The 262,783-nt window shown below is 41.0% G+C and overlaps 23 protein-coding genes and 8 pseudogenes across 27 annotated transcripts in view; 15 read left to right on the top strand and 16 right to left on the bottom strand.

Annotated features, from left to right (window-relative positions):
• LOC140542825 (aflatoxin B1 aldehyde reductase member 4-like) overlaps positions 1–4,557 on the top strand; it is a 5,625-nt gene extending 1,068 nt beyond the window's left edge. The window contains exons 2-7 of the mRNA XM_072665766.1: positions 700–887; positions 2,055–2,159; positions 2,285–2,381; positions 2,456–2,555; positions 3,672–3,801; positions 4,230–4,557. Of these exons, the coding sequence (XP_072521867.1) occupies positions 700–887; positions 2,055–2,159; positions 2,285–2,381; positions 2,456–2,555; positions 3,672–3,801; positions 4,230–4,391 (782 nt within the window). The 3' untranslated portion in view covers positions 4,392–4,557. The remainder of the gene's footprint in view (positions 1–699; positions 888–2,054; positions 2,160–2,284; positions 2,382–2,455; positions 2,556–3,671; positions 3,802–4,229) is intronic.
• Positions 4,558–5,414: 857 nt separating this feature from the next.
• LOC140543396 (aflatoxin B1 aldehyde reductase member 3-like) lies at positions 5,415–9,521 on the top strand (annotated as a pseudogene).
• A 326-nt stretch (positions 9,522–9,847) lies between these two features.
• On the bottom strand, positions 9,848–15,088 carry mrto4 (MRT4 homolog, ribosome maturation factor). Its single transcript, XM_072665980.1, has 8 exons — positions 14,884–15,088; positions 14,376–14,434; positions 12,768–12,871; positions 12,591–12,672; positions 12,436–12,503; positions 11,951–12,102; positions 10,952–11,028; positions 9,848–10,442 (listed from the first exon to the last, which is right to left on the bottom strand). The coding sequence occupies exons 1-8, from the start codon at positions 14,909–14,911 to the stop codon at positions 10,290–10,292; spliced, it is 723 nt and encodes a 240-aa protein (XP_072522081.1). The 5' UTR covers positions 14,912–15,088; the 3' UTR covers positions 9,848–10,289.
• A 4,691-nt stretch (positions 15,089–19,779) lies between these two features.
• iffo2b (intermediate filament family orphan 2b) lies at positions 19,780–64,256 on the top strand. 2 transcript variants are annotated; one of them, XM_072665884.1, is made up of 9 exons: positions 19,780–20,762; positions 51,517–51,577; positions 53,756–53,851; positions 55,272–55,436; positions 56,362–56,507; positions 56,899–57,058; positions 57,771–57,869; positions 58,229–58,353; positions 58,580–64,256. In XM_072665884.1, the coding sequence occupies exons 1-9, from the start codon at positions 20,266–20,268 to the stop codon at positions 58,683–58,685; spliced, it is 1,455 nt and encodes a 484-aa protein (XP_072521985.1). In that variant the 5' UTR covers positions 19,780–20,265; the 3' UTR covers positions 58,686–64,256. The 2 variants fall into 2 exon arrangements, with proteins under 2 accessions (XP_072521985.1, XP_072521984.1); XM_072665883.1 differs by having other exon boundaries at positions 56,869–57,058.
• A 2,116-nt stretch (positions 64,257–66,372) lies between these two features.
• aldh4a1 (aldehyde dehydrogenase 4 family, member A1) lies at positions 66,373–77,529 on the top strand. The gene is made up of 15 exons (XM_072665877.1): positions 66,373–66,557; positions 68,480–68,573; positions 68,688–68,780; positions 68,936–68,983; positions 69,320–69,475; positions 70,134–70,283; positions 71,147–71,221; positions 72,107–72,294; positions 72,479–72,552; positions 73,169–73,365; positions 73,584–73,631; positions 74,137–74,289; positions 75,687–75,808; positions 75,945–76,063; positions 76,432–77,529. The coding sequence occupies exons 1-15, from the start codon at positions 66,517–66,519 to the stop codon at positions 76,542–76,544; spliced, it is 1,671 nt and encodes a 556-aa protein (XP_072521978.1). The 5' UTR covers positions 66,373–66,516; the 3' UTR covers positions 76,545–77,529.
• Positions 77,530–80,749: 3,220 nt separating this feature from the next.
• On the bottom strand, positions 80,750–81,444 carry her2 (hairy-related 2). The gene is made up of 2 exons (XM_072666344.1): positions 81,386–81,444; positions 80,750–81,263 (listed from the first exon to the last, which is right to left on the bottom strand). The coding sequence occupies exons 1-2, from the start codon at positions 81,440–81,442 to the stop codon at positions 80,895–80,897; spliced, it is 426 nt and encodes a 141-aa protein (XP_072522445.1). The 5' UTR covers positions 81,443–81,444; the 3' UTR covers positions 80,750–80,894.
• Positions 81,445–88,012: 6,568 nt separating this feature from the next.
• Positions 88,013–88,942, top strand: her15.1 (hairy and enhancer of split-related 15, tandem duplicate 1). The gene is made up of 2 exons (XM_072666175.1): positions 88,013–88,106; positions 88,226–88,942. Exons 1-2 carry the CDS (start codon positions 88,044–88,046, stop codon positions 88,622–88,624), a joined length of 462 nt encoding a protein of 153 aa, XP_072522276.1. The 5' UTR covers positions 88,013–88,043; the 3' UTR covers positions 88,625–88,942.
• A 4,584-nt stretch (positions 88,943–93,526) lies between these two features.
• Positions 93,527–94,462, bottom strand: LOC140543181 (transcription factor HES-5-like). Its single transcript, XM_072666213.1, has 2 exons — positions 94,369–94,462; positions 93,527–94,246 (listed from the first exon to the last, which is right to left on the bottom strand). Exons 1-2 carry the CDS (start codon positions 94,429–94,431, stop codon positions 93,848–93,850), a joined length of 462 nt encoding a protein of 153 aa, XP_072522314.1. The 5' UTR covers positions 94,432–94,462; the 3' UTR covers positions 93,527–93,847.
• A 3,398-nt stretch (positions 94,463–97,860) lies between these two features.
• Positions 97,861–98,511, bottom strand: LOC140543107 (transcription factor HES-5-like). Its single transcript, XM_072666127.1, has 2 exons — positions 98,425–98,511; positions 97,861–98,309 (listed from the first exon to the last, which is right to left on the bottom strand). Exons 1-2 carry the CDS (start codon positions 98,485–98,487, stop codon positions 97,884–97,886), a joined length of 489 nt encoding a protein of 162 aa, XP_072522228.1. The 5' UTR covers positions 98,488–98,511; the 3' UTR covers positions 97,861–97,883.
• A 3,058-nt stretch (positions 98,512–101,569) lies between these two features.
• On the top strand, positions 101,570–101,981 carry LOC140543395 (uncharacterized). The gene is made up of 2 exons (XM_072666516.1): positions 101,570–101,619; positions 101,741–101,981. Exons 1-2 carry the CDS (start codon positions 101,570–101,572, stop codon positions 101,979–101,981), a joined length of 291 nt encoding a protein of 96 aa, XP_072522617.1.
• A 2,664-nt stretch (positions 101,982–104,645) lies between these two features.
• Positions 104,646–106,066, top strand: LOC140542982 (transcription factor HES-5-like). Its single transcript, XM_072665959.1, has 2 exons — positions 104,646–104,732; positions 104,848–106,066. The coding sequence occupies exons 1-2, from the start codon at positions 104,670–104,672 to the stop codon at positions 105,265–105,267; spliced, it is 483 nt and encodes a 160-aa protein (XP_072522060.1). The 5' UTR covers positions 104,646–104,669; the 3' UTR covers positions 105,268–106,066.
• A 3,702-nt stretch (positions 106,067–109,768) lies between these two features.
• LOC140542999 (transcription factor HES-5-like) lies at positions 109,769–111,049 on the top strand. The gene is made up of 2 exons (XM_072665992.1): positions 109,769–109,857; positions 109,973–111,049. The coding sequence occupies exons 1-2, from the start codon at positions 109,795–109,797 to the stop codon at positions 110,378–110,380; spliced, it is 471 nt and encodes a 156-aa protein (XP_072522093.1). The 5' UTR covers positions 109,769–109,794; the 3' UTR covers positions 110,381–111,049.
• Positions 111,050–117,434: 6,385 nt separating this feature from the next.
• Positions 117,435–118,931, bottom strand: LOC140542873 (transcription factor HES-5-like; annotated as a pseudogene).
• A 4,368-nt stretch (positions 118,932–123,299) lies between these two features.
• On the bottom strand, positions 123,300–123,880 carry LOC140542872 (transcription factor HES-5-like). Its single transcript, XM_072665823.1, has 2 exons — positions 123,818–123,880; positions 123,300–123,695 (listed from the first exon to the last, which is right to left on the bottom strand). Exons 1-2 carry the CDS (start codon positions 123,878–123,880, stop codon positions 123,300–123,302), a joined length of 459 nt encoding a protein of 152 aa, XP_072521924.1.
• Positions 123,881–127,164: 3,284 nt separating this feature from the next.
• Positions 127,165–127,769, bottom strand: LOC140543074 (transcription factor HES-5-like; annotated as a pseudogene).
• Positions 127,770–131,039: 3,270 nt separating this feature from the next.
• On the bottom strand, positions 131,040–131,613 carry LOC140543057 (transcription factor HES-5-like). The gene is made up of 2 exons (XM_072666074.1): positions 131,551–131,613; positions 131,040–131,435 (listed from the first exon to the last, which is right to left on the bottom strand). The coding sequence occupies exons 1-2, from the start codon at positions 131,611–131,613 to the stop codon at positions 131,040–131,042; spliced, it is 459 nt and encodes a 152-aa protein (XP_072522175.1).
• A 3,294-nt stretch (positions 131,614–134,907) lies between these two features.
• Positions 134,908–135,481, bottom strand: LOC140543056 (transcription factor HES-5-like). Its single transcript, XM_072666073.1, has 2 exons — positions 135,419–135,481; positions 134,908–135,303 (listed from the first exon to the last, which is right to left on the bottom strand). The coding sequence occupies exons 1-2, from the start codon at positions 135,479–135,481 to the stop codon at positions 134,908–134,910; spliced, it is 459 nt and encodes a 152-aa protein (XP_072522174.1).
• A 3,278-nt stretch (positions 135,482–138,759) lies between these two features.
• Positions 138,760–139,357, bottom strand: LOC140542821 (transcription factor HES-5-like). The gene is made up of 2 exons (XM_072665762.1): positions 139,271–139,357; positions 138,760–139,155 (listed from the first exon to the last, which is right to left on the bottom strand). The coding sequence occupies exons 1-2, from the start codon at positions 139,331–139,333 to the stop codon at positions 138,760–138,762; spliced, it is 459 nt and encodes a 152-aa protein (XP_072521863.1). The 5' UTR covers positions 139,334–139,357.
• A 388-nt stretch (positions 139,358–139,745) lies between these two features.
• On the top strand, positions 139,746–143,322 carry LOC140543394 (transcription factor HES-5-like; annotated as a pseudogene).
• Positions 143,323–146,594: 3,272 nt separating this feature from the next.
• LOC140543071 (transcription factor HES-5-like) lies at positions 146,595–147,168 on the top strand. Its single transcript, XM_072666086.1, has 2 exons — positions 146,595–146,657; positions 146,773–147,168. Exons 1-2 carry the CDS (start codon positions 146,595–146,597, stop codon positions 147,166–147,168), a joined length of 459 nt encoding a protein of 152 aa, XP_072522187.1.
• Positions 147,169–150,107: 2,939 nt separating this feature from the next.
• Positions 150,108–150,869, top strand: LOC140543060 (transcription factor HES-5-like; annotated as a pseudogene).
• A 3,207-nt stretch (positions 150,870–154,076) lies between these two features.
• On the top strand, positions 154,077–154,646 carry LOC140543066 (transcription factor HES-5-like; annotated as a pseudogene).
• A 2,921-nt stretch (positions 154,647–157,567) lies between these two features.
• On the top strand, positions 157,568–158,329 carry LOC140543052 (transcription factor HES-5-like; annotated as a pseudogene).
• A 3,542-nt stretch (positions 158,330–161,871) lies between these two features.
• LOC140543126 (aerolysin-like protein) lies at positions 161,872–162,825 on the bottom strand. The gene has a single exon (XM_072666153.1). The coding sequence runs from the start codon at positions 162,823–162,825 to the stop codon at positions 161,872–161,874; it is 954 nt and encodes a 317-aa protein (XP_072522254.1).
• Positions 162,826–167,971: 5,146 nt separating this feature from the next.
• LOC140542963 (aerolysin-like protein) lies at positions 167,972–169,436 on the bottom strand. Its single transcript, XM_072665929.1, has one exon. The coding sequence runs from the start codon at positions 169,421–169,423 to the stop codon at positions 168,470–168,472; it is 954 nt and encodes a 317-aa protein (XP_072522030.1). The 5' UTR covers positions 169,424–169,436; the 3' UTR covers positions 167,972–168,469.
• A 3,649-nt stretch (positions 169,437–173,085) lies between these two features.
• LOC140543392 (transcription factor HES-2-like) lies at positions 173,086–174,644 on the top strand. Its single transcript, XM_072666514.1, has 3 exons — positions 173,086–173,285; positions 174,148–174,214; positions 174,330–174,644. The coding sequence occupies exons 1-3, from the start codon at positions 173,086–173,088 to the stop codon at positions 174,642–174,644; spliced, it is 582 nt and encodes a 193-aa protein (XP_072522615.1).
• A 6,568-nt stretch (positions 174,645–181,212) lies between these two features.
• LOC140542662 (aerolysin-like protein) lies at positions 181,213–185,663 on the bottom strand (annotated as a pseudogene).
• Positions 185,664–186,872: 1,209 nt separating this feature from the next.
• Positions 186,873–200,296, bottom strand: abhd6a (abhydrolase domain containing 6, acylglycerol lipase a). Of its 3 annotated transcripts, XM_072665496.1 has the most exons (11): positions 200,159–200,296; positions 197,740–197,871; positions 195,399–195,555; positions 193,898–194,011; positions 191,971–192,103; positions 191,691–191,848; positions 191,359–191,413; positions 191,149–191,249; positions 188,819–189,966; positions 188,580–188,716; positions 186,873–186,964 (listed from the first exon to the last, which is right to left on the bottom strand). In XM_072665496.1, the coding sequence occupies exons 2-9, from the start codon at positions 197,856–197,858 to the stop codon at positions 189,784–189,786; spliced, it is 1,020 nt and encodes a 339-aa protein (XP_072521597.1). In that variant the 5' UTR covers positions 197,859–197,871; positions 200,159–200,296; the 3' UTR covers positions 186,873–186,964; positions 188,580–188,716; positions 188,819–189,783. The 3 variants fall into 3 exon arrangements, with proteins under 3 accessions (XP_072521597.1, XP_072521598.1, XP_072521596.1); XM_072665497.1 differs by lacking the exon at positions 186,873–186,964 and having other exon boundaries at positions 187,561–188,719; XM_072665495.1 differs by lacking the exon at positions 186,873–186,964 and having other exon boundaries at positions 187,561–188,716.
• Positions 200,297–201,458: 1,162 nt separating this feature from the next.
• LOC140543257 (deoxyribonuclease gamma-like) lies at positions 201,459–209,381 on the top strand. Of its 2 annotated transcripts, XM_072666316.1 has the most exons (10): positions 201,459–201,633; positions 201,862–201,948; positions 202,504–202,749; positions 204,680–204,768; positions 204,898–204,990; positions 205,545–205,657; positions 205,760–205,872; positions 206,462–206,619; positions 207,482–207,578; positions 208,918–209,381. In XM_072666316.1, the coding sequence occupies exons 3-10, from the start codon at positions 202,621–202,623 to the stop codon at positions 208,981–208,983; spliced, it is 858 nt and encodes a 285-aa protein (XP_072522417.1). In that variant the 5' UTR covers positions 201,459–201,633; positions 201,862–201,948; positions 202,504–202,620; the 3' UTR covers positions 208,984–209,381. The 2 variants fall into 2 exon arrangements, with proteins under 2 accessions (XP_072522417.1, XP_072522416.1); XM_072666315.1 differs by having other exon boundaries at positions 201,862–202,749.
• On the bottom strand, positions 208,651–211,474 carry LOC140543258 (protein SPMIP1). Its single transcript, XM_072666317.1, has 2 exons — positions 210,971–211,474; positions 208,651–210,885 (listed from the first exon to the last, which is right to left on the bottom strand). Exons 1-2 carry the CDS (start codon positions 211,392–211,394, stop codon positions 210,767–210,769), a joined length of 543 nt encoding a protein of 180 aa, XP_072522418.1. The 5' UTR covers positions 211,395–211,474; the 3' UTR covers positions 208,651–210,766.
• Positions 211,475–213,959: 2,485 nt separating this feature from the next.
• flnba (filamin B a) overlaps positions 213,960–262,783 on the bottom strand; it is a 71,357-nt gene continuing 22,533 nt past the window's right edge. The window contains exons 2-45 of the mRNA XM_072666272.1: positions 255,533–255,781; positions 255,297–255,394; positions 253,682–253,829; positions 251,124–251,317; positions 250,746–250,908; positions 250,334–250,534; positions 248,678–248,815; positions 247,060–247,186; positions 244,825–244,961; positions 244,108–244,301; positions 243,503–243,616; positions 243,211–243,354; positions 241,515–241,638; positions 241,270–241,430; positions 240,393–240,483; positions 240,044–240,213; positions 239,775–239,892; positions 239,086–239,348; positions 238,296–238,893; positions 237,138–237,311; positions 236,869–237,031; positions 236,251–236,411; positions 235,479–235,646; positions 234,465–234,588; positions 234,195–234,348; positions 232,688–232,877; positions 232,222–232,469; positions 231,606–231,710; positions 230,368–230,470; positions 230,144–230,284; positions 228,493–228,621; positions 227,967–228,140; positions 227,646–227,804; positions 227,245–227,448; positions 226,127–226,279; positions 225,855–225,977; positions 221,970–222,236; positions 221,707–221,844; positions 221,506–221,621; positions 219,959–220,091; positions 219,471–219,647; positions 215,945–216,163; positions 215,522–215,725; positions 213,960–215,249 (exon numbers count right to left, since the gene is read on the bottom strand). Coding sequence (XP_072522373.1) covers positions 215,062–215,249; positions 215,522–215,725; positions 215,945–216,163; positions 219,471–219,647; positions 219,959–220,091; positions 221,506–221,621; positions 221,707–221,844; positions 221,970–222,236; positions 225,855–225,977; positions 226,127–226,279; positions 227,245–227,448; positions 227,646–227,804; positions 227,967–228,140; positions 228,493–228,621; positions 230,144–230,284; positions 230,368–230,470; positions 231,606–231,710; positions 232,222–232,469; positions 232,688–232,877; positions 234,195–234,348; positions 234,465–234,588; positions 235,479–235,646; positions 236,251–236,411; positions 236,869–237,031; positions 237,138–237,311; positions 238,296–238,893; positions 239,086–239,348; positions 239,775–239,892; positions 240,044–240,213; positions 240,393–240,483; positions 241,270–241,430; positions 241,515–241,638; positions 243,211–243,354; positions 243,503–243,616; positions 244,108–244,301; positions 244,825–244,961; positions 247,060–247,186; positions 248,678–248,815; positions 250,334–250,534; positions 250,746–250,908; positions 251,124–251,317; positions 253,682–253,829; positions 255,297–255,394; positions 255,533–255,781 — 7,547 coding nt within the window. The 3' untranslated portion in view covers positions 213,960–215,061. The remainder of the gene's footprint in view (positions 215,250–215,521; positions 215,726–215,944; positions 216,164–219,470; positions 219,648–219,958; positions 220,092–221,505; positions 221,622–221,706; positions 221,845–221,969; positions 222,237–225,854; positions 225,978–226,126; positions 226,280–227,244; positions 227,449–227,645; positions 227,805–227,966; positions 228,141–228,492; positions 228,622–230,143; positions 230,285–230,367; positions 230,471–231,605; positions 231,711–232,221; positions 232,470–232,687; positions 232,878–234,194; positions 234,349–234,464; positions 234,589–235,478; positions 235,647–236,250; positions 236,412–236,868; positions 237,032–237,137; positions 237,312–238,295; positions 238,894–239,085; positions 239,349–239,774; positions 239,893–240,043; positions 240,214–240,392; positions 240,484–241,269; positions 241,431–241,514; positions 241,639–243,210; positions 243,355–243,502; positions 243,617–244,107; positions 244,302–244,824; positions 244,962–247,059; positions 247,187–248,677; positions 248,816–250,333; positions 250,535–250,745; positions 250,909–251,123; positions 251,318–253,681; positions 253,830–255,296; positions 255,395–255,532; positions 255,782–262,783) is intronic.

Genomic DNA, 262,783 nt, shown 5'->3' with positions numbered 1-262,783 from the left:
ATTTTTTACGATACACAATATTTATCACGATACATGTACCCACAGACTAAATACATCAGTAGCAACAGATTCCTAAAAACTACTGTATAGCTTCTCTCCCATTATGGATACAGTGATTTTTATTCAGTATTTGCTGCACTTTGTCTAATTAAACCAGTCTAATGACACTGTTTGTAGTGAAACTTGCAGTTGAACAGCGTTTATTAAGCACTAATAATGCCCTCGGTATGCTTAGAAAAGCATATTGTGTATCACGATAATAAAATTTTGCACAATACGATAAAATATCACCGCATTGCGCAGCTCTATGGCTTCTGTTGTTTCTTCATTGAAAAGAAAACTGCATTAACAAAACAGTGCTGTAAAATGGGCCAATTGCAAAACCCTCAAATCTTACGTAAGAGTCTTGACCTATTTCTGTACGAAAACCCCCCAAAAGCCCCCAAAACTGACCACCTCCCAGCCCAGAAACGAAAGCCTGCCACGCCACAAAGCTGCGACCGGTAAAACGCAAACGCCAGACTGTGCTGGCTGTCTTGCTGCTACGTGGACCAGACCAAAGCGAGTGGGTGTCGGTGCCAGGCTAAAAGCTACCACTAGCCAAGCAGCTTCAGTCTCAGTCAGTCATGTTGGTAATGAAATGCTGCAAAACCAGGTGATTAAACAGAAACGTGTGTTTGTTTTTATCTCGTAATCCAGTTAGAATTGCCACCAAAGCGAACCCTTGGGAGGGCAAAACACTGAAGCCAGAGAGTGTTCGCTCTCAGCTGGAGACCTCTCTGAAGAGGCTGTGCACCCAGAGTGTGGACATCTTTTACCTGCACGCCCCTGACCACCAGACCCCTGTGCAGGACACACTGCAGGCCTGCAATGAGCTCCACAAAGAGGTAGAAGCAACCCAGCTCGTCCATACACTAGTATCATTTTACCACATCTTACGAGAGGATGCTAATTGCTTTAAGAGTCTGATGTAATTACAGCTGTGAGAATCAAAAAGCAAAAAATAAAATATGGGTTGCTCTGTTTGTCAGTAGTGTTAGAAACTAGTACTGGAGGCCAAATTACTTTTAATAATAAGCTTATATCCCCATTTTTTGGAGACGTGATGGAGCAAATTGTACATATGAAGCATAATTTCCTAAAATTCCCATGGATAGAACCGACTGAGGTCAAGTTGAGTGCTGCACATGTCACTGCACTCAATAACAAAAATACTAATAATACAAAAATCTATTGGCAAGATTTTTAAAATTCTGTTCCCATGAAGTAGATTAGCACATGACCGCTGTCTCTGAGTTCAGCAAATTACAGACTAAGACTAAGACTATTCACTCCACAATTATTACTGTCTAATGCACCACAATCACAGACCCCATAATTCAGCTGTAGGTTCCTGCATGAATATAATGTACTGCTAACTGTCAAATATATTATAATAATTATAATGATCAAATATGTTATAATATCAGTCATTTTGAATGGACATTTTTACCTAGTTCTGTTTCCTTGGATTTGAATTAGGCGGGACTAGATTGGAAAATGATGCTATTCTACTTTTCTACTGTGCTGTTATCTCAACCAAAAGAGGATTGGTTCCCATTTTCAGTCCTGGTTCCTCTCAAGGGTTCTCAGGGAGTTTTGCCATTGGCTTTCTCAAAAGTGGCTCGGACCTAGACCTTTGTGACTATGTCCATTTTGAAAAGCGTTATATGGATACACTTGAATTGGATTGGTGTGATTCATTGAACCATTCAGAATTGGTCCAGATTTTACATCAGTAGCTCCTATTCACAATCTGCAGTTAATGCAGTCATTCCAGGTTAACAGTAACGTCACCTCTGACTTCTGTCAGAAAATAAAAGCTTATAGAAACAAACAGGAAAAAATGCCTGCCTTAGTGGGGTAGAGAGATGTGTTTTTCTAGCTTTTCACACTATTTTAAATATTCTATATGATCTATTTTATTTAAAACTGGCTTTAGTAAAAGCACACTATGTGAAATTTTGCTTTACTTTTACAGATCCTACCCAACTTACTATGTTTTCTATCACCAGGGGAAGTTCAAGGAGCTGGGCTTATCGAACTACGCCTCCTGGGAAGTGGCTGAAATCTACTGCATCTGCAAACACAACAACTGGGTGCTCCCCACAGTCTACCAGGTGATCGTGAAAGCATCTCCTCTAGTGTAATATAAGAAAAGTACATATGTAGCCTGTGTATTTCACACAGAGCTGAAAGCACAGTTTTGACCTTTTTTAAATTTGTATTATTATTCATTTTTAAGGGAATGTACAACGCCACCACACGACAAGTGGAGACAGAACTTCTTCCATGCTTGCGATACTTTGGCATCCGTTTCTATGCGTACAATCCTCTCGCAGGTAAACCACCTCTCGCGTCTTTTATCTTGATGGTTCATGTCTTAGTTTTTGAAGTATTTTTTTACTCTGTGTAGGTGGTCTGCTGACTGGGAAGTATCATTATGAGGACAAAGATGGAAGCCAGCCTGCTGGACGCTTCTTTGGAAATAACTGGGCTGCTGCCTACAGAGACAGGTTATAATGGAGCTTGTTCTCTGAAAACTCTCAAAACTCATGCAGGTTTCAAATAATACTTTTCACTGTGGCATTGTGAGCAGTGAAGAGGTTCATTTGTTAAAGCAGTAGATATATTTGCTGGTTGATTACACAACTTTAAATGTGTTTTTTTGGATTTGATTAATGAGAATGTGCATGTTTAAAAAAACAAAAACAAAATGTAGCTTTTGGACAATATTCGAATTACAGTGTTTATTACACTCCAGATAATTTTACAGAACAGATTGTTGGAATCCACTTTATTTTGAAATGTTTTCCAGGTCAGCTATGAAATTTTGTAGTATTTCATTCTGGAAGTCCTGGAATATCCTTCAGGATTTGGTTGGAAATAAACAACAAAATGCCAAGATGCCAAGAATGAAGGTTTTCTACACCCTGAAAATTTTGTTCAGAATGTAGTAAACATATTACCCTCAGAAATGCATTACCCGTATGATCTCAGAAAAAGTGAAGTATTTGTGTAAATAAAAAAAAAACAAGCAGTTAGTTCAGAGGCGAAAAAACTTAGATTTTACTCATGCTCCAAATTTGGTCTATTGGCAAAGAATGAATGCTCTGCATCCAAAGTTTGCTTCTTTAATTTTGCCCTAAGCTATGAGGCCAATGTAGCTAACAACCTATTAAAGCCAGTAGTTAGCATTGTGCAAACTTGCCTCAGTGGAGGAGTTAAACAGTTGTTGCAGCCATCCTAAAGCCTAAAATGCCTGTTTGTGAAGACGACTAAGAGAATGATACACCGCTGCTAACTGGTAGCTTTGAGCTTCTGTTACATATTAGCCACATTAGCATTGTGGGTCCAGTGAAAAAACTAAAGACGCGAACTTCAGACTCTAAACATCTTGGCTCATTGTCTACACCTGTAGTAAGTGGAAAATGATTGACATTGCTTGTATAAGTGGAGTGTCTTACCATCATCAATTCTCAGCTGCAATTCTCTGTGTTCTGCCTGGGGCAGCAGAAGAAACGTTTCACTAAAGGCCTGGAAATGATTAGATTGATTGATCTTGGTGTGAAATGGAAGATTTTGTCCAAGTGCTTTATTAAAACCAATATTGTTCTCTTTGACTCTTTCAGGTACTGGAAGGAGAGCCATTTCTATGCCATAGACGGTGTCCTGAAGGCTCTCCAGACAGCATATGGTTCACAGAAGCCAACCTTAACATCAGCCGCCATGCGCTGGATGTATCATCACTCTCAGCTGAAGGTAGAGGATCCTTAATCCAAAAAGGCCAATCAGCTGTTCTAAGCTAGTCAGTTGATGGTTAAGGATTGGATTTAAGGAACTTCCATAAGGTCTAATGGAGTTATATAAGATTTAATCCCTTGCTTTATTTTACTTGATAGTAAATAAATACACTATGGGGTGACTTCCTAGCCCTGGATTAAACCTAGACCTGAATTCCAATTTCCTTTAAATGGAGAATCGTTACACAGGGTTTCAACATCTAGCCTTCCATAACTCTAGCACTATTAATACCCATGATTTTAGAAGAAATGTAGAACTTTGCTCTAGAGAACACAGTTCCACAGTTCTTCTCAACAACAGCAGATATAGTAACGTTTATAAAATGTTGGCCAGATTTTTTTTGTTTGTTTTAATTTGTGATTCTGAGATCACTCTGGCATTTTCAGGGTGATCTTGGAGATGGTGTCCTCATCGGGATGTCCACCATGGAGCAGCTTCAAGAGAACTTAACAGCAGCTGAAGAAGGCCCTCTGAAGCAGGAGGTTGTGGATGCCTTCAAGCAGGGCTGGGACCTGGTGGCCCACGAGTGCCCCAACTACTTCCGCTAGATTCTGACTGCATTTAAGGAAGACCTCTTTATTCTGATTTGTAAATGAGCACTTCTAAATCATTTTATTTTTCCAAAAGATCAAAATGCACACAGTTGTGTCATTTTATAACAGTCTCTTATTAGTTTCCTAAACTTGTTTATAAAAATAAATTTCTAATTGGTAATGTGCTGCTGATTCCACCCTGTTATTGACACTACAAGCAAAACTTTGTATGAATGTCAGACAGTTTACCATCTACTAGGTTTTACATCTACATAAATGTGCATCCTGTTATGTTCTGTACATCATTCCAGCATATAATTCCATATTTATATTTGGAGATGATTATGAATATATCAGTTCTTTGACAAAATCAATGTTAAAACCTTGTTATTGACCAATACCAATCCAGTATGTTTCTTTAAAGAATATTAAATTTGAATTTAGCTAAGAAAATCAGGTATTTTTGGATTTTGGACCCTGCCAAACAAACCAGCGTAGACCAGTATGAGTTCAGTGTTGTTCTAAACTGGTTTTTACTTGTGTAGGCTGGTGTGGTGCCGGTTGACCATGGTATATGGTATGATATATGATATGGTATGGTTTTATGTTGAGTTTGATGGTTTAGCCGATCTGACCAACCTGACTAAGCTATAAATGGTCAGTATGACCCAGCTTGTTAATCGCATGAGCAGCTTGACCACACTAGTCAACCAGTATAAGCACTTTGACAACAAGCTAATCGGCAAAGGGTACGGTTTTACCTTCTCAACCACCTTGAGCATTAAAGATCAGCTTGGTCCATCTAAAAGCAGCTGCCGGCAGAAGCTGATCTTAAGATGTATCGTTTAGCAGGATATATACTGGCTTCCCTGCTGAAACGTCCAGCTTAAGACCAGCTTTTGCCGGTAACCGATTTTGGATGGTCTTAGCTGGTCTTTGATGGTCAAGGTGGTCAAAAAGCTGGTCATCCAGACAAAAAAAACACATACCCTATGCTGGTAATTTAGTTGCTTCCCCAGCTTTTGACCAGTTTAGAGTATGTTGCATTTGATTTTGGTTCTGTTGGGGTGTATGATGTTCGGGGGTCGCGCAGATGCGGAGCAGAGCGCCAAAATGGTCCAAGAGTTTCTGAAGCGAGGTCACCAGGAGCTGGACACTGCCTTCATCTACACTGGAGGACAGTCCGAGACAATAATTGGGGGCATTCAGCTTCCCAAGACAGGTATGCATGTTAATAGGCGTCCCTGCAGCACAACACTGACCGTACCCTATGAGTCCAGTCTCTTCTTTTAGTTGCCCACCTTTGCAGAGGCCTTAACCAGTGGCCTGAAGACCAGTGCACGTCTAATTGGGCCAGGATAAGGCCCAAGGTCTTTGCATAGTGTGTGTGATGTTTTATGAGTTGCAAGAGTTTCCTGCAAGTTCTTGGGAATTTCTGTAAAGTTGTCCCATTAGATGGGCCTTCAGATGGGCCGGGGTCTTCAGTTGCATTTAGCAGAGGCTCTTCTCCAAGAGTGCTTGAGCTGAAATGACTAGAGACCTTCAATAAGTGCATGGACTCATATCTCCCAAAAGTATTAAAAAGCAAGCCCCCTGAGGCCTGGAGTTCGGCAGTTCTGGAGTTGAAGGTGCTAGAAGGGGATCAATGAGTGATGCCACATAGAACCAAAGGTTTAATGATGTAGATGTTCTGGTTCTTTACCAGTTTATAGGTTATCCAAAATTGGTTCATTATGGAAGCAAAGATGTTTCTTCAGTGGCATCGAGAGAGAACCTTTTGTAGCACCTTCAAGTGTACGGCTCTTGGTACGAATCAGATTTTGGCCAGTGCCATCAGGTAGGGAGGGGATGGTACATAGGCTGGTAATTTAGTTGGTTCCCCAGCTTTTGACCAGTGTATTGCACGAATAGCATGATCAGCCTGACCAAACAAACACATACCCTATGCTGGTCAAGAGCTAAGCTGGTCAACCATCTTAACCAGTTTGAGCTGGCCATTCTGGGTTGTTGTTGTTGTTTTAGCAGGGCTTGGATAGTGGCCAGCTATGCTTGTCAATTCTGTGTGTGTAATCAAGGGGGGCCCTTTTAATTAATCACTAATGAACTAATCAGTTCAATTAATCAGTTTTTAGTAAAAGAGCACCAGGACTCCAGTGGTAAAGTCCAGTGGAGCTGCACTACAATACCTACAGTAGTATTTACCACTCAGCACTGCGGTTACATTGCAGTGTTTTGCTGATCTCTAGCTCTTTAATGGAATGAAAATTGGTTCAATATGGAAGCAAAGCTGGTTCCTCAGTGGCATCGCTCAAAAAACCCTTTCTAGCACCTTTATTTTTGAGAGTGTACGGCTCTTGGGGCGAATTAGGTTTTGGCCAGAGCCATCAGGTAGTAGGGGCTGGTTCATATTTTTGTTGGCTTGGGTTGCCAGCTTTCTGGCGAGAGAGGCTACAGCAAGCCAGTGACAGGTACACAACGACACAGCAACATGGGTACACTTTGGAAAATTTAAAGTCCTAGAGGGTCAGAGTCCAGCACAGAGTCCAGTGATTCACTTGCTCAAATGGTAAGGCATGTGTTGAAAGTTGAACCAGTAGTGCACAGTCATGGTGACTGTATTTTTTTTAAATCTCTTAATCCAGTTAGAATCGCCACCAAAGCAAACCCTTTGGAAGGCAATACCCTGAAGCCAGACGACGTCCGCTCTCAGCTGGAGACCTCTCTGAAGAGGCTGCGCACCCAGAGTGTGGACATCTTTTACCTACACCTCCCTGACCACCAGACCCCCATTCAGGACACACTGAGGACCTGCAATGAGCTCCACAAAGAGGTAGGGGTAACTCAACTTGTCCACATGCTGGACAGTAGTCTCCTTAAAGTCTATAACAAGTAGCACACACCTACACCTACCAATAATTGTCTGTTGTTTTATGACCCTGTTATGCGATTTCAGCGTGAGTGTGCAAAAATATGTAACCCAGGAGTGCTGCCAGATGATTGTCCTGGAGGACCAAATTAATGGAGAGCCTTTATCCCCACTTTTGGAGAGTTGGTTGGACAATTTGTGCATATAAAGCATCTGTAATTCCATAAAGATCCACATCTGTAATAGAGATGCATGAGTGTGGAGAACCGTAACATCAGGGAAAGGTTCTGTAGACATTTAAAGAACCATTTCAAGCTTCTGGCAACATTTTAGTGATTCAGCAGGAAAGTGGCATTATAGATGCACTGTGTCCAAATGTTTGTGGACACCCTGTCTTATGAATGCATTTAACTACTTTAAATTGCATCCTTTGCTGTCACAGATGTATACACACAGCTTGTCTAGTCCCTGTAGAGAAGTACCGCCAATACAATTGGACACTCTGGAGCAGATAAACATGAACCTATTGGCACCATGCCTAATACCAGGCGTGGGTTAGAGGGGTATAAAGCCTCCACCATTGAGCTGTGAAGCAGTGGGCTGTGTTCTCTGGAATGATGGATGGTGGAACTCCATCCAATACTTCTGGAATGAATTGGGGAGTGGGGAATGATGAGGTGGGGTGGTGATCATCCAACATCTTGACCTCACTAACGCTCTTGTTGCTGAATGTAATCAAATCCTCACAGCAGTGCTCCTCCTCTAAAATCTAGTAGTAAGCCCTCTTCCCTGGACAGCAGAGCCAGTTACTCCAACAAGAGCAGGATAAACTCTTTTCGCTCTGCAAAGCTGAGGCCCTCCAGGGTTTTTTTTTTATTATGGCTGTTTTGAAAGCATATCCAATTATCATCATTTTTTTTTATTAACAGGGGAAGTTCAAGGAGCTGGGCTTATCAAACTACACCGCCTGGGCAGTGGCCGAAATCTACTGCATCTGCAAACACAACAACTGGGTGCTCCCCACAGTCTACCAGGTAAACCTGAAAGCATCTCCTCTAGTGTAATATATGAAAACTATGAGAAATGTAAGCAGTTTTAGTTTTAATTAATTTTATTATCTATCTAAGGGAATGTACAACGCCATCACCCGACAAGTGGAGGCCGAACTTCTTACATGCTTGAGAAACTTTGGCATCCGTTTCTACGCGTACAATCCTCTCGCAGGTAAACCACCACTCGCGTCTTTTATCTTGATGGTTCATGTCTCAGTTTTTCATGTTTTTGTAACCAGTAACTTTTTTTTTTATCTGTGTAGGAGGTCTGCTCACTGGGAGGTATCATTATAAGGACAAAGAAAGCCAGCCTGCTGGACGCTACTCATCTACAGAGACAGGTCATAAAGTTAGCTTTTCACCAGCAACTCCAGCAGCCATCATACAGTTTCAAATAGTTTCAAACAACCAAATTTAAAGATTATGAAACCATGATTTATCTTGGTGTGAAATATTACATTTCACATAATAAAAATTTCTGATAAATACTGTCCTCAGTATTCTACTCTGTATCTATCACCGTTTCAGGTACTGGAAGGAGAACCATTTCTATGCCATAGACGGTGTCCTGAAGGCTCTCGAGGCAGCATATGGTGCAAAGAAGCCAACCTTAACATCAGCCACCATGCGCTGGATGTATCATCACTCTCAGCTGAAGGTAGGAGATCCTTGTGCTTGAGGAACCTGGGGTCTCATGGAATTATAAAGTACTCTATGGGTCAGGGTTCCCAGTCAGGAATTAAGCCTCCATAAAGGCTACCCTTGTTAACTCCCTGGTGTCAGAAGAAGCGTAGCATTGTATAATAGGTATTAAATGGAGTTCCACACATCTGCAGATCAGCGCTGGGGGTGTAATATTATTATTATCAGCCGTAGCAGATAGAATACCCTTTACTGTTCACACAGTATATATAAAAATTCAGCTGAGGAACTTTGATAGAAGGACGTTCTCAAACATGCAGCAGCAGCTGAAACGGACACTCCTCTCAAGCATATGCTACTTGAGTGATTGATTGGATTGAGCATTATGTTCCTGGTTCTGAGATCACTCTGGCATTTTCAGGGTGATCTTGGAGATGGTGTCATCATCGGGATGTCCACCACGGAGCAGCTTCAAGAGAACCTAACAGCAGCTGAAGAAGGCCCTCTGAAGCAGGAGGTTGTGGATGCCTTCAAGCAGGGCTGGGACCTGGTGGCCCACGAGTGTCCCAACTACTTCCGCTAGATTCTGACCAGATTTAAGACAGATCACTTTAACCTGTATGATAACTGAGCGCTTCTACAAAAATTTGACAATAAATTCCAGACGATTTTATACATAGTTTGGTCATTTGATTAACGAAGCTGGTTCTCAGTCACTGATTAATTTAATTAAAAAGTAAAGTAAATGCATATTTGATGATTTGCTGTTGACCTGTTTTTTTTACCCCCTTCCTTAGTGCACATAATACACATTCATTTATGTAAACTGTAAATGATGTGATTCTAATAATAACAATAATAATAATTTAATATAAATGCTAAATTATGCATAAATGTGATGCTAAATTAAGTAAAGCAAAATACCACTTTATTTTTTCCCCATTACAAATATCAGAAACACACAGCCAACATCACATCTGGATTGGATGGGATTCATTTTTTCCCCCTTCTGATCTCCAACCCAATGCTTTTTCTGATATCGGCCCAACACGATACCCAGCAACAAGAATACGGCATGTTCGGAAGACCTTAGATCCTTTTCTGGCATATTGGAGGTTGATGAACACCACACAGCAGCTCGATGTCCTTTAACAATGTATATTTTAGGGGAAGAATCAAAAACAGACAGATGTACAAAACTGAATTTGCTGGGTAACTGTAAATCTGGATCACACACTCCAGAAACAAACACACACATATATAACCTGCTTCTGAATGCCTGCTTCCACAGTTTAAACTAAAACGTCCAAGAGAAGAAAAAAAAGTCCATTGCCCACATAGTCCAACTCCAATTTATTCAATCCCGTCATCCTCCTCCTCTTCTTCCTCCTCTTCCTCCTGGTTGTCCCCTTCATCCCCTGCCAACATCTCAAAGTCTCCAGATTCAGAGTTCCACATGCACTTTATGGTCACTTTGAATTCGGCCATTTCATACCCAAAGAGTTTCTGAAATAAAATAAGGACAGAACACGGCAGTCTTAGTTTATACCCTTATTATCTGTTTAAAGGAGCCCTGAAGTACACTCTGCCCTTTTCTATTCAGTGTTTTCTGTCCTAGCTTAGAGTCACTAAGATTTCTTCACTTAAAAAATAATAAATTATGATGAATTCAAGGTTACCGAGACATTTGACAGTGCTACTAAACCTAGCAATTAACTGAGAAGTTTAAACAGGCACACTGAGCAGGAAAACGCAACCCTTTCTTAGTTTTATTCTGGAATATAACATGATTATTTAATATTTCATGAGACATGCCAACTTTGCAGAATTAATTATAAACAATTAATAACTCATTATTTTAGCTGGACATATCCTCATGTGGAAATGGCTATGGAAGCGTCAATGAGAGTAAACTAAAGAAAATGCACGTAGAGATCTAGTTCTAGTCTTAGACATATTCAAAACTTCTCTTACTTGAAACCACTGAAGCCCAGAATGATGCCCAGTCAACTTACCAGAATACGAGCCTGTTCAGGAGTGAGCGTGTCTCCCTCTTTGCACACTTCAAAATCTTTTATTAGCGTCACTACTCCTGCAGGTTTGGAAAAAGAACAGACGTCAAACATTTACTCTGGTTGTGAGAAGCAGGTCTTTTTCGGTGAAGTTTTACAATCTAAAGTCTAAACATCACTTCTTAGAGACCCCAAATAGCATTGCACAAACTCCATACTCTGTAGCACCTAATATGGTAAAAATCCCTGAAATGTAAGTTTTGCATTTAAATCAAAGGCAAAAATGTAATAACCTACTATAATAACTATAATAATAACTAAGAAGTTATTACAAATAATAAAGGTATTTCTAACCTAAAAACGTAATATATTTCCAATATATAACAGGTCAAGATCTTACACTACATTGTTAAGAAGGTCTTTATACAGTTTTGCCCGAGTTAAATGCACAGCTGTATTACATGTCTTACATGAGTGTTATTACCTTATTAGGATATTACAGCATTCAGCACTACAGCCCTCACTTGCCTGAAAAACGTGTCGTGTAAAGTAATCTCTAATAGATCTAAACAGTAGTAGCAGCTTTCAGGAATTCTGTTGTCTGTACTTTTGTGTGTTTTAGTTGGCAAGTGTGCCACACACAGTACATAAGCAGGTCTGAACAATTTCACATCATTTGCTGCATCTGCTGATTTAGGCCTGAAGTTAGCACATTGCTAAATGCTGGGCCTGAAGCAACCACTATATGTTGCTATATTAGCGCCCCTACAAAAAGCACTAACCCCTAAGACTTCAAGGCTTATTACATGCTAAGGTGTGTTACTCAGTAACTACAGGGACTGTAGAAACTGGCGGGTCCACTCTTTGGTAATAGAAGTTGATTGTTTAAGGGGTTAAATAAGTAAACATATCTCCGTTTTTATGGCAGAACATTGATAGAACGTTGGTTTCTGGCTAAATCAGAGTTGAGACGGAATCATTTCAAAGGGAAAGCTGCTTTACCTTTTTTAAGAGCTGTGGGCAGTCCTAACTGTCTGAGTTGAGGCTCCATCGAGTGTGTGAACTGCTCTAGCGGCCCTTCGTCCAGCGTCACCGCCATTTGTGCAACATTACCAGACCGTGCGTAATCTACCTCCTTGAAACTGTTAAAATACCTGAAGGACACAAACATTGAACACTGTATCAAAAAAAAAAAAAAAGGGGGGGGGGGGGGTCATCATTTAATCACTTTTATACTCTTAAACAAACACAAAGCCACAGTTTGTGAAAGGTGATCATACAGTCTTAACAAGTTACCTCCTCCCGGGACTGACAAATACTACAGTAGCAGTGTAACAAATGGCACTGGCACATCTTTAAAGACATTGCTGGTGAATTTTGGCTCAAACAGAGCCTTAATAAGATCTTGGCTAGAATGCAGTGCAAAGAACATGTGGTATCGGTCCATTCAATAGCACAAACACCGAGCATAGACTCAGAGCACTCACTCTTGGACCTCCTCCTTGGTTTTGTTTGTGAACAAGACGCCCACCTCTCCTCTCAGAAACTTGCTGACCTATAAAACAGGCAAAAATGTAGCAACCCATCAGCCACAAAGCTACTCATCAAGTCATACGCTTATGTAAATCAAGCACATGCGTACCCTGTGCAAATTATCCTTGTATTCGTCTGTTGGTCCTTTCCCCAGCGCGATCATCATCACCTTATTCTTGCCAAAAAAGAAACTTGAACACAAAATCCACATTTATATTATATTAGACACCAATCAGCTTAGCATTCCAGTGTTTAAGCAATTGAGAGTGTATTCAGTCTCTCTCACCGACTGTGTTTCCAAGCTGCTCTGATATCCTTCAGCTTGTTGTTCCTCATGTTTTCCACAGAGAAGATGAACACGTATCTGTACGTGTCGACACATTTTCTTAGCTGGAAGGACAGACGATGGTACACAAATTAATACCTTTCCACAAAATCACATCTCGCATTTCAGAACACTGCACGGCATGGCCTAACATGTTAAACGGTTTTTAGTTTTTCTCAAATGACTTGTTGGTTTGCTCTGGTCTGAATCAGTTAACAAGTCTGTCAACTTGGAGCGTTTCCCCTTCCCCCTGGTTTGTTTCATACAAGGAAGAATTCATGTGCACCAAAATGCATCACAACAAACTATGCGAGAACATTCTCTCTGCTTATTGGTCAGATCTGTCTGGGGCGGGAGCAAGAACGTAAATACAGGAAGATGGTCCTGTGTTTTAAACTAGTGCTGCATATGTCTGTGCAGTTTAACGTGGAGGCAGAGATGGCATCTGTTCAGAGCTGTAGTAGCCCAATCATCTGGGCAGTATACCAGATTAACACCTGGCTATGGGAGCCGGTTAGCTCAAACTTGTGGCATTCACCCATGTTCCCATGTTCTCACCACAAACTAACCGCTCCTCAGAGTTCGTTCAGAACTGGACAGAGACAAGGGTCTCTGTGTGATTGTTTTGATCCACATCAAGTGTGATTATTGTTTTTACACATACCCAAACGAATCACACCAAGGGTGAGAACGAACCAGAGCTTAGAGCTGGGCTAGGTATCTAAATCTCTAAATCTGAATTCCATTCCATAAGTCCCATAATTCCCTGTTATATTTAGTAAGCATTTCATTAACATCAGTGCTTTTTAAAGTGAATCAGTATCGAAGTCGAGGCATCAGTGCATCGGTACTGTGAGTTGGTGTAGTGCAGTAGATGACAACACCCTTTAGCACTGTACCATTCATTGCTGCCACCCCCATACTTCACTGAGTGATTGGTGTAACAACATGAAGTGGGTAACAACATCCCCTTGCCTGTGGCAGACCAAGGTTCGATGCAGCCATTCTCACACTTGAGGCTGGCACAGCATGGTGGGTAACATAGTTTCTCTCTCTGTGACAGACCAGGGTTCGATGTGGCCATTCCCACTCTTACAGCTGGCGTTGCATAGTGATTAACGTCGTTTCCCACTCCGTGACAGACCAGGGTTCGATGCGGCCATTCTCACACTTGAGGCTGGCACAGCATGGTGGGTAACATAGTTTCTCTCTCTGTGACAGACCAGGGTTCGATGTGGCCATTCCCACTCTTACAGCTGGCGTTACATAGTGATTAACGTCGTTTCCCACTCCGCGACAGACCAGGGTTCGATGCGGCCATTCTCACACTTGAGGCTGGCACAGCATGGTGGGTAACATCGTTGCCCTCCCCCCATAGCAGACTAGGGACTGATTCAATGGCCTTTTAAGCACACCACACTACACAAATAAGAGTTCTTGTGCAGAATCCCTAACTCTACATCCACCTTCCTGGGGAATGTGACTCAAATATAGCTCATCCAGGACAGGAGCATCAGACAAGTGGTGTAAATGTAACTGGATGAGGGAGAAAAAAAAACATACACTGACCTCCTCAATTAAATTCTGCTTTGCTTCCAGACCCTTTTTGACAGTTTTTGTCAAGGAGACTGCAGAGAGAGAAGATTGAGAAGTTGTTAAGTAGGTAAAACATTAAATTAACACATTTCAGCCATAAAACAAGAGCCAACGAGCACCTACCAGCATGATTCACCAAGCTATGGCACAGCTTGCTTATTAGTTTGCAGCTAGGCTAACAAGAGGGAAATGAGCCTGAACGGCTAATTAAGTGATGATATTTACAATCTGACGATTAATAAAAATGGGGAAATGTCAGGAATCACAAATATATATATATATACACACACACACACACACACACACACACACAGCTACAACGTTGCTGATACTCGTTCAGCTATTGCTTGCTAACCTAGCAGGCTGCCTCGTCCACTCGGTAAGTTAACGCTAACGTTAGCAGTGTAAATCAGCTCTGTATGAAATACAGATTACAGACTTAAAATATCGCCGTAAAACCATTTTTAAAACTTCTAAATACCTTTCTTATCCCTCTTCGACTTCGGCATGGTTCTCACGTTGTTCGCTCTTCTTCTCGAGAGTTGGAAACGACGACAAAAACACGTGCTGCCCCCTACCGCCGCCTGTAGCGCGGGCGAGGCGAGAGGGGCTGTCAGTTCCCGCTCTTGTCCAACAGGTGGCGCCCTAGTAAACAAGTACTGAGGCCTATTAGAGGTTGTCCAAAAGTTTGTAGACACTTTCACATTTAACATCACTTCTGAAATCAAGGCATTGTACTGTCCCCAGTCTGGCCAGCTCAAGCTGGATAAGACAAGACTACTATATTTACCATTGGTGTTGGCTTCCTGTCTTTAACTCATCCATGCAGTGAACACACACATACACACTAGTGATCAAACACACACACAGTGCCAGTGTGTGCCCGGAGCGGTGGACAGCAAAGAGCCTCGCTCAAGGGCCCAACAGTGGCAGCCTGTCGAGCCTGGTTATTGAACCCACAACCCAGTCAGTAATAGCCCGGTGCTCTAACCCCTGAGCCACCACTGCTACAGGTTAAGCTGGTGTGTGTGTTTGATGGTTTAGCTTGTCTACCAGCATAAGCAATCTCACCACGCTAGTTCACTAGCATGACCATGCTGTGGACCAGCATAACCAGGACGACCAAGCTGGTTGACCAGCAGGCCCTGTTTGACCAGCTAATGCTAACCAGCTTTGATGTTGACCATCAAAGAGCAGTTTAGACCATCTGAAACCAGCTGGTCTTGGGCTGGGTTTTGCTGCTCTTTCTGCTCTTCTGGGATGGAAATATTGCTGTGAGGATTTGATTGTATACAGTCATGGGAGCATGCATGTTGTCTACAGAGTTTTCTAGCAGTGTCAGCAATAGGTGCATCATTTGCTACTAGAAGGCCTGTCTGGATACTGTAGGAAATCTAATGTATTTACTGCAGTATTGCAGTCTGTTTCTCACCACGGTTGCAGAACTTCTGAAGTGATTATTATAATAACACATATACTCCACTGTAAGAGCATTATTTCATAGTTTATGAGGTTTATTCAGATTATTCTGTCTGGGGACTCTGGCTGCACCGCAGATTTTTTTGCCTTAAAGCAGTAAAGTATGTGTTTTTGAGAGGTAAGCTATGCAAAATGCAAAGAGGTGTATCTGGGCCATTTTGCAGGAATCAGATTCCAAAACAGCAAGGTTATGTAAGAATGTGCTCATTTTAGGCATGTTTGCTAAGATGCTTCAGAGAAAACCTTATTTCTGATGGATGCTCAGCACAGCACAGTTTTAGGGCTTGTGTAATGATTTTGCTCTTCTTCAGAGCTGACAGCACATTAACCTTTTTTACATAACAATGTCGAGATACGCAGCAATGGGGGTTTCAGCATCGTCATGTTTTGCATGAAGTATGAATCATATCTCATTACTCCCTAAACATCAAACTGTTTTTGATAGTAGTGGTAGTGGGCATGTTTCACAGCTCCAAGGGCCACCCTGCAATGGACTGGCACCGTGTCCAGGGGGTAATTCCCTCCTTGCGCCCAATGAATCCAAGTAGGCTCCCTACAGCGGATACAAATGGATGGATGGGTCCTGCTGGGAATCCATGTCAATTCAGTAATGTTAAACAGATGCAAATGACATAATATTATACGTTGATCATGTTACAGGAGATGATCCTCCACAACATTTCAGTAGGGTTCAATAGGGGGCGCTGCCAGGGATTTTGGGCCCCATGAAAAGATATTACACTAGACTCCACAACTCTTAATAAAAAATAAAAAAAAATAATAATAAAATACTCATTTAGGGCCCGGCAGTTCAAATAGGGTTTAGGTCAGGACTAGGCCAGTTAGCACCCTGTCCAGAGGGCTATTAGCTCCTTGCCCTCAGTGCTTTTCTATGTGATGGTGCTAATAGTAAAATTGTGGAAAATAGTGTGTATGTGTGTGTGTGTGTGGGTGGGGGGGGGGGGGGGGGTATTTTCTCTTACAACACCATACATGTACCTCTCCATCATAAATGTATTTTTAAATATATCCTTGGACTAAAATTGTCATAATTAAAACAAACAATGTCACAGGCATTAGGAACGTATTTGAGCTTTCAGAAACTTGGTTTCTATCACCACCACTATTCTACATGTCACAGCAAACCATCCGAATTACATCTTAGCCCCACAACACAACAATTCTGCTTAAATACCCAATCAGTCCCAATCAGTCCTAACTCCCCTATGGCGTGCCTGATAAGGTTTAGGTCAGTACTAGGCCGTTCAAAATAACCGCTGTGAGGTAGATTTGTTTGTGTCCTTTGGATCATTGTTTTGTTGCATGACCCAACCGCTTCAGTTTCAGCTCCAGCTCATGGACAAAAATCCATAGTTCCATCAGTGGTAGCAAGGCATCCAGGTACAGATTCAGCAATGCATCAACAAACCATCACACTACCACCACCATGCTTCACAGTTGGTATGAGGTTCTTAGTTTGAAAAGCAGCGTTAGGTTTTTGCCAGACATGATGAGGTTGTAGCATTTTCTTATTACTTAAGAATGGTGTTCTTACCCAGGCAGGGAATCCAACCCCAGCTTATCAAGTTTTACCAACTATACTGTAAAAAAGAAGTAGTTCCTTGAAAAACATCTAGGTTACTCAACATTCAAACGTTCCTCATTGATCTTAGAGGTGCCTGTAAGAACATTCCTCAGTATGAAGTCTGGTTCCTTAAAGAACCAATTTGAATTAGGTTTCTAAAGGATCTTTAGGCTACTACATTTGGATATCCAACAATGAGGAATTTAACTAATTGAACACTTTTGTCCTCACAAACTGGTTCTTTTAAGAACAGATGCATTTACATTGAAGGCATTTAGCAGATGCCAGATATCTCAGAAAAATACCCTAAGCTAGTTTGAATAGGCTAGGATCCAGAAGATACTTTTAAGCTTGGACACTACTAAATAACCTTTTCCTGACGTTTCTATGAAGCACAGTGTGAAATTGAAGAACCATAAAAGATTTTTTTTAACAGCAGCATCATAGCTGCAATATGTGGTGCTACAAGGGTCCAATGTTTGTTGGCAATGTTAGCCTGTCATCTCCTGTATCAAATTTGTAGAATCAAATTTCAGATACCAGACATGTCTTGGCTTATTGACTGCATCTGGGGTCAGAGATAAAGTGTGTTGGTTTGACTTTTTGACGGACTGCTCCTGTAAACTTCTTAATCTGCTCTATGGCTTTATTTTGTGTTTTGTTTTTTACATGAAATTGAGCATCCAGCTTTTTTTCGAGATCTGAATCTTCTTTTTATGAATCAAAATGAAGGATTTTCACTTGAGGGATTTTAAAGTGTCTACATAATGAAATCATTCAGGGTGGTCTGATGAGAAATTGTAGGTACATTTGCAGACTCAGCTTTCTTTACAGCGGTGGCGATAGGAACATGGGGTCACAATGTGCTCAATGCAAATGCATTTATTCAAAACCACAGCCAATCTTCCTTGAGTCAACCTTGAGTTTTACTATTGATGATAGATAGCAAACTGTTTTGTTTTTTTTTTGGGGGGGGGGCACTTAAGGTGTCACTTTGGGTGCACCATATGGACAATGTGGACAGTGTTGGGGCACCTGTTCATTTATTGGTCTTTCTGAAATCAAGAATATTAAAATAGAGTTTATCTTACTGCTGTTGGAGTAACTGTCTCTACTACTCAGGGACGAATAGAGTACTATGGTCACCTATTGTCTTGTGTTTAGTAAGGTCTAAGCTTAGAGGTATCTTTAAACTATTAGTCTATTCTAACTAGCTAAGGTTTTCTTGGGTAAATAGCAAAGCACTTTGTAAGTCGCTCTGGATAAGAGCGTCTGCTAAATTCCTTAAATGTAAATTTGTTCTACTGCATTTTGAAGCATTGCTGTGAGGATTTGATTGCACTCTGAGACAAGAGCCTTATTTGTGAGGCCAGAATATTGAATGATCCTCAACCCACCTCATCCCCACCTCCCCAACTCATCCCAAAAGTATTGGTTGGAGCACCATCTATCATTCCAGAGAAGACAGTTAACCTGGGGCTCTGGCTGGGGCCTTAATACCTCCCTAGCCTACACCTGGCATTAGACATGGGGTTTCATTTCTAATAGGTTTCATGGTTATCTGCTCCAGAGAGTCCTATTCTGGCCTATTATATACAGCCTATATATATATTATAACTATATATAGCCTTTTATATACATATAACATTTACATATTATAACTATATATAGCCTATTAGGGGCAGTGGTGGCTCAGCGGTTAGAGTGCCGGGATATCGATAACAGGGTTGTGGGTTCGATTCCCGGGCTCGGCAAGCTGCCACTGTTGGGCCCTTGAGCAAGGCCCTTTACCCTCTCTGCTCCCCGGGCGCTGGAGTTGGCTGCCCACCGCTCTGGGTGTGTGTGTGTACTCACTGCCCCTAACACATGTGTGTGTGTGTGTGAGTGTGTGTTCACTACCAGATGGGTTAAATGCGGAGGACACATTTCGCTGTACAGTCCACACTGTACAGTGACAAATACGTGCACCTTTACCTATTATATACATATAACAGCCTATTATATATTGGCTGTACTTCTGTACAGGCACTAGACAAGCTGTGTGTGTAATGGGTGCAACTTAACAAAGTAGCTGAATGCATATATACCAGGTTTGTCCACAAACTTTTGGACATATAGTGCAAACTCAAGACGTATTAATGTGTGGGCGTGGTTTGTACAGTGGGCGTGTGCGGCAGCGGGCGTGGTCTGCAGCCCTGCAGTCAGATTCCTGCCTCTTGGCAGAGGGGGGCGTGGCCCACGATGCGGTTACTGCGCTTTAGCGCCGCTGTAATACGAGCCGTTAGCTCTTGGGTATAAACCAAGCTTCTCCTGGACCACGCGGTGAAAGCTGGCAGTGACAGCTCTGAGACGCTGTTTCTGAGTCAGGTGTCGCCTCGGATTTATTATAATATTTTAAATAAACGTGACTTTTAAGTGTTTCAAGCTGAAATAAAACTTTCAATAAACAGCTCACGTCTTCTTTCCTAGCCGCGCGAGGATGATGACACAACAGCTCCTGAGGGAGAAGTCGAGCTGACCCGCGAGGAGAAGACCGACCGACCGCCCGCCACCGTCACTTCGCGCTGTGGTGCGAGTTATTGAATTAAAGACGGGATTAGAAATGCTGAAAAGATAAGAAAATACCCCCAGTGATGGTGAAGCCACTCGCCGTCGCTCTTTCGCTCAGTTTTGGAGGTTTTTTAGAGGTTTTAGACGCGGACGCGGTGCGGACGGGCGACCGTTAAGCAGTGGATTTGAACCGCGTTAGCATAGAACGGCTAATACGCCGCAGCGGCTGCAGTGGCTGTCAGACGCAGGATGAGCTCGCTGCTATACGGCGACGGTCTGCCCTCGGCCGCCGCGATGCTCACGGCCCTTCCCGGTGGTATCGGCGGGTCCGGGGCTCCGGCGGCCGCCCTGAGGAACGACCTGGGCTCCAACATCCACGTCCTGAAGACGCTGAACCTGCGGTTCCGCTGCTTCCTCGCCAAAGTCCACGAGTTGGAGCGGCGGAACAAGCTGCTGGAGAGCCAGCTGCAGCAAGCCGCCGAGCGGGCCAGGTACCACAGCCTGTTCGCCCGAGACGTCGCGGTGCAGACGGACTCTCCCCAGGAGCCCCGGCTGCCCGGCACAATCTGGAGCTACACCCACGTGTGGAGGTCCGGAGAGCGCGTCGAGACCTTGCATGGTCCTGGGGTGTCCTGGACCCATCCGGACGGGGTCGGGGTGCAGATCGATACCATCACGCCAGAACTCCGAGCCCTGTACAACGTGCTGGCCAAGGTGAAGAGGGAGAGGGACGAGTACAAGAGAAAGTGAGTGAGAACTGTAGTCTTCAAGTGACCTCATGTGTTGTCATTCTTCATAGGGACATTATAGTTAGTTAGTGTGTCCAGACACCCCTTTTCCATTGCATCATATCACAGGTGGCAAAAGGGTCACCATGTCCAAGGCCAAACGTTGCCTAGAGGGGACTGTAGAGGGACCCAGCATTGAGCTGTGGAGCACTAGAACCATTAGACTGATGGAGCTCCATCATGTACTTTTACAGTTAATGTATACAATTAATACCCTTTCAGAAGGAAAACACTGCATGCCTTAAACATTTGGACATAGTATAGATATGTAGAGAGACACACATCATCATATTTGATAGTGTATGTATATGTATATATATATATATGGCTTAAGTTGGACTTAGATCTCTGAGTCCGAGTCCAGGCCTAATGTTTTGAAACCACAGTAGCTGGGCCTGAAACACTGCAGTCAGGTCATATCCACACATACTGACTCCTTCAGTATGTACTGATTAACTGTACAGTCCCTAAACCTGCCTGTCCTTAACATTTCCCAAGCATGGCAGGTCTGCGGCTATAAACTGCACCGGATCTAAAGCCTCTGCTCAACGTTTTTTCTTTTTGGTTGTTGTTGAGGGCCGACTGATTCATTGCGGTGAAATATCTTGGCAGCAGAACAGCAAAAATGACCAGACTGCTTAGAGTGAAACCCATAGGAAGGGGCTTATTTTGAAAGTGTTTTTGGAGGGCAGGTTTTGAAGGCTCTTTGAACAGCATATTTAATTCATAGCTTACAGCAGGGGTCCCCAACTCGAGTCCAGCACAGTTTCCTTGCTCAAATACATGGAGTCATGGTGAGATGAATCAGATGTGTGTGTGAGCTGGGAAATTACCAAATGGGCAGCTGATTTTCCTGGACTACAATAATATTACATGGTTGTTCATGTGGAGTAATCCTGTATTCTGAAGGAGGTTGTAGCTCCAAACCATTGAATGAACTGAAAACGATGAGCCGTCCATTTTTAAATAGCTGTGTTTCCACTGTAGACTGGATTCCTCATAGTACATCTTTGGGTACCGTCCCATACAGGAGAAACATTGTGCCTTATTATCTAGTGCTCATCTTTTCACCTTGATTGCAGAAGTAATATTTTCCAAATTAAGTGTCAACTGGAGCCCCACACAAGTCCTGAGATAATCATCATATCTTTGGGATGAATCACGTGTGGTAGAACAGGAAAACACTAGTCACTGGTTTATGGGAAGGAAACATGTCTTTTTGCATGCTTGTTTTTTTATTAGGGGAGTTGCTCAAAGAAACTTCTGTAGAACTTCTGACTCTAATGTGCTGCGATTGAGCCGCATGTGGGTGCTTGATCAAAATTTGCTCAGGTGTTTGAAGTCGTTTGAAAGGAATGTGGGCTTCTACATACAAATGTTTACATCTAAATAATTTTCTCTGGATCTATTTACCTATGTACATGTACTCACACAGTATGACAATGAGCTTCTGAGATTTATTTGCCATTTGAAGGCAGTATGCAGCAAAAATGCCTTGTAAAACTTACTTGTTACTTGTTACTTAGGTAAACTCATCTTGAAAAGGGTTCTAAGTAGAACTTAAAGGGGTTCTTTGAATGATAACAGCAGTAGAACCTTTTATAAAATGCAAATAATCATTTATGCATTCAGATGGTTCCTAGAGGTGTCATGGTTTTATATAGAATCATTACCTTTACTAAAGAACCATTGGAGGAACCAGTTCTCTAGGGTGTACATGCCCGCATCTACAGTAGTTACAAACTTTCAAGTCACAAACATGTACAGCTTCAAACATCAGGAGTCCCCTCCCCAGTTTTATGAGCCCCCACTCATCCATCAATGGAAAGGGATCTCCACTGGACCACTAGGTATTAGTTAGATGATGGACCATTTCATGCGTTATTGAGTGTTGCACTGGTATGAGTGTGGCCAATCAGTTTAAACATACTTAAAACATACACTCTAAGTAAAAAGGGTTCTCTATAGAAATGGCCCCCAAGTTTGGGCCTGGAGGCCCACTGTGCAGCATATTTTAGTGTTTCCCTGCCCCCAGCACACCTGACTCAACTAATCATCTCCTTAACAAGTCCTCACTGAGTTAGACAAACATGTGCAGGACAGTGGGCTTCTAGGACCATGGTTGGGGAGCAGTGAAAAAGTGTCTTTTAAGAACCCCCTTAAAAGTTACTATACCAATGTAAAGAACCCTGAAGAAATTTGGTGTTCCATGTTACAGGACATTTCAGATGAGCATCTAAAATTAGGGTCTCATGGTCAAACTACTCGGCTCTCCCACAGAAAGAAACACACTGGTAACAACTGTGTTTTCTGCTGATATTGACCCGCCACCGTACCATTATATCATCTAGTAACATCTAGTTGACAGTTAGATCTTTGATAAATGAACCAGGAGGCGGATTTATAAAAATGTCTTTCTTAAGATAAACTGGTATTCTTCAGAAACCTTAATAAGAATTTTCTGATTTTTCTTCTTAACTTAATCGATATTATCCAAAAAGCAAGTTCTTAAATAATTTCTTAACCTTATGATAGCACAGCCTCACACTTTTAATAGGTACGGCTCCAAAATGATCAGTTTAAATAGTTGATTTACAGAATTAATATATGTTTGAACAGGATTTAAGTGGAAATTGTGCTTAACCCCTTAACGCAAAAAGACTTATCCGGTTCTAAGGTGTATTACTCAGTCACTACAGGGACTTCTGGACAAACAGAAGGGAGGCTATTCTTCGATAATAGGAATTTGTTATAATACTTTCAGCCTGCTGGCATGCTCTATATATATCTATATATCCAGTGCATGGGTTTAACTGAATTTTCAAAATTAAAAATGTTAATGTTTGCATTGTTTATGATAAGCTGTGAAGTACAGCACTAAAGTCTATGTTACAAATGGCCTAAATAAGAAAACAACAACAATGAGTGTGTCTTAAGTAGAAAATAATATTTGAAAATATTTGAGAACTTCTTAAGATTTTTGGAGAGCTGCATTTAAGAACATTCTTATGATCGTTTTAGTTTTTATTTTAAAGATCCTTCAGATTTTTTTCTTAGGAAAGCTTTCTTGAATCCGGCCCCAGATCCTGACACCACAGACTGCATTTCCTCCTTTCATTCGCAGTGAAGTACAGTTTTAGACTGTATGGAGCAGGCACACTCTTGAAGCTCAGATTCTGTGTGGATGGACACATTTAAGGCTATCAGACGCTGGTAGTAAATTACTGCAGTATGAGGAACAGCAGGCATGAATAAAACATCTCCTTGCAGGGTGATTGTCTTTAGCCAAACCATTGCCTCTCAACTTCTGTGACTACAGCATGCTCCAGGCATTCCAGGGATGTCTGCAGACACACGCACACTGATCTGAGAGCAGCTGCGAAAGCTTGAGACGTCTCATTGTGTTGGATTTAATCTGGGGCTGTCCTGGGATGACCTTATATAGAACCCTTATGAATGGCATTTCATCTGGATGTATTACTAATGCATGCCTGAGTGACCACACAAGAGCACGCAGAGATGTTAGCAGGGAGAGAGTGTGTGTGTGTGTGTGTGTGTGTGCATGTTTGCGTGTGTGACTCAGGGGCCGTGCCTTGATGCTCTTAGGGAGCTACTCCCACTGCCTCTTCATCCAGGCATGTGCTGACTCACCAGCGGATGCAGCCTTACTACCCAAAAAGACAATGAGCCGGGCCTGAAGGCGAGGGGGAACAGACCCATGTGCTGTTTGTTTCATAGTCCATTTTTCCATGTGGACGCCACATCCTGGTTCGCGGTCACCCAATGAGTAACTTGTGTGCTACCGTCTACCATTCCTTATCGTCTAATTTTCGTCTAATTAAAGGGCTCCCGCCATTTTAAGAATAAAAAATTTAAAAGTCTCACAACGTCCCTTTTCATGCTGGGCTGTTTCAGGCCCTATTTGCAGTCGTTTTCTCCGAAACCAGCTTTCCTTGAACGATGCATATGACATCCTTTCGACATTTCAATGCTTTATGGTCCTTGATAGCCTCCAATTAATTTTTTTTTGTGCCCACAATAAAGCTGTTAGTCTTGCTGCTGGCCAGCGCGTGCTGTCGACAATGGAAGCAAGTTATTGACTGGCTGCTTGCACCGAAAACTAGCCAGTCATGTAATTCGCAGTTGTCAGCTCTTTTACAAATATCTGCCACCTGCTTTATACCAGCAACACACCGCCACATTTGCGTTCAGTTTAGACTAGTGGTAGCACGGGTGTATTGCAGCCCCCGAAAGGTCAGTTATATTACTACACTGAACTAAATAAAGCTGCCAACTGCCAAATTGCTACAGTGGCTTGAAGGTCGGACAGATTTACCCGCCACTTTGTAAAAATACCTGCATTTGGCCAGTGGTGGGTGCTAATATCCCACCCACCAAAACCCAAGGCATTTACATATCTCTGTCTATTCAGCCTACAGCAGTTTAGCCCCGCCAAGTCACACAGAATTTGCTGGTATTTAACTGAACGCATTCCTTACTGTACCAGGATTTCTCACTTTTTTTTGTGCCACTGGCTGCAACACAAGCCCAAAGCATCATCCATCCACCCCGTGCTTAACAATTAGAGTTGGTTGTAACAGCAACAGTTTGTTAAAGGGTTTTCTCTAAACATACATTTCCTCTGTACTATTTTAGGTTAATTTTGTTGTTTCCAAAATGCACAAGGCATGTTTAGATCTTTCTTTATGAATGTTTGATGCCGAATTTCTGACGTGTTCAGCCTACAGCGAGATTAATAAAGCTTGTTTTAGCCCAGGCTGCTTCTAGTGTGGATCACTTAATATAATATGTAGGTATTTGTGGTTTAACACAGTAAAAAAATGAAGAAATGGTAACATGCTTGTATTGCACAACCTATAATTAAGAGTAGAAAAAGGAGGCTCTACCATTCCCCATGATGCATTGTTACATTTCCACGATGCTCATTATCATGTGTTTGCATTACAGTGTCATAGTCCCTACATTTCTGTATCGATGGGGACGGGGTCTGACCTGATAACAGCAGAAAATGCTGGGTACACATGCTGCTGAGCTCTCTGCATCAGTAAATAACCACATCCCTCCCAATTCTGTGTAGGTGTTGGCTCTAATAAAGGTTCTATTATTTATAGAGCTGTGGTTGTAGTTGCTTTTGCTATTTCGGTAAAGGCTTATGATCCATTAGCTTTTATTATAGCCCTTACTTCCAACTGTAGGTGATGAACGTATTGTCTCCGTAGTAGTTTAAGGCCTTTTTCTTTCTGGGAAGTGTGAGGCTATTTCAGGTAGAAATAACATGGCTGCATAGATGAGACAAGGGTTTTATGGAAGTTGGCAGTACCAGTCAGATTCCACTGCTGTCAGAAAGCAATTTAGTGACTAAATTAACCACTGAACATGAACATGAAGAAGGGATAGCATCTGTGTTTAATTTATGTTTCATTAAGCACAGGCAATTTGTATTATAATTGGAAAATGGCTGTCTCTTTTAGAAGGTATTCAATTGCTATTAACTAAACATTTAAAGTTCATAATTGTTCTGTTGTGAGATATCATAGCTGTCAGTGGTGGGATATGTCTGTATGTAATAACTGTTCCAGAGCTCTGAGATTTTAAAAATGAATAAAAAAAACCTAAAATGGCTAAAATGTTAATGGTTCCTGCTGCATCTTTAGATGAATGTTAAGACTGGATTAAGTACTGTGCACACATCTGTATCAGCCAATTAGAGTTATTATAACCATAGGTGAGAGACTATAAGCTTACCTGTCATGCCTAACACCTTCCTAGAGCTGCTACCTCTTGAATAGAACTACAGATGGAAAGATAAGACAGTACAATTATATTTACCATTAGTGTTTGGACACAGATGGAATTTGGCCTCTGACTTACTCTAACACATCCGTGCAGTGAACACATACACATACACACACTCACACACACACTAGAGATCAAACACAGACAGTGACAGTGAGCACACGTGCCTGGAGCGGTGGGCAGCCATTGCTGGGGCGTACGGGGAGCAGAGAGGGTGAAAGGCCTTGCTTAAGGTCCCAACAGTGGCAGCTTTCCAAGCCTGGGTATTGAACCCACAACCCTGTCATCAATAGCCTTGTCCTCTAACCGCTGAGCCACTACTGCCCCCCAAAAAGTTTTTGTATGGCAGTATATAGTATAAAGGTTGTATTTTGTATTGTTTCAAATAAGTGGTGTAAAATAGACTCGATTGGTGCATGGCGATTGCATGGTGGTCTAAAATGAACTGTAAAGCCAAATGAATCGTTAGGCTTTGACACAAACAAACAACTCATACTACTTTACATACAAACTATAGCCCTATTTGGACAGGATTACATTTACATGGGGTCCTAGTAGGGCTGGGCGATATGGTAAAAATACTTTATTACGATATTTAAAGACTTTTTTCGCAATATGTGATATTTATCACAATACATATAATCACAGACTAAAAACATCAGTAGCCACCGATTCCTAAAAACTACTCTTCTGATACTCTCCCGTACTGAATACAGTGATTTTTATTTCAAATCTGCTGAACTTCATCTAATTAAAACAGTCTAATTACACTGTTTGTAGTGAAACTTGTAGCTTCTAAGTTTGTTAAGCACTAACAGTCTCCTCCTCATGATAACAAATTTCTCACAATATGATAAAATACTGTCATATTGCCCAGCTCTAGGTCGTAGGGTAATTCCCTCTTACAGGGGGTTTCCTCTGTGATTTTTATTCCCATCTGGATCGACCATGTCTGTGTTTTACTCGGTTGTCCTCTGAGAAAATTACAGCCTGTAATAGCTGCTGTTTTTTCTGAACTCAGGGGTCATCTGATAATTTTAGTCCCGTCTGGATCCACATCTCTGTTTTTCCAGGCAGATCGAGTTGCGAAATAAGTTTTTGGCCACTGCTGTGCATCATATTTAGTGCCCAAATGCATGTATCACAAAATGTTTCTAATGTTTCTGTTGGAAGCAGCGTCTCTTTAATCGTTTGAGCGCAGCGGTTGTGAATGTGGTCATGTGATCATGCTAAACTCGCTTAACCTCTGGTGATTTTTTGCTGTCTGCATGCGAGAGGTTTTTCTCTGAGGAGATTTTGAAATCTCCCATTTTGAAAAGGCAAAGATTTTCAGCTCCTCCAGGAGCACAGTTTGAGTGTTTTTGGAGATGTTGGCACCATAAGAACAGAACAAATTAGGCTAATCCTTTTGACATTTAACCACTGATCGGTTGTCCCTATGCCAATAGCAGAGACAACAGTGATGTGTTAAATGGGTTCATCCAATCACTGCAATACACCTAACCTTAACCTAGTCCAAGTACAGAAGAAGAATTCCACTGAAGTAAAAGTAAAAGTCATCAGATTTGGAATCTCCCAAAGCTTTTTCTCTAAGATGGAACAGCAGAAAAAGTAGGCCATTACAGGCTATAAACTATAAACCTTTGCAGCACAAGCATAAAACATCAGTCTGAAATATCTGTCAAATCTGAATCTGTCTGATGCCGGCCATTTTTCAAAACAATTATCTGCTTATATGATTCCCTTTGTGCAACCTGGTTTCCACCCAACATCATCTCTCCCTGTGGTCAGGCTTCTGCTTTAAGTTCATTTTCACCTGCCCGTGGTTCCTGCCCCAGTGACTGATGAAATCCTCAAAAAATATAGGCACACGGCAGGAGATGGATCTCTGCCAGTCATATTGTTTTAAAGCTATTGGCCTGCCAGCTTCTTGCTCAGAGAAGTGAACTGTAGATGTTTGTTCGCGGAGTGTCAGTGTGCATGCACAACCAGCCATGGCTTAAATCTTCATTATTCATAATCTTTATTAATACAATTTAATTCCAGCAAACGGCCGGCGTTAATATGCTTGATGTATTCTCAGCAGTGCCAGGCGGAGAGTAAAAATTCAAACGGGGAAAAAAGGGGCAAAAGCATCGCCTGGTTTTGTTTTCGCCTGTATTTCTTGCATGCATCTTGCGCAAAACCAATGCGGTTTCAGGCACACAGTAATCAAAGTGTGGTAAGTGGCTTGCTGCTAAGTTATGCAAGCCATAACAAAGCTCACTGCTGTTTTCCAGAGTCACCAAATGAATGGCAGTCTGCTGAAGGGGCTCTCGTTTCATTCTTCCACTCTTTTTCTCTCTTTTACAGCCTTTTATTGAGTCTAAAGGGAGCAGCGGGGGATTTATGGTCTCTTCTATTGAAATGAAATCACACACACACACACACACACACTCAGATACTTACACATGCATGAGTAAACTCTCACACCCCTTGAAGCACAATGGTACATCACCTTAATGCAGCAGATATGATTATTCTCATAATAGGATCATACAGCAGAGGGCTGTAAATGCCAACTCTGTACTGATATGTGGGAAAACAGCCAGAGATAAGCAAAGATGTTTTAATGCACTTCTGTAGAAACAGATAGAAAGAGTTTCACTTTAATTCTCACATCTCAAAACATGTCCCTCATCCAGATTTATGACCATTTGTGTTTCTGCTTGACTGAGACAGAAGTGCCAAAGCATTCTCAATGGTTATTTAGTAGGCATGTTTAGGCCTGTGGCAGCTGGCAACCCCGGTCTTCACCTTGTTTACTCCCTTTAATCTCCTCTTAGCAGGAGAACAGTCTTGGATTAACGAACAGAACAAAAAAAAACAAAAACATCAAATCTGTTCCAGGCAAAGCACCATTCATCGCCGCCTTGTTCTTCTGTGGCTTTCGGTTGGCCTAGTTGCTGCATATTTGTCAGTTTAGTAACGGCTATATTGCTCAGCGATCCTCATTCAGCAGTATTGCAATATAGTCGCTTCTTGCTGAACATGCCCGGTTAGATTATCCTCAGAATCAAGTGATGTCACCTTGCTAACTAGAAGAGTCTGTCAGTAGCAGGAACACTAATTGTGCTCTGATAAAGCAGCGCGTGAGAATCCAGGCGGAGTAATTGCTCTAACTCACCACGTCTCAGACAGATTATTGATTTCTCTGAACCCAGGCCTTCACTATAGTAAGCTCTCACTCAACTATGTCTCAGCTATGTCTTTTTAGTTACTGAAACTGTAATAGAGATCTTAGCTTCGATTCTTTCACCACAGGAAGATGCTGCATGCTTGTTGTGCATAGGGTTGTTTAGCCTGAATAGACTCCACACCCATCTCATGCCCTTTCCCTCTGACGAATACTAAGCAAGAGGGAATTACCCCAGGATCCCATGGAAATGTAATCCTAACTAGGACTGTAGGTGATTTTATCTGTGTTATTGTCCATCCGCCTCTTTGGGAGATTACAGTCTAAATTGCATATTTTTGAGTGAGTGACTGAGTGACGAACCTGATTGAAATGCTATTGCAGCGTTGTTAGCATCATTACCATGATGTTATGATTGCTATCACAGCTTTAGCCTCGCTACAGTGACGGCCTCGGCCTGCAACGCTACCGCAGCGTTGGATGAGTGAGTGACGAATCTGGTTGAAAAGCTATTGTGGCGTTAGCATCGATACCTTGCTGGGAGATACCAGTGCTGTCCTGCACTCTTCACCAAAGTACCATTGTGCAGTCAGCAGCATGCTGAGCCCGGAGTAGCAACGTAGACACTATTCTCTCTATTACAGGCCAGTGGAGCATCACAATGATTTTAAAGCTGCTATTTTAATGAAAAAATGCTACATACATGTTGCTTTAAGCAAATATCTGCCAATATCAATATAAATTCACAAATTATAATAGATTCTAATAATAATAAAGTTTTTTAGAAATAAATAAACTACAATTCTTCATTCATTCTTCACAATTCATCATTGTGTACATGGATTACACATTTGTGGATTTGTATTTATAGTTTTTTTATCATTCTGAAACCAAACTAAATGAAATCAAAGTAAAATTAGATTTTTGTGATGCACAGAGTTCCTAAATATCTGTAATCGAATTGTTTTGAGGTCAAAGGTTTGCACCCTTACAGGTGGACTGACAGTAATACCGTAACATCAGTAGTATCAGGAATCAGTGTGTTTACTGACAGAGTCCCTCATATGTCCACTGTTGCAGCCAGCATGACCCAGAGCCTGATACTGCTGCTGCTGCTGGAGAGATTGATGGGATGTAGAACAATCGCCTACTCAGCATAGTGTGTGTAGGTTTGCACAGTGTGTGTGTGTGTATGTGTGTGTTGGGGGAAAAAGTATGTGAAAAACTGCAGTGAGGTCAGTGGATATGTACGTATTGATCAGTTCAAGCTCAGGCACAGGCGTTGGCTGCTGTCCTTTATGGGAAAAAATCTTTCCTGTCGGGTCCAGTCCAGTCCAGCGCCTGTGGAATGGACTACGCCATTCAGATCATAGGGTAGATATTATTCTTTTACCTAACCATAGAGACTCCTATACAAACCCTACCGTATCCAGGGGTAGACAATATGATATGCTATCACTGTTGCAATAGATTAGTAATTAAGGCAAAGTCTGTTCACTCTGCGGCCATCTTTGCAACGCTACCGGGCAGTTATTTCCAGTAATATGAGACCTGGCTCCCATTTCTGTGAATGAGAAAAGTGCCGGCCTCGGCCTACATTACTACTGCAGCGCTGGATGAGTGAATGAGTGACTGACGAACCAGGTTGATACGCTATTGTGGCGTTAGCATCGCTACCTTGCTGGCCACTGACCCTGCCCAGTAAGGAAAATGAGAAAAGACCAAAATACTGGACACTGAGGGTCAGATTACTATTTCAAAACCATATTTTAAATCACTGATAAAAACAGATTTTTCAGCTTGTTCTGGATCTCCACATTAAGGAGGGGGTTCCTTTGCTCCTGGCGTAACAAGCAAGCTGATTGGCTCTTTACGCTGAAGGATGGGACTTTATTTGTTACCAGACGTCATGTTAAGTGTTATAAGACCTCACATTCCTATTTCAACCAGTGGCCGATCTCCTCATTTATAACGTCTCTGATGTAGGTCTGTTTTGGTTGTTACGTTTCCTTTTGAGAAATCAGACATTGAACTATGTTATCATATAGCTATTCATGTCTCTAAACAAATGAGAATCTCCCATTTGTACTTAGCAGGGAAGGGAATTCAACCACCAGGTTATTTCTTGTAAGGGTTTTGCCTAAAAATGCCTATACTTACTCAACAGGGCATCTCAATCCAGCTGCTCCTTCTCCTTCAGGCCTGCAAAACACTTTCCTCTCCATGAATAATTGAACGCAGCAGAATTTAGCTCATTGCTTCAGATCAATGTGAGCAGAACACTGAGAACGAACTTTGGGGGCTTTGATCCCGCCGCCAGCATTTTAAAGATAAAAGGCCTGATTAGCAGCCTGTGGCTAGCCGTCTCCCACGAGAAACATTGAGACTGGATAATGTATTGCAGAAACATTTTTCTACCCATTAGATTTATAAATTATTATTACTATTTGCATGGAAGCTGTATTATAATTACATGACCAAAAATAAATTAACGTGCAATAATCCAGTACTGAAGTACAGACCCCTTAAAGTAATAGTCTGCTTAGACTTTGGCATTGTGACCATCACACTCCATCACATCATGACAATGGCAAAGCATGAATACACTTGCCTTCTTGATGACCTAACTGGCTGTACTTGCAGAACAGGTGTGGCTTTTTAGATTGCTCATCGAATGTTTGGAATTTCGGGCTTAAAGGATACATATTGGGTAAGGCAAGATCTTCTCAAGCACACTGGCCGCCACTCTTGGTGATTTTCACTTACCTTTAATTTAATCTGTTATCCAAGACACATCTGGTGTCCAGTTTCCTTCTGTAGTTTTGCTCTGCAGTAATGGAACTACAGAGCTACCAATTAGCATTGTGCAAACTGAAAAGCTTACTTTAGAAAAAAAACAATTAGCAACCAAATGAAATGAAATAGTAGCCAAACAGGAGGACCACCCATAATCGCTTGATTTTGCTCCTCCCATGTAAAGCAAGTAAAATAGCAAGGCAAAAATCCAGTTAGGTCCTTGCCTTCACCCTCACAGTGCTGGGAGCATTGTGTGACAGGGGTGTTTTTGAGAATTGGGTGGGTTTTCTGGTAATCTAGCAGGCCATGAGTTCCCCTGTAGATCCATAAGGCATGGTACAGGCTTAATCATGAGTGTTTTATAAATAACAGGGTGTAATACAGTGTCAGGAACCACATAAACAAGTATTTTTTATATTACTTGAGAATTGAACAAGTTTATCATCCAGTTTTCAGACAAGTATGTGATAAAGTAGGCATGTAATTGGCCTAATGCTGGGGAAATTGTTTACCGTTGATTTTTGGCGAAAACCAAACCTTTTTAAGACGTGTATATTTGGCACCCTACTGTATGTGCAGTATACAGGCAGTGGAGACTGGGCACAGTCCGTGCCCTGTCAGCTTTAGGCCTAGCGGCCCAGCATTTTAGCAAGGAGAGCTGCTTTAGCTAACACTGCTTCAGCATCCATTCTCTCTCTCTCTCTCTCTCTCTCTCTCTCTCTCTCATCCTGCTGTTTATGTCCTCACAGCCACCGACCCCCGAATTCTTTCCAGTTCCTGTTGTTCACAGCTATTTTTCGACATTGCCTGTCATTATTATTAGCCTTTGCACTGTAGAATAATTAGCATGCCATCTCACCAACCAAAATTTTTCCCTTGACACTTTGATTTGTTTACACAGATTGGTTTAGGACGCAAATTTGTTTCGCAGGTTCAGTCTTGTGTGAGATAGATGAGGCTAAATTGTCCTCCAGAGACCTCCATTTATTCATTTTTGAAGCTGCTTCCTGCTCTTCATTATAACTGAGGTATTATAGCATGCCAGTGCTTAATTAACAGTAATCCAGCTGAAATTCAGTTTCTACTCTTCCTATCATTTCAGGCTTGTGGTAATTAGTAGACCCATTTAAACCTTTTGGCTGAGGCCTTCTTTATTATATTTTGAGAACACTGCCAACTAAAACAAGCTGGTCAGTGTGCAAACTCCTGCATGTGTATACTGTATATTAGGGCTGGTCCAGTGGTATCTGGCACCAATATGTTAGTAGCAGATCCTTTAAATCCTGTAAGTTGTGAAGTGGGGCCTTTATAGATCACATCAGTGAAACTTGGGCACCCATGACCCTGTCTATGGTTCACCAGTTGTCCTTCTTTGGGGCACTATTGGTGGGTACTGTGCACTGCATACCGGAAACATCACACAAGACCTGCCTGATGTCTGGAGACATGTCTCCATCCTCCCTCAGGCATACTGCTGATACATAGGCCTGAAAAAGTCCAGTTATGTTTCATCGCTCCACAGATTTTGGGATTCTGTGAAACAAAACTGGAACTAATTAAAAATTAACTTACAAAAATAAAATTACCTTTTTGTAGAGCGATAGAAATGATCCAGAATGACATGGACTGAATTACATTAATTAACATTAAGTATACATTAGGAGTGGGTGAAATGGCAATGCTATCCTGCTTAATTTTGTGTAGGCCCTCCTGGTGCTGCTAAAACAGCTCTAACCTATTTGTGGCATGGACTCCACAAGACCTCTGAAAGTGGCCTGTGGTATCTGGTACAACGATTTTAGCAGAAGATCCTAAAGTCTTCAAAGTTGTGGTGGGGCCTCCATGAGCATCAGTGCACCTTTCCCCACAGTTTGAATACCTATGTTTAGAAGGTGCATATACAGCTACCCACAAAGTGTGAGGAACTAGCAGAGAAACTCTGAATTTCTTGTTTCTACTTGTTTAGACCACTACTAAACAACTATTTTGTTTTTTTTTAGTCTTTAAAACTAAATATGAATATCAGGCGTTGCTGCTGAATGGCGTTCAGAGTAGTATTTGATCTTTACAGAGCGTTCTCAGGCTTACAGCACAAAAGAGTCTTGCTTCTGAAAGCATGTGAACATGAATATCATATTTCAAGCTTTTTAGGAATCAGGTAGCACCAGAATGTCTTTCACACGAAGCAGAAACAGCTACCACTGAAACTGTTAAGCTTTCAAATGTGGTGTTTTTAAAGGAACCACCACACCTAGGATAAGCACCTAAAAGTAGGCGATCATGCTCAGATTCAAGCTACATTACATCCCCATCCCACAGTGTGAGTTTACGGTAGATTAGGATTAGAGCAGGTTTGGATTGGATTGTTACTTCTTTCCCGTCCGATATCTGATCCAACGTTTTCTGTTTATACAAGGCCAGATGATACCTGGTGTAACACTGGTGCCATCTTTAGTATGAAGCCACTGTCATGGAATGTCAATATAGGTCGATGTGAGCTTTACCACTTGGGATTGGCCCACACTGGCTACACTTCCACCCTTGCTCCGCCTGCACATTATCACCTGCTTCTGTGGCTTGTTTGATAACTTATTGTAGATGTACTAACCCCTATACATGTGCACTTAAAATGATCCAACCCCCAATTTAAAATGAGTTTTTTTAGCAAAATGTACAAAGTTTCAGCTATTTGCAATAAACCAATCAAATAAGAGCAATTTAAATAACTTAACACAACTAATATAACAAGTGCTTTCTCCAATTTCAACACAAAGTGCCACTTTAAATGATGACTGCAGTGTCTGAATTATTCAACTCCTTTATGACAAGCACCATTAGTACTTAGTACTTATGGGCAATGGGCCCCTGTTCACTAATATTCTTGGGTTTGTGTGCTGTAACTATGGGGTTCAAGTCAGGTGACTGTGACAACCACTCCAGAATCTTCCAGGACTTCTTCTGAAACCAGACCTGGACTTTTGAGGTGGGCTTGGGGTCATTGTCCTGTTTGAAGCTTCAGCTTCCTCACAGAAAGCATGAGCATTTTATCCTAGAATTTTCTGATACTTGATTGAATCCATTTTGCCCTGCACATGCTACAGGTTTCCAGTGCCAGAGGAAGCAAAGCAGCCCTGGAGCATTACCGTACCACCTCCATGCTTCGAGGCTAATGGTGCTAACAAGTAATGGAAACTCATACCCCACCAAGCTGTGAGTGTTAGTGCTGAGATGACAATGTAGCCGTTCCGTAGAAAACAGGAGCTAGAAACAGCTGGGGTGGGAAATAAAGACAGACAGAGAGACATAAGGAGGGAGAGAGGGATGACGTATGGTCTTCGTCTCTCTGATTAGGATTCACTGTTCCCTGCCAAGCTGGCTGATGTCCACCTTGGCAGTTTGCTGGGTATTACCATGACAACAGAGGGCCTGTCTCATCAGTGACCCGTCGGGCGCGGCACATTGCATGAAGATTTACAGGCAGTGTGTAAACTATGCTTCCCCGTGCACGCAAGCTGGAGGCTGTCGTTCTTCAACTGTGAAGTGAGGCGAAGGAGCAGCGTTGGGAGAGGCAAAGGCAATTCAAGAAATAGCTTGGCGAAAAAATCTAATTTGCGCAATTTTGTTCCACATGAAAAGGTGGTAGATCAGCCAAGACATGTTTGTTGTCTAAAGTTTGCTTGCTTCACTTTGCGCTAGAGATACGAAGCTCCAGTTATGGAAGCTTGTAGCCACAGCAAGTAGCATCAAGTTTTTCAACTGTGCAGAACAAATACTAGTTTTGAGACTGCTGTTACTACTGCGTTTAGCTGTGTAGTATACCTTTGTCTAGTTTTGTGATCTGTTTGAGAATTTGACGCAGTATGAGGTAAGCATGGGATATGATTTAGGCAGGGAGTTAACATGATACTAACACCAGACATGTTTTGGTGAGGTCAAGGGTTCGTTTGGGTTCCTGAAAGAACCATGGTTGCCTTTTTGCAATCATAACAACCGTGCCAACACAAAACCACATTTCATTCCATATACTGTGTCCTAGGTACAGTAATGATTATTACAGTTGTAATGTCTGTACTCATATTCTATTGTCCTACGCTTGCTGACTTTCTCTAACGACATGCCACACCTTTTGCCCAACCCATGTCAAGCCCAAGCCTGCGAAGCTGTTTGCGGTGTAACAACAGCTGTAGCAGAAAATTACTAGACTCTTCAGACAAGTAGGTCCATGTCCAAACAACACAACATCTATAATATGTACTGCAGTTCCAAGACCTTCAGTGCACCTTTGGACGGATTTTTCGTCTCTCCTTTCCTCAGCATTATTCTTCCGACTGTGCATTGTAGCCCATTTCCGCTACACTGAGTAGGCCAAATAGCCAATGCACACGTTTGTCCACCTCTTTTCAGGGAACCTATAGAGAAACACAAAGAATCTCTGCAGAGCAAACATCACCTAACGGTAAAAGCTAGGGGCTTTGAAGACCCTAGCCAAAGATCAACATCCTGCCTTGTTTTTACCTTGATCTTCCAGAAGGTCATGAATGATTGAAAGACCTTTTTGTGTTTGGATGCATTATCCATGCGTCCAACCACTTCTCCAAAGAATGGAAATTTGTAACCAGGATTCAAAGGTCTTTGCTGTTCTTTCATGATGATTCAGGACCTACACCTATGGGATTTGGAGATGCAAGCCAGGGCAAACAACCCAAGCAGTAAGTAGAGGGACACTCATCCTTGCCATGTTCTTGTTGACGTTCCTTTCTATAAAGTTCACTTTATTGTTCTTGGATTCACTCCTGTGGACATATGCGCTGCAACAAGCCTTGCGGTCCGCCCTTCCAATCTCTGCCTTTTAAGTAATTACACAATCAGAAGTGTTAAATCATGATCCCCACCCTGAGTTCGTGATGATTTTTATATGTTGCTCCCAGCTCCATCATTTTAAATTGCCAACGCAAAGGAACATTTAGGTTTGGCTGTTTTTTGGCCTCAGTTACAGGCAATTACCTGGAAAAAGGGCTTTGATCAGAGAGTCATCACAAAACAGCTCTGTGACAGCACCCAGTCGCACCTGTTTGTAAAGGTATATCTCAGAGTTGGGTGCATCCTCTTACAGGGCGTGCCCCTTTATAGGGTTTAAAGTATTGAGGCTGAACGCCCGGGGGCGGACAGGACGGTAGGTCCGTGCCTGACAGGCTGCTGAGGGATGAGATAATGAGTTTGTACAAAGTAAATGAGGTGTGAACTCAGTGGTGTTGTGGGTGAGGCAGGGTGGGTGGAGGTGGGATTAGGTGGGTGGGTGTTTCCACGGAAACTGCTGCACCTCATCAAATTCATATCCTACAACCTACCGGGGTCTTATCGTCCTCATTTCATGTCAGGGCAGATAGGAGTTTGAGTGTTGTTGAGTGACTCACATTAACCATCTCCAATGTGTGGTACCTACCTGGATGACCAGTGTGTGCCAGCTGTTGAGGAGAAAGGAGGAATCTGCCCACTGGTGACTGGTGGCTGCATAATTCTGACTCCATCGTGAGTTTTAAATGTTGCTGTAATAACTACAGTCTCCGCTTTCTACGGGTGCAAATTTGGCCTGACAAATTGGAGGACCAGCATCTGTTCACGGCAGCCTGCATCGGTGGTCTCCAACCTTTCTCCTGGAGAACTGGAGAAACGTGTTTCTCCTCCAATCCAAATCTAACACAGCTTATTCAGCCTATCAAGAACCATTAAAGGCAGTAATAACTTCATTCAGTATCAGGTGGGGTGGATTAGCAAACTTGGCAGGACAAGCTCTCCAAGAGCAGGGTTGGAGACCACTGGCCTACATACAGTATCAATATCAACCCTGTTTGATGGACACCAGTAAAACCATAAAATAGCACATAATTGTGTCTTCCACTAACTGAAAATGACCTTATACACTAATATGTCCAAATGTTTGTGGACACCCCTTCTATTGCATGCATTCAGCTATTTTAAGTTGCACCCATTGCTGACACAGCTGTTCAGATGCACCCACACAGCTTGTCCCACACAGCTTGCCAACAGAATAGGACTCCCTGGAACAGATAAACATGAACCTAATGGCACCATGCCTAATGCCAGGCGTGGACTAGAGGGGTATAAAGCCATGAGCTGTGAAGTTGGGGATGAGGTGGGGTGGTAATCACCCAACACTCTGATCTCACTAAGTGCTCTTGTCGCTGAATGCGACATAAATGCAATACTACCCTTGATTTTGGATAAAAATAAATAAGCAGGCGTCCTAATACTTTTGCCCAGATGGTGTATTTGATCAAATTTGAATCTACAGCAAAGTTGGCAATGTCCTCCACCAGTATTATTATAAGATGATCATATTTAGACTACCAGCAAGCTTCCACAGAAGCTTCACGTTTGTGTGGTTTACACCTGGATTAACCTATTTGTACTCTTGTCTACAATGCATCCTCAGGCTTGAATGGCCTTGCTTTTATACTCAGACCTGCAGATACATGAAACAGAAGGTTTTACAAACAAAGAACAAAAGCGACACCTGCTCACTGTGGCAGGGATGTATTTCCTCCTCTGCGGGATGACTGAATTAATCAAAGCCACACTATGATTGCAGGTGTCCTACAGAGTCTCTGCCGCAACACTAAACCTGACTAATCCAGTCAAGTCCAGAGATACATAGATCAGCATATGCTGAGTAGTGGCTCTTTCGATTTCAGGATTTAAGGATTTTGATTCAAGTCAGGTTACATGACCCATAGTTAAGTCTACGAGATCTCACTTGCTCCTCTTGCTAAAGCTAACATTCTAGAAGAATAAACAAGTAGCAGCTGTCAAAAACCTTTCTTTACAATGCAGGTTGGCAGAATCATGGAGAAATCACTGAGAAGGTGACTGAATTGATCAGAGCACTGCTGAGTTTATTGACAAACAGAGGGTGACTTTAATTTTCTCAGTATTAATTGCATTCACACAGCTTGTCTAGGCCCTGTAGAGAAGTACTGCCAATGGAATAGGACCAGATAAACATGAATCCATTGGCACCATGCCTAATGCTGGGTGTGGGCTAAAGGGGTATAAAGCCCCCCAGCATTGACCTGTGGAGCAGTGGAACTGTGTTCTCTGGAATGATGGATGGTGCTGCATTCAATACTTTTGGGATATCAAATCCTTACAGCAAATCTCCTCCAAAGTCTAGTAGAAAGTCTTCTTCTCTAGACAGTAGAGACAGGTACTCCTCCAAAAGCACGATAAACACTTTTTATCCCATTGAGTTCGGAAGAAACTGTGAATGAGCAATACTTTTGTCCATGTAGCATACATCTGATTCAGACTTCTGTGATGCATTTTAGGAGCAATGTTACTTCTAACTGGAGACAATGAGCCACATTCATACAACTGAGTGGTTCATGCTTGAAATTCTAAGATTCTTTAAGGGATCTCATAGATGAACCACCACTTTTTCAATAAAAAGAATGTTTGTAATAGAGATGTGTGATTGGAATGAACCTTTAAACTGGTAAAGAAGCTTTACATCAAGTCTATGAAACCCAGGTGGTTCTTCTAACCATTTAAAGCACCTTTCATTTTAAGAGTGTAACAGCGCTACGCCACACAAAATGTAGAGAACCTGGATTCATTAGCCTGCTTTAAATTCTGCCAGTTAAACACTCCAGTAATCTTTGTTTATGAACGAATAAACCTTCCTCTAACATTATGGTAAATGTTGCAGTGCTCTGGCCCCTGTTCTAATACTAAAGCGAAAGCCTTTGTGGTTGTGCTTTACTTCAACTTTGTTACACTTTATTACAAAGCCCTTCCTAGTGTCATATTTGCACCCAAACCTCATGAGCCCCCCAGGTGTGCTCTCAGTGGTAGAAGTGTTACTGATACGTTTGAAAGATCAGGCTATTTTCACCTGCTTTATTTGAAGTGCTTTATTTATGACTTATGGTTTATTTGGCCAGGAAGGGGAATCCTTGGAATCGACTGAATGAATCATCTCCATTAGGGGTAAAGTTTCTAATGTTGCTCACATGCAGTGCAGAGGGTAGATATTTAGACTGTACCAATTCACTGACAAAGTCATATAGATTGATACAATGAAGATGGATCTGATAGAAAGGAGAAAAAGTAGTTGATCTTTAGGACAAAATTAGTCCATTGATAATTTCCTTGTTTATAGGTGCTGATTTATGAATTTTAAATTCTGTCTAGATTGGCCATGGTGTTTTTTTTACCTCTTGCCCAGAATTACCTTCTAATTTTCACTGAACTCTGAAGTCCCATCCAGTTAGTCATCTCCATGACCTCCAGGCAGGTTCCAGACCTCACGTTGGAAGGGTTTTTTATGATGCTGCTTGCTGTATTTAGTCTCCTAACATGCTTTCTGTCTCACAAAAGCAATGGATGCTTTGGAAGAGTCTCTTAACCATCAGTTAGTCTGGCTTGGAAAACTTGGTCTCCCTCCTCTCAACAAGTAAAAAATAATCAACAATATCATCAGTTTTAGTTTTCTAGAAATATTGATCATATGACCATGTGTGGCACAAACATCGGGGTTCAAGGAACACACCGCCAAATAGATACTGGGTCATGTGGTAATTTTATTGCTGTGTGTGAAAGTGTGTATCAAATATATTACAGGCAATCCAACTCAACTAGAGCCCTAAGCTATAAAACATGGTGGAGGTAGTGCTGTGACCTAAGCCAGAATGGCTGCAAGTCATGTTATGTTTCCATTTTTGTCACTAAGGCCTGCGCATTGCAAGGTTGAATCCTGAGCCACGTCGCTTTGCCATCAGTGCTCTGAACCAGAGAGGGCACAATTGGCCATGCTTTCTCCAGAGTGGTAGATGCCCCCCCCCCCCATCACAATTTAAGCAAGTTGGCCGGCACAGGCACTAAGCTGATGATTTATGCATTGTGTTTTTTTATGGAACACCTTTAAAATGAGTTGAAAAATCAGTATTTGTCACAGTTATATGCTAATATCATGCTCTGTAAGATGACATAGGGAAGTATGCCTCCGTTTCATTATTAGAACCACCCCTGAAACTGAATTGGAAAATATGGCTTCCAGGAGAGAACATCCTATCCTCTCTCACTGAAGATATTCTTACATTGTGTTCCTCCCAGTTACCCAGTCCACAAGGAGTGCAGAGTAAGGACCCAGGAGTGATAAAAGGAGGGAAAGGAGTAGAAGACACTGAGAGAAAAGGAGAGAGAGAAAGTTAAGAGATCTCAGACGCTAACAGAAATAGACAAGAGAAGAAAGGAGGACAGAATGTGGAGGAGTAAAACCAGATGAATGGAAAGAAGACCTGACCTTGAGCTGCTCGGTTTGTCTGTCTGTCTCTGTTTAGCATAAACAGCCCCAGCAGCATGGTAGGTTGGGGTGGTTTACCCCACATTCAGCGCTCATTAACATCCCACATGTGTCTCCACTGTGGACAGAATGGATTTCTTTAGCTTGCCTGCAATTTACCTAATCAATGCTGAGACCAATAAAACCTTCAGTCTGTGCTCAGTATGAATGGATATAGGCTTTCACTGCTTCTATGGCTGTAATAATTATTAAGTCATTTTGTTGTCCGCTAAGGCATGGCAAATTTAAATCAAGTGTAAAATTTAGAACACCCCATGAAAACCAACCTTGTATTTTTTAATTTATTTAAATATATGGACATGTAATATTTATTTAATCAATACTGAGAGATAGTGGTAATATAATTGAACACAAACAACTGAAGAATTGCCCTTAAATCATTTTTAAAATGAAATTAATAGAAGTGTAGTTTTTCTATGAGGAAAAAGTTAAAACACCCCGCGGTACTACGTGAATGTGTAAAATTAGAATCGTGTGGAGAACATCAGCTGCAGATGATTAGAACATGGTTAAAGAGGATTCTGGAGGGGCGTGTCTTAATTAAACCTCAGACATTTAGTCTGGTTTGCTTGTGATGGTTGAAGTGAGTGGTGAAGATCGCCCTGGGCAGATCCAAAGAGCTCTCTGAGGTCTTTAGAAAAAAGATTGGAGATACAGATGAGAAAAGATCTTAGAACAATTAGAAATCAGCCATTCCACTGTCTGCTAAATTATTTACTAATTATTTATTTATTATTTAAGTGAACAAGTATGACAACATGGCCAGGTCAGAACGTCCTAGCTAGTTCAGGCCAAGAGCAGACCACAAGACGCCAGCAATTTTAAGTCCCCAACAATCTTAAAATGTCAACAAGGGCTCTTGCTGCCACAGTTAATGTCAAAGTACAGCATCTACCATCAGAAAGACCAAAGCAAGACCAGTTTGATTTTGATGGGAGGTAAGCAAAGAGGAAACTCTACTGAAGAAAAAAACACCAGGGCAAAACTCGAGATTCATCTGTCCAGAGTACATTCATTCATTTTTGTCTAGGGGTCCTCCAGCAAACTTTAGTGTTGCCCTGATGTGTCCTCATTTCTCACATGACTGTATGCATGTTCCCAATTTTCTCCCCAAAGTAGTCATTTCCTGTCTCCATCCACTAGTCAGGACTTCTATTATATGATGCTACCAGATGCTCCCTAAGAAACATGTAAACCCTCCACTACTGCCTCTCTTCACCTCTGTGCTTGGAGGAGAACACTACCTGCCAGTTCTGTTACGTCAGCCAACAGCCGTCATACTGTCATACTGAGTGAAAAGTGGAGATGTAGCACCATCCTACCTACCTAGAGAGAGTACGGGCAATTATGCTGTCCGAGACTCCTGGCCACTGATGCCTATGGAATCACTGGGAATCGATCTTGCAATCTCTCGATGACCTACTTAGATTTGCTGTACGTTTTGTGTCTATGAGAAATTCTTGAGCTATTTCAGGCTAGAGTTGTTACAGGATTGGATTCTTTTTTTTTGCCTTATAGTGTCTGATCTAGCATTTTCCACTGACATTGGCCCGATACAGACAGCCGGTATTGAATCTGTGCTATTTGTAGTTGATAGAAATTAATCAAATACAGAAATAGCCTAATGATAATGTAAATGATAGCCCTTACTGCTTTAGGGTGTATAGTAAGGGTTGGACTTTGGGTTGTATGGAGGCCCAGGCTAGGAAGGCTATGTGATCCATATAAAATCTAGCTGTCTCATGGCCTGATATAAAACTACATAGGGTTAGAGGTGCTGTAGGATGAGTAATGGATCAGGACAGGGTAGAAAACCTGACAATAAATCATCATGGCATCAGTGTGTGTGTATAACGTATGTGCATGTATGTGGAGGAGGGTGGGGTGGGGGTGTCTGGGCAAAGAGGTTTGAGTGTCTAAGTGCTTGTGTGACCAAGAGACAGATTTATCAGAGAGATATATCATAGTGATTGGTGTGGAGTAATGTGTGTGAGTGTGTGTGTATGTGGAGGAGGGTGTGTTCTGTCCTGTATATCACACATTGATCATGTGCATCTCCAGTAATAACCCGTTAAGGAAATGCTGATTTCCTGCAATGCTGTGTTTGTGATTTCTGCCCACATAGGTTCTGCTTGGGTATGAAAATGTGTTCATTGATTTTGTAATAAACGAGATTTATTTCTCCCCATACACCAACTTTCTGCTCCTGGACAAGCCTTTCTTTTGCCTGCAGAAAATATTTTGTTAGCTTGAATCCCAGCCATTTTCTGAGAAAACAGAAAGAACATTTAAGAACATGCCTCAGAACCAAAACCAGACGCATCTGTGGAGAATTACAGGAGAGAAACTTCACACACTGCTGTCAAGAGGCTTCTACTACTTTGGATGTAGATAAGCTTCTTGTTTATGCAGGCTTCCCTCACAGTATTAGCATATTCATGAAGACATCCTTAATATAATCATGTGGGTTACTCAGAATCTAGGCCTCATTAGCACTGCTTTTGAAAAAGACCTTTAGAGGTGAGGCTCTACACAAACCAGCAAACTGTGACCCTTACGCCCCGTTCACACAGCAGGTAAAACTGGCCAAGATCTGATCTTTTTCGTCATACACGACACAGATGGGTGTGTCATATGTCCTATAATATAATCCTATAATGTCCTATAATATATGTTATATTTCCTAGAAATGATTATTCCTTCTATGAAGGAGTTGAAGGCCATAAGGGTTCTCCACTGCTGTGTTTCTATACTATGTGATTACTGATTGTTTAATGCATATCCTGTATTAACATGCTTCATTTCATTGTTAATTACACACAGTATATACTGATATAAGTAGATTAGATCTAAAAATAAATCTTTAGATCAGTTAACAAATGAAACAGAATGACAGTATAATCTTAGCATCTTGTGTCGAGACAATCAGACGTAAGAGAGCCAGATGGCTTTGGAAATTCTCAGTCACTCTGTGAGCTTCACTGGTCGCTCCAAGGCCTTGTAAGGTGACTCTTGCTCTATATTTGCAACTCGGACAAAAGGGAAAAGCAGTCCAGCGTTCCTTATAAGCAGTGTGATGCCTGAGCATTGAATATATTTCCCATGTATTTGCTTCTGGGTCAGGGTTTGTTGTCATTCCAGACACTTACCAGAGAGATGAGGCAGAAGCTTTAGTGACCTGCTTTGCAGAGGCGTTCTTCTTGGGAAACCACGAGATAAACAGTTTAAATGAAAATGATTCCTCAGTCCGTCACTCTGCCACTGACCTCACTCTGCAGTAGTAAACTAAAGTAGTTAGAGTGAGAGTTTTTATGAAAATCAGCACATTTATATTTTCAGTTTACGTCGTCTATAATTGGAGGCCAAGACTTTTACGCCTAGACAGTTTGTTTACACTTGTGTCTTGGACCTATTGGACTGCCATTCAAGCCAAGTGTAACGGTACATAACGCCCTTAGCTCCATCAGCGTTCCCAACACTTCTCAACACGTCTTCTCCGATACATGCGAAGCCAGCCTTCGCCCAGGCAGCCAAAATGGTTAGAAAAAAGCCCAGAGTCCCAGAGCCCACCGCACCAGCTAACAGACACCTATGCAGGCCAACATTGCTTAAAAATTATGAGGGAAGAGTGCGCCATCTACCCACCCGGAGAGACTACGACCAGTTGTGCTCTCTTGGACTACAACCACTGATGGCAAAGCGGCATGATTTGGTATTTGAACCTCTAGGCCAACCTCTAGGCCATGGTGGCAGCAGCGTATTAGACCACAGAGCTTCTCATTTTCAGTGAAGCTGATCATTTCTGGCTACAACAGGCAGCACACATGTTGGTGACGTGAAGTGGCTGAAGTTGGCAACGCAACAAAGTTGAGCAGAGTTTCACTTTATGGAAATTAGGGGCAAAGCAGTGTGGTGATTATGAGTGAGAATTGAGCAATGACATACATGCCTTCTACCTCATATGTTGCTAGATATGTGTTGCTTGTAGCGATAGAAGAGAAGCTTTTTGTCAGGGTCTCAAACATCCCCATTTTTTTTTATGTATTCTTACACATATATATCAGGGTGATGTTTGGAATAGTTTAAAGTCCAGCATTTTCATTTTTATCAAATTGGTGAAAACAGGCAGGATGGTGTGTAACTTGTGATCTAATGTGCTCTCTAGCAACTATAGCCAGTAACTATAGTAAGGGCCACTACAATGCTTTCTTGCCATCAGTGAAACCATGGCAACCAAAGGTCAATTTGAGTTCAGAAACGCTCAGAGGCGAAGAGCGAAGGTGAAAAAGCAGCTGTGTGAAGTGTGAAGGGCAGGGACAAAGTAGCCAAGATGGACTGAGATGGTTGTGCCTTCTTGACAGACTAGTCAGCAATCACTTTTATAGGAAATCTGATGTTATATTCACAGTCATATTCACTCACAGTGAGAGGACCTACCAGTGTTAACTCACCTGTCTAACCTATAGTGTGCCATCATTAGTTATTTAAAGACAACAAGACAGAAATCATGAAATCTGGTCAGAGATGTTGTGAAAGGGCCATTTCTACCCAAAACACCACCTTTACCTGAACCTTTAGTGTCTCATTCAGTGATGTACTGTATACGGGACATATCGAAGAGTACTTAACCCTGGTAACACTGGTATTTTGGACGCGGTTCTGTTTTAGGTTTTGAAAAATTGGTGCTTGACATTATCAACAGCAAGATGTTGCCTCTGTTGCTCTGATGCAGCGTTTCATACGGGCTAATAATCAGCCCTTACTTATGACATGACGTCCCTGCACTGCTGGCTATGACGTCAAACTACATCCTAAGAAGAAGGGATGTGCTTCTGGGCCGTCTGATGCCATGTGATTGGCTGTGTCTGTTGGGGAAGTGATGCAGTCGTGAACTTCAGTGACCTCTGGAGCTCGGCGTGCTGCAGCAGTGTGTTTTGAACACAAGCGAAGCAGCAGAGCCAGCAGTTTGGACACCAGGCTTCAATTCAGTTGACTGTTCAGAGAGCAGAGGCTACTCAGCGACAGTCCTTTTAGTCTGTGATAAAGGAGCTCAAGAAGGAATCTTCCAAGAACCAGTCTGAGGAAAAATGTAGTCGTATAGATTAATGATGGGTAATACGACCCAAAATATGCCATAACTTGCTAGAGGCTTACAGCTTAAGGCTTGCGGATGGAACTTGCTCTTGTGGAATTTGGTTCCTCATTACGTTAATCAGTCTTCACACATAACTAACCTCCTGTGTGACTGCCTGCACCAAACCGCAATGTCCGCACCATGACAGTTCAGTAGAAATACATGTGCTGTTATACCCCTAATATAGGCCAAAGGTTTTATAAAGAAATAAATAGCAAATTTCATTTAAAAAAGAGAAGCATTGTGTAGTGGGTGATAACATTGCCCAACCCATGGCTACACCTCGCTACACCAAAAAGAGTCCTCAGGCAAGACTCCTAACACTACATTCTGAGTACACCTGATTCACATTGTTACTGTTATGCAGAAACCTTGCATCTCTATTTTGTATTCAACAATTAAATGTAAATCACTTACTTACATTTATGAAAAAATGAGGTAATCAGTGTCCCAACTTTTTTTAGATAAACACTACATTTAAAGTTGATAGTGCAGATAATAGTTGGCATTCAGCATCAGAAACCATATAACCAGTATTTGAGCTAATCTAACTACTCAAGAACTCAGGGCGGGATGATTTAGGCTTTGCACAGTGTTATTTTGTGGCCTTTTAATTACTTAGCTATTAGCCTCGTAGCAGCAGTGTGAAACTAAAGAGGCAAACTCCAGACAACAAACATGTCTGGACTAGCCAATTACCTTTAAATGACATGAAAGTCAACAAGGGAGTGCCAAAAAACGACAATACTCAGAATCTGTGGTTTAATACATGCGACTATAATCGGATCATGGCTAGACCTCAAGAAATGAAAAACTCCAAGCAGTCTTGTTCGGTCTGTGTTGGATAAGTGGGCCCTCAATGGGTTCACGGCTGTGTCTGGGGGCGGCGGTTGTGAAGAAGCATAACAGTAACTCAGATCAGACAGTAAACAGAGAGCAATGCCTTATTAGCATGCTGACATCACAGCATCCATCTGCACTTTTCATGTGCTCTCCACTGAGTTTCAGGGGGCTCGGAGCGCTAGCCATGGTGCTATTTATTGTCCGTGCCCCATGGTAACACCCAGGAGCCGTTCTGAGACGCAGGCCAGCGAGTGTGATGGTGAAGTAGATGTGCGGTCACAAGCTATTTCTGTGTGGCCCCGCCAGGGTTGCCATAGCAACCGGGAGTCACCCTTCAAAACAGATTCGATTTGTGATCTGTTTAAGCAGCACCCTGTGGCTCGTAAGCACCATGAACTTTTGACGTTTGACTGGTGACCTGTTTATCAGTTCAAGCTTCAGTTCAGTTGTGTGTGTTGACATGTTGGCATCGTGAAACTAGCAGTTGTACAAGCTGTTGTGGCACTGCATTGCAGTACTTTTTTTGCTTTTGCTCTGTATATCGTATACCAACACTCTGAGATCCCAGTATGTGCTGAAGTCCTTGTTTAATACTGTATTAGAAAACCGAGTGGAAGAGGCCCTGGAGATATAAAATAGCCAGTGAAGTTTATGTGATAATGGACTTCTTTATGGGGCCTGGTGCACAACTGAGCTTTCTACATGTGTAAGATGAAACTTTAACTGAGAAGTAGAGCTATCACCCTCTAGAGTTATCACTGTTCTGCTATGCTTTCTGTTTTCACTATATTATTATTTAAACGTAACACAGCATTACATAATACATACATAATGTTCAGTCCATAATAATAATATTATGTAATTATGTAATATTAATAATATTTAAATATATATTTAATAGATAGTTACACAGAAGCCTCAAAAACTAATTGTAATATCAAATGTTGGAGAACCAGAATCACTTTTTGATTTACAAAGCCAGAGTTCAGTCTTAGAGGTTGGAAAATTCAAGGATGTTGAGGTCTGGATTCTGGGGTGGTCAGTGCATTGTTCTGAGAAGCACTCAGCTTCTTGATCATCTCTATATCATTCAAGACCCAGAGTTGAGGATGAACTGGAACACCTGTGGACATTTTCAGGTCTCAAGTGAGAGTGGACCTTTTTTCTCATTTTACTCAAAAAAGAAAGCTACTTTTAGTTCGATGGGATGTTTTGGTGGTAATTATGCAAGCAATTAATCTTACATCTGATCTTTCTCAAATAGAGAAATTAAGAATGTGTCCCTAATGGCAGTTTTGACTGGAAATTAAACAAATGGGGCTGGATTATTTGTACACACACAAAGATCTGATCAGATCGGTATCAGTCGATGCTCCCCATTAACAGCAGGGGGAGCCCAACAGCAGAATAGAACTATTCTCTGATAATAAAGGTGGAGTCTGCTTCTTTAAACAGCGCATTGGTGATATTCATTATCATACGCAGTGCTTATACATGAGTGGACCCATTCTGAGATGAAGTCGTTTATTAGGCAGCTAACTAAAACGTACTGTCAGGCTGCTGGAGAGCGAATACTTCATTGATCCAGCTCTATCTGAATAGACAGATTCTGTTTCGCTCGTCACTCTAATGGCTTTCCATTCATGTGAGCACCGAACGCTCCACACAGCTCAGTGCATGCATAAACCCTCTGACCTGGCACTGCCCTGCTGCGTCTGGATTAGGTTACACTGCTGCCTTGCCCCAGACACCCTGCAGACTGATGCACAGACTGCAGACGCCTGTATGCATCACAGGCAGAGCCCTTTATACCGCAAGCGTTTCAGTCCTTTTAATGTTGGGGGGCAGAGAAGTGTCCTTTCCTGTCTTTTCAAATGGAATTTCACCAGTTTGTTAGGATGTAAACAGAGCCATTCAGAGAAAATTCTCTGTTCTATAGACGGATCAGATTTGTTCACAATTGTGGTGAATGGTCTGAGTTGAATGCCTCTAAAAGTCCCTTTGCAGAATGGTAATACACTGAATGGTTAGGATTATGCTGCCTGATAACCTTTTAACGTTTTTCTTTAATAAACTCATTTAGAGCTTTAATAGGAACACCTGGACACCTACGTCACGCAGTCGTCTAAGCAACAGTCCAGACTGGTGGAGGATCTTGGCACATGTTGAGCCCATTAATACCAATCAATCAGCACTTGAATGCCAAAGCCTATTTGACTACTGCTGCTGAACATGTGCATCCCTTCATGACCACAGTTTATCATCTTCTGTTGGCTACTTTCAGTGTGATGATGCCCCATGCAATAAAGTAAATATGGTTTCACACTGGTTTCATGTAGATGGCAATGAGTTCTGTGTTCTTCAGTGGTTCTTCAGTCACCACATCCAATAATCCAATAGAACAATTTTGAGATGTGGTAGAACAGGAGATTATGAAGGTGCTTCTAATAAGTCTGCAGCAATTGCAATCATGTAAACGATCACAAGTCTAATTTTATAAGCCAACATCTTGTGGAATCCTTGCCATGAAGAATCAAGGCTGATTTGAGAGAAAAGGGACAGTCCTCTTAGGATCGGATGCTTTTACACCTCCCTTGTTTGGTCCAGACCTTCAGACTTTTCAGTTTGGTCTGAAACAAAAGCCAGGATCAAAGGACCAACCGAACCATGGTTTGGTTTGTTTGCAGTGTAAAAACACTTTTTTGAATGGTTCACACTTTCGGACGAATTACAGGAAGTTGAGGCAGGCTATTGTCACTCATTGAACAATACGTTTTTTGGTGTGCCCAGTTGCTAAACTGCATTGTGAACCCAAACAAACAGGACCAAATGTATACAGTGTAACTAAATTAAGACCCTTGGTTCCAACCTTGGTCTGGACTTTCAAAAGCTAAACATTTATACATCATAAAAAGTGGATATTTTAATCTGAACAGCCAAGTAAAGTGTCTGTCGTCACATTTCACATAATAAAATGTCAATATTAAGTTAACAAATTGTTTAACTTAACTTAATATTGATATTTAATAAACTTTAAATTGGTAGGCAAGGACTTCAAATATATATTTTTACGATTTGATAGTTATTTAATAAAATAAAATAAATAAACTTTTTAAAAATATATATATAGTTTGGCAGGGTACGTAATCTATTAAGTTAAAACTCATTCACTCAAGTCATAATTTACAGTGTATAAACAAATGCATAGGAATACACTGCACTTACAGCTTTTTACTATTGCCAGTATGAACATCCACATAGGCCAGCTACTCCGCACAGAGTGGGCAGAGTTTTTGGGTGTATCGCTGATGAGAGGTAATGTTAGGTCAGGGTTAAAGGCAGGCCAGTGTTGGAATGGAAAAATCCTTTAGTCCAAACCCCAACAAGCTGTTGACAGGTGTGGTAATGATGATTGCATTATTAGTCACATCTATCTCTAACTCCAGTTTGATTCAAATGTTGGCATTAGTTTTATTTAACTTTCTTATCCAGTTACACACACAGATGCACACCTGTTCTCTGAAGTCTTCGCACACTTATCTAAGGTGTGTCTCCTGTGTTACAGATGGGAGGAGGAGCTGTCCAGACGAGAGCAGATGGAGTCTATGGTGGAGACGCTACAGGAGGTGATATCACCTTCACACACACATTCTATGAGCTCACCTTCAAAATATGCACACATACTGATCTGTCTGGCACGCCTGCTGTGACATGAATTAAAGCCCATTAAATGTGGCACTGTCCTACTGGAGTTTAGGGGGGAATCCTTTGCGATGGCCACAGTGTTGTCTTTTCAGAGTGAAAAGTTTAAAAAGTCCTCACTAGAATTTAGGTCTCTTACGTACATTTTTGGCATATCAATCAAAAATAGGCTTGATAGAAACAGAAACATGTTGAAATGTAATCTAACAATGATATTCGACAGCAGTTGAGCAGTAGTAGACAGTTTTGGAGGTCTTGCACAGGCCTTGCACAGGTCTTGCAGGTCATTAGGTGTCTGCTCCTGAGTCATTAGACTTTCCAGTGTATTCAGTCACTGGTTCGTATCTCGGTCATGCTGCTAGCCATAGGCAGCCAAAGCCCTAAGAGAGCACTGGCATCTGCTGCTGACGGATGCTTCAGAGCTGGGTACGCTTTCCTCCCAGTGCATTGATTGTCCAGTAGCGTTCTCATACCTGCAGATTTTCCTCCGTGAGAGTGCCTGTGTAGTGTGTGCAGAAGGCACAGCATGACCCACTGGGAATTCCATGGAAAATTACCTGCTCTGTTCACACATGGGCTCACTCAGACATTAGCCAGACTTTGTACTAGAGTGCTGGCAGGATAGAGTCCGGATAACGTCCTGGACCAGACATTTACATTCATACATACAGCTCAGTTCTGGGTTACTGTGCATATCTGAAAGTGGCTTTAGTGCTGGAGCTACCAGGGCAATATATCTTAACCATCACAGTAAGTTATGCACACCTACATCATTCCACACTCGCCTCAATTCACATAGAATTGTTAAGTAATCTTGCTTGTATGTTTTTGATATGTTACGTTATGTTTTTCTGACAATTCCAATGTGTTATTTTTTTTGTATTTTTTTGTGCAAAAATGACTTATTTTTTATGTGTTTACTGTTATTCAGACATGTGGAAAGCAGTAAAAAAAAACAAAAAAACTTTGTGTCCAAAGCCCAGCATGATCTCATATAAAGCCTGCAGGTGTTAAGAGCCAAACCCTGCTGCCCGCGCCGATGCGGCTGGAAATCGATAAATGGCTGCGTCTCTTTTTGTACTGGATTATGGGTCAGCAGAAAGGCATAGCGGAGGCCGGTCCCAGGAGAGCCCCAAACTCCACAGATCTGTTTATATTCTGCTCTGGACCCTGTGGACTCGCACACTAACCTTCATTTCCTGCTCTGAACCAGTAAAGGAATGCAAAGGGTCTTTTTGGCTCTGAAATATTAAATACGTAAGCAGTATGAAGGCGGATACAAGAAGGAACGTGAGCATATGGCATGTCTGAAATGCAGGTGTGAGCTTTAGCTAGTAGACAATAGCCGTATATATGAATAATATGTGCAGTGGTAGATAAACATATGTTGGTTATAAAAATCAGCGTGTCACTTCCCATTTCCTTTAAGAGCCAGGTGCAGTCAGACTTTGGCGGATTGCTATTTCAATAACTTAAAGGGGGGGGGGTGCATTGGGCACGCGCCTGTGTTCACTGCCAAGATATTAATGAACGTCTGACTGTTGACGTCTGCCTAGGTTGTTTTCAGTCAGTGGAGTTCCTGTGTTTTCTGTTGCCAAGATAGCAATACGACAGAAACTGACCTGAACACCCCTTATTTCGAGACCACCATGCCCATCAGCGTAGATATATTCACAAGCACCGTTGCTATTTAAACGAAGCAGGTGGAAGGCAAGAAAATAGACTGTTGGCAGGGTGTAAAATAGCAATGAGCATCGCAACATGCCCTAAGATTGGGCCCATTATGGTTTAGACAGAAACATCCAACATGGCAATATGCATTCAGAGGTTTACAGTTGCTGCCTTAATCTGCTGGGCTCATTGTTGGTAGTGGTGCGATGGTTTCTTAACAATGTCATTTATTTAGGTTGGAATTCAGATCATTAATGTCTTATTTAAAGGTGGGAAATCCAGGTCCAGAAAGTAAAAATCCTGGAGTGGATTTTGTGGCTTTGTTAAATCACAGCAGCATGAGATTACATCAGGCCTACAGATTACACCAAAACAAATGTTTACTCTACCTCCTTCTATAACTTGAATATCTTTTGTGTGCGTGTTCTCAGAGTGCTCAGGAGTCTGAGGCCATTCAAGAAGAGCTGAAAAACAAAGTGGAGAGGTTAAAGGCCGAGCTAGTCGTCTATAAAAGCCTCATGAGTGACGTGAGTATCCTGCAGTAGACATATTTATATTGCTCTCTCTTCTCATATTACTCAACCTAGAAATATGTAACCAGCCCAGGAAAAGAGATTAAAGAGAACTGCTGGTCAGTACTAGCGAACCCAGAATGCCGCCACATTGTCCATGACTGAAATTTACAACACCACTCATCATATCCAGTGGCGGAAACAGAAACAGTAGAACTGATCCCAGATCATATCTCTCGTGATGAGGAGGATGCAGAGCTTTCTTTATTTGGGTATCTTCACTGCACTTCAGCACTGCAAAGCTAAAGGTCTAACACTAGCTGCTTGGCCCTCATTGCATAGACATGATCTCATACCCTGCAAGACCTCTGTAGTACATCACCACTGACCTGGTTATTGAGCAACAAGTAAACAGTTTATGCAGATGTCGTCTCGATTTCCGTCGACCGGTCTTGTGGTGCACAGTGGTTGGTCAGGCACTAATTCATCAGACCAGTTTTAGCCCCCACAGGGCTGCACTCCTCATGAGTATTGTTACCATCATGGCTAACTAGCTAGCACATACAGTGTTTAGGGGCTTTTAGGGGTTTCTCAATTTGAAACTGTGGAGGAACCTCTTAAGGTGCTTTGAGAAACCTTCAAGGAACCTTTTCGTCTAAAAACCTTCTGTTTTTGTGTGCTTTAAGAGGTTCCTTCAAACGTTCCTCAAGGAACATATACTCTTAACAGTGTGTCTTAGCATTATGCATTATTGCCTGATAGATGACAATTAATTGCACCATCCATGCACCCTTTAGCCTTTGACCTGATGGTGTTTCACACATATTTCAGCTGTAAATGGTTGGGAAATGTAGTTATAAGTATTCTCCAGTTCTTTCGTGAAGGATCTTGTGATGAGTTGTTTGTTGATGTTTAAGGCCGGCGGGCGTCTCAGCTCCCGCTTGAGAGCTGCAGACAACCAGAGGAAGTTCCTCAACCTGAAAGTAAGAGACAGTAAGACTGCTCTTTTCCCTGAGACTAACTTGCCTGGTGTGGAATTCCTGGACTATAAATCCTAGTGATTTTACAAAACAGTAGCAACCCAAGATCTTGTCATTGAGTGAGACATCTAAGTAAAGAGTAGAAGCCTAATAAATGTTGATTGAGCGTTGTCTTGTATGTGGTACATGTGTTCAAGACAGATTAATGGATCAATTGCAGGCATGTGAGTGCTGACTGGATTTGTTGAAATATCAAAGGCCTTCAACTCACTTGCATGACATATGTTAATACCATCATGAAGACCAACATATGGTATATCTCTACGATAAACACAGTTACTTACTGTAGGCGCCTGATTGTCTTGTTCTGCAGAAACTAAATAATAATAAAATATATAAATGTATACAATTGTTTCTTGATCAGCACAGACTGATGCACTTTTTTTCTTTTGTAGCAAATGTCTGAGCTGGACTCCAAGATCCAGGAGAAAGCCATGAAAGTAGACATGGACATCTGCAGGAGGATCGACATCACAGCGAAACTCTGTGACGTGGCACAGCAGAGGAACTCTGAAGACATGTCCAAAATGTTCAACGTCAGTCCATCCAGAGCTCCAGCGGTGTGTATCACATAGATTACACTATACAGTCTCTACTGTCCGTTACATTCAGCTATAAAAAGCATTTGTATGACCAGGCACTGATGTTGGATGATTCTAGATCGCTCCATTCCAACATCATATCAACCAGTTTGGGTGGAGCTCCATTATTCCAGAGAATGCATCTCCACTGTTCCACAGCTGGAGGGCTTTATACCACTCTAGCCAGTGCTTGGCATTGGGAATGGTGGCCGTAGGCTTGTAAAGCTTTCCAATATACTGGCACTTTTTTCTAGAGATCATATAAAGTGTGTGCTCAGTTGTATAAAGAATAGCATTCAGAATGCAGTTTAATTCAGGACTAGGATTAATCCTTGTCCAGAAAACTGACCCACTGTGTAGAAAGTGGTGCAGACTGTTACTGCTGTATGGTGCAAGAAATCAACACAAAATGAACACAGCCCAGCTTTGTCACAAAAACAAAATCTGACACTTAAGTGCACACAGAGAGAACACACACAGGGCAGGAGAGAACTGCTGACGCAGCATCATTCCCTCTTTCCACACAAGGTTATCACATTGCATGCATAGAGCTGACTAAATCCCAGTACTGTATCTAGCTAGAGACCTTTAGTACTTTCAGAAATTAAAGCCTAATTCATGCATAGAAAATGTTCTTTATGTTAGAAATTCCTAATTTTCAATAAAATCAGCTAATTCTCAAATCTGTAGGCATGACATTGCCTTAAGACATGCTATTTCAAAGGACTCAAACCCCTTAAACAGTAGGATTATTCCTCAGCTACTAATATTAAGACCATTATTCTGTACCTACTGTGAATTACCGCTTAACTACTGTATTAGTCACTTACCATTTAGGAACAGGTCCCTTGTAAATTTTGCCTAATGCCTGATGCTGGCCTTTTCTGCACGTGTGTGATCCCAGGGGGCTGTGGCCTGCAGGAGAAAGGAGAGGAAGGTTGTGTCCGACGAGGAAAGCTCAGAGATGGATGCGGACACCAGCACCTCGGAGGAGGAAGTGCCTGGATCTCTCAACATTACAGACGAGATGAAGAGAATGCTCAATCAACTGTAAGTGGCAAATCTTACCAGATCTGAAGCAGTCATCCTTGCATTGACACACTCAGGGATGTAATTTTGCTTGGGAAAGGGTGTGTATGTCCTCTGACCCCACCAAGTGGTAGAATAATGCAGTTATTACACTGAGCACTGGAGGCCTGCAGGTGCCAGCTGACGTGGTGGTGTTTTTTGCTTGTGTTTAAGGTGGAACTTGCTTAAGAATTGCAATCTTTGCATATGCATGCCCTGTTCGTCCTCTTGCATGACACTTTCCATGTCTTTCTCTCCTGTGGCAACCTTTGCCATTTGTTTTCACTTTCTGCTCTTCTTTCCTCCTTTCCCTGTCTCTTCCGGTTTCCTCCCCGCACTGCAGACATTGCTCAGATAACTCGTTTGTTGCCAGGCGGGAGACTTTTGACATTGACGACGATTGCGATAGCTTGACGTGGGAAGAGAATGAAGAGACACTGCTGCTGTGGGAAGACTTCACCAACTACAATGTGCCCTTCGCCCTCAGCGGCACAGCCAATGGCCCGGACTGCGGAGGAAGCAGCCAGGAAGCCGTGAGTTTGGCTTCCAGACAACTGTCCAGAATTCTGAATTCTTATTGATTTCTTTTTCTTATCTTCTTATGACAAATGTAGCCAGTCACCCAAGACATGTTTGGTGTCAGAATTTAGCTATAATGTATTTAGTACAAAAAAAATTAAGCTTATAGCCAACAATTAGCATCGAGCAAACTGTAAAATAGTGTTACAAGTTACACCATGTCGCTTCAGAAACCAGGAATTTATATGCTGTTTGGTCTGAGACCTCCACCTTGGTGTGATTGGCCTTAATCACTATCTTGATCATTCTGAGATCTCCACCTACTGTGATTGGTCCTCCATGAGACCCATGAGACCATCCTCTGTCCGTGATTGGTCTTAATGTCTTAATTAAAATTTTAGTTTGGTCTGAGACCTCCACTTGATCGTGACTGGTCCTAATCACTGCCATGTTTATCTTAAGACTTTCCCCTGACTGCTATTGGTCCTAATCACTGCTTTGTTGGTTTTGAGACCTCACCAAGAGTTTGATTAGTCCTAATCACTTCTTCATTTGTTCTGAGACCTCCCCTAGACTGCAATTGGTCATAATCTCTGTTTTGTTTGTTCTACAACAAATTTGACAAACTTTGTAAATCCGTATTGTTGCTAAATTCAAATGTAAATTGACATTCACTGTTTTGGTATATAATTGCTCATGGTTTTGGTTCACTCTGTGCCTTTCCAGGTTTCGCAGGATGGCAGTCTGGGCAGCCTCATCGATGAGACCGAGTCCCTTTTCAAAGCCAGAGAGCAGGAGTACCAGGCAACTATCGGCCAAATTGAGGTAAACAAGTCTGCCTTGTACATTGTTTGATATGTAGAGGCTTTTGTTCCTGTGATATGTTTCTTTTGCTCTCTGGTGTAAAAGCCTTTGTTGCGTTGTTTGGTAAAGGAATTTCAGTTTCATTTGTAACTTATGGTAAGTTCTGCCATACATCCCTAAAAACGGCCAGAGGAGGGACTAAGATTTAGTGAGGGATTTGTCCTCCTGCTGTATGACTTTGATTTGTGTCTCAGATTAATGTTTCAAAGAGTTGTGTCCCATTTTTTATAGCTGGCACCTGTCCCTGATATCCATCTATTTTATTTGCTGTCCCTCTCTCTGTGTTTTGATGCCTCTCTCACCCTCTCTCTCTATTTCAGATGGAGCTGGCTACAGCTAAGAGTGACATGAACAGACACCTGCATGAGTACATGGAGATGTGCAGTATGAAAAGAGGGCTGGACGTGCAGATGGAGACTTGTAGAAGAATGATCAAGGGGGGCAGGTACTGTCCATCTCCTGTCATACAATACACAATCACTGTGTCACTGTGTCGTTCAGCATCCCTCTAAATCTTCAATGGGCTTTAGCACAGCCAACAAGAGAGCAGTTAGCTACTACTGACATGCTTTTTTGCATTTCTATAGATTACAGACCATCATACACTGTCAGAAACCACTATCACTACCACAGTCAGTCTTAACACTGACCATGCACTGTTTTTTTTACAGGAACTCTCCGTCCATCAGCTCAGTGGCGAGCAGTGACTCAGGGAACACTGATGAGATCCAGGACGAGTCGGACAAGGATGGAGACACAGACGGGCCAATCAGCTGATACCGGCCAAGCCTGGCCCCGTCCCTCCTCCCTTGCTGAGCGCCAAACAGCTCCTGTCAGCTCCAAGGCCACTCAGCATTCGGCCGACGATACTGAGCAGTATCAGTCCAAAGGAACTCTGATGGACAGGGTCCCATTTCCGAGAATACTATAGGTGCTTTAAAAAATGGGAGGGGGAGGTGAAGAGGGCTGTTTTTTGAAAGTGTCACACTGCGTCACGACTGTGCTCTCTTCCTCCGTCTGCTGGGGCTCCACACTGACCTCATAGGGCAACCATAGACCTAGGGCAATCAGACCTAATAACCAATCACAAGCATCATTCACAGCAGTGTCACAGTAAAAAAGCCAAAAATATACCAAGCCTCAATCACTGTTTCATACCATCAGTATCTGTAGCAAGAAACCACAGCATTGTACAGGAAAGCCATAGAGAGTCATTTGTTTGAAAAGTTGCCAGACTGTATTTTCTGTGTCTTGTTAAGTTTGCCTACATGGCGGCTATTTTGGTTACTACTTCACACACAAGAAGGTAGAGGGTAATTATGGTGCAGTCAGGCATCACCGACGAGTTGTAAACTTGTCATGTCACCAATTCTTAACATGACTACCAGTTCTTTGGTAAATTCATGGTTGTTGTAGGTTGAAATTCTAAGCCAGGGCAACTTCTTATGCCAATGGCAGTTTGATGTAGAATAGTGACGACAGCTGACGTTGATATTTAGTTGGTTTTGTTGTGGTGTCCAGTAACTACAATGCAGCATCTTCCAAACATCCAAAATACAATAGTGTTTAGTTGTGTGGTATGGTGACCAAAAGCCAACATCTAAACATGCTAAACATTTGAATGTTAAGGCCCATACAACGTAAAATTTAAACGTTGTTGGTTTTAAGACATGGTGTAAAATTCAACATCTTACAGCACCAGAAAGGGTTCCAGTATTGTTGTGGACTATTTTCAGTACTACACCTTCCCTACATTCACAAACCCCCACAGGTTTATAAAGTCTTATGAATACAGTACAGCTATTTAAATGATAGGAACAGTAGGCCAATGTTATGGTGCCATTGATGGGAGCTTCAGCTCCTCAAGATGTAGCTTGGCTAGCTTTATAGGATAAGATAAGATAAGATAAGATTCTCAGTGTCACAGCAGAAAGGGATAGCAAGACACTCAGTTACAATGACCTTGTATGCTAGAATCATGAGACCTGGAACCCACCTGGAACCCACCTGGAGCCCACGTTCCACCTAGGTGAACCCCACGTGAGCATGTTGGCTGGGGCAGTATATTGACAACTTTGAGTGCAACTTCTTTGTTGTAAATTCAGAAAGTACCATAATTACCCTTTTCCTACTCTGTGTGTGAGGTAATAAGCAGTATGGCTGCTGGGTTGGTGAGGGGTTTTAGTGATCTAGCGATCTGAGGGTTAGGTTTTTAGTTTTTTTTTTTTTGCAGCCGCTCATCACTAATGGAAGCCCAGTGACGTGCGTGGAACGCAGCACAGCTCACGCTATATCTCAGTTCTATGCAATCAGTTAGCCTTATTTCAGGACCGATGTTTGCTATCTGTATCGTTATTTGCCTTCGTTAGCCAGGCAGATGGTCCTCACCGTCGTAGGTGTTTTCCGCTGTAGGCAGGAAGCTGGGAGGCCTGCTGCAGTGTTTACAAGAGGACGTTGTTTCGGAGCAATGGATTCCCACCTTTTTCAAGAGCACTCTGCTAACACCTACAAGATGTTCAGTATTTACAATCCAAATTTCACAAATTCCACAGAGCTATGTGCCTGAACTTACGACGGGACGTTATTTCGATGGCCTTATTGTGTCGCATTGCTTTTTAGGAAACTGCACTCTACGGGAATGCGCTGATGATCTTGTTTTATGGTTTCTTACGATTGTTCAGAGACTTCGACAAAGACAAAGCTGCTTTTGTTGTATTTTGAGCAGCTTTAAATGACTTTAAGAGATTTCAGGTAGAAATTCTGATTGTAAAACAGAGCAGGTTACAGATGCCACCAGTTACTAGTTAGTCATATGCAGCTCCAGACATATTCATTTATTCCCTCATTCAGTGATCCTGATTTCTTTGGTTTCGTTCATCATTAGACCAGCAAATCATCAAGCTGAACAACAGCATACGCCAGCATGATCTTACAACTGAGCCAACAACTCTCGTTTGGCCAGCAGGGGGCAGCGTTCCATAACAATTCACCCTGTGACTGGGCTCAAAAAAATCATTATAATTTGTGTAGAATTGTGTTTACTGTCGTACCTCAGTGGCCTTTCTGTTCATGTTGCTCTCTGCAGTTCCTCTTGCTTTAACCTTTGGGTGTTTTATGCTATATATTCGTAAATGTATTCTTTAATGAATTTTGTTTTCACAGTAATTTTGCTCATATTTTAATGTAATGTAAAGTGTCTGATCTTGTTTAGCCTTTAATTTAAGATGGAAATCTCTGAAAGGTGCTGTAAGAAATGGGTCTGTGCCACCTTTATAACCAGACTGGCTGCAGGCGAAAGGTTAAATTAACGTTTTATCGAAATAATTTAAAAGAATAACAAAACAGTTGCACAAAACAGCTACAAACATTCACAATCAGCTAATCCATCAACATGAATCCACGCTGCTCTACTTCGATTGTGATGCTGTATGAAACTTGTGGAAAATCATGTACAGGTTTTTCATGTCCCTTTTTATAATGATCTGGGTACACAGGGGTGATTTTGATGCTTTTTTTGTCTGAAGAACAGAAACATTTACTAACAGAATTTTGCCTTTTAGCCCTGAAACATTAACACAGCTAGTATAAGTGGACGGAAGCCCATTATTCCTGTCGGGTCGAGGAGAAACAAAAAAATTAAACCCACCATCTCAGTTTCTCACAACAGTGTCACATTTTACTTAGAATCTTAAAACGAGGACTAAAAAAATCAACAAAACCTTTATTTTAAGATACTAAGCTGATCAATCATCAATATTGTAAAATACTGAGTTCAGTTGTTAAGGAAAATCAGTCATTATTTTGAGGCACTGTTCAAACCTTTAGCACAATTTGTCATTTTCAGAGACAAATGTTGAGAAAATCGCTCGTTATTTAATAAAACTAAGTCACAATTATGAGAGAATAAGTGATTATTTTGAGATATAAGTGAAAATGAAGAAAATGCCATTTTTTGAGGTATTGAGACAAAATCAAAAAAGTCTTGATTTTGAGATACTAAGTAAAACAATTGAGGGAAAAATCACTTTAAAGAAATTGTAAGAGCATACTAAGTCTGCTAGGCTGCTGCCGGCCACCAGAGGGAGACACAGGACCGCTCCAAGAAAAAGTTCTTCTCTGGAGGCTTTTCTGTTGCTCCTGTCTTGTGTTTCTCCCTCAGTCCAGTCCTCAGCCATTCATTCCAGTGACAGGATACTGGCCATTCACCTGGGCAGCCTAGCTTCTCTGTGTTTGTTCTCTGATTGTTTGTCCAAAAAAATGTATCTCATTTTAATGTTAGGCCCTTAGACGGCCTCCCTGGGCTCTTTTTGGTTTTCCTTAGTTTCCAGTTAATTTTCACCCCTATCCCTAACAACCCCACACTTGAGTCTATTCCACCTAGTGGTACAGTGGGTTAAGCTCCAGTCCTCAGTGCTCCTTCAGTGCTCCCCAGGCCGGAGTTGATCCACCCATTCAGTCATTATTTGGACATACTCAGTCAAAAGTTTGACACACCCCTGCCAGAAACAGAAGGAGGAGAAAATGGGTGATGTTACTCCTCAACCTGGTGGGAAAGGGCTTCCATACGAGTGTGCTGCTTTCTGCTGTGTTTAATCAGGAACAGGCCCAACAACACAAATCAGTCTCTCATTTCTGTCAGAATGGTTTTGAAGTCTCTCAGAGAGACTCTCTGTTCATTAATGATGTTTCTGTAATCTTGACTCAGCACAAAGCGATGTAAGCATGGGTTCAGCGTAATGGCTTCACTTCATTACTGCTGGAGGTAGAAGAGACACTAGCACAGCTTTTGTCCAGTCTGACCACATGTTAAGACCCTAAAGGGCCTATGCTTTAAAAGCTTTTGGGAAACATTAAGTACAGTAAATATCGTGGAGGTGGAGGGATTTCTGTTTATTTGTTTGGGATTTTTGAGGGGAGGAGGTTCTCACTGGGTGAGTCTATATGGATATACTGTAAGTGGGATTGATAGTGAAAGTAAGCTAAAGGTTCAAAGTAAAGGGACGGAAAGAAGGAGCTGTACAGCCAATGAAAGTTTAGGAAAGATCAACATATTTTACTACATCTTTACTTGTTTTCTCCATAATGTCAAATTCTCGACCATCTAAAAAGCTAGAGCCCATTGCTAGAGCAATACCTCAGAGACTCAATATGAGCTCCTGTAGTGAGACCACCCACAAAGAGCTGCTTCTTTATGTACATAATCCAGCTGTTTAACTTTGAGTGACTCTTCTGTGTTTGTTGTGTGAGCAGGCAGCCAGCTTGCTCCCTCTATCATTGATAATCAGTGATCATACAGTACTTTACTGCATATCCTCTCCTCACTGCACTGCAGGAGCACGTCTTTTGTGTAGAAGTGGATTAAAGGGGCACTCCGGCCTAAATGAAAAATATAATCGCCGCTACATCTGTAGTAAACATGCCTTCTCGCCTCCCGCAGCAGTGCTGAGAAGTCTCTAGAGTGAGATTTTACAGTTTAACGACTAGAAAAGCCCCCTTCTCATGATGTAACTTGAAGGTGGGAGGGTATTTTAGTAGACGGCGAGCTCTGCAGAGCGGACACTTAAGAGTCTGGTCTGTCTGTTTCACATGTCTGGGTTTTATTTTTTTCTAACTTTCGAATGCTGAAGAAAGCCAGGCATCACTTTTGTATTTATTCGTCTGTGGCTACGCTAGCAGTCCCATTGCCAATGGATGTATGACTTGTTTGTGTAATGCATGCTGGGTAACGTAGTTTGAGATCACTGGCAGACGAGAGAACACAATTGCAAGTTCTGTCAAACCCGTGAGGCCGAGGGCCGCAGTGCTGCGCTAGAGTACACTACACACCATCAACATATTAAACGCTGGTTTTAGGCCGGAATGCCCCTTTCAGCTTTACAGATAGAGCTCTGAATGTGCCTAATCTGGCAGACCCTGTAGTGAGTAACTAAAGAAGTGCTGTCATGTAAGTAAGGGTTCACTTCACATACTTTGTTTCAGTATCTAGACTAGTGGGAATTATATATTATGTTCAACATGTTATTACGTTATTTTCAGTTCAGTGCTGTTCTGTCATCATGGGTGTTATACGTTTTCTCACAGCCGTGAGCTTCAGAGGTAGAACGTCTTCCAGTGTAAGCGGAGAAATGAGCTGTTCTGCATCTTTCTTTATTCACCTATCTTGAAATGCACATATACACATACAGATTTGAAGATGTGCTTATCTGGCACATCGTTGAAATGTTTCTTAATGAGTAAGTAAGTACTTTTGCATTTGGCGGATGTTGGACAGATGTACAGATGTTTCAAAATGATGAATGTGATTGGTGCTGGGGTTAAAAAAAATAATAAAAAATGATATATTTCTCACTGGTGTTCGGCTTGTTAAAGGTTATCTCATATTGCTTGTAAAAAAAGATCTTGAGCTCATGTGACGTGCCTACGCTCTGTACTTCACCTCACCTATGCTCTGTACTTCACCTCACCTATGCTCTGTACTTCACCTCACCTACGCTCTGTACTTCACCTCACCTACGCTCTGTACTTCACCTCACCTATGCTCTGTAATGGTCTTCACCTTGAGCTGAACAGCACAGGATAATATCAGTTCTTCAGCAGGTGGGGCATTTTAGTGGACTCCCTGCTTTAACACACCCCGAACTGGGAAAGCACTAAAATGTGCAGGGCAGGGTGCCTCCAGAAGCAAGGTTAAGAAACACTGCTCTAGTAGAAGTGGCATGCACTCCAAGGGAAAGTCCACCCACAGTGCATATTTGCATAAATATATCATTAAGCTCTAAATAAAGTAATTCAGAGTGGGCTTGAGGTGAAACGCACTGAAATTTACCAAGTCGGAACTGTTCAGTGTGATGGTAAATGAAAGGCATGGAATCACTGGGTAGGTCAGGAACTGACGTTCAATGATTAGATCAAGCCAGCTCAGCCCAAAGGTACTGGATGGAGCTCCATTACTCCACGGAACACAGTTCCACTGCTCCACAGCCCAATGCTGGCGGGCTTTCTATCCCTCTAGACCACGCTTGCACGCTTGGCATCGGGCATGTTGATGATGGGCTCATGTGCAGCTGCCCCAGAGTGTCTTGTTCTATGGGCACTGAGCCATGTGATCATATACTCAGAAGGCACTCGCCATTTCTATCTGGGCTGTGCTGGAATGAAGCACTTAAGAAAATAGCAAGCAAACCTAGTTCAATATCAGGCCTGATGAGTGTAATCGCTGCTGCATCACTGTTACAAACTCATACAGAATTAGGAGCCTTTTGCAAGGAGGAATGGGTGGAAATACCCCCAAACAAGAACTGAAAGTAATACCAATAAGCTGCTGTTTACAGGCTGTGATATTAGTCCAGGAGCATGCTTTAGACCCTTTTGCTTTTTTGTTATTTTGAAACTAAAATAAGGGGGGGGAGTTATTTTGCTTAAAATGTAATATCTTTAACTATGCCTTTTGGGAATCAGGTCATTTTCTACTTGCTCAACTATTTAAAGTAACAGGTGTTTTAATTAGGGGTGTCCAAACCTTTGCATGCCACAGTACATTAGTAAACTGCATTTGACAAAATATCGAATTAATTTCGTCAATAATTAAATCTATATATCCCATATATTTATATTATCTGGCCCGTTCTAGCATTGTGGATAGAATTGAAAGATTTTACTCATCCGTCAACTCTGTTATCATTAACCTGTTAAACCATTTCAACCAGTAACAGAGTTTACATTTTTCACCATTATGTGCCTTAATTCCATGTGCTTATTATTATTATTATTATTATTATTATTATTCTTTATTAAACATTAAATGGGAGATTGACTCAGTATCACACTTAAACATATGACCAGTCATTAAGCTACTGTTGATTTATCCCTAATATTTTATACAAAATGATGAGAAAGGTTTCCTCTGGTGGGAGATATGTGAGATATGTCAAAACTTCTGGGTGTTTATATTATTATTATTATTATTATTATTATTATTATTAATAAATTCTCTCTTTCTTAATACTGCTGATTTTAGGAAAACGTTTGTAAAACGTCGGCAGGTGTCTACAAACTTCTAGGTAAACCTTTATTCACCAGACGTTCATGACTGATCACCTGACCTCTTATAAATAGACCTTTCGCGTCAGAAATTACGGTCATGTGATTGGCTAAGAATGGACGCCTCCTAAGCTGATTGGCCAGTCAGAGACTCGCCCTCTGGAACGGACTATTCAACAGGCGGCGAGGTTGGGTCTGCCCATTGCTTTAGCATATTCCTCTATAATATGCTACATTTATGCTTTTATAGCAACAAATATTACATCTTTTACAAAGTTTGAGTCCTAATAAACATCATAAATGACAAAACTTAACGATAATGACGATAAAAACTCGGTGTTCTCACTGCACACCCCCGCTCACCCCGCAATGGTTCATTCACATTTGAAAGCGGAGGATCTGTCAAGGGCTAAAAATCGTACAGAGTACAAAGTGCTTCTTGCTGCTTTATAGACTTTCCTGTTGGTCATTAAGCTGAATTTAGCCTCTCTCTCTCTCTCTGCCTCTCTCACTGCTGGACCTCTGCTTACTTGTTTTCCACTGTATCTGAACTGCTTCCTGTAGAGGCATGCTGCGAGCGAGGGCGGCGCTGTGTCAGTCTTGGAGGGGGTATGTACTTTCACATGGACGAGCACACGACTTCTCAGAAGGCACAGGCAGACAGTGCAGAGCGGGCTGGTCAAGTAATGGTGCTGTTTAGGCTTATTAAACCATAACACCTGTGGAGGAAATGAAATGAACTCTAGTGGTCTCCAATATGGGTCCACAACCATCCAGACCAGCCCAGGAGCACACAGGGGGTCACTGATGTTAGGCTTTTACAGTCTTACAGGGCTCTGCTGGGTTATATAATTGCAGCAGAAAGTCGACCTGCCCACCATGCAGGTAGTTTGTGGAGCCAGTGTTGGTCATAAGCTGTGTCTGAAGAGCTGCTGCTCGACTATTGCAGCTATTCCGGAGTCATACTCCATGCTGAAGTTCACGGAAATGACTAGACACGTAGCCAGATGCTCTTAAAGCATGCTGTTCCTTTCCATCCATCCATTCATTCATTCATTCATTCATCCATCCATCCATTCATTCATCCATTCATTCATTCATCCATTCATCCATTCAGTATCTGCAGCCACAGCTGCTGCTTACTGTCACTGCAAGACTTAGAAATGATCAGCAAAGGAAGCTCAAATTCCACTATATTTTCTTACTGTACTGTATCTTGCTGATATTACAGTTTGAATTAACATATTTATCCAGTCTGTTTTCATGACACCAAAATAACTATTATACAGTGGCACCTCTGTTACTGTAAATAGCCAAGCAGGTCCAAGGTGACCTGATTTCTAATACAGTTAAATGACTAAATAAGCTAAATTTCTTTAGTATTTAAGCAAGATTACTTTTTATATTTTCATCTTGTTCAGTTTTAATATTACTAAAAGGAAACTGGCTCAAAGCTAAAGTTGGGGAGGCTTATTAACGCTTATTAAGCTTATAAACACAAGCGGTTTATTCTCTGGAGGATTCTCGCCCATTCTTCCTGCAAAACTCTTCAAGTTCTCTAAAATTCTTGGGTTGTCTTAGGTGCACTGCTCCTTAGAGGTTTATCCGCGGATTTTCAATGACGTTAGGTTGGGGGATTGCGTGGGCCATGGCGAAACCTTTTGCTTGCACCTCTTAATGTAGTCTATTGTGGATTTTTAAGGTGTGTTTATGATTATTAAGCTGCTGTAAAAGCCATCTCTTATCATCTGCAGCACTTTTTTTTCTCAGATGATGTGATGTTTATTAGCTTCTAGAATTTCTTGGTCTTTAATGAAATCCATTCTTCCCTCTACCAGTGAGATGTTTTCTGGGCCACTGGCTGCAGCACAAGTCCAAAGCATGATCGATCCGTCCCCCTGCTTAACAGTTGGAGAGGTTGTTATTTTCATGAAATACTGCAGCTCTTTTCTCCAAACATACGTTTGCTTATTGTCCAATTGTAACTTCGTCAATCCACATGTTCCCAAAATGCTTGAAAAAAAAACATTTGACGCTAACTTTTTCGTGAGAACGCAGTGGAACTTTTTTGTGTGTCCAGCGTTTATCAATAAAGAAGCCAAAGTCTGTTAGGCCTTATTCTTATCTGTTTAGATAGTCTAAAAAGTGAGGTCTCCAGGTTGTCCAGGTACTGAACCAAAAAAAAAGATTGTCAATGACTAAATTGGAAAAATTAGCAAAAAGAAGACTCAAATTGGCAGGGGTGCCATGAATGAATTAATAAATGAAAGGGTATTGCTCCACAAAGCAAGGTTAGGTTAATGGGCTGGTGGCCTTTGATCCATTGAATTGTGCAAAGTTGACTCATTGCCAGTTGGCCTACGGTTAACTCAAGAATGATCTGTCTGCTTTCGACACACTAAGAGAAAGCTCTTTGTAGATGAGCTTTGGTAAATAAGAATGAAAGGTATCATGCATTGAGGCCTTTCCAGAATGTACAGAAATGTGAGATGACTCCACAGCCAAATAAACAAAGCTGAAACTCTCCACAGGTTCAAAACCTTCCCCTGTGCAGCTGTGGAGGTTAAGAATGAGCCAATCCTGGGATTCAGAGAAGGGAGTAAAGAGAGAGCCGAGCTGGAGAAGGTACCTATTGTTCACATACAACCTCTTAAAATATATACAAGCTTGTATTTCATAATGTGGTTCAGCAGAAGACACTGTAAAGCACCATGACAAAGCTTTGTGCTGGTCTTCCAGGCCCTAAAAAACCTAAAAGGAAAGACAGAGGAGATTCCGTGTGTGGTCGGAGATGAACAAGTGTGGACCAAAGATATCAGATACCAGCTGTCTGTGAGTACACGCCAGCTCATCTGAATATATAAACCCATAGCCCTGTTTATGTATCATTACTAAAGCACAAACCCAGTCTCAAAGAACATACGTAGATGTGGTTTTGTGTTCTGCGTGTAACAGTAGCCCCCTTATCACTGTCCTTTTATTTACAGCCCTTCAACCACTCACACAAGGTGGCCAAGTTCTGTTATGCTGATAAGGTAAGGAGACTCATTTAGACCACAGCTCTTGTACTGAATGAATGTCCAATGCCAAGCAAATCCAACAGCTTACAGCTTAAGGTTTCTGGGTGGCGCACACATGTGAAATTGCCATATTTAACCTAATAGTGAGTATAGTTTATTTTCTGTGCAAGGAATATACATACTGCTACACTCCTTGTATTTACTGAGATGAGACTGGTGACCTTCTACGTCGAGTGTTTGTTAGCAATGTTAGCCTAGTATTTCCTTTTCTGAAAGATAAATGAAAGATAAAACGCTCAGTGTTAAAATGTCGCTAGATGTTAGATAGTTTGCTCTGTCTTTTCTCCACAGGAGCTCCTGAACAAAGCCATCCTGGCCTCTGTAGCAGCCAGAAGGGAATGGGACCTGAAGCCAGTGGCAGATAGAGCTCAGATCCTCTTCAAGGCTGCTGATGCAATCAGTGGACCTAAGAGAGCAGAAGTTCTGGCAAAGACGATGATTGGCCAGGTAGTACTTTTAGGAGCACCAAAGCACTCAGGATAATGTAGTGGGTAATGCTGCTACTGAAGTTCGATTCTCCTTCTGGGCAGTCACCCACCCATTCATAACCACCCCTGGCACTAGTAATGCTTCAGACACTAGGAGGGTAAGGACACATGTCCCTTCCAATACATGCACAGCCAGCCACCGGCTCTTTTCAAACTGCCGGCGATGCCAGAGCTGGGTCCCCAGCTCCACTGCAGATGGAGCCAACATTGCTTTAAGAGTGATGAGGGAAAAGAGCACAGCCAATTGTGCTCTCTCTGACTCCGGCTGCTGATGGCAAAGCAGCATGGCTCAGGATTCTCTCTCAAACTCATTAGACTGCTGAGCCACTTGGAACCCTAAAGGTCTTCACTTAGGATGAGCATTAAAAAGTAAACCACCATGCTCAAATCTCACACACAGCCAACAACATCACACCACAGAAGCATTGTTTATGTCAAACCTGAAACATAATATCAAGTATTTATCATGCTTCACTCACACTGATCAAGCTGAACAAGGACTGAACAAGAGTCCCTGAACATTTGCTGGTCAGTGTCAAACTGATTTGCATTTAATTGAAAAGTACACTGTACTACTTAACTTGTCATGAGGGTCATATTCATGCTGTCATCCTCAGGGTAAGACTGTGGTGCAGGCAGAGATCGATGCTGCAGCAGAGCTCATTGACTTCTTCAGGTTCAACGCCAAGCATGCGATCGAGCTGGAGCAGCAGCAGCCGCTGGACAGTGACGGCAGCACCAACACCATGCTGTACCGTGGACTGGAGGTGGGTTCCTGAGTTGGGTTTCAGCAGGACCTGCAGTAATGTTTTTGTGGGGGTGTAAGACATTACAGGAGTAGTTAGTTAGTTAGTCCATCCAAAATTTACACAATTTCTCACTAAGCCCAAATGTTAGGTGTCTGAAGTTAACTGAAGCTACTAAGCGAATGTAGCTAACAAGTTATGGAAGCTTATGTTTGACCAGTTAGCACTGTTTTGCCTCCAACTGCATCAGTGAAATCATCTCAAACATCTCAAATCTCATCTAAAACATATATAAGCATACAAGGTTCTTGACACTACCTGTTACCTATATAAATGGACAAAGGTAGAGACATATTAGCCATGTACATTTATCTATTTTAACAGATAACACACATAAGCAAGTCTGTCTGAGATAAATAACTCTACAGTTTGAGGCTAAAGTGTGATTTAGACATGCTGTTTGCATAATACTAATTGATTTTATAATTGATAAATGTAGTTCTAGTGCAAAACTAAAGAATCAACCAAGTATAGCTTTTCTAAGCAGCTAAATCTAAGATAAGTGGGAAATTAGATTGTGTTGATTAGGAACTGTTCCTTTCATCTTTTATAAACTGCTTTATAAATTGTACAGTATTAAACATAAATTACAGAAAATCTCTTAGTCTCACATCAGTAAATCAGCTCTGTAACACATTCCAGGTAGACTATTCCTAACAGCTCAGTCTGTGGTAGGAGCTCATCTAACTGAGAGGTCTAAGTTACCCCCATCAGCCACATGACTAGATTAAGGCTTGCTAGAGTCCCATGTGCACACTGAGCAGTATTTATCCAGCAGTATTGTTTGTTTTATCTCCATGTTTGTCTTTCTTTTTTCTTTGTAGGGTTTTGTCGCTGCTGTTGCTCCATTCAATTTCACTGCTATTGGTGGAAACCTGGCTGGCACACCTGCGTTAATGGTGAGTTCATTTCATTCAAAGCACAGCATCCATTTCCAGTGCTCTGGTTAGTTTTTTTGACTTGGGTTTAGTGTCCAGTCGCATAAAACATCTGGCTTAAAGCTTTCTCGTTACTTTAAGCAAGCTGTGTAAGATCCCTTCAGGGAAAGGTTTATATGGAAAGTGAAACAGATTATATAATAATAATAATAATAATAATAATAGTTTTATGCAAATGTCCTTTAACTGGTCATTTGCGTTTCAGCTTGGTTGGAATTTCTTATCTCTATATTTTTATATTATTATTTTCTTATTTCTATATATTTGTATAATTGTATTTCTTTTTTCTTTATTTTCTTTAATTTGTTATATATATTTTTTCTAATTTTGTTTTTTTAATTTTGTTTTTTAATATTTTTATTTGAGTATTTTTTACAAACTTTTTTATATATTTCTTTTCTGTATTTCTAACTCCTTATATTTTAATGAATATTATTCTTTATATAATTATATTTTTTGCTTTATTTATCTATTTTTGTATTTATCTTGCTTTTTATCTTGTTCATATGACCAGACAGTCCCCTAAGCATTTCACTCGTAGTTTAAGCCGGATTCATTTGATTTGTGGTGTCAGAAATAACGCATCTTCATGTTCATTTCCAAGAAGAGCTGCTTTTCAGTAAAAATTTATCTCCATATCATCCAAGAACATTTGTCATAAATGGAAAAAATGAAGGAATACTTTATTAGTCTGTTCTCATGTCCCTGAAACATCTTCAGATATCTGCATATCTACACTTTCTCTGTAGACACAGACTCATTAACCGCTGTGTAATTCTAAAGTGAGTCCGTAGTAAATTCTAGTCAGTCTTGTATTAACTGAAATGTAAATGTGATCATTGTCAGGGTAATGTGGTTCTGTGGAAACCCAGCGACACTGCCATGTCTGCTAGCTATGCAGTCTACAAGATCCTGCGGGAATCTGGCCTTCCGCCCAACATTATCCAGTTTGTCCCGGCTGATGGCCCAGTTTTTGGAGACACCGTCACCTCTTCTGAGCATTTGGCTGGAATCAACTTCACCGGCAGTGTCCCGTATGACCCCTTTTTGTTCTTTTGACATAGAGGGTTAGCTCACCACTTAGAGTTGATTAACCATTCACTGCTTTTTAAGACTGAACTGCATGCAGACTTATGATGTGCTTCCAGAGGAGGTGCAAGGCTAATATTTGAGATGTAATGTAGGTTTTAAGGATTTTTTTGTTTATTTAATCTACAGAACATTTAAGCGTTTGTGGAAACAGGTGGCACAGAACCTTGATATCTACAAAAATTTCCCTCGTGTGGCAGGAGGTCAGTGTTTTATTGCAGACACACACCCACACACACCCACACAGCTATACACAGTCTTAATTTATCCTTATAATGAAAGATGTTGTGTTCATGTTTATTGTGTTTGTGACCACAAATGCACATTGCAAGCTTAGCATAAGTCTTATAATATCTTATAATGATATTCTTATCCAGAGTGATTTTTGTTTGAGTCATGTTGCACAGCTAGGAGAATGTAGAGTTAGGAGTCTTGGCTAGTTTACCTTATTGGTGTAGTGTGGTGCGCTTAATTGGCTGGGAAAATTGAACCATAGTGTGCTACGGAGAGGGCAATGCTGTTACCCACTACACTACTCACTGCTACACACTACTACTTCGTCGCAGTCACATAAAAGTCTTGTATCTCCAAAATGGCAGCTTTACAGGAGCAAGAAAAAAATTTACTTAATTTAAGCTAATGTAAAAAGATTTTATTAAGTAATTTTGGAGCATTTCTATTTGTCCACTCATCGTGCATTTCTAACACAATGTAAAGAACAACTGCCAGATTTACATGATGCCAAAAAATGAATATACAAGGTTTTTGCATGACAGTGAGTTTTTAAGAGGTTAATCTGCTTGATTTTGTACCTTTCAGAATGTGGCGGCAAGAACTTTCACTTTGTGCACAAGTCTGCAGATGCTCACAGTGTGGTGACGGGCACCATTAGGTCAGCATTCGAGTACGGTGGACAGAAGTGCTCTGCCTGCTCCAGGATGTACATCCCAGACTCCCTCTGGCCTCAGATCAAGCAGGAGCTGCTGGCTATACACAAACAGATTAAACTGGGAGATGTAAGTGTGACGCCCATAAAAGTGTTGTCACATTTGTTGGTGAAAATTGCAGGGGTATAACTGTTATGTTGGTACTGCCATGCGATACTTGTAACATAAGTGCACCTATCTGTGTTTTCTGCCACATGAAGACCAATGACAGATGTTTTGTTAAGGCTATTTGCATAAGTAAGAAAGAAATAAATAAGATCTTAAATTATTTTTTAATAATTTCGCAGCCAGTTGAAGATTTTGGAACATTCTTCTCAGCGGTTATTGATGACAAGGTAAGAACAAACCTCTGAGTTAATGAGATGCCAGAAAAGTAGACGAAGACGTATAGGAAAAACCACAATTCTGAATCATAATGTTTGGGATTTAACAAATTTCTAATAGGACAATGCCTTAACGCTCCTAAAATGAAGGTGGTTTACATGGTTCTTTGAGTGATTCCATACCAGTTTTGGTTATATAAAGAACCATGTTTGTATGAGAGATACTGTAGTAAAACCCTTATTCATAAAGAACCTTTAGATAAAATGAAGAATCTTTACACTACACATCTTTATTACAGACATGGATCTCTATAGAACAAGTGGTGCTTAAAAGTGTTACTTAAAGAACCATTTTTCTAAAAAGCCCAGATACTCAATATTGTATATGATTGTAGTTCATGACTGCAGATTTCCTTTACTTTTTCTTTATTCAAAAACTGAAGTACTAGTCCTATGATGTGTGGTCTGCTTACAGACACCTTTCCTACAGTGTTAATTCTCTTATTCTTTCTCTAAGTCCTTTTCCAGAATAAAGGGGTGGCTTCAACATGCCAAGACCTCCCCCAATCTGACAGTGATCGCTGGAGGAAACTGTGATGATAAAAAGGGATACTATGTGGAGCCCACAATTATTGAAACCAAAGATCCACAAGATAAAATAATGAGTGAGGTAAGGTTAACGTGTGATCACTCTCATTATGGAGACTTTTTGCTTTAGTTTCTTACTTTTAATATCTTGGGAGCCTCAGGATCCATGTGTGGGTCCACACACTTGAACAACAATATAACATATTAATTTTATAGTAGTTACTGTATAATAAGTCTTAAGATTAATACCTAAATATTAAGCTTGGGGTTAAAGGCTCTTCATGATTTGGGTTTAAAAGCCAAGTGTTTCAGAGGGTGCACACACAGCCAGCAATAGCTGAATATATGGTTGGACTTTGGTTTGTTTGTTCAAGCTAATCTCACCCATTCCACTGCATTTTACGCTTAACTTCATAAGTGCATGATCTCCGCTCATCCTCCTTTCCCTCGATTCTAACAGCATACAGGACTGGTTGTACTAGAGAGAGCTCTGTCTTTATATTTTTAAGTATTTAAGAACTGTTTGCACAGGATTCATTTAACTTGGGTAGGTAGGGTGAGTATTTCCATATAGCTCTGTAATTTGATTCCCATCCAAAGCAAACATGACAGATGCCCGTTCTTCATTTTAAAAGGTTACAGCAGTTTTTACCCTGCAGATTGCAAAAAAGTGGACTGCAGAAGTAACCTTAGGTTATACACTGATGAGTCAATACATTTTGACCACCTGACCTTGGACATCCCCTAGTTAACATACAGTACTGTGCAAAAGTCTTAGGCAGTTAAATCTATCTACGTATTTTTTTTATAAGACATTGGAATAAATATATTGGATTCAGTATAACCAAAGTAAATGCAGTGGTCAGATTGTCTTGTTTGTCACTGCTCCACAGCTCAGAGCTGAGGGTCTTTGTATCACCTCTGGCCCATGACTGGAATTAGGAGACATGGTGCTAATAGGTTTAGTAGGTTCAATTTTATTGGCAACTTCTTTGCAGGGATTAGAGAGGCTGTGTGTGTCTGTGCGATCATTTACACATCTGAGTCAGCAAAGGATGCACCTTAAAATAGCTGAGTGCATTTAGTAGAAGGGGTGTCCACAAACATTTGGATGTTAGGAAAACTATGCCACCTTGTTAGAAGAACAGAGGTTTTGGTTGCTGACCTCTCTGTGAACACCAGCCACTGTATGGATTTGTTCAGTTCCACCAGCTGCTCTATTGATTTCATTTAATGAAAGATTAATTGGATGAATTAGTACAGACTGTATTGAATGGGAACTGTAGGTACCCAGATAAATAGCTTTACATATCATTTTCTCTCAATTCTAATACCTTTGCGCAGTACTGTATGTGCAGACATTGTGCCCATACCAATAGTTCTGGTTTGGTTTATATTTGGTAACCTCTTTTTGTATTTAGATGTCACGTTAAACAAATTCACTTTAAGGGATATTATGTTTTGTGTCACTTTGAATAGGAGATCTTTGGACCAGTTCTGACAGTTTATGTCTATCCTGAGAATGACTACAAGAAAGTGCTGAACCTGATTGACAACACCTCCCCATATGCTCTGACAGGGGCCGTCTTTGCCCAGGATAAGTGAGTATCAAGCCATTTCCAACTGCAAGTCTAAATATTTAGTCATGGCAGATTTCTAACTGTCAAAGTGCTTCCTTTGCTGGTTTGCATATTTATTGGAATCACTATTACTAACCACTGGAACTGCTTGTTTCAGGTCTGTTGTGGACGAGGCTGCAAAAGTACTGAGAAACGCAGCAGGAAATTATTACGTTAACGACAAATCGACAGGCTCTATTGTGGCCCAGCAGCCGTTTGGAGGCTCCAGGGCATCAGGTGAATATTTCCAACCAATGTTCAACAATTCTAGTAAAAGTAATAGTTTCATCCAGTTGTAGTTGATCAGCCATGATGAGTTTGGGCTTCAGAGGTTTGTTTCTTTAGCTGTGCACTGCAGCAATGAGGCTAGCTGACAAATAATGTCCCTAAATTAGCATTGTGCTAGCTATATGCCCAGATCATCACACATTAACCTTGATTTGTTGTAAGCTGTTAAGTAACCTGAAACACACTCGCTAATGGACTTTGTCGTGTAGTTTACACACTTCTAACTGGTGGCTATAAACCTACGTTTGTATAAATTGGATGTTCGTCTGAATCACTGCTGTAAGTTTGTCGTTATTCATACTTTGCTATCTGTTCAGGTACCAATGACAAGCCTGGTGGACCCCACTACGTCCTCAGATGGACTTCGCCACAGGTCGTCAAGGAGACACATGTTCCTCTCACAGATTGGAAATACCCCTACATGGGTTGAGAAAACACTGCTGTTCCTTCCACAACATAGCCCTTAATCCTAATCTGTGTACTTTTAACAGCGCTCTCTCTCTCTCTCCCTCCATTGATCAACCAAGACCTTCTACTGTTCCTACCTGATTTAACATTTATCCCAAGTGACCTTCTCAAGAAGGCAATCAGAAAGACTCCTGGGTATTTACAAAACAGATGAAATGGCGCTCCCTTGTGGTGCTGCCTGAGGCTGAACATGCAAAAATGGAAATAAGCATCTGGGAAAAATACAGCCAGCTAAAGTACGACTACAGCACTTCAACATGTGCATGTGGTTGGAGAACTGTAAATAACCCCTCCATTACCTCCAGTGGTCGACCAGCCTACACAGAAAAGACATCAGGCCAAGCAGGAGGGCTGAAAGCTAAGCTGATTAAATCGAGAGGAAGACTTGAGTATTTGCACTGAAAATTCTGATGTTCTGTCACATTTCTTTTAATGTGGACACTCTTCTCATGTTCGAAGAGTGTCCTAAAACCCAGCCTCTATCAGTGGCTTTGTTACATTGTAAAGTAGTTGTTTCTTACCTCAGATTAAGTCTGATCTGTCTGCTGCACTCTAGTAAAAACAAATGTCATTAATAAATAATTAAATAATTACTCATAAAAAGCTTGAGTCCTGTCAATTAAACAGGACGCTGCTGAAGATGAATGTATGCCATTATGTTATTGTGGTCAAATAGAAAGATAGGATTTTAATTCTTTGTGTATTTTGTCAACAAGGTCTTGGTTGTCCCAGTCAGTACACTGCTGTGTTGACTGTTTGAAGTTTCTGGACTCAAATAATACAATAATTAAACTGCTGCTGCAAAGGCTGACAGCCATGGAAGTACATGGCAAGTAGCTGGCAACCGAAGTCGGCTGTGTGACGACTTCTGAGTTCTTCTTAATGCAATATTACCGGTGCAATCTGGAGCTCTGTGCCTAAATAAAGGGATGATGGTTTGCCTTTGACATTACTGACTCTTACATGACTCAACACAGTTGTGCATTTCAGGTGCTGCACTGTTTCATGAGTGTCATATTCAAAGTCAGATGCTGCCACCTAGTGGCCTCTGTTGGTTCTTTGGAGGTTCAGTACATAAACAGAAGGCCCTTTAGTGCCTAAGTTAAATTCACATCTGATGGAAGCATCTTCCAAATAAACAGAAACATTTTTAAACCCTTTAAAATGATCTGGATTTCTTCATCAATTATTCCTAAAATGTCATCTGACCTAAACAATAAGATCAACCTAATTTGAATTAATAGTTTTAAGTAACAATCAGTTCCCATATGTCCTCCCAGTTCTAGTCCTGGAGAGCTACCACCCTCTTACATATACAGATGCCCATGGATCATGTATTCTCGTTTATGGTTGAAGCTAAACTCTGCAGGGTGGTAGAACACCATGACTAAGACTGCGCACCCCCATTTGACTTCCTCAGGGCCTCGATAGTCTACAATCATTAAAGGGGGAAAGATACCCAAGCTGTATCAGGAACTTACAACAGAATGCCTGGATCATGCACACCACTCCAAGCTCATCCAAAATGTACTGGAAAGTGTTCCATCACTCCAGACAACATAGCCAGCAAGGGCTGTGTTTAATGGGTGCTTCCCATTCTGTAGAGTTTACACAAGCTGTGGGGGCTGTGGGGGCTCAGAGATAAGATCACCAGACCATTGATGGCAAGGTTGTGAGTATAATACCTGGGCTCACTGGGCAAACTGCCACTGTTCTTACTGGCTCATGACATGCTCACTATCCACTGTGTATGTTTGTTCACCAATGTGTATGTATGTGTGTGTTCACTGCATGGATAGATTAAAGACAGAGGCCAGATTCCATCTGTGTTCAACACTAATGGTGGATATGGTTGTTTACTCATTAAATTTACTCATTAGAAGGGGTGTCTGTATACTTTTGGACACTGATTGTGCAAAAGTCATAGTTAAAATAAGACTTGTTCTGTACTTATTATGGGACATTAGTTTCTTAGTAGTTGCTGGATAATTTTCACTAGGCTATGTTTTATAAGTGCTCTCAGTGTCTCACAGCTATGTTCTGGCATCCAGTAGAAACCCTTCCCAGAAGACCCTTGACTTTGGAACAAACATTGGAGAGGAAAGGTGTCTACAAAATGCTGGTTTCAATTAGGGCTTGCAGTCAGTTATAAAGTCTTCTCACACTGTAGTTCAGCACACTTCACCACAGCTGAGACCTTCAGTCTTTTAGGGTAAGGCCACACTTTTCCAGCAGGAACTCATCAAAGCCTACAGTTTTACAATCTGACTCGTTGTGTTTTGCTCCTCACAACAATGTTTCCCGAGGTGGGACGTCCACGACTGCCACGCCAAATTGACCACGACACACTTCTGTGTCCAGATGGTTGTTTGTTCCCAAGACAAGCCCTAGGTGCAGTCTGATAACTAAGGCCTGCTTAGTCGTATTTGCACCTCAGTGACAAGATTTCTTTATGGGAATGCAAATGCAGCCTACAGGCATCTACTACTAACTAGTGTCTACTCAGATCAGATAGATAGTGATCTACCACCTGCTGTTCATTGCTGTTCATTGGTGTCCATCCAACATATTTCACAGCTCACTGCTAAAGTCAGATCAAAGTAGCAGAGGGGGAATAGCGGTCACATTGCTCTAGGGGCGAGGACACACTTTCTCAGCTCTTTATGAGCATTGTTCTTAGACACACTTCTTTTCAACCTGTATGCCTTTATGGCTAGAGGCAGGCCTGGGTGTGAACTCAGTCCAGCAAAGCATGTCTCAGTTGCCATGCCCAGTCTAATTGCTTACGACCCCTCGCTTACGAACTTCTGTTTTACAGGAACAGAAACTTTCCCATCAGAGGGCCTTGCGTTATTATTATTACTATCGATTCACTGAATTCAGATTTCTATCTTCATTCAGTACATGTTTTGAGGTGCCCTGATCTAATGCTAGTTTCCACTGTCAGTTCATTAGAGAATTGAGCATTTTAGAAATATGATATTTGAGAGACAATGTGATTTAGCGTATCTTGCTCCAATGTACTCTCTACCTAATTTGATATGTGGAACTGCAAAACCATATTAAGCATTGGACAATGCACTGACAAGTTCCCATAGTTTTCATTACATCCACACCACCCCAACGCAGGGCTAATTTTACATAGCCGTGGCTCAGCTGTTTCTTCTCACCATCAACTGGTACAATCCAGACGGTCATATAAGTTCTCAGCCACCTCTAAGTGGTCTGAAATGGCTTAGATCAAAGTAGCCACAGCACAGACCACTAACACACCTCGGACGATTACTGTGCAATGGCCCTGTGACACACTTTTAGCACACTGTAAAACCAGACAGCAATGTGCCAGCCTGGGAAAGGACAGTGTTGGAGAATCCCTCTCACACACGTTTAGGGTTCACAGTCTGGGATTAGATCAGCTGTTCAGTCCTTGTGTCGCTGTGGGAATGCTGCCACCTCATTATGAACATAATGAAAGAAAGGACAGACAGGGCAACTTTGTTAACCAGGGGCCTGGATAACCAAGAACAGCCCAAGCACAAAGAATTCATACTCGTAGTAATGGCATTCTTTGTGCTGCGGCATGTGAGAAATGTAAGGTCATGGTAAGGGAAGGGCACATTTGTAAGGGAATGTTATTGTTATGGAAATTGTATAAATAAGACCCAACGATCCCTAAATCCAACCTAATTATTATAAGCACTTATTTCACCTTTAATAAAACTCTCCAGTCAAACTTGGCTTAAGCAGATGGGTTTTTTTTGTTAACCTTGTTTTGTTCCAATGTTCAAGATGTTGCTAATTCAGCAGTGTTTTGACAGACGACAAAGTGACGTCTTAAGTCAAGCGGCTCATGATGCTGCCATACGTTTAAGGAAATGTCTTGGCTGACCAGGATTCATCACCTCAACCCTCAAAAGAAAAAAAATAAAAATAAAAAATAGAGAATCAACAAAAATGAAATTCAAGTACTTTTATTCGTCTCACAACAGACATTGTATTACAATTCCATCAACATGATAGATAACATAGAATAGACATTTTATCATAAAAATACATTTGTTTACAATATGTAAATAAAAATAATCATAACCTACACAGGTAAAGTGTAGCAATCATATGTGCATTGGGGTTCAGGTATGGGGTAGTCCATTCTCTGAGGAACAGAGCAACAGCTGCTGCTTACATTCATACAGTTCATATAAAGGAACATAAATGCTCTACTGCACAAGAGAAAACCACCATGGCTAAACACTAGCCAATAAACTCTCTTTCGTTTAAGTTAGAAGTACTTCAGGAAAGGGCTTGCTGAGGATCACCAGGGTCTCCAAAGCTGTGTGTTGTCCAGTGTGCATTGTGGGACACTGCAGACGGACTTTACTCTGGATTTGGGCTTCTGCTCTCGGACGCTGTGCTTCACCACAGCAGGTCTGTCTGCTATTAGCTGGTTATGAGCCGAGATGAAACGGGCAGTCTCCTCCAAACACCGGGCGAAGCCGTCGGCGTAGCTCTGCCCCAGGGTCTTGCTCTTCAGGTACGTCACAGCCATCTCCAGGATGTCAGCCTTTTCGAGCTTGGAGCTCGGCTGCTTGGCTTTCAGCTCGTTTTTGAGAAGAAGCTTGAGCTGCTCGATGCTGCTGTTGATGCGGTCTCTGCGCATTTTCTCCACGGCTGGTTTTCTTAACTGAGGTAAAGAGAAAAAGAGGTCAGTCAGACAGCGCTCTTATAAGCAACTAGACAACGTTTAAAGACAGTAGCCGTTAGCTAAATGTTTATAATAGCTTTTTAATCAAGCGAAATACTCACTTTAAGCTTCTCGTTGCTGTGCTGGGACTCGCTGGTTGCCATCATTGCCATTTCCATCGTTGGCTGCTGTTGTTGTTGTTGTTGTTCTACTTCACGCGCTCAACGTCTCCCTTTTAAACACCCCTTTTTGGCGGGTCTTCCGCTCTCGCACCCGCTGAGCCAATCAGGGACGCCGAGATGACAATAGACGGCGTCTATTGGACAGGCCTTTGTCACCGGATTCGTTCCAATGTGTATGCTTGTGCCCTAACTGCTTTACTTAGCGGCCACAATTCTACGCACTAGATAAGCGTTCTAGGTAGGATTCAAGTCTGCATATTGGAACGCAGCCTCGATCAGTAAACAATGAAGACTAATCCGTGAAATATTTGACTGCATCCTGACCTGTGACTGCATTTTGTGACTTCTTGTACTCCCTCCTTGTTCTAAAAACGGCGGGAAACTGCATACATCTATTGTGTGGTCTATATATATTAATAATTTTACTAATATACTATATAAAATTAGTTTATTATTAGTTATTATATAATACTAATGATCTTATAAGCAACAAGCTAGCCAGTGGGACACTTTTGAGGCTATTGAGCATGATTAATGTAGCCAGCCATATGACTCGGATCTAAAACAGATACTGGCATGATTAGTTCAGTACATTCTTGTATTGTCACTTGACATCTTGTCATCACTGTGTGATATCAGGGTGTACATGGGGCTGTGTGTCCCGCTGCAGATTCGTTCGTGTAATCCGTACAGTGGCAGCTGTCTGAGAGGTTTAGGGGCGGTGAAGAACAGCTCTGTGGGTGAATCATTCTGTTAATCATTATTGAATGGACCCTGAGGGGAAGTGGACGCTGCGCTGAGAGGTCGGCACTAATGTGGTAATGAGAGCGGCACACTTCTATTGGCCTCCTATTGAAGCGCTGCTGTGGGAAAGTTGGAGCAACACAGGCTCCAGGCTTTGTGTTTTTGTGTGGGTTTTGTGTTTGAAGATGATGCCCCACAGCTGAAAGGCACAGCTGGCTCCTGTGCGCGGGAAAAGTGCTGTCAGCAAATCAACAGACAGGGCAGAGGGCAGGAAAAATAACTGGATATAAATATATATATATATATATATATATATATATATATATATATATATATATATACGTAAAAATCTCCAAATTAGTAACTTTACAGGATGTCAGTTTTTATTACTGAATTAAATACATTTGAAAGTCATGTTGGAGCATTTCTATTGGTCCATTCCCAGCACCCAGAGATATATGCTTGTTTTTTTCTGACAGTGACAATATAAAAGTATATAAATAAGTATCTATAAATACTGAACAAATACAAGAAAAAGTTCTACATTAGATATAAACCTGAATATCACAACATTTACCAAAATATATCCTGCTATCATGGAATTTGATGATTTTAGTTTTTAGTAGAATTAAACAGCGAACTGCTGCATCCTTTTTAGACAAATCCACTTTGCTCCACATTGTATTCTTCTCTTAAACCAAACCCAGAGAGAAGCTTTGGCAGTATTGTAATGGTAACCACATAAAACGTCAATGAAAAATATTGCATTCATCTGAAGTAATTTTGAAAAATTTCAATTGTTTCATTTATTAAAACACTGTGATTCCATATAAAGAACAATTGCCAGATTTATATTGTGTCAAAAGCAAACCTGGTATAGCCTATATAATTGTTTCTCCTAAAAGAAACTCCAAATGAACCAGAAAGAAAGTACATTTCAAGAAAGGAACATTAGTAAGTGTGAATTTCTATATATTTAATATGCTCTTTCAAGCTGAAGCACTTAGTAAATGGCACTGTAGCTGACTAAAACACTAAGATTTACAGCTTGGCAAACAGGAGACACTGATGTTTAATGGGTGTTATATCATGTTTATACTATGTATAGCTAAAAAGAAGACAGTATAGACCATATCGCTGCTGTCCAATGAAAAACATCTACATTTTCTTAGTGTTTTTAGTTTTCTCCATGGTTTGAACCTTGTAGCTGCTTCTGTACAGTAAATATTTCTGGATGAACAGACCAATAGAAATGCTCAAAATTACTTGGAATAAGCTCTTATTTTACACTGACTTCCATTTAAAGCTATGGAAATGTTTTGTCACCAAGTCAACAATTTGGAGAAACTATACTATTTTAGAGCAATATAATAGTTTTACAAAGTGTTTTGTAAAAATATTGTAAAATATAGTATGCTGCTTATTTTAATCTGTAATTTCTACATTTTCGTACTTTTAGAAAACATGTACATTTTGTCATTTATTTGCTCATTATTTGAAAATGCCAGCTGCACCTTTTTTATTACGTTCAACCTTTAAAATGACTGGACCAATAGAAATGATTTATTCCTAAATAAATTCACCCCAAATATTACAAATGTTTTACCTAAAGTAACAGGTTTTTGTATATCTGCCTCATCCATTTTCTCTAAAAGTGGCTGTTTGAAACATTGCTTTCTGGGACCAAACATGAAAACTCACATATGTAGAAGTGCACTGGATCAGAAACACAGTGAGAAATCCCCTGACTATAAAAATAACTGCATAACTTCATTATTACATCATTCCATCAACTGTACACAGTCTATGCGTGTGCCTGTGTGGCGGGGGTGTGTGAGGGTGGGTTTGGAGGGGCTTAACCCCAAATCCTTTCCCACACTTACTTCCAGCTCCCGCCAAAAGTAACTTGTAAAGGCACAATACACTGCTGCCTCACTGCAAAGCAGGCTTTTTTCTGTCCTCACGCTCTCTCACCCACAGAGAGGGGCAGATGCTGGGCGTTGTGCTCAGTGTGGACCGTCCCTACACACTCCATCAGCAGCAGACCTGGGAAACCCCTGACCTCCTGCCGCTGGCGTGGAATCTGAGGGGACGCTCAATGGCATTCCTGGACCACATGACCTGCCATTCAGGCACGCCATGAAAAGCCACTTAGAGCACGAAACTGTGGCATTGTTGCATACCTTCTGCCCCCATTAGGAACCCGCCCCCTGTGTGTCGGCACTTGCCAGCATGTTGGTGGTCACTGACAGAAAAAGGAGGGAAAAGGGCCTGAAGACCTGAAAGAAAGCCTGAGAAAAGAATCTGCGGAAACGAATATGTTGAACCCTTAAAGATGATATATTATTATATATTATTATATTATTATGGAAGCTCACATTAGTGCTTTATTTTATAACATAGTTACAACTTTATGTATTATTCAACAGGTGACTTACACAAATGTAATAGAGGAGAAAAAACATATACATTGTGCTAATAAGACGTGCCATAAGCGCCATGTCGTCGCTGTTGGGAAAAAACCTTTGTGACATAATATGAATCTGGCAGTTGATATTTGCATTGTGTCAAATGTCATAATAAATAGACCAATAGAAATACCCCAAAAGGACTTTAATAAAATCCTTCAATGTATACTGTTGATGTATACTGACAACTATCCTTCTCCTGTAAAGTTGAGAGTTTTTATACGTGACAGTGATGATATACATAATGCTAACAAACTAGAATACACATAAATTGAATATACAGTACATAGAGAGTTATTATAATTTTGCCTCTGTACACCACCTCCATGGATTTAAAATGAAGCAATCAAGGCGGGATTAAACTGTAGACGTCCTGCTTAAATTCAAGGGGTTCAACAAAAATATTGCATTAATCGTTTAGGAATTACAGCCATTTTTACACAGCCTGTCCATCTTTACAGACTCGTAAGTAATTGGATTGTTAACTAATAAGCAGTTTAATGGCCATTAGAGGCTTGTTCATTCATTATTGATTTTATTATCTTCAAGTTAAAGACATAAAGGGTCTAGAGTTGATTCCAAGTGTTAAATTTGCATTTGGTAGCCATTCATGGGAATTCAATATGCAGTCCAAAGAGGTGTTGATGCAAGTGAAGGAGGCTGTCATTAGGCTGAAAAAACAAAGCAAGCCTATAAGAGAGAAAGGTCATCATCTGTCAAACATGGTGGAGGCATGGTTATGACATGGTCATGTATGGCTATCAGTGGAACTGGGTCACTGGTGTTTATTGATTATATGACTGGGGAGAAAAGTGAATGGATGAGTTCTGGTGTATGAGTTGAGGATGAGTTGAGGTGTATAGGACTATACGTTCAGCTACCTAGCCTCGAAACAAATCAGCAGGTTTTTCACTTTTTGTTAAACCCCTTACATTAAAGCTGCAAGTCTATACTCTAATCACATTTTGATTGCTTCATTTCAATTAAGGTTCTACAGCTATTTTTACCGCCCAATTTACCATGTATATGAAAGGATTGTGGCATTTAAGAAGTAGCATATTTATATATATGTAAAAATACATTTGTAGTAAGAATATATTTATCAATATTTAGATGTGTATTCCAGAATATAATTGTGTGGTGCAGGTTTGTGGTATTACAGGAGTAGAATATTTGAATAAATATAGAAAACAGGGAGAAAAAATGGTCCTACAGGCTCCTACAGCTGTTTTACAACTGTATATAACATTGAACAGGTGAATTAGGTTTGCAGAATGTAGCACGTTTAGATAAATGTAACGCCATTTGCATAGGCAGGTGCACAAGGCTTGTGGTTTTTAGACCCATAGGTCCCACCAGGTGTGTGTGTGTGTGTGTGTGAGAATGTGTTGGGTTATACGTTCCTGCACCTGGATGGTGGGATCTGTCAACAGGAGTCTACCTGTTGCCCCCCACTAAGGTGTGTGGGAGTGAGCAAGGCTTTTTTTGTGTGCAACTAGAAGTCCAGATGGTCTATTGAGGCTGAGGCATAATGAGGCCCCAGTGGATCAGTGGCAGCAGGGTGGGGCCAGCCGCTGAATGGGGCTGAAGTGTGGGAAACACACTCAGGACGAAACTCTCACACATTCCTCGCTGGAGAGGGCTGCTTTGGCCATGCTTAGATACTCGGGCAGCTGGGCACACAGCCATAGAAACACTATATATCTGCGGATGCCTGGTGTATTATGAGGCACTGGCTTTTCTTTTCTGAATGAAGAGAAGGTCCGCGGTGGAATGCCTTCATTCTTCTACCAGTCTCGTCTGTCAGTTATGACTCACTGCTCAGTAATGTCTTGCTTGGGAAGAAGAGAGAAAAGACGCCAAAGAAGTTGGTGAAGTTTTACCTCCAGAACGACAAGCAACATATGGTGTTTATAGACGTTTGCATGCTGATCTGAATGCTAACAACATGCTAACTATTCTTCAGCTCCTGGCCTATCCTCAAGGTTGTTTAGCACAATGTGATACGTTGTAATATCTCAGATGGCAATTAGGGAATTTGTTAATTACAAATAATTATGAATATAATTAATCTTTTAATCTGTGCGCTTAGAATCTCGCTATTCATTTTATAACTTGCTGTTCAAGTAAGAGTTGAACCTTTTATTCCATAAAGTTTGGAGAACGTCTGGTAACAGAACCTGCAACCTTGACATTAAAAAACCCTAGTTCACGTTCACCGTCCTTGGAGTAAAGCACCCGTTGGATGCAGATGTTGGAGCACATGTCTACTTAGCGGACGAGTGGAGGAAGGGAGGGTGTAACGGGGGGGTTAGTAGATTTGGTGACAGGGAGCAGGTGATGTTGGGAGAAGTCCGGTGAGAACGTGCACGCGTCCCACGGCCCAGCGGTGCCTCTGATCTGAGCAGTGGGTTCAAAGGGTGTTTGTAGATGGAAAGGGGGAGGGGCCCGGGCTCTATTGACTCGAGGACGTGTGAGCAGGATCCTGCCTGGCTTTCCCACACTATCTGTCCATTTATTACCCGAAATTCTCTGGCGGAGGGAGGCTGCTCGGAACAATGGAAGTGTGCCGTCCTTGAGGGCACGGGATAATTGTGCTTAATTGACATTCACAGTAAATGCATTCCTCTTGGTGTGTGCATGTGTGAGTGTATGAGAGTCTTTTTTTTTTTTAAGACGTTTTCAAGAATAAATTGTTTTTACGTTTCTTGCACTTTTTGAAGACACCAGTTGCCTTGTGAATTGTGAATGCATTGATAGTCAAAAACTATAATTTCTTTACATTAAAAATTTAGTTCTAGGAGTTCGTTTTGGAGATATGAGGTTTTCTTACAACAGTAATGATATAAAAAATCACATTTTATGTTATTTATGCTTAAAATGGGCAAAGAAAGCAGAATTTAATATTCTGATTATCATTTATAGACGCAGAAACTAATCATTTACCTATCTCAGACAGCTGTGAAATTGCAAAATGTGTTTGTGCTAGATATGAGGTGTTCCGTTTTTATCTTACTACGGTAGCCTTAAGGGAAATCATCAAACCCTCATGGTCCCCATCTGCAGACGGTTTATCTGCCAGAGGCAAGGTTCCCAGGTAATAAAAGTCTAACAACCTGCCTTGTGTTCAGCCAGTGCCATTGATATCTGGAAGACCATCCCCTCTGTTGGGGCCATGAGGCCAGTTAACCATGAAATAATTGATGCCTCTCCTATTGTTGAGGACGCCTCACCCCCCTGGCCTCTGAGTGTGGGAAACCTAATCCTGCCTGGGACTCATGCCTTTTGTAATGCTAATGAGGGCCTATAAATACTGGAGAGGGATCCTCACTCCAGACCACATCTCACTGACTCTCCTGAGCGAAGCACCTCTCTCTTCTGCAAGAATGGCTCCTAGCTGCCTGCCTTCTGCTGACTACTCAAAGCTTTCCAACAAGGAAAAACATAAAGTAAGTATCTGCTTCATACACAAATTCTGCATTGCTTCTTCTGAATGTTAGCTTTGTGTTTTGTCACGTTCTCATGAAGCTGAATGGATTGCTTACGGACTTTCTCTTCTTTTCAACAGCTAAGAAAACCAGCCGTGGAGAAAATGCGCAGAGATCGCATCAACAACTGCATCGAGCAGCTCAAAGTCATGCTGGAGAAGGAGTTCCACCAGCAAGACCCCAACACCAAGCTGGAGAAAGCTGACATTCTGGAAATGACCGTGGTCTTCCTGAAGCAACAGCTGCAGCCCCAGATCTCAGCGCCTGTGAAAGCCCACCATGATGGCTACTCTCAGTGCTGGAGGGAGACTGTGAACTTCCTCTCAGCCAACTCCAAGTTGGACGTGACACTTCAGCATCTCAACCACCGCCAAGAACCAGCTAAAGATCTCCATGTGTCTCCAGCTGCCTTCCAGACCAGCCAGGTTTCAGTCAAGCAAGAGACCAGCACCAGCAGAGCTGTCTGGAGGCCGTGGTAGAGACACTGAACAACCCAGAGACTTTCTCAAGTTGACCAGATGGTAGTTGTACCATCTCTTATGATGTAGGAGATATATTATTTCCAAAGATGTCCGATACGGAAAATGAAAGAAGCACTCTTCTCACTGAGAAGCACCCAATAAGAAAATTCTTCATATTGAAGAACATTTGAAAGCTATATGTTTACATTAGCCCAAAAATTGCTTGCATTGTCAAGTAGGGTTGTTTTTACAGAAGTTCTGTAACTTTTACTCTCGCTCTGCTTAGAATCTAAGAAATTGAATGTAATGTTGGATTATATTAATGAAAGCTTTGACTTTGGCCTTTTGTAAAGGCAGTTGAAAAATGATATACATTTTTATCTTGTCATTTTGTGTTTCAAAAATATATTGTGGACACTATGTGTCTCCTACTGTTGAGTAATAAACATTATTGTTTGCTAAAATGAATCAATGACTCCTCTCTTAAATCTGCCAACCATTAGCCACTATCACTATACAGTATTTACACTTCTGATCTTCATAGCTCCAACCTTTCCAAGCCTCCCAAACTCTGAGGAAGAGACTGTTATCCTTAAATTACTCAGTACAAACACTTAAATTAGCAGTTATACTAGATTGATGAGAATGAGCGTTTACCAACATATGTAAATAAATAGCACACATTTTAAAACTGATTGAGCACATAGCCAATAACACAACACTCCACTAAGCAACAACATAAAAAGTAATACATTACAAATGGATAAAATGTTATGACCGATATTTAACATAATGTAGAAATGAACATGACAGTGTTTACTATTCATTTGCCCCTCCAAATCAATTAAACATTTAGACCACCAGTTTAGATATCCCTCCTGCCTAATCCCACAATGTCTTATGTAATTAAACTGCTCTTGTGTGGGCTTATTGTCCTTTTCCCATACAGCATTAATGCAGGCAACAACTGTTTTTAGCGATAAGCCACTCTGTACCTATAAACATCATGTGACAGTAAAGACTGATTGCGCACCCAGACGATGCTCCATTTACAATGCATTTGTCTACATCTAACAGCATGGGGCTGAGGCTCTCGCCGCTTTCCCACACTCATCATCCAATCACAGGCCTGCTTGTAACACTTGATAACATCAATGGGCTCCAGCCTGGGGGCAAACCTGCGCTGGAGGAAAGGAGGAGGGGGATTCCAGGAAGGGGAGTGTGTCTCTCGGTGGGGGTTAGTAGGAGGGTGTTTGAGGGAGTGAGTGTGAGAGAGAGGTGTGCTATCTCCTACTGCAACTACCTGACACCCAGTGAGACCAAAGACTTCCCACAGTAATAAACGCGGCACAGGCACATGCCATGTACTGTAAATGCTGTTGTGTAAGAACGTTCACACCTGAACGTGTGACGGTGTGAAAAGTGTGTCGGCGCTTTGAATCTTTGAACCGAGTTAGGATGTACTGTATGTGGTAGGCGACCATAGAAAACAAGGCGATTTCACTGCATTAAGCCTATTATCTATTAAATTCTATTGCCAATGCTTTTCTGTGGAAATTGGTGCACTTAGCATCTGATTAGAAGAAATTAGAAGTGATATCTGGATACTTTTGAACCTATATCACATTTACAAAATTCACATAAACATACATTTACATATAGACATAAATGTAGTCTGTACATACAAAAACCTTGTATCTTCTTGTATCTCTCAAAAAGGTCACTTAACTAAAAAAAAATCTTAACGTTTAGTGATTTAAAATTTTGTATTCCAAATTATTTAGGAGGATTTTTCATCCTGAAATGTTAAAAAGATCAACTACCAGATCCTAATTATTCCAACTTCTAAGTTGTTCTAAGGCAGTTATGATTTTACCCAGTTTTTTGAGTGACAGCTGTAATAGGCACTTTGCTATATATATTAGTTCACGGTAGCATGAATTACTGACACTGTCTTAAAATGTTTTACAGCAAAACTTTTATGTGGACAAGTATCGCAAAAAATGTAGAATAGTCTGCTCATGACTTCCCAGTCCTAGTGCATGTTACATGCTGCATCGTCTACACAATGATACATGATAGAATGACTTATCTTGGGTTTTATTCAACCTAACTCATGCTGCACAGTGTGTGGTTATACTTTACTATGTGTGTGTGTGTGTTGTGTTTGCCTACCTTCTAATCCTGCTGGCTGACGTCCTGTGAGACCAAAGACTAGCCGTCGTAAAATCACCTCCCCGGGGACGTGTGACAGTGTGAGAAGTGTGCCGATGCTCTGAGTAACACATCTTCCACTACACTGTAAAAATAGGGAAGAGAGCAGACATTCATTTAAAATTCAATACTTTTGTGCAAGTTTGAGGCTTGAACAAACCACATTTTAACAGTATGTCATAAAATGTATAAAAACCTGTTCTTCTCACATAGGTCTGGCTGAGGTTTTGGTACGGACCAGGAATATAAAGCTTGGTTTCACAGGCAAAAGACAAAGACAACTACAATTTAGCAGAATTCATAGTGTGGCAGTGAGCACACATGCATGGAGCAGTGGGCAGCCTCCGCTGCATCCCAGGGAGAGGGTTAGAGGCATTGCTCTAAGGCCCAACAGTGGCAGCTTAGCAAAGCTGGGTATCGATCCCACAACCCTGTCATCAAAAACCTTACCACTGAGCCACCACTACTAATGCAAAAAACTAAAGATGCAAGAAACTGACATTTAATGTCTTTGGCCAACATTAGTCTCACTGTCCTACACTGTCCAGTATATCCCTACTGTCTTAACAAAACATACAAAAAGTATGAATTTTAATGCAATGTAAGTAGGTGGCGATTTCAAATATGTATAAAAAAAGAAAAACAGACAGACAGACCACATAACTATTTATTGCACTGCTCATCTTTATTGATTACTACATGATTTAATATATTGCCATGCTTGCTTGCTTGTTTACTACCAGAACTGCATTAACCAGCAATAAAATATATGACCAAATTTCTACAGGTACACATAGCTGTTCTCCAGAAATATGCATTGCTGAGGTTCCAGTATGGACCACCAGCCAGACATATCTACTACCCCTTATGGTGCAGAATATTTTTGATGCTGTTGAAAAACTTCTGTCACGAATGCATGACATTGGACCAAAACTCTTCCACAGCTCAACACACATTAACACAGTTCTTCAACAAGTTGAATTTAACCAGCAAATAGCTTGCTAGCTCCCGGGGGATGGCCGAGAATGGACGGAGGTGTGTGTGTGTGGGGGGGTGTTGTGTGGAAGAGAAGGGTCAGAATTCACACCACCATGCCTAATGGATAATTTAGCGCGGCACACTTCCTTTGTGCGTGTGCTGAAAGGGGAGACTCTGTGAAGAGTGTGGGAAATCCTGCGAGAAGCTGGACCCACACATGTGACCAGCAGCGCGGCCCTGCTTCCATCCAGCTCACCAGCTGTCTGATGAAACTGGAGCTGACAGCACACAGTGCCTATTATCAAGGGCTTTGGCGTACAAACAGGGACATTAACCCCCCCCTCCTTCTCACCCTACCCGCACACACCACCCCACACACTCTTTCTCACACGAGCTCATGCTTCCTTCACCTGTGTGCCTTGGTCTCGTGCAGTGACAGACACACTCAGGAACACGTGTAGACAGGGGTAGGAGAGAAACGAGAGGAGGACATTGGAGTTTTATGACTGTATTTTATTAGCTAATATACATTTCCTTTTACTTCTTGAATTTAAGGTCTCCTTAATCCCTGTACATAGGAACACCCGTTCTTCGCCCCTATAACTGCAATACTCTCAAAAGTAACTTCAGTTTCATAGACCCTAAAATAGAACCCTGTAGGACCCCATAAAATATGCTAAACTCAAATATTTCATTGTAGTTTCTACATTGTGATTAAAACCAGAATAGTAAACCTAGTGTTTAAAAGGTTAAGGGTTGTCCTCACTGTGGGCTTGTGATTAATTTTAATTTTAAATATGAAGATCCACAAAGATATCCTAATGTTTATACAATCAAATCTGCTCAGTGGAACTGTGTACCACCACCCTTGACTCAACTGAACCTTCCTGCATGTTCTTAGCAGTGATATGGAGGTTCGGCTTCACCTTTATAGCATCAGAAGAGCAGTTATTTCTAGATTTCTTGATCTTTTTAATCTTATCTTGACCTCTACAGTTCTATTAAACCACTATTTCTTAACTCAGCAGAAATCGCAATTGGTGCACCACTGGTGACATACCTAAGTCGAGATTTGTTAAGCAAGGTCTGAACCCTAGTCAAAAAAAAAAAAGCTGTTATAAAAACAGAGTAATTGTCTATCTGGATTTGCAGAATATATTGTGTTTTGTCTGATAAACTACAAAGCTTTAAGCTGTAAAACTTTTAAGCTAAGCTGTACTTAGTACTTCTTAATTAAAAAAAAAAAGTGTAGTTTTCCAAGGGTGTCCAAACTTTTGCATACAACCTTAGATGTTTTTTTTTCCTGTAAAGGATTTGTTCCCTTATTTTCATGTAGAAAACCAATGAACATGTGATTTGAAAAGGATTATCCACACTTGCATGTGACTATCCATCCTTCAAAATACATAGTTCAAAAGATGTCTCATGAACAGTGGAAAACAGTGGTTTAACTGGAGTCTTCTTGCTACGCTCAACTAAAAAAAACCCAAAAAAACTCTAGCTGCAGTTCATGAACTCATGTTCTTAGTCACTGAAGGTGGCGTGTAAATGTTTTTTTCATTAACAACAAATGTGAACAATTTAACTGCATTCGTTATGTTTAAGAATCACCATGGAGAAAGTACTGAGGTACAACAACAAATGAACATGAAGATAAGAATGAGTTGACCAAAACAAGACAGTGATTATATTCAGTGTATTTAATAATATTCAGGAGGATAAAAAAAAATATATATATATATATCATAAAATCTTTTATAAAAGATGACAAACTTAAATAATTTGATAAAGAAATAAAACTAAGGTGCTTTATCGCCAACTCTACTGGAGTTAAATAACAGATCAGAGGACCTTTAGCTCTTCAATATGAAGAATAATTCCACATAATAATTGATAAACTTCATCTACCCACAGGGTACACATGAAACTCACATTTCAATCACTTCATCAAAATGAAAAAACACTGCCATGGAAAATACATTTCCTACTTAGTGATGGTACAACTACCATCTGGTCAACTTAAGAAAGTCTCTGGGTTGTTCAGTGTCTCTACCACGGCCTCCAGACAGCTCTGCTGGTGCTGGTCTCTTTCTTGACTAGAACCTGGCTGGTCTGGAAGGCAGCTGGAGACACATGGAGATCATTTGCCAGTTCTTGGCGGTGGTTGAGATGCTGAAGTGTCACGTCCAACTTGGAGTTGGCTGAGAGGAAGTTCACAGTCTCCCTCCAGTACTGAGAGTAGCCATCATGGTGGGCTTTCACAGGCGCTGAGATCTGGGGCTGCAGCTGTTGCTTCAGGAAGACCACGGTCATTTCCAGAATGTCAGCTTTCTCCAGCTTGGTGTTGGGGTCTTGCTGGTGGAACTCCTTCTCCAGCATGACTTTGAGCTGCTCGATGCAGTTGTTGATGCGATCTCTGCGCATTTTCTCCACGGCTGGTTTTCTTAGCTGTTGAAAAGAAGAAGAGAAAGTCCGTAAGCAATCCATTCAGCTTCATGAGAACGTGACAAAACACAAAGCTAACATTCAGAAGAAGCAATGCAGAATTTGTGTATGAAGCAGATACTTACTTTATGTTTTTCCTTGTTGGAAAGCTTTGAGTAGTCAGCAGAAGGCAGGCAGCTAGGAGCCATTCTTGCAGAAGAGAGAGGTGCTTCGCTCAGGAGAGTCAGTGAGATGTGGTCTGGAGTGAGGATCCCTCTCCAGTATTTATAGGCCCTCATTAGCATTACAAAAGGCATGAGTCCCAGGCAGGATTAGGTTTCCCACACTCAGAGGCCAGGGGGGTGAGGCGTCCTCAACAAATCTAATCAAACCATTCACCTTTCTGCTAGAAATCCAATACTGTTATTTTGGTGGCGCCAAGCCAATCAGCTTATCAGTTTATCAGCCATGTCATACTCATATCTCAGCCTGATAGGTTTATTAAGAGTTATGCCTTTAATTTATGGACAAATAGATTTGTTTATGGCAACATTGCTTCAGAATGAAAAACTAGAATCAGATTAACCAATGTTGTGATTTTATGTTCACCTTATATTTGAGAAATATATATATATATATTTAATTTCACCAAACAAACCCAAGAGTTAATGTGTGGAAATACGGATTAAACACCGGTGGGATACATATAATCTTGCTGAACTGATTGGGTTTCAAAATATTTCTCAAGATTCTCAAAGATTCAGAAAATAAACACTGGTCTTTTCTGAGAATATTTTCTAAATATGTAAGAAATGCATTAAAACCCAGATATCTATAATTGCTTTTAATGTTAATATATTCAGTACTCCTTTAGCACACAGACCGAGACTCTACCTTGACAGAACAGTTCAATTCCTCAAAACAAACCCAGCTGGTGTGTGAAATTGAGACTCACTGACTTTAGCTTTACTCCTGGTCTTCAGTAGCCCAAATACAAGCTAGCTAAACTCTGTTATAGGCAATGAGGGAGACACTTGAGAAGCTGGGAAAAAGTCAAGTCAGTTTTTTAGAGCCTCAGCCACACCATTACTGTTTTCTGTGGGATCAAAGGGTGTCTCTGAAGCGTGGCTACCAGACTTTATTGCCTCCCACAAACTTGACAATCTTGTCAGCACAGCAGGGCGTCTGAGCAGGTGTTGGGCACACTTTTAGTGGCCCGTGTCGCTGTTTTCCCACAGTGGGAGAGGAAGTAGCCAACATGTTTGAAGACAAACTGAAGAAGCGCAGACTGATGTTTTTGTTCCCCCTTCAATTAGCCCTACCCGTCAGCGTGGGAGCAGGGCTAGAGAGCCGGCTCTCTCGGGTATAAACAGCCTAGCGGCGGTTTGCTCACCTCAGCTCGTTGTTTTGGTTTGGTTTTGGCAGGAGGACTGCTTCAGTTTCTTCTTTTGTGCACTGAAAATAAAGAAATGCGTGTGAAAACAGGAGAAAATGTACAAATAAGTGAATAATACACGTTTTTATGCTCACCTTAGCTAAGCTAGTGTTAACCGTTTACTGTAGCTATAGCTATATATGAATTTTAGCTCTTTTCCCAATGCTTCCCCCTCAGTTATTCGTCCAGAAAAGCCGGAAAGACCGATTAAACGTCAACATCTTACACCCGAATACTCGTTTCAAACAGACTACACAGATATGTGAGGAAAATATGAATTTTTGATCCTATAAATGCCCATTTTTTAGGAATTGTTGTGAGTTTTCACAGAAATAAAGCGATTTCCCGCGCAAATTCAAACTACAATTCGATTTCCCGCGCAAATTCAAACTACGCGCCGCGCGCCGCCTCTCCCACTGTTTACAAGAAACTTTGCACCACGTGACTCTGCACGCGCGCCTGCAGCCCAGAGCCACCCAGGCCGTCAAGTGTTTCTGCGTCCACCAGAGGTCAAGACTGGCGCTGCTGCGGGGTCAGCTGAGCCACAGATCAACAAAAACATCACCACCACGGTCCACAGCTGCTTTGTGGAGGCCGTGGAGAAAAACTGAGGGTGTCATCAGTGGGGGCTCATATTCACATGCTTTTTTTTTAACCCTTTAAAGCCAAGTGAATCATATTTGAGTTTGTGAGACATCTGCAGCATCAGTGTTCAATACATTATATAACAGTAATGTCTCATTTATGACAATTAATTACATAAATACAATCAAATCAATGTTCACTGGTGGATTAGGCAGAAAAATACAGGCAACTGAAAGTTAAATTATTCACTATATTCTGTATCTTTCCACCCGCTGTGAACAATGAAGGGTAGACATTTAAAAACGATGAAAGATACAAAATGAAAGTCATATATAATTTATTGTTTTAAAAAATTGTGACATAAAATAAAATTGAATTTTCTGGGAACTATAGTGGTTAAAGGAGAGGGAGTTAACTAAAGTAATTCAATAATTAAGAACTGTATTGACAGGAACTGTGTCTGAATATCTTGCGACATTGATTATGATAGTTTTGTGGGAATATTGTGGCCTAAAATATATATATTTTTAAATCTCTACATGGTGGGGGATATATGCAGGCTGCGGTGTGATAAAATAGTCCCAAATGAAAGTTTTCTTATTATATTTGTTGCTACTTTATCATTAGTAACATGACATTATTTTCATGTTTAGAACATGTGGTTCCATCTTTACCCTGTTGGGTAAACACCCCTGCCTGTGGGTGTTTAATCCCATGCATAGGTTAATTTCTATTGTGCTTCTACTTCTATCAGTGGGCCTCACCGTTTTCAGTGCTCTGTAATTCCCTTTTGTGCAATATTTGCATCTGTACTGAATTTGACACAGTTTGCCCACTACTGGCAGTGGTCTACAGTTGTCTACAGTGTATGGTGAACCTAAAGTGATGAGGAATAAATGTTCTTATTTATTTTTATATGATTGCGGCCTTTTGTAAAGACCTACATGATATTCTTTTGCAGATTCCAGTAACAGGCAAGTACAAATGAGTGGATATATGTGATTTATTGTGTCTCAAATGTGAGACCGTAACAATGTTTGGAAGAACATGAGTACAAACAATGCAGGGCACACCAAAACACTGATGCAGTGTCGTCTATGATATCTGAAAACTCAATGAGTTCAATTCTATAGGTCATTACTGCAAACATCGCAGCACACACAAAGACATTGATGCAATGTCGTAAATAACATTTGGAAAGTTTGCTGAATTCATTAGTGTCTTTTACAAAATCAAAGATCACATACTTTCTCTTCCGTATAATTTACTGTGAATAGTTAGCAAGAGAACCACATAGTGGAAGATATTACAAGCACCTTCATACTGAACGAATCTTGACTCACAGAGTCATTTCAGTATAAAGTACAAATACTTGTTGAATACAAGAGATTCCCAGAGGTAAAAAGAATGATATCATTTCTTAAAACAGAAAGATAAATCATAATTTAAAAAATCATAGGAAATATTTTTCTTAAAATTTTCATAAAACTGTTTCTTTCTCAAAACAGAAAGGTATACACTTATTGCCATAAAGCAATAATGAAACTTTACGTTTCAACAACTGATTCATACGTCTGCTCAAGCAAACTTATTTACAGTCCATGGATCATGGTCTGCTGGTTTTAGGACTTGAACTTCTTTCTACCAGGGCCTCCAGAGGGCGCTCATCATTGAACTCTTCTCTTGGCTGATGGTCTGCTGGTCTTGAGGGAGAACACTTTCCCTCCATTTCTTGTCTGTTGAGGGCTGCAGGTTCTGGAAGTGGTTCAGCAGTTTCCTCTGAGAGTGTGTCTTCACCTCATCTTTTGACAGGAAGTGGACAACCTCATGGACACATCTGGAGAAACCTTGATTGACAGCTGCAGAGCTGGTGGAGACTGCAGACTGCTGCTGTTGCTGCAGCAGCTGACGTCTCAGGACGCTCACAGTCATCTCCAGGATATCTGCTTTCTCCAGCTTGGAGTCGGGCTCCTGGTTTAGGAACTCTGGAGCCAGGAGAGTCTTGAGCTGCTCAATGCTGCTGTTGATGCGATCTCTGCGCATCTTCTCCACCACTGGCTTTCTCAACTGCAGATACAGAAGGAGAACATGGTTAGTGATCTGGACCCAAACTAGTGATGATCATTAATGGAGAAGATCAAGAATGGTAATTTTTCTGTATTTTATGAGGTTCTCAATTTACCTTGTTGTTCAGAGGTAGGAGCTCCTTTGAGATGGTCGGTGCTGGTGTGATTGCAGGAGCCATGTCTGTAGATCTCAGTGCTGAAGATCTCTGTGTGTAGAGTGAGTCTGATCTGCACTGGCTGAGTCTCCTCTATTTATACTCCCAAATCTCCATATGAATGTGTGGGTCTTGGGCTCGCTGGAGGTTCTCACACTTTGTAGCCAATGGTAGAGCTCGGATAAACAATGAGGGGCATGGTGCTGCCACATGCTCAGTGATCTTCTGCCTGGGGACAATGTCCATATCTCAGGGGAGCAGGTGGAGGGGTGGGACTGATTGAGCGGGACTGTGTGAATCTGGGAAAGTGGTGACCCTTTGAAGAGAGCACATCCGCTGCCTAATTTTTAGGTTAATAGTTGATCACATGATCATGATCTCTGTGCACACGTGCCATCTTCAGAATCAGAATCAGAATCTCTTTATTTCACCAAGTATGTTGCACATACAAGGAATTTGTCTTGGTGAGAGCAACATGTATGACAAGTAACAAAAACACAGAACACAGATTATTTACAGTATTAAACTAAAGGAAAATTACACTAAACAATAAATAGGATAGGGGATAAATTAAAAAAAGTAAAGTAAAAAGTACTAAGGGTAACGAGCTGAAGAAGCTGAGAGATATGAAACAGATTTAGTTGAAAAATATTATATGTAGAAAGTGACAGATGACCTGAATATTTACAGAAAGATATAGAACATCTGTACAGGTGTGCAAATAGTCATAGTGCTTGATACTTAGATGTAGATCTCCAAATTGTTACCATCTTTCTTGGTTGGATTTAACACTCAGTTACATATTAAACCAAACTGTCTACAATTCCATCAAAAATTAAGTTGACTTTACCCGAATGCCAAAGCACCATCTCTGATGTCATCTGTTATCTTTTCATGACTTTAATTGAAAGCAATAAAAGAATGTCCCTTTTATTGGTAAACGCAATCATCTCAAATGTAGATGATGTGTCCAATATTTAAAAAAAAAAAAATTATAGGTATGCCCATCTGTTGGAGATGAACCACCTTGCCAAGTTAATCTTCAACCCTAACACACCTGAGATTGTTGTCAGAATCTTGTTTCACACCTGATGTAGATAATGAAGACTTTCTGGGGCATCTAAACGGTAAACCCAGGTGTGTTCAGTCTCTGAGGTTGTTTACCAATTTAAGGGTTCCTCCTAGAACCTTTACATGATTCTTATATATGGTCCTTACAACTTCACAATGATTCTTCACACGTATGCATCTAATTTCCAAAAGAATCCATCAACCCACAACCACCAAATTAGGTGTTCTTAGAAAACCAAACATGGCTCTTCTATGGCATTTAGGAAAGAAGGCTTTTTGCCGCCAGATGTGCAAGTGCACACAGATTGTCTAGTCCATGTAGAGCATTGAGCTGTGAAGCAGTGGAACTGTGTTCTCTGGAATGATGGTTAGTGCTCCTTCCAGTACTTTTTGGATGAGTTGGGGAAAAGGTGGGGATGAGGTGGGGTGGTGATCATCTACCATCCTGACCTTACTAACGCTCTTATCACTTAATTGAATCCAATCCAATCCTCACAGCAATGCTCCAAAATCTAGTAGAAAACATTCTTCCCTGGACAGTAGAGACAGTTAGCAGGATACACTCTTTTAATACTCGCACTTTAGGAAGAAACAATGAATGAACAGGTGTATCCATTTTTTTGTCCATATAGTGTAGCATTTTTACAATCTGTCTGCAATTTAGTTTTCCAACTAGAGCTCTGTAAATAATATTATCTAGTCAAAAGGTCTCCGTATGCTACCTGTTCTGTTCCCAGGCTTATGTTTCTTACACTCCAGCACACACACACAACTGTCTACCAGTGGTAAGCCGAGCATGCTCCCAGTCACTCACCCTTCTGCTGAGAGCTGGGAGCCACAGAGACACACGGCTTCCCACACTTCTGTATTCATCTCATTAAATCACCCACACAATAGAAGTGTGTCCGCTCTCTGAAACGTCCAGCTACTGGACTGGACCCACATCGGCTCTATTCCATTTTTAAGTGCTCTCTCTCTCTCTCTCTCTCTCTATATATATATATATATATATATTATAATTATATAATTATATTATATATTATATAATTTATGAAATATTATTTATTAATTATAGCCTATATTCTAAATATGCAGTTAAACATTAACATAATACACTAAACTTCATTTAGAAATGTTTTTATTATTTTTTAAACAAATTGATGCAACCAGAATGATAAAAGGTGCTGAATATTATTCTACGAATGACTAAGCACTACATTTAATGAATAAATAAAAATGAAAAACATATTAATTATTATTTTAAACAAAAAAACAAAAGATTTTGGGTTTTTTTGTGTAAATAATTATTGACAGGATGCAAAACTTTAATTAACATTTTACTTCCTATAATTCCTATTTATTTACAAAAAAGGGATTAATATAAAACAAATAACATAAATTTTGCACAGAAAAACTCTTAATCTAAGACATTTTAGAATAATCTACAGCTCTGCTCTTCTTTCTGTATGCATCTTCACATTTTTAACAAAATGCCTTAAACTTAAATGAAATTAACGTTAAATGAAAAAAATCTTTTATTAAAAGATTATTTTAAACACTGATTTCCAAGTTTTAAACTCTTCTGACATTAGTGTACACATCTAAACTAGTATTGCTAATCATAGTGTGGGAACTCTGCAAATCTTGGATGCTCATGCCCCCAGACATTTTCCCACCAAAAAGAAAGGCTGACCCTACTGCCAGATGGCACAGAGGAGAACGCCCCACCTGTCCAGTGAAGTGTCCCATTAGAGCCCCACTGACTAGAGAACTATGAGCAGACTATTGTCTTGTGATCTGTGCTTCTGATTGGTCGAACTTGGATGGAGTTCCATATAAGTATGAGCCGGATTAGAAGACATCAGCCAGATTCAAATTCAACCCAGCAGAGAGCCAGGCCTGCAGGAGAAGAGCTAGAAGAACCTACCCCAGCTTCAGCAAACAGCACTCAAGGCCAGCACTAGCTTTTGCTCGAGAGCAAAAATCCATTTTTTTTTACAAGAAACCAAGAGAAAACTTAACCTTGCTATCAAACATGCCTGCCTACATGGACATCGCTCCTCAGGACAACATTCAGCATGCCAGGTACTTCAATATATCCAGTTCTTTCATTTGTAAAATTAGAATTTGGTTTATTGATGATGCTTCAGTGTATTTGTGAGCAGGACACTGATGTATGCTCCTCTGTTTTTGTTTTTTTCTCCAGGTGTAAACTCCACAGCTTGGAGAGGAAATGCTTCAGCAAAGTGGAGAAACTGAAGTCAACCCTTGAGGAGCACCTCCATAATGGAATCCCTGCTTCAGATCTTCTGGAGAAGACGGTTTCCTTCTTCGCCATGAAGAAGGCAGTGGTCTTCCACAACGGCTACTCAAGGTGTACCCGGGACATTCTACGACTATGTCCCTCCCCTACCGAGGACGTGACGCCATTGTTTTGTCAGCAGTGAGGCTTTTAAGCGTTGAGGAGGTTTGCTCTTGAGGAGACTTTCTGAACTGCCTCTGAACTACCTTGAATAGCACCTTGCTGGCACTTTCACTACGGACATTCCAAGAGCCTAGATATTGTGCAGATATGTCCCACAGATGCACTTGTACAGTCAGGTGGAGACACTGCAGTAAACTTGAGGATGCGGTTTATGCATCTGCTTATGTTTTATAAAATAGAATAAATCGTTTTTCTTCTCGTTGAGAGAAGCTGTTGAGCTGTGGTAGAAATTATGAACCGATGAGCATGATGTCTGCTGGAGGACGTGATGGCTCACCCTGAGAGCATGTTTAATGAACCCTTAAAGATACAATGTATCATTTTAACGAGACTTGATTTTGTTGATTTTTGTTTGGAATCAGTTCAATGTGTAACGCATGCATTTCTTCTTATGAAATAAATTTTATTTCACACGACATGTCTGTCCATGATTATCTGGTTCCAGTGACAGCCCCAGCTGCACTGCAGGGAGTAAGAGGAAGTAAACATTAAATAGTGCCTTCTGGATTTCTTGGCACCTTTGGTAAATATATAGTGTTGCTTTTAGCTTGGTTAGCTTGACCTCTCACCTACGAGATATACTCTATGGGAAGATTTCTTTAATTAAACAATTCTGCAGTAATTCTGGAAAGCCATTTCATCTTAACCATCTGAAAGGTCACCTCTTGCCAACACCAAGGACCAGTGTGTTTAGTTTTGTTCAGAAAAGACAAGGCAGGTTAACAGCTGGGCTATACCTGCAAGTCCAGCCTCTAGAAAGGCCTTTCCCAGGTACTCTCATCTTAAGTTATTAAATTTTATACAAGTATATACGTTGTTATTACACATGATCCAAACCAGGGATGGAATGGCTCATAAAAAGCAAAACTTGAATATATAGTATAACAAAAATTGGTATTTCTTTGAATTTTTTACTTTGCACATTTGGCTTAATAAAAGAAAAACAGTGAAATAGGTGTCCAGTCCATTACATGCAGAGCCTAAAAGAACCCATCAAAGGTGCTGTATGGTGTGGGAGTTAATTAATAATTAATTAATTATTAATTGTGTATTTTGGCAGAATCGTTAGAGTTGTGGGGCTCAGTGTAATATCTTTTTATGGGGCCCAAAATCCCTGGCAGTACCCCTGGAAACCACTAACCATACATTAGTGATTCATCAGCTTCAGTTTAGTTGATCAATTATCACTTATCAGTTGCTATAATCAGCAGCCCCCAAATCCAGTACTCCAGTCCAGTACTCAATATGCCGTCTGTTTAATCAGCTCTCTGTACAGTGTGTGGTACATACGTCTCTGAAGTTCTGCACTCCTAAAAATAAAGGTGCTATAAAGGGTTCTGCTACAAAGTGATTCATCTATGGCATCACTCAAAGAACCCTTTGAAGCACCTTCATTTTTAAAAGTGTATGGATGCTTGAAGTTTGACTGACTTATAAATAACCGCTGGTTCTGCTCCAAAGGGTAAAGTTAGCTGGGAAAGTCTGTATGTAGCACACTATTTAGAAGGGTCAGCGATAGTTATCTGAAAAGCCTTTACCCCAGAGGGTGTGTTGACCAGCTGTGTGTGGGGGTGATTAGCATTTAAGAAGGCACACTTCCATTGATCATTCAAAGCCTTTTCAGTGGGCCGAGTGTGGGAACGCTTAGGAAAGCAGAGTCACAGCTTTGCTAGTCATTATGTCAGTGTGTTTATGTAAGCAATTAACCATACTTGCCGCACTTGTTCATGGTCGCTCTTTTCTAGCACTATAGAGATGTTGGATTGTGCACAAGCTCCAAATAATACTATAATAAGATAATATATATCATTTAAAAATAATAATAAAATAAAGTCATTTGTACTTTAATTGTGCTATACTGTAATTTCGCTGGTGACGGGTTCAAAGCTATCAAGCATAAATGTACATTTATGCTACATTTAATGGCACTTTAATATAGGATTTTAACCATAAAATATTTGAAGTTGTATGAATTATGTTAATAAAAAATAAAAACATGTTATTATTATACAAAATAATTGTAACCGTAATTTAAATAAATTATTTTCATTTATATTTTAAGTAGTATATGTAAATATAATTAATTAAATAAAAAATGTAAATTATATATATGTAGTAATTAGAATAATTGCAATTAAATAAACCCGTAACAAATTATTCTTCATCATCATCATCATCATAATGATAATGTATTTTTTTTTTTTTTTTACCATTTTATGGATTATACTGGCTTCAGATATCAGGAAATTCTACAACAACATTTGCTATCCCCTATGCTTGTGTACTGATATGATGGGCATGTGCACAGTTTGTGACTTTGATCAGGCATCAGATCTGCTCTCTTTACAGGGTCACCACTTTCCCAGATTCACACAGTGCTCTGATCCGCTCTCCATCACCCCCACCCCTCCACCTGCCCCCCTGAGACAAGGACATTGTCCCCAGCTAGAAGATCACTGAGCATGTGGCAGCCCAACATTCCTCATTGTCTGTTGAAGCTCTACCATTGGCTACAAAGTGTGAGAACCTCCAGCGAGCCCAAGACCCACACATTCATATGGAGATTTGGCAGTATAAATAGAAGAGACTCAGCCAGTGCAGATCAGACTCATTCTACACACAGAGATCTACAGCACTGAGATCTACAGACATGGCTCCTGCAATCACTTCAGCACCGACCATCTCAAAGGAGCTCCTACCTCTGAACAACAAGGTAAATTGAGAACCTCATAAAATACAGAAAAATGACCGGTCTTGATCTTCTCCATTACTAATCATCACTAGTTTGGGTCCAGATCACTAACCATGTTCTCCTTCTGTATCTGCAGTTGAGAAAGCCAGTGGTGGAGAAGATGCGCAGAGATCGCATCAACAGCAGCATTGAGCAGCTCAAGACTCTCCTGGCTCCAGAGTTCCTCAACCAGCAGCCCGACTCCAAGCTGGAGAAAGCAGATATCCTGGAGATGACTGTGAGCGTCCTGAGACGACAACAGTCTGCAGTCTCCTCCAGCTCTGCAGCTGTCAATCAAGGCTTCTCCAGATGTGTCCATGAGATTGTGAACTTCTTGTCCAAAGATGAGGTGAAGACACACTCTCAGAGAAAACTGCTGTACCACTTCCAGAACCTGCAGCCCTCTGCTGGCAAGAACAGCTTGGAATGTGTCCAGCCTCGGCTGAGCACCTCAGTTCAGCAGACCTTCAAGGACGAGAAGTCTCTGGTCAAGAGCGCCCTCTGGAGGCCCTGGTAGTTCTGTCCAGAACCTCTGCGATAGAAGTCTATGTTAGACATGGCCAACTTACATGACTTTATTTGTTTTGCTGGTTTTGAACCAAACTTTTAGAAGCTGTTTCCATTTTTGGAAGAATTGTATGTATTGCAAAATACGCTGAAAAGCCTTTAAACGTCTTAGGCCTTTTTCAAATGTCAAGTCTAAATTAGACGTTACTCTAAGATCAACTTTTTGATTTTCCAAAATTTGGAGCATGTTTTGCCCAGGTTCTTCTATTTGTAAATAATCACTTACCTTATTATATAAGGTTTATTGTTATAAAGGTTTATTATTATATAAGGTTTGACTAGAACATCTACTTATACACCTTCTAAGAAGGTAATCACATTTTGAGACAGGATCCCTAATCCTTATCTTCTACATTTTTGTTTTTTTTAAACAGAATTTTAAAAATAATTTATCAATATGATATTATACTGTATTGGTCCATTTGTTTGGATTATTATTACAGATTTACACCTTGCTCAAGGTCCATTCTGTACATATGTTGCACTGCTGTCTGTGTAACACGTTCTGTTCAATGGTATCTGTTGAGAAATAATATTTATTTCCTTTGAGAAATATTTACCTCATATTTGGCATATTTGTCTCCTGTTGGGGGTATTTTGGTTTGTCTTTTGTAAAGACTGTAAATGTTGTTGAAACTCTGCTCTTTCGAGTGCCATGTGTCTTGAAAACTCCTTCAAGCAACTGTTGTGATATGTTATCACCCATATACTTGATATACTTAAAAAAGTATAAAAAATGTGAAATATAATCAATTTTCTTGTGGATTCTGTTTTTCATAAAATCAAAATGTGGAGTAAATGTACTCTATAACCTGTAGTAGGGTTCTTTTATAAAGGAACGTCCCAATCGGTGCTGTAATGTAATGTTAAAATGACACAATTACACTGTAAACAATGTTTTTTTTTAGTTTAACCAAATAAGAAATACTTAACAACGCTTTAGCAACAACCTGGGGAACCTGAAGTAACATAGCAACCACCAAGAGACACCTTAGAAATACTATAACACCCTTTTAACAATGTCTTAGCAACTATCTATAATACTTTAGCAACTGCCCTGGCAACAACCTGATTTACCATAGCAAACATCTAGCCATCTTACCAACACTAGAGCCCTAGACACCACCTGAAATGCCATAGCAACTGCATAGCAACACTCTAGCAAGCACCAGGAATACCACATCAACCACCTGAAGTAACATAGCAACCACCAAGAAACAACTTAGAAGTACTATAACACCCTTTTAACAATGTCTTAGCAACTATCTATAATACTTTAGCAACTGCCCCTGGCAACAACCTGATTTACCATAGCAAACATCTAGCCATCTTACCAACACTAGAGCCTTAGACACCACCTGAAATGCCATAGCAACTGCATAGCAACACTCTAGCAAGCACCAGGAATACCACATCAACCACCTGAAGTAACATAGCAACCACCAAGAGACACCTTAGAAATACTATAACACCCTTTTAACAATGTCTTAGCAACTATCTATAATACTTTAGCAACTGCCCCTGGCAACAACCTGATTTACCATAGCAAACATCTAGCCATCTTACCAACACTAGAGCCCTAGACACCACCTGAAATGCCATAGCAACTGCATAGCAACACCAGGAATACCACATCAACCACTCAGCAAAGGTTTCACCCAGTTTCACCCCAGTGGCCACGTAGCCACAGCCTAACAACTGTCTGGAAGTGGGAAGCACTTAAGCTATGCAAATATTCTGTGTTTTCTTCAGGAAATGCACCTTCCTAGTTCAGTTAGGAAACTGAATATATTTAATTAAATTAAATTCAATGTTATTGTCATTACACTAACACAGGCTTGTGCAGTACAGCGAAACACTGTTAGGCTAAGTCTCCAGTGCAGAATAGGTAGGACATACAATAGTGCAAGGACAATAGACAAAACACAGGACAGGGTGCATAGAAAATGAGTACAAGTAGGAGAAAAAACTAAAATAATTTGTGCAGGTGCATCAAACATATTTTTTCAGTGTTTACCTGCCTTACTCTGAACAAATGAGATGCCTGACATGTTCAATTTAAATTATTTGAGCATGGCAAGTGGTTGCAATTCATAATTATGTGTTGTATTCTCTTTAAAACTAATGAACTTTGTTATTTTAAACCACTAGTCACAATTTAATCTTGTAAATTAAACATGTTTCAGTGTAGAGTTTAATTAAATCATCTCATAGAGGAAATACTCAAGTATTGACATATCATTTTATTACCGTTCTCATTGATTATGTCTTTTAATTATTGCTGGTCTTTTAAAATAGCTTTAAAAAGCGTTTACCGGCCAGATTAGCAGAAGGTAGAACAAGACGCCAGCGAGGTAAGCAAATCAGACACACTTGTATTGTTTATTAATTGAAAGCAGTGAATGAAGAGTTTGTGGGAAACTCTCAGGGACTTCAGAGACAATAGAGTTAAGCCACCAAGGGATCAGGAGGAGGGGCATAGTCTCAATCATAAAATGCAGTACTGTACTTCACCATTACATTAAACATCAAATGTAACTGTACTATACTTAGATTTTCTCTAAGTTCTGGCCCATGCTTATTAAGAGCTTTTTAGTGCTGCAAGAATGGATTTAGCCTCAAATTCACTGTCTGTGGGAAAGTCGCTCAGAAATTCCTGACAATTGTCTGAATATTGAGTCCAGTTCGCCTCATTTTCAGTGTTTACCTCATGCATAACCAGCGACTTTTCAACAAGCTTGTTGGGAACTGCCACAGAATAATTAGCATCTGAATGGGCACACTTCTTTTGTCCAGCACCCGCTCTCAATGGGCAGAGTGTGGGAAAGCTCAGGAGAGCAGAATCACAGTTCTTAATGTCATTAGCATCCTAAACCCCAGCAGACCCCTAAGCGTTTGAGAAACATACAGAGACACAAAGAGCCAGACCCTCCTTTGGCTGGCATGTCTCGCCATGACATGTCACCTGAACCACCGGAATCCATGAATATGTGTAACTCAGCTTTGTCACTTGAATGTAAAAGTAAATCAGTCCTTAATACAGTACAAGGTGCTTTGTAAATGTGCTAAATTCGACATTTTTTAAAATCTTAATTCTAAAATAATAAGCATACTATTCCCACAGTGCAGTATTTAGAAACTGGTGTCGTTTAAATGGGGTGGAATAACACTGGTGTTATTCCAGCAACTAGTTAAGACTTTCCTCTCCAGACGGTGAGTGATGTCAGGCTCTGCCGACAATACAACACAGTCTTTAACCAGCACTAACAGCCCATTCAGGCCTCTCCAGCTTTTGTCTTCCATTGATCTCAGCACAGAAGACTCAGTGTGGGAAACTCAGACACACTCTACTCACACTGCCTGACAAAGACAAGACACATCTGCTACATCTGGACCATTGGTTCAGGAGCTCTTACCTTTGGGATACGTCATGAAATGAACACACATAGAACCACTTGATGTATCACGATGCCACTGCTGGAACCTCAGATCTCCAGGGTTTACTGAAGGACACAAGAGACCTACATAAGCCTTTCATGACAACTGGCATTAACCCACATATGCATTTATCGGGTATTGGGACACCTGCTCATTCATAGATTTTGGAAGAGTATTGCTGTGAGAATTTGATTGCATGTGGCGAAAAGAACATTAGCGTGGTCAGCATCACCACCCCACCTCATCCCCAATTCCCCATCTCCCCGTCCCAAAAGTGTGTATACACTCTAGCCCACACCTGGCATTGGGCATGGAGTCAATAGGTTCATGTTTGCTCCAGAGAATCCTATTCTGTCTATTGGCAGTACTTGTCTACAGGGACTAGACAAGCGGAGTGTGTGTGCATTCGAAAAAATGTATCATCAATGGGTGCAACTTAAATTAGCTGAATGTCTTTCATAAAAGGGATGTCCACAAACATTTGGACAAGTGTATGTCGTATTTGAAATTTATACAGTATTTTAATTTATTCAATTTCTGGAATAAGTCGGGTAAATGTTCATGTCGGTTGACGTCATTTCTAATTTCTTTCTAATAAGCCTAAATTCTTGCCTAATGGAAGATGACAAGATCACTGAAGATTTTAGGTGTGCTCCACACGTGTACTGCAATGATGAGCGTGTGCTCTGTCAGTGTCATTGATCCCAGCATCAGGCAGTAGATCTGCTCTCTTTACAGGGTCACCACTTTCCCAGATTCACACAGTGCTCTGAGCCATTCTCCATCACCCCCACCCCTCCACCTGCTCCCCTGAGACTTGGTCATTGTCCCCAGCTAGAAGGTCACTAAGCATGTGGCAGCCCAACATTCCTCATTGTTTATCTGAGCTCTGTCATTGGCTACAACCTGTGAGAACCTCCAGCGAGCCCAAGACCCACACATTCATATGGAGATTTGGGAGTATAAATGGAGGAGACTCAGCCAGTGCAGATCAGACTCACTCTACACACAGAGATCTACAGCACTGAGATCTACAGACATGGCTCCTGCAATCACACCAGCACCGACCATCTCAAAGGAGCTCCTATCTCTGAACAACAAGGTAAATTGAGAACCTCATAAAATACAAAAAAATGACCATTCTTAATCTTCTCCATTAATGATCATCACTAGTTTGGGTCCAGTTCACTAACCATGTTCTCCTTCTGTATCTGCAGTTGAGAAAGCCAGTGGTGGAGAAGATGCGCAGAGATCGCATCAACAGCAGCATTGAGCAGCTCAAGACTCTCCTGGCTTCAGAGTTCCTCAACCAGCAGCCCGACTCCAAGCTGGAGAAAGCAGATATCCTGGAGATGACTGTGAGCGTCCTGAGACGACAACAGTCTGCAGTCTCCTCCAGCTCTGCAGCTGTCAATCAAGGCTTCTCCAAATGTGTCCATGAGATTGTGAACTTCTTGTCCAAAGATGAGGTGAAGACACACTCTCAGAGAAAACTGCTGTACCACTTCCAGAACCTGCAGCCCTCAACAGACAAGAAATGGAGGGAAAGTGTTCTCCCTCAAGACCAGCAGACCATCAGCCAAGAGAAGAGTCTGGTCAAGGGCGCCCTCTGGAGGCCCTGGTAGAACACAAAGTTCTTAAGAAGTCTTAAAACCAGCAAACCAAGTTCTTGCTTATATTCTGCATGAGCAGAAGAATACCTCGCATTTCCTTATGGCCTCATGGCCATGAGTGCATACCTTTCTGTTTTGAGAAAGTGTCAATTTTAGAAATTCTTCTGAATGTGAAGATTGTAAATTCTTTATTTTTAAAGAATGTTTTATAGCAGAGTATATTTCTGTTTTAAGGAATTGTCTCATACTGTTTATTTCTGGGAATTCCAGACTGTCTCTCTGGTGAAGACTATTGACCACATTGGTCTGATCGCTGAATTGCTTCTATTGGGTAAATTTTACTCCTGTCCAAGATTTAGCTTATAATAAGCTTTCATGTGTATCACATTATTTCTTTTATGTCTGTAAATGTGCATCAAGAGCACTTGACAATAGCAATGTATCATTGCTTCGAATCTTAGACCCATTCTTCAGTGAAGAACAATGTATTTACCTTTATTGAAAGGATTTTGTTTTCCTTAATTAATTAATGTCATATTGATATTCTGAAGCCTGTTTCACTTCATAGTGCTTTTTATTGTTTCCTTCTGTGAAGGCATTGAGTGTTTTAGTACTGAAACAAAAAGCAGTTCATTGAATGTATTTTAATCATGAAATGGCGAAATAAAACAATCAATGAAATTTCTGTCTCATGATTAGCTTATTTAAATGAATTAAATTAATAAATAACCACATTCAAAGATATATCTAGAGCTCATGGTCACATTGTGAGTTGATAGATGATAAACTAAAACTCTATTCAGAAGGGATTATTTTGCATGGTTTTGCATGGGGAGGTAATTATTTCCTTATTGTTTCTGACATCAGTCATTAGGCAGGCAATTTATAATGGAGATTCCAGTGTTATGCCGATTTGTGCAACCTTGCCAAAAATGCTAAAAGCTGCTTAAATAAACTAGTAGGTATTATATTTTGAATATTATATCAGGTTAAGAAATGTATGGATTGTATGTATTTTTTTCTTTTTTTTGCATTCTTCGCATTTTTAATTACACACTTTTTAAAACACTGAAGCAAATATGAACAGTAAGCTCAGATGTTGATGTATGATTTACTCAAGAAAAACCTTTTATCATGAAAATGAATTTAAGACTGCACAAAGCAGGATATGGTGTGGGTGGCAGCACACCAGGCGTCTTTCCCTTCTGTAAAATGAGCCTTGGTTATATTAATAAAATATATAAAATATAACCTATTCAATTAAAATGCTAAATATTACATATAAATATAGCCAAGGATACATTCGGTGAAAAAAGGTGCGTGAATCGAGTAGCCACCAGTCACTAATGCTGAGATTTCTTATCCCATGTGAATCGGTCATACATTGGACAGACGACATGTAAAATGACATCACTGCGCCTCCCCTGCACCTGTAAAATTGGGTTTAGGGTTTTTTTGGTCTTCATACCAAGCACTGACTAATTATGATCACTAACAGCAGGTCTAATGTTAAAACTTTACAGTTGATAAACAGTTAATTCATCAGAAACTCAATTATTCTCATGTTCCACCACATCTCTGAAAACCTTTACATATTCAAATGGTTAGGGCATGGGAGGAAGGGGGGTGTTGTCATGTTAATAACACTGGCCTGTGGTTCCTCCTTCCAGAAGTTTACCATACTCTCTTGCATTGAGAGAATTTGGAGGGAACAATGAAAGTGTGTCTATTCAAAGGCTAATGAGCTGTGGGGGTAAACCCCCTTGGGGCAATTTGGACAGTACTTGTCATCAAATGCACCCCCCCCTTCAACACACACACACAAACAGGTCTGTCAGTGGTTATTTGGAATATATTCATTACATTTTATTTTTGCAATACAGCAATTTTAATTTATTTTAATTTATTCATTTATTAGCATTTAATGTATTAATGTATTAAATGATGAATCATATACGGTAATTTTCTTTTTTCTGACACATTTTCAGCCTAGAGAGTTGAAGCAGCATGGCCTAAGATTTGTTCACTTTTTAAATATTTTATTTAGATATTATAATATTGCTCATTAAAACTAGGTTGATTCTCAACAGTATTAGGTTTATAGTAAAGATTAGAACCAGGGTTTAGGTTTAGGACCATAGTTAGAGTTAGGTTTAGATTTTAGGTTGGTGTTTAGGTTAAATTAAAACAGTTAAACAAAACCCTAATAATGATTTATTTATTATTCATTATTTTTTATTATTATTAAAGTAAATGTAATATTCAGTTGAATATTCATGTCTTTAATTAAATAAAGCACCACTGTATATCCAAAAGTTTGTGGACTCTCCTTTTCAAGAATACATTTAGCTACTTTACTGTGCAAAGGTGTTTGCACACACAGACACACACACACACACACACTCTGGATCTCTGGAGCAGATAAACATGAACCTATTGACACCATGCCTAATGCCAGGCATGGGCTAGAGGCGTGGGCATTGAACGATGGAAGGTGCTCCATCCAATGCTTTTGGGATGAGATGGGGAGTTGGGGGGTGAGGTGGGGTGGTGAGATGGGGTGGTGATCATCCAACATCCTGACCTCACTAACTCTCTTGTCACTCAGTGCATTCAAATCCTCACGGCAATGCTCCACAAAGTGGAGTGCAGAGTAAAGACAGTTAATCCAACAAAATAGGAGGATAAACTTTTATTAATACCCTTGTTTTTTGGAAGAAACAATGAATGAGCAGGTGTCCCAATACTTTTGTCCATGTAGTGTACTTGATAGATGTGTCAGATAGCCTTCTCACACATTGTAAAATCAGCTACAGCTCTGCATTTGACTTTTTAAGATGTATGTTAAGTGGATAGTTGTAAGATAAACTTCAGTTGCTGAACATACTGGTTTTACATATTGGAATCTCTAGAGGGCGCCCTTGGCTGATTTGAATGTGTTCCCTTTTCCCTCAGCAAGGGTTAATGGATTTGCTTTCTTTATTCTTTCTATAAAATATTAGTAAGGGCACATTAGCAGTGCCTTAGCATTTAGTGGTCGCCATACTCTCATATGTCTTGAGAAATCTACATCCTTAAAATGGGCTGTTAAACAGGCCTTGTTGAATGGCTCCAGGTTATTTGGTGTACTGCAGCCTATTATGGCTGGTCTGTGAAATGCGGTGAGGTAATCAGAGTTTTATGGTGTTGTTGTAGCCATAAACCTAAAATATAATCAATATAAAGTACAAGTCAAATTCTGACTGGTGTACATGGTAGGGCTGGCTGGACAGAAGGACGCTGTATGGTAATTTGGCAATTGCAACAGAAACGTGGTGCATAATGCATTCTGGGATATTTGGCAGAGCCAAGTCCACACAAGTCGCATCCCGATGAACACATCCAATTCTACAACCCATCAAATTTCAGAAATTTCTTAAGGCCCATTGTTTACATTTTATTTGCTCTACACAGTAAATCATTACAGTTGGTGACACTTTATGGCTACATCAAAAAGTTGTTGGTTGGTCCATTGGCACTGGTCAAGTTAACGCCTATAAAGGACAAATTCTCTAGTGCTTTTATATGTTCAGAACATCCTTCGATAACTAAAGATCCATATGCATGCCTATTCCCTTGCGAACCTTTTCAAAGGACACACCAGTATGAATGATTATGCTAATGACAACAGACAAGCAGTTTTCACCCTATTATGCATAAGTGTGTCTACTCCCCTGTGTGTGTCCAAAATATTTAGTAGCTGGTGGAGAAGATTAATGCCCTCTGACTGTGATTCTTGCCTCCAGAGCTTTCCCACACTCTGCCCATTGAAAGAGAGGCTAAAGAAGAATGGACGTGTGTCTATTCACATGCTAATGTGTCTTTTGAAGGAGGGCCCACTTTTAAAGGTTTCTTCAAAGGTTTCTCTAAAAGTGGAATGACACAGGCTGACCTTTAATAAATGACTTGTAAAGACATTAAATGAAAATGCAAGCCAAACAATTCCTACTAAACCTAAATATTTTGCATTGGAGGTACAATGCAGGCCAGTGTAGCTAGAAAGCAATGGAAGTGACATAGAATTTAATGATATTGGCCTTATAGACTCATAGCATTCAGTACAAAACTCAAAAAAATTTTTTTTATTGAGAATACAGCTTTTTTTATGTTAGATAGTTTGGAAACATGGTTTAGGTGTTGGTTTAGGTTGGACAAGGATGTATGGGAAGCCGTATGGCATTACTTGAGCATGTTAAGGTTATCTCAACATAGGATGTTGCTTTTCAACTATATTGACAGATATATCTGTTGATCAACTTTCAGTAATGTTATTCTAAATGTAATGATATTGCTTTCACTTCCATTCTTCCAATAAATGTTTATTTGATTATTCTAGAAAATGTTTTATGACACATTTTTTAAATCAGTGTGATTATGCATCAGTTTTATCAATGTTTTTTTTTATTATATTGTATAATATACCATTTATTATTACACAATAATACGCAAGCTGATTGGTTGAGAAGCGTTTTAACCGTTATTTCGCTTTAACGCTGTATCACTTCGCTGAGCGCCATTGCTATAAATCTTATAGCCAAGAAGTAACATAGCTAAAGAATACACACCCTAAAAATGCCCTAAAACTAAACTAAAGGGATTAAGAGAATAATACACAATGGCAAACGCCATTTAGAATAAGTTCCCTACTGTGGTAAAGTTAGCAACAAGCTGCTGGTTATGAAGCTATAATTTGGCGGAAGGAAATGCTAGCTAACATTAGCACACATTAAATACTTTGTTTGCAGTTAGAGTTATCTATTTATTCCTTTATTACGTTTTTTAATGCGTTATATTGAAATAACAGCCCGGCTGTGTTACTTCACAATAACACACTCCCTCTCGTATTCTGCTTTTCACATGTTTTTAACAGGTAGCTACATTATGAACATTGTTTTTGTAACATTACAGGAGAACCTTCCTGGAACCCTTACCTAAAAACATTGCTGAATGTTCCTTGCTATAACACTGTCTGCTAGCGGGGATGTTCTTGCTATTAACCAGGTAAGTAAACACTACTTACCTGTTAAAAAATGGTAGCAAAGGATTTGGAGTGTTGTAATGCCAGGTTCTAGGGCTGTTTATTATACAGGTTCTACGGTATAGCTGGGTAAGTGTAAAGTACACTTTCTAAAGGACTAGCTATGGACTGTAGCTAATTATTGTGGGTAAACGATAATAAGGAACAAGACAATCAGACCCATTTATACTGTAATACCCATCAGGTTCTAGCTATTTAGCTGGCAGAGGACATAGCAAACATCCTCAGAACTGGATCACTTGGAGAACCAAGGTGGTACAAACTTTGACATTTCACTATAATGTATTTACTGGAACCTGTTGGGCTTTTCAGAGTAATTTAGTTAGACTGTCCTGGAACTCACCAACATGACACATTAATGACCTATGGGGATTTATCCACACACTTACCTGATTAGAAGGTATAAAGGTATTCTAAATGACTATCAGTGAATTGAAAAGTTGATACAGTCATCTGAATTCAGCCATGTGTGCCTAGTCACTCCTTCTGACCCCTGATCACTTTTACCATCCCTGAGGCCTTCCCCATCATTCCAAGAGACAATGGAAGTGTGTGTGATTGCAAACCACCAGAGACACTGAGGTCAAATTAAGATACACTGGTTACTTATTGATATTGAAGTCACAGATCCAGAGATTTGTGTCTATGATCAATGGGATTTCATCTGTTGAACCAGTCATGATTAAATCCACTCCACGCTGAATCTGTTTGTCATGGTATCAGTTGAATAAAAGATCTCAACTGGAATAAAAATGTCTGCGTTTAACAGATGTCTCTTGTGTCTTTTTGTTGTCGGTCAGTGTGAGTAGAGAGCGTGTCAGACTTTCCCACACCGAGTCCTCTGAGCTGAGATCAGCGCAGGACAAAAGCTGCAGCGAGCTGAATGGATCTTTAGTGATGGTTAAAGTGCTCTCTGACATCACCCACCATCTGGAGGGAAAGACCCTCACTGGCTGAGATGAGATGTCACAGCTGGGGGTAAGTAGAGTAGCTTGAACACACCACAAAAGTTTTGGTTCTTGTAAACAATTCAGGTAGACATAAAAGTAGCCCGACAGGTAAATAATATTTGTTGATATGTTGAGGCCACAACAGAATATTTTAAGGCCACAAAATTATGCATTATCTCATGGCCTCAATATGGCTCTTGTATATATATATATATATATATATATATATATATATATATATATATATATATATATATATATATATATATACATATATATATATATATATACATTGTGGTCGTAACAGGTTGTGGCCAATGGAAACCTAATTTCTGGTCTCCATATTTTGTGGCCATGCTTTATTAAAAGCAACCACTGTGTCACCGGTGTTTTTAGCAATACCATAGAAGAACCATAAAGAACAACAGCATGTTAATGTAAGGAACCATGCAAGGCTTCAATAAGTGATGTAGAATTCATATAATTTATGTTAATATTTGAGTCCAAGTACTTCTGGAATCTATCCGTCTTCAGCAACTTAAAGATCTAAAATACAACTTAAAACTGGGCAACATGCAGGGGGATACTCAATGAAGCATGCCCTACAAGTCAATCATCTTTTCATATAGTTACAGAAACTGTGAACATAAACATAGTAAATAGGAATTTAAGAACTTTGACTGGACAAATGTAAATGCAAATCTGTGGCTAGATTGTGGTACCACAGTTGCCAGATTCCTTCACTATACTGGAATGGTAATGATAGTTCATAGAAAATACAAGTCTGTTATTCAATATTATTATTAATTTGTCTCAAGTAATTGCAGAGCAACAGGCAAAGATGTGTGGTTGTACCTAAATTCATGTCACTTTATGCAATATCTAGAAGATATCATCTCCTCATGCACTGAGATTGTTTTCTGAAATAAATAAATACAAAGTCTGTCAAATTGAGTAAAATCTGGATTTTATTTGCAAATATTTTAAGTACATGTATTAATATGTCACATTGTTTCTCTGAGCCGATTCTGTAAAATACAGAACCAAAGTGAACAATACCAAACAGTCCTTACAAAAGACAACTTCACAGATGAAAAAATAAATCTGTAAAAGCATCATAGACAACTTTCTCAATATGAGAACCTCCAGAGTAACATCAAGTTTTGCAAATACAAAAGTAGTTCAACAACTTAAAGTCATCTTTACAAAAGACAAAATCAGATTCACAAAAAAGTGAAATCAGTGTAAATCTAGTAATATATTTCAATATAAAAATCATATATAGAAATGCCAGTTGTTCTATGACAACAATAGTAATACATTGCCTTAAGCAAACGTTTCAGTATGAATTGCAACATTTGTCTACACACATACCCACACAAAGGGTGTGCACATTTTCTCATATAGAAAACAAATAGCACATTTCAAATAATGAACATAAAATAAACCATTAAAACTGGTCTGGTCAGATATCAAATATCAATCTTTCAAACTGAAAGACGTCTGATATCACAAATATTGTGTTCCCTTTCCTTCTTAGAAGGCAAAATTGGGATCCTTGGTAGGCATTTATTAGTTGTTCACATGTGATTCACATTAAATGATCATTAAAGATTAACCCATCAGAGCATTACACAAACACAGCATCCCCAAAAGGGAAATAAACTGTACAAACAAAAAGAAAAAATGTATATATTCAAAATATATATATAAAAAAGTCTAATATAGACTATTGTAATCAGACATATTCTGTCTCATTCTGAATGCAGCCACCAGGGCTCAAGAGGGTGCTCTTCTCTTTACTCTGAAGACATCTGGAGCTTTTTAAGTTTCAAATTTTCCCAAAAAGAGAAATAAGCTTTAAACAATCTTTTGATGCAAAGTATAAAAACACACAGCTTCACTAGAGGTCTAATATAGACACTTATAGTCTCTTATGTTTAGCTTCTGTAGTTAATCTACTTCTGAAGGCATCTACCAGGGCCTCCAGAGGGCGCTCTTCTCTTGGCTGATGGTCTGCTGGTCTTGAGGGAGAACACTTTCCCTCCATTTCTTGTCTGTTGAGGGCTGCAGGTTCTGGAAGTGGTTCAGCAGTTTTCTCTGAGAGTGTGTCTTCGCCTCATCTTTGGACAAGAAGAGTAGAACCTTACGAACACATCTGGAGAAGCCTTGATTGACATCTTGTAAACTGGAGGAAAAGTCAGTGACAGTGTATCATGATATCTGCTTTCTCCAGCTTGGGGTCTTGTAGACTGCAAGTTGAGGAACTCTGAGAGTCTTGAGCTGCTCAATGCTGCTGTTGATGCGATCTCTGTGCATCTTCTCCACCACTGGCTTTCTCAACTGCAGATAGAAAATGAAATAAGATTAACTTGTCTTGAACAGTAATGATATATTGTGTTTTAAAGTAGGTAAACAGGCATTCAAAGTTAACAAGTTCTCAATTTACCTTGTTGTTCAGAGGTAGGAGCTCCTTTGAGATGGTCGGTGCTGGTGTGATTGCAGGAGCCATGTCTGTAGATGTCAGTGCTGTAGATCTCTGTGTGTAGAGTGAGTCTGATCTGCACTGGCTGAGTCTCCTCTATTTATACTCCCAAATCTCCATATGAATGTGTGGGTCTTGGGCTTACTGGGGTTTCTCACAGTTTGTAGCCAATGGTAGAGCTCGGATAGACAATGAGGAATGTAGAGCTGCCACATGCTCAGTGATCTTCTAGTTGGGGAGAATGACCATGTCTCAGGGGAGCAGGTGGAGAAGTGGGGGTGATGGAAAGGGGCTAAGACCACTGTGTTTGTTATTCTGGGAAAGTGGTGACCCTTTGAAAAGAGCAGATTTGGTGCCTGATGTTGGTACCAGTGTTGCTGGCAGCACACTCCCATTACTGTGTACACGTGTGGAGCTAATTCTGGTCCCTTCAGTTTGACTGTATCAGTACTTTCTAATGAGACATCATGGGGTTGTATAAACCTGGAAACCTTATCCACTAAGGGCTTTGACATTTTCTGATGATGTTTTAAAATTGCAGTACCATGTTTGGGCTGAACATTGGAGGAGGCACAGCATTTATCCTGAATTCAAGGGCCACGCTAGGTTGCTCCACATGTAGCATCTGTTAAATGTAACAGTCATTCACCTAGCAAGACTAGTACAAACTAGTAATGAGACACCACATGCATAATGGTCCTCAGTTCATCATAAAATATTTCGGTTGCACTGATTTTAATGACTGGCTTTCCAATGGTAATGTAGACGTGTCTTATACCTCCCGTCAAATGGAGGGTGGTTTAATAAATGATTAAGTAATGACACCAGCAAAACTGTTACAGTTCACAAATCTGGTCCTAATATGCATAAGTGTGTCTACTCCCCTGTGTGTGCCCAAAATATTTAGTAGCTGGTGGAGTTTAGGATATTAATGACCTCTGACTGTGATTCTTGCCTCTAGAGCTTTCCCACACTCTCCTCATTGAAAGAGTGGATAAAGAACAATAGACGTGTGTCTATTCACATGCTAATGTGTCTTTTGAAGGAGAACCCATTCGGAGGGAGTTTGAAAGGTGGGGGTGACACACGTTGACCTTTCATTAATGATACTTTAACATTATGGGATCCATAATAAAATCACGAACAGTCCTACAAAACAAGCTAAATTTCTTTAGATAGGTCGACTGTTATGTTAAAATGACCAACCCAGTCCTTTCAGGTATTACAGGTCTTTATAACAACTACAGCTTCTAATTAAAGTCTTCTCTGTGTTGAAGAGAGATTGTTGATAGTCCTTTTTACATGAATGTTCGGAACGATACGACTTTCGGTTGTTTGAGCGGTCAAACTTTTTGAAGTAAGGGTAATGCTATAAAAGAATCGTGACAAAATGTTAATGTGAGGAACCATGCAAGGCTTAAAGAAGTGATGTAAATACAAATGTGGAAGTATGTTTGTCTGACATCTCATAATTTTTATGTACATATTTAAAAAGTCAAAGTACTTCAGACATTCTTCCACAGTTGTGTCTACATCACTGCTCAAAGCCTTGCATGGTTTCTCACATTTACACCTTACTTCAAAAAGTTGGAATGTCTCTAGTTTTCTGGATGTTCAAACGTATTTATTTCCTGTTTTCTTTCTTATGTTTATTTGTTTACACACAATTAAAAATGGGGTTTTAACATTTGGTGGGCATAATGTCAAAAAGTAAAGCAATTTCCTCTTTTAAACTTTTTTATTATGAGTGGATGTTCAGAAAGTATTCTATTCTGTGTTTAAATAAATGCTCGTAAGTTTGGAGAATTTTATAACATTATATATTACTTATTGGTGTGTTTATGTGTCAGTTTTATCAGTGCTTTTATTGTATTGCATTGTATATTATTTATTTAAGGTAGTTACCATTATCAACTGGAATATTTCATATCTTATGTTTCAGTTTTAGACTTCTAATGAAAACATTTTATTTATTTAGATTATTTAGATTATATCTCTAAAAGCTACAGGATTCAAACCAAGAAGAAAACTAAAAACGGACAAAAATATTGATTTATGTTTCTGCATATTTTTGGGATTAACATGTAAAGCAATCATGGTCAGTCAAGGTGTTTAATGAATCTAAAGCCGAATCACAGTATGATATGGCAGGAAATGCTTGCACATGTTCTTCCTGAAGCCTAAAACACAGTTTTACAATAATTGTATGATAATGTTGTGATAAGGTTTGTGACAAAAAAAAAAAATCACATAAAAAGGTGGTGGTTTTGGATTGGAAAAAAATGCCTATGTTTGCATGATTCCTGATTCTTATTACATCTTGATTCCTAACATTCCCAGCTGGTAAAAGTTTCTCTATAATGAACCATTCATTTCACACCAAACAACTCTGAATGACTTTGTTCATGTCTAAACTGTATCGGAAAATATGAGACTTCCCATTTAATGCTACAATTATATATACAAAGAAATGAGCCATGGTCTATATTCAGTTTGTTGTTATAGGAAAGTTCTGTAGAGCTTTGTGGAGGATTGTTTTTGTATTGCTATCATGGTAACAGTTGTATTGTTGTTCTCTTTATTCTGTCAGTAATGAGGCTCCTGGTGTAGCCAACTGTTCAGCTGAGTTTCCCACATTCAGTATCAATGAAGAACAAAAGCTGCAGAGAGCTGAATGGATCATTAGTGATGGTTAAAGACGGTGTTTTGTGTTGTTGACAGAGTGTGACGTCACTCACCATCTGGAGGGAAAGACCCTTACTGGCTGAGATGTGATGTCACCACTCACTACAGTATTTTACCTCCTAAATGTAGATATATGCAGAATATATTGTCGTCAAATGAAAAACATGGATCTCCGAAATGGTGAATTCACCAGAGAGGGCAAAAATATGATCTACTTTAAATGGAAATTAAAGCAAAATAAATGTTTGTTCCAAGTAATTTAGACTATTTCTATTGGTCCATTTCTCCAGAAAGTGTTACAGGGTTCAAACCATTGAGAAAACTAAAAACAGACAAAAATGGCAATACATGTTTTTCATTAAAGGTTGGAATTTAATTATCTCGCAGGATATTATCCACTGTGCGTACACTTTCATAAATACATTGCTTTTAAAAGGCTAAAGACAGTATTTGTGTTAGTATGAAATGTGGTATGCCGTGTGCATTAGCAGAGCGAAAATCTTTGGAACGCTTCCTTAGACAGCTTAGCTGTAATTGGTATCTTCTGACCATAGATTCCCAACACTTTACTCATTCAAAACCTCAGTAATGATAATGTAATATTCAGATGCCCCTGAAGATGTGCTAAATTTGGATCTAAACCCTATACCGCAGGACAGGATATCTCCAGGACTGAGCACTACTGCATTACACAAATTCACCATTCCCTACATGCTGTTATATCAAATCCAATTCATTTCATTTACATACAATTTATGTAGAAAAAAATAATCCATTAAAGCTGTGCCTACTCAACAAGCTCTAGTTAAATCAACTGCAGAATGAAGGAACACAAATTGATGACTGGAATGTGGTAAAATTATTGGTTTATTTTCATAGATTTCTATAATCTGTTATAATATATGACAGTATTCAAATTCTGCAACATGCAGAGATCATGATTTCACAAAGTCGTCTTTACAAAAGACAAATCCACACAAATTCTTCAAGATAGAGAACATGGTTTAACAAAGTAAAGAAGTCTTTACAAAAGACAGATTCTGAAATATTCAGAAGAATAAAGCTGATGAAATTCATCATTTGATTTCCATAGATATGATTTGTGATAATATATCACAACATTAGAATTTTGCAACATACAGATCATGGTTTAACAAATCTGTCTTTACAAAAGACAAACACACAAACTTAAAGAAGACTTCAAACTATAGAAAAGCTTATCAATATGAGAAGATATAAAGGAATGTTGTTGTAGGACAACAAGAGCTGAATCATTTCTATAGGAAATGCTGAGCTGTTCAGTATGAACTGCAGCTGTTCACTAATGAACAGAGATTTCAGTGGAAATAGCTTCAGATTGATGTTTTAGAAAAGCAGAAAAATGAAACAGCTTCAGTGTGAAAGAAGTGTGACAGAGCTTCACACTCATCCATGCTTCATTATAAAGGTCTGATATTATCTCAGACAGTGTCATCACTCTCCTTCTTAGAAGAAACATCTGAATTCTTCTGAAGTGGAAAGTTTCAGTAGATCATGTGATTCACATGAAATCCTCAGAGAAGATTCAAACTCACTGGAGCTTTTAAAGTTTCACATTTTCCCCAAAAGAGAAATAAGCTTTAAACAGTCTTTTGTAGCAAAGGAAAAACACACAGCTTCACTACAGAGGTCTAATATAGACACTTGTAGACTTTTTATGTTTAGCTTCTGTAGTTAATCTCCTTCTGAAGGCATCTACCAGGGCCTCCAGAGGGCGCTCTTCTCGTGGCTGATGGTCTGCTGGTCTTGAGGGAGAACACTTTCCCTCCATTTCTTGTCTGTTGAGGGCTGCAGGTTCTGGAAGTGGTTCAGCAGTTTTCTCTGAGAGTGTGTCTTCACCTCATCTTTGGACAAGAAGTTCACAATCTCGTGGACACATCTGGAGAAGCCTTGATTGATAGCTGCTGAGCTGGAGGAGACTGCAGACTGCTGTCGTCTCAGGACGCTTACAGTCATCTCCAGGATATCTGCTTTCTCCAGCTTGGAGTCGGGCTGCTGGTTGAGGAACTCTGAAGCCAGGAGAATCTTGAGCTGCTCAATGCTGCTGTTGATGCGATCTCTGCGCATCTTCTCCACCACTGGCTTTCTCAACTGCAGATACAGAAGGAGAACATGGTTAGTTAACTGGACCCAAACTAGTGATGATCATTAATGGAGAAGATCAAGAATGGTCATTTTTTATTTTATGGTATTTTATGAGGTTCTAAATTTACCTTGTTGTTCAGAGGTAGGAGCTCCTTTGAGATGGTTGGTGCTGAAGTGATTGCAGGAGCCATGTCTGTAGATGTCAGTGCTGTAGATCTCTGTGTGCAGAGTGAGTCTGATCTGCGCTGGCTGAGTCTCCTCTATTTATACTCCCAAATCTCCATATGAATGTGTGGGTCTTGGGCTCGCTGGAGGTTCTCACACTTTGTAGCCAATGGTAGAGCTTCAACAGTCCAGCTGCCATATGCTCAGTGGTCTTCTGGCTGGGGATAATGTCCATGTCACAGGGGAGCAGGTGGAGGGGTGGAGGTGATGTCACTGATAGCACACGTCCATGTACACACATGTGGAGCTGATTCGGGTAACTTCAACTGGAGCCTATCACTATATTCTAATGAACCATGGAGACATTGGTTGGTCTCACTTTGCTGATGAAGTTTTATCATGATCCAGACATTTTCTATGTATGGAGTTTTGGTCCAAATGTGGAAGATCTTCCAGAGAAACCTGCTGAGTAAAGTTCCTCAACCATAAGTGTGCCTATTCTCTTGTGCACCGCTCACAAATCCTAATGTTTAGGATATTAATGACTGTAGACTGTGAGTCTTCCCTCCAGAGCTTTCCCACACTCTGCCCATTGGAAGAACACAGAGAACAATGGAAGTGTGTCCATTCAGATGCTAATGTGTCTTTAGAAGAGCTGCTCATGATAAAGCCAATAAGAGGTATGGTTGTCAGTTCTTTAGGGTTGAGGAAACTCTGACCTTTTATGGAATTTACTGAGTCACTAAGCATCTCCAGCTCTCCTCAAACCAGTAAGAGCTTCTGTTATGGTTGCAGTATGTGAGTTCCCTGACTTATAAGAGGTTTGAATTCAGGGACAGCAGAAGTGTGTTTCACCACAAACCCTCCTCTTTCACTGTATAGGTTTATAGCTCTGTATGTAGATATTTTATCTATACTGTAGATCCTCATATCATCAGAATCGTCATTAGTATCATTTATAAATCAAACAGCTGCAGTTCTTATCATTCTGATTTTTAATCACTGATCCTCTCGTTACACAGTTTACATCATTAATGGAATATTAGTGTTCATTATTAATTTAACACTTTTTATCCACAGTGAAATGCTTTTAAACTCTTGGGTTTGTTATAAAAAGGTTTATTGGAGGGATTTGTTGTGAAGATTGTTTGGTAACTTTATATAATAATAAATGGTGAATCAGTATTCTGTCAGTTCTGGAGCTCCAGAGCGAGCAGATGTGTTTGTAGATGCTGGTCAGTGTGAGTAGAGGCCGTGTCGGAGTCCTCTGTGCTGAGATCAGTGCAAGACAAAAGCTGCAGAGAGCTGAATGGATCATTAGTGATGGTTGAAGACGGTGTGTTGTGTTGGAGACAGAGTGTGACGTCACTCACCATCTGGAGGGAAAGACGCTCACTGGCTGAGATGTGATGTCACTTCTCACAGTAGTTTCCCTCTTAAATGGAGGTAAATATTCATTATAGGAAGGTTAGAACTGAATTTCGACGAGGATGTTCTCCACTGTTTGCACACGTCAGTAAATGGATTGGCTTTATGGTTGGAGCACAGTTTCATACTTAAAGTGATGCGACAATCTAAAATTATTTGTACATGTTTGTTTTTGAAGGTTAAAGCCAGTACTGTAAACATGAAATGTGGAATAGTGTAAGTGTGCATTAGCTGAACTAAACTCTTTGGAACTCTTCTTCATACATAACTAACCTGTGGAGGTAATTAGTTTCTTCTGATCATAGATTTCCAACACATCAATCATCCATGGAAGCCTGAATAATAAAAGTGTGTCCATTTAAATACAAATTTTAACTTGACTAACAAATCTCTACTGTGTTTTCTATTTAAATGTACTGTAGCTCATTACTGCACATTCACTCCATTTAAAATGTAGATGGCTGAAGGGATTTGGTAAGATGTTTACAGCAGGGGGGTTCATTCCTGGTCGTGGAGATCTATTATTCTCAAGAGTTCAGATCCAAAACACCTGGCTCTAATATTCAGATACCCCTGAAGGTGTGTTAGATAAAGATGGGAAATAAACTTTGCAGGACAGTAGATCTCCGGGTCCAGGATTGAGCACCCCTGCACTGCATAAATTCACTCTTCACTACATGTTGCTGTGTTTAAAGCCCACTTCACTGTCAGAGAATTTAGAAAAACTACATCTCTCTCCTTTAAAGCTGGAAAATCCTCATTTACTGAATCCTGAGATTTAATTGGATGAACTGCCCTGTATCTACGAAACGATTCAGTAAGTCTCATGATCTTGGATTACTTTTTTCTACCTGAGATTTCGCTTTAAATAATGACTAGAATAGACCTTTTCTTTTCTTTGAACGTCCCATAGCCAAGTACCTACTCAACAAGTTCTACCTCTATATTTTCAGAAGCTGAGTTCAATCAGATCATGATGTCCTGGTCTTTAACATGGAGGAAAGCAAGTTCACAACAAGAGGAATGTGATGAAATTAGGAGTTTATTTTCATAGATTTCTATAATCTGTTATAATATATGACAATATTCAAATTCTGCAACATGCAGAGATCATGATTTCCACAAAACTTCTTCAAGATAGAGAACATGGTTTAAAAAAGTAAAGAAGTCTTTACCAAAGACAGATTCTAAAATATTCAGAAGAATAAAACTGATGAAATTCATCATTTGATTTCCATAGATATGATTTGTGATAATATATCACAACATTAGAATTCTGCAACATACAGATCATGGTTTAACAAATCTGTCTTTACAAAAGACAAACACACAAACTTAGAGAAGACTTCAAACTATAGAAAAGCTTCTTAATATGAGAAGATATAAAGGAATGTTGTTGTAGGACAACAAGAGCTGAATCATTTCTATAGGAAATGCTGAGCTGTTCAGTATGAACTGCAGCTGTTCACTAATGAACAGAGATTTCAGTGGAAATAGTTTCAGATTGATGTTTTAGAAAAACAGAAAATTGAAACAGAGCTTCAGTGTGAAAGAAGTGTGACAGAGCTTCACACTCATCCATGCTTCATTATAAAGGTCTGATATTATCTCAGACAGTGTCATCACTCTCCTTCTTAGAAGAAACATCTGAATTCTTCTGAAGTGGAAAGTTTCAGTAGATCATGTGATTCACATTAAATCCTCAGAGAAGATTCAAACTCACTGGAGCTTTTAAAGTTTCACATTTTCCCCAAAAGAGAAATAAGCTTTAAACAGTCTTTTCTAGCAAAGGAAAAACACACAGCTTCACTACAGAGGTCTAATATAGACACTTGTACTCTCTTATATTCAGCTGCTGTAGTTAATCTCCTTCTGAAGGCATCTACCAGGGCCTCCAGAGGGCGCTCTTCTCTTGGCTGATGGTCTGCTGGTCTTGAGGGAGAACATTTTCCCTCCATTTCTTGTCTGTTGAGGGCTGCAGGTTCTGGAAGTGGTTCAGCAGTTTTCTCTGAGAGTGTGTCTTCACCTCATCTTTGGACAAGAAGTTCACAATCTCATGGACACATCTGGAGAAGCCTTGATTGATAGCTGCTGAGCTGGAGGAGACAGGAGACTGCAGACTGCTGTCGTCTCAGGACGCTCACAGTCATCTCCAGGATATCTGCTTTCTCCAGCTTGGAGTCGGGCTGCTGGTTGAGGAACTGTGGAGCCAGGAGAGTCTTGAGCTGCTCAATGCTGCTGTTGATGCGATCTCTGCGCATCTTCTCCACCACTGGCTTTCTCAACTGCAGATACAGAAGGAGAACATGGTTAGTGATCTGGACCCAAACTAGTGATGATCATTAATGGAGAAGATCAAGAATGGTCATTTTTCTGTATTTTATGAGGTTCTAAATTTACCTTGTTGTTCAGAGGTAGGAGCTCCTTTGAGATGGTCGGTGCTGGTGTGATTGCAGGAGCCATGTCTGTAGATGTCAGTGCTGTAGATCTCTGTGTGTAGAGTGAGTCTGATCTGCACTGGCTGAGTCTCCTCTATTTATACTCCCAAATCTCCATATAAATGTATGGGTCTTGGGCTCGCTGTAAGTTCTCACACTTTGTAGCCAATAGTAGAGCTTCAACAGTCCAGCTGCCATATGCTCAGTGGTCTTCTGGCTGGGGATAATGTCCATGTCACAGGGGAGCAGGTGGAGGGGTGGAGGTGATGTCACTGATAGCACACGTCCATGTACACACATGTGAAGCTGATTCTGGTAACTTCAACTGGAGCCTATCACTATATTCTAATGAACCATGGAGACATTGGTTGGTCTCACTTTGCTGATGAAGTTTTATCATGATCCAGACATTTGCTATGTATGGAGTTTTGGTCCAAATGTGGAAGATCTTCCAGAGAAACCTGCTGAGTAAAGTTCCTCTACTATAAGTGTGCCTATTCTCTTGTGCACCGCTCACAAATCCTAATGTTTGGGATATTAATGACTGTAGACTGTGAGTCTTCCCTCCAGAGCTTTCCCACACTCTGCCCATTGGAAGAACACAGAGAACAATGGAAGTGTGTCCATTCAGATGCTAATGTGTCTTTAGAAGAGCTGCTCATGATAAAGCCAATGAGAGGTATGGTTGTCAGTTCTTTAGGGTTGAGGAAACTCTGACCTTTTATGGAATTTACTGAGTCACTAAGCATCTCCAGCTCTCCTCAAACCAGTAAAAGCTTCTGTTATGGTTGCAGTATGTGAGTTCCCTGACTTATAAGAGGTTTGAATTCAGGGACAGCAGAAGTGTGTTTCACCACAAACCCTCCTCTTTCACTGTATAGGTTTATAGCTCTGTATGTAGATATTTTATCTATACTGTAGATCCTCATATCATCAGAATCATCATTAGTATCATTTATAAATCAAACAGCTGCAGTTCTTATCATTCTGATTTTTAATCACTGATCCTCTCGTTACACAGTTTACATCATTACTGGGATATTAGTGTTCATTATTAATTTAACACTTTTTATCCACAGTGAAATGCTTTTAAACTCTTGGGTTTGTTATAAAAAGGTTTATTGGAGGGATTTGTTGTGAAGATTGTTTGGTAACTTTATATAATAATAAATGGTGAATCAGTATTCTGTCAGTTCTGGAGCTCCAGAGCGAGCAGATGTGTTTGTAGATGCTGGTCAGTGTGAGTAGAGGCCGTGTCGGACTTTCCCACACTAAGTCCTCTGTGCTGAGATCAGTGCAGGACAAAAGCTGCAGAGAGCTGAATGGATCATTAGTGATGGTTGAAGACGGTGTGTTGTGTTGGAGACAGAGTGTGACGTCACTCACCATCTGGAGGGAAAGACGCTCACTGGCTGAGATGTGATGTCACTTCTCACAGTAGTTTCCCTCTTAAATGGAGGTAAATATTCATTATAGGAAGGTTAGAACTGAATTTCGACGAGGATGTTCTCCACTGTTTGCACACGTCAGTAAATGGATTGGCTTTATGGTTGGAGCACAGTTTCATACTTAAAGTGATGCGACAATCTAAAATTATTTGTACATGTTTGTTTTTGAAGGTTAAAGCCAGTACTGTAAATATGAAATGTGGAATAGTGTAAGTGTGCATTAGCTGAACTAAACTCTTTGGAACTCTTCTTCATACATAACTAACCTGTGGAGGTAATTAGTTTCTTCTGATCATAGATTTCCAACACATTAATCATCCATGGAAGCCTGAATAATAAAAGTGTGTCCATTTAAATGCTCATTTTAACTTGACTCACAAATCTCTACTGTGTTTTCTATTTTAATGTACTGTAGCTCATTACTGCACATTCACTCCATTTAAAATGTAGATGGCTGAAGGGATTTGGTAAGATGTTTACAGCAGGGGGGTTCATTCCTGGTCGTGGAGATCTATTATTTTCAAGAGTTCAGATTCAAAACACCTGGCTCTAATATTCAGATACCCCTGAAGGTGTGTTAGATAAAGATGGGAAATAAACTTTGCAGGACAGTAGATCTCCAGGGCCAGGATTGAGGACTCCTGCACTGCATAAATTCACTCTTTACTACATACTGCTGTGTTTAAAACCCACTTCACTGTCAGAGAATTTAGAAAAACTACATCTCTGTCCATTAAAGCTGGAAAATCCTCATTTACTGAATCCTGAGATTTAATTGGATGAACTGCCCTGTATCAACGAAACAATTCCGTAAGTCTCATGATCTTGGATTACTTTTTTCTACCTGAGATTTCACTTTAAATAATGACTAGAATAGACCTTTTCTTTTCTTTGAACGTCCCATAGCCAAGTACCTACTCAACAAGTTCTACCTTTATATATTCAGAATCTGAGTTCAATCAGATCATGATGTCCTGGTCTTTAACATGGAAGAAAGCAAGTTCACAACGAGAGGAATGTGATCAAATTAGCAGTTTATTTTTATAGATTTCTATAATGTGTTATAATATATGACAGTATTCAAATTCTGCAACATGCAGAGATCATAATTTCCACACAAATTCTTCAAGATAGAGAACATGGTTTAACAAAGTAAAGAAGTCTTTACAAAAGACAGATTCTGAAATATTCAGAAGAACAAAGCTGATGAAATTCATCATTTGATTTCCATAGATATGATTTGTGATAATATATCACAACATTAGAATTCTGCAACATACAGACCATGGTTTAACAAATCTGTCTTTACAAAAGACAAACACACAAACTTAAAGAAGACTTCAAACTATAGAAAAGCTTCTCAATATGAGAAGATCTAAAGGAATGTTGTTGTAGGACAACAAGAGCTGAATCATTTCTATAGGAAATGCTGAGCTGTTCAGTATGAACTGCAGCTGTTCACTAATGAACAGAGATTTCAGTGGAAATAGTTTCAGATTGATGTTTCAGAAAAACAGAAAAATGAAACAGAGCTTCAGTGTGAATGAAGTGTGACAGAGCTTCACACTCATCCATGCTTCATTATAAAGGTCTGATATTATCTCAGACAGTGTCATCACTCTCCTTCTTAGAAGAAACATCTGAATTCTTCTGAAGTGGAAAGTTTCAGTAGATCATGTGATTCACATGAAATCCTCAGAGAAGATTCAAACTCACTGGAGCTTTTAAAGTTTCACATTTTCCCCAAAAGAGAAATAAGCAACAGTCTTTTGTAGCAAAGGAAAAACACACAGCTTCACTACAGAGGTCTAATATAGACACTTGTACTCTCTTATATTCAGCTGCTGTAGTTAATCTCCTTCTGAAGGCATCTACCAGGGCCTCCAGAGGGCGCTCTTCTCTTGGCTGATGGTCTGCTGGTCTTGAGGGAGAACACTTTCCCTCCATTTCTTGTCTGTTGAGGGCTGCAGGTTCTGGAAGTGGTTCAGCAGTTTTCTCTGAGAGTGTGTCTTCACCTCATCTTTGGACAAGAAGTTCACAATCTCATGGACACATCTGGAGAAGCCTTGATTGATAGCTGCTGAGCTGGAGGAGACTGCAGACTGCTGTCGTCTCAGGACGCTTACAGTCATCTCCAGGATATCTGCTTTCTCCAGCTTGGAGTCGGGCTGCTGGTTGAGGAACTCTAAAGCCAGGAGAGTCTTGAGCTGCTCAATGCTGCTGTTGATGCGATCTCTGCGCATCTTCTCCACCACTGGCTTTCTCAACTGCAGATACAGAAGGAGAACATGGTTAGTGAACTGGACCCAAACTAGTGATGATCATTAATGGAGAATATCAAGAATGGTCATTTTTCTGTATTTTATGAGGTTCTAAATTTACCTTGTTGTTCAGGTGTAGGAGCTCCTTTGAGATGGTCGGTGCTGAAGTGATTGCAGGAGCCATGTCTGTAGATCTCAGTGCTGTAGATCTCTGTGTGTAGAGTGAGTCTGATCTGCACTGGCTGAGTCTCCTCTATTTATACTCCCAAATCTCCATATGAATGTGTGGGTCTTGGGCTCGCTGGAGGTTCTCACACTTTGTAGCCAATGGTAGAGCTTCAACAGTCCAGCTACCATATGCTCAGTGGTCTTCTGGCTGGGGATAATGTCCATGTCACAGGGGAGCAGGTGGAGGGGTGGAGGTGATGTCACTGATAGCACACGTCCATGTACACACATGTGGAGCTGATTCTGGTAACTTCAACTGGAGCCTATCACTATATTCTAATGAACCATGGAGGCATTGGTTGGTCTCACTTTGCTGATGAAGTTTTATCATGATCCAGACATTTTCTATGTATGGAGTTTTGGTCTAAATGTGGAAGATCTTCCAGAGAAACCTGCTGAGTAAAGTTCCTCAACCATAAGTGTGCCTATTCTCTTGTGCACCGCTCACAAATCCTAATGTTTAGGATATTAATGACTGTAGACTGTGAGTCTTCCCTCCAGAGCTTTCCCACACTCTGCCCATTGGAAGAACACAGAGAACAATGGAAGTGTGTCTATTCAGATGCTAATGTGTCTTTAGAAGAGCTGCTCATGATAAAGCCAATGAGAGGTATGGTTGTCAGTTCTTTAGGGTTGAGGAAACTCTGACCTTTTATGGAATTTACTGAGTCACTAAGCATCTCCAGCTCTCCTCAAACCAGTCAGAGCTTCTGTTATGGTTGCAGTATGTGAGTTCCCTGACTTATAAGAGATTTGAATTCAGGGACAGCAGAAGTGTGTTTCACCACAAACCCTCCTCTTTCACTGTATAGGTTTATAGCTCTGTATGTAGATATTTTATCTATACTGTAGATCCTCATATCATCAGAATCATCATTAGTATCATTTATATATCAAACAGCTGCAGTTCTTATCATTCTGATTTTTAATCACTGATCCTCTCGTTACACAGTTTACATAATTACTGGAATATTAGTGATCATTATTAATTTAACACTTTTTATCCACAGTGAAATGCTTTTAAACTCTTGGGTTTGTTATAAAAAGGTTTATTGGAGGAGTTTGTTGTGAAGATTGTTTGGTAACTTTATATAATAATAAATGGTGAATCAGTATTCTGTCAGTTCTGGAGCTCCAGAGCGAGCAGATGTGTTTGTAGATGCTGGTCAGTGTGAGTAGAGGCCGTGTCGGACTTTCCCACACTAAGTCCTCTGTGCTGAGATCAGTGCAGGACAAAAGCTGCAGAGAGCTGAATGGATCATTAGTGATGGTTGAAGACGGTGTGTTGTGTTGGAGACAGAGTGTGACGTCACTCACCATCTGGAGGGAAAGACGCTCACTGGCTGAGATGTGATGTCACTACTCACAGTAGTTTCCCTCTTAAATGGAGGTAAATATTCATTATAGGAAGGTTAGAACTGAATTTCGACGAGGATGTTCTCCACTGTTTGCACACGTCAGTAAATGGATTGGCTTTATGGTTGGAGCACAGTTTCATACTTAAAGTGATGCGACAATCTAAAATTATTTGTACATGTTTGTTTTTGAAGGTTAAAGCCAGTACTGTAAATATGAAATGTGGAATAGTGTAAGTGTGCATTAGCTGAACTAAACTCTTTGGAACTCTTCTTCATACATAACTAACCTGTGGAGGTAATTAGTTTCTTCTGATCATAGATTTCCAACACATTAATCATCCATGGAAGCCTGAATAATAAAAGTGTGTCCATTTAAATGCTCATTTTAACTTGACTCACAAATCTCTACTGTGTTTTCTATTTTAATGTACTGTAGCTCATTACTGCACATTCACTCCATTTAAAATGTAGATGGCTGAAGGGATTTGGTAAGATGTTTACAGCAGGGGGGTTCATTCCTGGTCGTGGAGATCTATTATTTTCAAGAGTTCAGATTCAAAACACCTGGCTCTAATATTCAGATACCCCTGAAGGTGTGTTAGATAAAGATGGGAAATAAACTTTGCAGGACAGTAGATCTCCAGGGCCAGGATTGAGGACTCCTGCACTGCATAAATTCACTCTTTACTACATACTGCTGTGTTTAAAACCCACTTCACTGTCAGAGAATTTAGAAAAACTACATCTCTGTCCATTAAAGCTGGAAAATCCTCATTTACTGAATCCTGAGATTTAATTGGATGAACTGCCCTGTATCAACGAAACAATTCCGTAAGTCTCATGATCTTGGATTACTTTTTTCTACCTGAGATTTCACTTTAAATAATGACTAGAATAGACCTTTTCTTTTCTTTGAACGTCCCATAGCCAAGTACCTACTCAACAAGTTCTACCTTTATATATTCAGAATCTGAGTTCAATCAGATCATGATGTCCTGGTCTTTAACATGGAAGAAAGCAAGTTCACAACGAGAGGAATGTGATCAAATTAGCAGTTTATTTTTATAGATTTCTATAATGTGTTATAATATATGACAGTATTCAAATTCTGCAACATGCAGAGATCATAATTTCCACACAAATTCTTCAAGATAGAGAACATGGTTTAACAAAGTAAAGAAGTCTTTACAAAAGACAGATTCTGAAATATTCAGAAGAACAAAGCTGATGAAATTCATCATTTGATTTCCATAGATATGATTTGTGATAATATATCACAACATTAGAATTCTGCAACATACAGACCATGGTTTAACAAATCTGTCTTTACAAAAGACAAACACACAAACTTAAAGAAGACTTCAAACTATAGAAAAGCTTCTCAATATGAGAAGATCTAAAGGAATGTTGTTGTAGGACAACAAGAGCTGAATCATTTCTATAGGAAATGCTGAGCTGTTCAGTATGAACTGCAGCTGTTCACTAATGAACAGAGATTTCAGTGGAAATAGTTTCAGATTGATGTTTCAGAAAAACAGAAAAATGAAACAGAGCTTCAGTGTGAATGAAGTGTGACAGAGCTTCACACTCATCCATGCTTCATTATAAAGGTCTGATATTATCTCAGACAGTGTCATCACTCTCCTTCTTAGAAGAAACATCTGAATTCTTCTGAAGTGGAAAGTTTCAGTAGATCATGTGATTCACATGAAATCCTCAGAGAAGATTCAAACTCACTGGAGCTTTTAAAGTTTCACATTTTCCCCAAAAGAGAAATAAGCAACAGTCTTTTGTAGCAAAGGAAAAACACACAGCTTCACTACAGAGGTCTAATATAGACACTTGTACTCTCTTATATTCAGCTGCTGTAGTTAATCTCCTTCTGAAGGCATCTACCAGGGCCTCCAGAGGGCGCTCTTCTCTTGGCTGATGGTCTGCTGGTCTTGAGGGAGAACACTTTCCCTCCATTTCTTGTCTGTTGAGGGCTGCAGGTTCTGGAAGTGGTTCAGCAGTTTTCTCTGAGAGTGTGTCTTCACCTCATCTTTGGACAAGAAGTTCACAATCTCATGGACACATCTGGAGAAGCCTTGATTGATAGCTGCTGAGCTGGAGGAGACTGCAGACTGCTGTCGTCTCAGGACGCTTACAGTCATCTCCAGGATATCTGCTTTCTCCAGCTTGGAGTCGGGCTGCTGGTTGAGGAACTCTAAAGCCAGGAGAGTCTTGAGCTGCTCAATGCTGCTGTTGATGCGATCTCTGCGCATCTTCTCCACCACTGGCTTTCTCAACTGCAGATACAGAAGGAGAACATGGTTAGTGAACTGGACCCAAACTAGTGATGATCATTAATGGAGAATATCAAGAATGGTCATTTTTCTGTATTTTATGAGGTTCTAAATTTACCTTGTTGTTCAGGTGTAGGAGCTCCTTTGAGATGGTCGGTGCTGAAGTGATTGCAGGAGCCATGTCTGTAGATCTCAGTGCTGTAGATCTCTGTGTGTAGAGTGAGTCTGATCTGCACTGGCTGAGTCTCCTCTATTTATACTCCCAAATCTCCATATGAATGTGTGGGTCTTGGGCTCGCTGGAGGTTCTCACACTTTGTAGCCAATGGTAGAGCTTCAACAGTCCAGCTACCATATGCTCAGTGGTCTTCTGGCTGGGGATAATGTCCATGTCACAGGGGAGCAGGTGGAGGGGTGGAGGTGATGTCACTGATAGCACACGTCCATGTACACACATGTGGAGCTGATTCTGGTAACTTCAACTGGAGCCTATCACTATATTCTAATGAACCATGGAGGCATTGGTTGGTCTCACTTTGCTGATGAAGTTTTATCATGATCCAGACATTTTCTATGTATGGAGTTTTGGTCTAAATGTGGAAGATCTTCCAGAGAAACCTGCTGAGTAAAGTTCCTCAACCATAAGTGTGCCTATTCTCTTGTGCACCGCTCACAAATCCTAATGTTTAGGATATTAATGACTGTAGACTGTGAGTCTTCCCTCCAGAGCTTTCCCACACTCTGCCCATTAAAAGAACACAGAGAACAATGGAAGTGTGTCTATTCAGATGCTAATGTGTCTTTAGAAGAGCTGCTCATGATAAAGCCAATGAGAGGTATGGTTGTCAGTTCTTTAGGGTTGAGGAAACTCTGACCTTTTATGGAATTTACTGAGTCACTAAGCATCTCCAGCTCTCCTCAAACCAGTCAGAGCTTCTGTTATGGTTGCAGTATGTGAGTTCCCTGACTTATAAGAGGTTTGAATTCAGGGACAGCAGAAGTGTGTTTCACCACAAACCCTCCTCTTTCACTGTATAGGTTTATAGCTCTGTATGTAGATATTTTATCTATACTGTAGATCCTCATATCATCAGAATCATCATTAGTATCATTTATATATCAAACAGCTGCAGTTCTTATCATTCTGATTTTTAATCACTGATCCTCTCGTTACACAGTTTACATCATTAATGGAATATTAGTGTTCATTATTAATTTAACACTTTTTATCCACAGTGAAATGCTTTTAAACTCTTGGGTTTGTTATAAAAAGGTTTATTGGAGGGATTTGTTGTGAAGAATGTTTGGTAACTTTATATAATAATAAATGGTGAATCAGTATTCTGTCAGTTCTGGAGCTCCAGAGCGAGCAGATGTGTTTGTAGATGCTGGTCAGTGTGAGTAGAGGCTGTGTCGTACTTTCCCACACTGAGTCCTCTGTGCTGAGATCAGTGCAGGACAAAAGCTGCAGAGAGCTGAATGGATCATTAGTGATGGTTGAAGACGGTGTGTTGTGTTGGAGACAGAGTGTGACGTCACTCACCATCTGGAGGGAAAGACGCTCACTGGCTGAGATGTGATGTCACTACTCACAGTAGTTTCCCTCTTAAATGGAGGTAAATATTCATTATAGGAAGGTTAGAACTGAATTTCTACCAGGATGTTCTCCACTGTTTGCATACGTCAGTAAATGGATTGGCTTTATGGTTGGAGCACAGTTTCATATTTAAAGTGATGCGACAATCTAAGATTATTTGTACATGTTTGTTTTTGAAGGTTAAAGCCAGTACTGTAAACATGAAATGTGGAATAGTGTAAGTGTGCATTAGCTGAACTAAACTCTTTGGAACTCTTCTTCATACATAACTAACCTGTGGAGGTAATTAGTTTCTTCTGATCATAGATTTCCAACACATCAATCATCCATGGAAGCCTGAATAATAAAAGTGTGTCCATTTAAATGCAAATTTTAACTTGACTCACAAATCTCTACTGTGTTTTCTATTTAAATGTACTGTAGCTCATTACTGCACATTCACTCCATTTAAAATGTAGATGGCTGAAGGGATTTGGTAAGATGTTTACAGCAGGGGGGTTCATTCCTGGTCCTGGAGGTCTATTCTCCTCAAGAAATCAGATCCAAAACACCTGGCTCTAATATTTAGATGCCCCTGAAGGTGTGTTAGATAAAGATGGGAAATAAACTTTGCAGGACAGTAGATCTCCAGGACCAGGATTGAGCACCCCTGCACTGCATAAATTCACTCTTTACTACATACTGCTGTGTTTAAAACCCACTTCACTGTCAGAGAATTTAGAAAAACTACATCTCTGTCCTTTAAAGCTGGAAAATCCTCATTTACTGAATCCTGAGATTTAATTGGATGAACTGCCCTGTATCTACGAAACGATTCAGTAAGTCTCATGATCTTGGATTACTTTTTTCTACCTGAGATTTCACTTTAAATAATGACTAGAATAGACCTATTCTTTTCTTTGAACGTCCCATAGCCAAGTACCTACTCAACAAGTTCTACCTCTATATTTTCAGAAGCTGAGTTCAATCAGATCATGATGTCCTGGTCTTTAACATAGAGGAAAGCAAGTTCACAACGAGAGGAATGTGATCAAATTAGAAGTTTATTTTGATAGATTTCTATAATCTGTTATAATATATGACAGTATTCTGCAACATGCAGAGATCATGATTTCCACACAAATTCTTCAAGATAGAGAACATGGTTTAACAAAGTAAAGACGTCTTTACAAAAGACAGATTCTGAAATATTCAGAAGAACAAAGCTGATGAAATTCATCATTTGATTTCCAAAGATATGATTTGTGATAATATATCACAACATTAGAATTCTGCAACATATAGACCATGGTTTAACAAATCTGTCTTTACAAAAGACAAACACACAAACTTAGAGAAGACTTCAAACTATAGAAAAGCTTATTAATATAAGAAGATCTAAAGGAATGAACAAGAGCTGAATCATTTCTATAGGAAATGCTGAGCTGTTCAGTATGAACTGCAGCTGTTCACTAATGAACAGAGATTTCAGTGGAAATAGCTTCAGATTGATGTTTTAGAAAAACAGAAAAATGAAACAGCTTCAGTGTGAAAGAAGTTTGACAGAGCTTCACACTCATCCATGCTTCATTATAAAGGTCTGATATTATCTCAGACAGTGTCATCACTCTCCTTCTTAGAAGAAACATCTGAATTCTTCTGAAGTGGAAAGTTTCAGTAGATCATGTGATTCACATGAAATCCTCAGAGAAGATTCAAACTCACTGGAGCTTTTTAAGGTTCACATTTTCCCCAAAAGAGAAATAAGCTTTAAACAGTTTTTTTTAGCCAAGGAAAAACACACAGCTTCACTACAGAGGTCTAATATAGACACTTATAGTCTCTTATGTTTAGCTGCTGTAGTTAATCTCCTTCTGAAGGCATCTACCAGGGCCTCCAGAGGGCGCTCTTCTCTTGGCTGATGGTCTGCTGGTCTTGAGGGAGAACACTTTCCCTCCATTTATTGTCTGTTGAGGGCTGCAGGTTCTGGAAGTGGTTCAGCAGTTTTCTCTGAGAGTGTGTCTTCACCTCATCTTTGGACAAGAAGTTCACAATCTCATGGACACATTTGGAGAAGCCTTGATTGACAGCTGCAGAGCTGAAGGAGACTGCAGACTGCTGTCGTCTCAGGACGCTCACAGTCATCTCCAGGATATCTGCTTTCTCCAGTTTGGAGTCGGGCTGCTGGTTGAGGAACTCTGAAGCCAGGAGAGTCTTGAGCTGCTCAATGCTGCTGTTGATGCGATCTCTGCGCATCTTCTCCACCACTGGCTTTCTCAACTGCAGATACAGAAGGAGAACATGGTTAGTGAACTGGACCCAAACTAGTGATGATCATTAATGGAGAAGATCAAGAATGGTCATTTTTCTGTATTTTATGAGGTTCTAAATTTACCTTGTTGTTCAGAGGTAGGAGCTCCTTTGAGATGGTCGGTGCTGGTGTGATTGCAGGGGCCATGTCTGTAGATCTCAGTGCTGTAGATCTCTGTGTGTAGAGTGAGTCTGATCTGCACTGGCTGAGTCTCCTCTATTTATACTCCCAAATCTCCATATGAATGTGTGGGTCTTGGGCTCGCTGGAGGTTCTCACACTTTGTAGCCAATGGTAGAGCTTCAACAGTCCAGCTTCCATATGCTCAGTGGTCTTCTGGCTGGAGAGAATACCCATGCCTCAAGGGAGCAGGTGAAAGGGTCGAGATGATGTCATTGATAGCACACGTCCATGTACACACGTGTGGAGATGATTCTGGTCACTTCAACTGGAGCCTATCACTATATTCTAATGAACCATGGAGGCATTGGTTGGTCTAACTGTGCTGATGAAGTTTCGTCATGATCCAGACTTTTTCTATGTATGGAATTTTGATCCAAATGTGGAAGATCTTCCAGAGAAACCTGCTGAGTAAAGTTCCTCTACCATAAGTGTGCCTATTCCCTTGTGCACCGCTCACAAATCCTAATGTTTAGGATATTAATGACTGTAGACTGTGAGTCTTCCCTCCAGAGCTTTCCCACACTCCGCCCATTGAAAGAACACAGAGAACAATGGAAGTGTGTCCATTCAGATGCTAATGTGTCTTTAGATGAGCTGCTCATGATAAAGGCAATGAGAGGTATGATTGTCAGTTCTTTAGGGTTGAGGAAACTCTGACCTTTTATGAAATTTACTGAGTCACTAAGCATCTCCAGCTCTCCTCAAACCCGCAAGCACTTCTGAGCTTTTGTTATTGTTGTAGCAGAAGTGTGTTTACAAACCATCTTTTTCCGTCTTCTATAGGCTTTTTGCTCTAAAACTAACCAACTAAATGAATTCATACTCTTCTAATATTATCGTTATTGCTTATAAATAATTTAGAAGTTTGCCTCTCTGTCCATCCATCTATCTCCCCGTCTAGGGATTGTATAATACATCCATCTATCTCGATTAAAGAGAAGAAAATGTTTTCACTGCAGAAATTAGTATCCATTTATTTATGAAAGACTTTTATTTGAATTTTTCTTCTGTGGTATTGAGCTGTAACCTCCAATGAAATTACCCAAAGAGTTCCTGCTTACTGTTCAGGTCAAAATTAGAATTGAATGTCTTTTGTTCATGGTTTAATGAAATGTCTTGTGTTGAACATTTTTGTGTGTAAGATGTGGTTAAGCTTTAGCAAGACAATCGATTTTTTATTTTACAAAATGTTACCACATTGAACTGCGGGACTAATAAAGGATTATCTTATCTTTATCTTATCTCTTCTCATTTCAATAAAGTGTATCAATACAGTGGAATAACCATCATTATTACATCTATTCTTGTCATTACTACAATGACCATATCCGTACACCTGAGCATAACAACAGACTAATGATACAGTTACACCAGAGGAGGATAGGTCCCCAATTGTGAGTCTTGGTTCCTCCAAAGGTTTTTTCCTCCAGCTTTGAGCGATTTTTTTCTTGACACTGTTGCTTTTGTGGCTCAGCTCAATGGAAGGGGGTTTATGTTTTTTGTTTCAGTGGTTTCATCACTGGATTTCTCTGAAGCTTTTTTATTAATTACGAAAGCATTTTACACTGCCTATTACACAGTGACATTATCACACAAAAACCTTCTATTCAAAGGATTTTCAGAAAAAAATGTTTCAATACAAGTAAATTAAAAATGATTTTATTCAAAGTCATTTTGGAACATGGTCCTTCCATCATGAAATTTTGACACAATGCAAAGAACAAGTCACATATTTACAATATTTATATAAAATAAATGGAAATACAAGGATCTTGAGTAACATTAGATAACATAGGATACATTTTCCATAAATTTTTATTCTCATGTAAAATAATATGGTAAAACGCAATTTTAAAAATGTTTTTTGACACAAAGGAAATAAAAAGTATGTGAATTTAATTTGATGGTGTGCTAGAAAGATACTAGAAAACCAAACACAAAAAACACACATTAGAAAAGTTAAGTACTGTGAATAGAGACGTCACATCTCAGCCAGTGAGCGTCTTTCCCTCCAGATGGTGAGTGACGTCACACTCTGTCTCCAACACAACACACCGTCTTCAACCATCACTAATGATCCATTCAGCTCTCTGCAGCTTTTGTCCTGCACTGATCTCAGCACAGAGGACTCAGTGTGGGAAAGTACGACACAGCCTCTACTCACACTGACCAGCATCTACAAACACATCTGCTCGCTTTGGAGCTCCAGAACTGACAGAATACTGATTCACCATTTATTATTATATAAAGTTACCAAACAATCTTCACAACAAATCCCTCCAATAAACCTTTTTATAACAAACCCAAGAGTTTAAAAGCATTTCACTGTGGATAAAAAGTGTTTAATTAATAATGAACACTAATATTCCATTAATGATGTAAACTGTGTAACGAGAGGATCAGTAATTAAAAATCAGAATGATAAGAACTGCAGCTGTTTGATATATAAATGATACTAATGATGATTCTGATGATATGAGGATCTACAGTATAGATAAAATATCTACATACAGAGCTATAAACCTATACAGTGAAAGAGGAGGGTTTGTGGTGAAACACACTTCTGCTGTCCCTGAATTCAAACCTCTTATAAGTCAGGGAACTCACATACTGCAACCATAACAGAAGCTCTGACTGGTTTGAGGAGAGCTGGAGATGCTTAGTGACTCAGTAAATTCCATAAAAGGTCAGAGTTTCCTCAACCCTAAAGAACTGACAACCATACCTCTCATTGGCTTTATCATGAGCAGCTCTTCTAAAGACACATTAGCATCTGAATGGACACACTTCCATTGTTCTCTGTGTTCTTCCAATGGGCAGAGTGTGGGAAAGCTCTGGAGGGAAGACTCACAGTCTACAGTCATTAACATCCCAAACATTAGGATTTGTGATCGGTGCACAGGAGAATAGGCACACTTATGGTAGAGGAACTTTACTCAGCAGGTTTCTCTGGAAGATCTTCCACATTTGGACCAAAACTCCATACATAGAAAATGTCTGGATCATGATAAAACTTCATCAGCACAGTTAGACCAACCAATGCCTCCATGGTTCATTAGAATATAGTGATAGGCTCCAGTTGAAGTTACCAGAATTAGCTCCACACGTGTGTACATGGACGTGTGCTATCAGTGACATCACCTACACCCCTCCACCTGCTCCCCTGTGGCATGGACATTATCCCCAGCCAGAAGACCACTGAGCATATGGGAGCTGGACTGCTAAAGCTCTACCATTGGCTACAAAGTGTGAGAACCTCCAGCGAGCCCAAGACCCACACATTCATATGGAGATTTGGGAGTATAAATAGAGGAGACTCAGCCAGTGCAGATCAGACTCACTGTACACACAGAGATCTACAGCACTGACATCTACAGACATGGCTACTGCAATCACTTCAGCACCGACCATCTCAAAGGAGCTCCTACCTCTGAACAACAAGGTAAATTTAGAACCTCATAAAATACAGAAAAATCACCACTCTTGATCTACCTCCATTACTGATCATCACTAGTTTGGGTCCAGTTCACTAACCATGTTCTCCTTCTGTATCTGCAGTTGAGAAAGCCAGTGGTGGAGAAGATGTGCAGAGATCGCATCAACAGCAGCATTGAGCAGCTCAAGACTCTCCTGGCTCCAGAGTTCCTCAACCAGCAGCCTGACTCCAAGCTGGAGAAAGCAGATATGCTGGAGATGACTGTGAGCGTCCTGAGACGACAGCAGTCTGCAGTCTCCTCCAGCTCAGCAGCTATCAATCAAGGCTTCTCCAGATGTGTCCATGAGATTGTGAACTTCTTGTCCAAAGATGAGGTGAAGACACACTCTCAGAGAAAGCTGCTGAACCACTTCCAGAACCTGCAGCCCTCAACAGACAAGAAATGGAGGGAAAGTGTTCTCCCTCAAGACCAGCAGACCATCAGCCAAGAGAAGAGCGCCCTCTGGAGACCCTGTTAGATGCCTTCAGAAGGAGATTAACTACAGAAGCTAAACATAAGAGACTATAAGTGTCTATATTAGACCTCTGTAGTGAAGCTGTGTATTTTTCCTTTGCTACAAAAGACTGTTTAAAGCTTATTTCTCTTTTGGGGAGAATGTGAAACTTTAAAAGCTCCAGTGAGTTTGAATCTTCTCTGAGGATTTCATGTGAATCACATGATCTACTGAAACTTTCCACTTCAGAAGAATTCAGATGTTTCTTCTAAGAAGGAGAGTGATGACACTGTCTGAGATAATATCAGACCTTTATAATGAAGCATGGATGAGTGTGAAGCTCTGTTTTATTTTTCTGTTTTTCTAAAACATCAATCTGAAACTATTTCCACTGAAATCTCTGTTCATTAGTGAACAGCTGCAGTTCATACTGAACAGCTCAGCATTTCCTATAGAAATGATTCAGCTCTTGTTGTCCTACAACAACATTCCTTTAGATCTTCTCATATTGAGAAGCTTTTCTATAGTTTGAAGTCTTCTCTAAGTTTGTGTGTTTGTCTTTTGTAAAGACAGATTTGTTAAACCATGGTCTGTATGTTGCAGAATTCTAATGTTGTGATATATTATCACAAATCATATCTATGGAAATCAAATGATGAATTTCATCAGCTTTATTCTTCTGAATATTTCAGAATCTGTCTTTTGTAAAGACTTCTTTACTTTGTTAAACCATGTTCTCTAACTTGAAGAATTTGTGTGGAAATCATGATCTCTGCATGTTGCAGAATTTGAATACTGTCATATATTATAACAGATTATAGAAATCTATAAAAATAAACTCCTAATTTGATCACATTCCTCTCGTTGTGAACTTGCTTTCCTCCATGTTAAAGACCAGGACATCATGATCTGATTGAACTCAGCTTCTGAAAATATAGAGGTAGAACTTGTTGAGTAGGTACTTGGCTATGGGACGTTCAAAGAAAAGAAAAGGTCTATTCTAGTCATTATTTAAATTGAAATCTCAGGCAGAAAAAAGTAATGCAAGATCATGAGACTTACTGAATCGTTTCGTAGATACAGGGCAGTTCATCCAATTAAATCTCAGGATTCAGTAAATGAGGATTTTCCAGCTTTAAAGGACAGAGATGTAGTTTTTCTAAATTCTCTGACAGTGAAGTGGGTTTTAAACACAGCAACATGTAGTGAAGAGTGAATATATGCAGTGCAGGGGTGCTCAATCCTGGACTCGGAGATCTACTGTCCTGCAAAGTTTATTTCCCATCTTTATCTAACACACCTTCAGGGGCATCTAAATATTAGAGCCAGGTATTTTGGATCTGATTTCTTGAGAATAATAGATCTCCACGACCAGGAATGAACCCCCCTGCTGTAAACATCTTACCAAATCCCTTCAGCCATCTACATTTTAAATGGAGTGAATGTGCAGTAATGAGCTACAGTACATTTAAATAGAAAACACAGTAGAGATTTGTTAGTCAAGTTAAAATGAGCATTTAAATGGACACACTTTTAATATTCAGGCTTCCATGGATGATTGATGTGTTGGAAATCTATGATCAGAAGAAACTAATTACCTCCACAGGTTAGTTATGTATGAAGAAGAGTTCCAAAGAGTTTAGTTCAGCTAATGCACACTTACACTATTCCACATTTCATATTTACAGTACTGGCTTTAACCTTCAGAAACAAACATGTACAAATAATCTTAGATTGTCGCATCACTTTAAATATGAAACTGTGCTCCAACCATAAAGCCAATCCATTTACTGACGTATGCAAACAGTGGAGAACATCCTGGTAGAAATTCAGTTCTAACCTTCCTATAATGAATATTTACCTCCATTTAAGAGGGAAACTACTGTGAGTAGTGACATCACATCTCAGCCAGTGAGCGTCTTTCCCTCCAGATGGTGAGTGACGTCACACTCTGTCTCCAACACAATACACCGTCTTCAACCATCACTAATGATCCATTCAGCTCTCTGCAGCTTTTGTCCTGCACTGACCTCAACACAGAGGACTCAGTGTGGGAAAGTACGACACGGCCTCTACTCACACTGACCAGCATCTACAAACACATCTGCTCGCTCTGGAGCTCCAGAACTGACAGAATACTGATTCACCATTTATTATTATATAAAGTTACCAAACAATCTTCACAACAAATCCCTCCAATAAACCTTTTTATAACAAACCCAAGAGTTTAAAAGCATTTCACTGTGGATAAAAAGTGTTAAATTAATAATGAACACTAATATTCCATTAATGATGTAAACTGTGTAACGAGAGGATCAGTGATTAAAAATCAGAATGATAAGAACTGCAGCTGTTTGATTTATAAATGATACTAATGACGATTCTGATGATATGAGGATCTACAGTATAGATAAAATATCTACATACAGAGCTATAAACCTATACAGTGAAAGAGGAGGGTTTGTGGTGAAACACACTTCTGCTGTCCCTGAATTCAAACCTCTTATAAGTCAGGGAACTCACATACTGCAACCATAACAGAAGCTCTGACTGGTTTGAGGAGAGCTGGAGATGCTTAGTGACTCAGTAAATTCCATAAAAGGTCAGAGTTTCCTCAACCCTAAAGAACTGACAACCATACCTCTCATTGGCTTTATCATGAGCAGCTCTTCTAAAGACACATTAGCATCTGAATGGACACACTTCCATTGTTCTCTGTGTTCTTCCAATGGGCAGAGTGTGGGAAAGCTCTGGATGGAAAGCCTCACAGTCTACAGTCATTAACATCCCAAACATTAGGATTTGTGATCGGTGCACAGGAGAATAGGCACACTTATGGTAAAGGAACTTTACTCAGCAGGTTTCTCTGGAAGATCTTCCACATTTGGACCAAAACTCCATACATAGAAAATGTCTGGATCATGATAAAACTTCATCAGCACAGTTAGACCAACCAATGCCTCCATGGTTCATTAGAATATAGTGATAGGCTCCAGTTGAAGTTACCAGAATCAGCTCCACACGTGTGTACATGGACGTGTGCTATCAGTGACATCACCTACACCCCTCCACCTGCTCCCCTGTGGCATGGACATTATCCCCAGCCAGAAGACCACTGAGCATATGGCAGCTGGACTGCTGAAGCTCTACCATTGGCTACAAAGTGTGAGAACCTCCAGCGAGCCCAAGACCCACACATTCATATGGAGATTTGGGAGTATAAATAGAGGAGACTCAGCCAGTGCAGATCAGACTCACTCTACACACAGAGATCTACAGCACTGAGATCTACAGACATGGCTCCTGCAATCACTTCAGCACCGACCATCTCAAAGGAGCTCCTACCTCTGAACAACAAGGTAAATTGAAAATCTCATGAAATACAGAAAAATGACCATTCTTGATCTTCTTCATTAATGATCATGACTAGTTTGGGTCCAGTTCACTAACCATGTTCTCCTTCTGTATCTGCAGTTGAGAAAGCCAGTGGTGGAGAAGATGTGCAGAGATCGCATCAACAGCAGCATTGAGCAGCTCAAGACTCTCTTGGCTTCAGAGTTCCTCAACCAGCAGCCCTACTCCAAGCTAGAGAAAGCAGATATCCTGGAGATGACTGTGAGCGTCCTGAGACGACAGCAGTCTGCAGTCTCCTCCAGCTCTGCAGCTGTCAATCAAGGCTTCTCCAGATGTGTCCATGAGATTGTGAACTTCTTGTCCAAAGATGAGGTGAAGACACACTCTCAGAGAAAACTGCTGAACCACTTCCAGAACCTGCAGCCCTCAACAGACAAGAAATGGAGGAAAAGTGTTCTCCCTCAAGACCAGCAGACCGTCAGCCAAGAGAAGAGCGCCCTCTGGAGGCCCTGGTAGATGCCTTCAGAAGGAGATTAACTACAGCAGCTAAACATAAGAGACTACAAGTGTCTATATTAGACCTCTGTAGTGAAGCTGTGTATTTTTCCTTTGCTACAAAAGACTGTTTAAAGCTTATTTCTCTTTTGGGGAAAATGTGAAACTTTAAAAGCTCCAGTGAGTTTGAATCTTCTCTGAGGATTTCATGTGAATCACATGATCTACTAAAACTTTCCACTTCAGAAGAATTCAGATGTTTCTTCTAAGAAGGAGAGTGATGACACTGTCTGAGATAATATCAGACCTTTATAATGAAGCATGGATGAGTGTGAAGCTCTGTCACACTTCTTTCACACTGAAGCTGTTTCATTTTTCTGTTTTTTTAAAACGTCAATCTGAAACTATTTCCACTGAAACCTCTGTTCATTAGTGAACAGCTGCAGTTCATACTGAACAGCTCAGCATTTCCTATAGAAATGATTCAGCTCTTGTTGTCCTACAACAACATTCCTTTATATCTTCTCATATTGAGAAGCTTTTCTATAGTTTGAAGTCTTCTCTAAGTTTGTGTGTTTGTCTTTTGTAAAGACAGATTTGTTAAACCATGGTCTGTATGTTGCAGAATTCTAATGTTGTGATATATTATCACAAATCTTATCTATGGAAATCAAATGATGAATTTCATCAGCTTTATTCTTCTGAATATTTCAGAATCTGTCTTTTGTAAAGACCTCTTTACTTTGTTAAACCATGTTCTCTATCTTAAAGAATTTGTGTGGATTTGTCTTTTGTAAAGACGACTTTGTGAAATCACGATCTCTGCATGTTGCAGAATTTGAATACTGTCATATATTATAACAGATTATAGAAATCTATGAAAATAAAACACTAATTTTACCACATTCCTCTTGTTGAAACTTTACTTACTTACTTTGTAACATTGCTTCTGACTATATACAGATAGCGCCACTGTGGTTACAACACTTTACATGAACTCATCATAGACATTTATGTCATGGTAATATTACATTTTTGCTGATTTTATTTTTAATAACGAAAAAGAACAAAAATTTGGTGCAGATGTCTTTATTTGAGAGGGTTCAGAAATCAACAAAAAGTTAAACTTATACATATAGGGTCAGAAACACACACAGAGCTCCTAATATTTAGTGAAATGTCTATAATTAATTTGCTCCATGATCAGACACTTTTGGCAGAAATCCATAAGCTTCTGTCAGAATTCTGATTGGATATTTGAGCACTCCTCATGTCAGAATTGAGTGATTTCACTAAACTTTGTGGGTTTTGTGTAGCCCTATCTTTTAAGCACTTGTGTCCACGTTTTAACCATCTAACTGATGGTTTGAGGTTCTACTCTGAACAATAAAGTTCCCACAAGGGGTTCTTTTTTAATAGTGTTGTGATGTTCATGTCCGTGAAGAGTACACGTCCACTTCTGACCACGACTGTAGATATGGAACATTCAGGGGAAAGTACCAGGAGACTCAAATAACCAAACATGTACAGCACATTTAATTCCATTAAATCCAGTAAAATAAATAAATGAAATAAATTCTATATTATACTGATGTACATTTAAGAGGGAAAATACACTGAGCAGTGACATCACATCTTAGCCAGCGAGGGTCTTTTCCTTCCAGATGGTGAGTGATGTCATGCTCGGTCAACAACACAACATACCGTCTTTAACCATCATTGATGATCTATTCAGCTCTCTGTAGCTTTTGTCCTGGACAGAGGACTCAGTGTGGGAATTTCAGAGGGGCTCTGCTTGCACTGACCAGCATCTACAAACACATCTGCTCGCTTTGGAGCTCCAGAACTAACAGAATACTGATAGACTGTAAATGAGCAAACACTCCATCACAAACAATATCTTAAAGGTAAAAAGGTAAAGGTAAAGGTGAAGGTAAAAAGGTAAAGGTAAAGGTAACCCATCTGTGGTAGTGAATACACACACACACTAGTGAACTAGGGGCAGTGACGAGGGGCATCTTCAATCAACCGTAGTTTTATATATAAAAATTGTGATGATCTTGATGATTCTTCTTCATTTTCTTCTTCTAATAATTATTTTTTTAAGTATTTAAATTAATAAAAATGATAAAAAATATATAAAAATTCCAGACACTCCACTCCAAAACACCATTCTAAGATTTAGGAGCTATGTAAAAAACAGAAATACAATTTAGAGAGATATGCAAATTTATACACTCTTCTATAAAAGTTTACTAAAGCCAGTGGTTCTGTAGAAAATAATGGAAATTTAAAAAACTATTGAAATGATTAAATTGTTCTTCAGAAACAATAAAACCTTATTATAGAAGGTTGTTTTTGAACATTTTGAAAATGTTCCTATGAAGCACAAAACAGTGGTTTTGGGAGAGCTGGGATTGTTTAGTGACTCAGTAAATCCCATAGAAGGGCAGAATGTCCTCAACCCTAAATAAATGACGCCCACAACTCTTGCTGACTTTTTATTTAGCACTGCTCTTCTAAAGATAAATTAGCATCTGAATGGACACACTTGCATTGTTCTCTCTGTGTTCTTTCAATGGGCAGAGTGTGGGAAAGCTCTGGAGAGAAGAATCACAGTCTAAAGTCATTAATATCCCAAACCTTACCAAGACGTTTTGAACCAAAATTACAAAAAATCATCTGCAAGACTAAAGTAGCAAAGATATACGAGTACATGTCTCTATATCTGATTCAAGTGTAGTGATGCTGCCACATTTAGGTGAGAAGATTTAGCTCCACATGGAGACATATGGACGTGTGCCATCAGTGACGCTGATCCCAGCATCAGGCAGCAGATCTGCTCTCTTTAAGGGGTCACCACTTTCACAGATCTGCACACTTTCCCTCTCAATCATCCCTATCTTTCCACCTGCTCCCCTGAGACATGGTCATTGTCCCCAGCTAAAAGATCACTGAAAATGCGGCACCTCCATGTCCCTCATGGTCTATTCCAGCTCTACTATTGGCTGCAAAGTGTGAGAACCTCCAGTAAACCCAAGACCCACACATTCATATGGAGATTTGGGAGTATAAATAGAGGAGACTCAGCCAGTGCAGATCAGACTCACTCTACACACAGAGATCTACAGCACTGACATCTACAGACATGGCTCCTGCAATCACTTCAGCACCGACCATCTCAAAGGAGCTCCTACCTCTGAACAACAAGGTAAATTGAAAATCTCATAAAATACAGAAAAATTACCAGTCTTGATTTTCTTCATTACTAATCATCACTAGTTTCGGTCCAGTTCACTAACCATGTTCTCCTTCTGTATCTGCAGTTGAGAAAGCCAGTGGTGGAGAAGATGCGCAGAGATCGCATCAACAGCAGCATTGAGCAGCTCAAGACTCTCCTGGCTTCAGAGTTCCTCAACCAGCAGCCCGACTCCAAGCTGGAGAAAGCAGATATCCTGGAGATGACTGTGAGCGTCCTGAGACGACAGCAGTCTGCAGTCTCCTCCAGCTCTGCAGCTGTCAATCAAGGCTTCTCCAGATGTGTCCATGAGATTGTGAACTTCTTGTCAAAAGATGAGGTGAAGACACACTCTCAGAGAAAACTGCTGAACCACTTCCAGAACCTGCAGCCCTCAACAGACAAGAAATGGAGGGAAAGTGTTCTCCCTCAAGACCAGCAGACCGTCAGCCAAGAGAAGAGCGCCCTCTGGAGGCCCTGGTAGATGCCTTCAGAAAGAGATGAACTACAGAAGCTAAAAAGAAAGTCTACAAGTGTCTATATTAGACCTCTGTAGTGAAGCTGTGTGTTTTTCCTTTGCTACAAAAGACTGTTTAAAGCTTATTTCTCTTTTGGGGAAAATGTGAAACTTTAAAAGCTCCAGTGAGTTTGAATCTTCTCTGAGGATTTCATGTGAATCACATGATCTACTGAAACTTTCCACTTCAGAAGAATTCAGATGTTTCTTCTAAGAAGGAGAGTGATGACACTGTCTGAGATAATATCAGACCTTTATAATGAAGCATGGATGAGTGTGAAGCTCTGTTTTATTTTTCTGTTTTTCTAAAACATCAATCTGAAACTATTTCCACTGAAACCTCTGTTCATTAGTGAACAGCTGCAGTTCATACTGAACAGCTCAGCATTTCCTATAGAAATGATTCAGCTCTTGTTGTCTATAGTTTGAAGTCTTCTCTAAGTTTGTGTGTTTGTCTTTTGTAAAGACAGATTTGTTAAACCATGGTCTGTATGTTGCAGAATTCTAATGTTGTGATATATTATCACAAATCATATCTATGGAAATCAAATGATGAATTTCATCAGCTTTATTCTTCTGAATATTTCAGAATCTGTCTTTTGTAAAGACGTCTTTACTTTGTTAAACCATGTTCTCTATCTTGAAGAATTTGTGTGGAAATCATGATCTCTGCATGTTGCAGAATGTGAATACTGTCATATATTATAACACATTATAGAAATCTATAAAAATAAACTGCTAATTTGATCACATTCCTCTCGTTGTGAACTTGCTTTCCTCCATGTTAAAGACCAGGACATCATGATCTGATTGAACTCTTCTGAAAATATAGAGTAGGTACTTGGCTATGGGACGTTCAAAGAAAAGAAAAGGTCTATTCTAGTCATTATTTAAAGTGAAATCTCAGGTAGAAAAAAGTAATCCAAGATCATGAGACTTACTGAATCGTTTCGTAGATACAGGGCAGTTCATCCAATTAAATCTCAGGATTCAGTAAATGAGGATTTTCCAGCTTTAAAGGACAGAGATGTAGTTTTTCTAAATTCTCTGACAGTGAAGTGGGTTTTAAACACAGCAGTATGTAGTAAAGAGTGAATTTATGCAGTGCAGGGGTGCTCAATCCTGGTCCTGGAGATCTACTGTCCTGCAAAGTTTATTTCCCATCTTTATCTAACACACCTTCAGGGGCATCTAAATATTAGAGCCAGGTGTTTTGGATCTAAACTCTTGAGAATAATAGATCTCCACGACCAGGAATGAACCCCCCTGCTGTAAACATCTTACCAAATCTCTTCAGCCATCTACATTTTAAATGGAGTGAATGTGCAGTAATGAGCTACAGTACATTTAAATACAAAACACAGTAGAGATTTATTAGTAGAGTAAAAATTAGCATTTTAATGGACACACTTTTAGTATTCAGGCTTCCATGGATGATTGATGTGTTGGAAATCTATGATCAGAAGAAACTAATTACCTCCACAGGTTAGTTATGTATGAAGAAGAGTTCCAAAGAGGTTAGTTCAGCTAATGCACACTTACACTATTCCACATTTCATATTTACAGTACTGGCTTTAACCTTCAGAAACAAACATGTACAAATAATCTTAGATTGTCGCATCACTTTAAATATGAAACTGTGCTCCAACCATAAAGCCAATCCATTTACTGACGTGTGCAAACAGTGGAGAACATCCTGGTAGAAATTCAGTTCTAACCTTCCTATAATGAATATTTACCTCCATTTAAGAGGGAAACTACTGTGAGAAGTGACATCACATCTCAGCCAGTGAGCGTCTTTCCCTCCAGGTGGTGAGTGACGTCACACTCTGTCTCCAACACAACACACCGTCTTCAACCATCACTAATGATCCATTCAGCTCTCTGCAGCTTTTGTCCTGCACTGATCTCAGCACAGAGGACTCAGTGTGGGAAAGTCCGACACGGCCTCTACTCACACTGACCAGCATCTACAAACACATCTGCTCGCTCTGGAGCTCCAGAACTGACAGAATACTGATTCACCATTTATTATTATATAAAGTTACCAAACAATCTTCACAACAAACTCCTCCAATAAACCTTTTTATAAGAAACCAAAGAGTTTAAAAGCATTTCACTGTGGATAAAAAGTGTTAAATTAATAATGAACACTAATATTCCAGTAATGATGTAAACTGTGTAACGAGAGGATCAGTGATTAAAAATCAGAATGATAAGAACTGCAGCTGTTTGATTTATAAATGATACTAATGATGATTCTGATGATATGAGGATCTACAGTATAGATAAAATATCTACATACAGAGCTATAAACCTATACAGTGAAAGAGGAGGGTTTGTGGTGAAACACACTTCTGCTGTCCCTGAATTCAAACCTCTTATAAGTCAGGGAACTCACATACTGCAACCATAACAGAAGCTCTGACTGGTTTGAGGAGAGCTGGAGATGCTTAGTGACTTAGTAAATTCCATAAAAGGTCAGAGTTTCTTCAACCCTAAAGAACTGACAACCATACCTCTCATTGGCTTTATCATGAGCAGCTCTTCTAAAGACACATTAGCATCTGAATGGACACACTTCCATTGTTCTCTGTGTTCTTCCAATAGGCAGAGTGTGGGAAAGCTCTGGAGGGAAGACTCACAGTCTACAGTCATTAATATCCTAAACATTAGGATTTGTGAGCGGTGCACAAGAGAATAGGCACACTTATAGTAGAGGAACTTTATTCAGCAGGTTTCACTGGAAGATCTTCCACATTTGGACCAAAACTCCATACATAGAAAATGTCTGGATCATGATAAAACTTCATCAGCAAAGTGAGACCAACCAATGTCTCCATGGTTCATTAGAATATAGTGATAGGCTCCAGTTGAAGTTACCAGAATCAGCTCCACATGTGTGTACATGGACGTGTGCTATCAGTGACATCACCTCCATCCCTCCACCTGCTCTCTTGTAGTATGGACATTATCCCCAGCCAGAAGACCACTGAGCATATGGCAGCTGGACTGTTGAAGCTCTACCATTGGCTGCAAAGTGTGAGAACCTCCAGCAAGCCCAAGACCCACACATTCATATGGAGATTTGGGAGTATAAATAGAGGAGACTCAGCCAGTGCAGATCAGACTCACTCTACACACAGAGATCTACAGCACTGAGATCTACAGACATGGCTCCTGCAATCACTTCAGCACCGACCATCTCAAAGGAGCTCCTACCTCTGAACAACAAAGTAAATTGAGAACCTCATAAAATACAGAAAAATTACCATTCTTGATCTACCTCCATTACTGATCATCACTAGTTTGGGTCCAGTTCACTAACCATGTTCTCCTTCTGTATCTGCAGTTGAGAAAGCCAGTGGTGGAGAAAATGCGCAGAGATCGCATCAACAGCAGCATTGAGCAGCTCAAGACTCTCCTGGCTTCAGAGTTCCTCAACCAGTAGCCCGACTCCAAGCTGGAGAAAGCAGATATCCTGGAGATGAGACGACCTGAGACGACAGCAGTCTGCAGTCTCCTCCAGCTCAGCAGCTATCAATCAAGGCTTCTCCAGATGTGTCCATGAGATTGTGAACTTCTTGTCAAAAGATGAGGTGAAGACACACTCTCAGAGAAAACTGCTGAACCACTTCCAGAACCTGCAGCCCTCAACAGACAAGAAATGGAGGGAAAGTGTTCTCCCTTAAGACCAGCAGACCATCAGCCAAGAGAAGAGCGCCCTCTGGAGGCCCTGGTAGATGCCTTCAAAAGGAGATTAACTACAGAAGCTGAACATAAGATACTACAAGTGTCTATATTAGACCTCTGTAGTGAAGCTGTGTGTTTTTCCTTTGCTACAAAAGACTGTTGCTTATTTCTCTTTTGGGGAAAATGTGAAACTTTAAAAGCTCCAGTGAGTTTGAATCTTCTCTGAGGATTTCATGTGAATCACATGATCTACTGAAACTTTCCACTTCAGAAGAATTCAGATGTTTCTTCTAAGAAGGAGAGTGATGACACTGTCTGAGATAATATCAGACCTTTATAATGAAGCATGGATGAGTGTGAAGCTCTGTTTTATTTTTCTGTTTTTCTAAAACATCAATCTGAAACTATTTCCATTGAAATCTCTGTTCATTAGTGAACAGCTGCAGTTCATACTGAACAGCTCAGCATTTCCTACAGAAATGATTCAGCTCTTGTTGTCCTACAACAACATTCCTTTAGATCTTCTCATATTGAGAAGCTTTTCTATAGTTTGAAGTCTTCTCTAAGTTTGTGTGTTTGTCTTTTGTAAAGACAGATTTGTTAAACCATGGTCTGTATGTTGCAGAATTCTAATGTTGTGATATATTATCACAAATCATATCTATGGAAATCAAATGATGAATTTCATCAGCTTTATTCTTCTGAATATTTCAGAATCTGTCTTTTGTAAAGACCTCTTTACTTTGTTAAACCATGTTCTCTATCTTGAAGAATTTGTGTGGATTTGTCTTTTGTAAAGACAACTTTGTGGAAATCATGATCTCTGCATGTTGCAGAATTTGAATACTGTCATATATTATAACAGATAGAAATAGAAATAGAGATAGAAATCTATGAAAATAAACCACTCATTTTACCACATTCCTCTTGTTGAGACTTTACTTACTTTGTAACATTGCTTCTGACTATATACAGATAGCACCACTGTGGTTACAACATTTTACATAAACTCATCATAGACATATATGTCATGGTAATATTACGTTTTTGCTGATTTTATTTTTAACAACGGAAAAGAACAATAATTTGGTGCAGATGTCTTTATTTGAGAGGGTTCAAAAATCAACACAAAGTTAAACCTGTACATATAGGTTAGAAACACACACAGAGCTCCTAATATTTAGTGAAATGTCTATAATTAAGTTGCTCCATGATCAGACACTTTTGGCAGAAATCCATAAGCTTCTGTCAGAATTCTGATTGGATATTTGAGCACTCCTCATGTCAGAATTAGTTGAGGTCTCTAAACTTTGTGGGTTTTGTGTAGCCCTATCTTTTAAGCACTTGTGTCCACGTTTTAACCATCTAACTAATGGTTTCAGGTTCTACTCTGAACAATAAAGTTCCCACAAGGGGTTCTTTTTTAATAGTGTCGTGATGTTCATGTCCATGAAGAGTGCACGTCCACTTCTGACCACGACTGTAGATATGGAACATTCAGGGGAAAGTACCAGGAGAATCAAATAACCAAACATGTACAGCACATTTAATTCCATTAAATCCAGTAAAATAAATAAATGAAATAAATTCTATATTATACTGATGTACATTTAAGAGGGAAAATACACTGAGCAGTGACATCACATCTTAGCCAGCGAGGGTCTTTTCCTTCCAGATGGTGAGTGATGTCATGCTCGGTCAACAACACAACATACCGTCTTTAACCATCATTGATGATCTATTCAGCTCTCTGTAGCTTTTGTCCTGGACAGAGGACTCAGTGTGGGAATTTCAGAGGGGCTCTGCTTGCACTGACCAGCATCTACAAACACATCTGCTCGCTTTGGAGCTCCAGAACTAACAGAATACTGATAGACTGTAAATGAGCAAACACTCCATCACAAACAATATCTTAAAGGTAAAAAGGTAAAGGTAAAGGTGAAGGTAAAAAGGTAAAGGTAAAGGTAACCCATCTGTGGTAGTGAATACACACACACACTAGTGAACTAGGGGCAGTGACGAGGGGCATCTTCAATCAACCGTAGTTTTATATATAAAAATTGTGATGATCTTGATGATTCTTCTTCATTTTCTTCTTCTAATAATTATTTTTTTAAGTATTTAAATTAATAAAAATGATAAAAAATATATAAAAATTCCAGACACTCCACTCCAAAACACCATTCTAAGATTTAGGAGCTATGTAAAAAACAGAAATACAATTTAGAGAGATATGCAAATTTATACACTCTTCTATAAAAGTTTACTAAAGCCAGTGGTTCTGTAGAAAATAATGGAAATTTAAAAAACTATTGAAATGATTAAATTGTTCTTCAGAAACAATAAAACCTTATTATAGAAGGTTGTTTTTGAACATTTTGAAAATGTTCCTATGAAGCACAAAACAGTGGTTTTGGGAGAGCTGGGATTGTTTAGTGACTCAGTAAATCCCATAGAAGGGCAGAATGTCCTCAACCCTAAATAAATGACGCCCACAACTCTTGCTGACTTTTTATTTAGCACTGCTCTTCTAAAGATAAATTAGCATCTGAATGGACACACTTGCATTGTTCTCTCTGTGTTCTTTCAATGGGCAGAGTGTGGGAAAGCTCTGGAGAGAAGAATCACAGTCTAAAGTCATTAATATCCCAAACCTTACCAAGACGTTTTGAACCAAAATTACAAAAAATCATCTGCAAGACTAAAGTAGCAAAGATATACGAGTACATGTCTCTATATCTGATTCAAGTGTAGTGATGCTGCCACATTTAGGTGAGAAGATTTAGCTCCACATGGAGACATATGGACGTGTGCCATCAGTGACGCTGATCCCAGCATCAGGCAGCAGATCTGCTCTCTTTAAGGGGTCACCACTTTCACAGATCTGCACACTTTCCCTCTCAATCATCCCTATCTTTCCACCTGCTCCCCTGAGACATGGTCATTGTCCCCAGCTAAAAGATCACTGAAAATGCGGCACCTCCATGTCCCTCATGGTCTATTCCAGCTCTAACATTGGCTGCAAAGTGTGAGAACCTCCAGTAAACCCAAGACCCACACATTCATATGGAGATTTGGGAGTATAAATAGAGGAGACTCAGCCAGTGCAGATCAGACTCACTCTACACACAGAGATCTACAGCACTGACATCTACAGACATGGCTCCTGCAATCACTTCAGCACCGACCATCTCAAAGGAGCTCCTACCTCTGAACAACAAGGTAAATTGAAAATCTCATAAAATACAGAAAAATGACCAGTCTTGATTTTCTTCATTACTAATCATCACTAGTTTAGGTCCAGTTCACTAACCATGTTCTCCTTCTGTATCTGCAGTTGAGAAAGCCAGTGGTGGAGAAGATGCGCAGAGATCGCATCAACAGCAGCATTGAGCAGCTCAAGACTCTCCTGGCTCCAGAGTTCCTCAACCAGCAGCCAGACTCCAAGCTGGAGAAAGCAGATATCCTGGAGATGACTGTGAGCGTCCTGAGACGACAGCAGTCTGCAGTCTCCTCCAGCTCAGCAGCTGTCAATCAAGGCTTCTCCAGATGTGTCCATGAGATTGTGAACTTCTTGTCCAAAGATGAGGTGAAGACACACTCTCAGAGAAAACTGCTGAACCACTTCCAGAACCTGCAGCCCTCAACAGACAAGAAATGGAGGGAAAGTGTTCTCCCTCAAGACCAGCAGACCATCAGCCAAGAGAAGAGCGCCCTCTGGAGGCCCTGGTAGATGCCTTCAGAAGGAGATTAACAACAGCAGCTAAACATAAGAGACTACAAGTGTCTATATTAGACCTCTGTAGTAAGCTGTGTATTTTTCCTTTGCTAGAAAAGACTGTTTAAAGCTTATTTCTCTTTTGGGGAAAATGTGAAACTTTAAAAGCTCCAGTGAGTTTGAATCTTCTCTGAGGATTTCATGTGAATCACATGATCTACTGAAACTTTCCACTTCAGAAGAATTCAGATGTTTCTTCTAAGAAGGAGAGTGATGACACTGTCTGAGATAATATCAGACCTTTATAATGAAGCATGGATGAGTGTGAAGCTATGTCACACTTCTTTCACACTGAAGCTCTGTTTTATTTTTCTGTTTTTCTAAAACATCAATCTGAAACTATTTCCACTGAAATCTCTGTTCATTAGTGAACAGCTGCAGTTCATACTGAACAGCTCAGCATTTCCTATAGAAATGATTCAGCTCTTGTTGTCCTACAACAACATTCCTTTAGATCTTCTCATATTGAGAAGCTTTTCTATAGTTTGAAGTCTTCTCTAAGTTTGTGTGTTTGTCTTTTGTAAAGACAGATTTGTTGAACCATGGTCTGTATGTTGCAGAATTCTAATATTGTGATATATTATCACAAATCATATCTATGGAAATCAAATAATGAATTTCATCAGCTTTATTCTTCTGAATATTTCAGAATCTGTCTTTTGTAAAGACCTCTTTACTTTGTTAAACCATGTTCTGTATCTTGAAGAATTTGTGTGGATTTGTCTTTTGTAAAGCTGACTTTGTGAAATTATGATCTCTGCATGTTGCAGAATTTGAATACTGTCAAATATTATAACACATTATAGAAATCTATGAAAATAAACTTCCAATTTTACCACATTCCTCTTGTTGTAAACTTGCTTTCCTTAAAGTTAAAGACCAGGACACAATGATCTGGTTGAACTCCACTCTACACATCATTGTAGTTGGAAGGGATCTGGAGCAGATATACATGAACCTATGTGCACCATGGCTAATGCAATTTGTGAAGCAGTGGAAAAACTTTCTTCTCTAGAATGATGGATGATGCTTCTTCAGGTACTTCTAGGATGAGCTGGGAGTTGGGGTTTTAGGTAAGCCGGTGATCATCCAACATTCTGACCTCACCAAGTGCTTGTTTCACTGAATGCAATTAAATCTTCACAGCAATGCAAAATCTAGTAGAAAGCCTTCTTTATTAGACAGTTAAAGACAAAATTAGAGAATCTGATTAAGAAGTGCAACTTTAGTGCGTGAACATGAAAACATGGAGTGAATTTAATACAGTGGCATCCAGTAGGTGGCGGTAATGCACATCATGCAATTAGCTGTTAACTGTTAAGGTGTAAGGCTCTCATAGCGTCCTGTTGCCTTATCTATGCTGATTAGCTGTGGATAATAGTGACTAACAGCTGGGCTCATTGTATTGTGTTCTTGTGAGGCCGTTATTGCAAGCTAAGCTCAACAACCATTTTCCCAGGAACACAAGTCTGTTCTTCATGTTCTTGGTACAGAGACACACCCCTTAAGTCTCTTCTCTTAGCAGCCATCTTTGTAACGCCACTGGTCAGTTATTTCCAGTCATTTGAGAACAGGCTTCTATTTTTATAAAAGGGGAGCAACCAAAATACTCAACACTAAAGATCAAGTTACTGTTTCAAACAGTTAAACACAGTTACTGCTAACATCAGATCAGATCAGAAGAGTGAGTCTACATGTACACTCTCAAATGGAGTCTATAACAGGGGCGTCATTAGACCCAATGTCCTCTAGTAAAATGTTGTTAGATAATCGTGACTAACAGCTGGGCTCATTGGGGCAGTGGCGGCTCATTGATGACAGGGTTGTGGGTTTGATACCCGGGCTCAGCAAGCTGCCATTGTTGTTCACCTTCATTGCTTCAGTGTATGTGTGTGTTCACTGCATGGATGGGGTTGGACTCAAGCCACACAGGTGCAGTTCATTTCTGGACTAGTTAGAACTGCTCTTAAGCTCCTGTCTTTGGAGCGCTCTGTGTGGAGTCTCCTATGACACTACCTGAGCTTGCCCTTGTGATGCTGTGTAATTTACTTGTTTTTTTTGACACACTGCTTGTTTTTGCTCCTGGAGTATGGATTTGCCTTTGATGTACTCACCTGCCCGTGTTTTGACCCCTGCATGTCCTGACCATGAGTTTTGCCTTGGCCCTAATAAAGTCCTTATGCACATGCAGACTGCCTCAAAAAGTCCATCACACCATCTTTGTAACGCTACAGGGCAGTTATTTTTTAAGTCATTTGAGAACAGGCTTCTATTTTTATGAATGGGGAGCAACCAAAATGAAGACCGAATGATGTTTTTTTTTAATACTGTGAAATATTTATTATAAAAATCAGTAATTGGATAAATAGTCTGCTCATTTATAATGTCTTTGACTTCACACTTTACATTTGGCTTAAACAGGCACAACAAACTTGATTTTCTGGCTTGTTCTGGAAAATCAGATTCCTATATACTATGAAATAATAGAAAAGAATGACATGCATCCAGGGCCGATGGAAATAATGATGATGATGATGATGATGATGATGATGATGATGATGATGATGTTGATGTTGATGGTGGTGATGATTACTATTTATTTTTTTCTGTGAACACCTGATTCTTCTCTCCAAAGCTTAACCACAGCTCTCTCACGCAATCCTCCAACCTTTCATTAGTCAAAAGCTAGTACTCACATAAAGCAATGCCCATTAGCTCTTTGGATTTCTTATTCAAATGTTTTACTAGTAGTTTATTTGTCAAATATAGTGATTTGATATGAACTGCAATGATTTGAGACACTGCACTGAATGAAACACATCTGGAGAGCGATGTGATTAGCCCACAATGTTTATTACATATTACAGCCATAAAGAATACAGAATAGGGTTAATACTCTGCAAAGAGGCAGCCACACCGATTAGTCATGCGAGATTAAATGTGCATCAGTAACTTTAAGCTATAAATGAGTTTGATTTTCAGAGAAATGCTGAAGCAATGAAGTAGAGCACATACTACAACCTCCCAGAAATAAAGTCTTCTACATCAGATTCATTACAGCCTTCATGGCACTAAGAGCAATGGGCCTCATTCACCAGAATCACCCTAAGAATTTTCTTAAATGTTCTTGAGAAATTTTCTTAAATGTTCTTGAGAAATTTTCTTAAATGTTCTTGAGAAAAATCCTAATGAAAAGTTTACATCAGATTCATGAAGGGCTTCACACAGCAGAATAGTTCACAGCTCTGCTCTTAGAATGGTGGATCTCATTGTCATTGTAAATAAAAGAAATCCCAAATAAGAAATGCCATAGTGTGTTTTAAGATGAAATGTCCTCTAAAAAGCTCTTGGTGAATAACGCCCATTTTACAATTGAATAAACTTTCCAAAAACATTTGAAGAACATTTGAAGAACATTTTAAGGACATTTGAGGAACTTTTAAAGAACATTTGAGGAACTTTTGAAGAACATTTGAAGAACATGAAGAAGCAGACTATTACAGCAGCTTTTGGGATTCTTTCACCACTGTTTTTGCACTGGTGTAGGTCAGGCCCTTGTAGACTCCCTTGGTTTGAAACTGCTGGACGCTGCCATTGTAGCAGGTCATTTGGACTGTGCCAGTGTAGGGGAGATCAATTGTGGCTCGGCCGATTGTGATGGATACATCCACGGTTTTCCCTGGAGGAACCTGAACGGGGAAAGACAGCAGCTCGGTTTTCTCCTCGGTATTCTCTAAACCATATGAGCTTTCCGTTCCCACTGTGAAACCGAATCCAGCTGTTACCTCCACAACGTCTGGAATTCCTGCCTTCACTTCCATGTTGAAGTTGAATTCCATCTTGTTGGTCACCGACCAGGAGGACTTCTTGGAGATAGTTTTTGAAGTCTCTATTTTGTATTCTTGTGTGACAGTAGACTTGTTGTCATAGGTCAGCGACTTAATTTCTTCAACAGTGATGTTCGGTATCACCTGATGGAGTGTGGGATACGTCACATTCGTCAGCACAGTAGACTTGATGGAGTTGATGAACACAAAGCCTAAGCAATCAATATCTGACCCTGCTCTTCCTGTTACTCCCATGCAGATCCCAGAGCCAGTATCAATGGGGTATTCGGTCTTCAGCCCCCATTCTGTCATGTGTGCAAAGAACTCCCGGGAGCGATTTGTCTTGAATTTGATGGCACCTAGACGTGTTCCAGCTCCGTTTCCCCAGAGAGAGAGAGAGGTAAAGTGCTCTCCATCTTGAAAAGTAAATTCTGAATAACTCCCACTGGGATTTCCAAACTGCATGGACCGACCATCAGTAAGCCAGACCTTGATGGATTTTACCTGCCAGCCACCAACCCACACCCATATCTTCTGCAGTGTGGCTCCATTTTTAATGCCATCAAAATCAAAATCACCACCTCCTTTCCCACCAATGATTTGGACCGGTACCAAAAATGACATGTTCTCGCTTGTAGTGTAGACCTTTAAAGTAGAAAACAAAAATTAAGGAAAAGGAAAAGAATAAATGGAATTATTATACTCACATCCACACCCCCACACACAAAAAATATATCCACTCCATAAAATGTGTGTGTGTATATATATATATATATATATATATATATATATATATATATATATATATATATATATATATATATATATATGTTTTTTTTTGTTTGTTTTTTGTTTTGTAAGGTATATATAATATATATCCATAAAATGCACTAAATAAATGACAACCAATTTCTAGACTACTTCCAGTGCTGGTGCACAGAATTTAGAGGGGCACAGTCGTATCCCTTCTGCTACCTTAATAATATTACTATAAATATTATTATTTATTATTATTTAATAATATGTTTAAAAATAATGCTTTGTAATAATATACACCAAAATAAACTGGCTCTGAAAAGATGCCTGGGCATTATGGGAAGTGTTGTCCCTGTAGTGAATTTGCATGGCATGTCCTGTACTTCTGCTCAGCAATTCAGTATACAGTTGACTTTCTACCGCCATAATTTTCCTTGGGAGCAGCAACATTTTACTGGAACATGTGCCCTCCAGCCCCAGTGAAATATTTTAAATCAATGCTCTGCATCAGGAACAAGAAACAACATGCTGAGCTCAAGTGGGAGAGTGGGAGAGACCTGTGCAGCAAGTGGCTGGATATCATCCAGTGGGAGGGAAGTACGCAGCAAATGGGAAGGGTGTGCGCAGTGAGTGGGCAGATATATCAGTAAATAAGAGGGACATACTCAGCAAGTGGGTGGACATCAGCAAATGGGCGGATATTAGCAAATGGGAGGACGTACGCAGCAAGTTGGAGGGGTGTATTTTTATAGGGGGAGTGTTACGGTAGAAATGTGTAAACACATTTTCATGGTACACAACATTTATCGCAATATTCTGACACTGCTACCCAAAGACAGTCCCATACTTAATCCGTGTTTCTTTTTATGTTTCTGTTTAATTGTATCAAAGTCAAACATTTACTTTAACTTCAGAGGAAACTGCTGATTAAAACACTACTACATGATTAACACAACACCTTTGTTAAACCACTTCGAATTAAAGCTGTGCTCTGAAGGTGTGCACTCCATTCTCATTTAATCTGCTCATTTCAGATCATTGAGGTGGTGTACAGAGGCAATCAATGTTGATGGTTTTTGTACGAGAGGTCGCCCTTCCCCAGAAAAGAAACAAATGCTGAATTTGATTAATTTTACATCGATTTACATTGATTTTGACATCGATGGGGAGCCCCCTGGAAGCTGAGGCTTTTTGCATTTATAAAAGACTTCTGACTGCAACTTCATGTGATCTAGAGCTTTTTTATTTACAGATATGGAAGCTAACATCTACCTTCTTTCTGTCTGCATGTTCTGTATGGATCAGGTTCTTTACATATATACCACCTTATACTAATTAGCCCCTCAGTATCAACCACTGCATCTGAAAATACACTGAAGAACACACAGCTAGTCACCACTCATTTGATATCACTTCTATAAATAGTTTAGTATTCATGCTCTTTTTTATGGTTACACCCTTTCTAAAGCAAGGCGTACTATATTGTTAGCCACCAAAAGAAATTATTTTTAAAAGAAACAATATATATATATATATATATATATATATATATATATATATATATATATATATATATATTGTTTCTTTTAAACATTTTATAATACGAATATAAAAAATACCTTTAAAAAGCCAACTATTGCCGTTACAGTAATGTCCAAGATGAATGTATGTAAATGTCCAACAACATCTTAAAATTTTAAATTGTGCTATGACATATATGATATATGAAAAATATCAGTGTAGTCTTTATGTATAGTCACCTTATTCTGTAAATTGTACCCCAACATAGTAAGCCATATTACATTTTATATTCAATTAAAACATGCATATAATCCTATCCATCTTTCCATAATGGTATATACTCACAACAGAGCAGACGACTCCCAGGCTAACCACTTCCCTTCAACTGCAAGTTTGAGAATTTGAAAAAAATGAGAATGAGACCCTGCACGTTCTCTTATATAGAGCTCAGTTGCAGAAGGCGGTCTCCTGGCAGAAGAACTAACCAGATTGGTACAGTTCATAGGAACCCACTGAAGTTAATTCTTGTGAAGAGTTATGTATGTAGCAGTGTAAAATCTAACTGGCAACTTTTTCCTTTTACTCCACATAAATTTGATTATTCTGTGTTCCAAGTTTGGCCCTTTAGGTTTAAATCAGACTATGGGACTAATGTGGCTAACAAACACTAGAAGTCAATAGTCACCCAAATAAATCAGATTCTATGCCTACAAACTTTTCTCAAATCACATCCAAGTCTTCATAGTATTAAGAAATTATGAAAGCTAGGTGAGCCTTCTTTTGAAAAGCTCTATAAACTTATTTTCACCCTTCTGATTTTTCTATTCCCTTCTATTTTTGCATATTTGTCACATTTGATGGCTTTAGTTCCTCATACAAAGCCTGATACAAGACAAGAACTTTGGATTGCTCCAATTTTTTTTACCTCTCTTGGGCCTTTCGATTCTAATGCACCCAGAGGTTCCTGGCATTTTCCCCAAAGCTTCTTAGCTTCAGGATCACCTTATTATCCATCTTAGCCTTGGGGTTTGTCAGATCTTGTTTGACATGAAACTGCAGATGATCTAGCAGATAGAGTTACAAAGACTGCTTCTAATTAAATGTTTGTGTTTTCCTTGTAAGGGTATGTGCATTTAGGTGGAAATTCAGTAACTGAAACTACACCACTATAGGTATGTGCACTGGACTACATCTTGTCTCTACAACTGCCCTCTCTCAGTTGACTCAAATTCCTGTCCGTAACGACCCCATACAGTATTTCTTGTTTGTGTAATATTGGCTCATTAGATCCTACAATCCTGCAATCACTTCAGCAACAACCATCTCAAAGGAGCTCCTACCTCTGAACAACAAGGTAAATTGAGAACCTCAAAAATACAGAAAAATGACCATTCTTGATCTTCTCCATTAATGATCATCACTAGTTTGGGTCCAGATCACTAACCATGTTCTTCTTCTGTATCTGCATTTGAGAAAGCCAGTGGTGGAGAAAATGCGCAGAGATCGCATCAACAGCAGCATTGAGCAACCAAAATACTCAACACTAAAGATCAAGTGACTGTTTCAAACAGTTAAAAAAAAAACAGTTACTGCTAACATCAGATCAGATCAGAATTAAGAGTGAGTCTACTTGTACACTCTTAAAAGGAGTCTATAACAGGGGCGTCGTTAGACACAATGTCCTCTAGTAAAATGTTGTTAGATAATCATGACTAACAGCTGGGCTCATTGGGGCAGTGGCGGCTCATTGATGACAGGGTTGTGGGTTTGATACCCGGGCTCAGCAAGCTGCCACTGTTGTTCACCTTCATTGCTCCCCAGGCACCGCAGCCCACCCTATGTGAGCTCACTGTCACTATGTGCATTTGATCACTAGTGTGTATGTGTGTGTTCAATGCACGGATGGGGTTGGACTCCAGCCACACAGGTGCAGTTCATTTCTGGACTAGTTAGAACTGCTCTTAAGCTCCTGTCTTTGCAGTGCTTGGTGTGGAGTCTCCTATGACACTACCCGAGCCTGAGTTTTGCCTTAGCCCTAAAACAGTCCTTATGCACATGCAGACTGCCTCAACCAGTCCGTCACACCATCTTTGTAACGCCACCGGGCAGTTATTTCAAGTCATTTAAGAACAGGCTATTTTTATGAATGGGGAGCAACCAAAATGAAGATCGAATGACTGTTTTTTAGTACTGTGAAATAATTATTATAAATAACATTAATCGGATAAATACCTAATGAATAGTCTGCTCATTTATAATGTCTTTGACTTTGACTGTCTTTGACACATTTGGCCTAAAAAGACACAAACTTGATTTTCTGGCTTGTTCTGGACCGCACTCGCACAGATTACTACAGTGTATCACAAAAGTGAGTACACCCCTTACATTTCTGCAGATATTTAAGTATATCTTTTCATGGGACAATACTGACAAAATGTCACTTTGACACAATGAAAAGTAGTCTGTGTGCAGCTTATATAACAGTGTAAATGTATTCTTCCCTCAAAATAACTCAATATACCGCCATTAATGTCTAAACCACCGGCAACAAAAGTGAGTACACCCCTTAATGAAAGTTCCTAAAGTGTCAATATTTTGTGTGGCCACCATTATTTTCCAGAACTGCCTGAACTCTCCTGGGCATGGAGTTTACCAGAGCTTCACAGGTTGCCACTGGAATGCTTTTCCACTCCTCCATGATGACATCACGGAGCTGGCGGATATTGGAGACGACAGACCAACGCAAGGTCTGCTCTGAGTGGACCCTGCTCTTTTAAAACGCTGGATGATCCTGGCCACTGTACTGCAGCTAAGTTTCAGGGTGTTGGCAATCTTCTTGTAGCCTTGGCCATCTTCATGTAGCGCAACAATTCGTCTTTTAAGATCCTCAGAGAGTTCTTTGCCATGAGGGGCCATGTTGGAACTGTCAGTGAACAGTATGAGAGAGTGTGAGAGTTGTACTACAACATTGAACACACCTGCTCCCTATGCACACCTGAGACCTAGTAACACTAACGAGTCACATGATTTTTTGGAGGGAAAATGACAAGCAGTGCTCAATTTGGATATTTAGGGGTGTAGAAGAATGCATTTACACTTTTATATAAGCTGCACACAGACTACTTTTCATTGTGTCAAAGTGTCATTTTGTCATTTGTGTCATTCACTTTATATACTAAGAAATAATAAAAAAGAATGACATGCATCCAGTGCCGATGGAAATAATGATGATGATGATGATGATGCTCTGTAAACACCTGATTCTTCTCTCCAAAGCTTAACCACAACTCTCTCACGCAATCCTCCAACCTTTCATTAGTCAAAAGCTAGTACTCACATAAAGCAATGACCATTAGCTCTTTGGATTTCTTATTCAAATGTTTTACTGAAGTGGTTTATTTGTCAAATATAGTGATTTGATATGAACTGCAATGATTTGAGACACTGCACTGAATGAAACACATCTGGAGAGCGATGTGATTAGCCCACAATGTTTATTACATATTACAGCCATAAAGAATACAGAATAGGGTTAATACTCTGCAAAGAGGCAGCCACACCGATTAGTCATGCGAGATTAAATGTGTATTAAGAGCAATAGGTCTCATTCACCAGAATCACCCTAAGAATTTTCTTAAATGTTCTTGAGAAATTTTCTTAAATGTTCTTGAGAAAAATCCTAATGAAAAGTTTACATCAGATTCATGAAGGGCTTCACACAGCAGAATAGTTCACAGCTCTGCTCTTAGAATGGTGGATCTCATTGTCATTGTAAATAAAAGAAATCCCAAATAAGAAATGCCATAGTGTGTTTTAAGATGAAATGTCCTCTAAAAAGCTCTTGGTGAATAACGCCCATTTTACAATTGAATAAACTTTCCAAAAACATTTGAAGAACATTTGAAGAACATTTTAAGGACATTTGAGGAACTTTTAAAGAACATTTGAGGAACTTTTGAAGAACATTTGAAGAACATGAAGAAGCAGACTATTACAGCAGCTTTTGGGATTCTTTCACCACTGTTTTTGCACTGGTGTAGGTCAGGCCCTTGTAGACTCCATTGGTTTGAAACTGCTGGACGCTGCCGTTGTAGCAGGTCATTTGGACTGTGCCAGTGTAGGGGAGATCAATTGTGGCTCGGCCGATTGTGATGGATACATCCACAGTTTTCCCTGAAGGAACCTGAACGGGGAAAGACAGCAGCTCGGTTTTCTCCTCGGTATTCTCTAAACCATATGAGCTTTCCGTTCCCACTGTGAAACCGAATCCAGCTGTTACTTCCACAACGTCTGGAATTCCTGCCTTCACTTCCATGTTGAAGTTGGATTCCATCTTGTTGGTCACCGACCAGGAGGACTTCTTGGAGATAGTTTTTGAAGTCTCTATTTTGTATTCTTGTGTGACAGTAGACTTGTTGTCATAGGTCAGCGACTTAATTTCTTCAACAGTGATGTTCGGTATCACCTGATGGAGTGTGGGATACGTCACATTCTTCAGCACAGTAGACTTGATGGAGTTAATGAACACAAAACCTAAGCAATCAATATCTGACGCTGCTCTTCCTGTTACTCCCATGCAGATCCCAGAGCCAGTATCAATGGGGTATTCGGTCTTCAGCCCCCATTCTGTCATGTGTGCAAAGAACTCCCGGGAGCGATTTGTCTTGAATTTGATGGCACCTAGACGTGTTCCAGCTCCGTTTCCCCAGAGAGAGAGAGAGGTAAAGTGCTCTCCATCTTGAAAAGTAAATTCTGAATAACTCCCACTGGGATTTCCAAACTGCATGGACCGACCATCAGTAAGCCAGACCCTGATGGATTTTACCTGCCAGCCACCAACCCACACCCATATCTTCTGCAGTGTGGCTCCATTTTTAATGCCATCAAAATCAAAATCACCACCTCCTTTCCCACCAATCATTTGGAGAGGCACCAAAAATGACATGTTCTTGCTTGTAGTGTAGACCTTTAAAGTAGAAAACAAAAATTAAGTCACATTTTTTAGAAAAGGAAAATATTCTGTGAATAAATTGAATTATCACACACACACATACACACACACATACACACACACACACTTAAATAAATATATCCACTCAAAAAAATTAATATGACTAATTTTTACTAACAACCAGGGGAATTTCTAGACTACTTGCAGTGCTAGTGCACAGAATTTAGAGGGGCACAGGCGTATCCCTTCTGCTACCTTAATAATATTACTATAAATATTATTATTTATTATTATTTAATAATATGTTTAAAAATAATGCTTTGTAATAATATACACCAAGATAAACTGGCTCTGAAAAGATGCCTGGGCATTATGGGAAGTGTTGTCCCAGTAGTGAATTTGCATGGCATGTCCTGTACAGTTGACTTTCTACCGCCATAATTTTCCTTGGGAAGAGCAACGTTTTACTGGAACATGTGCCCTCCAGCCCCAGTGAAATATTTTAAATCAATGCTCTGCATCATAAACAAGAAACAACATGCTGAGCTCAGGTTGTAATCGTAGTCATTTACCGTTAAGATTAAGCTGATCACTTCTGGGAACACTTTGGCATTTGGACACTGAGCTTTCCCCCTGACTAGCAACTATGTAAGAAAGAAGAGAAGCATGAATCTCTAGCTACATTTGTATCATTAATAAAAAAATATTGTAATAAAAACAAACAAATCTAATCTATGTATTCTATACATTTTAAGCGCATTTAAATATTATATATTCTTTAATGCTTTATAATCTCAAACCCCAAAAATGTCCCCAACTACATTCTCTGCAGAACGGAGACCAGCAAGTGGGAGAGACATGTGTAGCAAGTGGCTGGATATCATCCAGTGGGAGGGAAGTACGCAGCAAATGGGAAGGGTGTGCGCAGTGAGTGGGCAGATATATCAGTAAATAGGAGGGACATACTCAGCAAGTGGGTGGACATCAGCAAATGGGCGGATATTAGCAAATGGGAGGACGTACGCAGCAAGTTGGAGGGGTGTATTTTTATAGGGGGAGTGTTACGGTAGAAATGTGTAAACACATTTTCATGGTACACAACATTTATCGCAATATTCTGACACTGCTACCCAAAGACAGTCCCACACTTAATGCAGTGTTTCTATTGAAAATATGCTGCCGTACATCCAATTTGACATGCGGTTGGTCAATGTTCTTTAAGCAATACACACAATATGCTCAGAAGAGAATTCATCACGATACGATAAGATGTCGTCACACTGTCCACTTCTACATCCTACATCCTAATCAACTTTAATGGAAATGTGGATAGCAGTTTATTTTATAGCACTTTACAGTACTGTAATCAGACCTTACAGACATCAGTGTTCTTAAAACACACTCTACTTTCATTTGGTGTTGCTATGAATTTAATGTTTTAAATTTAATTATAGTGAAAAATGATTGATTGAAAGCTTTTGGATCCGTGTTTCTTGTGATGTTTCTGTTTAATTGTATCAGTCAAACATTTACTTTAACTTCAAAACTGAAACTGCTGATTAAAACACTGCTAAATGATTAACACAACACCTTTGTTAAACCACTTCGAATTAAAGCTGTGCTCTGAAGGTGTACACTCCATTCTCATTTAATCTGCTCATTTCAGATCATTGAGGTGGTGTACAGAGGCAATCAATGTTGATGGTTTTTGTAAAGCAGCCCTTCAATTCAGACTTGTGTCACGAGAGGTCGCCCTTCCCCAGAAAAGAAACGGAACTGAAATTGATTACTTTTACATTGATTTACATTGATTTTGACATCGATGGGGAGCCCCCTGGAAGCTGAGGCTTTTTGCATTTATAAAAGACTTCTGACTGCAACTTCATGTGATCTAGAGCTTTTTTATTTACAGATATGGAAGCTAACATCTACCTTCTTTCTGTCTGTGTGTTCTGTATGGATCAGGTTCTTTACATATATACCACCTTATACTAATTAGCCCCTCAGTATCAACCACTGCATCTGAAAATACACTGAAGAACACACAGCTAGTGACCCCTCATTTAATATATTTCCAGATATAGTTTTCCACTTATCAACATTGTTCCAGCTCCAGACTGTCCGGCCTAGTTGTGCTTGTATAGCTTTTTAATCGGATGCTCAGATTCCGAGTAGTGAAGGAATTTTATTAATTTTTTTGTCCCATAGCGAATGAATGGGCGGAATGTTGGCAACATTCATTTTAAGATGGAACTTCTTTTAAAGGTAGTATTGCATTTATACTGACACTGAAAAAAAACAGCAGGCGGTAGAAACCAATTAAGCTGCGCGGCCATTCTGTATTTCTTTCTAAAATGCTTTTCTAGTTATGTAGGATTCTTTAAGGAAGCCGATGCAGAGAGCCGATCAGATCATACACGCAGCAGGGATTACAGCAGCTCTGTGTGAGGCTCCTTGGTCACAGGACACTGCAGTTCCTTGGTTCAACCGCTAGACTCAAATATTTCTGATTTCAGATATTCTCAGTTATTCTCAGTTGTAAAATTTTTAAAACTAATGTGACTAATGGGGGGAAAAAATTGAATAATTAATATAAATAAATAAAAAAGTATATATATATATATATATATATATATATATATATATATATATATATATATATATAGTAATGTAAATATATATTTTGTTGTTTCTTTTGAACATTTTATAATAAGAATATAAAAATACCTTTAAAAAAAAGCCCACTATTGCCATCACAGTAATGCCCATGATGAATGTATGTAAATGTCCAACCACAACTTAAAAATGTAAATTATCTTGTGATATATAGAAAAATATCAGTGTTTATGTATAGTCAGTTTATTCTGTAAATTGTACCCCAACATAGTAAGCCATATTACATTTTATATTCAATTAAAACATGCATGTAATCCTATCCATCTTTCTATAATGGTACATACTCACAACAGAGCAGACGACTCCCAGGCTAACCACTTCCCTTCAACTGCAAGTTTGAGAATTAGAAAGATAGGAGAATGAGACCCTGCACGTTCTCTTATATAGAGCTCAGTTGCAGAAGGCGGTCTCCTGGCAGAAGAACTAACCAGATTGTTACAGTTCATAGGAACCCACAGAAGTTCAATCTTGTGAAGAGTTATGTATGTAGCAGATTAAAGAGCTGCATCACTGGCAACTTTTTTGATTATTTGGTCCAAGTTTGGCCTCTTAAGGTTTAAATCAGACTATGGGACTAATGTGGCTAACAAACACTGGAAGTCAAAAGTCGCCCAAATAAATCATTAGAATTTATGCCTTCAAACTCTCAATGTCTCTCACATCACATCCAAGTCTTTATAGTATTAGGAAATTGTGAAAGCTTGGTGAGCCTTTGTGATAAGAATGAATTCTGCCCTACGGAAGCCCAGCCGTGGCCTTAGGGTGCACTCCATTATTGACACAACATTATTGGCACTAATGGCTGAGGGAGTTTTTGAAAAGTACTTGGCCCGAATACAAGGGCACTTGGCACACGTTATTGGAATGTGTGCAGCGGATGCGTGAGTTGACCATGCGTGAGGCATTCAGGGCAAAATTCTGGCTTTTCCCAAAATTAGTTATGGTCTACACTCCGACAGGCAGGGGTAGATAAAAGCCAGATGGACGGGAAGCCCACTGATGAGCTGCATCAAATGAGTAAAGATGAAGAGTTGTTAAAAAAAGGCTCGTCCCTTCCAAGTTTTCGAGAGCATACAACCCATAAAAATCATAGAGAAGGCAAGAAGGAGAAGGAACCGCCTTCCTCGCAGTCTAACTGCTCAGAAGGGGAGGAGGACAAGGAGGAGACGGTGGAAGATAGGTCACCAAAGAAAGGGGCCAAAACTAAATAGAAAGGCAAAAAGGGAAAGAATAAAAGGGCAAGGGTCTTTACTGTTGGGAAGATTTGACCGCTGCTCAGCAGGGGTCTTACTAGGATGAAGGCCAACCCTCATGAATACAGACAATGGTGGAATGTTACTCCTAATATATGGATACAAGTTCCACCTGTTAGATAATATAAGGATATAATGCGTCCATGTTCACCTTATATTAAAGGTATGCTTGGTCATAATGTATTGGAAATGCGCTGAATCAGGTCTATGCAGCTGTTTTAAGTCATTTTATATAATTGATTATATAACTTGTTTTTCATGAGGGTGCGGTTTTGCAAAACCACTGTAATAGATAGTGAAAAGCTGTGCCTGGCGGGAGCAGAGGGCCCCCGCCCCCGCCCTCGCCCATGCAGAGTTCTTCGGTGGTTTAATTTTCCCCAAAGCATCTTAGTGTTAGGATCATCTTAACTGGGAGAGAGAGCGTTCAGTGTGATGCTCACACAACCATTTAAGAATCATCTTTGTGCCAAAGTGCCTTTAGGAGATCCAGCCCTTGTCAATCCCTGGCCAGAAGATTAGTAGATGTTGGAGTAATGAACAGTGAACAGTGTCTTCAGGCAGTGGTGGTTGTCAGATCTTGTTTGATGTGAAACTGCAGATGATGTTGTGTGTTTCTTGTAAGCGTATGTGCGTTTAGGTGGAATTTCAGTAACACGTGACTACACCACTACAGGTATGGGCACTGGACTAGACTTGTCTCTACAACTGCCCTCTCTCAAATAACTCATTCCTGTCCGTAACGACCCCATACAGTATTTCTTGTTTGTGTAATATTGGTTCAGCACTTAGATCCTACAATCCTGCAATCACTTCAGCAACAACCATCTCAAAGGAGCTCCTACCTCTGAACAACAAGGTAAATTGAGAACCTCATAAAATACAGAAAAATGACCATTCTTGATCTTCTTCATTAATGATCATCACTAGTTTGGGTCCAGTTCACTAACCATGTTCTCCTTCTGTATCTGCAGTTGAGAAAGCCAGTGGTGGAGAAGATGCGCAGCATTGAGCAGCTCAAGACTCTCCTGGCTCCACAGTTCCTCAACCAGCAGCCCGACTCCAAGCTGGAGAAAGCAGATATCCTGGAGATGACTGTGAGCGTCCTGAGACGACAGCAGTCTGCAGTCTCCTCCAGCTCTGCAGCTGTCAATCAAGGCTTCTCCAGATGTGTCCACGAGATTGTGAACTTCTTGTCCAAAGATGAGGTGAAGACACACTCTCAGAGAAAACAACTTTTTCTAAAACGTCAATCTGAAACTATTTCCACTGAAACCTCTGTTCATTAGTGAACAGCTGCAGTTCATACTGAACAGCTCAGCATTTCCTACAGAAATGATTCAGCTCTTGTTGTCCTACAACAACATTCCTTTAGATCTTCTCATATTGAGAAGCTTTTCTATAGTTTGAAGTCTTCTCTAAGTTTGTGTGTTTATCTTTTGTAAAGACAGATTTGTTAAACCATGGTCTGTATGTTGCAGAATTCTAATGTTGTGATATATTATCACAAATCATATCTATGGAAATCAAATGATGAATTTCATCAGCTTTATTCTTCTGAATATTTCAGAATCTGTCTTTTGTAAAGATGTCGTTACCTTGTTAAACCATGTTCTCTAACTTGAAGAATTTGTGTGGATTTGTCTTTTGTAAAGACGACTTTGTGAAATCATGATCTCTGCATGTTGCAGAATTTGAATACTGTCAAATATTATAACAGATTATAGAAACCACTAATTTTACCACATTCCTCTTGTTGTGAACGTTCCTTAACTTTGAAGACCGGGACACTATGATCTGGTTGAACTCCACTCTACACATCATTGTAGTTGGAAGGGATCTGGAGCAGATACACATGAACCTATGTGCACCATTGGTAATGCAATGTGTGGAAGAAGTGTCTTCTCTAGAATGATGGATGGTGCTCCTCCCAACACTTCTTTGATGAGCTGGGGAGTTGGGCTTTGAGGTAAGGTGGTGATCATCCAACATTCTGACCTCACTAACGCTCTCGTCACTGATTGCAATCAAATCCTTACAGCAACGCAAAATCTAGTAGAAAACCTTTTTTAGACAGTTACAGGACAGTCAGGGAGCAGACCCAAGTGCAGAGAGGACAGCCTGTAAGGACAGGCCTTAATGTGTGATGTATGGTTAATGTATGTGTGATTAATGTGACTGTGGGTGCTTTTGTGTACTTGTGGGAGCCAGGTTTGAACTGCAACCCTGACAATGAAAGTCCAACACCCTACCAACACCTTACCATTGCACCACCAGCAAGCACAAGCAATTGGTGGAGTTGCACCAAACTAAGGAGACGCCAAGATGGCGTAGCTCAGACTTAGCACTAAACAACTGATGAAAAACAAAAGCACCTAACAAACTAACTGAAGTATCTCTAAAAACAAAGGTACTGAGGTTCAACGCTTCACTCTAATTCTTCAGCTTCTTTTGCAACCCTGTTATCTTGTTTGGTAACTTTTCATGTTTCTCTTTTTAAACTCTTTTCTTTCTTTCACTTCTTTGTACTGTACTGGTCACCCCTCTACAAAGGTGGAACAGAGAAGCGCCGGTTGTCACATCCTTAAATGCTGTGACCACCAGGTGTGACTGGTTTGCACTGATTAGCCCTAGGATCTCTGGGGATTGGAGTTCCCTTGGGTAATCGTGCCTCGCCGTCATCGCCCTCTGCTGCTAGGTGGCGGCAGTAAGGGGTTACGGTAACAAATTGAGAGAATCCAGTTGGAAAGACTTGCTGTGACAGTCTCGGTTTAGAAGCACAAGTGTAGTGCAGGAACACGAAAACATGGAGTGGAGTAAAAACAGGAGGCTTTCATATTCCAAATAAACAGTGCCATCAAATAGGTTAGCTGTTAACTGTTGAACTGTTGAAGGCGTATGGCTTGTATACCCATAAACACAAGTCTGTTCTTCCTGTTCTTGGTATAGAGACATTCTGTTATTCTGTTTGTCTGCAAAAAACTCCCTTCAGTAAATTCTCAATGACTCCCACTAGGATTTCCAAACTCCATGGGCCTACCATCAGTAAGCCAGACCTTGATGGATTTTACCTGCCAGCCACCAACCCACACCCATATCTTATGTAGTGTGGCTTCATTTTCAAGGCCATCAAAATCAAATTCCCACCAATGATGTGGAGAGGCACCAAAAATGACATGTTCTTGCTTGTAGTGTAGACCTTTAAAGTAGAAAACAAAAATTAAGTCACATTTTTTAGAAAAGGAAAATATTCTGTGAATAAATGGAATTATCACACACACACACACACACACACACACTTAAATAAATATATCCACATATAAAATGCACTCCAACAAATGAGTAGGACTCATTTTCCCTGACAACCAGGGGAATTTCTAGACTACTTGTAGTGCTGGCGCACAGAATTTAGAGGGCCACAGTCATATCCCTTTCTGCTACCTTAATAATATTACTATTATTAATAATATGTAAAAAAAATAATAATGCTTTGTAATAATATACACCAAAATAATCTGGCTCTAAAAAGACGCCTGGGAATTATGGGAAGTGTTGTCCCAGTAGTGAATTTGCATGGCATGTTCTGCACTTCTGCTCAGCAATTCAGTATACAGTTGACTTTCTACCGCCATAATTTTCCTTGGGAAGAGCAACGTTTTACTGGAACATGTGCCCTCCAGCCCCAGTGAAATATTTTAACTCAATGCTCTGCATCATGAACAGGAAACAACATGCTGAGCTCAGGTTGTAATCGTAGTCATTTACCGTTAAGATTTAGCTGATCACTTCTGGGAACACTTTGGCATTTGGACACTGAGCTTTTCTCACTGACAAGCAACTATTATCATGCCGGGACAGGGGTCGCAGTGAAAACACAGGGAAACACTTGCAGGGCTGAAAAATGCAAGAATTTTTACAAACGGAACACAGGGAAAACCAAGATGTAAGAACAGCCCAATCAGGGGTACAGCAATCTAAGCGTCATAACTTGAAAACAATAAACGCAACCTAAACAGAACATTGGTTCAAAACAAGAATAGAAAACAAGAAACAAAACAAGAATAGAAAAGGTGACACACAAACCGGATCTTAACAGGGCAGACAAGGAAACGTGGACAACAGTAGTGAGACCAAACGTGAAATAGCAAGATCAGTGTACTTCCCATTTGAGCAGACCGTAGGCCGCTGTGGTACAGAGGTTGCAACAGAGCTAATTCACGGCAACGAGAGACTGAAACGCCTCGGCTTATGAAGCCCCAGTGCCAAGTGTTCGCTGTTCGTTTTATGAGGGACGCCAGACACAGACCCAGACGGGATCGCTCCGGGTGAGATTCAAACAACGCAGACCGGACAGTAAACAGTACAAACGGATGAATTTCCCCAACTCCTGGTTGGTGTGCTCACACTGGCCGTTGCCCCAGATGCTAACAGAAGGCCCCCCAGACCTTTGAAGTAAACTGACTGCACCGGTCAGACACAATGTCCTCCAGGATGCCAAAGTTGCAGATGACATGGTCGACCAGGGCTTGGGCAGTTTGCATGGCCGTGGGCAAAGACGGGAATGGGAGAAAGCGTATGCCTCTGGAGAATCTGTCCATGATCTTCATTATCACCGTCTGCCCCCTGGACTCGGGCAGATTGGTAACAAAGGGAGTGCCTTGGGGGTCTTACATTGGTCACATACAGTACATGAGGCCACAATGACGTGAATATCCACACGCATGCTTTCCCACCAGTACTTCAGGGAGAGGAGGTGGAACGTGCGAGTCTCCCTTGGATGGGCAGATAACAGGGAGGAATGGGCCCAGGCAATGGGACGTTTACAGAGGGACTCAGGGACATACATACGGTTAGATGGGCACAAGGCAGGTATGGCAGGTTGAGCTAGGGCTTGAGCTATCTCTGTGTCTACATCCCAGCGAAGGGCGTGAACAGACACGGTTGAGAGCAGAATGGTGCTCAGGTGAGGTCTCTCCGCTCTCCCCCTCTTGGTGGTCACGACACAGGGCATCCGCCTTGGTGTTACATGAACCAGGTTGGTACGTGATGGCAAATCAAAAACAGGCAAAGAAGAGGGACCACCAAGCCTGATGTGGGTTCAAGATCTTAGTGTGACATAAATATTCAAGGTTTCAAGGCTATCTTTATGGCAAGGAGCTCCCTGTCTCGTAGGTCAATTTTTTGGGGCAGTAGCAGCAAACGCTGCAAAGCGTGTCAGAGATTGTTGGCCACCTGGCACAACAACAGACAGGTCAACAGCATCAGGTCTCCCAACAAGTGGGTGGCATACAGGAGCTCACGAAGCTGATACAGGCTTCGTTTGAGCCCCCTAGCATCCCTAGTCCCGGAATTCCGAGCTGTCTTCCAAGGGGGGGCTCCTACTCAGGCGGGAACAGGGCACTCGTTCAGTCGCCCACTACTCACTGGAGCTTCGTACTCTGGCTGTGGGTAGTGGGTGAAATCAGGCAGCTCTGATTGCTTTATTCCGCAACAGATTGAGCCCCCGTCTGCAAAAGGTGTTGGCTTGTCATAATGATAAGCTGACCGGCCCCCTTGTCAAGTTTTTTATTTTAATTTAAAATAGTGAAAAATGATTGATTAAAAGCATTTGGATACGTGTTTCTTTTTATGTTTCTGTTTAATTGTATCAGTCAAACTGTTATTTTAACTTCAGTGGAATGATTAATGCAACACCTTTGTTAAACCACTTCAAATTAAAGCTGTGCACTAAAGGTGTACACTCCATTCTCATTTAATCTGCTCATTTCAGATCATTGAGGTGGTGTACAGAGGCAATCAATGTTGATGGTTTTTGTAAAGCAGCCCTTCAATTCAGACTTGTGTCACGAGAGGGCGCCCTTCCCCAGAAAAGAAACGGAACTGAAATTGATTAATTTTACATTGATTTTGACATTGATGGGGAGCCCCCTGGAAGCTGAGGCTTTTTGCATTTATAAAAGACTTCTGACTGCAACTTCATGTGATCTAGAGCTTTTTTATTTACAGATATGGAAGCCAACATCTACCTTCTTTCTGTCTGCGTATTCTGTATGGATCAGGTTCTTTACATATATACCACCTTATACTAATTAGCCCCTCAGTATCAACCACTGCATCTGAAAATACACTATAGAACACACAGCTAGTGACCCCTCATTTAATATATTTGCAGATATAGTTTTCCACATATCAACACCGTTCCCAGCTCCAGACTGTCCGGCCTGGTTGTGCTTGTATAGCTTTTTGATCAGATGCTCAGATTCCGAGTAGTGAAGGAATTTTGTGAATTTTTTTGGGAATGAATGGGCGAGATGTTGGTAACATTCACTTTAAGGTAGTATTGCATTTACACTGACACTGAAAAAAAAACAGCAAGCGGTAGAAACCATACATCAGATCATACATGCAAGGGATTTCAGCAGCTCTGTGTGAGGCTCCTCGGTCACAGGACGCTGCAGTTCCCTGGTTTAACCGCTAGTTGGAACTACGGAGCTCACGCATGGCTCTGTAATTCTATTCAGCTATATAAGAGGGATGAACACTCGCAGAGATGGAGATCAAAGCAAGAGGGTTTATTAACCAAAACAAGCACAAACACAAGGGGAGTGAAAAACGTGAGCAGCAACTAGGGGTTAAACAAGAAACAGAACCAGAACATGACAACCGAAAGGGTGAACACAATAAACCTGGCACTGGGAGGAGCCGGGAGCTGAGCTAGCGTTGAAAGGGATACAATGGGGGGAAAGCAAAGAGGGAACTAGAACAAAACCCTGGGCCTTGGCATCAGGAATTAAAGCAAACCGAGGATGGAGCCGCGCTCTATTGACTAAAGAGGGGTAGCTGGAGAACCAGCCGCTAGACAAAATGGCAAGGCTGACCTAACCTGGCAGTGCAGTGTGCTGCCCTGAACATGGGTCACCTTGAAACCTGAGCAGGAAGCGAATGTACCTCACGTGCCACGAGAGCTGACTGGAGACCTACTCCTGAACGTGAGTCGTGAACTAGGGCCCACCTGAACACGCCGGTAACGTGTGAGGAAGCTCAGGGCATCCTACAGATTCCAAATGAGTCATTTCACAGCAGTGAACAAAGGGGGTAAAGCTCCTTAAGTACTCCCAGTCCCAGGTGAAACACATGAACAATGAATCAACACAAATGAACATGAATCAAACACATGAACACAATGAACAGGAAGTCCTTATTAGGGCCTGTGGGCGGCGGCCTGGCCAGGGCCTGAGTTTATATATACAGTCAGAGTGGTCTGGTAGGTTTTTGTGGCCATGTCACGTCTTAAGGTGCTTAAGGTGTTTGCTGTTAACCCGAGCAACCGCTGCGCCGCTAATGGTGCTGACAGACACAGAGCGGCTACTGCGAGAGCTACTGCAGACGAGGAGATACCAGTGCGACAAATTTAGTCTACCACTGCTTCTTTACCCCCTGTCAAACCAAAGAAACGGACTAAATTTCAACTTACAATGTTTAGATTCATCCACGCTGAAAAAAGGCCGCACTACAGCACACATTTTAAAAAAGGGTTTTCAGACAATCACTTTAAATTTGTTGCTTTCCTGTATTCAAACAGCTCACATACTTTTGATTGGCTTGAGGGCAGGACTTTCAAGCCATTCCAAAAAGCTTCATTTTAGCCTACATTATTCAGTCTGCAACAACCTTTGGGGTCACTGTCTTGTTGGAACAGCCAAGCAGCTTGTTTATTCACCATAGAAAAGCATGGTCAGCAAAAAGGATGTCTCTGGAGCAGCCATGCAATGCATGAAACATTATTTTTTATTAGTTTTATTACAAATAATACAATTAATACAACTGTATTTTATATTGAGCTTTCCTGAATAATCACACAAATGTAAAACAGTTCCACAAAGTAATTTCAAGACAAAATCCATCCCCTAACTGCTTACACAGCACTGATTTACAGCAAAACCAACAGAGAGCTTTGGTACACAGGATGTGAAGCATCTGATTCATATTACACTACTCAAATGATGAACGGCAGAGAGCTCTTGTATGAGGGTCACTCTTTGACTGATGTCATTTTCATTGCTCACCCTAAAATAGACATAAAATATAGAGAACTATGATGTTCTCTGTCTTACAAGAATATCAAGCAGTGTGTTTAAATACTCTCTGGAGTGACTTCAGTGCATTTATTGTCTTCCTTTCTTCATTGTTCCTAACAGGCCTTTAAGAAAACCAGTCAACCTTTAAATATACCTTGGACGATCCTAAAATGAGACTCCTGTCTCCTCATAAAGTACTCGATTAAATGCCACCTAAATTGATTTTTTTATGGGTTAATGTTGTTTTAATGTTGTTTTTAGAAGTCGCGCCAGGCAGGTCCAAGGCTGAAACTCCATGGATATCTCATGTCAGGTGCTCAATGGGAAGTCCTAGTTGCCATGCATGTTCTTTTGGGATAGCTAATAGAAGTAGACTATTACAGTTGTTTTTGGGATTCTTTCACCACTGTTTTTGCACAGGTGTAGGTCAGGCCCTTGTAGACTCCATGGGACGCCATCCTCATGGGTAATTTGGACAGTGCCAGTGTAGGGGAGATTAATTGTAGCTCGACTAATTGTGACGGATATATCCATGATCTTCCTTGCAGGAATTTTTCCTCTGTCTTCTCCAGACTATATGAGCCTTCAGTTCAAGGATAGACTGAATCCACTTGATCTTTCCACAACCTCTGGAATTCCTGCCTTCACTTCCATGCTAAAGTGACATTCCATCTTGTTGGTCGCCGCCCAGGAGGACGTTTGGGTGAGAGATTTTGAAGTTTCTAATTGATATTTTTGCATAACAGTAGACTTGTTCTCGTAAGTCATGGACTTTATTTTTTTAGCAGACACTGGGCTTCACCTCATGGAGTGTGGGATACGTCACATTCGTCAGCACAGTAGACTTGATGGAGTTGATAAACATAAAGCCTAAGCAATTAATATCTGAACCTGCTCTTCCTGATACTCCCACGCAGATCCCAGAGCCAGTATCAACGGGGTATTCAGTCTTCAGCCCATAATCTGTCATGTGTGCAAAGAACTCCCGGGAGCGATTTGTTGTGAATTTGATGGCACCTAGACATGTTCCAGCTCCGTTTCCCCAGAGAGAGAGAGAGGTAAAGTGCTCTCCATCTTGAAAAGTAAATTCTGAATAACTTTCACCGAGATTTCCAAACTGCATGGACCGACCATCAGTAAGCCAGACCCTGATAGCTTTGACCTGCCATCTACCAACCCACACCCTTATCCTTTGCAGTGTGGCTCCATCTCCAGCACCATCAAACTCAAAGTCACTTCCTCCTTTCCCACCAATCATAAGAACTGGAGACAAATCAGACATGGTGACCTTAAAGATAAGAAATAAAAAGAAATTAATATTGTGTTTAACTCTAAAATACCTAATTTAAAAGATGTGGGATTTTACTGTCTATCTGACCTTGACTAATTGACACCAGATTTAAGAAAAGATTGACCTCCAGCCAATCAAAAATATATGAGCTGTTCCAAGAAAGCAACTAATTTAATTGAACCCAACCAATTCTGCAGAGACGAGCTTGTTGATGCCTATCAAAAGCATCTGCTCAAATTGCAACTAATGAAGGGACATTTAACCAAACACTAGATGAGCTGTATGTATTTTTTATCTTAAATGCAAAATGTTGACAGTGTAAGTTGAGAAACCCAACAAAATAAAACTACTAAAATTAGTTTTTATTTCATTTAAACATTAACGAGAACATAAAATATCTGAAAGCTACACCATTGCCACACAATAACGTCTGTGATGAATGTAGGTAAACGTCCAACTACAACCGAATTTAAAGGATTTTATATTCGATTCATAACTTCTTTCTATAATGGTAGATAGATACTTACAACAGAGCAGACGCTCCAAGACTTTCCAAATAACCAATTTCCTTCAACTGCAAGTTTGAGAATTAGAAAGATATGAGAATGACCCGGCACGTTCTCTTATATAGAGCTCAGTTGCAGAAGGCGGTCTCCTGGCAGAAGAACTAACCAGATTGATACAGTTCATAGGAACACACAGAAGTTCATTCTTGTGAAGAGTTATGTATGTAGCAGATTAAAGAGCTGCGTCAGTGTAAAACCTAACTGGCAACTTTTTCCTTTTACTCCATATAAATTTGATGAGCCAAGACATATTTGGTGTTGCAATTTTGGCCCCAGAGCTATGCAATAATGTAGCTAATAAACACTGGAAGTCAGTAGTTACACAAATCATAGATCATAAATATTTGCTCACAAAGCTAATCAAATCCCATCTAGGTCATCATTAAGGTCACACAGACTTGCAGTGGAGTTTCGGACACAGTAGACAGTACTGTAAACTTATGAAAGGTAGGTCTTCTTGTGAAAAGCTCCCTTCTGATTTCCTCTATTTTTGTATATTTGTCACATTAAATGGCTTCAGATCCTTTTACGAAACATGATACAAGGCAAGAACACGAGGAAACAGAAACACATTCATTGAAAAATAAAACAATCCATGTGTGCCAAAGTGGATTGTCCTATGTTTTTGACCTCTCTTGGGCCTTTCAGTTTTAATGCACCCAGAGATTCCTGGCAGTGGACCCATAGGCCTCGGCTAATTTTCCCCAAAGCATCTTAGTGTTAGGATCATCTTAACAACCATTTAAGAATCATCTTTGTGCCAAAGTGCCTTTAGGAAATCCAGCCCTGGTCAATCCCTGGCCAGAAGATTAGTAGATGCAGGAGTAATGAACAGTGAACAGTCTCTTCAGGCAGTGGTGGTTTTGTTCGACGTGAAACTGCAGATGATCGTGCAGATCATGTGACAAAGACTGATTCTAATTAAATGTTTGTGAGTGTTCCTCGTAAGAGTGTGTGTGTTTAGGTGGAAATTCAGTAACTGAAACTACACCACTATAGGTATGTGTACGAAACTGCATATTTTCCCTACGCCTGCCCTCTCTCAGGTAGCTGGCCCCATACAGTAGTTTTGTAACACTACACTACGTGGACAAATGTTTGTGGACACCCCTTCTAATGAATGCATTCAGCTACTTCAAGTTGCACCCATTGCTGATACAGGTGTACAAATGCACGCACACACACACACACACACACACACAGCTCATCTAGTAGTATTGAGACGTATTGACTATAGAAAAGGACTCAACATGAACATGTTGGCATTGGACAACTGCCAGGTGTGGGCTGAAAGACCCACACACACACACACAAGAGTTGCACTCTTTTGAGGTCACTGAATGCAATCGAATCCTCACAGCAATGCTTCTCCAACATCTAGTACAGAGCTCTAGTACAGAACTTCTTATTTATAAGAAGTGATGAATGAGCAGGTGTCCCAATACTTTTGTCTATATAGCGTACATACATTTTAGCTTACCACTGATATTTGAACATGTAGTAGTTTGTATTGTGTACTTAGTGAGGGACATAATTGCCTTCTATGAGGCAGACTGGGGGTTGATTCTCTGCCTGGGCAAGACTTCTAATCCTGTGTTTACAAGCCTCATAAAAAAGCCTGTATCTGCTCATGTTACTGATTCTGGCAATGATCTAGTCAGTCAATCATGTGGCAGCAGTACAATGCATAACACATGCAGATACGGGCCAGCAGCTTCAGGCATGGTTAAAATCAACCATTAGAATGGGGAAATGCATGATCTCACTGATTATGTACCTGGGGTCTCCTGGGGTATTCAGCACAGCCGTCTTGAAGAAAACCTATCCAGTGAGGGGTAGTTCTGCAGACGTACACACCTTGCAAGAGAGATCAACGGAAAATGGTCAGACTGGTTGGAGCTGCAGTAACTCACATAACCACCACAATTATGGTGAGCAGAAAAGCATGACATGTCCAACCTTGGGGTGGCTGGGCTACAGCAGCAAAAGACCATGTAAGGTTTCACCTCCGTCAGCCAAGAACACAAAGCTGAGGCTGCAGTGGCCCAGCACAGGCTCACCAATCTGGATTTCTGCAGAGGATCATCACACAGATGGCAGGGTCAGAAATTGGCTCCAACAGCATGAATCCACAAACCCAAACTTGCCTTGAGTCAACAGTCCAGGACAGACCAGGAAAGTCCCACCTCCACTGCAGTAGGTACTCACCAATACTGACCAGGAACACTAGACAAATCTTGCCATTTAGGAGATGCTCTGACCTAGTCATAACAATTTCACCCTTGTATAGACACTATGTGGACCAAAGTATTGGGACACTTACTTAAGCATTGTTTCTTCTGAAATCAAGGGCATTATCCTGCTTTTGTTGGATTATCTGTCTCTACTGGAGCTTTGCTGTGAGAAATGTATTCAGTTGTTCAGTGTCAGCAAGGTCAGGGTGGGGATCAACACCCCACCTCATCCCCAACTCCCCAACTCATCCAAAAAGTATTGGATGGAGCACCAACCATCATTCCAGAGAGCACAGTTACACTGCTGCACAGCTCAATTCTGGGGAGCTTTATACCTTATAGACTGGCATTAGACATCGTGCCACTAAAGTAGCTGAATGCTTTCATTAGAAAGAGTGTCCACAAACATTTGGACATAGTGAACAGGTGTCTTGATGTTACTTTGAACTGAAAGAGGAAATACTTGTTTCGTAAGAGGGATGGTACAAGCTGCCAAGTGTGCCTCGTCAGCTATCTGCCAAACTGCCAAACTGCAGCTGTGTAGGGGGTTAAATTCAATGGCAGATGCCATGTGACCTCGCCAGCTATTTTGATACCATCTAGGTACCATCAGTGGCTCATCCTGCAGTTATCTTCAGTCTTAACAGATTGATTTATTTATTTATTTATTTATTTATTTAGTCAGTCATGAATTTAAAACATTTTGGCCGCAGGGTTAGTTCTTATCCAGAGCTCTTATCACCCTCTTATCACTCTTTCACCATGTTTGTTAAACTTTGTGGGGTGAATCCATTTACACTTGGATTAATCATGTGCATAAAACGGTGGCATGCAAAAGTTTGGGCACCCTTGGTCAAACTTCCTGCTACTGTGAATAGAAGATAGTAGAAGATCCAGCATGCCAGAGAACCACAAATTCATCTGGAGATTTGGATTTCACAGTTAGATTTCCTCACACTGGACAGCGGAGCATATTGGGCAGTGGTGGGCAGTGGTGGGCAGCAGTTAGAGCAGGGGCTGTTGATGACAGGGTTGTGGGTTTGATACCTGGCCTTGTATATACTATTGTACTATACTAGTGTATATGTGTCCAACACAAATGGTGAAAGAAATCAGACAATTTGGGAAATAAATAAATGGGAAATATCTTCCATCTCACAGGATGGAACAGGACTCGTGACCAAGGTAAACGCTTGTTTATGATGTTATATGATGTCTGTAACTCTCTTTTTATGCATCCTCCCTCAGAGGCCTTGCTGTTAGTTAAGGTTGCTTCAGGTGTGTCCATGCACTTCCTCAAAAAGGTCAATACTTTCCCCAAAAATAGGTGATGAAATGCCTCCAGGACCTGCAGCAATCTTCGCCCAACAAGTGTTCTGTCGAAGCTGAGGGGGGAAAAATGTTTGGTGTCTGGCGCCATCTAGTGGCCTGAAGAAAGACCTACACAGAAACGTGACCCAAGAAAATTACTGCATGTAGACATGAAGGGCAGTTTGTGTGGATGTTGATATATTTGTGGTAAAAACACAATAATAATAATTAAACAAAACACAAGGTTAGGTTCTGAAGAGCCAACTATTATGAATGAATATATTTATATGAATGAAAATATGAGTGAAAGGCAGTTAGTAAGCTGATCTAAGGCAGGGAGTGTGTTACTGTGAAGGAACAGCACGGCTGCGTGTACCGTATTTCATCACAGCGGTGCTGTTATTTAACGTTAACACACGACCCTGAAAGTTATATTGTTTTTATGCAGCAGTTCGGAAAATAAATAAAGTAATAAATACATAAAGTGAGCCACGAACGTTGCACTTAATGTGTGCTAATGTTAGCATTTCCTTCCGCCAAATTATAGTCCCTTAACAAGCAGCTTGTTGCTATATCCCTCCGCTCTCTCCCACGATATGCCTTTATACAGCAGTTCAGATAATAACGAAATAAATAACTAAATAAATAGAGCCGTAAACGTGGCATTTAATATGTTTTATTTATTAAAACGTTTTATCGCGTTAATCCCAACAATATTCTGGGATTTATGCTGATTAATCACAAATTAAAATTCTATGTGTGTGTTTGTGTGTAAGAAATAGAGTTAGTTATGATATATAATCCATATTTATAAATAAAGTGCAATCCACCCAACAGCTCAACAGTAGCGACGCCGTGTTTACATCGCTAGCTTAATAAATCCGCTAAAACGTCGCTAGGCTCTACAAGAACTGTGATCTACGGGAGGAAGTTGGGGCCAAACTCTTTAAAAAAATTTTTAATTATTAATAAATATTATTATTAAGAAAAAATGAACGTGTTAAAGTTTGCGGATACATCGCGCGCGTTAACGCGTTCATATTGACAGCACTAGTTGTAATGTTAGTAGTGATATGTCCTTCCGCCAAATGACAGCTAGCTAGTCCCTAACATGCAGCTTGTTGCTCCTCACTGCACAGCCTGCAGTTCCTCCAGCTCCTTACACAGACCAACTAATTCAACTCTTAAACTTTGTTGGTCTGGTCATTTGAGGTTGTTTTTTAGGTCGTTTTTTAGGTTGTTTACTTTCGCTCAGGGCAATACGCACCAGCTATATGATTTATAGCGGCGGCGTTCAGCGGAGGGATACAGTGTTTGTGGAGAAAACGTTGCTCAGCCAATCAGCTTGCAGGGCGGAACTAACTGTTGTATAAAAGTAAATACTCTAATAATATCTCTGTGGTTAAAAAAAATGTTTAAAAGTATTTATACTGATGTTATCAAATAGTAAATAGTCTGTAAATGTGGGGGGTTTGTGGATTAAGAGACCTTGAGAATGTGTCATTATTAAAATGTGCGCTGTAGTGCGGCCTTTTTTCAGCGCGGATGAATCTAAACATTGTAAGTTGAAATTTAGTCCGTTTCTTTGGTTATGAATGAATATAGTAGATCTTTGCAGGAATGGTCGCGCAGCACACTGATACCAAATATTACAGTGTTGTAATGTCTCCCTCTGCTGGCCTCAGTGGGAGCTCACGCACAAGTCATGAGTTCTAGTGTTCAAGGGCTAAGCCCCGCCCCTCACCTGAGGCTCAGCTCCAATCACACAGGTGCTGTTCATTACGGGACGGATGGGGACTCCTCTGAAGCACCTCTGCACATGCAGCCTGCCTCAACCAGTATGTTACAAATGTCTTCGTCCCTCCCTGCTCAGGAAGACAACTGCTTTCAAATGATAAAAAGAAAAAATCTTAAGGACTGCTGCTTTAAGTAAACGTAAAGTTTCCCACTGCACAGAGACAGGAATGGAAAATTCTTCTTCACCACATTTAATAATCTCTTGTTCAGCATGTGAAGATGCAGACGATCTGTTCTGGCTTCAGATGTTTAACATGGAGGGAAAAAATACAGGCTGAACATAAACATATAATACTGCTTTCTACATGAATGATGTCTGTTACATGAAGACTACACTGCAGCACAATGTAAGCACAAGAACAAGTAAATATATGAGTTCACGCTCAATAGTAATCCATATAAATAGTGAGAAAATGCAGTCACCTACAGAGAAAGTGTTATGGTGCTGCCTGTGTTTATACACTCACTGAGCAATTTATTAGGAAGACCTGTTCATCTACACAGCCATGCTAACTGTATAACAGCAGGGTGGTGCGTAATGCATCATGTTTGGTGTCAGAAGGGCTGGTTTGAGTATTTGTACAACTGTTCCACAACAGTATAATAAAAAACACCCACTTTTACTAGATCCTGACTGCTGCAAACCAGAAAAAAAAACACCATAAGACCTGTTTAAAGTTTCGGAGATGTTCTGACTCCAGATTAAAATCTGGCCATTGTCAAAGTGGCTGAGATTTTTAGGCCTGCTCATTCTTCCAAATTTAAACCCCTTGACAGATGCCACTGTAGTTGAAGATAATCAGTGTTTCTCCCATCACTGGTCAGCGGAGCTATTGTTATGGCTGGTCGGTGTGGTCTTCCTAATAAAGTGCTTGGTGAGTGTATATTTTCTGCATTTATAAAACCTAAAGCCACCATTAAAAATGAATTACAAAGTCTAGTGGTATCAACTGTACTTGTTACTAAGTGCCTGTTATTATCATCAGTGTTCCCAATAAAATCACCAGGACTGAACTAATTCTGTTGAGTCTCATAGATCCTGTAGATGAATTAAACTCTGGTAATTGTTCCTGAGTGTTCACTATAAAAATATCTTTTTGATTATTTACAAATTAAATTATAAATTATATCATTAGTATCTAACTCCAGTCTCAAGATAGCTTCTTGTTGCTGCTGTTGCCAGAGTTCTGCTGGCGGCTGATAAAGTCCATTATGAGATGAGCCGCCTTGCGTGGGCGCTCCACCACCACAGTATGGCCACAGTTGTCTAGGAGATCAACCTGGCATCCAGGCAAAGCCTTGGCCAGCGCAGTAGCTCCAGACACGTCCAAGACCTGTAGAAGAGACAAATACAGACAAATACTCCTATAATAAGGACAACTCGTGAGTTCTAAACTGCATGGAAAAAGCAACCACTTTATACATGTTGAGAAATGACATGGCTCTATATCAGCAAGACATGACCTATGTACATTCTAGGGATATCCCGACCAGATCCAGTGGTGTTCAGATCCATCTGGTGGCCTCAAGGCATCAGTAACAGACACTATTGCCCATCAGGCAGCAGTGTGGATGCACATAAAACCATCTTAAATCTAAAACTATCCCTGAAACGCTCTGATCGGTATTGGTATTCAGCATTAAGAGCATTAAGGGACGTCCCTAGTGCATTTAGTAGTGTCTAGAAATTAATTAAGATTTATAGTATTAGCTATACACACTGTACACTGTATGGTCAAAAGTTTGTGGACGCCTGCTTGAGCATTCAGCCACAAGTGTAACTCCAACTCATCCCAAAGGTTCTTAATGGAGCTCCATCACTCCACAAATGTAGTTCATTTGCTCCACAGCTCAGTGCTGGGGGATTTTATACCCCTCCATTCCACTCTTGGACCATAGGCTCATGTGTAGAAAGTCTAGAGCGTGACCATCCACTGACAGTGCTTTTGTATGCATTATTGTATGGCCAATTATAATATATACATTTCTAGGCCCCCTATGAGCCAAACATTTAACATTTAAAGAGCTGAGAAATGAGAGACAGGTCTACTGCAGCTAAATGATGATTGTCTCAGAGCAGTATGTAGCTCTTCCAGCAGCATCTCCTCGCTTCATGCAGTGCTTATCTATTAAAGCAGATTATACAAGCTGTGCAGTTGAACGCCTGTATCAGCAATGAGTGCACTTTAAAATAGCTGAATTTACTCATTAGAAGTGTCTTCTTCTACTTTTTAGCTGAATCTGTGCTGCCAAGTATCTGTGCTTCCGAGAGGAGATGTAATCTTAGGTAAGCTGAGGTTGGGTCTCCTTGCTTGAATAGTATTGTTTAGGGAAGTGGTGTAAAGACATACTGTGGCATGTGTGACATGTGTGTGTCAAGGTCTATAGTGATAGCATGTCGACTCTACATTCAGTAAACATTTGATGATAAATGGACTCACAGAAATGATCCAAAATGATCATGAACATTTCTGCTTCTCGTTTAAAACTACAAGGGAGTACTGTGGTAATCTTACCTGGTCTTGCTTCCCCCAGATGACCTGCATTGGTGCTGAGATGCGGTGCATGTTGTCATGCAGGCTGTGCCTCGATTCTTCTCCGACCAGTTCCATGAACACTGAAAGAGGATTAGAAGCCAGAGGTGAGTCAACCTATGTCAGTGTAAATCTGACACATCAGTATTTCTTACATTTCAACACCTAATACAGGTTATACGGGCAACTAACCCTCGCGGTAAAAATCATTGTGTGGAATACGGACGTCGACCAATCCTTGAAGAATCTGTTAAAAAAAGTAGAAGCAAGAAGATAATACTATTAAGCTTCATAATGGCATAATAAGCACTTGAAGACTTGAAGACAGTTGAATTTAAAGCTGTGCTTAATAATTCTGCAGGTCTGGATACTGACAAATAAGCTGTTCACCTTTATGAACTTTGTGAGACATCACTTTGGTGATGCGCTGATTGACTCCTTCCCTTCTGTCTTGCGGTCAGTGAGATATGGGACAAGACAAATGCCCCAATTGCATAAAACTGTAAAAGCTGTGAGGTGGATACCTGCTGAGGGATCTTGAAGCGGACAAAAGAACACAGTTTCAGCATCTCTTCCATCTCCTCTGGAGTAGAAGGGATGAGAGGGATCCCATGAATCTCCTTGGTCTTTTCCAAATCTTTCAGACGTTTCACAAATATGCTCTCCTCTGTGTCCTTCAGACCTACACAACAGAAAGAGAAGGCAGATATCTGTGAAGAGGAGCCAAGCCAGGTGCTAGAGAAATCCCACAGTAAACCACGCAATGGACCAATGATAAGGTATTCACATGTATGCTGTACTGACCTGCAGGACAGATGAGTGTGACGCTGCAAAGGTCAGAGGGGTAGCGGGCAGCATAAACTCCAGCTACATTACCACCCATGGATGTACCAACCAGGTGAAAGGGCTTCTTATTCAGCTGGATACTTTTGACAAACTGCAAAAAAAAGGCAAAATATATATATTATAAGAGAGAGGAAACCAGATGTAGTACTTCTCGAAACTGTGGAATCTGTTTTAATAGTCATTAAGTTATTTTATTAATAATAACAAGGGTTATTATTAATATTATTACAAAATATTCCATATTAATACCAAAATAATACGGATCCCTTGACGTTTATACCAGTTTCTGTACCATACTTTTTTCCAATACCATGAAGTAACTGTCAAGTAACCCACCTGTGTTTTGCTCCCCCTAGCTCTAACAATGCTTCGACATTATGAGGGTAAAGACTGCAATACATGTAAAACCAGCAACCGGCCATCTGGCATTGCCGTGCAGCCAATACGCTCGGAGGAAGTTGCTGGGTCCCCAGCTCCACCGCATCAGCTAATAGGTGCCTGTGCCGGCCAATATTGCAAGTGTAATAGAGAGCCAATTGTGCTCTCTCTGACTCCAGCTGCTGATGGCAAAAAATCTTTTACTCTGACTTCCATTGAAAGTATTTTTTTTCCTTCTTCCATAAAGCTGCCATTCTGGAGATACAAAGTTTTTGTGTGACAGCAATGAAATACAGCTATGTTTATCATTCTACTCATTCTTCTTTAAATACATTTCTGCATTATTACTTAAAACCTACAGCGATGTACTACATTAGAACCTTTTTACGCATCATCAGTGGTCGTGCTTTTGATAGTAAAAAGGGAGTAAACAAGCAGACGTCGTCTTAATAGTACACGAGGGACAGTCAAACTTATTAAAGAGCAGACAACTGAAGCCTCTCTTCCTCACACACGGGCTTAATCAGCGTGGAATGAGGCTGACATCAAAGGACCGTGTTCTAGGGAAGGACTCACTTTGTAAAAAAGAAGGAAAAAGGCCAGAAGAAGGGCATCTATTTTAGCACCGTGCTTACAGAGAGGCTAAATAACAGCGCTGAGAAAATCAGGACACCAAGACCACTCACTCTTCTCTCAATCGATAAAACACAAAGAACTCTGGCACTCACTGTGGAACCACTATAAATAGGTTTTAGAGGCTAATATTAGCCTAATCTCTCTGTCGCATGTCGGTACTGAAACGTGCAAATTGCAAATTAGCCCTGCAGCACTCTTTTTCAATTTTTGCATGATGCTGAAATATGGTAATGAGAATATTCTCACTGCAACTAAATTCTATACATCATATCAGGAACATACACTATGTCCAAATGTTTGTGGACACCTATTCTAATAAATGCATTTTATGCTACTTTACATTACTGACACAGATGTGCAAATGCACACATATACAGCTTGTCTAGTCCCTCTCTGCTAATATAGGACCTTTTGGAGCAGATAAACATGAGCTTATTGGCATGCCTAATGCCAGGTGTGGTCTAGAGGGGTGTAAAGCCCTCCAGATGTGGTGCTCAATCCAATACTTTTGGTACTGAATGCTCATTAATGCTCTTGGCACCGAAAGCAATCAAATCTTCTGAGCAATGCTCCTCCAAAATCTAGTAGAAAGCCTTCTTCCCTGGACAGTAGAGACAGTTACTCCAGAATAAACCCTTTTTAATACCCTTGATTTCAAAAGAAACAATGAATAAGCAGGTGTCACAATACTTTTGTCCATATAGTGTTACATACGCTATTAAAAATAAAGGTTTTTCAAATGGTTCCTTAAGCGATGCCAAAGAACATAAAGAAACCAAGTTTGTTGAGTGTGAGTGTGAAGAACCTTCTAAAAGGAACCTTTACTTAATGGAAAGCGTTTATGAAACAGGCAAAATATAAAGACTGATACCTGATGTATCCTTTTGACTTGGCCCTCAATGGAGTAGTCCACTGCGCTAGTGCGTGTGGTGCCCTCATGGCCAGGCATGTCAACACACACCAGATGCACGTTGGTTGGAAGGAACTACAAATACAAGTTAAATCCACTGAAATGTTAGGTGATTAACAAGTGAATTTATCTCAGTAACACTTCTGCACTGCAACAAAACTGACAACTGACTGATCCTATATTCTTTAAAGTCAGGGCTAATATCAGGAAAGTCAGGAGAGCCTTACCAACCCCGAGGTCAAAATCCAGGATGCCCGCACTGTACTTCATCAGTAGTAAAAGCAGAAGTATTACACAGTTAAATACCACTTCTTTCTATGTGTGTCTTGTAAAATCAGTCAGACACAGTAATGTCCAACTTCTCTCTGTGGATGGGATTCAATTGAATGCACAAAATACAGCATAATGCATTGTTATAAACTGGTATCGATAAAGATGCTAACCTGGGACATAAAAAGTGGCACATACTTTACAGATTGTCGAACCAGTCACTGTGAACTCTGAAGTTGTTAGCTAACTGTTTTTACATATTTTTGGAAGTAGTGTACAGTTATCAGAATGTTTAACAGTCCTAGCTCCAACATCTGACTTGCGATGTAAATGGAGGGCAGCATTAGTAACACCCCTTTGGTAAAAAATAAATAAATAATCACAGCTTGCACTTCTGTAACAGCTAAAATTCTACTCTTCCCCCTCTACTGTGCATCTTGCTGCACAGCTTGTATAAGGCCTATACACAATGGGCCCTATTTTAACAAAATGTAGACAATCCATTAACCGCGCACTGCGCAGCCTGATTTAGGGCATGTCAGTGTGTCTTTGCTATCGTGACGATGGGTGCGGTCTGACTTTGGAGGATTGATATTTCAGTGGTGCAAAGCGTTTGGTTGGGGGGTTAAGTGTGCTGGACATACGCCTGTGTTGACAATTCACTGCCAAGATAGCAACACGAACATCTGACTGTTGACTTCTGGCCTAGGTTGTTTTCAGTCAGTGGCGCTCCTGTGTTTTCTGTTGCCAAAACAGCAATACACCAGAAATCTACCTGAACACCCTTGATTTTGAGACCACCACGCCCATCGGCATAGATATATTCACAAGCACCGTTGCTATTAGAAACAACACAGACAGAAGGCATGAAAATAGACTGTTGGCAAGGTGTATGATAGCAATGAGCATTGCAACGTGCTTTGTGCAGGGTGTTAGGTAGGACCGTAGGATGTTTAGGTAATGGGACTGTGAGGGACATTCCAAAAGTCCAACGTGGTTTTCAGGTAAAATTGGGGAAAAATAAAAAAAGGAGAGCTCAGTTGTTCATTGTTTCCTGGCTGCCTGAAACAGCAGAATTTTAATCACCCCTCCCCCTGTATTTTGTATGATGTATTTTGTAGCTTATTTTCCTTATATGTTTGGACAGGGTCAAAGGATATATATATAAGGACGCAAAATGAGGGTGAATTACCTTCACCATTCCCAGCCACATATCTTTGTGAGCAGAAAAGCCATGAAGCATGAGTATAGATGGTTTGCTCCCTGGCTTCCCTCGATGAGTGTAGCAGAACCGATATCCTTCATGCTCTGCGTAATCCACCTGCATCCCCAGCCTCCTCCTCCAGTACCTTGAAAATGGAACAGACAGTCAAAACGCTGCAAAGCAAAAACACAGACTATGCCAAGTCATGCCTATTTACTGAGCAAGATCTGCGTTCTGAGTGCTGCATCGCCATTCCCCTGACTGAGCTATGAGAAGATTCATGCACAACAAACAAATAAATTCTGCAGTATGTGCAGTGCTTAATCGGCATCCCGGTTTCTGAGCGACTAAAACGTGCTAGAAAGGCACTCTGCTTATTTACCTCCCGCTGATTAATGTCTGGAGGTACAGCTAAGAGTAAGCAAGGTATCCTGATTCATCACCCTGTCCAGCAGAAATCTGTGCATGCCAGAAGTGGCTCAGAGAACACTTTGAGGGATTCATTCATTTTTCAGGGATCCAGTGACCTTGAAGGAGTGCATCAGCGCACCCCTGAGCCACACGGCGGGTCACAGTGACACTGACAACAGCGTGCAGGACACACTTCGCCTGTGAGTAATTACAAGGAACAACGTCCTCTGGGTGGATTGCGTAAGGCTTGGCTGATATTATTCAAGCAAAATGCACAGAGCCAGTGTCCTTAGAAGCTTTAGAAATCTGCACTGCCTGTCAAATGTTTGGGGACACTTTTGCTTACTTCTGTAATTCTAACTCTAACTCTAGAATTTAGAGTTACTTTTTCAATAAAAATGTCAGCAGAAAAACAACATTTTCCCCAAATCTTGCACATTTTTAGCCATGTACAATTTGATACATCGATAATATTTTACATTCCAAGAGGCGACGCCGCTACTTATGTTAAGTATGCAGGGGAGACAAAATCTTTTTAAAATATCCAGATATGTATGGATAGGCCTTGAAGAACACTTACAATACACTGCTGGTTATTAGTCAGTGTGTGAAACCTCAATAAAATCACTATAGCTTTTTTAATGTGGCACTACATATTGAGCACCATGTCAGGTATTAATTTAATTGTTATTTATAATGAATCAGGCACTGTTAGGAAACAAATTAAATAAAAATAAATGACACAATATTTAATCATATTTAATTATTATATAATTACACAATTCCTGCACTTCAGGAAAAAGCTCATCCCCCTCAATCTGAAACGAATTCCAGTAAACGAGATAACCTTTTACCTACTTACACTCGGCTAAGTCAAAGGGAGACAACAATTAGGTAACCACTCTGTACTTTTGCACAGATAAGAGAGGCACAAATGATGTATTCTTGGTCACGGTACAGTCATACAGAAGGTCAGGGAGGACCTCGTGGCCAGCATAAGTAATTTATTTTCCCCCTCTTACCCTAAATACAGTCAACCTGGCCATGATTAGTGCCTAAAGCTTCTTTAGATTTGCCCTGAAGACCTGCAGGACAGTCATGTAGCTATGTACAAGTAACTGAATTCATTAACTTCAGACAAAAGTATTGGGACAACGACACATTACATAAGCTTTTATGACATTCATTCTAAACCAATATGAAGTCGGTCCCCCTTTGCAGCTCTAGCAGCAGGTTTGGAGCCCGACCCTGCTCTGTAACTTTTTACTTGTTATACGATGTGGGTTATGTGATTCCTAAACCCTTCCACTGTTCAATAACATCACTCACAGTTGATGGTGAAACCAGGCTGGAGTTCAGTGAGCTCTTTAGAACCACCCATTCTTCCACTAATGTGTGGAAAGGCAGACTGCATGGCTAGGGGCTTGAGTTAATACACCTGTGGCAACGGAACTGTATAAAACACCTGAATTCGACGATTTATTGGTGTGTCCCAATACTTTTGTCCAAAAAAGTGTACCTTGGCTGATCCATTGCAATAGGGTACGTTCATTTCACAGCTGAAAAAACTGCTCTTAACCCCAGACAAGGGGTGGAAGGTCTTTGTGTAGGAATGAAGTGAGGTAAGACTAAACCAAAATGACAAACACAAGTTCAGTCGCTATCTCTGCATGTAGACGAAAGGGCACATGAGATCTAAGTAGAACAAAACACTGATCTCACTTGTCCTTTGGTACACTGAAGGTTTTTTTTTTTTTTTAGATCGTTATGCAATGTGACATTATGACTCTAGGTGTCCGAAAGCTTACATGTTGATGCTCTTGTGCAATAGTGAGATTCTACCCAGGGAAATTCCATTTTCTAAGAAGCCTGAACTGTAACAAAGGTCATGTGGCCTGGCATTCACCAACACACTCACCAGTAGTACACTTTGATGAGCACCGCAGGCCATAGCAGAAAAGACGCCACAAAAGCCAGAATGGGGATGGCAAGCGTGCCTCCGGCGATGACAAACATGTTCACCACGTCCAGATCCATGGTTACAGTTCACCTGTGAAACACAATCAATACAATCCAGCGTGTTAAAAAAAATGTCCAGCACTTCAAGGTTCAGTGAGATGACCTATTTCAGTGTTTCTCGGCTGCAGAGCTGGAGGCCCCGCTGGACTGCAGAGTCTTTTCTTTTTGCTGTTTTTCTCACTCTGTCACACCTCTGTCAGATCAGTGGATCTTCGTGAGCTGAATCGGATGTGTTCTGGGGATTTGGGGGTAGGTGGGGGGGGGGGTTAAAATGGGTTCCACAAAACTCTGCAGTGCAGGAGGACTCTTAGAACTGAAGAAACAAAATTATGGGGCTTTTAAAAGGAATGTACAAAGGACAAAAGTATTGGGACACCTGCTCCTTGAAGGCTATTAAAACAACGTTTTTTTTCCTGCTGTTGTTAGACAGTACTGTCTCTACTGTCCAGCGAAGACTGCTTTATACTAGATTTTACTAAGAGAATTGCTGTGAGGATTTGATTGCACTCAGCAACAAGAGCAGCATTAGTGAGGTCAGGATGTTAGATGATCACCACCCCACCTCATCCTCAACTCCCATACTCATCCAACCAAAAGTACCGGATCGAGCACCATCCATCATTTCAGAGAGCACAGTTCCACTGCTCCACAGCTCAATGCTGGGGGGCTTTATACCCCTATAGCTCACACCTGGCATTAGGCAGCATGATGCCAATAGGTTAATGTTCTACTGGCAATACTTCTCTCCAGGCACTAGACAAGCTGTGCTTGTGTGTGCATTTGCACACACTGTGCATCTGTGTCATCAGAAGAAGGGGTGTCCACAAACATTTGGACATATAATGTATGTGTAGTTTATGTAGATGCTCATCCAACATTTTTTTCTCAAATCAAGAGTATTAACAGGGAGTTTGCTGCAGTAACAGCCTCCACATGTCTGGGAGGCTTTAGTGTAGATGGCTGAAATATTGCCGTGAGGATCTGATTGTATTTAGCCACAAACGCCACCAGTCTCCAGCTCATCCAGAAGGAAATGGACGGCGTTCCATCACTTCACAGAATGCAGTTCCGCTGCTCCACAGCCCAATGCTCGGGGGCTTTACACCCCTCTTGCCATTGCCTGGCACTGGGTATGGCAGGGGTGTGCAATTCCGGTCCTTAAGGGCCGACTCCTGCACAGTTTTTTGCTTTTCCTGATTTACCTCAGTACCTTGCAGGGTATGAGCAGGGAAATCAGCAGACTGTGCTGGACTATTACCCCTGCTGCCCACCCCTCGGGCATGGTGGCCTTAGCCTCATGTACGTCTGCTTTTGACCATGCTGTATGATGCTGTTCCTTAAGGTAGTTGTACTGATTAGATGGGATTCTTATAAACCCCTCATACATGAAAATGAAGCATGCCTGCATGTGCTGGAGGCGAGAGAGTGGTGACGGCGTCACTGGCACGATGTGAACACTGTCACAAGCGATAAACTCACCATCTTCTGCCACTCATGCATACCCAGCAAAAAGGCAAAACTGCAGGCCGCGACGTCAAGGGCGGACAACACAGGCTTCAGTAAAGATGTTAGGGGCAGGGGTGCAGAGTGCAGAAGTTGAATGCTATCTACGATCCCATTTACACGCTATAAGAAGTGATGTGCCATGACAGGCGGATTCAATATGATGATTGAAGCCAAATATGAACAGGATGGTAGCTGTTACTGACTGTTCTGATAGGGCTCTTAATGGTGTGTCTCACCCAGAACAAAGGGGATTACCATTAAAAGCAGGACACTGCAGTAACATCAGTTACATCAGTCTCCATCCTAATAGAGTCCCCATCTAGACCAACACTCACTCAGCCTATCGATTAAACAGGCTCTACAAGCCTGGAACACACAGCCTATTAATAATTGAGCATATTAATTAAACACATGCAGGTCAAACTAGCCCATTTATATTGGAGGGGAACCAAATTGGACCCTAACACGTGAGTGTGTGTTGTGTAAGTGTGTGTCAGTGAGTAAGAATGCCTGTCAGTTTCATAATGCCTCTCAGCAGGCAAAGATATCAGCCATTATCAATTATATCAATCAATTATAACTATCTGATGATGACAAGCCACCAAATACGAGCATTCAGCATCTTATCAACCCAGCAAAAGAAAAAACATTCGGCTCTAAATGAGGAAACGCGGTTTAGCCTCGGTTCACAGTCAGATCTCCACATCTCTCCATCTGCAAAAGCAGAAGCACCGCTTCTACCGCAGCCTTCATTTTGTCATTCTGTCGGAGCGTTTTAGCAGCTTGTCGTCCAGTTCCTGCACCATATTTACCTTTCACCGTCGACCAGCAGTGCCGACCTTTCGTCCGTTGTAGAAATGACAGCAGAAGGCTCCTCACAGGAAGCACACGAGGACCATATTTTGATCTTTGCCTTGAAGGTAATGGCATTGAGCCTGACTGTGGAGCCAGTGTAGTGCTTTTCTCCACACCCGTATTCCGACAAGCCCCGCCCTCCTGCGCTAGGATTGGCTAGTAGTTCTTGGTTTATTTTTTTGTTAGACCTAAATGTACAGACATATTAAAATATATATCAATATTTAAAACAGAACAACAAAGATATACATACCAATAATAATAATTATTATTATTGTTATTATTGATCATAATAATAATAATAATAATATTTTTATTCAATGGAGAAAGAAAAAAGATTTAAAATGTAGATATAAGTAAGTTATTATATTGAAATAAAATATTAAATAAAAATGTAAATAAAGAAAGCTGTAATAATAATGTTAATTTATTGTTATTTATTATTATTATTATTCTCATCATTATTGTTGATAATAATAATAATAATGTGATAATAATAACAATAATAAATATGAGTATTATTATTAAATTGCGAATAAAATAGACTTACAGTACGTAAAATATTTGTATGTTATTATATTAAAATAAAATGTAAATAATAAAATTAATAATAATTCTACCATTAATAAAATTATTAATATTATATTGTTATTATATAAATAATAATAATAATAATATAGGTATTATTAAAATAAGTATTAATAATAATAATAATAATAATAGTAAATAAATAAATTAATAAATAAAAAGGACAAAAGAATCTAATTTCGTAATAAAAGTCCATTATTTACATTATACACCATTTTCGTTACCAGTTTTTTTTTTACATTCTCGCACGAAAATAAGGAGGGAAACCTTTTAAATTCTGCCTTAAACAATGACAAAGTTGGAGACATTTATTAATGTACTTGTGGGAGAAAATATGGACTTTGTAAACATGTTACTATTCCTATCTTTAACAAAAACACACGCGCGCGCGCGCGAACTCGAACCACGTGAGTGGGAAACCGCAGCCAATCCTCACGCAGGAGACGGGCTTTGTCGTGCGCTCGAAGGCGGACCACATGTGAGAGTGACGTACTGCTTAACCAATCCAGCCGTAGAAGGGCGGGGCTTCGCTGAACGACTGAGCAATCGTAGGATGTGATGACGCGAGACGGGTGGGGAAGCGAGGATAAGGCGTTTACAGCGCCCCCCCAGGACGAGAGTCGTCCTACAGATAAAGGTGAAAGCAGCAAGATTATTTTCATGCCGACAAAAATCCCTCCTTGCGAAACATCTGTCAGGCGCAGGGGGAAGTGGACATGTGTCGTACATTAGTCCTTTCACAGCTGGAACAGCTGCTTTTCGCTGAGACGTCATGTTTAAAAAAGACCAAATGCTGAAATATGAAGGAAATCTGATGTTTGGTCATTTCTGCACATGTGTGTATGTAAGTATAAGATACTGAACACATGCATATTAATTAATTGAAAATAATGAATTATTATTGTTATTATTATTATTATTATTATTATTATTTGCTATATACTTTTATGATAATTTTTTATTAATTAGATTTCATTAGAGAGTTTTGTACCAATCCAAAGTTCTTGACTTGACTAAACCTTTTGTTGTTGTTGTTTTCCGTCTAACTGTTGTATTATTGTTTTATTATCAGGATCCCTGTTAGCTGCCGTTTTTCCTGTGGTTCACTGGGGTCTAATGACGGCCTCCCATCATCACCTCTTTGGACTGCATGTTGAGAGTTTGTAGAAGCAGCATCCAAATGCAAATTCACCACTTGAAATTAACTCCAGACATTTACACTTCTTACTTGCCATGAAATTAAGCGTGAACAGGCCACACCTGGCCATGCACCTGCTTATCAATTAATTGTCCACTAACTTTTGAGCCTGTGACCATGGCCTGTGACCGAGACTATGAAAACAAAGTCTACAATACTGGAACAGTGGCCTTGTAGGCCGAGGCCTACACATCACATTTGATGTACATTAGATTTGCATCTCTGTCCAAATACTTATGGACCTGACTGTACACATTGTTAGCAAGAGGTTCCCAAATTGTTCTTAGCTTGGATGTAGAGCAGACAAGTAAAGAAAATTCTTTCAGTTAAAAATTCACATTTATTAAACATTTCTGACCCAAAAAAATCGATTTTTAAAGAACCATCGTTTGAAAGATTTGGAGAACCGAAAAAATGGTTCTTCTACTTCCAATTGCTCTTCTGTTATTTTTAGGAGTGTGTTTCAGTGTACATGTTTCCCCCCCCCAGAGATTTCCTTGCTTCAACACACTGCAGGCCTGCTATTTACACACACTGTGGAGCAGCCTGTCTGCTGATGGAGGAAGGGCTGGGTTATAAACAGTCGTGGGAACTACTCAGTTCTTATCATTCAGCACAGTCTTCACTGCGGTGATGCAGCTCGCACTGTTTCTCCTGCTGAGCCTCGGAGGAGCCCTCAGCCTCAAAATCTGCTCCTTCAACATACAGTCCTTTGGAGAAAGCAAACTCTCCAAGCCAGCAGTTCTGAATGTGATACTGGAGGTAAGGTTTACTTCATGCAATATTTACAGATAATATCTCATGAATAATTGATGAAATGTGAAAGAAACTCAGTGTAGTGGTTTGAGAGAGAATACAGCTTGTGGTGGATATAACTCCATGTATGTAAATGTATTATACAAGGAATAACACTTAGCATTAGCATTAGCATTGTATTAATGAGTGAAAGGTTTGTCTTTGAGCATTAGTGTTTCTACTGAACTTTTTGAGCTGCTGTCATCCTAAAGCGCACTACCCAGATATCCCCTATCCCGGAAACGGCAGAAAACTCATAAATATTTCACATGATCTCCATCCACAGCTTTGCTGTGTGTTCTGATAAAGATACAGGAAATACAAGAAGGTTCAAGAAATATGAACTAGTGTAAAGTCTCACACTATGAGTGTGTGTGTGGGGGGGGGACTTCACAATCAGGTCAAGATCTTTTTGACCTCTGATGTCTCTTTCAATGTTTCACTTCCTAAAGATTACAAAGCTACATTTCACCACATTCCATTCTAATAGGATATGAATGGTGACAGTATTAATGTATACAAACACTGTTTTCTGCTGAATAGCATATCAGACAGAACTGATTATATATATATACATACATACATTAATTACGTGTTCCCGAAGCTAGTGTCCGAAAAGTCTTTCGGTCATCCCCTAGTTAGTTCACTATGTAGCAAAGGCTAAATAGTGACTACTGAGTTAGTTAACATGTGACCCATTCCAAACACAGCCGTAGAATCCATTCATTCAGTACTTTCTATGTTTCTGTTTTCTAATGTATTACTAGTTGTTGTAAGAAGATGTAAATTGTTAATCAAGGTTGATCTTCAGTTATAGTGTAAAATGTGAGAGGATGTATATTCTTAGTGAATTTGTTAAACAATTCCTATATATTCCTATAATATTTTAATTATAACATTCCTATCATTTTTATGTCTTATAATGACTTAGTATCTGAAAATAATGACTTAGTATCTGAAAATAAAGACTTAGTATCTGAAAATAAAGACTTAGTATCTTAATATAATGACTTAGTATCTCAAAATAATGACTTAGTATCTGAAAATAGTAACTTAGTATCTGAAAATAAAGACTTAGTATCTTAATATAATGACTTAGTATCTCAAAATAATGACTTAGTATCTGAAAATAGTAACTTAGTATCTGAAAATAAAGACTTAGTATCTCAAAATAATGACTTAGTATCTGAAAATAAAGACTTAGTATCTGAAAATAAAGACTTAGTATCTAAAAATAAAGACTTAGTATCTGAAAATAAAGACTTAGTATCTAAAAATAAAGACTTAGTATCTGAAAATAAAGACTTAGTATCTGAAAATAAAGACTTAGTATCTTAATATAATGACTTAGTATCTCAAAATAATGACTTAGTATCTGAAAATAAAGACTTAGTATCTAAAAATAAAGACTTAGTATCTGAAAATAAAGCCTTAGCATCTTAATATAATGACTTAGTATCTCAAAATAATGACTTAGCATCTTAAAATAACAAACTTAGCATCTTTAAATAATGACTTTTTAGATTTTTTTAAGTGGGTGTTCATAATTTCTCTAGTGTTTTTGGGTTCATGTCAGTTTTGGTGTAAAATATAACAACAACAGTTTGGTGTTAAATATAACAACTCAAGGCGGTTATGAGGCAGTTTAATGGTTTTGGATTTGGCCTGTTTTACAGCTCTGTTTTATGCTGAACCTTCTTTTGAAGAATGAAGGCAGTGTTAGAGGTTTACGGTTTGTCACAGCTGTGTTTTGAACTCTCATTATTCAGCTATGCCACAGTAAACACAGCTTTCCATAGTAGGGCACGTTCTTCACAGGTCTGTAATAATGAACTCATCGAATGGAAAGCTGTATGGTGATGTCATTCACAATAGTCCTACCTTCCTCACAAAACAGAGTATTGCCAGATGTGACCTCATGCTGGTCATGGAAATCAAAGACGCAAAGGGTGAGGCCTTCCCTCAGCTGATGACTTACCTCAACAGGTAGCTATCCATCTCTTCTGGTGAAAGCACAGTGATGTGATTGTGGAGTTATGAGAAAGTAATAGGAGTATAGGAGCAGTCACACGTTCACTGTACAGTGATAAAGCTACAATGTGCTGTGTCTTACAGCAGGTACAGAGGCAGGAAGCCAGAGTATGGCTTTGTGATCAGTCAGAGACTGGGCCGGAAGTCTTATAAGGAGCAGTACGCCTTCATCTACAGGTAACCTGCATATATATATTTTATATATTCATATATAAAAATATACTGTATGCCTCATAACAAAAATGACCATAAACTATACGGACAAAAGTATTGAGACACCTGTCCATTGAGCATTTCCTCCAAAATCCAAACTATTCATCGACAGAAGCTTTAGTGAGCTTGGATGATGACCACCCCACCTCAACCCCAACTCCCCAGCTCAATCCCAAAAGGTGGCATTATTAGGCACTGTGCCAATAGGTTCATTTTCATCTGTTCCAGGGAGTCCTATTCTATTGGCAGTACTTCTCTACAGGGACTAGATAAGTTGTGTGTTTGTGTGCATTTCCACAGTTGTATGAGCAATAGGTGCAACTTAAAGTAGCTGAATGCATTAATTAGAAAGGGTGTCCGCAGACATTTGGACATAGTGTCTTCCCATTAACAGCACTGGGCAGATGCTCTTATTCTTATTCGTGACTTACAGTTTAGGCATATTAGGCTAATGTAGCGTTAGGAGCCTACAGTCACGAGTCATGAGGATTAAAACTCAGCTCTTTCTGTCCTCTCAGGCAGCGGTCCATTTCCGTGAAGTCTGTTTATCAGTATCCAGACACACAGGCTGATGATGTGGATGCGTTCGCCCGGGAACCTTTTGTTGTGTGGTTTTCATCTACAACAACAGGCAAGTCGGCTAAAGAGGAAAGGATTAGGACTAAACCCTTTCCACTGTCGGTCCTAAGCACTGAGAGTAAACACATTCCTCTGCTTCTCTCTCCTGCCACAGATATCAAGGAGTTCGTCATCATTCCTATTCACACAAGTCCAGAAGCAGCAGTTAAAGAAATAGATGAGCTGTATGATGTCCACCACAACGTCTCACAGCACTGGCAGTCAGAGGTACCGAAGCACCGCCACACTTCCTATAGTATATATATTATTTTCAGTAAATCAGTACAGCCACAGGTTCAGAAAGGCAGGTTACATTAGTCAGGTTTCCACATCATTCTGCACCCAGTACTCAATAATTACATAGTGAAATTAAAAGGTAAAAAACTACAATATTGCATTGACACAAGTATTCAGACCCTTTACTCAGTACAGAGTTGAAGCACCTTTGGCAGCAATTACAGCCTCCAGTCTTCTTAGGTATAATGCCACAAGGTTTGCACACCTGGAGCCCTATTTTAGCAGGCAAAGCTGAAAGGAGAGAAACTGATCCTCTCATGTTACATGCACCTGGGCTTGCTCTCTCTCTCTCTCTCTCTTTCTTTCTCTCTCTCTCTCTCTCTCTCTCTCTCTCTCTCTCTCTCTCTCTCTCTCTCTCTCACACACACACACACACACACACACACACACACACACACACACACACACACACACACACACACACACACACATACAGCCTCCCTCTCAGATTGCTTAATTCATCTCAACCATCAGTTCCTGTTTCACTGCTAATATGTAACCTCACATCTCTTTTCAACAGAACTTCATCATCATGGGGGACTTTAACGCTGCCTGCGGTTACGTCCCCAAGAGAAATTGGCGTAACATTCGTCTGCGCTCTGACACAAAGTTCCTGTGGCTGACCGATGATAAGCTGGACACTTCAGTGAAACACTCCACTAACTGCGCTTACGATAGGTCAGGAACGTGTTCACTTAAGAAATATGGTGCTCCATAGACCACATATTTATATATACCATCACTGACATCAACACACAGCCATGTGGGGTATGCACATAGACTCTATTATTATATATTATAATTATATAATTATAATATAATATACTCTGTATTATATACTAGTAGTACCATATATAATATGACATGTATATTGTACCATATACAATACAGTACTATATATAATATAGTACACAGGGTCCATGCACTATATATGTATAATACAGAATATATACAGTACACTGAATCCCCCCACCACCACCACTTGGCTGTGGAGCAGTGGGGCAGTGTTCTCTGGAGTGATGAAGCGCCATCCAATACCATAGGGATGAGCTGGAGTAGTGGTTGAGATCCAGAAGTAATCATCCAATCATCCAACATCCAGTATGTGATCACGGTCACTGTTGCTCTAGTGATTGACGAATGCAATCAAATCCTCACAGTAATGTTCCAGTATCTAGTATAGTCAGAGGAACAGAGGCTGTTACTGCAGCAAATAGAGAGCCAACCCCTTCATGGATGAGCAGGTGTCTACATACAGTGGTGTGTCTGTATGCAGATACTGGATACTCTATGTAGTGTTTAGGGCCTATATAAATATTCCCAGTAAAAATCGCAGTATTGCAAATGGTAAAGAGGAGTATGCTTAATAGCCGCTTGATCTGAACTGACCTGACCTGACCTGAAATTCAGTGCTCCATTGTGGATAAATATGTAGTTCACGAAATCTCAGGCAATGTCAATAGCAGCATATTGCCCCTGCACCCGTAGAGAGCTGAACCATGTGCATTCCAGCCTAACATGCCCTCCTCTCTGTCTGCAGGGTGGTCCTCCATGGAGAGAACATGATCAAGGCTGTCAGAGCAGACTCAGTGGAAGTTTATGACTTTAAACAGGCGTTTGGACTCACCGAGCCGGAGGTACACCAAAGTTCAGCTGTCCACAAGTTTACACCATCACGTAAACAAATTCTGGCAGCGGTTATATACTGAGAAAGCTGTAGAAAATCACCCGTGAAGTGGCATTGGGTTGGGCTATAAACCTTATGGAAACATGCAAACTTGCATCATCGAATGTTCAACCATCCTGTTGGAAAAGTAATCAAATCTCAAGGCAGATACTATAAATCATATGGACAAAAGTATTAAGACACCACTTAATCACTGAATTCAGGTGTTTTATTTAGTCCCATTGCCACAGGTGTATAAAATCATGCAGTCTGCCTTCATGCACATTAGGGAAAGAATGAGCGGTTCTGAACAGCTCACTGAATTGGTCCTGTAATAAGAGCATGGTACTGTAATAAGATCCACCGTCGCAACTGCAAGTCAGGTAATGAAATTTCTCCCCTCCTAGATAGTCCAGCTCAGACTATAGTGCAGAAATGTCTCCTACGCTCTGCTGACTCAATAACTGCAGAGCTCCAGACCGGCTGTTCGAGCTGAAAAGGGGGACCAAATTCATGTTAATGCCTATGGAATGATATGTCATAAAAGCTCCTGTAGGTGGAATGTGTAGGTGTCCCAATACTTTTGTCACAATAGTGTATATATGAATACATAATTAGGTCATTGGCACCTCATTTTATAATATAATATAAAGTGAGGGGATGGCAGAGGGTTGGGTTGGGCAAAATCTTGAAAAATCGAATTCATGAGAAGATCGACAATGCAGGTGTCAGCCCTATCATCGGGAGATCGGCAAGTTTATCATGCAACAATTTCTTGTTAATAAATTCTTACAAAAAAAGACCCAACCCACCAACGTCACTTTCCCCCAACACACTGAATGATTCTCCAGACACATGTGCAAGCATCCAAGACCTTTTTCCGAACTGCCGCTGATACATCGTCAACAGGAAACCAATGCGCTCAGAAGCTATCAGACGCTTGTGTTGGCCAGCATCACACTGAAGTGATGTGGGTGGAGAGCGAGCTACTCAGCTACCCCCCGGAGAGAGCAAGGTCAATTGTGCTCTCTCAGGCTCTGGCTGCTGATGGCACCCAGGATTCGAACTAGCGATCCTCAAATCATAGTGGCAGCATCTTAGCCGACAGGAGCATTTGGAGCCAGAACACATGAAAAACGCATTAAAATTACATTTAAAAACACACTCTAGCATCCAGAATACTCCACTCTGCAAAATTAATAATTAAAAGTGATTCTAAACATCTAAAAGTCTAAACTTCTCAATCTTCAGAAACACTGACTGCACATTTTCTAACAAACTCTGCTGTTTTTGCTTGTTTCTGTTTCCAGGCCTTGGCTGTGAGTGACCACTTCCCTCTTTGCATTACTGTGAATGCGGCCAGGAGAAGTGGTTGAGAGCCTCGAGAGGCTTCAGTGCCTTCATGCTTCACTCTAAAAGATTCTAAAAACGTTGCACTCTTAAGGCCGGGGTTAAGGTTAATCAGGGTTATGGCTTCTACTAATACAATGCGCATCCCGTACATTCATCAGCCTGCTGAGTAATTAATGCTTTACTCTGAAGATGAACTGTGAGCTTTCCAAGAAAGGCAACATCAGGGCTTTCATTTCAAAGGTGAGGAGAAGTGGAGCATGCTCGTTAATTATAAACCAGTAGATTCAAGGTGCTGGTTTACAGTTACTAAGAGACGCAGTGTGTTGGGTTATAGCTTTCACCTCTGTCTTTCCATTAATTAAATCTAGACTTCAATACGTCAAATGCTATTAAAGAAATGTTTATTTAAAAAATCATAAAATGTTGACTGATTTTTTTTAAGTACAACTGAATGAATACAGAGCACTGTTTAATCTAAAGGTGCCAAAACAGGGTATTAGTGGTAGAAGAATCACTTTTAGCACCCTAAAAGAACCCTAAGAGTGGATGGGGGGAAAAAAACCCTAAAATGATTAATATAAAAGTTTTTGATGTCCTTGTTTACTTCCTTACAGTCCATACAGTCCATATGTGGAAACTAAGCAGCAAAAACGGCTCGTTTTGAAATGACTGTTTTTTGTGAAGTCATAAAAGTCAGGTTGCTTACAAATATCAGTGCTAAAGGCAGAGTAACAGAGCCAAGCCAGAGGGGTGAGGAGAAAGCAAATGTAAAAATAATGACACTAGGAAAAGGTGTTCTTTGAGAGTACAGGCTAGAGATGGTCAATTCAGGTCCAGAAAGTAAAAATCTGCCTCAGTACTTTGTTCCAACTGCGTGGGTTGCCCAGTACTAAAAACTCTCAAAGAACCTTTTGCTCTTCAGGTCCAGAAAAGAAGTAAAGTAAAAAAACAGGATTTTGGCAACCCATGCAGTTGGAAAACCCAAGCAAAAATCCTGGGGTGGATTTTTACTTTCTGGACCTGAATTTTCCATCTCTAATCAAGGCAGTGGGTTTATAAAGCTAGAACCATGACAACTCAAAAGAACCACTGGAATACTTGAACTTCTAGTAGATGATTGTTTTGTTAAATAGAACCTTTTAACTTCTTACGTTCCAGGACATTTATTAAACCCTAAAAATTAGGGTGGATTCTGAGGTTCGGAGGTTCAGTCCAGAATGTCTCCTTATAGAAACTTTTTACATTTTATTTAGGGTCTTTAATAGCAGCACATCTTATCTAAACTGTGTGTCTGGATTATTACACAAAGATCAGATTAGATCGATATCGGATTGGTATCACATATAAAACGTATGAGTTTATCATGTATAAAACATATGGTTCTTCACAGCACCAGAGTCCTGCTATTGGTGTGAGTCTAAAGTACCTTTGTGTGTAACATGTACCGTTTATGGTTATGGGTCACAAAAATGTCAAATCCAAGGAAAATGTAAGTAAACCCAGGTGAAAGGTTTTTTAAGGACCTAACAGTGGTTCCTCTACATCCCTTACTACAAAGAAACCCTTTATCTTATATACTTTAAGGCTATACATCAAGTCCGTACATGCAAAGTGTTCAGAAATCAGTTGAAATGAGGTGAAAACATCTCATATCGGACTCCCCAATCCACAGTAATCCCAGCAAACCCAAGTCCACGGTAGGCAAAAATACTCAGTGTATAAACAGTATCAGCAGCGTAGAGACAGGAGATGGAGCGTTTCTTCTCTGTGAGGAGAATTCTTTAAAACGCAATCAACCGTGGGACGTTACCCCAGTTTATCAGTTTGAGCAGGAATGTTAAAAATGCCGTTCCTGGCGTAGAAGGTGCTCCTAACGACCCCTGATCTTCCATTAGCTGGTGATTTGTAGTTATGGTCATAATCGCCTGTCAACACAATGTTAAACACAAGATTTGAGCATACAGTCCCATTCATATTCATTTAGGATAACCTGCACAACAAGACACTCACCTAACCTCCAGCCGTATTCCCACGAGGACAGGATCGGATAGTCGAACTTCTCCTCTGGCATTTTCTGGACACGTCTCTTCAGGTACGTGCTGCGACCTTTGCCCTCTTTAGAGAAGCCGTGGTAAAGGACCTCCTTGGTTTGGGGGCTGACAGGCCGCATCAGAGGAGCTTCGCTGAGAGTGCGGCCCACCAGCATCGGGGCCTGCTTCTTGTTCTTTTCCTGAGGCTGGACGACAGGGGGCAGGGTGATTTGGGTGGGGGGTTTAGGTGGGTTGAAGAGGCCCATGGTCTTGGCTCGGCGGGACGCGAAGCTGGCGGGGTAGTCCTTGCCGTATTTGGTCTTCCAGGTGAGGCGAGTGTAGGCCTCCTTCATAATGAGCTCCCTGTAGCAGTTCTGGTTCTGCGTGGTCAGGAGGTTCCTCATCGTTGGCCTGCTGCGTTTAGGGCTAATGTTTGCAATCCTGAGGGACGGCTCTGTTTGGTCTGGTCAAAGGGAAACAGGAGTCGCCACTGCCACAGAAACCCCAGAGCAGTTTGTCATTTGGGCTTCACCTGCGGTCAGCCAATCAGAGGGCTTGGCTCAGCGGGAGAGGGGAAAGTGGCCCAGGGGAAAGAACATGGGCGTATACACACACACACACACACACACACACACACTACTTGTTTTTATACTTTTCCAGGACCTGTGGCTGTACGTGTATTCCATACAAGGGAATGCAAAAGTTTGGACACCCAAAACCTTCTCTTATTTTCAAAAGGTGTAAAATCAAAGGACAGATTTGTTTGATATTTTATGCAAAAATACTTTATCTTTTACAATTTGGAAATATAAAAAGGGCCCGAAGCGAAACCTTAGGCCCCCTGCATGGTCAGGAATTGGTAACACCCCCTTTGGCGAATGTCACTGCTTATAAAAGCTTGCCTCTCAGTTTTTGTTTGGAAGATTTTCACCCATTCTGCCTTGCAAAAGGCCTTTAAAGCTTTGAGACTTCTGAGATTTTTGTCTTGCTGCCTTCTCTTTTGAGGTCTTTCCAAAGTATTTCTTTTTGCTGCTGTTCAAGTCGAGAGACTGTGAGGACCATGGCAAAATCTTCAGCTTGCTCCCCTTGAGCTAGTCCACTGTGGAGGTGTGTTTAGGTGCTTAACGGTTGGGGAAACATTCTTTTTATTAAATTCTGGTGTTTTTTCCATCACACAAACCTTTGCTCATTGCAGCCCAATTACTGTTCTCCCTTCAATCCACAGAACTTGCATTCAAACACATCAGGCTTTTAGAAATATGCTGAATTTTGAGTTAAGGACACAAGGAAGCCTTTCTTCTAGTGTGCAGGGGACGCAGCACAGTAGAACAGCGCACCACCGCTGCACTGTGTTATCTGGCTGTCCCCACATATTGTATTGTGAATACACATATTCCTCTACGTAATGTCAATTCTGAAGTCCTGCTATACTTACAAAGCCAACATGAAGCGCACACACTGACTAACAATAGGAACCTGAGCCGACCTACACTGCAGCAAGACTGAATCAGCTAATTTTTATGTACATATATTTCCCCTCTTAGAACGAGTAAAGCAAACAAACAGCCAGGGAGGAAACCGAGCGCAGAGCTGGAGGGAAAACCGCACAGGCAGAAACTGATCAGTGTAATGATAGAAGTCCAGCATGGAGGAAAATTGGGCAGTCACAATGAACTGATTAAACATTAATTATATTCTAATCTTCTCAAAGAATCAGCAAGGATGCTGACAATTTGTATTAGGGCAGTGCTTATTCAAGCCTCCTACTGATCACTCCCAGCAGGAAACTGGGCCCAATTTACTCATTTCCACTACACTAAGAATTTAGTTCCTTCATCTTATTCCAGTGAAACCCTTCAATAATAATAATTTTTTTTTATTTAAAGCTGATCATTATCAAAATGATCAGTGTAATAATCCAATAGTTGACGTTTAGGTCTGGGAACTCTGCAAGCCATGTCAATAGCTCCAGCTTGCACCTCGAAGTGGCCAATTGTGGATTCTGAGGCATGTTTAGGGTGCCTTTCTTTAAATTCTGCACTTTTTACCAAACATGCTTTTGCTCATTGCAGCCAAGAAGTTCCAGTTGAACTCCACCAATTCACATGTTTATTTAACCCCCCCCAAACCATTTCAATGTTCCTCTAAAATGTCACTCTGAATTTTGTGGAGGACACAGGAACTATTCTTTTTGAGGACCTCCACAAGTCAGTCACAGTGCACCAACCCCAAAGCCAGAAGCCCTACAAGGAGCATTGAACTCAACTCTCCTCAATATGCAAATTCTAATGTAGTTCTCCCATTAGCCCAGATGATGGCGGTCTCATTCCTTCCCATTCAAAGCCCAACAAAAAGAACCCACTTTAGTTTGTCAAGCTCCTAAAAACAGAAGGCATGAATGAAAACCCTTTAGAACTCCAGACTGAGAGGAAATGAAAACCCACACTGATTAAAATAGATCAGAAACATACACTCATCCAGGAAGCTCATTACATGTAACTGCCTCCGATCTCCAATACAAGCCTTCCATTCAGGCCAGCCTCGGATGTGTTGAGCTGCACAGTGGATATTCCAGCAAAATAGGCTCATTACTTGCTGACACACTCAAAATAAAGCTTCTATATTTAGTGCTCAATATGACCCCCGCACTACCGCCCTCATGTTTCTGCTGACCCAAAAGGAAGCTTTAAGCTTTGATTAATGAGTGAAGATGATCTTTGCAGATCTGCGAGTATCTGCATGCTGATCTGATTCACTGTGCTACCGCAAGCTTGTTTTCGTTCCCATGGAAAAACCTCAAGGTGGTCTCTTATGTCCTGCTGACTGGAGTCTACATTAATCACACAGCAACAATAGGGCTTGAAGCCACCCCAGCATTGTTTACTGGTAGCCCATGGATACCAGACTACTGTTTAATGCCACAGCCCAATAATAAAAAATAAATAAATAAAATTGCCATTCAGACGCGCAACATTGCATATTTCTTTATTCCAGTTATTTTCAATTATCAAATGTACACCATTTCTAAAGGTATATTTCACATTAAGGCACCCTCGGCTAATACAAAACGCAAGTAGCACCCCCCCGCCCGCTCCCCTTGCCTTCCGAAACATTAGCAAAACACTCACCATCAAAACTGGCGCGACAAGACGAACACAAAGACCAGTTACATGAAATCCACCCTCCAAAATGGTCACCAAGTGCTGGAACGTGTAAAGATTCCTTCAATCCCACCAAGGAGATTCAATCGAGAGCGTTTGAATGTGGGGTAACTGGCTAGAATGAGAGTTTAAAGTTTAAATGCCATGTAAAAAAAACAAACAAAAGGGGGGGGGGGGGTCTGTCTGCTAAAGGAACGACATTTGTACAAAACACTGCAATTCCTAGATCTCTAACATTTACATACAGTGGACTGCAGTTAAGTGTTTGTCAAAATAGTGTTTTTCCATGAAACCTCTAGACGTCAAATGAGCCAACAGGCCACATGTTCCCCGTTCATTTTGCCATACTCCTCAACGGTCAGCGGGGTCCTCTGATTAATGTCATTTTAGACGTCACCTCACCAACTGAGTCAATAACAGAAAGCCTGAAGTGCTGCAATGGATAAACTTCAGAATGTCGTTGGCTTTGCTTGCTACTGTGGAGCCGGATTGGATTTACAAGCATGTAAACATCACAGTAGTCTGTTACGCAGCAGTTAGAGTAAAACTATCAAAAAAAAAAAAAAAAAGAAGCAAAAACAAAAAAGCAACGGAAATATCACTATAATGTGCATTAGAACTGGATGAAAACATTAGTCAAATAGACAAAGTAGCATCAGTAGTAAAGGATATTTTAAAATGATTTTCAACAGACATCTAAAAGCGATGCTTTCTGAAAGGACATTTTTGTGCCGGTTGAGCTCAAACTAGGTCACGATTTGGTGGGGAAAAGAATGATGCAGCCAATCTTGCATATAAAAATACAATCAAGTGCAAAAATTTGTCGACATTATCAATATTGGGCTTTAATTAAATATTAGCATGATTTGGCTGTTTAGATTCCAGTTTCCAACAGTCTCTCTTATGGGACTTATGGGACCGTAACATGGAAAGGTGAGCCCGGGATATGGTCTTCGCCCCACTTCACCGCCAGTAAGTAGCTTCCCCGCTCCTTCAGGATGTAGCTGACGTTATACTGCAGGTTGCCCATGTGTTTCACCATGATTTCCTCGCAAGGAGTTTGAGGTCCATGGACTCCCACCAGGAGCATGTTCTTCCCTAGAATAGAGAGAGACACAATCAAAAGCTTGTTCAGGACTCGTACTGCATACGTTTGTAAAAATGCAAGACAGGCATCCTGACCATGACTTGGAAAGGACAGATTCATCAAAAATTGACCATTAATGGAGAGACCACAGAGCTTTTGGGGTTCACGGCACTCCCAGCAGCACAAAAAGGTTCTTCGGATCCATTATTAATGCAGTACACATTTCACAGAAGAGTCTCATCCTGATGACAGATATGGAGCTAAAAGGGAAGATTGCCCTCACCTGCTTTGCTGCAGTCCACAGAGAAGCTGGCTCTCTGGCCCACATAGGCTTTGTTGAGGCCTGCGCCTCGACTGGTCACTTTGCTGGCGTCGGAGGCAGCCCTGGGGAGGGAGCTGTAGGAGCTTGCACTGCTCGACCTGACCACAGGATCCACCATCAGCGTGGACGACTCACTGGCATTAGTCACATTTACAAGCCGTGCACCTGAAGATAAAAGGCATGGTGGTGAAGGGCATTATACAAGCACATGATGATGGCTAGTAACTTCACATTTTTCCAGTTCCATGGTAACCATCAGTACCATCTCACAACTGAAACTACCATTCTACTTGAAAGCAGGTCACACAGCTACTTTTAACTGATTCCTCTTTAGCCTGTACCCAATTTCCCCTCACAGTCAAAGATCACCCGTCTCCTGCTTACCTGTGACTTTGGCCTTAAAGGGGCTGCCAGCAATGTGATTAGGGCCTCCATATTTAATGCTGATCAGGTAGTTTCCGGGGGCCATTGGCGTGTACTGCACTTTGAAGCCTTCGGGGCACTCCTGGCATTCCATCTTCACCTTCGAGGGCCCCTCAATGGTCACAGCCAGAGAGCCTGGCCCTGCTTTTGTGGTATTGATAATGAATTCAGCCTGGTTGCCTGCACAAAGAACAAAAGACTGTGAGGCAGACTGGCCTGTATATGGGCCCACATTTCAGTTCCATGCAGTTACACACTGGCATGCAAAAGTCTGAGGATCTCCTGTTAAAAACTTTAAACAGTGCACCACCAATCCAGAGTCCAACATCTTTCCAAGGTCTTTTGCAGACAAATAGGGCTTGCGATTGGCATTTCTAGCAATTCTAAAAACAGTTCTCTTAAAGTTATTCAAGAAATACAGGTATATTTCATTTCACTTTTTCACAGAAGTCAAACTACGGGTGTTGCTGTACATCATCCCGAACACTATGGTACAGGGGGACACTGCTCAGTATATATTTCACAAGCGTGTGCAACCCACAAACTTTAAGCTGTACACCATTAGATTTGCATGGTATAGTAGGAAGTGTAGTGCTATATAACCATTGCTATGTAACTGTAGTGTTTGACTCCTCAGATGAAGTCTCCATTTTGTCGCTCACTGTTCTGTTATGTATTTCCAGCGGTTTCACTTTACAAGTATCCGCGACCTTCTGTTCTTGTTTCAACTTATGATCACGGTGGATTGGATGAAGGTGGTGTCCGTGTCGGACAGTTGAGAGTGTGGAAACATACATTTTAATGCTTAAATACAGGCTGCTTAATTGCCAGACTCTGCCTTGTCAACAGAAATAAGAGCCCCCTTAGTCACCAATGTGTAACATACCAAAGCACTACTGTACACCAAATGCAACCCCAGGTCTCACAGGGTGACCACACAAACTGGACAACAGGACTATAAACCACAAATCCCACAGGGGCGGACCATGACCGTCAGCCCACACTAGCAGCAAAGTGCAAAGATATTCTTACCCAAACACAGCCCTGCATCGTATTTTATTTCCACCACTGTGCTAATCATCATTTCAGCCATCATTAAGCTTCACAAAGAGAGCTGCCATTCTCCCCTTCAGTGCCTGACAGCAGAAGCACTGCTGCCAAATCAAACCCAAACTGTTGCAGATTGATGCTTCTCACACAGCAGAAGGCTTTTCCTGTGACCACAATTAAATTAGGCCGGATTCAAAAAAGACATACATTTGCGTTGGATGGGTTCCATGACCAACAGGTTAGGTAATCCAAGAGCCTTCTGTTTAAACCATCTCCCTGAAACAATGAGCAGTGTTCAGATGCTCCACTGACTGAGAGGGAAGCTGAAGAGTCTCTGAAAATGCTATTGTGCCTGTGCCGAGAACAATCATCTGACTGACTTCACTTATCTGAATAAACAGCCTTTATAACCAGGCCGTAGGACCACATTTTACAATAACGTTAAAAACCATATCAAGACCGAGAGATGCTCTGCTAGAACCTCTCAAAAGTTTGAACACACTAGCTGAGGGATCTCCAAATTTTAGATCACTGTAAATACCAAAGATATAAATATACAACATAAGGCTCTGGTGTCCTGAGCTGCGCAGTTCCATATCTCCACACTGCTTCACACGCTTTCGGGGTTCCCTCAAGCACCTTCATAAGGAGCCTGCTGAAATGTTTTTCTATTAGAAGTTGTTCATACACTTTGAGCACTTACTGGCCATCTGACAAGAACTTTGTGGGGAATTTAATCTACCACTTTGAAGAACAAGGTCAAGAACACAGTAAAAGTGACACTTAACTGTAGGCTGGTAGAGCCTTCTCATAAGCATACCCAAGAACAAGACTCTGGCCATATCAACACCCAGAATGGTTTCACAAGCACTTCACTTGAGTGATAAGTGGCTTTCTTGGCTTTATTGTAAGTGGCCCTAACAAGGAAACAAACAATATGTTTGCCTGTGGTGCTTCTAAACAAATGAACAATGTTTCGACCAGTGGAAGTTTTTTTTCTTCCCACTGGCTTGCTCAAAAAAGGCTCAGACCAGTGTCTCTGTAAAAAAAAAAAAAAACAGTGCTGAACACAGCAAGGGACACTGCTCATTTTTCCAATGAAAATATAAATGGAATTTCACAGCTTTAAATCTTACATAAATAAATAGGGTCACATTCACACACATTACTTATGGAAGTTGTTCTCAAACTGCTCCCCAGAACTACGTAGCCAATGTATATTTTTGTTCCATTCCTGTGTGTGGAGTTTGGTTCGAGGGAAAGTGTGTACAGTCTGGCCCCACTGACCTACAATATCAGTCAAGTGTGGCCAAATGTGTTCGACAGCACTGAAGAGGTTTTGATCAAAAGGCAGAGGGTGTCCAACTGGGTTACTTCCAGACCACAGTTCTGCAGAAAGCCTCATTAAGCACTTGAAGTTAGCAAGGTGTTGAATCTGGAGTGTTAAAAGAAACGCTAATCTCTGCAGAGCTGTAGGAAGGCAGGAAGGAACAACTTGGTGCTTAAAATTTGCCTAGACTGGATTTGCGAAACAAGTAAATAGTTAGTGATACCCAAGCACGGGTGTCTCCTAAAAACAAACAAACAAACAAACACACCCCACAAAAACACCACACACAACCCTCAGAGTAATTTAGGGGCACCAAAGACTCATTAAGATGCACATACGGGGCACCTCTAAGTCTGTTAGAAAAGCTTCTCAGGAGGCTCCTGGTGAAGCTGCTTAAGAGAATGCCAAGTGTGCAAAACTGCATTAACTCAAAGGGTGGCTACTCGATCAGTGCCTAACAGCTTTTAGGTTCTTCAGTGTGCCTTTTCTGCTTTATGTCTCCACAGTTATACCAAAACATGGACAAAAATATTTTAAAAGTATGAAGTCCAAACGTCTGACTGAAACGTGATGTGCATAGACTGATGTCAGTGTGTTGATGTACTTGATTGTAATGTGTCCTTTGACCTGAGAGTCCTATGAAATGCCTCATTTTGCCCAAAATTCCACAAACATTTGTGAGAAAAAAGCTCTGCGTTCCTTTATTTATTTGGGAGTAAACGGGGCCAAAACTTGGACCACAGTTTACGCAAATAGACTTCTATTATGTTGACAGCCTAAAACTCAGGCCATGTGTTTGACAATATGTCCCTCTTTTGTGTACAAAAACATAGTGCCATACTTTATTACGCCATAAGAAAATAAACTTCCTTTTACAGTATACGCCAAAACAAAAGCGTTAGATCAAGAAGTCTCTATAGAAACTTTGACAGCTGGAAAAGAGAGAAGAATGAGGACTGGAAAAGTTGACTCAAATAAGGAGAATCTATTAGAACATGATCTGAAATGAGATCCAATTCACACAAGAGTTCTGTCCTGTGCTAGAGGTCTTCCTGCATTGGATGGTTAAAAGAATAAAATAAAAAAAGAAAAGAAAAGGGGGGTTACCTGTGGTTCCTCTCTCCAGACCAGCACCATAAGCAGTCACAAGACCAGCATCACCACCCTGTCCCGGCTCTCCCACCCTCACCTGGAACGGACTGCCAGGAATATGTGCGGCATTGAACTTCACGTCAATTGTGTGAATGCCGTTCTCTCGTGGGATAAAACGAATGGCGTACTTGTCTGGAGAACAGCCAACAGAGCAGAGAGGGGAAAAAAAAAAAAAAAAAAAAAAAAAAAAGTCAATGCCAGCATATACATGCACAATTACTGTGTCCCAAGTCAAGGATGTACCAGGACAGCATGGTTGTGTAATATGACCAGGAAGTGATAGCTGCAGAAAATGATATTAAAAAGTGTAATAGACTTTTCTAGAGTGAGAGAAATGTGGGAAAAAAAAAACAAAAAACAAAAAAAACAAAAACAAAACAAAACCCACAAACAGGTTATTTGCAAATGATTCCCTTTCTATTGCAAAGGTTCTTCATCCTCACCTTGTTCCAACTCTGATACTACACACTCTTCCAGAGCTCCAGAGGGACTGTGCACTTTGGCATCGATGGCGCCCTGAGCACCATTCAATCGCACTGCAAACGAAGTGGGCTGGTTCACCTTGAGACCGGACTCCTGAAGCAGCAAACAGTACAGATTGAATCCAGGCCTCACCAAATCACAAAGATGCACCAAAGAGCATCCAGTATATTCTGGACCTTTCAGTTCCATCATATTAAGTTCACTTACTTCAGACATTTCCATAGCTCACATTTGCACATTAATAGAATGCACTAGTTACAGCTATATGGACCCAGTCATGCAAAAACACAGCATCTACATTTCTGCCACTCAATTCTTACATACTCATTTTACATCAACTTCCATTAAAAGTCACATTTTTCTCATGAGCACTACAATATACATCTCTTCACTGCAGCAAAGTCTGACTTGTCTCTTTTTTATTTTACCTGAACTCAAAATTGATCAACTAAAGTAAAGAGAGAGGTCACCACATTAATATAAGATGTGTCTAAGGATAGCAGACAAACTACTTGGGTTACTACGCTACAGAGGGGAAATTGAAAACAGGGGGCAGAGTCAGGAAATGAGTGTCTACAGGTTTGGTGAGTCTCTCTCCTTGCTTTAGTCGCCACTAGTGAGTCGGAGTTGTGTGCCTGTTAAAAGCCTTTAAATGAAACACAAGAGAAACATCACAAGTTCCACACAAGATGATTGATGTCCAGCAGCTACTCAAAGCAGGGTGCCTTCCTAGCTAAACCTGATTAGTCCTAAAGCCGCTTTGCTTCAGCGATCACGCAGACAGCTGATTGTTGTTATAACAGTATGAACTCCATAATTTTGTGTCCGAGCCGTTTCTTTTTCCAAAGATCGATGTGAAGAAGCGCTCTGCATGGAGCGGAATAACTCATGTGGAGTAACTTTATCGCTCAGCTGAGACTGGACTTGGATTCGAACTTCAGAAAACGCCCTGAATTTCTCTGTGCTCTTGAGCATGGAGATGGCTCGTTAAGATTTAGGGAGTGGGAAAGGAGGACATATTTAGCCTATTACACCACCCCACCTAAGACAAAATGAGGTAGATAGTATAGATCTACCACTGTAGATCCATCAATGCATTAGTCTGTGGTTCAACTCTGATCAAACAGTACATTAAAAAAGGTCCAAAGTCTAACCTGTGTTTTCTCTCTGAACCTGCGCCCTCAAAAATATCAGGCTAGCATATACAGAGCATTCTTCACACATTATATGAGTCAGTGTGTGTCCCTTTAATATAGGCCCACATAGGCTTGATGAGTCAATATTGTCCTAGAAAGTGTAGAGACCACCTTACAGATTTTATATGGTCTCCATACCTTTCAGTCAAAGCCAGCATTTATTCCCTTAATTAAAATCTAATAATCAAAACACTGTTTAATAGCTAATAGAACCCAACCTGCCCTGTTTGAGAGCCTGATTCAGATTTGCGCCCCCTTTCTTTGATAGCTGCAGACATGTTCTGGTGTGGAGATGTTCCCTCATGTCTCACCTGAAGACTGGTAACAGTTAGGCGGCGTGCATCATCTGAGGGTGCCAGCACAGGCACCAGGTAGGGGCTTTCTGGGATGTGCTCTTCGTTAAACTTCACAGACACCTCGTAGTCGCCTGCAAACAAACAGAAGAGTATGAATATAAGGTGTGAGAGCTCAATTCTTCACTAGGACTGTTCAGGATGATCAACCGTACATACCAGGTTCTTGAGCCACATAGGAAACGCCACAAGAGCCATCCTTCCTGTCTTCAAAAGAGATCTCTGCACGGCTGGGACCCTCCACAGCGATGGACAGACCTCCAGCCCCCGCCTCACGTGTCCAGATACTGAACTCAGCTGTCGTGTAAAACGCAAGTTCGCATCAAGGTTCTGAAAGGGACCCTGATTGCTACTTTCTGCAGAGGCTGCCTATGGGGGTGTGTGTGGGGGGTAACATGTATGTATATCTATCATATCTGTACCTGGGGTACCAATCTCTGCTCTCTCCAGCCCAGGGCCTCCTGCTCTCACTTTATGGGCCCCTCCTTCTCCAAGAGGCCCCACCGTGAACTGGAAGGGGCTTCCTGGTACGTGCTGCCCGCGGTACTTCACGTCGACCGTGTGCACTCCCATCTCATGTGGCACAAAGCGCACGCAGTAAGTGTGGTTGCCCACCTCCACGATCTCCGCAGATTCGACGGCCCCTGAGGGACTAGTGACCTGAGCAGACATGTCGAGGGCATCGATCTCTGGACAGAAGAAACAGGAGACACAGACGGAGTGGTGATGTATGGGTAAACTGCTGAGAGGAGAACAGAGTGAGAGAATGCAGACACTGTAACCAGATCAGTGAAGAGCTTATGAGTACAACCACACTGCGAGAGGAGGAGAGTGTTTCCACTCAGCAGCTCCGATGTCTATAACATACTTTAAAGGGGATGTGTGGGTGTGTTGTCTGACGTATCTGGGGATCCTCAGACTCGCGTTTGCTTTGAAGGATGAATCGGCAAGCAACATGGCATACCAGAAGGCTGATACTGTAGTTGGATCTTTAAAGGCTGAAGGGAGCATTGCGTAAACAGCTGCACATATGACCTACTGCGAATATACAGCGGCATCAGATACAGTACCAAGCAAAAGTTTTAGGCACCTGTAAAAATTGAAAAGCTCCTAATCAGAAAGTGTTTATTTACTCCGTACAACACTATTACAATAAATACAAAATAAATCTACAAAAAAGGTTATAGTTTTCAGATCACTGTTCATGGCATCATCTACAAAGCTCTCCTCATGGAGTCTTGTAAACCAACACCTGGTTTGGTAAATAAGTACTTAATGACGTTAAATTAGGTGAGCTGCTGATGCCATTTAAACTAGCTCACAGGATTAACTACTTTCTTCAGAATGAGAAATTTAGATTTATTTTTAATGCATTCATGTTTACCTGCATCTGCAGCAACATAATCCGCAGGTTTAACCAAATGTGCTTAGGTGCCTAAAACGTGTCCATACTGTTTATACATGAAAAATATTGGATATCAGAATCAGGTGACCATTCCCACCATCCGTACATCCTTAGACATATGCCCTTCATTTATGGCTATTTATTGTGGTCTTGTTCTAGGCTTAACATGCAGTAACAGCAAGCCGAGTGATGCTGAGAGCTTGAGCAATGCTTGAAGGTGCCAGTTGGCAGCATAGGGAGAACTTAGGTTCTATATTTCTGGACATTTTCGCTCACCCACCTGACACCTTGTAAGCAGGAGCATGGATATTGGAGGTAAAGCTGATATGATTAGTCAACTAACTTGATTGTGTTTTCCACTATGTATATATTTAAAAGAAACAGCATCCACAGCTTCAACATTCATACTGTTGCTGTCCATCAAAAACCTTGCATCTTCTAAATCTTCAATGGAGGCTCAAATAAAAGGATTTTCCAAGTCATTTTAAAGCATTTCTATTTGTGCATTCATCATTCATCAAATTTCATTGCAATGTAATTGTGGGACAGCGACGATACAACACATGGAAGCATTCAGGTTTACAGTAATGTTCTACAGCAGGCAATATGGCTTCTGCTGTTTTATTGCACTCGATAGAAGAATCAAATAATGGTTTCATGAGCAGACTGGTAACTAAATCAATCGATTATATAAGCAATCATTATTCACAGCCTTTACAGAGAGTGTACACTAGCCACACATGCTTCTCTTTATGTGTACAACGACAACACACGCATGCAGCGAACAAAAGCAAGCGCTTTCTGCCAACCTCGTCGTCCACATGCCCAGCGCTTAAAACGCACCCTCCTGCCCAGAGGGCCTCGCCAAGGATGCTGGGCCAATCCTCACTATTCTCACAGTGAAGCGCCTGACCCTCTGTGACCGGGGAGAGCCTGGGGCAACCTGGGCTTTTCTCCCAAGCCACAAAGAGCAGCTAGTGCGGTAAACTCCACGAGAGAGGAATTCCCCCGCCAGAGTCAGGAGGAACCAGGTCACTGAAGGAACACAGAGAGAAGACAGAGAGAAAGAAGCAGTGAAAAGGTAAGAAAGGTAAGAGGCAGCAAAAAGCAGAGGAAACAACAGTAAAGGTGGAAAAGGAGGAAGAAAGGTACCTAGAGGAGGTCTTCAGAAAGTGCGGAGACGACTTCTACATCTGAAGCAGATCTGAGAATTGGTACCGCTGAAGATCGTTAGATCTGTAGGGTTAACCCACTGGCTAGTGCAAGTGTGCACCAGTGGGTGAGCAAGGCCTGACCTCACTCAGCCAGTACATCACGTCAGGCCGCAGTGAGCATTGTAATGGAACGGCGGCCACACAGGGCTTTGCTCATTACTCAGCGCAAAGCCTCCATTCAATTACAACCCTCGTTACCCAAGACCAATACTTAAGGGGGGGGGTCTCACATATGGCTTCAGTCAGGACGATTCACATTCTGAACCTAATGACCTAACGAAAGCAACAAGTGGTTATGAACTACGCAAGATAAACTTGAACATATGTAAAGTACGACCACCAAACTCCATCAACACACCCTGAACTCGGACACGAGTGACCTGCAACAGATGCTCTAGTCTCCAGTGCTCTGCGGAGATCTTTCAGAACAGATGCAGCTTTATCAGCTATAGTGAGGTCATTCTTTAATATCAGACACAGCCTCCATATGGTTTTACTTATTATAGAGAGGACTCAAAAAAATAAAATAAATTAAAAAGTCTCATCTTGGAAAAAATCAGTGTACAAACAAAATGGGGCTTCAGTTATAAATCTTAACAGCTGGTCTGGTTCAGTTTCAGCAACACAATGCAGTTTACCAGTGGTCTCACTATTTTATAGTGTAATCAGTCAGGCTTTGTTGGCAACAGATGAAAAAGGTAAGCAGTTCACACTGTCAATTTAAGCACTCTAGTCCTGGATATCAAGCTGTAGATCCGCTGTTCAGGAAAAGCTATTTATATTAAAAAAACACTCCGAAGACAACAGGCCTCTTTTCACGCTTTCAGAAAACACTCCAGATGCCAAGTCTGACACTACGTGGGCTGAAATGAAGGGGCTGGCAGAACACCAGGAGGAAATGAGAAAGACAGTTAGAGATCCATCCTGGATCCTTTGAGGTGGGAGTCAAGCCTGTCCAGGAATATCTGGGTTATTTATCAAAGACATGCACTCTTATTTATGTAAAAGTCAATTGCACGGAAATATGTTCCATGTTCACTTCACTTTTCTAACCGACTCCCTTTGCTGGCTGGGGGGGTGGGTGGTGTTTAAAAAAATGAATCAATAAATAAAAATTAATTAAAATAGCAATTTGGGACATTTAACGCCCAAACAGATAAAATTCAGGTTACATGTTTTCTGGGTGGCTTTAACATCAAACAAACCCAGATGTTTGAGCTCTTCCATTTGATAGCCGTTTGGCAGCTAAACTTGCCACCCAGTAAGTTAATACACATGTGCTTTAATGTGTATTAATTTGATTAAGCTAACATGCATCTACGTGGGAGTTCTGTGAGGATGCTTCTCTGATTGAAACATTCTTTTAAAAAGGTCTGTTCTGAAATGAGAACTAGATATTTCTGTAAGTATTGAACTGAAACCGAAAGCTCCATGACACTGGATAGGCAAAAATCTGATATTAGCTGCTCCAGGTATAAAACGAGCTCGACATGGCCTCATTTGTTACATATTTAATGCTTTGCGCCACGTTTTACAGTGTTCTGTAGGCACCCCAAATAGGGGCACACTGCAAGTGCCCCAGGTTTTATTTCATAAGTGCCACATATGTGGTCACACACGTAATGACTGTACTTAACCCATTATGCCCCACCACAAAAACTAAAAAGGACAACACAATATTTCCTTACCTGGAATCTTCAGGTTAAGGTCACAAACACTCCCAACTGAAGCAACAGAGGCTGCTTTCTGGCGACGGGAGATGCTCTCACGGATACGTCCTTCTCCGGTTACCTTCACGCTGAACGGACTCCCTGTGGACGAGTCCGAAAATGTCTCAACTCTATGTTCTACTACAAAAGTTTACATGAAAAGACAGAATAGGTCATTCCAGCTTCTACTGGGGGATTTGGATTGCACTGCATGAAATAGCTCCAGTAAAATGCCAAATGCCTCGACTTACCAGGAACATGCTCCTCAGCAAACCTGATGGACACTATGTAGGTACCAGGCTCAGTAGGAGTGTAGGCGACGCCACAGGTTCCATCGTCCAGGTCTTCTGTCTGAATGTCCACTTTACTGGGCCCCTCGATGGACAGGGCCAATCCTCCATAACCTTGGAGCACATTTCACAAACATTAGTACAAGTAGAAAGGAGCCACAACAAAAACAATAAGGTAAAGATGGAAAACAAGCCAGAGCAACACTTAGCAAAAGACTAGCATTTCATAGAGGAGATTCCTGGGGAGGAAACAAATCAAAAACATCCAGTCAAGCCAATTAGGACTAATTACACCAATATTTAAAAGTACCTCTTCGTGATTCTTGAACATGCTGGTTTAAGAGGTCTGTGGTACCAACAAAGCCCATTTTCTCCTTCTAAATCCACCCTAGAGTCATTTTTCAAAACTTACTTGGATCCTAGTCTAGACAATTAAAGTTCATTTGGGGGCGTAAAAAAATAACATTAAATTATCCATAGAAGAGCCAGACATTTTTGGCAGGAGCTGGTCATTTAGCACTTACGCATTTCAGAATGCCAGACCCGGGCACCCCAGAGATGGTGTGAAAGAGACTAAATGGAATATAATTACAATGGCAACATCCCAAGAATGTCAGTTGGTGGGGAAGCCTGTGTTTTAGTGGTGTTCCCGTCAGTATCACTCAATTAACTTCTACATCTGGCACACTTTAGTATATCAAAGATATGCAAGTCAGACAGGTCAAATGCTCCCTTTTATAGTGCAACATACCCCAGCTCTTCTGCAACACAGCCCTTCATAAGTCAAAGCAGCCATTATAGTGAAGGACAGAGTCCATCAGACGTTGGAAATGTCTTGCATGCAGACAGAACTCTGTATTTCCTTCTCCCATTAGGGAGATGATGTTTCTGTTTTAAGTTAATACTAAAACCTTGTCCAAGAACCAAAACGGCTGCTTCTTTTAGAGGAACTGTAGAGGATCTATAACTGTAAGCCAGGTCATTACTGTACAAGAGAACGTGTTCTTAATTATCTGGTAATAGAAAACGTACTGCAAACTTCTACTGTTTCGCCTCACATGAGAACATGTGTTTCTTACCAGCATCTCGCGTGTCCACTACAAAGTCAGCCATCTCAAACGTGCGGCCCTCCACCAGCCCCTGGCCGAACACCTTCACCCTGCTGGCGTCTCCAATCTCAGACTGCACCACCATGATGGTGATTGGGCTGTTCGCCACATGCCGGCCATTTTTCTTGATGCTGACCAAGTGCTCTCCAACTTCCCGAGGGATGAAAGAAATACCTGGAAAAATTACAGAAGGTTACAGATAAGCTGCAGCCTCGACAGACAGAACATTTGGTAGAAATCATCATTATTTGGCAACTAATAAGTTATTGAAAGTAATGCCTGTCCATTTATGGGCTCCTCTGGTTTTATACGTTATACCCATGTCTTCTCTGTGTAAGCGGATGGGAGGTAGTTTCATTAGACTCTCTTACCAATGCGGTTGTTGGGCTGTCTTTTGAGCAGACAGGGCTCATCTCTGCCTGAAGGTGCTTTAATGCTGGCTGTGAGCAAACTGAGGTCAGTTTCAGTGATGTCCAAAGCAAAGTCGGCAGCAGAGCCCAGCTTCACTTGAGACCTTCTCTTATTGTCCTCTGCAAGCACAAGCAAAAATACCAAATTTAATATAAGTGCCTTAAAGCAATATAAAGCCAATGGTGCCGACAGTACTTACTGCAATACATTCTAAATACTAGAGCATAGGTATTTCATTGCTCGGTTTCACTGTTAACTTGAGCTGTGTGAATAATTCTCACCTGTGATCCGAGCAGTGAAGGGGCTGCCAGCTATGTGTTTGTCGTTGTATCGGACCAAGATGTTGTAATCTCCTGGCAGTGTTGGCAGATACGTGACCGTGCAAGTGCCATCCTTATTGTCAATGCAACTTATCTCTGCCTTTGATGGGCCTTCAATGGCCAAGTCAAGCCCACCTACCACAACATAAGATGGAATCTTGGTAAATTTAACAACCAGTCAAAAAGCATTTCATATAACGGAGACACTGAATTTGTTGATTACTAAAAGTGATTGTGATAATTCAAACTACAAATGTAATAAAATCGATATATGCATAGAAATAAGTAATGATTATTATCTTTGATCATTTAGATTTAAGACCTATAGAAATGCTCCAAAATCAAATATTTTTAACATTGTCTCTCATTGAAGGTTCTGACTTCTCTTCTGTGAGATTTTTGGACTTTTTAGAGAAGAAAGGTGTGCACGTCAGCAGTGAGTATACACTTAAATAAATAGCAACAGCCCAAGCCTGCAAGTGCCTACCTTCTGCAGCGTCCTCAGTGTAGATTGTGAAAGTGGCTGATTTGTTGGCAACTCCATACACAAGGCCCGGCCCATAAGCAGTCACATTGGGGCTGTTAGCATTGTTGACATAGAACTGCAGAGGACTCTCTGTGAAGCAAACAATGAGTACATTGAGTGAGCAGTCACTGATCTATGTCAGTCCTGGAGAAAAAAAAATGATGATTGCACAGGCGTTTCGTGAGAGTGTAAAAATGATAAATCATTGAGATGGGCTTTATCCTAAGGTGAACTCTGTCTTGTGTACACATGCAGCACTATTTCTGAAGAGCTGAGGCAATGAAACACTGACCGTTGCAGATTCTAGTAACCTTTTCTTGCAAGAGAGACTTGTGGTCACCCAAAAAGTTTAATCAGGAACAAAACACGCTTATTTGGCACTCTTGCAACCTTTAGTGTAGGTGTAGCATATCCATTCTGGAGCCTGTCAGAAATGTAACGTCAACAATAGACAATGGCCATTTTATCCAGCCCCATTGTTAATACTGAACAGGATATCCACAAGTGCAGTAAGCCCTGAGTCACTGTTTACCCTGGGCAAATTACAACCCATAGGGCGGAAGAGGCTTCCAATAGACACAGGGATTCAAAAGACCATATATGCCGTTGCTGCCTTATATGGTAAAATAACTGCTTTGGGCAGGGCTTGTAGGGCTTGTCTTGTTGGCATTATGTTCAATACTTAATCCCTGCGGTGGCAGGTGACCGTGGTGGATTGGTGACTGGGATAACGTTAAAGCAAAGCCTTTGTACAAGCCTGTACATGAGGAGCCCTACTCAACAGATCCTGTACTTTAGCAACGCTGTACAAATTCCCTGAGCCTGATGTCACACACAAGATTTCACCATGCCAAAATAAATCACAGCCCAAATGATATCTTTTCTGCTCTCCCACTTCTCCTGAAAGGTGAACTCCTCAACCTCACAATCAACAACTACCCTACATTATTACATTACACCTTAAAAATTTACGTTTTTGAAAGTGTTCAGATTAGAAATTTGACCCAGACATTACAATATTAACTTGTGCGTTATTGTTAACTAAAAGACTACTTTACTACGAACTAAAAGACAGTTTACTTCATTACACTGACCGAACGTCCAGCACCCACATGTAGCAGAGCAAGCCACAAAACCTTTACCTATGGTACACATTTTAAAGAATTTAAGCTTTTCATCCCCTGGTATACATCCGGTTTTCAGCAAGTGTTTAAACTGCAGGTCTACACAGGGTTAAAATGGCTTTGCACTGTGTTTAGGTCTGTTTTGGACATTATGCTGCTTCTTGATCAATCTGACAAACATTGAGGTCTGGGAACCCTCTGCTTGCTCATGCTAGTGTTTTACGGCCTGTTCTCATGTGGATTGAGAGATTTTCAGTTGATTGCCGTCTAAAACACATCTCTTTATTGCCTCACGCCCCATAGTTTATGTAGGAGGACAGCCAACTTTGGCCAAGGAGAACTTTAAGAGGCTCATTCAAATTTCACCCAGTTTGGAATACACTGCAGAAACTAGGGACACAAGCTGATAATAAATAATAGTAAACATGACCTAAATGCTCATTGCTACTGGTAGAGAAGGCAGAGAGCCCATTTTTCCTTACTCGTACCTGGTATGTGAGAGCCATTGTATTTGATGTGCATCTCATGTAGCCCTGCTTCTGTAGGAGCATATTTCACAGTGACCGTTCCATCCTTGTTGTCAATGATCTCAGGCTGGGCTGTTTTGCCTGATGGCATGTGAACTTCTCCTGGAGAGGAAAGTGGTGTCATTTTAACTAGCTATATGATCAGAGCCATATTCCCAGTATAGCTTCAAAGAACTGTCCCAGACCTGTGATTTCGCCCTTCCTGAAGGCAAACGGTATCACCATGTCAAAAGGCCGGAAGCCAGCGCCATTCATACTGTTTACTGGAATGTATGCTCCATCTGTGACCTGCATGTGAGAGGAGATTAGAAAACAAAACAAAACATGCGTTAACCATGCACACATTGGCTCTAGGCCTGAGAAGGTCTTTCAAAACCTTTCCCCATTTCAGAGAGTAACCCAATCCATTATGAGTGAAGGAACTGCATGGGAGCAGAAAAGGTGAGTCTTGCAATTCAGCTGCAGCATAGACGTGCACTGGACCGATTTGACCGAGGGAAGGAAAACAGAAAATGATGATTCTAACTCCCAGCACACCTGGAACAGTCTGGAAAAAGAGAGGAAGTAATGAAGCAGGACAAAAAACCCCATAACCATAGGAACCGAGATGGAAAGAGGTATTGGCACATGCTGGCCTTCTTTATATACTCATGAGTTAAATATAGGGGGGTTTTATATTCAACTGCACCCCATTTTCCTTGTCTGGTGGAAACTTGGCATGACTGGGCTGGTATAAGGGGTCAATAGAGAGACATGGGACATGAGGTGTCACAACCCCTGGTCGAAAAGCGGTTCACAGTTGTGTTCAAAAATATTAATCTCTCAGCGGATGAATAATGGAAAAAACAGACGTCTGAAGGTTTCTAAGAATAAAGCATGGCAATGCTTGCCTATGCACTACATTAGCCTGGATGTGTAACTGTAGTTTGGTTGCCATGCAGGCCACTTCAGTTTATTTAACAGCAGATCTGCTTCCAAGCAAAACGAAGACACTTTAAAATCCTTTCAGACAGAGTTTCCCCAAACCTCTGCCACAAATGAAACATGCTAGAAGGGGGGGGGGGCTAATCGGACACAAAAGAGAACAGAGTGCCCGTTCAGGGAGGGGCAGGAGGACATGAGCCATAAACGGACAGCCATTTCCTGAAAAGAACGATGCTTGATTGGTCATAACGAGGCAGAACTGGATGGAAATCGCTTACATCACAACAGGGTGGGAATAGAGAAGAGGGAAAAGGTGGAGAGAGAGCGAGAGACCAAGACAAACAGGCGGATGATGAAAGTGTGCACAGCCTGGAGGTCAGTGGGAGGGCTGAAAAAGAGGGAGTGGTGACGGCAGTGGTGTGTTCAAGCTCCCTTAGTAGGTACACACTGTGTGGAAAAAGGAAGGGGATGAGAGATGGATGAGGGAGGAGGTGTGTACCCAGGGCTGGAAGCCTGCTCCTGGAGCAGCTTGGCTCAGTGGCTGCTGCTGCTGCTGCTGTTGTTGGACTGCCTGCTGCTGCAACAGAGGAGCCTCATCAGTAGCCTGGGAAATGAGAGAGTAGGGTTACACACCCACACATACACAAACAGGCCAGTAGGGCCAAGATTTCAAAACAAGGCGGGTCTAAATACACATTAATTATATACACAATCCAAATTGATACAAGACATTTCTAGTCCTAATGCATAAAGATAGCCTGAACTAGCCCGTTCATCAAGCTTCATTCATTATGACCTTAATTACTACACAAATGGCAGTGTTGTATGCACAAGACATTTACCACCCTTATGCAAATTATTTTGTGCCGTAGTCTGCAATAAGTGATCAGTAGAACCTGTAGCACCTGAAACGTCCATTACCCAACATGCAAGCTGGGCAAATGCTGGTTTAACCCTTCACTGCCAAATGTGCCAATAGCTGCACTACAGAATATGCACGTTCAAATCACTCATTTTCAAGCTCAATTTAAACTTATAAGCAACAAATCGGACTGCACGAATGCGTGTTCTTTTATCTGAAGGAGAGCGAGGCGATGTTGGTAGCTGAACCTCACCATGACTTTGAAGGGGCTCTTGGGGATGTTCTCTCCACCAAAGCGAACATAGATAACGTAAGTGCCTGGCTTTGGTGCAGTGTAGAAAATGTCAAAGGTTCCATCTTCATTCTCGATGACATCGGCCTCCACCTCAGTCCCGTCGGGGGTGACCACGACGCAGGACACCTTGCCTTTCCCTGCACCTTTAGTGTTCACCACAAAGCCCACCTCCTCCCCAATGCCGATTGTGGGTCCAATGCCAGGTCCTGTAGAATGAAAAGCAGATGTTCAGTATGTGCTGAAGAAAACGTTACCTCATGCACTTTATAGACCTTGTTCCTAATTTATAGTCATTCACGGTTTTTGTTTCAGCTTCAGGTTTTAATTTTCAGAATTAATCAACACAGATATTTGGGAACACTCTAGGTAAGGGGAACTTTTCTGGCAACTGCTTTTCATTCACTACCAAACCAGGGTTACTCACCGGTGACCGTGCACTTGCTGGCATCTCCTGAGGTTGTTGCTCGCACTCTATATGGAGATGTTGGGATCTCGTCGCCGCCATACTTTATCACAATCGTGTAGCGGCCCACCTTGTCCGGCACGTAGGAAACCTTGTACGTCCCGTCCTGGTTGTCCTGAATGTTGGCCTTCTTCGGTTTCCCGTCTTGGTCCTGAGCAAAATTAAATTCCACATATATAAACCCACAGAGCTGTCTGTAGCCTGTTCTTACACGCCGCCAAAAGCAGCGCGGTGACAGGATGACTAAGAGAGCAGAGGAGAGTTCAGCAACATGCCTCCTCCAGCCAAGAAGGAGCACAGAGTTCTGGACATGAACTGAGCTCAACACGCAGCGCAAGCTCTCAGAACCAGTCAGTAGGGGACAAAGGCAGCTACGAGTAGTTTACATCCTCTATAATCACACAGAGGAACTTCATCAGTTAGCAGACAATGAAAAAGGAGGAGCAAGAGGGTCATTTGTTTCTGTGGGGGATTACCGAGACAGACTCTCACTTAAGGGACTGAGTTTGGCTTTAGTGAAATGCCCATTTATCTCATCACAGCATCTCATGCTGATCCGCAGACAGGCTTTTGGCTGGAGAGGAGGAGACATGGAGCTAAGGGGAGAAGTGTTGCATGATTATCTGTCTAAAGCTAAACCGAGATGACCAATGTGTTCATTTCTCAAACACCCCAAGAGGAGATTAAATAACACCGTTCCCAAATGAGGAGATGAATAATGATATTATCATGGGCTCCTAGTAGGACTAGGAGCCCATGATAATATATGGTTACCTTGGACAGTTGTAAGCACTGTTTAATTTGGTTATTCCACGATAAACTAATCATACACTCACTGAGCACTTTATTAGAAACACCTGTACAATCTTTTGTTATCTAATCAGTCAATCATGAGGCAGCAATGCAGATACGGGACAGCAGATTCAGGTCATTAACACTTTTACCCCATTCTGATTGAAGTGGCCAGTGATTTAGTGATTTTGAGCAGGGTTTAATTGGTTAGGTCTAATCCAAGTCCGTCTAGAACCGCCCCCTTCTGGGATTTTCAGCAAAAACATCCAGCGAGTGGCAGTTCTCTAGACAGAAACTGCCCACATACTGGCTGTAGCCAACAGAAAGGCCACAGTAACTCATAACCTGTACAATTGTGGTGAGTAGAAAAGCATCTCTGAATGCACAACATGTGCAACCTTGAACTAGATGGGCTACAACAGCAGAAGACCAAGTCGAATTCCACTTCTGTCAGCCAAGAACAGAAAGCTGAGGCTGCAGTCTCACCAACACTGACCACTGAAGTATAATAAAATTGACTAATTTCAAAACAAAATGTTTCCAATGAAGAAACAGACACCCTCAGTATTAACACCATACTCCTAATAAACGGCTCTGCTATTGTATGGCAAGCAGAAAGTCAGTGGGATTGCTCAACTGCAAGGGACAGTTGTTTTCCATGCTGGGACTTACTCACCGTGATCTGCACCGACAGTTGGCCCTCGCCTGCGTCCTTGGCATCGATAGTGAACTCTACAGGCAGGCTGGCTGGCAGGCCTGTGGTCAAACCCGGGCCGCTAGCACGAACCTTACTGGCATCATGAGTGGGCAGGACGCGCAGCTTAAAGGGGCTGGGGGAAAAAATAATAAATAAATGACAGACAGTAGTGCACCGCAATTACACATTAAACGTTATTAGCAAAATCACCGAAAGCAAGTGAAAACATCTGCGATGGAGTCAGACTACCTGCGTGGAACCTCTTCATCAGCGTACTTCACTGCCACAGAATAAGGCCCTTCCACAGAGGGGGTGTAGGCTACAGTGTGTGTTCCGTCTCCGTTGTCCGTTACCTCAACTGGCTCAGCCACACCTGAACGCAAACAATCATTACGATAACTGAATTACAGCAATCTACCCTTATCTTCTGCTTATCTGGGAGCAGCCATGCTTGTAAAACCAGTGTTCACTCTAAACTACCACAGAGTTTTACATGCAACACAGACTAAATGTAATGCTAACTTTGTAAAGCTAAACATGCTAAAGCTTGCTAAAGCTTAAAGATCTTCCTTCCCTGTACCTCGCCGTTGTTTGGTCACCCTTTTAAATGCTACTAACTTTTCTTTTACTTTAATCCCCTGTTCCAGGTCATGACTACTGGACCTATAGAAATGTGCCAAAATTGGAATAATGCCTTTCTACATTATTTTTCATTGAGAGTTAATTTTTCCCCTTCTCCTGTAATGTTTTGGAGATAAGGTTTGTGTGACTGATAAGCTATTCAAAGTGCTTAACATGCAGTAATTAAACAGCATAAGTAGAACTATGCTATATAAAACTTGGCTGGCCTAACACAGATTTTCCTGAAGAATGTATGAACTCAGAGCAGACATTCAGAAAAGGTTCTCAGACTTGGTCTGTGGATCTGAGATCAGATTTTTTTGCCAACTGAATAAAATAACTGTACTGATTGTAACAGATCTCTGCTCAGCACACCTGCTTAAAGAAGCTTTATGATAAGAGGCACAGCGGTGGTATTAGATTAGCTTAAAATAAATAGTTTAAAATGGAGCAGAATTTTAGAAAAATATACTGAGAAACTAAATTAGATAAGAGTTTTGAAAAACAACCCCTCACATGATGCATTGTATTGTTTGGAGACAGTGAGCAATATTAGTATCACTTACAGGAAAAATAAATAAAAAATGAAATCAAATAAAACTAGGACAGTCTGGATTGTTGCAGCACAGGCCAGTATCTCACCTTTAGGTCCCGTCACAGCTACAGAAAGTGGCGCTACTCCAGCTTTGCTGCAGTCCACAATGAAAGACTGAGGGATTTTGGCTCGCACCCCTGAACCCATTCCAGGCCCGGAGAGCTTCACTTTACTGGAGTCCACCACATCCTTCACTGGCACCTTAAACGGGCTTCCTGAGAAGAGAATTAAAACAGAAATATAGTTTCACAAGTGCTAAATTGATACTGCACCATTTTTTCAGAGCATGTTCTTGAAATGATCCATCCAGTCCTTTAATTAGAGATTTACCCTCACAAAACAGAATGAGTGGTGAAAAAATTACAGGCATACATACATGCTAGAATAGCGGAGTTAAACAATGCATGCAAGATGTGATTTCAACAAAGTAGTACATTTAAACTGCAGCTAGGGTTAGATGATTACTGGTAATTGCTATGGTTTTTGAGGGCACTGAGGAATTGCAGCAAAAGTTCATTGATGATTCTTCAGCTTGCAGACTGAAGACTCAGACACAGCTGTTGGAATGCGTCAGGCTCCAACATACAGCCTCATCAATCCCAACAGGCATGTTTTAAAGCAGCCAGTAACACTATCTAAAGGATGAGTAGCATGTGGGAGTTTGAACTATGGGATCTTGTCCTCGGTATTTCATTTAAGACAAGCCATTTTCTACTATGAAAAATGCATTAGCTACAATGCATTCCTTAAAATTCAGTATATCACGTTACCGAGCAAAGAGCATCAGGAAGGTAAGGTAAGCGGAACCACATTAAGTACCTTGAATGTGCTGTCCTCCGTATGTAATGTTCACATCATAAAGTCCAGGAGCATAAGGAGTGTACTCCACGTTACAGCTGCCGTCTTTGTTGTCTTTGCATGACATCTTTGACTCTGATGGACCCTCAACAGTGATACCCAGGCCACCAATTCCAGCTCCTCTGCAAAAAAGAAAAAAGGCAATTGGTCAGTAACATTCCAATTTTGTTTTTATCAATGTGTCCAAATGTTTGTGGACACCTACTCTCCCATAATAGGAGAAAAACAAGTATTCATACCCAATTCATACCCTTGATTTCAGAAGAAAGAACAAAACAGGATCAGTTGTCCCAATACTTTTGTACATATAGTGCAGACCAACCCCTCCAGGTGTATAAATTAGTAGCTTCTTCTAGAGATCTTGTAATTTTGCTATACAGGACAGGTTTCCATTCATAAAATAAGACTATACACATGAACACTGTGAAATACCCCAATTTTCAACAAATGAACATTAAAATTAGATGCAAAGCTAAAAGTTCCTGAATCGTTTAAGAACCACAAAATGAAAACTAAACAATACGCAAGCAGTGTTTGAAGACCTACCATGATAAAAACCAAAGAGTTAAGTTGTAGTACCTAGTGATGATCGAGAACTTATTAGGTTTGTCAGTTAGACCTTCCTCCAGTCCAGGACCCTTAGCCACAACTCGTGTAGGATCACAGCCCTCAGCCACACCGACCTGGAATGGGCTCTTAGGCACAGGGGTCTCATCGTACAGCACTTCTACAGCATGAACACCTGTAAGCCACAACAGACATTTTTTTAAAAAGCACTGCAAGATTTAGTTATTTAAAAAGCTCAGCAGTAACACATAGTATGCGTTGTATTGTGATTTGAGCAGTACCATTTTCAAAGGGTGTGTACTCCACTTTGTAGGTGCCATCTCCCTGGTCAGCGATGACGCAGTCTGTGGCAGCGCCAGATGGGTTTTTAACTTGAGCCTTAATGTGCTTCCCTCCAACTTTAGTCAAAGCCCGTGCGTCCACAGTGAAGTCAGTGGTGGCCTCTCTGAAGATGCCTGGAGGGTGACAAGAGGGGGAGGGGAAAAAAGACTAAACTTAAGGCAAGTGATGCACAGAGGAATGGTATGGGGGGGGGGGTATATGGAGGCTGTAAAGAATGACATTCTTCTCATAAAGCAATTCATCTCAATCATAAAAATGTCAACGCCACTCTTGGGCTTTTGATGTAAAACTGGAATCCTTCACCAAGACTTTTATGATTAAGGACTCCCTCAGTTGAGGCTGAGGTCATTCAGAGTATAATGAGATCGAGTGGAGCGGTTCTGAAAGAAGAGGCACCCGTAATAACACGTCTCTGAAAAGAGGTAGTTAGAAAACCATGAGTCTAAAGACAACTCATGAGGTCATGGGAACCAGGAAAACAATGAGACTCACTCAAACGGGATAAAATCTGGATATTCCTTTAAGCTCCGAGATGTAGCATACCTGAACACAGTAGGGATTTACTGATCGGATGTAAAAAGGGACATATTTATATAAGAAAATTTAAATAATAAAAAATACTGGCTATAGTAAGCCAAATCCAACCAATCCCAAAAATTCTAAAGTGTAAAATGAGAGAAGCTGTCAATTTATTGCAGCTTTCTTCAAAACGGAGTTAAACTAGCATCACTATCAGGTGGCACAACCATCCAAGTGCTATTTTGGTTATTGAGAGATTGATGGGGCCATGCTTTACCCCTACGGATTCCAGAGCCAACCAAGCCCCAGAGCGCACAAGTGGCCTCACCCTACACTTTAAAACGCATTGAAATGTAACCTACATTATATTGGTTTCACCAACTTTACAGAAACATGTGAGAATCGTTAGTCTGCTCCAGGGCTCCCCCTGCAGTCAGGGAGTAATTCACTTTGCCCACACTGCCAGCTATACAACATGCATTTGTTGGCAAGCTGAGAGATTCAGAATTGGCATCGGCCATAAAGAAACATGTGCACCGAATTTGACCTTAAGACATACCCCACAATCATGTGCTTACCCTCTCCTGCCACTCCTGGTCCAAACACTTTCACTTTGCTGGTGTCCACAGCTGGATCCACCACCACCTTGGCAGGGAAGTTGGGAATAGTCTGTCCTCCGTACTTCAGCAGGAGCGTGTACATGCCAGCTGTCAGCGGCACATAGGTGACCGTGTACGTGCCATCCTTGTTGTCCAGCACTTCGGTCTTGGCCTTGGAGCCCGTGTCAGACACTGCTTCCAGCACCAACTGGCCAGGCCCGGCTTTGGCGCAGTCCACATTCACCACGCTGATCTCTCCCACCTTACCGCGTTTCAGACCAGAGCCTGAGGCCACCACCTTGGTGTGGTCGAAGGGGTACTGGACGTCAGCATGAAAGGGTGAACCAGGGATATGGACATCCTCAAAGAGAATATTGACCAGGTATTCTCCAGGCTCAGTCGGGAGGTAGGACACAGAACAGGTGCCATCACCATTGTCCGAGCATTCTATTTTGGCTTCGGTGGGACCCTCTACAGTCAGGCCAAGTCCACCTGTCCCAGCACCCTTTGTGTCAATGGTGAATTCGGCAGGGTTTCCAACCAAGCCTCCCTTCAGTCCTGGCCCAAAGGCTTTCACCTGGAAAGAACAGGTTTCTCAGGTTATAGCTGCGGGAGTCTCAAATGTGTTGATCACAACCAAGTGATATAAACTGAATGGAAGCATAATTCATTAAGTAACTAGGTGAGTAGAGCCTTAGACAGTTTAATTAGACAGTCTAATTTACCAACAGCCTAAAAAGCTTAAATTCCAAACCCAAAGCACTCCCACCTTGCTTGGATCTGGAGGTAGCATAGCATCCACAGGGAAAGGGCTCCCTGGCACTGGGTTTCCATCGTAAACAATATCCACAGTGTAGACGCCCTCCTCTTTAGGAATGTACTTCACCAGGCTGGCTCCTTTACCAGCTTGGGGCTCCACCACACATGGCACAGATTTGCCTGACGGGCTGGTGATCCGGGCTTCCAGCTTACCCTGGCCGCCAGCTCCCTTTGTGCCAACTGCAAATTCTTGATCCTGGCCCACCTCCACTCCTGAAACACAGGTTTACAAGCTGTAAGCTTCTAGTACTTGTTCTTGTTTGATGCAGCCAAGCATACAGCAAGCATAACTTGGGTGATCGACTACATCTGAGGTAATGGAAAAAATTCTGCAAACCGGACTTATAGCCTAGTAATCACTAAGGGATATAACAAAAATGAATTAATAAAATTCTGTAGTTGGTTTTGAAAACTGTGCTTCATATTTAATTCTGCGAACCTTTACCAAAATGTTCTCCACAAACCAAACTCCCAGATTTACAGCACTCGTTAGTATGTCAACAACTGTGTGGTGGAAGTTATAGAACAGCACATCACTCGCTGTAAAAGTGGAGAGTGCTGGCAGTAGAACGGACTGCAAGTGATTCATTAAGCACCACAAAGCCATGCGAGAGCGAGGGGGAAACGGGGAGAGCTTACGGCTTTCCAGGCCATTGACTTGGATCTTGCTGAGGTCCAGAGGGGCTGCCACTCCCACAGCGAAGGGGCTTTTGGCGATCGGGTCTCCTCCAAAAGTCACCGTTATCACCATTTCACCCTGAAGGGACAGAAACCATGAAACTTGATAAAGCCAAACATTCCTCATCTGAGTAACTGGAACAGTTTAGAAGAGTGAAGCTTCTTTATTCTTGCTGTAAAGCTGCCAGTAAATCTATCTGGGATGTTTTTATTGTGGGGTAGGGCAACACCTGTTGAACTGGCGTGTACTTGACTGTGTAGGAATAGTCATAGTTGTCGATGATTTCGAAGTCTTGGACAGGCTGTCCTTTGTTGGGGCCAGAGAACTGCACGTCCAGCGGAGCTTTGCCGGCTCCTTTGGTGTGAACAGTGAAGTGAGTGGGCTTTCCACTCTCCACACCTGCAGACAGAACCAGACAAAACAATAAGGGACAGAACATCTGTTACAACAGGGGCGGTAACTCACTAGATCACTCATTCTGTATCAAACACTTATATTAACATGCATTCAACACAGATTTTCTTTGTTCCTTAATTCAAGCAGATCATTTTTGCTAACACAAGTCACATGAAATTAACCTGCTCGAGCGAGCCCCGGTCCATCTGCTTTGACTTTAGATGAATCATGCGAAGGTTCCACTTTGACACGGAATGGACTGATCGGAATTTCCTACATTGACAAGATAAATAAATAAATAAATAAATCCTACTTTAACAAACGTCACAATAGGAGCACAAAACACTTTTGTACACTTCAGTTTGTCAGTACAATAATACTACATTCATTCTGCTTTTTCTGGTAGGTAGTGAGAAACCATGAGCATAAAGGGCAGGTGAAGAACCATGCGAATGCTATGGGTTGTGGAAGTACCCCCCTATTAAATATCATATTTACCTAGACTACCACAGCTTAAAATATTTTTATTTTTATTAAATAATTTAGAACATATTAACAACTTTTAATAACATTAAAAATGAGGCAATTCCACAGTGTTTATCTAATCTGAGTGAAGCACCAGCATTTCAGAGTGAAGCCATTTTATAGCTCCACCAGTCACTACAGCCTGTGTTACCTTTCACAACATCCACTGAAATGCAGAAAATACCACAAGTGTAAGGAACACTGCTCTATGGTACGTCACCCAGCAGATTATTGCCAGCTAACACGCAGCTTTCGACATGGACCAACTCCAGGTTGTTCGGTTTGATTGTGCGAGTCATGCTTGTGCATCGCTTTTAGCGTACATACTGTACTTGCATAGTAACATTAGGGAATGTGTACCTTTCTAATGTCCCAAGAACAAATATATTAGTAAAACCCATCCAACCACATGGGGCACCACCACATCACCACTACAGCAGCCACCTAGGGCATCATAGAAGCCACCAAGAATCTCCATTAATGACAATAATACATTACATTTGAAACCCCAAAAACCTAAAGCACTTCACTCACTTGATCCGTGAAGAGGACTTTGATGGTGAGGCGTCCAGCCCCTGGTGGGATGTACTTGACCGTGATAGTGTCGTTCGCATTTGGAATGATGTCAAAGTCAACGTCCTCTTCCTTGTCACTGATTACATTGGCATCACACTTGATTCCAACACTGACATCACCTAGAAATGAGGGAAAAAATGCATTTATTTTGCATATAACAGATGTAAAGATGACAAAACAAACAAACAAACAAAAAAAAGTACCTTCTCCAGCTTCTGTGCAATCCACAGTGAAGTGTGTGGGCTCATGAGCTTTTAGGCCAGTCCTCTCCACTCCAGGTCCAAACACTTTCACCTTGTGAGGATGACTTCCCTTCCCAACATTAATCTAAAGCAGAAGACCAATAAATGTTAAATCTTCAGCTTATTAAAACAATATATATAAAGTATATATTTAAAAAATCAAATTTAAATAATTTAAAGGAGCAATACGTTGCATTTTCCTACTTCACCCTGATTATGATCTGGCTTGGAAACAGAGAGCAGATATGATCTTGAATGGCAGTGTAAACACTGTAGAAAAGAAAAGCATCCCCCCCCAAACCAGAGAGCAACCAAGCCTTTACTTAACCAAGTAGCATCCATACCTGTTTCCATTAGACCACCTGCTACCTATTGCTCCTTTAATAACTGTAAAGCTGATTACACAGTGCTGTGACATAGAACACAACAGAAGCACATCCAAAGCACAATATAATTACACTCCATCACAAACTCAAACTAGTTCAGTAAAAAAAACAAATGAACACAATGAAATGCAATATTAAACAATGTCTTGCAGTGATTTATTTTAGGTCTAGTTCACAATTAAGACTTCACAATTAATCAGTCATTGGCAGAGTTTGATAATGTCCAGCTTTTTTAAACTAAATCACATTCTCCTTGTGATTTTCTTCAAAGCTTTGTCAGTTGAGGTTAGTACAATCGAGATCCTCAGAGTTCGAGCAAAGTTCAAATTTCATTCAAGAGACAGTGTGAGAGGCACGACCTGGAAATGTCTTGGAGCAAGTTCAACAATCTTTAGGCATCTGACAGTTTTGTTCGGTATGATATCATTACAAGTGAATAAATAAAAAAGGATGATTCAAAGAAATGTGATTCACTGAAATGCAGACTTGCAAATAGCATAACATATGTAATTGAAATGAACCGGCTTAATTTTTAATTAATAGTAAATTAAATAATCAAAAATACATCATTTAAGTGTTAACACATACAAAATGATATGGTAACATTTTATTTTGATGGCCCATTGTAGTTTCTGAGAATTACTAATTGTTTAGACTTTAGGTTAGAGAAAGCTTCAAGCTACACATCAACCATATTCCAAAGATCTAAACCCCAGCTATGGGGTTAATTCGGAACTTAACCATTCAGATCTTTTAATAACGAATGTGAGTTTTGCAATTTAACATTCATTCAAGCTGCTGGGACCATCAAAATAAAGTGACACCAAACATTTGAATTAGACAAGTGCACATTGTGTTAATTGTTAGCTCAACAATAATGTCAGTACAATTATAAAAAAAAATAAAAGAAACAATTAATTCAATCATTAATTAATAAAACACATTCTTAAATTCCAAAACCACCATACTTTGTTCTTTAGGCTTACCATCATTAAGGACCCCAAACAGACAAAAAACAATAAAAACTGTTCTTCAGTGCTGGTGCTAGTATAGACAGTACATTAACTCCCCTGTGAAACAGTGCGACTCTCCTCTGTATAGGTGGTAATAATAATGATGGGTTTGGGCTTCGGAGCAGAGGTGACCGGGACCTCGGAACCTGCAGGGTTCACCTTCACTTCTGACAAGGGGAGCTGGTTCTGATCAGGTGACTGGTTAGTCAATGAGGTGTTAGTGGGTACTATGGAGCTTTCGGGCTCCGGTGGGCTTACCCTGAAAGGGCTGTTGGGCACGCTGACCCCTCCCCAAGTCACCACCACTGTGTGTTTGACGGCTGAGGTAGGGGTGTAGGAGCAGGCGTAGACGTTGTCTCCTTTATTTCTCACCTTCACTTCAATGGGTTCACCATCAGCGTTCTGAACAAAAAAATATACATAATAAATAAAACAATTTTACACCACACTGTAAAATTATTGTGAGATTGTGATATCTCAGAGCTCACCAGATAAATTCTGTGGCTTGGAAAGACGATGGCAAATCGAAGACACAGACAAGGAAACTCACCTGTGCAATGATTTTCAGGGGACCTTTTCCTGCATCCTTGGCCTCGACTGTAAACTCTGCTGGTTTATTGATGATGCAACCACTCTTCTCCAAACCTGGCCCATAGGCTTTAACCTGAAACATTTACAGACACTTTATTTTGTGGGCTTATCTTAAAGTAAAAGGTTCTTTCAGAAATCAAATCATTTACATTTTTCTTTTTCACATATTTAGTCAAGACACATTGAGTGCCCACTCTTTGTAGCTTGTAAGTTTCATTACATCCAGTGGCTCCAGTACAAAACTAGACACTTGAGGCCTGCAGTTACCGCTGGAAAAATCACAATGCCTCAAACTATTTAGGAGACGCTTAGCCAATACATCGTATTAGCAAAACACAGCACTAGCAGCTATTCGGAGGCTTGCATTTGAGCTACTTACGTTCTAGAGAGGTCACAAAGCCAAAATCCACTTAAGCAAGTCTATTTAAGATTGGTTGAACGTCTCACAAAGGCCAATTCAAATGTTTTGCATAAACAATTAACAGAATACCTCATGTATTATTAATAATTTGCATTGACCTTGGCCAGCATTGAGCCTCTTCAAACTCATTTAGAGGTTTGTACCTGGTTGGAGTTGCTGGATTTGTCGTCAAGGACAATGTAGGCCATGAAGGGACTGTCTTCAATGTCTTCATCATCACACATCACATGGACTGCATACTCTCCAGGCTCTGTGGGCCAATACTTCACATCGCAAGAGCCATCATTCTGATCCTCACACTCAATCCGGGCCTGAGACGGGCCCTCAATGGCGAAGCCTGCAAGACAATTTAAAAAAGGCCCGTTTTATAACGTGCTAAATTCGCATCTGGTGAGCCAGCAGTTTGCGTAACAGTTACATCAATGGTGAGGTCATTTCAACCAATATTCAAACCACTGCTTCTCAGGGTCATTCAAGAGGCAGAGCCTTGAAATGTCTTTACCACATATGCTTCTGAAAATCTGCAGGAAAGGAGGCAATGAAAAGGCTGTCAAACTTCGATAGCCTTCTAACACTAGTCATTAGAGTCATTTCTCTGATCTCACCACTGTCGGATCTGTGCAACTATGTTTAACCCAACATTTTAAACGTCATTCTCCTTTATCCCAATTCCCCTATCTAGTGCAGACCACAGGACGACAGGTTCTCTTTTTGAGTCTCTGTTCCTCTCAATGTTTTACTCATGTGCTTAGAGATTGTCCTGAGACTGCGGTCCTCTGAATTCCTTCTGGACCTAAATGGCAATGTTGTGATGATTGCTGAGAAAAGCATAAAAACGGAACTCACTGAACTGAACTTACCAAGCACTCCCACGTCTGGGCCGACAGACTCCGCCACAAAGTCAGCAGACCTGCCCACGATGCCACCCTCCAAGCCTGGACCCCATGCTCGAATCTTCTGGGGACCTGCTTCAGGCCCAACTACAACCTCGAAGGGACTGCCAGGAGCAAAAGAAAGCCCAGAGTCAAACATCTCATGGATGCAAGAGATAAGACCAGACCACCTGGCAGTACCCCCCCCCTAAACATACTCTAAATTATGGCTACAGCCAGAATTTAATACTGAACACCTTGAGTCATGTGCAATCCAACCTGCTAGTAAGCTATCTAGCTAGTTTACTCTCTCCTCATGAGATGAGGCCAACAAAGTAGGAATCCTGCATGGAGGAAGGGGGGGGCATGTTTTCAGAAGGCCTCCTTAAACTTACTGGACAGCTGAACAGGCTTGGAGGATAACGCTAACTCCCAAAAGACGTCTGCCTTAGCAAGCGTCCAGCTTTGTGACTGGAGAAGGAGGGACATTCTTCCCATCCAGGGAGCTGGGCCAATTACGCCCTCTAGGACTCTTGGACATGGCACTATGCCAAAGCCATCCATCATTACCATATAATGTAAAGTAAGAACAGGTTAGAGATACTAGCTATTAAGGCTTGCTATTTCCGAGTCCACAGTTTGACCAAGTTAATGGTTTCTTTACAGCGATTTGACAAGAACATCAGCGGGTAAAAGAACAGACCATCATAGTAGCCGGGTCAATGTTCGGTGAAAGCTGTGTGTTGGGGTCAGTGTGTTCTTGAGAATGTAAGGAAACGCCAGCTGGACAGTAGGTAATTGTATGAACACAGACCCAGCCTCACGTTCTCTCAGTGAAGCATTTCGGCGCATTCCTGTGCGGCAGTAGTTAAAGCCCCAGGCGCTGGCCTGCATGAGGTCACCAGACACTAGATCAGGACCATAACTGAGCCCCTGGATCTGGACTTAAATACCACGCTACTGCACACACTTTCTCTGAGGTCCAATCACTGAGGCCTCCCCCCCAACCCCTTCGTCTGATGAGGACATGGAAAATCTGACTCCTTGATTGATCCTTAACCTTTCCACCCCTATTTCAATCAAAGTCCCCATATTCTCTTACACTCTACTTAGCTTATAGGGTTAAATGTTTGCTATAGAAAATGTAAAGCCTATAAGTCACGAGCATATGTCCATTTTAAAAGACGCTTCAGCGGTCAGAATTGCCCTGTGTTTATTGCTTGTTCTTGCTAATACAGAACATGCATTTCGAGAACCTTTTCTTGTAAAATTAAGCCATACGCCCCCTCAGCGGTTCACATTTATTAGGCCTGGTCACCAGCAGCATAGGAAACAGTGAGGCTAAAACACGAAGGGCTTTGTGTGTGGTAGTTCTCCGTGGCACTGTTGCTCCAGACTCCCCCAAGACCCTGACCCAGACAAACATGCATACGATTACCTGCACAGCACCACGCCACACACACTCAAGAAGGGATGACGTAATGCCATTCCTCCTCTACTAAAAGCACCAGGATTGGAAAGCTTGAACCCAGCAAAGGTAGCAGTTGACCTCTACACATTATTATTTTTGAAATAAGAGAGAGTTCTTCAAACCTGTTGAACACACTGTATTAATAAAACCATACCAGCACAGGTTAGATGCTTGTGCAGCTGTATTCCTACAATGCTGTTTTGATCAGATTCCAATGATCTGAATCAACTAATTTTTGACTAAACATATGAGCAAAAATAGCAAAAAACGAATGGTTCATACGAAGCTTTAGGACTGAATCATGCTAAAATTTAGCTCATCAGTACATAAGCACACTTAATCTAACCTACTATCCAGCATTAACAACAGTGATACTACCTAATCCAATACTGGAATAGCCTGTACAATTCCAGCAATTCCTGTACAAATCTAGCATGTCTCCATTCCGAAACTGTCCAAATTAATTCCCCCAGTCAGACCTCAAATCCTACATAACTCTTTCAGGATCAGAAAATGCAGCATGCGGCTCTGATTGACTGGAGGTTCGGAGAAAAGGGATTTGTCAAAATCACCTAGACTTAACTTTAACGTGGTTGCAAAAAAAAAAAAAAAAAAAAAAAGCCTGGCAGCAGTTCCTTCAGTCTGGTTTGAAAGACTCTAAAAATGGTCCTTCTTTTGGGTAGGTCACCAGTTAGAGGGCTTAAGGAAAATTCAGTGGCTTAGAAGGCAACGCATCAGACAAGGAAACTCACCTCTTGGGAATGTGCTGGCCACCCCACGTAATGGTGACTGTGTACTTGCCCTGTGCGTTAGGGTAGTATTCATAGGCATACACTCCATCCATGGCTTCCTTTAGCTTGACTGGCTCATCAAGGCCTTCTGCAACAGGAAAATGCAGTAGTATTGGATTTACAACATTAAGTAGCATCAGTGTTTAAGTGTTGTATCCACATTTCCAACTCTTTCTATAGTAACACTCCATCACTGCAGTGGGACTTTGTGGCTAAACTGCTGTTAGCCAAGTTGGAAGCCAAATGTGGCGATTGCATAATCAACTGATTTGAAATTCACTGTTGTAAAGTAGTCTAGTTTGCATACGCCATTCAGCCATAACACTAAAACCACCCGACTAATACTGTGAAGGTCCTCCTTGGGCCACCAACACAGCTCTGACCTTTCGAGACACAAACTCCACAACCTCAAGACCTCTGAAGGTGGCTGGGGGTTTTTGTGCCCAAAACATTAGCAGCACATCCTCTGAACTACAGTCCTGTAAATTGAAAGGTGGGACCTCCAAGAGAATCAATCAACCTTGAGGGCCCATGACTCCGTTACTAGGTCACCGGATGTTCATCCTCGCAGAAGCTTTGTATGTGCTGACCACCGCTCACTGGGAACACCCCACAAGACCTGCCTGATGTTTTGGAGACAATTTGGCAAATCAGTGTCTAATTCTTATGCTTGCTCATTTCCCCTGTTCCCACACATCAATGGACTGTTCACTTGCCTGATATTTATAATTCCCATCTCTTGTATCCAGATAATGACAGATTCACTTCACCAGTCAGTGGTGTTCGTTATGGCTGATCTGTGCATATTGGCTATACAGACTGGGAAGCCATATCTTTAACAAGCTCTACATGGTACAGTTCACTCCGAGGCTCAGGCCCTTTAGATACACCAATCGGACATACCATAATCACTGCATGAGGAGACATCGTTTTGGGAGACATGCTTAAAAACAGTCCACCCTCAGCCAGGTTTTATGACGCAGGCAGCCCATTAATCACAGTCAGAAGGGTCTGGCATAAAGCCTGCTGACTCTGCTAGAATAATGCATCTGGGCACCAGAGCCTGGTGGTGCCTGGGGAACCTCCACCCAGGCATGTTTTGCTGCAAGAGCAACACAGTGTTCCCTGCTCCACTTTCTAAAAACAGCAACCCACAAAGTCCTAAAACCATTAAGCCTTAACCAAAATATTACCAAGAAAACGTCCAGCGGTAGCCCTCTTTCAGAGCTTAGTTGAGCTCAGAGAGCTTGTATGACTGGTTTCCAGTGTGTACGTGTCAGAAACCACATAAGCAGGGCTTGTTGAGGTTAGCTGTATGTAACAGAGTATTAACTTGCATTGAATTAGATGTCCAACGCACTAGAGCTAAATGGCTAATTTCACTAAAACCAAATACATGTAAATTTCATACCACTAGCTTCCCCAATGTTCCCATAACCTACTGATCAGGACATTCAGTTCCTTTTATTTCCATTAAAACCATTGGGGGAGTGATTCCACTTCTCTGAGCAGTTGTAGAATGGCAGCAGCCTTTGCTAAACACACAAATCCATCCGGAGTACAGAAAGCAGTTACTTACTAGGCCCCTTGACTGCGACCTTCAGGTCACCGCTTCCTGCATTTCGGGTGTCCACTCTAAAGTCGGCGACCTGACGGACCCTCACTCCTCTGGGCTGCAGGCCTCTTCCGGTCGCTCTGCAAGCTCCAGGTGATGACGCTGAAACACATCCATATGGTTATTCTCTCTGAAAAAACGAGGCACATCCTTGGCTCCTTATCTATGGGGATTGTTTAACGATGTACTGGTCAGATAACGGCTTTAATGAAAACAGCCCAAAAACAAGCCACATTGGAAGCAAACCGGCCACTGCATGTGTTTACATAGTTTTAGTGTGAGATGATATTCAATAAAAGTCCGTCAAAGACACCAGTGCAGAGAGGATTTCAGGGTGTATTAGCTGCATTTCTGCAGTGGTATAATATTAATAATCATAATCATGGCAAAACTCGTGAACTAATATTCAGTGTCGCAAGAGCCCCACAGGGCCCATCTATTCACAAGGCCATGCCAATGCCACATGCAGGGTATTGGGCCTCCGGGATAAGAGGAGTTCCTTTGCTATGAGGTAGTCTCTCCCTCAGCTCTCTCATTAGACCAGAAGAGATGCCAAGGCCGCAGGCAGGGTGGAGTCGGACCCCGCAACCGTCCAATTGCCATGTGCCTTTCAGCATAGAGGACGCCGTTCACTCAGAGCTCAGACTGAGACATTGATCGTTCAGCCATTATAAGTGCATCAAAGGTTTCTTCTTTAAACTTAAGTTGGGATCATTTAAGGTGATGCAGACCAAGGTCTATGGCTGCTATTCGATTACAGTTTGTATCTAATGGACTTGGGTATCCAAGTCTGCCTAGGAAAAGCTGAGAAATCAGGCCAGTCCTGGACTAGTTTACATGCTTCCATTTCACACCCCCTCGCTTGTTCTTTATTAAACTTGCACGTTTTGGTTCTAGAGGTCATACTAGCCAAACCATACCTACCACATTCTGCCAAAAAGAGGCGTGAGGGGCCAAAAGAATGTGAGGGAGGGAGGATTAAACCAACTCTGTGGGTACGCTGAAGCTAAGCCACAGCACAGCCTCTGAATATTCATAGCTCTTGCTGTTCAACGTCTTTAAGACTTACTGTAAAAGCTGTGCATTTTGTGAAAACCAAATGTGGACTTCATAAGAAAAACTGCCTCTCGTGGCTATTTGGACTGACTTCATCTGGAGGTCAGGAGCTTGCCGGCCAGATGTGACGTGAGCAGACAAGTAATAGGAATAATCACTTGGTCCACTTCAGCAGATTCAACAATGCCTCCACTGTTCGGTTATGAACGGCAAGTTCAAACAGATTGTAAAAAATTGCCTTGTTAATTACCAGTCTGATGCGTTACTTTTTTATTAAGGAAAAATCAGTTAAATTAGGTTTCATTTAAGGCTGAACTGCCACATGCAACCTGGTTTGGAAAACCTGTCTCAGGGAGAAGGAATTTAGTGTTTTACAAGCCCTCAAATCGGTTCGCCAGCACTTACATTCACTGGCTTATACAATCAGCCTCTGTAGTAGAGTGTCTTGTTTTTATAGAACATCCAACATGCTTCTAGCATTGGTGAGAACAAGACTACTGGTCAACAATTAAAGATAAATAAATGTATACACTTAAAATCCATTAATTTGGTCTTGCAGAGTACCTGGGCCAATGCTGACAGTGTAAGGGCTCTTGGGGATGGCAATTCCTCCAAAAGTGACGTTAACAGTGTGGGGACCAGCCTGAACAGGTCTGTAAGTGCAGCGGAAGACGCTGTCGCCCTTGTCCTCCATAAGTGCTTCCACAGTGTTTTTATTACCCTGCGGGTCCTTAATCACCGCGGTCACATCACCCACACCAGCTCCTGTTCAAAACACATACAAATATTATGAATAATAATAATAAAAAAATAATAATATATATATATATATATATATATATATATATATATATATATATATATATATATATATATATATATATATATGCAAAAATATATAGTGTAATAAAGTTACTTCATAATGCACCCAAGGATGTGTGGGAGTTTAGGTATTTAAAGTACACCCGTTGCAAACCTGCTGTGTAGATGTCAAAGTAGGTGGGTTTGTTAGCAATGTTGCCCACTGGCTCCAGGCCAGGGCCTTTGGCAGTGACCTTGGTGGGATCCCCCTGAGCCTTGTCTACATTCACCTCGAATGGACTCTTTGGAATTTGCTGGCCAGCGAACAGCACAGTGACCTGTATAGAGGGCACACACAGACACACACCAAGCTCAAGTACACAATCCATTTCATAGGACTTGGTGAGGGGCTGGAGCATTACCTAAGCGGCGGGACATTTTTTGGACCGGTTGTGACTAGGGGTTTAAATCGAACCATTTCACTGTGCAACAGACCACCAGTTTGGATAAAAACTTGGAATTGGATAAACATAAATAGAAGAAATGATCCTACCTTGTGAGGTCCCATGACTTGAGGAATGTACGTCACACTGTAGGTCTTCTTGCCTTCATTAAGCACAGCCTTTACCTCCTCTCTTCTGCCCTCAGGGTCTTCGATGTAGACAGTGACCTGCCCCTGTCCAGCACTGTAGGTGTCCACTGTGAACACAGCTGGCTGCATTACTCTGTTGCCCACTGGCTCAATACCTGTCAACATTGAAACAGAGCAAATATTAGCAAAAACCCAAAAGAAAGTACACACACGCACAGACTAACAACTCTGTATGCTAGCATCACGTGCAGCTTAACAGCTTTCAAATAATCAGGAAGAAATTAGATTTAGTAGTTAAATATATTTATATATCGATATTTCATAAACACATTTTTAATTGATGTCCTCTCACAGGGGGGAGGAACACCTCCCACCACAAACTTGTAGCAAAATAATTATTACGTAGCACAAATACTTCCAATTTACCTCATTTGTGATCTAAACAAAATCAGTCTATAAGTAAAACTTGGCAAAATGTCAAATCAGTTGAGATGTTCCACCTAGTGATAAAAAGCTGGGGGGCAGTGTCCAATGTTCTTTATTTAGTAATTAAGCCTTACGGACCAAGCATGGAAGAAAGTCATTGTTGTAGGTAACGGTCAGGGATTTCCTTGAATTGTATTACTCAGGGTCCTTCCAGGTTTCTCTAAGGCTTTTATAAAATCCTACGGCTGGTTTGTGCTGACAAATATGTAAAAAGGTTGTTAAAGCAAGGGCCGAGTCGCATTTAAGTGACCCCACCTGGTCATAAAATATCAGCGGTCTGAAAAAGACAACATTGACAGAATTTACTGTAATAAGGTTAATGAAAATAATTCATGTGTCAACATAGACAGACACCCCCAACAGTGTGTCGTTTAACCACAAGGTAAACCAATAAGAGATTATTAAATTGGCAACAAATTAGGTTCTTGATCAGCCAAGTTCTGTGCATTGCGAGCCAAAGGCTTCTGCATAGATCTGTCCAAGTTTGCATTGGAAAACCACACAACATGCTATTATGACATGCCCACAGGCAAAAGCAGCAAGGCAACCTGGGTATTTATCCATTACATCAGCATATCAAACAACTCGCCCACTGGTATAAATTAACAGTGTTGTGCAGTAAGCTGGAGCAAGGCCAAACACTAAAAAGTCAGCACAGGGTCTTGGTTAGAAGTCAGGAGTTCGAGCTTTGTACAGTAGGCTTTCAATAGGCTGTAAAAACAAGGTTATTCTTAGCACATTACAGGACAGGATGGTTCAATAAACACAGTTACTGAAGATAAACGTCTCTAGCAGCTCCGCAGCGCTTAGGAAGCCTGACATGCTTTAAATTAACTCCTAAAACTGCGGCCCTTTCAAGAAAAGATCAGGAGATTGCATAATGGGGAAGAAACATTAAAGTGAGTAACGTCCGTTTACTACTGCAAATTAGCCTGAATTACTGCTCTACGGAGACGGCTCCCCGCCTGTTCCACAACATTCCGGCTTAGCCTTTTCCGAAACTGACCACTTCTCAGAGTTCAGTCGAGCTAATCATCCTGCGGCGGGCAAAATTAAAGGGGATAGGGTGCTTAAGGCACGGCTGGCCTGTTAATCAAACTGCCAAAATGGGCGACAACTTCTAAACTCATTAGCTACTGGGTTTTGCGCTCCAGACAAAATTTACGGCAGGTGAGAGGTACATTCGCAGGCTGTCTATCAACCACATTCGAAGTCCAGCAGAGCCTCACCATATTTACTCTGCAATATTTTACAGAGGAGAAGCTGACAGCTCCAAGTACAACACTGAGGGGAAAACCATTAAGAAGCTCCATAGTGGTCAGAATTGATCTCCTCTGCCATTTCAACAGAAATCCCTTTATACTGGATGGATGAACAAACTCTCTAGATGGATACGAAGGTAAAAGAAAATGAAAGCTCTATATAAATACGACCACAGAGACCTTTAAAACATTCTCATAGACCCTTTTTGTAGACGTAGTAAAAAGAGCAATAGAGTTGTGGAGAAGGTTTACGGCCTTCAAGGAACAGCAAGGCTTCAGGACCCAACAGATAACCGCTCCTGATGATGCCTACAAAAGGGTTCTTTGAGCAGTGCCATAGAAGAACCATTTTGGTCCCATTAAGAACCATTTTTGTAAATGAGCTGCGAGTGAGAAGAATGTATGACTCTTACACCTTTAAAAGGTCGGTTCATCCAGAGTGCCGCTCACTTTCTAATAGACTACAGTCCAATCCACATTTCGACTGCACTGAAAGTTTCCAGGTGTGAATAATTTAGGAGCTCTTTACAACCGCAACCAGTCAACAAAACAAAAATGATGCCTACTAAAAGACAATGCTGACGCACTGCAGTTAGAATATGTCGACACACCGCGGTTCCACTCTGAACAGTGGTGTTTACAGGGTCGTCCATGTTTAAAACGTGCAGCTTCCTACACAGCATAGGATATATGGAACCGAAGATCCATAGTTTAGAACCTGAAACATGAAAACTAGCTTCCATCAGTGAAGCTAGTCAGGTGTGTTCCTACCTGGGCCATAAGCACGAGCCTTTTTAGGATTAAGTTTGGGCTTGAGGGGGGCTCCGGGTTTGAGTTTGGCCTTGGGGAACTGCGACAGGTAGGTCATGACTGATTGTTCATCCACGCTTGGGTCAATGATCTCTTCGGGAGCAATCACCTGCAGGCACAGAGAGAAAGAAAAGCTAATTAGCACTTTGAGAAATGGCCCTTTATCATTATTCTTCTTCATCATATAATAAATAAAGAGACATGCACAGGTCACTACTTTTAAACCCTGTTGCATTACAGAACAAGAGCCCAAACATTCAAAGGGGCCCAAAAATAAATAAACACTCCCAATGTACAACGCAGAGGTACATTATAGTCCATGGAACGGCTTGCGAGGTCACCCCATCAGCCATCTTCTGCAAACAGCTTGTGAGCTAGTGTACCCACACGCAGCAACGCCAGTTCACTCATGTAATTCCATGAGCATATTTCATCATTTCGTATTGTAATTATCTGATCTTCAGCCTTTTGTTATTGTATAGTTGCACAAGTCAAACAGGAGCTTGCGTAAATTGCAAAGCACTTTTGTTAGTCGCTCTGGATCAGAGAGTCTACTAAATGCCTTAAATGTAAATGGAGTTGATACACATGCAATTACAAGCTTGCACGGGGCGATGAGACCTCAAATCAAGATCACAATTAATTTAACATTTTACCTTGATTAAAATTAATGACCATATAAGCTGCTGGAGTTGAAGCTTATAGACTTTCTCCTGCATGTTGCAAACTGGATGGGTCGGAGTGACGTGACTACACATGTAATAGCATGTTATAGGAGGCAGTGCATGCACAGTGGGGAAGTACCAAGAAATTATTATAATAAATGCCACTACATTCTGAAATGTGAAACTAAAAATGTCAAAACATTTCACATGGCACATTTCCATTCAATATAATACAATTATGCCTGTTCACTTATTAGCAGCGGTAAAAGAACACATGACCTTGAGCTTTCCTCAAACCACACCATTTCCAACTAAAATAATTGCGGTAGGAATGACCCTCTCTTGATACATAGCATAACAGCACAAGCAGACACCAAGGTTGAGAAAGCACTGGGACTGTGTTAAAGTCCAACCAAAAGGGTGTATCCACAGTTCATCCAAAAGGCACACCTTCCTATTTGCAAAGGTGTGATTTGGGTGGGGAGTTTAAGCACTTTAATTTGTTGGCCTCCACCTAGGCAAATATAAAACTGTTCAATCCAAAATTAACACGCTGTGCAAACACAGTCAGCAGTCCCACCTTAGCAGAGGATGAAGTTCATTTGGCTGAACACACACAATCCATTTCACTAAGCAATGAACTTTGTGAATCAGGTTGGTAGTTAACTGGATTTGGCCTTTTAGCCATAACATAGTTGTCGGTCACCCACCCCTAAAAAGTAGGGGTGCAATACATTTGAATTGGCACCACAACTTTGGCAAAACCAATACCAACTGTAGGTGTTGAAGGAACCACAATTCCTGTAATCTAGCAGGTCAAACTAGTCTTCAAATGAAACTGGCTGATCTTTAACCGGGTTACACCACCAATTCCCCAATGTTTTCATTATACCGCAGACAGTGCCACTCACCTGTGGGATTCCCAGCCAGTCATCAGCCAGCTGCATGGCTTCTGTAGCATTCTCCACTGGCTTCTCCGTGTCCCAGGTCTCCCAGTCAGGGCACAAACCTAACATAGGTACAGAAATAATCTTAAAAAAGGGACCTCATCCACTAGAAAATCCACCATTCCTAAAGTTGGAGGTTTTGTAAATACAGCGACTGTTCTGCATAGTGAGCAGAACTGCGCAGATGGTCAGACTCTGACCTGGCGCACAGCTGTCCACCAAGGCTCCCAGCGCCTTGCCATCCTTCCAGTCCTGGCTGAAATTGGTGATTGGCAGGTCAGGAACTTTGTTCTGGATCCAGCCCAGCAGCCTCTGCTTGGGGGTGGCCTTTTTGGCTTCTTCGTCATCCTCGTCCTCCCACACGGGCATAGAGATGGAGTAGTGAAGGATGAGCGTCCATACCATACCCAGGATGAGCTTCAGGTTGCCATCCACAATGGCTTTACTGTCTGAACAAAGAAAGAAAGAAGCAGACATGAACACAAGAGCACAGAAGCAGGTTAATATTTTACTAGAGCAGGGTTTTGGAATTCTATGGCAGAACTGAGAAACACTGAAGAGCATTTCATTCATAGCATTAGAAGAGGACTATGGAAATAATGCAATAAAAAAAGGGCACAATCTCAAAGAATCCTCTCTACTAAAGCACATCAGCTTGTGGGATTCTTCACAGTTCACTCAGGAGACCGTGTGAAGAGACTCCAGAGATACTAAACGTTGAGATGCTGTCAAACAGCTCTTGGTATGGACCATGTTTAACCATCATCAGGAAAGGAGAGGCTGGTCCATAGTCCTTGTAGGCCAATACATCAGAATTTGTACACCAGAACTACAGGAAGCCAGTGAAGCACACAGTAAGATTAAAATATTTGAAAGCCTGAAGACAAGTCCTGGGTCAGTTTCAAGGGCCTGCTGGCAAGCATAGGAAGATCAGCCTGGCCAGGAGGGAGCTGCAGTAGTCAAGCCTTCTCCGGATGTTGTAGAAGAGTGGACACTGAGCAGGATTCATAAAGGAGGAGGTGAAGGCCAAACCGATTAGGCTACCCAAATCATTCTGACATAAACTCACTGACACTCACTCAACATATCTGGTTAGGGGGTCAAATACTTCTGTGACTGTTTGTAACCATTGGAAACCACATGTTAGTGGAAAACATAAGGAAGTGCCCATTCAGTAGCAAACAGATTTCTAGGAAAGAGTTTATTGCACTTGAGAAAGTTCCTGCTTCTCACACAAAGGCGAAGAGCATTCGAGGAGAAAGTACAGCTGCTGGACACATCGTAGTCAAGACGAGCAAGTCTACAACAGAGGTGCAAGAACATGCTCTAAACATTTTAAACATGGATATCTTGGCCATTTAATTGCAGTCAAATCAGTCCACTGCTTCGGATCACTAATAACGTTGCACACAAGTGCGAGACCCCATCAGCCATCTCCTTCAAACCTCCTCTTGGAGGGTGCCAAACAATGAGGAGTGGAGCTGAACTTTAGCCCGCAGCAGAGAAGAGGCAGTACACACAATTATGTGGGCAGAGTTGAAGACTGTAGTGATTTGGCTTGCAGTAACCACATTGCCCATGTCTAACAGGACTGCAGAAAGAATGAGGTGGAGGAGAATGGCCCACATCACACTGCTCTGACCTCCAGTCATCCACAAGCCTTGAGCCTCTCTCCTTAATAAAAGACAGCCAAGCTTTCCCTCCATGCTCACAGCAAAACTGAAACTTCAATAACTAAAGGTTCACTTTGACAAGACTAGGAAAGTCCCCTTCTACAGACATGAGGAACTTTTGAAGAACCTACAGCTGAGGGGCAAGGGTTTTTTTTTCTAGCTAGTACTGTTTCTAGGAAGCTACCTCCTGACAGTAGAGCAAGCCATCTTAGCCAGCTAACATGCCTTCTGCACTCAACAGCCATCAAGGGTGGTGCTAAAAAAAAAAAAAAAAAAACAGCTCTACAGTGTGGATCCACAAGGTCACTTATACTTGCAATGCATTAGGTCACATGGGGTGGGTGGTAGACTGGCATTGCAGCAAAGCAGAAGCAGCCAGTCACTGGCAAAAATTACAGATGGTGGCGCCATGATGGGGCAACATTAAGAGGGGAAGAAAAAAAACCCTAGTCTCAACCTGGAGTTTCAGCCCCAATACTAATAGTCACAGAAGTGTCCTGCATGACTGCCCCAGTGCCCCGAAATGCATCAGATTTACACGGCACAGCATGTCCAGAGCCATGCGACCGAGCTGCCCAACACTTCCCCTGGTGTGATGGGCCAGGCTGGAATGTTCTGGCAGGGCTTAAGAGGCCTGTAAAGTGCCAGACAGGGGTAGAGAGTGCCTCTGGAGCTCTGGCCACAGCCAAGCATAATTCATTAGTGCTGGACTCTACATCATTACCCCCCCCCCCCCCGCCCTTCCCTCTTGCTCTCCTTCCTCCCCTGGGGGGGGTTGGCCTAATGGAATCTCCATCAGGAGCTCCTCAGTTACAGGATAGCCCCAGCGCGAGAGGGAACCTCAAATACAATAGAGGCTGCCACTGTCCATTGTGCGTTCTGGCGGTTCTGCGGAGAGCAAAGAGGGAAGAGGGGGGAAAAAAAAAGAAAAGAAAAGGTTGCCATGGCAGCTGAGGCCGGGTCAAAACGACAGCAACTTGAACTCGAGTAAGCCGCCACTTTAAGGGAACGGCATATTGGAGAAATTTCATGGTCACTAGAGAAGTGGTGCTTGTTTGGCTCCTCTTGAATCTCACAAAAAGTTTTAAACACCACAAATGAAAAAGTTACTCAAGTGGCACTTGTCATCACCTCCTCGACATCAAGCCCAATATTCTCAATCCAGGCTGACCCAAGCAGCAGAAACTGGTAAATCTCTCAGCATGACTAGTCAAGTGGGACGCCTTCCTGAACACCACCACCACTACTTAGGCAACAAGTGCCTGAATGTAACCCCAAACCTTTTAACATCACACAGTTTGAAGACCTCTAAGGAATGTGATCAACATGGTCATCCCCCCCCTCCTGTAATGAGTTCTGTAGTTGAGTCAATGGGTGTGAAAGTGTGAGCGCATGAGGGAGGGAGGCAGGCAGGCAGGCAAGCATGTTACGGTAGTAGGAGCTTCATTCACATTCCTGGTAAGTGACGCAATGGGGGCCATTCATACAAAACTGAGAATAATGAGCCTGTAGTCATGGCAGTACATTGTTCCAGGGGAGCCTATGAGTTAGACCATGGACAGAGGGAAGCAACAGCACACTGGAACATGCTATTGTAGAAGGACTAGAGAGAGCACATCATGGGACAACAAAATTGCCTCAGGTTTTATGCAATTTACATTTAAAATAAATAAATAAAAACTGGAGTCTATGGTTTCAGAGCTCACAAGAACCAATTACTGCATGTCAACCTATTCAAGCTACCGCAGGTTAGGACTGCTCATATACACCGGAGTGTTTAATCACCTAGTGCCTTTGAACAAGGCCCAAAATGAACCCAAGTAAAAAGTGCAGCCCATTTTGCTGGATATACAGCCATGGAAGGGCCTCCCTGCCTCAAGCAGACATTTCTAAGCAATGAGGTCAGCTCAATGGAACCATAAAGCTTACAGATGTCTTAAAACGGTGATGTAGAGGGCATCCAAAAAAACGTCCAAACACTGACATGTCTTGTTTTATGAAATGTAAACAATCTATCGGCTTCTTGTTAAGACCTGGGAGGCCGGAGGAGCCAAGCCATGGAGCCCGATAAAAGCGATCGGTTCTCACGCTAACAAAGGCACCAGTGGTGAAGATGACCCATTCCTGTGAAATCTGAAAGGGTTGGGTGTCTGAATCACCGGATCCAGCCACACGTCCGTGACGGAGGCCCTCTATCAGAGTAGCGGAAGAGAAGCTACACGGAGATTCCAAGTAACAGCACAGTCAAGGAGGGTGTGGTAGATGTGCAAGGGTTGATGCTGATTTCTCCAAGGAAACCTGCATACATCAACAAAGACTTACAAAAGTGAGGACCGCAAATGTGTTACCTCCCGATTATAGAAATAGAAAGAAAAAAAAAAGGGAACTTTTCAGTTTTAGCCATGACTGCAGTCACTTCCCTTTTTCCTTAGCGATCCTTCGGATTTATTACATTTATTAAACCAATTTAAAAAGAGCTCCGTCCTGCCCTGAGCACTACAAACTATGAACCATGAAGAAAACCCAACCAATCTTGAAAACCTGCTTTGAGGACCTTGAGGGAGAACAATTCTCACAAGCATTTTAGACAACCAGTGACTTTCTCCTTGTAACAGGGAACCCATGGGATTTTGGGTGACTCCCTTTTAACATGTTGCAAAGACAGATAAGAGGCTATTTTTAAAATGCTCAAAAGGTAGCAGAGGACAGAAGACACTGAACAGCCTTTTCCAAGTGTGGGTGTTCTGATAACCCAAGCAACTTTTCAAAGTATTGTACATTTAACCAACAATGAGGGGAGGGAAAGGAGAGGAAAAAAAAGGTGACTATAAAAAGCTAATTCAATTTGAAGGTCATGGGACCCCACGTTGCACAGAAACTGGACTTAAAGAGACAGTAATGACTGACAAACTGTCCAACATTTATCTTTTTCCTCCACCAAGCGCTTCCTTCCATGACGGCAAGTCTGTGTGGGAAAAGAGGGGGATTCGGCTGGAGATTTCCTTTGGGCGGAACATCGAAACCCACCGAACAATTACATGGAGCACTTTTACAGTCCAAATCACTCGTCATCATGAGAGGAGCACCACTGTTCAACCAGAAACCTTCCCCCGAAATGCAGCGTTAGCCAAAGCTTTCGCAAATAGGGTTTCAGGGGTCACATCTGTTATCAAATTACCTTTTTAAAACGTCTATACCAAGCTAGGCATTGGAGAAAATTAGCATCTAATCCTCCAGTCCAGATGACTGGACAAAATAAAAACAAATAAATAAAATATGGTGCAGTGATGTTCCTCAAAGGAAAATAACCTCAAATGGTCCTCCGAACGCAAAGCCATCATTTCATAATTGGTTCAGCGTCAACAAGTCCATCTGGAAACCCATTCCAGTTTGATGACCATATGCGGATGTTCCGGATTTCTACGTCTTGTCCAACACACAACGAAACCAAATAAAGCGAAACCGCTTCGGAAATCTTTGGAAGAGTCATAAAAGGACCGTAATCGAATGCCTGAGCTGAAGACGGTATCGCTGAAACTGCAAAAGCAGAACACTGTTGCGTTTCTCCAACACCTCATCCCCCATATTTACAGGAAGATAAACGATTAGAGGGGAATTTTAAGTGTTTGTTTATTGTTGCCATGGCGACAAAGCAAACTGCACAACAGCGATACTCTGGGCATGTGGGGAGGGGAAGGACCGGTTTCCAGACAATGAGACGCTTATCGCCAAAACAGCTACTCGAGACACTGAAAGCCCTTCCCAAGGCCAAAAACACAGCTTTGACTACACAGCAGGAACCCAGCTGAGCACACAGATCGGAACGCCAGGAACAACAGAGGCGATTACAATAATCTGTATTGCAATCACCCGCCAAATTTTCTATGAATGAACGAACGGTATTTTGAACAAGAACATGCAGCGTTTAGATCATCTTGGAAACGTGTGGATGTGTGCAGCAGTGTACCTGCAGGTCCTAGAGCCCCGTTTTACCTTCTCCAGCACAAGTTTTTCCCACCTGTAATTCAGACGCAGTTCAGAGCACACCAAATTTTTGCCTGAGGACTTCAGTGTCAAGTTAGCGCAAACTTCTAAATCCCCCCCATAAGTCATGTTGGACAATGTGAAACTATGTTGAAGTGCAGAACCTTCATCTTCACCCACAAATAACGCAAAACTGAGTTTACAATTGCCCCACAGGTCTATACAACTCCCTCTCATTCCTTGAAAAGCTTCAAAACCTGACCAACACCTGGATACAAATCCTGCTAGAATAAAGCAGGATAGAGCACATAATGACGCCGCCCATAAAACACAGTCCAACACTCCACTGAGCAATTTTTCGTTCTCACTAAAAAGTCCATGTTATAAAAGGGTCTGATTTATAAGCCTGGACAGCCTCTCAAAAGAAGTACTAAGGCCAGGCACACCACGGTTTTGTTTTTTTAAGTCTCCGTAGGCTGAGTGGGAGGCCGGTGTCAGGCCGGTTCCAAGACGTTTACAAGACTGGGCGCTCGCTGTGAATGCTTGGGTTGGGAGCAGATTAGAAAATAATCCAGATACTCCCACGCTGCCACTGCAGCAGCCTTCAACCATCACCGTGCGGTGCACAGTTAACAGAAGACATTAAAGAAGCATGACTACTTCAAGGGGGCGTTAAAGTAGACTATGGCAAGAGTACAGCCTGGGGGGCAGGGGTGAAGAAGCTGTAGGGCATTAGAACTTTAAAAAGGGAGGTGAAACTAGGTACACAGTTGAGGTTTCATATCTGACATGGAATCAGGACGTATTAGCAATATCTACCTAGTCCTGCTATTGCACAAGACAAAATGGGTACCAAGACATCCAGCTATCAAAAAGCTCACTTGTAAACCCTGCAGAGGAAATTGATCATACGCTACATGTAGGGACACAGATTTTCCTCTTCTGACCCTCAAGTATCTGCATATACAGAGTGCCCACTCAAACTTAATTACCTCAGCACAGGCTTACAAACCCTACTTTTTGTCTACTGTATTTTAATGGTTGTAGAAGCTTGAAGCACCAAAGTCCATTAAATGTTCTTGTCTCTAGGGGGCTGTTTACACCTTGCATTAACATACTTCATATCTGGACAGTATCTGGACACACTTTGGTTGTATGCTTTTCAATTCCCCATGTAAGACTAGAAAACATTACTGTTATTATTATACAGTCCTATAAAGGGCTCCATGAGAAATTGTGAAGGACTATTTAGAAAGCAATGGAATTCACTTTTCTTTTTTTTTTTTTTTTTAAACAGTATCCATGACCTTGCTGCCTGTCTAACTGCACCCAGACATGAAAACCTCATTCTTTTAACCCTTATATTGAAATGTGCTTTTGAGTGATCAGCTCTTGGTGCATCCTGGTTGTGTTTCTTGACCATGTAAAGCTGTAATCAGATTTCCAATAAAAAAAAAGCATGTCATTGCAAGGTGTAAGCAGCCTCAATGTAACATGGAGCATCCTAGAGCAGGTCCACATACTGTTCCATCCAGTTCATACAGACTGTTGCAGTCGTTCCACAGCATTTTCAGGAGAGCCATTTTTTGCTACTGCTCACTTCAAGTGTTAACATCCCACTTCTCTCAAACGTCACAAGTTTAATCATTGCTCTGTTGACCAAACCGGACATTCCTCACCTTGGTTTCTTACAGTTTTACACCATTGCCGTCACTGCAGAATGTTTGAATTCCAGTAAAGCAGAAAAGTGAAACCAAAACTCAGCCACAGAATAGTTATGAAAATCTTGCCACT

This window comes from Salminus brasiliensis, chromosome 21 (assembly GCF_030463535.1).
Source record: "Salminus brasiliensis chromosome 21, fSalBra1.hap2, whole genome shotgun sequence".
Lineage (NCBI taxonomy): Eukaryota > Metazoa > Chordata > Actinopteri > Characiformes > Bryconidae > Salminus > Salminus brasiliensis.
This window is presented reverse-complemented; position numbering and strand designations above follow the sequence as displayed.

Coding starts and splice junctions, on each gene's coding strand:
- LOC140542982 (XM_072665959.1), top strand. CDS start 104,670: ATGGCTCCTGCAATCACTTCAGCACCGACCATCTCAAAGGAGCTCCTA. Junction 104,733..104,847: donor TCCTACCTCTGAACAACAAG/GTAAATTGAGAA, acceptor CTGTATCTGCAG/TTGAGAAAGCCAGTGGTGGA.
- LOC140543056 (XM_072666073.1), bottom strand. CDS start 135,481: ATGGCTCCTGCAATCACTTCAGCACCGACCATCTCAAAGGAGCTCCTA. Junction 135,304..135,418: donor TCCTACACCTGAACAACAAG/GTAAATTTAGAA, acceptor CTGTATCTGCAG/TTGAGAAAGCCAGTGGTGGA.
- her15.1 (XM_072666175.1), top strand. CDS start 88,044: ATGGCTCCTAGCTGCCTGCCTTCTGCTGACTACTCAAAGCTTTCCAAC. Junction 88,107..88,225: donor CCAACAAGGAAAAACATAAA/GTAAGTATCTGC, acceptor TCTTTTCAACAG/CTAAGAAAACCAGCCGTGGA.
- LOC140543126 (XM_072666153.1), bottom strand. CDS start 162,825: ATGTCATTTTTGGTACCGGTCCAAATCATTGGTGGGAAAGGAGGTGGT.
- LOC140543107 (XM_072666127.1), bottom strand. CDS start 98,487: ATGGCTCCTGCAATCACACCAGCACCGACCATCTCAAAGGAGCTCCTA. Junction 98,310..98,424: donor TCCTACCTCTGAACAACAAG/GTAAATTGAGAA, acceptor CTGTATCTGCAG/TTGAGAAAGCCAGTGGTGGA.
- LOC140543257 (XM_072666316.1), top strand. CDS start 202,621: ATGCAGCTCGCACTGTTTCTCCTGCTGAGCCTCGGAGGAGCCCTCAGC. Junction 205,658..205,759: donor GTTTTCATCTACAACAACAG/GCAAGTCGGCTA, acceptor CTCCTGCCACAG/ATATCAAGGAGTTCGTCATC. Junction 207,579..208,917: donor TTGGACTCACCGAGCCGGAG/GTACACCAAAGT, acceptor TTCTGTTTCCAG/GCCTTGGCTGTGAGTGACCA.
- LOC140543057 (XM_072666074.1), bottom strand. CDS start 131,613: ATGGCTCCTGCAATCACTTCAGCACCGACCATCTCAAAGGAGCTCCTA. Junction 131,436..131,550: donor TCCTACACCTGAACAACAAG/GTAAATTTAGAA, acceptor CTGTATCTGCAG/TTGAGAAAGCCAGTGGTGGA.
- her2 (XM_072666344.1), bottom strand. CDS start 81,442: ATGGAAATGGCAATGATGGCAACCAGCGAGTCCCAGCACAGCAACGAG. Junction 81,264..81,385: donor ACAGCAACGAGAAGCTTAAA/GTGAGTATTTCG, acceptor TCTTTACCTCAG/TTAAGAAAACCAGCCGTGGA.
- LOC140542872 (XM_072665823.1), bottom strand. CDS start 123,880: ATGGCTCCTGCAATCACTTCAGCACCAACCATCTCAAAGGAGCTCCTA. Junction 123,696..123,817: donor TCCTACCTCTGAACAACAAG/GTAAATTTAGAA, acceptor CTGTATCTGCAG/TTGAGAAAGCCAGTGGTGGA.
- mrto4 (XM_072665980.1), bottom strand. CDS start 14,911: ATGCCGAAGTCGAAGAGGGATAAGAAAG. Junction 12,673..12,767: donor GCAGCTTGGAAACACAGTCG/GTGAGAGAGACT, acceptor TTTGTGTTCAAG/TTTCTTTTTTGGCAAGAATA. Junction 10,443..10,951: donor CTGAACAGGCTCGTATTCTG/GTAAGTTGACTG, acceptor ATTTTATTTCAG/AAACTCTTTGGGTATGAAAT.
- iffo2b (XM_072665883.1), top strand. CDS start 20,266: ATGAGCTCGCTGCTATACGGCGACGGTCTGCCCTCGGCCGCCGCGATG. Junction 53,852..55,271: donor ATAAAAGCCTCATGAGTGAC/GTGAGTATCCTG, acceptor TTTCTTTTGTAG/CAAATGTCTGAGCTGGACTC. Junction 58,354..58,579: donor AGAATGATCAAGGGGGGCAG/GTACTGTCCATC, acceptor TTTTTTTTACAG/GAACTCTCCGTCCATCAGCT.
- abhd6a (XM_072665496.1), bottom strand. CDS start 197,858: ATGGATCTGGACGTGGTGAACATGTTTGTCATCGCCGGAGGCACGCTT. Junction 195,556..197,739: donor CTCATCAAAGTGTACTACTG/GTGAGTGTGTTG, acceptor TCCATTTTCAAG/GTACTGGAGGAGGAGGCTGG. Junction 192,104..193,897: donor AAGTCAAAAGGATACATCAG/GTATCAGTCTTT, acceptor TTTTTTTTGCAG/TTTGTCAAAAGTATCCAGCT.
- LOC140542999 (XM_072665992.1), top strand. CDS start 109,795: ATGGCTCCTGCAATCACACCAGCACCGACCATCTCAAAGGAGCTCCTA. Junction 109,858..109,972: donor TCCTATCTCTGAACAACAAG/GTAAATTGAGAA, acceptor CTGTATCTGCAG/TTGAGAAAGCCAGTGGTGGA.
- LOC140542821 (XM_072665762.1), bottom strand. CDS start 139,333: ATGGCCCCTGCAATCACACCAGCACCGACCATCTCAAAGGAGCTCCTA. Junction 139,156..139,270: donor TCCTACCTCTGAACAACAAG/GTAAATTTAGAA, acceptor CTGTATCTGCAG/TTGAGAAAGCCAGTGGTGGA.
- aldh4a1 (XM_072665877.1), top strand. CDS start 66,517: ATGCTGCGAGCGAGGGCGGCGCTGTGTCAGTCTTGGAGGGG. Junction 71,222..72,106: donor CTGGCACACCTGCGTTAATG/GTGAGTTCATTT, acceptor GATCATTGTCAG/GGTAATGTGGTTCTGTGGAA. Junction 74,290..75,686: donor AAGATAAAATAATGAGTGAG/GTAAGGTTAACG, acceptor CACTTTGAATAG/GAGATCTTTGGACCAGTTCT.
- LOC140543071 (XM_072666086.1), top strand. CDS start 146,595: ATGGCTCCTGCAATCACTTCAGCACCGACCATCTCAAAGGAGCTCCTA. Junction 146,658..146,772: donor TCCTACCTCTGAACAACAAG/GTAAATTGAAAA, acceptor CTGTATCTGCAG/TTGAGAAAGCCAGTGGTGGA.
- LOC140543258 (XM_072666317.1), bottom strand. CDS start 211,394: ATGAGGAACCTCCTGACCACGCAGAACCAGAACTGCTACAGGGAGCTC. Junction 210,886..210,970: donor GGAATACGGCTGGAGGTTAG/GTGAGTGTCTTG, acceptor TTGTGTTGACAG/GCGATTATGACCATAACTAC.
- LOC140543181 (XM_072666213.1), bottom strand. CDS start 94,431: ATGGCTCCTAGCTGCCTGCCTTCTGCTGACTACTCAAAGCTTTCCAAC. Junction 94,247..94,368: donor CCAACAAGGAAAAACATAAA/GTAAGTATCTGC, acceptor TCTTTTCAACAG/CTAAGAAAACCAGCCGTGGA.
- LOC140543392 (XM_072666514.1), top strand. CDS start 173,086: ATGGACGGGAAGCCCACTGATGAGCTGCATCAAATGAGTAAAGATGAA. Junction 173,286..174,147: donor GAGGAGACGGTGGAAGATAG/GTCACCAAAGAA, acceptor TTCAGCACTTAG/ATCCTACAATCCTGCAATCA. Junction 174,215..174,329: donor TCCTACCTCTGAACAACAAG/GTAAATTGAGAA, acceptor CTGTATCTGCAG/TTGAGAAAGCCAGTGGTGGA.
- LOC140542963 (XM_072665929.1), bottom strand. CDS start 169,423: ATGTCATTTTTGGTGCCTCTCCAAATGATTGGTGGGAAAGGAGGTGGT.
- LOC140543395 (XM_072666516.1), top strand. CDS start 101,570: ATGCCTGCCTACATGGACATCGCTCCTCAGGACAACATTCAGCATGCC. Junction 101,620..101,740: donor GACAACATTCAGCATGCCAG/GTACTTCAATAT, acceptor TTTTTTCTCCAG/GTGTAAACTCCACAGCTTGG.